Source organism: Tachysurus fulvidraco, chromosome 9 (assembly GCF_022655615.1).
Source record: "Tachysurus fulvidraco isolate hzauxx_2018 chromosome 9, HZAU_PFXX_2.0, whole genome shotgun sequence".
NCBI lineage: Eukaryota > Metazoa > Chordata > Actinopteri > Siluriformes > Bagridae > Tachysurus > Tachysurus fulvidraco.
In genome coordinates this window covers 6824307-7112664 of record NC_062526.1, presented here as the reverse complement: position 1 = coordinate 7112664, position 288358 = coordinate 6824307, and the positions used below count along the sequence as shown (strand labels likewise).

The 288358-nt window shown below is 37.9% G+C and overlaps 8 protein-coding genes and 1 long non-coding RNA gene across 18 annotated transcripts in view; 3 read left to right on the top strand and 6 right to left on the bottom strand.

Annotated features, from left to right (window-relative positions):
- wdfy3 (WD repeat and FYVE domain containing 3) overlaps positions 1–38033 on the bottom strand; it is an 83654-nt gene extending 45621 nt beyond the window's left edge. For 2 of the 5 annotated variants that reach the window (XM_047818022.1, XM_027162974.2), the window contains exons 1-15: positions 31504–31723; positions 23689–23899; positions 21603–21726; positions 19600–19709; positions 14498–14659; positions 12850–13042; positions 12220–12406; positions 11863–12029; positions 9457–9924; positions 8743–8841; positions 6696–6889; positions 5469–5932; positions 4704–4787; positions 3709–3880; positions 1944–2158 (exon numbers count right to left, since the gene is read on the bottom strand). In XM_047818022.1, the coding sequence (XP_047673978.1) occupies positions 1944–2158; positions 3709–3880; positions 4704–4787; positions 5469–5932; positions 6696–6889; positions 8743–8841; positions 9457–9924; positions 11863–12029; positions 12220–12406; positions 12850–13042; positions 14498–14659; positions 19600–19709; positions 21603–21726; positions 23689–23899; positions 31504–31532 (2879 nt within the window). In that variant the 5' untranslated portion in view covers positions 31533–31723. Of the gene's footprint in view, positions 1–1943; positions 2159–3708; positions 3881–4703; positions 4788–5468; positions 5933–6695; positions 6890–8742; positions 8842–9456; positions 9925–11862; positions 12030–12219; positions 12407–12849; positions 13043–14497; positions 14660–19599; positions 19710–21602; positions 21727–23688; positions 23900–31503; positions 31726–37793 lie in introns of those variants that run through there. The other 3 variants (XM_047818024.1, XM_047818023.1, XM_047818025.1) reach the window with 3 other exon arrangements.
- A 1255-nt stretch (positions 38034–39288) lies between these two features.
- On the bottom strand, positions 39289–44080 carry si:dkey-193c22.1 (uncharacterized protein LOC567837 homolog). 2 transcript variants are annotated; one of them, XM_027162730.2, is made up of 8 exons: positions 43849–44080; positions 42355–42504; positions 42152–42269; positions 41762–41974; positions 41591–41674; positions 40643–40784; positions 40296–40458; positions 39289–39758 (listed from the first exon to the last, which is right to left on the bottom strand). In XM_027162730.2, the coding sequence occupies exons 2-8, from the start codon at positions 42495–42497 to the stop codon at positions 39524–39526; spliced, it is 1098 nt and encodes a 365-aa protein (XP_027018531.1). In that variant the 5' UTR covers positions 42498–42504; positions 43849–44080; the 3' UTR covers positions 39289–39523. The 2 variants fall into 2 exon arrangements, with proteins under 2 accessions (XP_027018531.1, XP_027018530.1); XM_027162729.2 differs by having other exon boundaries at positions 43891–44080.
- Positions 44081–47546: 3466 nt separating this feature from the next.
- cspg4ba (chondroitin sulfate proteoglycan 4ba) lies at positions 47547–68316 on the top strand. The gene is made up of 10 exons (XM_047819059.1): positions 47547–47781; positions 52137–52306; positions 52883–56437; positions 56539–57012; positions 58303–58479; positions 61494–61692; positions 62229–62360; positions 64062–64234; positions 65565–65745; positions 65912–68316. The coding sequence occupies exons 1-10, from the start codon at positions 47724–47726 to the stop codon at positions 67942–67944; spliced, it is 7152 nt and encodes a 2383-aa protein (XP_047675015.1). The 5' UTR covers positions 47547–47723; the 3' UTR covers positions 67945–68316.
- LOC113653412 lies at positions 61343–103110 on the bottom strand. Its single transcript, XR_003443077.2, has 4 exons — positions 102815–103110; positions 83689–83812; positions 62197–62369; positions 61343–61896 (listed from the first exon to the last, which is right to left on the bottom strand). It is a non-coding gene; the product is annotated as an uncharacterized LOC113653412 (long non-coding RNA).
- Positions 85149–102865, bottom strand: snx18a (sorting nexin 18a). Its single transcript, XM_027163034.2, has 2 exons — positions 101073–102865; positions 85149–86494 (listed from the first exon to the last, which is right to left on the bottom strand). Exons 1-2 carry the CDS (start codon positions 102538–102540, stop codon positions 86241–86243), a joined length of 1722 nt encoding a protein of 573 aa, XP_027018835.1. The 5' UTR covers positions 102541–102865; the 3' UTR covers positions 85149–86240.
- A 1379-nt stretch (positions 103111–104489) lies between the features above and the next one.
- On the bottom strand, positions 104490–105390 carry hspb3 (heat shock protein, alpha-crystallin-related, b3). Its single transcript, XM_027163036.2, has one exon. It carries the CDS (start codon positions 105317–105319, stop codon positions 104864–104866), a length of 456 nt encoding a protein of 151 aa, XP_027018837.1. The 5' UTR covers positions 105320–105390; the 3' UTR covers positions 104490–104863.
- Positions 105391–107024: 1634 nt separating this feature from the next.
- On the top strand, positions 107025–173367 carry arl15a (ADP-ribosylation factor-like 15a). Of its 3 annotated transcripts, XR_007143984.1 has the most exons (6): positions 107026–107296; positions 127946–128090; positions 129678–129737; positions 134172–134380; positions 163360–163506; positions 171342–171478. XR_007143984.1 is itself a non-coding variant. In XM_047819060.1 (5 exons), exons 1-5 carry the CDS (start codon positions 107243–107245, stop codon positions 169762–169764), a joined length of 564 nt encoding a protein of 187 aa, XP_047675016.1. In that variant the 5' UTR covers positions 107025–107242; the 3' UTR covers positions 169765–171332. The 3 variants fall into 3 exon arrangements, 2 of the variants coding, with proteins under 2 accessions (XP_047675016.1, XP_027018836.1); XM_047819060.1 differs by lacking the exons at positions 163360–163506; positions 171342–171478 and adding an exon at positions 169669–171332 and having other exon boundaries at positions 107025–107296; XM_027163035.2 differs by lacking the exon at positions 163360–163506 and having other exon boundaries at positions 107031–107296; positions 171342–173367.
- An 11478-nt stretch (positions 173368–184845) lies between these two features.
- On the top strand, positions 184846–204637 carry ndufs4 (NADH:ubiquinone oxidoreductase subunit S4). The gene is made up of 5 exons (XM_027162826.1): positions 184846–184998; positions 188236–188311; positions 203189–203361; positions 204170–204243; positions 204425–204637. Exons 1-5 carry the CDS (start codon positions 184922–184924, stop codon positions 204526–204528), a joined length of 504 nt encoding a protein of 167 aa, XP_027018627.1. The 5' UTR covers positions 184846–184921; the 3' UTR covers positions 204529–204637.
- Positions 204638–206683: 2046 nt separating this feature from the next.
- Positions 206684–213393, bottom strand: fsta (follistatin a). 3 transcript variants are annotated; one of them, XM_047818449.1, is made up of 6 exons: positions 213194–213393; positions 211445–211636; positions 210790–211008; positions 210007–210231; positions 209399–209632; positions 206684–208144 (listed from the first exon to the last, which is right to left on the bottom strand). In XM_047818449.1, coding segments are annotated over exons 1-6 (951 nt in total). In that variant the 5' UTR covers positions 213273–213393; the 3' UTR covers positions 206684–208142. The 3 variants fall into 3 exon arrangements, with proteins under 3 accessions (XP_047674405.1, XP_047674404.1, XP_027018626.2); XM_047818448.1 differs by having other exon boundaries at positions 206684–207815; XM_027162825.2 differs by having other exon boundaries at positions 206684–207792.
- Between the last annotated feature and the right edge of the window lie 74965 nt (positions 213394–288358).

The following is a 288358-nucleotide window of genomic DNA, read 5'->3' as shown; positions in this document are numbered from 1 at the left end:
AAACATTAATCTGACCACGCGATTCTTAAAGACAACCCATGGAGATCTCTAAATAATACTGAACCCTGACAAATTTGATGGTTTTTGTCTTAATAGAAGGAACCTGCAGAGTGCTGTGAGCTTCTGAGAGCCAGGGAAAGTCTTCTGGTATAATCAGGCACGCACCGGGGATGATTTTATTTACACAGTGAATCAAAGCTAGATGAGGAGATAAGGAGCAGAGCTGACTTTTAATAATCTCACTCAGACGCTCCAGACTGCATGTGTGCATAGAATTAGATGATCTGCGATCGTTATGATAGTAGTTACAGAGAAGATTTTGTGTTATGTCTAAACTCGAACAATAAGCAGATGTGGAAGCTTTATGTTGGTTGAGCTTTCCTGATAATTATAGTTAGAATATAATTAGAAATGAGCTAACCCTAGTACGCTGATTAGCTAACATGCCATGTCATGTCCAGCATCTTAAAAAATAAAAAAATAACTGATACTAACCAAGAATAACAGCCAGATATCTCAAGTGGTTTGACAATATCTGCATTATATAGCAGTACTTTTCTATTTCATTAATAAAAACTGTTTTTAAGAGCAACCCCTGGTGTACTAGGGCTGTGCAATATGGACAAAATAATCATATTGCGATATTCTGAATGAATATTGTGATTGCGATTTTATTTGCGATTTTGGCAATTGTTTTTGCTTTTGTATTCAGTGCACAAGAAGTGCATAACAAAACATTTCACAATGAAATAACATAGTATTCATAGTTTAATAAACAAAGCTGTAGTAAAATTGTCTTTAAAACAGACAACATAAAATAAATTAAGATTAACTAAACTAAATTCCAGTCATAATAAATAAACTTCAAAACGGTTTTTCAGTGCGCAGATTTCACAATGAAATAACATACTGTACAGTAGTGCTATCTACTTGATAGTACAAAACTGTGCGTGAGCTCTGATTGGTTAACATCTTAATAGATAAAAATTGCAGCCTTATGCGGTTTAGAAATTGCATGTGCTTAAATCGTGATTTTTTTGTGATTGCGATTAATTGCACAGCCCTACCTAGTACGATGCATTAATACACAGAAACCGCTGTTTCAGCAGACGAGTAACAGCATAACAACAACCCCGGAAACTACAGAACTTCCAGAAGCTGACTAACAAGTTTTTAAAACCTATTTATTCCAAACTTATAAACGAAAAAGGTTGCATTTTGAAGATTTTTTTTTACTAGGTCGAATCCTAGTAAAAAAAAAAAACTACATAAAGAAAGACTACCAAATTGTCACTCATCATTTTTCACACTAATAATCTAATAAAGAAATAAACACTGAGCAATTCACACGCTTCTATTCTGTTCGCTACAGGTTCTTGTTATTATTCTCTTTCTGATGACTCGATCTGTACAGACTAAGTAAGCGCTCTACTCTGTCTTGATGATGTACAGTAGGAGCATCATAAACATTCTGACAGCAGGAGTCTAATCACACGCTGAGTTGATCTTAGTGCTGTTAATAGACAAAGAATTCTACACATCTTTACTAAGCACATTTACACATCAATGTGATATTTGCGGAAATCCTGGGCAAGCATATTTATGGGATATAACAGCTGATTTTTGGTTGTTTCGCCAGAATTTAACCAAAGTGACATCAGCATATCTGATGGAATTTTCCAGAATGCCATACAAATATACTAAAAGATCAGGTTTAACAGCAAAATGCTCGATGACTTCCCACCTGAGCTCTGACTCAAAGTCACTACACCATGAACTAATATAACATGACACAGTCAGTCACTACTTAAAGTTTCACCATCACTGGAAAAAACAGCTTTAATACTGTTTGCCCTGGATGCTGTCGAGTCCTAGTGCTTTAGCTGATAACGCACTGCAATGTTTATGAGGTTATTTTGCAGGATGCTCGGTTTCAGACTGACCGGAGCGCCATGGGCTGCAGGTTCTGCGAGGCGAGCCTCTCGAAGGTCCTCTGCAGCGGTGGGTGTAGTGGGTGCTCCTCGTCACTCATGGCGCAGCTGCAGCGCTGTAGCAGGCGTGACGGCAGACCGGATTCACACAGCACCTGCTGGTTTCTCTCAGAATGGACCAACAACTGTAGCACATTCGCCACCGCCAACTGCAGCTCCAAGGCATGCTGGGAAACAGGAGAGTTAAAGGAATAAAGCAGAATGATCGATTAAACGTCATATAAAGAGGGTTTTTGTCTGACTTTGTCCATCTTGGAACATTCAGTACCTTCTGGCTCCACATTCGCTGAGCATCTTTTAAACTGTATATACAAAGCTTTCAATCAGAGTCAAAAGGTAAAACCTGCTTGAAATGTACACGATGTGATTCACGTCTTGGCATCACGGCCGGCTACGGAGATTAGTGTTATTTTTTGGTTGTGTGTTTGTGATTGAAACAATGGGGATGTGTTTTTATGAAGCTGACAGCACAGAACTCGACAGAGAAAAGAGAGACCGTTGCAGATTATTCCACTTTTGTCAGCTCATCAATTTTCATCAGCGGTCTCATAATAGGATTGTCACAGCACACACACAAGTACATGAAAAGCCTGAGATGTGTACAGAATGTGTGCAACATGTTCCATTTATATAAAGAACCCTTTTCTGGAAAAAACAACCAAAACAAACAACCAACCACGACCACACACACACACAAAGCACTGGGAAAACTCCAGGCACAGGTGGGACTTAAACCCTTAACCCCAAAGGTTTGAGAAAATCATGCTTATCACTAAGCTAGTCACTAATACCCCTTTTCCACCAAGGCAGTTTGAGTGCTGGTTCAGAGCCTAATTTGAAACCAGTCCGACAGCCAAAGCACAGGCTCTGAACCAGGAAAAATGGTTCTTAAGTAGCACCAAAACATTTCTGGTCTAAACTTAAAAACTGCCTGCGTCAGGTGCTGTGGGTGGGGCTGGGGGCGGGGTTACTGTTAGAGCCTTTGAAAATGTACCTTAAGTATACTAATGTTTACTACACTTTTACTTTACCACAAAATGATCAATTATCAGCACACATGATAGTAGGTAGCTACATGCTAAGGCTAACTTTTCTTTGTGTTAATGATAAAATAATGTTATGTACTTTCCGTCATTCTCGATTACAACCTCCGTTTATACAAATTACATGGAGCTGCACGTACACGTTGGATTCGCCACGTTTGGATCCCAATGTAGGTTCGCAAAGCCATGAGCATTAACAGTAAAGCAACATCCGCCATTGTCGATGATGTGTTTGCGTTTGCCGCTGCTGCGCTAACGTTGCTGGGAAAGATGACACGTATGCAGTGACGTCAGACTCGGCTCTGTGATGGCTCTCTAGCCCATGGTAACACAAACCGGTTCTTAAGAGGCTCGCCAGTGGAACTAACTTTGAACCAGCACCAGCACTAGCTCTTAACCAGCACCAGCACTAGCTCTGAACCAGCACCCGGTTCTTTCCGGTGGAAAAGAGGCATACGTCTATTTGTTTGATGAACAGTTCAGGAACCAAAAACAAACATTCAGCAAGAAACCAGAATGTTCAGCAAGGCCAATTAGTGTTAGCTGGGACATTATCACCCTTGGTCTACTTGCTCACATTCTACTAAAGCCAGATATGCACAAGAGTCGATCTGTTATTTCTCCTGTATGTGTTGCACTTCCAGACTTGCTAAAGGCAGAGCAGAGAGCTGTACCTCAGAGTGGGTGTCTGAGCTGATGGAGGCCAGAAGGTCCAACATGGCCAAAACAGCACCTGCATGGATAACCACGGGATCGGAGGTGTGTTGAAGAGGGTTCCCTGGGTACAGCTTCAAGTCTGTGAGGTTTTTGGTTGGTGCTGTGTTGGAGGAACTGTTGTAGCCATGCCTGTGTGGTGGAACAGAGAACTTCAGGTCACATGTATTATCAATATACCACAAGTCCATTTCTTAACCAAGGTTTTTTTTCCCAAATTACTGGTGTAACCTTCTCAAAGTAAACAAGTATTCAGACACACTTCCTGTGAATATATCCAATGTAGGTAAAGAGGTTTCCAGAATCTTACACAAGTGGAAAATGAATATAAGGATAACTTTACATCTGTTTCCTTTTCACTACGAACTGCGTCAGCTATAGACGGTTGAAATGACAGTAAAAGCTTCTTGACTGGATTTGAACTGGAGCAGGTTGACGCTTGCGGTCGAGACCGAAATGTTACAATGACAAATAGATGTCGTCTATGTTACACTGAGATGGGTATAAAATGTGTAACTTATGTTACACACTGCTCACTTATACATCAGCTGTAGAGACACGTCTGGTAATGAACAGGTTTTTTTTTTCTTCTAAATGTGGAATCTAAATGTAGGAAGTTGTGATTCACTCTATTTCTGTGTGAATAGAGTTTGATGTAGGTCAATTAAACATCTGTCTGGACGCAATGTTAATTACTGATCACGAGGCTTTTCTTTTTTGCAACTGCAAGCTGGAAGCCAGTAGAACACAAGGCAGGCTGAGTTTAAAACACACACACACACACACACACACACACACATATACATACTCATACATACACACACAGAGATAAAGGAGGAGAGACAGTGACCATAAGATTTGTGCAGAAGGGGAGAGTGAGAGAGAGAGAGAGAGAGATGCAGGAAAGAAAGATGGAGAGAGTGATTGGGGGGCAGAAAAGTGCATAGCGATGTACCTCTTCCTGGCGAGTGCTGGCGTGCCCCAAGGAGAGGGGAGCGAGGTCTCGTGAGTCAGGCAGGGTGGTACCTGCTCAGCACGACTACAGAAACACACACACACACACACACGCCAACAACGACGACGAGCATACAGTACACAACCGTTCAATCCACACACACAGGCATCCAAATCCCCACACAGCCAGGTGAAGCAACACACACCCCGCATGTGCAGCCAGGCGATGCCATGAGTTACATCAGCACATCAGCAAGAGAAGAAAGAGAAAGACAAGAATAAAAATGACAGGGGCAGTTAGTACTGGCTGAGAAGAACATTAAAGATTATTAACACAGAAAGGAACTGGTATAGTCTGGTGGGTATATACACACACACACACACACACACACACACACACACACACACACACACAAACACAAGCACTCCCTGGATTATGAAATAGCCACAGGCTGAAGCACAGCTGCACTAGAAAAGCAAATGAACCTCCCACTGACTCGTAACATAAGCCTGATTAGTGCCTACATATCAATACATGTTTTGTATTTTCTGGACTACACATAAAGGAGACAGAATAAATACCACATTTAAAAAAAAGAATTAAGGATGTCAAGGGAGCGAAATTAAAACTTACTTATTTCACGTTAACGTCTATACTATAACTTAATCCCCAATCTCAAATGCTTCCTGAACTCAGTCCTGACAGACAGACAGACAGACAGACAGACAGACAGACAGACAGACAGACAGACAGACAGGTTTTTACCTGTCGAAGGAATCGGTGGCCATCTTGTAGAGGTAGACGAAGAGCTTGGCGCAGTAAGCCAGCTGTGGACACACGCCCTCCTCAGACGCCGACTCATCCTCCAGGAGCCTCTGAAAGGCCTGAGTGTTAGAGACCATAGAGTTGCAGGACACTGCAGTCACCGGGGTGAGCTTCTTAGCATCGGAGAAACAGCCGAGCAGACGCACGGCATCGGCCAGCTTCTCGTACTGCACCTCGGTGCGGAAAAAGTACGCGTTGGCCGGCTCGTAGCGCATGGCGGCTGTCAGAGTGTAAAAGACCGCACGCAGCAGCTCCAGCGGCCCGTTCGCCTCCGGCTCGACCCGTGTGCCGGCACCCAGCAAGCGCTCCATGGCCACTAAGAGTGATGTAACATAGACGAAGCCACCGACACGCCTGAACACGGTGCGAGAACGATGGCTTTCACGCAGCACAGCCAACAGCGCCTGCATGGAACAGAACGAAGCTTTTAAATTCGGCCATCACACCGAAGCCAGTATTTGTACTCGGTTTGATTATTTGAATCTCTGCAAAATGAATTTGAAACACTTCATCAGATAATCCATTAACTGTGAACCTTCAAACTTCATTACCTTTTTATTTTTGTTCCTCGTATAAACCGGAGTCAGACTTAGGTTTAAATCAGAAAACCAATAAAGAGCTAATGAAAAATCCACTGCATTTATGTCTCACTACATCAGAAATATCTTACATTACATAAATACATTTTAGTGGTTTTAACTTTAAAGATACTTCAAGGTCTTACACAGGCCCAGACTGTGTTTTTACACAGATTACACAGCTTTCATTCACACTCGCTGAGCGTAATGACTTTTCTTGAGGTAAAAAGTAAACTTTTGTCTTGTTTACCGACAACCTCTTACTAACCAGTGCAGCGCTCCACACCCATGAAAATCAAAACTCGTCTTTATTCTTTATTATTAACTCTTTATTACTGTGGTTTGGACTGTTGCATGTATATTTGTCTGTGGGAGCGTGTGTTCTTTTTGTGGGAGGTTGAACGTCATTCATTTTCTTTTCATGTTTAAAGCTAAAAAAAAACTTGAAAACCCCACAATACTACAAAGGCCAATTTATGCCAATTTAGTTCCTTTTAAGGCATAGACGTCACTGTTTGAAGCTTACTGTTGTAAGTCAAAAATGTCTTTTTGAGTGTGTGTGTGTGTGTGTGTGTGTGTGTGTCCTGACCCGCAGTATGTCGGTTTTGAGCTGCAGCTCAGAGGATGGTGCTGAGTGCATGAGGCCCAGCAGTGTGCCCATGTCATCGTCTCCAGAAGGTGAGAGCACCAGCTGCTGGATGATCATCAACGCGTGCTCGCGACACTGTCGATATTTTACTATGTTGTGTACGCAGCGGGCGCCGCCAAACTCCCTGAACAGACCTGTAACAGAAATGGTTATGTATTACAAAGCTATTCTAACTGACTAATTATACTTTCTAGTTGTGATCATCGTACAATATCCTGTATATCAGTGGTCCCCAACCCCCGGGCCGCCCAAGGAACATTAAATTATTTGCATTTTATTTACTGTGGTGTATTTCTCTCGGGTTTGTGCGACTTTCCATGGACGACAGGTTAACCGGGAGCTGAGAGACGTCACCTAAAGCCGCACCAATACAGCGCATACGCAAAATATCATGATATCGGGTCGGGTTTAGGTGACGTCTGGAGCTGAGCGACTGCAAGCGTCAGTGGCATTGTAGCTTTGGTGGAGAGAGAAGGTGTGTATCGCTCTTCTCTCTGTTCACCGGTACTTTCTCATGTTTAACAGTGCTTGGTGTACGTGTATATTGTGTTTGCTCAAATTTAACCCACGAATTAGCAAAAATGAGCACGAAACAGACTTCGTTAGAAAGTTAGAAACTCTGCCGGTGTTCTGGATTAAAGTCATGGCGGAATACCCTGAGATTGTCACCACAGCACTCAAATCCCTATTGCCATTTCCGACATGCTATATGTGTGAAGCGGGGTTTTCTGCAGTGATGGCAACCAAAACAAAACAACAGAATAAACTGGACATAAGCAACACACTTCGGGTGTCATTGTCTCCTATTACCCCAGATGGAACCGTCTCGCTGCAAAGAAACAAGCTCAGGGTTCTCGTTGATTTAGCATTGTAGTGAGTTAAAAAGGCATGTTTAAATAGAATTAAATTCAAATTATTAATTTTAATTTAATTGTATAGCTGCCAACCCCCACTGGGCCGTGGTAAAATGATCAAACATTGACCGGTCCGCGGCGAAAAAAAAGGTTGGGGACCACTGCTCTATATAATGTATTACATTTATGCTGAATAAGTGCTAAGAGAAACCAATTTTTAAAAAAAAAGCGAAAGTAAATATCACCATGAGTTTATTATATTACAACAAAAGACCATTAGTCTAAATGTTGTTGTTCTTTTAACTGCTCTCGGTTCTGGGTCGCCACGGCAGATCCCATCATTGGGCAGCGGCAATGAGAGCTCAGAATCCTGCCAATGGAGCACTAGGAGAGTGCACCATAAAATCTAATACTAATCTTTAAAAAGAAAACAAGAAACTTCCGCTATGTATTTCGCATTTTCCGCAACGTACGTGTTGCTATGTAGATGTTTCCATGTGATATGAAGCACATGCTGTTCATTTTATATAATAAAAAATACAAATAATAATAATAATAATAATAATAATAATAATAATAATAATAATAATGCCAGACGGAAAAAAAGCAGGTCAAAGAGTTAGGAATAATGATGGGAAGGAAAAGGGTCGAAAAAAGGAAAAGGAAGAACTAGTATAAAGGGTGAGGTTAAGGACAAAAAAAAACAAAAACAATTATATACAGGAAATAGTTGTTGAGACGGACAGAGCTGCAGTCCTAAAAAAAAAAAAAAAGGATCTTTTTGTTTCCCTCTACACGGACACTGAGCCAGATAAGTAGAAGTGACGGTAGGAAAGTCAGTGAGGAAAATCGCAAGCCCCAAACCTCCACACATCACTCAGGTTTCGCTTTCACTTCCCATGAACAGCAGTGAGACAGACCGAGAGAGACAGCGGGAAAGAGAGGAGACATGGGAAGTTAGTCAGCAGCAGTGCTTCGTGTCTGGTTATGTAACCTTAACGCAACAGTGACTCCTGACTTGGACCTCAGTTCGTCAGCGGTAAAAATAAAGTATTCTTGTTTTTTTTGAGCACAGTATGCCAGCATAAAATAGTTTGTGTACAAGGATGCACTTTTATTAAATACAAACATACCTGCATTGGTGTTAGAGCCCTGAAGGAGGACTGTAAGGGTTTCCATGACCAGCCACGCCAGCTGCTTCTGTTCCTCTGCCACATTGTTCTTGGAATCACCTGGAAAAAAACAAACATGGGGTCAAATTCTGTACAGAATTCAATGCTAACTAGACAGATAAAAGCACTATTAGAAATATTAAGCATTTATAATTAGAAAAGGATTCAGATGCTCCATTGTGTATATGCTGTGTGTGTGTGTGTGTGTGTGTGTGTGTGTGTGTGTGTGTGTCTCCCACATGCATGAATTTCATATATAAAAGATGGACTTAATCAGGCACACACTCACCCACACTCACTCTCACACACACACACACACACACACACACACACACACACACACACACACACACTCACTCACATACACACTCACTCACATACACACTCACTCACATACACATACACACACTCACATACACATACACACACTCACATACACATACACACACTCACATACACATACACACACTCACACACCCCAACCAGACATATTGAGAGCATGTGAAATGCCATCTGCACTGTGTGAAAAATAAGCTCCACCCTAGTAAGAGTCTTAGCTTAGCATAAACTACATTTCCCAAATTCACATCAAGTCTTCAGCAGAAAGAAAGTGAAGGCATCAGGGGGATTTGTATTAGTGGGCTTTTGTGATGTTAGTTTTGGGATGAATCTCACCCTGTTCTCCGTGGCCTTGTGCGGGTTCTTTGAGCAGAGCCGCATACTTATGCAGCAGGTTGACGAGCACCTCGAGCAGACCGACTTCGCGGAAAACGTCGCTGAACACCACGTGATGCCGGCTGAGCTTCAGCAGCGTACGTGTGGCTGTGATGCTGCATCTGTAACACGTGCTTGACTTCAGCAAGACGCTGACACTAAACATCTCTTTGCAGGGGATGTAGTTAAGCGCAAACACCACAAACTCGAGCAGCTCAAAGTATTTCACTTGGACCTCTGGCAGGCGCGGCACTCGGTCGGCAAACTGGGAGAGTGTGTGCTGAGCTTCCAGGATGAAGTAGTTGGCGTGATCGGCAGAATAAATGTTTGCCACGGCGTCTAGGACCATACGGGCGAGACGGCCAGTCCTGGCCTTCAGGAAGGCGTTCTGCAGCACGGAGAAGGCTTGAATGTTCCTGACAGTGTGACCTGTGGAGGAAAATTGGGGAAATTGTAGGGCACTTGATTTATTCACTCACTCACTCACTTTCTACCGCTTTATCCGAACGTGATTTATTTATTTATTTATTTATTTATTGCTACCATCCCAAAATACAAGAGAAAACAAAGACACGATGGACGTTTGTTAGATACAACAAACGTAAGGCCCAAAGTAAATGATGCGTCCTTAAAGACATGCATATTTGACTTTCCCTTAGCAATAAGAATAACCAATAGAAGGCTAATAAATACAGATAATTGAGGGATAAAATAATTACAGTGAATGATTTTATAAAACATTTATCAACACCACCATGTCCTGGGATGAAAAAGGAAAAAAATGGGGTAAAGTTTAAAAAGGACATCATTTCTATGCCAGAAAAATACCTACAACACTGAAGTAGACTGATGTAAGAAAAATTCAATAAATTCTGATGATGTTTCTGATCATTAAATGTGGCAGTCTAATGACATGACTGTGTTACTGTTTAGATCGATTCTGTGTGTACATTTGTGTTGTTATTCATTTTTGTGTTTTAAACAAATCCATCTATCCTGCATGCCGAGAAATCTACAGCATCTTCTGTTGTCTTTTCTTTTATTAATGACGCTCTGTTGCACCTCTTGTTTTAAATGCTGATTTTTTTCCCCCTCTAATAAGCAATAAAAATACTTTATAAGATAAATACTGAAAGCAACATAACACTTCATTAATAACAACCATTTGAAGATTAGATTTTTTACCCTGACTCGCACTCAGCAGTGTCTTCCCAGACCTACCCCACACCCTGCTCTTTGGATCGGTCATTAAAGGGCATTATAGGCTCAGGTTATTACTGCATGACTCTGACAGCTCATAATTCATCATCTCTTTAACTCTTCCTTGTATTTAAATCACCAGAATCTGCTTCCTCCAGGCAAATATATTTGTCATCTGGGGCAAACGGCTCCCAGAAAAGCGAGGCATGATGTGACAGGGTGTGTAAACAATGCTATCTGGAGCCATTGTGTGTTAATTACACTACTTAACGCATCATGGCGAGGCGTAGGACAGGCCAAACAAATAGCTTAACCAGATTACACAGTAGGTGTCTGATGCGTTCCTATTAGTGCCACTCGCAGCCAGTGAGGTTAATGTTTTAATTCCTTCTCAGAACGCGCACGGCCGAGAAACGCTGAGGGGAAAAAATGTGAAGAAGAGGAAAATAATGGGGAAATAATTACGTCCCATGGCCGACTGTTGTGCTAGTGGCATACATGCCAAGATCTTAAGGATCTGCTTTTAATGAGGCTTTCATTCATGGCCTCAAGTGACTTTAACCAGCCTTTTCAGTGACTTTTTTTTTTTTTTTGCTGTTTTCAATAAAATTCAACCACGACTACACCACGACTGCTTGCTTTCTGTGTTTACAAAATGTTGTGATGTTTTCATTTTATTCCCTTTTCAGAACCTTGTGTTGGTTAAAAGCAGCTATTTGCAGAGAACTGAAGATTTATACCAATTAAATTTGGTAAATTAGGTTTGTTCGTGTGTCAGGACCGTAGTAGTGCTACTACTACAACAAGAAGAACAACAAAAAACCCCACAACTGTCTAATATTTAGATAGAATAAATGCGTTTTCTGCCACTTGCCATATAAACCCTGTTTGTTTTTATACCCAAATGGATGTACATCTATTTAGTTTAAATGTGATCCATATATAAATCCAGTCCGTAAGAAACAAACTGTTCGAACTGCACGTTAATATTCAGTGGCCTGCTAATGGAAGTGTTTTGTGTGAACGTCTGAATTAAAACACACACAAACCGATCTGAGCTTATAGAAGGGTTCGACCTCTAAATCTGTGTAATTCCTGTTATCTGTGACTGTGGTTTTACTGCAGCAGGGAGTGAGTTTCATTCATGCTACTTCCTGATGACCTGACCTTTCCCAGAAGGCTGTGGGACCACAAAGCCAGGCAGCAGGAAGGGTGCACCGGTGGTCAAGCCGGCGGGTTTCAGTTCGCTGACTCCGTACGTGCTCAGAGACGTCACCAAGTTCACCAGGTCCTTCAGAGCATCTTTGGATTCATCCTCTTTGGCCTGCTCCAATCTACAAGTACAGAGAAATGACCACCGATAAACATGTGCTAAGGTGATGTGTGAGGAATAAACTCTGCTTTATTCCATGGCAATTCCCCTAAACTAACAAATTTGTATTTAATAATAAAAGAGCAAGACAGGCATTATAATGAGAGACATATATGAGAGTCCAGCTATTCGTTGTGTACTGCAGGATATACCTGAGCATCAGGTCAGTCAGGAACGTGTAGCCCTGACACATGCGGAAATCGTCTAATAGGGTCTGAGAGACGTCGCTGGAATCTTTCAGGAAGCAAGACAACCCGGCAAACATCTCCACGATCTCCAGCGGTGAGAGATCGTCAGACTGCTGCATGTTCTGGATGCACGTCGATAAACACTCTTTCTCTGCAACAATGGAGCAGAACGATGAGGTAACGTGATTATTGTTAATCTCTAAAACAAACAAAAAAAAATAATCAGGAAAGAAAAGAAAAGAGAATCGAAGCGAATGATTCCGGGGTTCAGATGACAGGAGACGTCAGCGGTACGCATGTGCTGCTAGAGTGCACGCGGCAAAGAAAGCGTTTAAAGAAGGATAAATAAATTGGACTCAGCCAACCATGAACTTTAAGCTGTGACTGATAAGACAAAGAGCTTCATAAGATCCGAGCCTCAGCCTCAACGTAACGATATGTGATTACCAAAGTCGGATATAACTGTGATATGCGCGTCACAAAGCAAACGCTGTTGAAAAGACATGACAAAGACATGAAAGAAAAGGAAGCTAGGAGATTTTGTTCATGGTTACTGGTTTCCTGGTCATCTTCAGCGTGAAGGTCTGCAATTACCGTGGATGTATTTGACAACGTTGACGCTGAGGCCGTGTCTGGAGATTGTCATGAGCACCTCGCCAGCGCTCTTCCTCCACGGCAGGTTGTGAGGAGGACACCAGGACGTGATGGCGCTGAAGAGCAGCTGCAGGTCATCCTTCTGTGCCAGTTCTTCAGCCGGAGACACAAAGCTGCACAGCTTCACCAAGATCTGAGGGGCAATGGGACAAAAGAGTAAAAAAGATATACTTCGACTGCGTATATAACGACATCTGGATAAAAACAGGACCGTAAAGTCAACGGAAAACAGGTCACGTTTTGAGGCAGTAGACTCGAGTTCCACGAGCGAATCACTGTTACAACCACGATCTCCACTGTAATTAGTTCAGAGCACAAACCAAAAACACAAAAAAACTTTAATTAAGCTTTACTCTGCATGAACTAACGGAGCAGACGGCTTAAAACCAAATGACTTCAGACAAGACGACTTTTCTTCGTAGTCGAGCGTCGATTCCGTTTGACATCATCATGAGAATAAACAGTAAACAAGTCAATAAATAATTACATTCTTAACAATACAAAGAATTGCCATGTTCTATGTTAAACTCCTTTTTCAGTACACTCTGCTAGTTCAAGCAGCCACTTAACTGATGGTTTATACCCATTAAGGGTTTGTTAGCTTGTCAGGACCAGTTTAGGTTATTTTGACTACACAAAGCCGCTTTGTGTCTCTGTCTATACAATTTTTCATACCTGCTGCATTTATATGTACTCAATTAAGTTTAAACATGATTCATAAATAAACCCAATTTATAAGAAACGTTCAAAGTGCACGATAATGTTCAGCTTCTCGCTAATGGAAGCGTTCTGTGTGAACGTCTTAATTCAAAACACACAATATATATAATCAAATTAAAATGTAAAGCTCCGCCGGGTGTGTAAAGCTAATTCCCTTAAAAATGGCCTGAGCGTCGCTACTCGATAGAGAACCCAGCGATCCTAGTGTGCAGGTCTCAGCTAGACAATTTTGCATCAACACAGGCTTACTGGCTAATCTATTGGAGACCAGATAAACCTGTCAGAATTGACCGACATAAGCGGCATCTTAGTCTCACAGGGTCAGATACGATCTCTCGCTGTTCGGCAGCCTAGCATTTACGCTGGATGGATTTTGGGCTCGTGCTTGCTTTAGCTGGGAAAGCAAAAAATCCAAATAGCATCTTTTGCAAGCAAAACAGGTTCCGGTCCATTCTGAATTCTTAACTAACTTGGGATAACGTTATATCTTTGGATGTTTAAAATGCAAAGCTTAAGAATAAAAAAAAAATAAGTATATAAAAATTGCCCAGTGTGTCTTCCTGCCTCACGCCCAGTGCTCCTGGTATAGAGCACGATCTTGACCAGGATAAATCTCTTACTGAAGAATGACGACTGAATAATTAGATTGAGCTTTAGAGGGCAAGTCTGTGGCCATGGTGTAGCGTGCATCCTTTCTTTCTGCAAATCGCTACAGAAGAGAAAAAAAACACTTCCTCTCTAGCAATAACCTAGTCTGTGTATACAAGGTCGCTGCCTGCTGCTTTGTACTGAGGTTCCCCTTTCACTAAATCTTAATTGAAAACAAAACAGAACTGATTCGTAGGTCATCACCGGTACATGAACTCACTTGAACGAAGACTTTCTGCAGCAGAGCTCTGCGGTCAGCGAGGGGCAGTTCGGTCTGGGTGGCACCAGAGACCTCGGGCATGTGGGGCAGGTCGAAGAAAAGGTAGAGACATTTTACCAGTGTGGAGGGAACTGACATGGTGGTCATGCAGTCCACGGTTTTCTGTTGGATTGAAAAAAGAGACATGATTTAGCCTGAGGTTTTTCTTTGTGTTCAAAAAATTTATGAATAAATAAAAAAAAATTGACAAGCAGAGTTTTGCATTTCAGCTTTACACCACAGCCGATCGAATGCAAAAATCCGAAGAATTCGGTTTAGTGATTAGTAAACTTCCGTCTATTTTATTTAATTATTATAAAAATGACAGAACTGTTGTTCATCGTGAAGCGTGTATTCTAGGAAAAGCCTGTAAAACCCTGCAGATATGCACACCACACTATCTACTGTGGCTGACTTGAGTACAGTGATGCCTCGAGATACGAGTTTAATTCGTTCCGTGAACTTGCTCGCATCTCAAATTGCTCGTATCTCAAAACAATTTTCCCTGTTTAAATGAATTGGAATCCCATTAATCCGTTGCAGCTCGCAAACTTCCACTCCAGTTGTTTTGTTTATGTGCTTTGAATATGAAAAAATGTACAGTACCTGTACAAATAAATGACAAATATTGTATAAAAACATACAGTAATAAAAGAGAATGTAAAAAAAATAATAAACTGGTTTTACTTTACGGAAGATGCGCACGGAGGTTGATGGGGGAGCAAACAGGCGGAGGAGGAGGAATTTTGTCTCGTACGTACACTTTTTCTTTCGTTCACTTACTCGCTACTGTACACTCTTAATGCTACTTTACACTTAAATAGAACTTAACTAAACTTCACTAAAATTAACGAACTTAAATCAAGCATTGTGTTAGTTCAGGCAGGCCACGTCGTCAAGCTTGCATCAGCTGTTAATCATCTGTCCCCAACGCGCACCAATCCGGTTACGACATCCATATTACCCGACAATTTAAATTCCCATTCATAGAGCCGCTCTAGCGCTTCGCTGCTGCCGCGATCTAAGCTCTCTCCGCCAACCCCGACTCCACCGAGCCGGAACTCGCGTTCCTTGTACCGGTTTACTTCATAAATCTCCACATATTTTTCTCTCACTCTCCCTCTCTCTCTAATTATTTATTTATCTATTCATTCATTTATTACTTTCCAAAAACGCGTAAGCGAGCATATCTAATACTATGCATGATTAGTGGTTCTGTTATACGGGGGTCTATTCTATTTTCAGAGCACACGTGGTTGTTGAGGATCTTTGTTTCAGCGGCGGCTCGGATGCTCGCATCTCAAAAATTTGCTCATATAATCAAGACAAAAAATTTGCTCGAGTCACAGCTCGTATCTCAAAAAATTCGTATGTCAATGCACTCGTATCTCGAGGCATCACTGTACAGTCCCAGAAGATATGAGAAGATTATAGACAAGACAAGTGTCCTGCGAAGCATCTGGGAGAATAACATCATAACTGCTGCTACACTGTCAACACGTCGCTGACTCACTGGTGAAATTTGCTGATGGTCACTCACAGAAGATCTGAGAGATTTGTCGCGAGTTCATGCCTTTTAAAGCTTGAAACCTTGATCCGAATACTTTGCATATGCAGAGCTCTAATTCAGCTGACGCTTAGGTAGTGGAATAGTTAAAAAAAAAAACTTGGCTTCCTCTTCTTCTTTAAGTTCAGCAGATCACGAAATGTCTCTGACTGTGATAGGTTCTATATCAGTGTGTCATCCGTGATCATAGAAAATGAATCGGCGTGCTCTTGGTGATCTCTTGGTATTATATTGGAAGGTGTGATCCTTCTCAGTGGAAAAGTATCCCATAATATCCCATCCAACCCTTATATGAGCTTTGTGTATGCACTGTGTTGGCTATCAATCTTACTGCTAACGCCCGGTGCTTTTGGCCTATCAGAATGGTTGAATGTGTTGTAAGAGGGTGTGGCCACATTTGGGACAAGAAGGATGACATCAGCCTGAGGCTCAGCTGGGTTGTTTTTAACGAAACAAAGGCAAGAACACCTGCGTTATTCACCGCTCTGATGCTAAACTACGGCTCAAGCGGAGCAGTGGCGTGGAAGAGCGGCGACGGCGAAAAGAAAGAAATTCTGTATATTGATTTGGGGAAAGAATAAAATAAATAAGTAAATAAATAAATAAAATCTGACATCCTGTTGAGTCAGGCAGATGATTCATTCAAAAACACACACACACACGCACACACACACACACACACACACACACACACACACACACACACATCTCAGAGTTCAATGACCTCTGAGTCAATACACACTGAAGATGACTATATTAAGACTGCAAAAATGAAACTGCTAAACAGTACAACAATAATATAGTATAATGTAATAAAAAAACGAATAAAAATAAATAAAATAAGGGAAACACATCTGATCCTGCAGTGAAAGAAAAAAAATATATCATTTCCAACCGAGGCTGGAAACTGTCCGTCACTGCAAAGCCCCTTGGTGGATTTTGTTTTTCTAATTAGAGTAAGAAATCCAAGGCTGTAGTTGAAAGGCTCATGAGTGAGAATCAGAATGACAGTGTGGTTTATCTCAGCAGGGGAGGTGTTGTAGTGGCAGACGGTCAAGGCCAGGAATAGCTCTCTCTCGGCGTGGACCGCACCTGAATGCTAATGACACTGAGCAGACCCGCTGCTTAAAGGTCAAGTTCACGCAGATGACATGGAGAAATTATAAGTGACTGCCGGTCAACCGAGAGACGAGAGGATAAGAGTCGTCCGGTTATCTGCTAATGCAGAATGACTGTGTGGATTAGAATGGAAATGAATGCAAATCTGAAGTGGAAGAGCACTGAGTCACATTTTCTTGAAGGGGGTCGCCTACACAGCTGAGGCAAGGAAAATAAACTGAAAATGTAAAGTGGAGCAGAATATTACAGAAAAGAGAATAACTGCCAGGAAGCTGGTGTTAAAAAAACACACACACACACACACACACACACACACACACACACACACACACTTACACACACACTTACACACACACTTACACACACACTTACACACACACTTACACACACACTTACACACACACTTACACACACACTTACACACACACTTACACACACTTACACACACTTACACACACATACACACACATACACTCATTTGACATCTCAACGAATCAGTTAAAATTCTGTGACACCTTCATGGGGGAACCTTTCATTTTGGCACATTTTGAAGTGCTAACTTGTTGCAACGTACTCAGAAGTCAAAATGCAGAGCTCCTACACAAAATGTGTGAAGGTTTTCAGGTCTGTCTTCAAATGTGTTCTGTTAAACCCTGAGCAAGGGTATAGTCGAACATCCGTAGGCTATTTTAAGCCCTTTTATCAGAATTTCAGCTGCATTAACAACTGTTAGAGACACATTATATAGCAGGAACTGCTGATGACTGGATGACTCAAAAAGTTCTCATGGTCCTGAACTAATGTTCAGACATTTTTGTGGCAACAATGTGAGCAACGTGAACTCTGAGATGAGAGAGAACTCTGTTTAAACACAGGAAATAAGATAATAGACCAGTGAACTTAACTGTACAATGTGGATATAAATGACGTGAGTAAATCCCTTTATATGAAATTCAGCACGATTTCTTACATTTATGGCATTTGACAGACGCCCTAATCAAGGGTGACTTTCTTTTATCTGATTTATTCACCTAAACACTTGCGAGTTAAGTTAAGGGCATTGCAAAAGGGCATGGTGTACCTGGGATTCAAACTCACATCCTTCCCATCAGTAGTCCTTAACAAATAAGCTACCACTTCCCTTAGGCCAGGGGTGTCAAACTGTAATTATATTTGGCTAGCCACATGCTCCGCTAATACTACAGATCCCAGAATGCCTTGCCACTGTATTGACGCGTAGTCACGAACAGCAAGCGCCCATCATTCTCTGTTGGCAGTTGTTAACAACCATGCTACAGTCACATCGGGCAAGTTAATTCCACCCTCCATAAAAATGGCCAAACGAAAGATGGACAATAGGAGCTTTCAAGACAGGAGGGAGGCAGATTATCTGTTCACGAATACAAAGGACAGACCTGTTTGTCTTGTGTGCTAACGGAGCTAACGTATCTGTAACGAAAGAATCTAACATAAGAAGACACTATGGAACGAAACATTAAGAGAAGTATAAGGACCTGGATGTAAAGCAGAAGCGCCAGAAGGCGGAGGAGATGAAAAAAGTCTGGTTTCCCGGCAGACTATGTTCATGAAAGCAAAATAAAAAGTGAAGCTGCTGTAAAGGCTGTAAAGCTTTATTGTGGCAGCAGAGACAGCAAAATCTGCCTGGAACTTTAATGAGGGAGAGTTTGTCAAAAAGTGTATGGTCAAAGTTTGCGACATGAACACCACTGATGTGTCTTTTATTTCACATTTAATTTAATTTTAAATTAAATCTGGTTGTTCCAGATCCTATATTTAAGCAAAACTAAAGTTTGTTTCCATATGAAAAAGATTGAACGTTACATATCAGTTGCAGTTCATTTTTCAATAAATATTCAGTTTGGCCGGTGACTTTATCTCAGTTTTATATTTTGGCCAACTGTGAATTTGAGTTTGACACCCCTGACTTAGGCCATGTCCATACTAATACGTTTTAGTTTGAAAAAGTACAGTATATATAGACAGCGTTTTACCTCAACGAAAACGTAGCTGTCGGGAGACGCTCTCCAAAGCGGATAAATTTGAAAATGCCGTTTTCGCGTCTTAGCGTGGACAGTGAAGACGGAGGCTTTTGAATACTATGACGCATTTTTAGTCATGTGATGCAGTCGGAAGTAAATAAACACCTAGCAGAAATGACGCGGGTCGAAGCTTTACTCATGCGCAGTAGGGAGATGTAAGCATTTTCAAACATTTCAGTGAAAATGATAATGTGCCCACGGAGCAGTTTATACGTAAACTCCGTTTTCAAATCTATCCGGATTAGTGTGGACATGGCCTTAAATAGAAGGGACACTTTTGCTTAGTTAGAACAGAGGAAGACAAGAGGAATGCGTACCTGGCCGGAGGAGGCCAACAGGTTGATGGTGGTCAGGAGCATCCAACCACGACTTGCTTCTTCGCTCTGATTCACCTCCAGAAATTGCACAATGGCCCTGCTGGCTGCCTCTGTGTTAAAACACACACACACACACACATACGCACAAGCATGTTCACAAATTCATTTTCACACACACGGGTAAGCGTCCAGGCTCATCTGTGGGTGGATGGTGAGTCAATTAGAGACGATGACATGCGAAAGCTATGATTTGTCCGTGCATGACTGCTCCTGCTGTGGCGTATTCTCCAGCCACCCACAAAATGGGTAATATATGTAAATTAGGTCAAGAACAAAAATAATTGATGCTTGTTTATTATGTGGATAAAAAAAATAGATAGCACGTATTCAAAACTGTACAGTGAGTTACAATTGCAGCTTGTTTCTAAACGTATCTGCTTGTTTGGTGCTTGGACCCCTAATGCGGAGATGAAAAAGATTGATCTGGATGTGGGGATTTACACACAGATTTCCAGATATATTATATTACTAATCAACACACAAACATATTTACAGGAATGATGAAGACAATCATGAATCATGACAAAACTATGAGAAACCACACACTTCTGCTCCATTCTTTAAAACATCTTGCTTTCTTTCAAGTCGTTTTTTTTTTTTTTTTTTGCTGAATCTCTTGAAGTGAGAATCTGTTGCTGATTTTGTTCTGTTTGAATCATTACCATGTGTGACATATGGACTTGGTCTTTTCTCTGCTTTAGGTTACACATGCACTGACATTTTGCTGTTTTTATTCAGGGTTTTTTTTTCCCCTATACAGTAATAACCAGGCCAACTCCGTTCCACCGCTCCTCACAGCCGCGGTGAAGTTTTGGGGTTAAAATACACGCCGTGTCTTTTTCTCCAAACTTTTGTACGACCTTTCTCTACAAAACTGCTTCACTATTAGAGGCGGGAACGATCCTGATTTTATTAACACGGTTATTGTTTAGTTATTTTACTTCTATTTTTAACTATCGGTTGTTTTCGGTTTGGCTTCGGTCAGATGTGTAATTACTGTAGCGGCAGATTAGCCTGTTTAATTAAGCATCACTGACTTAGCTGATGCATACAGATACTTAGCTGGACAGAACTGACCAGATTCAATAGAATATGTTTCTATGAAACTATATTTGTCCAGGGTGCAAACACAATACAGTATTCTATTAGATACTTTAGATAAAAAAGCAGGCTCTAAACAATTTACTGTTAGTTTAAAACGTCTTAATGTAATGATTCGCCTGTTTAAATAGATGGTACTTGCAAATGCAAGGCATATAAAGTCAGTATATTATATCCTTGGGTAGGGAGCATATGTAGCTCATATAAATTTAAATGAGATTCAGCTTGGGCACAAAAAGAAAAAAAGTGCTTTGAGCATCACAGCTGTGCCTGTTGTTGTCCTCTGGTGATTGTAGGACTTCGGGAGGATGTTAACACCAGGTCTAAACTGGGCTGACTGGTAAGAATACGTGCACTTTTGCTTATATTAATCATCCTGATATATCAGTGCAGAAAATGACTGCTTTTATCATAAAATCCGTTCATGCAGACTTCCAACTAATGCTGACGAGACTATGAGACGTCTTTCCCTCCGCGTGTCTGTTTCACCGCACGTCCAGCTGTTGAGCATCCTTCGAGGGACTGGGAAACATATGCTCGGAGGTGGACTGATCAGAACTTTGACATTGCATCCGGTGCCAAAACAAGCCGTGAGTAATGATTTACTCAGAGAGACTTCAGAGATGAAAAGGTTCGATTGCTCGTGTTTTAACGAGTCTCGTATGTTCTCGGAAGGTTTCGAATCAGAAGCAGAGACAAGAGGGCAAGGATAAGAACATGGATGCACAACAAGCATTACATGAGCATAATATCTGTCTGTGTAGCTGAAAGAATCTCTTTTCTTCTCTTAAATACTGTGAACATCAAAAACATAGTCATGTGTGGATGAGGATTTATCACACCTGTAGATTTATTAGATGCTCTCCGTCTGATCTCAGTCACCATTAGTCTGGACACCTGAGTGGTGAACTGTAGCAGGTCCGAGAATTTTTCATGCATGGAGCTTGGAGGAGAGTTCCCAAACACCTGGCACAAACAGATACAGAGACATCAGTGTTTACACAACTAATGCAGGTCAGTTACACACGCACACAATAAAACAACCTTCTGTAAACTGTTTATAACCATCAAACCACTTCCTGTGAGACTGGCACTGAACTGTGAGTCATTTTAGGAAAATAATTAATTTATTCTTGGCCAGTTCGCACCAGCCCTCTTCCTCATAGATTGAGCTCACAGATTAGTCTCGCTGCGATTAATGCCGACAAAACAATTTTGAGACTACTGCTTTTTAAATCGAGTCGTTTAGAAAGAGTTGAACGAGATTTGACACAGATAAATGCTACACTTAAACGTACTTGTCGGTGTGTTGTGTTTATTTATTGTTTCACTGAACTGGCCACCTTTAAACACAATCTATTTAAAGTGGCATTAGATTCCAGCTGAGCTGAACTTAAAAAATAAAAGGATGGGATGAGATTTTACTAAATTAATTTTATTTAAACAAAAAAAAGGGGGGGGGGGGAGCTCCTAGACTCCACAAACTCCATTTAAGGGCCATGACGTGAAATAAATAAATAAATAAATAAATGAATGAATAAAAGAGCATTCGTCGGGACCTCGGCCATGTAATTGTACGTAATCGAGTGTCTGAATCTCAGATGAGTTCTATAACACTCGTGCTCAGCAGTGAGAGCACATTTCACACATGGGTATTAAAACCAGTCACTGCTTCCCCATTATTGTGTCTGCTCCATTATGCTTCATCAAGTACTCTTCAGATCCTCAGCACCGCAATCCTAATGAAATTATGATGGGTGATGACGGACATTAGCTTCTTTTCTGTGTAATCAGAGTCTGAAGAGTAAAAACGCAGTGCTCTTGACCGTGCTGAGACTCTTGATTACGTGACTAACCTTCTTGGATAAAACACTAGACATAAAGCAAATAGGGGACAAATGTATTGAAAAGATTTCAGCTGTGAAAACACTGACTAAGCGCAAAAGCTCCAGATGGGATTTCGTTAAGCTTTAATAAACGACGAGCATTTCTATGAGCAGACAAATCGGTTTCTGAGTGCTGTCTCGCTGCACGGCCTTGTTTAACCACGACATGCTGTGAGACAAGGCAAAACAAATACCCCTGTCATGCAACCATTATTAAAAAATATATATCATTTATATGTTACTCTGAACGATTGCACATCGTTTAAATTATGACTATTTCTATACGTTTTTTTTGTTTTAAATACATCATAATTGGTTTGCACAGGCCAAGAAATACCATAAACAAAAAAGAACATAAAAGTGAAAATATTTCCAACACATTTATAAATAAACAAAACACACTCATTGAATAAATAATGCATTTGACCAAAATTCTCCCAAATAACTTTGACAAACAACCCATTTTAAATGCTAACTTATGCTGATTGTGGCAGTAAAATATCCCCCTTAAAAACCCTGAAATCATAAATAGATCTCCATTGATTGTTTAAAAAAAAAAAAGGATTTTAACCTTCTTTAGAATATTATCTTAAAGCTAATTATTTTAAGGTGCAATGTTAATGTTAAAAAAAAATAATAAAATAATTATTATAAGAAATAATAAAAACCTGTGATGTTTATATGTGTATAGTGCAGGTCAAGTCGTATTAAATAAAACTTGTTCTGAACAGATAAAAAGCACCGATTCTAGGACAAAAACTCAACAATCTTCCATCAGAGTGTTTTACACGGTTCAATACTGGCATCACGATACAGGGGACACTGTGTGTGTGTGTGTGTGGGGGGGGGGGGGGGGGTGATAACCCAGACAGACAGAAGCACAGTTCTACTGTTGAAGTGAGGCATTAAAAAATCTCTCTCAGAATTACGTCATGTAATAATTTCATCCATTTGCATTTAGATTTACTTGCAGAAGGAAACAACACTCAAACGTGCTATTTTTATCCAGGCCTGCGGTATTTAGTTCCTGTTTGATCCTCACCCTGTTAAAGACGGGCAGCATCATGTAGAGCTTCTCCTCCTGCTCCTTCTGGGTCATGTGACGTGGCGGGTGGCACAGCTCAGAGAAGAGGCGGCGGAGGTGCATGAGGCCCAGCGCGTTGTCCTGAGGGCTGCACTCGTCCTGCCGCGGACGCCCCATGATCCTCTTCACCATGTTCATCTTCAGCGGCTTCTTCAGGCCAAAGCTGGCCCTGAGACAAAACAACAAAACAAGAGCTTGAACCAATAATCAGTTGTCTGTTAAACACATAGAATAGAATTATCTTAAAATAACATCACTACAAGTGACAGAGCTCTTATTTGTGTCTTTATATCTGTTTAAGTATGTACATTTTGTACTATGCTACACAAGGCTGGTTGATAGCTCGACAGAAAGAGACAGACAGACAGAGAGAGAGAGAGAAAAAGACAGACATACTTACAGACCGACAGATAAACAGAGAGAGAAAGACAGAGAGAGAGAGAGAGAGAGAGAGAGAGACAGAAAAACAGAGACAGACAGACAGACCGACCGACAGAGAAATGAACTCTATTCACTAAACATTTCTCAGGTTTTTATTTTTTATTATTTTCATTTTTTCTACCAATAAAATACACTAATTCATGTCAAACTGAACTTGGACCTAGTTGGAGTTCAACATTCTTTCTTAGCTTTCATTAGACTTAATTTTAATGTAAAGTACAAAAAACACAAGTACTTCTTACTCTATGCTGCTTAATTCTGCAGAGGAATTTAACGACATAAGTTTTACACTTGGACCGAGTTGTTATACTGGGACAAAGCCATGAGGAAGCATGGTGAAAACACGGTATAGTCATAAAAATATTCCTGCTTTACAGTGCTCAACATGCGAGCTCAACATGCGAGCTCAACATGCGAGCTCAACATGCGAGCTCAACATACGAGCTCCTGCTCAACAAACAAGCAGCGGGAACGTGAGAGGCTACAAGGTATACACCAGTCCGAGTCGTAACAGTGGCCAGTCCGAGTATTAACAGTGGCCAGTCCGAGTCGTAAGAATGGCCAGTCCAAGTCATAGTCCGAGTCACAACAATAGCCAGTCCATATTGCCAGTATAACAATAGCCAGTCCATATCGCCAGTATAACAATAGCCAGTCCATATCGCCAGTATAACAATAGCCAGTCCTGGGCATAACAACGTGCACAAAGTCCACTCAGTCAAAATAATGGCTGTGTGTGTGAAATTGTGGACAACACAAACACAAAGGTGTGCTTCCTCAGAGCAGGTCTAAAAGCCTAAATATGATTAGTGTTAGATGTTTAAGACTCCTAAGCAAAAGCACTTGGAAGGTTGCTCCTGTGACCGAATCTAAACACATTATAGGCCTTTCAGTCACATTAGGTGGCTTATTTGTGGTCAGAGAGCTCTAATGAGGGATTCACAAAGGCTTTACTGACAGTTAAAGAAGCTGACAGACTGGAATGCCTTTCTTTCCTCCTCAGAGCACGTCATTGCCACAGCACAGCTTAAAAGTAGACCTGCCAACATTAGTAACACCAGAGAGGGGAAGGGGGGGGGGAGAGAGAGAGAGAGAGAGAGAGAGAGAGAGAGAGAGAGAGAGAGAGAGAGAGAGAGAGAGAGAGAGAGAATTTGTTCATTGGTTTAAATTCAGTTTTTGGATTATAAACAGTGACCCAACAGCACACTTTGTTTACAGTACTTAACCTTTTGTTTGTAGCTCTTTAGACAAACAGAAATGCACATTTGATCATTTTTACATATTCCAAGAACGTGAATTGAATAATGATGCCGGACGTTTTGTACGGCAGTGGATACTGAGACATGATATACCAGATATACCATAATAATTTACAGTCATTTACAGTCCGAGTTCAGATCGGTGTCTGAGCGTTCAACAGAATTAAACCTCTGTTCTCAGCATCATCGATCACGGTTGTCAGATTCAGCACTGCTGGATCCCAGTAAAGCTGCAATCTGCCTGGCTAACAATAGCATGTGAGGTAGAGATCAAAAGAAACTCGACTCCTTTGTCTCGTGCAGATGAGACGGTCACATCAACATGAACGGTAGGTTTTATTCTCATAACACGACAAAAGCAGCAGCAAATAATTACATCACCTGGTTTAGGCCACGTCTCAAACCACTAACTAGCATGCTAAATGTGTCCAGTGGAGCATCTTGAAACGGTCATAGAAAAGTCTTCAGGCTCACTGTTTTTTTCTGTTCTAGGGAAATAATCCACTACAGGGTGGTAACTGTACTGACATCAGTCCTTACATCATGCCCGTTGTTGTTTATTTTCCTATAACAGCGTGTCCGGCCATGTTTTATTCCAATTTCTTACACTGCGGTGTCTGAATGTAAATTCCCAGAGCACGCTCGAGCAGGCCCAACCGGTGACACTGAACAATAATGAAGGAAAAAGGACGTCAATTTTATAAAAATGATTAGACTTTTTCATGCACAGAGAAGCACTGATGCCTAAATGACATGTCTATCAAGTACTGATGTATCCTGGGATCTCATAGGATGCTGACTGAGATTTAAACAAGTCAAGAGAGAGAGAGAGAGAGAGAGAGAGAGAGAGAGAGAGAGAGAGAGAGGGGCAGAGGAAGATGGAGAGAAAGAGAGAGAGAGGGAGAGAGAGAGGGCAGCTAAAGAAAGAGAAAGAGAGAAAGGCAGCGAAAGAGAAAGAGAGAGAGAGAGAGAGAGAGAGAGAGAGAGAGAGAGGCAGAGGGAGAGGGGGGGCAGAGGAAGAGAGAGTGAGAGAGAGAGAGAGAGGCAGAGGAAGAGAAAGAGAGAGAGTGAGCGAGCGAGAGAGAGAGAGAGAAAGAGAGATTTGAGTGAGATTTAAAGAAGTAATGAGAGATTCAGAGTTAGCAGAAATGAACTATAAAACAAATAACAGGCGAGATTTAAGTTCGTAGACGTGAAACCGATCCTCTCTTTAGCGTCAGAGGAGAAGTTTGCGGGTAACCAGCACACTTTTATTACAAAAGCACAAATCCCTTCAGCTGGGCCTCAGCAGAATCTTGGAACTTGGGAAAAGTGTGAACCGGTTGGCACCTTGACATGACGTGAATGAGTAATGAGCCTCTTTTTTTTTTTGGTAAAATGCAAACCTAATGCATTCTTGAGACGCACAAAAAAAAGAAATTTGCAAAGCAGCTGAAGGCCGACTCCTGCTGCTCTGTATGTCTGCTCCCGACTCCATTACAGTGCACAGTTAGAAGTCCATGCTTTAGGAAATAAGAATGAAGTCAGGATGATATGCATATGGTCTTCTGAAAAACTACATTAATGACACAGTACCTACTGTTGCAACAAGACATGAACAGTCAAAAGCCCTGGCATTGTAGTAAGAGCAACACAAACTACAAGAAAGACTCATTCTAACGTCCTTTAAAACAAGAACGAAGTAGAGATCGGGACTAAAACTGAAGCGATATCAAGAGCATGTAACAAACTATTCTCTGTCAGGATGTATTGCAAGCACTTAGGAAGCCAAAGGCATGTTAGCCGTTTCCTCGCCATAATAATTTATTCCAGACAGAAACATTTCTGTATCTTTGGAAATTCTATTCGATTTATTCTAGAGTTAATGATTTTTTTTTTTTTTTAAATATACACAAATGCAATGTAATGTTTTTTGTTTAATATTAAAAAAAAATTCCACTGTCAGCAGCAGCTAATTTCTACACACACACACACACACACACACACACACACACACACACACACACACACACACACACACACACACCAAACAATGAGATCATTAAACCAGCACTAAGGACTACACAAGCAGGGCTGTGTCTTGGGCGTCATAAGTGAAACAACACGAGGGTTTCCATCATCTGCTGAGGCCGCTATGTGAACGTGGATTAAACAGGGCATGTCCGTTTGCTGAGTCGGGTGGAACGTGGTGTAAAGGGACTAAACCCTCATCCATAAAAATCAGAGGCACTGAGGACAGAAAGGAGCCAGGAGAAACTCATAAAAAGCGTTCTCTCAATTTTCTAAAAACTATTTCAAGGTGCTTCACTAGGGCCCTGAGGTAAGCGGTGATATTTCATCATCATCAAAACTACAAAAATAAACTGAGGATACGATCTGGGCATCATCATGAAATCTGTTTACTAGTTGAATAAATGAACCTGTATGAATGACAGCCATTAAAACCTTGTTTTAATGCATCAGTGCAGCACAAAAACTGTAACAGACGGAATCACATTTTAATCTGGAATTAAAATGGGCAGCACTGGAAAAAAAATCATTCACTGTAACAATATCGCGTCACCTGTTAGCGTTTGAGTATAACCCCAGTGGTTTTCAGTATTTCTGGTACCTTACAGGGAAGTGGTGATGTAGAAAGCAACCTCCAGACATTGATAAGACCTCATTCTACGAGGCACAGTAGGATTTGTAGCTCCACGCAAACTAGAAATACTGTCTGGTTTCTGCATAACATGGCTGACTTTGAAGCAGTTTAATTATGTGAAAGTCTTCTGAGGGCCTGCAAATTCTAGATATAACAAAATCCATCAGCCGTACTGTAGACAGGGTTCTCTTTATGTCTGTTGGAAAAATGTGACAATCTGCATGGTAGGTTGATTGGCATCTCTGGAAAATTGTCCGTAGTGTGTGAGTGAATGAGAGTGTGTGTGCCCTGCGATGGGTTGGCACTCCGTCCACGGTGTATCCTGCCTCGATGCCCGATGACGCCTGAGATAGGCACAGGCTCCCCGTAACCCGAGTAGTTTGGATAAGCGGTAGGAAATGAATAAATGAATGAATGAATGACTGTGTTGATTTGGATGGAAACTTCTGTCATTTAGTGCTTGGGGACCGCACAACATTTCTGTTTCGGCTCGTACGCGAATGAAACGATGTGGACGTACACAAAGCCATTAAAACTGCACCACAAAATTGACGTCAATTACAAATCCATACAAGAACCTTAAATCTATATCTATATGTCTCAACACATAGTGGGACTATTAGCCCAACTGCTTAGGAACACACAAACATACACACACAGCTGTATTAGTAATCTAGTGAAGAAAATATAAATAATAGACAGTTTTGTACCGCAGACGGGTCTATGGTCTAATTACCAAAAACATCCAAAAACTTCATTCAATAAGCTGAGGGACAATATAATGGTATAAAACCTTATCTTTTTAGTAATCATGACAACTAACAACTCCTACTTTTGTTTTTAAGCAAGGAATAAAGCACACGGTGTTAAACGATGATGTTAAAACGATTGCGAACAGAGCTGTGATGAACAAAGTGAGCATATTAGTTTATACTGGCTTCAGTGCCAGCATACAGACCATTTATATACCCACTACATGACCAGAAGCTCGTAGACACCCGACAATGACACCCATATGCGAGGCTTTTCCCTAACTGTAGCCCAAAGGATGGAAGCACACAATTTCTCTGTATCTTTGCATGCTGTAACATTACAATTTCCTTCGGTGGAACAAGGTGCAGGAACCTGTAGCAGATGACAATGCCTCCATGAAGACATGGTTTCCCAAGAACTGAAGTGTCCTACACAGTGCCTTGACCTCAACCCCACTGAACACCTTTGGGATGAACAGGAACGTCTCCAGACCTTCTCATCCAACATCAGTGCCTGACCTCACAAACGCTCTTGTAGCTGAATGATCACAATTCCCTCCAGCCGCACTCCAAAATCTAGAGGAAATCCTTCCCAGAAGAGTGGAGGTTATAACAACAGGAGCGCGAGACTAAATCTGGAACAGAATAAACACTGACCGCTATTTGAATGCTTTATCATTGATCAGCACTATAAAGCACTAAATATCCGACACTTCAGGTAAAAGCACCGTTTTTTTGACTATTTTTGTCCAGATATTTTCAGTTGCACCCCTAATAAATATTGTTAACTATTAACTTGTTTAATGTTAGTTAGATGTTAATATGTTGACAAATATTAATAGATTTTATTTCATTTTAACAATCTCCAATTACCTTGACAGAATGCAAAGATCCACCGAGCAGGAAAATAGAGTTGAGACAAACGATTAATGCCTGGAAGGGGGCGGAGCTTCCAGCTGTGTCTGTTATTCTGCAGTCGTATTTCCTCGACCGCGAGATTTGAGTTGCAAATTGCAGGAAAAACACTCTAATAGATTTCTCTTCTGAGCGACTAGGTGTTTTTTTTTTCTGACCGGAGGTCTGGAATTGTTACTATATTACTACAGCTTTAAATTTGGGTGGAAAAGATGAAGGAGTATTTAAATAATACATATATAACTCATAGCAGCATACTCTGTTGTTAAAGCCTGTCATATGATGAAGGGCCAAGACTGACAAATACAGGAAGCAACTTGTTTATGATCATCGCTTGTTAACATTTAATTACAGTTAGTGCATGACTGCTGAACGTTGACTCCAGTAAAATGTGCTTTTATGTTTTCTGTGCTTTACTCTATTTACTGGTATTCTTTACTCTATTTACTAATATACTTTACTCTATTTATTGGTATTCTTTACTCTATTTACTAATATACTTTATTCTATTTACTGGTATACTTTACTCTATTTACTGGTATTCTTTATTTACTAGTATTCTTTACTCTATTTACTAATATACTTTACTCTATTTACTGGTATTCTTTATTTACTAGTATTCTTTACTCTATTTACTAATATACTTTACTCTATTTACTGGTATTCTTTATTTACTGGTATTCTTTACTCTATTTACTGGTATTCTTTATTTACTGGTATTCTTTACTCTATTTACTGGTATTCTTTATTTACTGGTACTCTTTACTCTATTTACTAATATACTTTACTCTATTTACTGGTATTCTTTACTCTATTTACTGGTATTCTTTACTCTATTTACTGGTATTCTTTACTCTATTTACTGGTACACTTTGGAAAAAATATTTAGAGATTTTTGATGTAATCGCAGAAATCTCACATCATGTTTCCCAAATAAAAGAAGTGAAACTCGAAGTTTCCGTCATCTCCAAATACAAAAAAAAAGGAAGTTGAGACAAAACCAGCCGCCTATATACAAGTAGTATAAAGCTATATACAACAACGTCCATAAAAATAGAAGAAACATTTAGATTTACTTGATAGTACATAGCAGTTACTGAATTGTCTTAGTCTGGTCTATTGAATAAAAACAAAAGGCAACTTAAATGTGTTCGATTAAAGTATTGAAATTATTTGTTCATTTGACCTACGACCTGTGAAATAAAACCTATGACCTGTGAGATAAACGACAGATACGGACTTAAAAGAACAAAAACAAAACCCACAATTCAACCCTCATGCAAATGATCCATCATCGCTAACAACATATTTATCGTCTGTCGTTCATCCTGAATACATGCTCAGAAAATAAACACAGCATGTCTAGTGTCTTATCCATGTACTCAGCTTCTAAACAGGAAACCAGTTCTTACAGTAAAGCCCTTATCAAAAACAACAGTTTCCTATTTCACTAAATCGTGTAAACACGGATTATCGCATCAACTTGTTCTCCGCTATTCTGTCTAATAATCCAACATCGCAGTCTCTGAATAAAACAAAACACCATCCTTACACTGCTGAGACTCATTCTGCCATATCACAGATCATGAACACTGCACAAAACAGAATTTTCTGTCTGTGGCTGTAAGAAAAGGTTGGTCTTAGACACCAGCAGGCTGGAACGAAGCAGCTATTTCGAGACCACCATGGCAGCAGATCAAACCGCACCAAAAAGGCGTGTAAACAAACCTGCTTGTCACCATGGAGAATGTGTTTTCCGTACCTACTGCTCTCCCGTTGCTCTGCCAGCATCCCTTGGTATCATCGATGGAAAAGCAATCCGACAGGAACCGGGGGAGATAAAGATCCTTGTTTTTCCCGTACAGCAAGACAGCTCAGGGTTTATGAGGCAGTATGGGTGCGTTCGGTGAGAGGAGAGTTTTATTGGCACTGCCAGGCGACTCTGGTGCCAACCTGCAGGGACTGGCACAGCTGATGCCCCCCTGTCACCAGCTGTACCACGCGGGTGGATAATGGGAGGAGCCCTTCTTTCACACCAGGAGATACCATCTGGGTGCCATGGCGGGGGTGCAAAGACACACACACAGTCCATCGACAACATAGAGCACACAGATTATTTTTTCCCCCCTCACCCTATTGTGTCTTATCATCACAGCATCTCTACTAATTTTATTCTCCAAAAGCAGGAAATAACCTGATTTACATCGCAGTGCTGTATGGTTCTCGTATCTGAAGGATTTATTTTCTAGGAATTTCAGAGATAATTAAAATGAAAAGATTATATTAAACATGCTCCTTCTTAAACGTTATCGTTTCTATAACAACAGCTCATTGTCAGGGATGTTTATGGGTGATGCTCCATGTAATCTTAAAAAAAAAAAATATGTATATATATATATATATATATATATATATATATATATATATATATATATATATAAGGAAAATATATATGTGATAAAGTCACACATGTGCAAGTCACAAGTAAGTCTCAAGTCATGAATGTCAAGTCAAAGTCAAGTCTTTTTTAATATTTGTCAAGCAAGTCTCAAGTCTCAAATTTGTGACTTAAGCCTGACTCGAGTCCCCCATCTCTGAGTCATTTAACTCAAGTCTGAGTCAAGTCTCAAGTCAAGTCGAGTCTTTTTTAATATTTGTCAAGCAAGTCTCAAGTCTCAAATTTGCGACTTAAGTCAGACTCGGGTCAAGTCGAGTCCCCCATCTCTGAGTTATTTAACTCAAGTTTGAGTCAAGTCTCAAGTCATGAATGTCAAGTCAAAGTCGAGTCGTTTTTTTTAATATTTGTCAAGCATGTCTCAAATTTGCGACTTAAGTCTGACTCGAGTCATGTCATATGACTCGAGTCCCCCATCTCTGCTATAAGAGACGTTTATGGAAGTGTCAGTGCTTTAAAATATTTGATTTTTTTGCCCATGGGAAAACATTCACGACAAACAATGTTTTGTATTCCTGTTTCTCTCTAACAATGTTTTTTAATCTGTGTTTATTAAATTTAAGAGAGTCAAAAAGAAGAGAGCCTTTCAAAAAGAAATGATTTTTACAGCTTCTACAGTATAAGCAGAAAATACAATGGATATAAAAAGTCTACACACCCCTGTTTATATATATATATAAGAAAAAATTAAAAGCAAGATAAATCACGTCAGAACCGTTTAGACTCTCACTGTGAAATTACAATAGACAAAAATTAAAGAATAAACAAATCACTCATTTTGGAGGCAAAAAAAAATTATAATTCCACAAAAGTATAAGAAACAGTAAACATCAGTGCTTTGGACTTATGTGAGCTACAAAGTGGGGAAACAATTGATCCAGTAACCTGAAATGTTTATTTACCTCCTTGAGACATTAACATGTATAGTCACTGTTACATATTTAATAAGTTGTTATAACAGTTATATGATTAATAACACGTATGTAGGTTATGTTAATTTAAACACTGAACTAGAGGAATATTTTTTAATGTTCCATGCATCAAGTGTTGATGTTGATTTGATGTGTCTCTTTCTGTACTCATGGTTGAGGACCGTCCTGAGCTTGAGACAACGTTTTCTTTGGTGAATCATGAAAAATAACAGATTTAGGCCAAGATGCATCGCACCATGTAAACATGGATCCTTTTTCTATAACAACATGACCGGTTATTATTTGAGAGTAATGGGCCCAATAATTCAAGCACAGTCGGTGGGGCGGAGTCAGATGTGCTTTTAGCTCCTCCCACCTGAGCAGATACAAGCAGTGGAGATCACAGTGTGTTTCAGCCTGAAGAAGTGTGTTTGTGGGATGTTCTGTGTTAGGAGGGATGCAGCCAGGTCTATTTTTAACAATTCCCCAAATTGTGTACACACACACACACACACACACACATGCCATTTTAGCCAAAAATAAATGACTGCTTGTATATAAACTGAATCAACAGAATGACCTGATGATCCAAAGCCATTTTCATCATAAAGCACAGTTACAGATACCAAAATGGAGAAGTGAGAACCTTCCTACGCAGTTATTAGGAAAAAACTAACAAAAACCTCACTGCCAACATTCATTGATAAAACCAACATTCAAATGGATGCTAAAATTTTACAAGTAAGATATCACCGTCTGAGCATGTTTACAACAGGCGCCATTACTTATGCATCCTTATAAGCGCGCTGGTCTGAGATTTAAGAACACGAGTTTACAAACTCTAAATAACTCAAACTCATTCCAGACGGCTCTTTATCCCTGACAGTGATGCAGGTTATAACAACATAACTCACACACACAGAGCAAAGTACTGAGATGTGAAACACACCAGGAGACTGACGAATGACAGGAACGACACCAAGGAGGAACTGATTCTTCAGTCTTTTAACACGAGCAGGGCGTGATCAAAAAAGACACAAAGACAAAGACCTTTAAAATTTTTGAAAGCTTCAAGAGAAAAAATACAAATGCCTAATCATAACAACAGCAGTCTAGAATAGTAGACAAATATAAGGTCTGAGTAGCTGATATAAAGAGAATAACCCTCCTGAGGAGATGCTGTTATAGACGTATGCATGTATAAACATATATATAAATAATCAGAATCGACCAAGTGGTGTGATGACTTTCCTTTAATAACACATCCTGAAGTGTTTGATTTCTCTTACATCAGAAGTACTGCATAATCAGGACTGTCGGTCATCACATCATCTGTATATATTACACTCACTACATAACTGATCAGTCATATATTATATTTTCATATTTAATACTCATTCTGTCTATGTCGTATCTCATCGTCTGCATTGTCTTGTATAATTTGTATAGTATGGTGTTATTTATGTCGGTACTTTTGAGAGTCTCAAACAGTCGGAACCAAATTCCTTGTGTGCATCAACACACTTGGCCGATAAACCTGATTCTCATTCTGATTCACTACTTTTTTTAATAGCATTTCTATCCATGTAAAGTGATGTTTAACGTTGTGAAATGTCCTTATGGTTTGTTAAACCACACTTTGCACACATTGCTAACCTGTCTAATACTCTATATAACATGGTCTTTATATCAGTTTTCTGTATAGTATTGTCTGTACAAACTTGGTCAATAAACCTGACATTGATTCTCACTAACAGACGACGGGAATCAACAAGGCTCTGGCTCAATATGTTGAAAAAAATCTATTAGCGTCATTTAAGGTCTTTAGTTGGTCTTTTTAAAAACAAAATAACAGAGAACAGCTGTGTTTTAATAAAGTCTGTGAGATATGCAGAGCTTTGTCTGAAAGTTACAAACAAAAACTATCTTTAAGTTTAAGGGTCATTTTTTAACATTTTATTTATTATATATTAACAAATAATATAATAAATTAGTAATAATATATTAATAATAGTACATTGTAAATATCACACACAAACTCATAAATCGGCGTCATTTCTTCAGCAGTCTTGTTTCTTCATTCTCTCTCTCTCTCTCTCTCTCTCTCTCTCTCTCTCAGAGTTACTAAGACAAAAATATGCTAAATATTAAACTCTGAGGACTTTCCAATGGAGGAAAACTTTAGATTAGACAGTGGCAGTAGCTGTATTCGGATTGTTTATGTTCTGTAAAGCTGCTTTGAGACAATGTCTATTGTAAAGAGCGCTATACAAATAAACTTGAATTGAATTGAATAGATTCGTTTATCAGAGGGACGTTCTGCTCAATGATAAAACAGGAGAAGTGACTTTCTACAGAATTATATTTTCTATGAATGCGTACGTCTGTATGTCACATTTAGTTCCTTTAAAATCTAGCGTTAAATGCTGAGAAATGAATAAACTGTAAATGATTAGCGGTTTGAATATAAACAATTAAAGCAGTTACAGCATTTAACATTAGATATGTAAGACCCTGGCAGCGATGAAGCTGGACATTATTTACAGAAGAATATTTATAGAAGACTAAAAGTTAATAATTATGTGGATATATGAATGATTTGAGGCTTTATATCTGTAGCGGTTATCAGAGCAGCTCCTTTAATCATCCTGCAGAAATCTTATTTGTTTAATTCCAAAATAATTTAGTCTGAAATACTAGTGGTAAAGGTTTTACCATTCAGAACAAATATATAGTCTCTTTAAAACATCTCAGCTGTCTGCTGCTGATGTTAATGAGATGGATGTTAATACCAGGTGTGAACAGAACCCATGTGACCACTTGACTTAAACATCCAGGTACGTAGTAAATATGACCCACTAGAAAGTCGCTCCTGCTGTGCTCATTTTATATCACTGCTGTTCCAGAGCTGTTTTATCACTGAGAGCGAACAGGACGATGCAAACATTTATCACAGACATCCGAATAGGGTTAGGGCCGATCAAGACGTAAATAAAATAACAGAAGAGGAACTGTAAAACAGGAAATTACCCCAGGACCCTACTGAAATTTAACTTTGTCCAAACAGGACTTAGGAGAGGCTTTAAATGAGTGCCACTTTAAAATGATGAATTGTATATTGGCGGCAGATTTGAGAATGATAAACGTTGATAACGATGCAGTGTCAGAAGCTACATAGATCATACAGTCTGTCTCTCTCTCTCTCTCTCTCTCTGTACATCTTTCTCTCCCAACCTCAGTCTCCTTCTTGTCTGTCTCTCTTTCTTCCTCCCTCCCCTATCGCTGACTGCCTGCCTCTGTCTCTCTCTCCCAACCTGTCTCCCTCTTCTTGTCTGTCTCTCTTTCTTCCTCCCTCCCCTATCGTTGACTGCCTGCCTGTCTCTCTCCCAACCTGTCTCCTTCTTCTGTCTGTCTATCTTTCTTCATTCCTCCCCTATCATTGACTGCCTGCCTCTGTCTCTCTCTGTATGTCTCTCTCCCAACCTGTCTCCTTCTTCTGTCTGTCTATCTTTCTTCCTCCCTCCCCTATCGCTGCCTGCCTGCATCTGTCTCTCTCTGTATGTCTCTCTCTCCCAATCTCAGTCAACCTCTTCCTCCCTTCCTCCCCCCATCGCTGACTGCCTGCCTGCCTCTTTCTCTCTCTCTCTCTCTAGGTCATGACCTGCTCTTACTGGTCACATGCCCAGTATTATGATTCTGTCCGGATTCGGTTCCGTGGCTGACTTCCAAAAGACTCCCTATTGGTCAGACAGTCCGCAAGCTCTGTGTTGGACCCATTATTTCATATCGGATGTAGTGCACTTAGGTAGGAAGAATCGAGCCATTTGGGATTCGACCGATGACTTGCACATACAACATAACACAGCTTGACTTTTACACGATGTGTGCAGCTGAATGTCGTTTCTCCCTAATTCTGAGAACACACACACAAGATCTGTTTAACCAGAAGACAACAAATAAACACAAATCTAACACGATTCTCGTCAGTTCTATAGTCTGGATATTCCAGTAAAAACAGACAAAAAATACCCGATTAGGGCCCATACTCTAAGTGAAATGGGAAATATGTTGAAATTATTCTCTTCTACGTGTACATACGTGTATATATAAACATTTATCCAGCTATAAATGCATGACATTTAACTTAAAAGCTCGCCAGTGTTTTAAGAGATAATCCGTGAATGTACCCGCTGTGATTGTACACGGTCTTGAAGGTGGTGGCTACACAATTAGCACCATCAATCACATCCCGTCACTTACAGCCATCTAACGTTACTTTGTGTTGAAATAAACGCATTTATTCTAAAGACAACACGCCTATAAACAGCCCGCAGGGGCGGTGAGGCGTCCTGTGGTGTTATTTCCTGCGTAAAATCATCGGTTTAACTGCTTAAAATCGAAATTCGCAGCAACACATCGCTGTTCCTTCTGCGCACAAGATGCTAAGCTAGCGTTAGCATTAGCGTTAGCATTAGCATGTTAGCCGAGTACTTATAATATGGAAGCTGTATTCCCGAAAACAGGCAACAACGACACCAACAACGACCGCCGTGTTATAACACCAATATAAAGTTGTTTTAAAATCAACACAGATTACACACGCTGCTGGAGGTGACTGGAGCACTCGTTAGCACGAACGTTAACGTTACTCAGACCAGCGGGTCTCGGGATCAATGGACAACTTACCGCTAACGCCGAGGCTGAAGGCGGTGAAAACCGGCGTTTAACCGACTGGATCTCAACTCAGTGTATCAATGACAGCCTGCTTTCCCGTTCTCCATCCATGTTTGACGCATAATGAGCACAGCGTTTGGTGTAGTGGCTACTGTTTTGGAGTGAAATCAGCTAGTGGCCATATTTAATCCTCGCCATCCCAACAACACAAGCTCCTCATCCCAGATCCGGCACTACTCCGTCCACACTGCCGCCTGTGGGACCAAAACACGAGCAACAGCGACACCTGCTGGACAGACTGCTGAAAATAGTCCACACCAAATGTTAATTGGCATAAAAATTCAATTAAACTACTATATATATATATTTATCAATGTCCACCATTTTTTTTTAATTTTATCTTAAATTATCTAATAATTAAATAATTATCTTAATATGATATGTAATTGATATAGCTCAGTGGCCCTTAACCCTCAGTTTAACCCTTAACCCTTAACCCTTAATTGCTCAGGTGTATAAACCAAAATAAGAAAATGTAAGTTACTCTGGATAAGAGTGTCTGCTATATATGTATATATGTATGTGTGTGTGTGTGTGTGTGTGAGTGTGTATTTAGTGGACTTTATTCAGCTTGTACATTATTTTCAATGCCAAAACCTTAGAACGATTTACTTGTACCATCTCTGCACTGCCTTTATATTTATTCACTGTACATATGTTTACATATATACCTATGTATATGTTACATGCTGTACATACGTTTACATATATACTTATATATATTACATGATGTACATATGTTTACATATATACCTATATATACATATATACCTATATGTATATTCATATATACCTATATATATATATATATATATATATATATATATATATACGTATATATATATACGTATATATATATATAAAGTTCTTTCTTTCTTTTTTCTTTCTTTCTATTTATCTATCTATCTATCTATCTATCATCTTCTAAAAAGTATTTTTGTTACTTCTTGCTGTAAAGTTCTTTCTCGACTATTTTAACCAGCCATAAATGATTATCTTTATATAGCCCAGCTACATTAACCCAAATTTTAACCTAAATTTTAAAAGCATTATAAAATATAATTTTTATGTAGCTAGATTTTCATAAATCAAAGAACTTTTTCATATTTAAGCAATTCCAAATTGTTGTAATATACGGTAAAGCCAATGTTGTAAAGACATCACTCCCTTGTCACATTGAAATGAGTACACTTGAAATGAGTGCGCTTTCTCATGTTACCATTAAATTAAATATTCTTTTCTTTGAAGGTTCCTGAACATGGTAAAATGTTTCAGTACCAAACTGTGAAAAAACACCAGAAAAAAAAACAACTCTAATTTCTCATTCAGATCTGTGAACATTGCTATTTATAAAGAAAGAATTGTTCAATCTTTTTCTCCATGAACTCTTCTATAACCCACAGAAACCTGGTTAATCTTCAACTTGAATGACTGCACAAACACAAAGTTTCTACAACATTTTGGTTTAATGTCTGCTGAGTGAAAAATACATTTGATGACATGGGAAACATTTTTATTTTATTTTATTTCTTCTAGATGAAAAATATTCCTCTCATACATTAGTACAGATTATAAATATTTTTATTAAGAATACTATATTTCTTATTCAGCTTGTATTAAATTACTCGAGTTTATTTTCTTGAGAGTACAACAGAAGCATGAAGACAAAAAAAAGCCATAAATTAGGATGTTTTAATTAATTTTTGGTATTCCTGTCTGACACAGCCAAACACCGTATGATACAAGCGCCTGTCTTGTGCCATGAGATCCGTAACCACCTCAGTGTGGTTAATTTTGGGCAGGAGGTACAAGGTGGCGGTGACAGAGAGTGAAGTGAGGAGCTCACACAGTCGCACTGACGACTCTGCGGGAACGATGATGTCATCAGTGCCATGGATTAATCCCATTGGAGGAACTCTGTAAGAAAACCATCACTCATGGAGCCTGATCAGAGTGTAAAACAGACAATTCTTATCAGCTGAAAAAAGTTGGTTGAGAGGAAATTCCCTCATTTTCATTTCACATGTGTTCGGAGCCTATGATGTTAGTGCAAGAAGGCAACATGAAGCCACAGATTGTATAAAAAAAATGAACAGAACCCTGGAACGAACCATGTACGTTGTATAAATATAAATCCTGAAAAAACAGTCATGTCAGTTTATATATAAACATCTCCAGGTCCAACAATAAATCCCTTTCCGGTCATGACAGGATAATTTAAATATACTGTATATATTTTTTTCTTTTATCAGTCTGACACTGATCGTGGGTATGGTGGGTATCAGTGTCATGTCTTCTATGTACTAGACAGGTTAAGCAGTAAAATCTTCCCACCATCCAGTCATGTCAGCTTATCCTGAGTCTTATCCTGTAGCTAATATTTTTACATATTATAAATGTTAATTTTCAATTCAATCGAGAAAGAAATGTTACTCCAACACAATCGTCTTATACCTTTTTAACTGATCCTTGTTTAGCTTTCTGATTCGAGCTGAAGGTGAGTAGAACTCAAAGTTCTCGACACCATCCATGGCTTTGTGCATAGTGGAGATGTATTCAACAGCTCGTGTCTTCTCGTGTTCATAATGATCCATTATATCGTACACGCCACTCAATCCTGCAGTGAAGTATAAACACAGGACAAGTGTGTTTTGTGTGATCAAGCAGCAGGCATGGAGAGCGGTTTGTGAAGTGACGTTCTGTATTACGGCCTAAAAGTATCGTTATTCTGATATAACAGTTATTTATGTATAAATTGTGTCAAGCAAAGAGAAAAGAAAAAAAAAGGACAAGATGTTTACCTATGATGCCTTTAATCGACTTTAGAATTTCTGTCTGAGTCAACGGCTCGATGTACAGTGACTCCACACCTTCCAGCAGAAACAGCGTGGTCAGTGTGCACAGATGAGCTCCTGCAGAGTGGCCTATTAACACTATGTTATCCTACACAACATGACAAATTAAAACATAGTTACAAGCACATTTGTACATCAAGGAACAGAGATTATAGAGAGAATCTTTGCAATCTACTGCATTAGCTTTTTTTTTTTTAACATTTTACAACGTTATCTGCAATCCTCTTACAAGGATGCTTCCTGTTCAAAGACAACGAAATGCTTCCTGTTCAACAACATCCAAACAACACCCTTAGCACTGACAGTTACTAGTTACTAAAAGTCCACAGTGTAGAACTAAAACCCTGCTGCCAATTATGGAAATCCTTTATTTAAATAAAATTGTAATTTTAAAATCGATCGGCTTAAGATCATTCTTTATTCACTGAAAAAATGTTGCTGAATAACTTGTAAATCAACAAAAATCTCTGAAGACATATCCTGTGGTTATGGAAAAGATGTTCCTCTATTTCAGAAGGGTTGAATTATTATCTAAGGATGCTGTGGAAACTATTAAATCTTCAAGAACTCTTCAACGTGTTATTAAAACCCGGAAGGATGGTGATGAACCGTCGTCTTCTAGCAAAAAAATGTGGTCGGAAAAAAAAATCTTGAATGATCGTGATCAGAGATCAGTTAAATGTTTGATTAAAAAAAAAAAACAGCAGCAGAACTCACGGCACTGTTTAATAGTGAAAGTAAGAGCATGTCCACATGCAACATGTGAAAAGAACTGAAAGGACTGGGACTTAACAGATGTGCAGCTCTTCTAGTGGCTTACTAAATTAGTTTACATTGGTTTTTCCTATAATTGATCAGCTCTCTCTTACGTGATTAAACACACACAATACTTACTTTGTCGAGATGGAAGGAATGTCCGTTCTCTTTCACCCACATCAGACTGTCACTTATGTCCTGGACCATATTTAAAACATTCCCCTGAAAGGCAAGTTAAAGATGAAGTCTCAGTGTGAAGTGCATGAGCTCTGCACTTTATATCATTAAAATAACTGAAAAAAACTGTACCTTTGGATATGTGGTATAATCAGGGCAAATCACTGAAGCATTAAGCTCTTTAGCTAGTTGTAGAGCAAGCAGACAGTACATGGATCTCTCTCCTGAGCCCCAGGCTCCTCCATAGATAAACACTACTACTGGGATGAGCTCTGGGTCTGACTGCACCAATCTTGGAGAATGATACAAGTCTAATTTGTTGCCCCTGTGACCAAAGGGAATGCCCTGTAGATTTAAGTTAAAGTTAGAGACAAATTCTGACTTGATCTACTGAAGCATGACACGTCAGCATTGGAAGTCAAGTTTCTGAACGCTCAAATAGCAAAAATCTTTCCGTCACGTGTCAAACAGTCATGTATCACGTATAAAAATCATACGTTAAGCAAAAAAATGGTGACTCACTTTAACACACTGCTTCTTATTGTTTTTTTTGTACCACAGATTCCACTGGAAATATAACCTGCTATACTGCAGATACTTCATCATTTCCAGCACAGCCCTCGTCAAACCGTAGATCCGCCTAAGCAGAGTATTAAGATTTATATGGACTTCTGTTACAGATCAAATATCAAAATCATAAAATGAGCTTTATATATTTAACTTACCTGGGTTTGAGAGCCTCTATATACTTTTTGTAGCCGGGTTTATCGGGCCATCCATACAACCACTGGGCAGTAAGTGAGATGCTGTATGGAACAACTACAAATATAGCAGCAGCAGCAACAGGAAGTCTCATACTGTAGTTCATCCTGATCCTGAAAACCGGAAACAGATTACATGTGTATATTTTTGATACCAACAAACATTTGCTGTCATATAAGCAAAATACTTTTTAAATCCTATTGGTCAGAACATGCCTAACTATTCTGACTAATTTATGGTTTATAACAGCAGTTCTGACAATAAAGTTAACTCTATTTCAAACAACAGCACAATATGGCAATACTAACAGTTCATTCACATGGATTTGTATGTTGGATGTTGCACATAAGCTAAGACAATTCCGAGAGTGCTGCTACTCAGCAAAAATCCTAATAATTGCTATGGTGATGTTTTTCTCTGACAAGACATTTATTTAGCATGAGTCTACTGTGTCAGCAGAACATTTCTGTCATGTGATTTCTGCTTAATGGGCAGCGTGACTATGTTGTTGTTTGTGTGTGTGTGTGTGTGTGTGTGTGTGTTACTAAATTACAGAGAGAGAAAAAAAGAGAAGCTGATGAGGAAATGTATAAATATTAGTCCATAAGTGATAACAGGAACAAACTTGCAGATGTTACACAACAGATAAATTGTTAAAGCAAATGTATAATGCATAATAAGCTAATAAAAGAGACAGACAGACTGATAGACAGACAGACAGACAGACAGACAGACAGACAGACAGACAGATAGATAGAGTCATATGCAAAAGTTTAGGAGGAACGGTCCAAAATACATTCATCCAGAATCCAGACACTCTTTACAGGCTATAGGAAGCATCCAGAGGCTGTTATTTCTGTTAGAGGAGGCTCTACTAAATATTGATGTGATTTTTCTGTTGGGGTGCCCAAATTTATGCACCTGTCTAATTTGGTTTTGATGCATATTGCATATTTTTTGTTAATCCAATAAACCTCATTTCACTACTGAAATATTACTGTGTCCTTCAGTTATTTGATAGATCAAAATGAAATTGCTGACCCAAACACCCAAATATTTATAAATGAAAATCATGGAAATTGTCAGGGGTTCCTAAATATGGATATAAATATAGATGGTTCGTAGATAGATAGATAGATAGATAGATAGATAGATAGATAGACAGACAGACAGACAGACAGACAGACAGACTCTCTGGTCACCTGTGACTGGTTATTATTATATATTATTATTACTATTATACCATAGAGTCCCTACATAAGAAATACATATAGTCAGTCCATCCATCCATCCATCCATCCATCCATCCATCCATCCATCCATCTTCTACCGCTTATCCGGAAATACATATAGTACTAAACATTAATCATCATCAGAGATACCATACGCCTACAAATAAAACACAGAAGCATACACACCACAATCATTAGTGTACATCATCAGAGTAACTTCATTACCGTTATTGTTACAGATGTTAATCCAGATGTTTACGAACTCACCACAAAGGTCGACTGTCAGCCACAAGATATTTATCCAGACTGTCGGGGATTGCTTCAACAGTGAATTAAAAAAGACCGTATTCTGTTAAATCGAAATTTTTAATAGATATTTTAGTACACTGAAGAAAAAACAACGCACTGGGGCATCTTGATAAACACAACGCTTCCGCTCGGTGACGTAAGCCGTGTTCCTTTATCCTATTGGTTCCTTTCTTCAAAGGCGGACCAGAATGATGTAGGACACGCCCACATGGGATGGATGAAGCTATTTCTTATTACACGTAGTTTCTATAAATAAAAAGAATTCACAAAGCCAAGGTGAAATAAAAAAGGTAAATAAGAATGTCTTTCTGTGTATATATAGGTAAATAATCGTGTCTTCTGTATATACATATACAGAAGACACGATTATTTAACTATATATAGATAGACAGACAGACAGACAGACAGACAGATAGATAGATAGATAGATAGATAGATAGATAGATAGATAGATAGATAGATAGATAGATAGATAGATAGATAGATAGATAGATAGATAGATAGATAGACACTATATTAGTCCTAAATGAATTTTTTTCAGCAACATACAGAGAAACAAGCGTACCTTTACTGGATTTGGCAGACACCCTTATCCAGAGTGATTTAGATTTAATATGACTGAGCAATGGTAGGTTAAATGTCCAGTAGCAGCAAGTAGAAACGAGTAAATACAGATAAAAAAAAAACAACTGTACTGTCACTCCTGTTTGTATGTTTCCACCCTGCCATACCTGAGAGATGTTGGCCATGGGTGGTAAGAGTTTCTCAGTCTGCCACTGAACAGACTCCTCTGCAATTGCAATTTAGGATTAGGAGAATCAAAACACTTTCCAGCATGCTAGGCCACTAAGCAAAAGTGAAGTCCAAGAAGACTACGGTTTGACATGAAATGGTAGAAGCAGCTTCACAGAGCCTTGACCTCATCCCCACTGAACACCTTTAAGGTGGACTGGAATGCAGACACCTGAGACTACCTCACCTATTGTCAGACCTGATCTTACTACTGCTCTTGTGGCTGAATGAACAGAAATAACCACAGCCACACTTAAAAAAAAGTGGAAAGTTTTCCCAATGGTGGACTTTATTATAAGGGGAAAAGTAAAATAATTCTGGAATTGTAATTTAGGTGCAACGGCAAAGTGTCCAACTACAATGACAGGAAAAGTAGTGTGCTGCTGGACATGATGGAGGGAAGGAAGGCAGATATACTTTGTGTGCAGGAGACATAGTACAAAGTTCATAGTGTTCCTAATAAATTTCCTAATATTCTGGCCTGTTCCTAATATTCTGGCCTGTTCCTAATAAATTGGCCTGTTCCTAATATTCTGGCCTGTTCCTAATAAATTGGCCTATTCCTAATATTCTGGCCTGTTCCTAATAAATTGGCCTGTACCTAATATTCTGCCCTGTACCTAATATTCTGCCCTGTACCTAATAAATTGGCCTGTTCCTAATATTCTGGCCTGTTCTTAATAAATTGTCCTGTTCCTAATAAATTGGCCTGTTCCTAATATTCTGGCTTGTTCCTAATAAATTGGCCTGTTCCTAATATTCTGGCCCGTTCCTAATAAATTGGCCTGTTCCTAATATTCTGCCCCCTTCCTAATAAACTGGCCTGTTCCTAATATTCTGGCCTGTTCCTAATAAATTGGCCTATTCCTAATATTCTGGCCTGTTCCTAATAAATTGGCCTATTCCTAATATTTTGGCCTGTACCTAATATTCTGGCCTGTACCTAATATTCTGGCCTGTACCTATTATACATATAATACATTATACATATACATATATATATATATATATATATATATATATATATATATATATATATATATATATATATATATATATATATATATATATATTCAGATAGACGTTAAAAAGTTGACAATACAGTGATTGGTTGTATAATGTTAATAGAAGTATGTGTATACTTTAATGCAGTACAATGTAATTTTAGTTAAGTATTAAAAACGTGCAAATTTCACATCGAATAAAAGAACGTAGCATTCAAATGTACCTTGTTAATGTGTTCATCTTAAACTGGACATGTGGTGTTAAATCTGTTTTACAGGCTGAAGTAGAATGTTGTTCTGAAAGTCACAGCGTTGATTGATTTTGCAATGTATTGTAATGAATTAAATGGCCGGGTGCAATTCTAGTTCATTTATCCAGTCTATTCATTACTAATACATTATTAATTTATTACATTCTCTAAATGTAGCTTTTAGTTGTGAAAATCATTGTGATTGGATAGAAAACAGGGGATGGTGTGTGAGAGCAGGGGGTTAGGGGTCCAGGAGGCTGGTTTAAGATGTGATGAGGGTCCAGTAGTCCAAAAAGGTTGAGAAACACTGCTGTAAATCATTAGATTCATAAAATGAATGTGAAATCAACAAAAACTGATTGGGAATTGACTTTAATACTTGCACAGAAACACTCTTATCATGTTGCATTTGGTATTTTAATGAAATACAACATTACAATGCTACTATTTAGCAGTAGATTATTAACTATTCATTGCTTCTGAGTGGAAATGTATAGAAACATTGAAACAAACTTTTGGTGATTTCAAAAACAAACAAACAAATATGTCATTTGAAACGGTCAAGAAAATGATTATGAAAAACACACCTTTTATTTATTTTATTTTTATTTCCTCAGTATTTCGAGGCATTTTGTATAGATGCAGTGGTGCCTGGTTTGTGCAACAGCTACAAAGCCTACGTTTAAAACAGATGCAAACCGTGTAGTGCACTTTTATTAGGTGTCGGAAGTGGTCTAGTAATTTCGGATACAGTGTGCAGTGTGCACTTTTGTGTGCAGTGATGTAGTGATGTGGGATGCAGCCCTGTAGTGATGTAGTGATTTGGGAGTGTGCAGTGATGTAGTGATTTAGGATACAGCCCTGCAGTGCACTTTTGTGTGCAGTGATGTAGTGATTTTGGATACAGTCCTGTAGTGCACTTTTGTGATGTAGTGATTTGGAAAACAGCCCTGCAGTGTTTTGTGTGCAGTGATGTAGGGATTTCGGATACAGTCCTGTAGTGCACTTTTGTAATGTAGTGATTTGGTATACAGTCCCGACACCCTGTAGTACACTTTTGTGTGCAGTAATGTAGATTTGGTATATAGTCCCATAGTTCACTATTGTGTGCAGTGATGTAGTGATTTGGTATACAGTCCCATAGTTCACTATTGCGTGCAGTAATGTAGATTTGGTATACAGTCCCATAGTTCACTATTGTGTGCAGTGATGTAGTGATTTGGTATACAGTCCCATAGTTCACTATTGTGTGCAGTGATGTAGTGATTTGACACCCTGTAATACACTATTGTGTGCAGTGATGTAGTGATTTGGTATACAGTCCCATAGTTCACTATTGTGTGCAGTGATGTAGTGATTTGGTATACTGTCCCATAGTTCACTATTGTGTGCAGTGATGTAGTGATTTGACGCCCTGTAATACACTATTGTGTGCAGTGATGTAGTGATTTGACACCCTGTAGTACACTTTTGTGTGCAGTGATGTAGTGATTTGGGATACAGTCCCATAGTGCACTATTGTGTGCAGTAGTGTAGTGATTTGGGACACAGCCCTGTAGTGCAGGGGAGCTGGAGTGGGCGGAGCCACATGGAGAATGTGGAGACTTAAGTTTGGTTAAAGGGGTTAAAGAAATGCAGAAACGCGTTTGAGTCGTCCTTTAATATTTGCAGTAAGTACGACTGAATAAAATGGCTCGTCTTGTGGAGTTTTGTGTTGAACCGGAATAAAATCAAGGCAGATAAAATGAAGACTTTACTTTCTTACGGGTTGCTGCTGTTTTTTGTCGGAGTGGCTCGAGGAGGTGAGATTTCTCCAAACTTTCTTTAAATACACAAAGAATACAGATACGATATTTAAACAAATAACTTCCTTACATGTAGCTGATTAAATAAACCCCCATTGTTTTGCTCGGGTTTCCCAAATACCCACTTTTACACTTTTTTTACGTGTTTTTCCTCTTTTCTTTTTTTTACCCCTCACTCGTTAGTTACTTGCCAGAGGTGAGTTTAAATTCAGCGTGCTGTGTAAGAGATCAAAGCTCGGTATGATAACGATACATCACGATACGATACATCACGATATTATACATCACGATATGATACATGATCCATCACGACACAATACATCACGATATGATACACAATACATGATAATAATATTAATAATGACTTAAAAGAATTGTTCTTAGATATTAATTACTTATTCTTAATTGCTTAATTGCTAAATCTATAGTGCTAAATCTATAGTGCTTTTAAGGTATTACAGTTTTCAGCTTAATTCTATGTAAACACACGTAAATACCAAAAACACAATTGTTTTTAAAGTTCTCTTTATTTGGTACAAACTCAATTTAAAAGTCAATGCAGTGTAACTGAAATAATCAATGACGGTTCCATTGTGACATAACATTTTTTAACATGCCCTTTTAGTGAAAAATTTATTTATTTCTAACTGTAGGTATTTCATCATTTCTGTCATCAGAGCAGAACGAGTGGATATTTTCTTTTCCTATCAAGTAATATCAGCCTTCACAAACATGAATTTTAAAATGATTTCTTCTAATCAGAAAACATAAAATCCAGTTTTCTCAAAACTCAGAATGGAAAAAACTTTCAATAGAAGACTTAAGGTCACTTGCTGAATCAGTAATTGTTAAAAGTACTACTACTGAATAATAATGACTTAAAATAATTGTTCTTAGCTATAAATTGCTTATTCTTTCTACAAAGTAGATATCATTTTGTAAAGTACTCCTGAACATGTAATTATTCTCATGTCATGTTACCTAGAAACTTCATTCCCTGTACCATAGACAGACACATACATAGACAGACACATAGACAGACGCACACACAGACACATAGACAGACGCACACACAGACACATAGACAGACAGACAGACAGACAGGCACACATAGACAGACAGACAGGCACACATAGACAGACAGACAGGCACACATAGACAGACAGACACACACACATAGACAGACAGACAGGCACACATAGACAGACAGACAGACAGACAGGCACACATAGACAGACAGACAGACAGACAGGCACACATAGACAGACAGACAGACAGGCACACATAGACAGACAGACAGACAGACAGGCACACATAGACAGACAGACAGACAGGCACACATAGACAGACAGACAGACAGGCACACATAGACAGACAGACAGACAGGCACACATAGACAGACAGACAGACACACATAGACAGACAGACAGACAGGCACACATAGACAGACAGGCACACATAGACAGACAGACACACATAGACAGACAGACACACATAGACAGACAGGCACACATAGACAGACAGGCACACATAGACAGACAGGCACACATAGACAGACAGGCAGACAGACAGGCAGACAGACAGACAGGCAGACAGACAGACAGGCACACAGACAGACAGGCAGACAGACAGGCACACAGACAGACAGGCACACAGACAGACAGGCACACAGACAGACAGACCGACACATAGACAGACAGACCGACACATAGAAATTTACCCATTGTCATAAAAATTAAAGTTACACCATTACCTCTGACTAAACTGCTGTACAGAAAACATCACATCAACAGTTTTTAGTCTGTTTATGTGGAGTGTTTGGTATTTGAATCACTGTGACCACAGTTATATGAACTATCAGAGTCACAGAATATTGATCAATAGCTTCTGACCAATCAGAATCGAGTATTCAGTATTCAGCATGTACTTCTTTGGTACATCTTAGTAACTTGTTAATGATATAATATGCTATATATTATACTGAGGGAAAGGAAAAGTTATCCCCAAACAGTCTGATCTCAGAACACCACATCAATCTAATGAATGTTGTCAGTAATGTGAAAGAAGTCCCTGTGATCATCGTTTTTTTGTTTGAGCTCCATCGTTTTTTTGTTCTTACATAATTACATGCCTCGTGTCAACCAGTAACGTTAGATTTGGTTAAGTGTGGATTTCGTTCACATATTTCACATGCCTTACCTACAGCTGGATGTACACTGTGTCTGATGGAAGGCCTGATCTCAGGTGTGCTGATGTGACATGCCTGTATTCGGCAGGACTGATGTTTCCTACACATCTGTTTTTTTTTGTTTTTTTTTATTATTATGATTATTTTTATTTTAAGGCAGAAAAATTTATTCTTGCATTCCATATGTTCTATAGCCAAGGAATTGTTTCAGTATTTTTCAGTATTTGACAAGACTTTTGGAAAGCATACGCGGTACAGTCTCATGAATTCTCTATGACAGCTTATGGTGGATGTACACAGCATCATGGTGCTAAAGTAGACGCTACATGAATCTGACCCATTAATCACAGCTTTTCAGGAGAGTCTAAACACTGAGGTCACACATTTGTTGAGAGGTTGATTAGAGTGCAAACACAGGACCGAGATTACAGGGCTATGCAGAACAGCTGCGACTGAAGGCCTTTCTGTGGCCAGGCTTTTATTTTCGTGGCAGCATGGTGTTGGGTCGCAGCATGCCAGAGCATGCACAAGTATATGATAGTGTTTTATAGGCAGTACCATGCATATCACAGCTTTCCTTGCAATTCTAAAAACTCATGATTTGATTAAAAATATAAATATAAAATTTCCCATTGAAATGCTATTTACTTGGGTAAATAGACCGTTTATAAGGCTGCATGGATGGCTGGAAAGGGAGGGAGGGAGGGATGAATTGATGGACAATTTTCAAAGAATTCAACAAAACTATAGTGTTGTGCAATTTGTGAGTCTGTGTCTAAAAAGCTTTTAAGGTATAGCATTTTTCAGCCTAATTCTATGTTTAACATCTGTAACATGTAAATACCAAAAGCACAATTGATTTTATGTTCTCTTTTATTTAATTTTTCTTTTTCAAAATTTGGTACAAAGTGTGGTTCAACATGAAACGCAGACCTTCTTTGATAATTTTTGTGTCTTCAAGTGAAATGAGCAATGTAAAGATAGGTTCAATTGAAAAGTCTAAAGATTAGAAAACTGTAAAAATGAAACTCAATTTAAAAGTCAATGCAGTGTAACTGAAATAATCAATGACTGTTCCAGTGTGGCATAAAATCTTTGAACATTCCCTTTCAGTGAAAAATGTATATAATTCTAACTGGATGTATTTCATCATTTCTGTCATCAGAGCAGAATAAGTATATATTTTCTTGTCCAATTAAGTAATATCAGTCTTCGCAAACACAAATTTTATTCGCAAACACAAATTATTTCTTCCACTCAGAAAACATAAAATCCAGTTTGCTCAAAATAGAACTTAAAATAGAAGACTTAAGGTCACTAATTGTTCACAATATACAAGTATATAATACTTCCGCTTTTATATTCAGCATTATATTTCGTAAATACACTTGACTGATTTGAGAGACGGCTCGTGTAGTTTTATCCAACTTGAATGCATTCCTTTTTTTTCAGTAACAGTGTTATTTAGTAGTAGCCCAATCTCAATGTGTTGTGTGTTCTGCAATGCCTTTCTGCTCACCATGACTGTATAGATTGCTTATTTGAGTTACTGTAGCTTGCCTGTTGTATCAAACCAGACCCTTAATTCTCTCAACACCACAGAACTGCCATTTTTTGACACGTTTAATTTTCCACACCATGCTGTGTAAGCTCAGGAGATCACTGGCTAATTTCCCTCCTTCATTCTGATGTTTGATATGAAGCTTTTAACATGTTTCTGCAGGATTCTATGCTTTGCACTGCTGAGGCATGATTGGCTAATCACACTTAAGTGATTATTAATTACGTTTGCATCTCTGAAAAGATCACCAGGTTTACAGATTGATCTACTGACTAATTTAATAAAAAGGTTTTGCAGGAACATTATTATTGACTGACCCAACGACTGCTGTTACGCATTCATTATGAGTAAATAATAATAATAAAATAAATAAATAATAAAGCTGGCTGTGCTTTTTCTTCTCTGTTTAGGAAAATGTTTTGTAATTTCTTGTTTGTGCTAATTAAACATTACCTACATGTGCAGTAGATAAAATGCAGTATATAAAATATTCCCTTGAAATGTCATCTGTATTTCAGTGTCACTGTATATCCATGACAAATTATTGTAATAGTATTACTTTGACTGTTTATCGTATGTCTCTAATACTCTCCATTCTCTCAGCTTCCTTTTATGGCGATGGATTTGTGCAGTTAAAGGTGAAAGATTCGACTCACTCCTCAATCAACTCGCTCCACATCCGCTTCCGCACATCTAGTCAGAGAGGTGTGCTCTTCCTGGCTGCAGGGCAAACTGATTATCTGCTGCTGGAACTCAGCTCTGGCAGACTGCAGGCAAGTTATGAACATGTCTGTCACCATAATGAGCATGTTATACATTGTGTGTGAGGCTCACTATGCTAAAATACTAAAATACAAACAACAGGTCCTTTCAGCTCATCAATCAGTCCAGCTGCGGAAATAAAACACACATGGTATGCAGGATTTAAGCTCAGTGTGATGATGGAAAGTGTACTGCAGATTTGAAAGTACATAATACTTGTACATAATATATAGATAGTAAATAATAAAACATGACCGTGTGATTTAGTCAAACGTTTCTTCACATTATAGTTCATACATTTAATGTAGAATGTCTGTGATAAAACTCTTTTAATCCTTTGCTCTACAAGTTAATAAGGCAGGTTTAAAATCACAGCTTATCGTGCTACGCAGAAACCGAAGACGTGATGACTTTCCTATGGTGGCAAACACACTGATTGTTCCAAAACTCATAAAATAATAAATGTATATAAATGTATACATATACAGTATAAATGTATATTAAATATTGTGTTTGGTTGGTGAGTAAAACAAATCTATAATTACCTATAAGTATAATCAAAAATGAACTTTGATTTTCATCCATAGGCAAAGTTGGATCTTGGTTCTGGCGAGCAGATTCTACACTCCGACAAAGGGAACCCACTGAACGACTTGGCTTGGCACACAGTAGATCTTATTCATGACCAATTTAACGTAAACCTAACTGTGGACAAGCATTTCCAGACCAGCCAGACACTTTTTGGCTCACAGCAACAACTGGATATAAGCGATGGTTTATATATTGGTGGTACAGGAGGTTTGGATAAGGTCTATCTCCCTAATGATCTCACCGGCTTCCGTGGTTGCCTTGATGAAGTGCTGTTTAATCAGAACAACCTCATGTCATCACTTAGACCATACTCTGGCTTAAAGAATGTCTATGAGGTTTCTCTTGGATGCAGTCCACAGTTCTTTGCTAATGAAGAGGACGCAATCAGCTTTTTCAGTTCCAGGGCATACATCTCCCTTCCTCCTTGGTCCACACAGCGAGAGTGGACTCTTGAATGCTCGGTACATACATCAGCTCAAGAGGGAATCATTATGTACAATTCTGCTCGAGAAGGGGGCTTTGTTGCCATGGAGATTCACAACGGCTTACTTGTCGCTGTGGTGGGCAGAGACGGGATGAGAATGGAGCTGCGCTCTCTTACTTTTATCAACGACAGGAAGTGGCACTATGTTAAGTTTTACCTCACTTCTAAAAGCTTGCAGCTGACCATCGATGGAGAGACTGTGAAGTCTGGCATCAAATCCAGATCAAAACCCTTGCATTTGAAAGGTTTCCTTTTCCTCGGTGGTGTAGATGATGGCACACGCTCTGAAGTCAGAAAGTTTGGCCTGTCATCAGTGGCAGGAAAGCGCATTAAAGGTGGCTCTTTCAAAGGATGTTTTAGAGATATTAAGGTCAATGGTATTTTAACAGGTCTCCCGAATGCTTTGGTAACCAAAGACGTCTCAGTTGGCTGTGAACCAGAAAAGGAACCTCAGGTTAGCACCACTGATGGGAGTCTGGTTTTTGAATCTGTCACTCAGTTACCGTCTATAGATATGTCCACGCTTGCAAAGGGTCTGGTTGCCGGACATGGGCAAAATTTTTTGCAGCTTAGGGACCTTGTTGTACCTGAGGGCGGTCGTGCAACATTGGAATCAAAACACATCAAAGTGAACCTGGATTTCAAGAAGCTCGGCATCCGTCAGTCGCAGATCATGTTTAGAATCGAAGAGCAGCCGGTGCACGGTCAGATAAGGTTTGATGTGGACCAGGAGCAAGAAGGGAATACGTTCAGTATGTTGGATCTGTGGCATGGCAGAGTCATGTACATCCATGGAGGTTCTGAAGATCCTCATGACTACTTCATGTTCTCCATCTTCTCCAGTAGCAGAAAAGTGACACCAAGCTACCTCAAAGCAGAGAGGTTGTACAGATTCAACGTGACAGTAACACCAACCAATGATGCCCCTGAATTGAGTTTGCCTGAGGGAAATCTATTTGTTCTTCTTGAGAACTCTAGGAAGAGATTAACCACTGATGTGTTGAAAGCCACAGATGTAGATAGCAGCTCCACCGACTTGGTCTACTCTGTATTGGGAAGTCTTAATGCTGATGCCGGATTTTTGGAAACTGAAGATAACCCTGGTCAGGCAGTCAATTCATTCCCTCATTCAGCTCTGGAAGCTGGAAAAATCAACTATGCACACACCGGAGTAAAGAACTCAAGGATAGTGTTAAGGGTTAGTGATGGAGAGAAGATAAGCAACACGGTGGTGCTACGAATTATGGCAGTTAAATTGGAATACAGCCTTTCAAATAACACTGGGGTGGAGGTCACTCAAGGAGAATCGTCTCTAATAAACAATACACGGTTAGCAATTCAGACAAATGCAGTAAGACAAGCTGTAGACATCCGTTACGACGTCGTTGAGCCGCCACGGTTTGGAGAACTACAGAAACTTCATTCAAATGGAGAATGGAAGTTCACCGATTCTTTTTCTCAACGCATTCTGGAGAAAGATCGTCTGAGATACCTCAGCACCTTTAAGGATATTCAGACCGCTAATGTACCCGATAACTTCAAGTGTAAGGTCACGATCGCATCAAAGGCAACAAAGGAACTGGTGTTTAATATAAAGACCAAATGGATACATTATACATTGGAGAGAAATGAAGTACTCAAAATGGACAAAATCAGGATAGTTCCAATTGATTCAGAGCATCTCTATGCAAGGACACACGGCGTGGATCTAACCGAAGATCAGATTTATTTCAAGCTTCTGTCTTCCCCAAAGAAAGGGTTGATTTTGCTGAACAATAAAAAGTTAAGTGCTAATTCTACATTTAGCCAAATGAACATCACTAACATGGAAGTGGAGTATCAACTGATCGATAGACCCTACGAGAACACAAGTGACAAGTTTGAATTTCAAGTGTTCAGCAAGCATTCTCATTCACCTAGTCATGTATTCAGGATAAATATCAGAGCAGATATCAACAGCGTTTACATAAAAAACAACGGACTTTCAATTTCTGAAGGTGAAAGCAAACTTATTACCAACAGTGAACTGTTTGCTGAGACTCTGAGCACTAAAGAAATCTACTACACACTCACAGAGATGCCAAAACATGGCAAACTAGCGCGCATCAATCTGTCCAACTCAACCAAGCAATATGACAATCTGGTGTCTTTCACCAACCAGGATATTATAGAAGAGCGCCTCATGTACGTCCACGACGACAGTGAAACAACTCACGATCAGTTCAGATTTACAGCCTCGACAAGTCAGCTGCTAAAGGGTCTTATCAGTGAAGAGTCGGGCTCCAAAGACGGTGTCTTCAACATCACTATACAGTTAGTGAATGATGAGAAGCCTGTTCGAATTGTAGACAAAGTGTTCCATGTCGTCAAAAACGGACAAAGGCTGTTGACGCTGGATGACTTGTGCTACCATGATGCAGACTCGGACTTCAGTGACGGGCAGCTAGTTTATACTCGCCGCGGGATCCCTATAGGTGATCTAGTGCTTGTCAATGACACATCTCATAAACTCTACCAGTTCCACCAAGAGGACCTGGAACAGAAGCAAGTGTTGTTTGTTCATCGTGGGATCAACTCTGGCCGCTTCGTGCTTTTCGTATCAGATGGCAAGCACTACATTTCAACGTTGTTGGATATCAGCGCTCAGGAACCATACCTAAAGGTTGCCAACAATACTGGTTTGTTGGTCCAAAAAGGTCAGACCAGAACATTCAGCATTGCTAATTTTAGTGTGGTTACAAACATGGATATCAGAGAAGACCGCGAAATCACTTTTAAGATCCATGACGCCCCAAAACATGGTGCCTTGTTCATAAAAGACCAGAGAATCGACTCTTTTACGCAGTATGAACTAAAGAATGCTTTGTTGTCATATCGCCACGATGGCAGCAAAAATTTGGCTGATTTTTTCACGGTCATCGTCAAAGCAAAAGGGTTGCATGTGGAAGCCAGGATCAGTGTAAAAGTTTACTTAGAAAGCCACCAAAAGCCACCTGTCTTACACAACAACAAAATCTTAGTGGTGGACGAAGGAAAGCCGGTGAAGATTGAACGTAGTAAACTTGAGGTAAACGATTCTTAATGGATTTAATCATTCTATTTCTCCAAATAATTTAATACTTTGATATTAAAGTACAGTTATTTTTTTGTTTTGTGTTTATTTTCCAGGTTACTCATGAAGCAAATTTGCCCAGTGAAATAATCTTCACCGTTATAGTTTCTCCAGGTTACGGATATCTGCGACGATTTCATAACAGTAAAGAACAGTTCCAGGGGATTGAGCAGGACCCTTTATTGACCTTTACACAGCAAGAAATCAACAGTGGGAATATTCAGTATGTCCAGATAACGCCCGAACGGATGAACGACTCCTTCGTTCTGGAAGCCAGCAACGGGGTAACAGAACTGAGTGGCATCATGATGTCTGTAGATATCATTCCTCACTACATACCTATGGAAGTTTCCAATATAACACTGAAAGAAGGAGCATCCAAAGCTCTAACAGAAGACATCATACGAGTTACCAGTCCGCATTTCTCTGGGCTCCACTTTGTGTACTACGTGTCAGACGGACCGATGCATGGACGCATCGAGAACTCTCGTTTCCCAGGCACTCCAACAACATATTTTACCAGAAAACAGGCGAGTACTTTGTATTAGATGTAAATTTACAAGACATCAGGTTAGTGTGATGCAGCCCAACATGAAGCACAATGACTGTAAGCCAAAAAACGTCTTTTATACCACAGCAATTTGCCAATGATTACCATTTGATATAACCGCAGCTGTAAACAGTTGTACATTCACTTTGTCTTGAAGTTAAAAAGACAGAAATAATGCAGCTTTATTATCAGGTTAAGTTTAATCTCCTCTGTCCTGAAGACTTTCCCATGACCCAAAAAATAAAGTTAATTTATTTATAAATAAATAAATTATTACAAGTAATTATTAACTATTTTTTCCCCCAAAGGCCAAAAAATTAATTTGTGCCTGTTTTGAATATCCATGTTCTGCTTTGAACGTCTTTGTCGTGTGATATTCACATCGGTGCTTAATAGCTAGTTTGTAAGTAGACACTCTGGGCTTTAAGAATTTGCCTATTAGGGACAATATTCTTTGTAGGAACAAAAACTGAAAACAGTTAGTTTTTTGTTCCACACAACTGTTTCTATCTTCAAAATAATCAGTGATATCGAACCCATTTCTGCTGAGATGCCCCAAGTGCTTGTTCATAAGCATCTAAAATATGAAGGTGTTATCATCAACTTCTAAAATTGTATGTAACACATGTCTCACGTCGAGTCCTGACTCATTTTATATCAGATTCTGAGAGAAAATAATACGTTTAGTTAAAAATTATTAAAAAAAAATGTTGCTTTTCATTCCACAAACAGAAACCTTAACCATATCATCGATGATTAGACTTTATGATAATCAGCAAAATTATTTCTTATATACTGTATGTATATTTATCCTCTTGGGTTATGTGGCTCATTCACCATATGAGTCTCTGTGTAAAAAGCTGTTGGTCAAGAAAAGACACCATATTACAATGTGGCCATTAATATAATTCTGTGATTAGTGCAAACTTCTGTCAGAGCTGCTGTTATATAATACAAAACATCTACTGACCAATCAGAACTGAGAATTCAAAAGAGCTGTGGTTAAATACAGAAGATTACACTGGAATTAATCATTCATCAAAGACAAGAACATAGTAAAGAATCAGACTAGTTTAATATCACCAAGCTTTACCTGTTTCAAACGACAGAGCTGTTACTGAATATTACTAAATGAGTTACACATTCTCTACTTGTAATAGCGTCTTCCTCATAACTGCAACATGACGTTATCCGTTCCAGCTACTACATATTCAGTCACTACACTAGAGTATAACACATCTTTTGTTTTGTCTTTTCTACACTGGTCCAGGTGGAGCAGGAGTTTATCTACTATGTCCACGACAACTCAGAGACATTCCAGGACTACTTCACTGTTATAGCCAATGCCACGGATCTCCGAAAACACAGCACTCCCAGGACATTGTATGTCCAAGTCACACCAGTCAATGACAAACCTCCGGTTATAACGGCCAACAAAGCGCTCAGGGTGGGTGCACTTTACATGAATACATGCCTTTGGGTTCAGATCTGATTAGAAGGAGGGTTTGGACACTAGAGAGCATGAAGTTTTTGATAAATCTGTATCTTTTCTGTAAGGTTGTAGTAGCCCAGGCTCGAATGTAGAGTTCCCAAGCTGTTGTATTTAAGTTACTTTGTACCAAAGCCTTCATTTCAGCACTGAACATCTGCATAGAGTCTAACTATAGAGACTGGCTCTAATTTGATGGGCACCAGAAGGCCTGTACAGCTCTCTGTCTTAAATGCTTTGGATTCCTCCTGCCTTAGATAGCCATTTGCTTTGAAATGAAAGGATTAGCATGCTAAAGGATTAACAGAATTTGGACAAAACATCACAGGAGGCAGACCTGTCGATTGTGTTAAATTACTCACTGTCTGGACAGTAACAAGAACGTTGGTCTGCTTAAGAGACTAGATTGTTTCATTCTATGGTCATTGTTTTGGTGTCTTTGAGAGCTCAAGTTCTTGTGAATACTTTAGACAGCCAAAAGGGGGCACTCTGTAAAAACATTTAAAGTTTCATTTGCCCATGAAGACAAACACTGGTATTGTTTGCTCACAACCAAAACTTTTATTAGATTACATACACCTGCAGTTTAACATCAGCAATGCATATATAAAGATCATTTATGGCTGCCTGAGACAGAAAATATACAGTAATAGATACAGAGAAACTGTATAAATGAATAAAGTATATATTAAAGAGGTCACTGGATTTAGTACCGTTACAAATCTGCAGATAAAGGTAAAGTTGACCTAATCTTTATCAGCTTTATCAGTCATTTTTTCCACATTAGTCAGAGGTTTCCTCTTGTCTTTTCAATCTGGCAGACCACAAGATCACAGGATGTTGTGGCTTCCTTAAAGCAAAGACTTCAGACAGTTTCACCGATTTGTGCAAGTTGCTTAATCATTATGTCCACTCATTATGTGACACGGAAAATCTGCCTACGGATTGGAAATCTTTCTCCGAGTAATTGACGCAATCTATCGACTGTCATAAAACTAGAGATTTATGGAAGACTTCAATATACAGTGGTTGCTTTACTGTCATATTTTATATGTACACACCAGTGCAAAAAAAAACTGCTGAATCATCGTTGAATACGTAATAAAATAAAAGATTATGTTTGTGTGCTGGTGTAGGAAACGCTGGTATAATACAGGGAGGTGTGATGTAGCTAGACTCAAAGCAGGGCTACTGTTACCACATCGAGGTGGATTATTTTGCTTTAATGGTTTTCGTCCATTAAACCACAGGACAGTTGAATGCACCAATCTGATTGGTCAGATTTTCCTATAATGGGTGTTATTTGTTATTGGGTATTATTTATTATTATTTAGTAAGTACCTGCTGTAACATGACAGACAGACAGATACTTTATTGATCCTGGAGGAAATTTCCCAACCTCCAAACCACCCTCTTGCCCAAACCACCCTCTTGCACAAACCACCCTCTTGCCCTTGCTCTTAAGCTATTAAAATGTAAGTGTTTTTGTAGTAACAGCTTGTACACAGGGGCTTGTACGGTGGACGCTTTACATAATCTATTCTAAGATCGGTAATACACAGATGTAAACACGTGTGTGTGTGTGTGTGTGTGTGTGTGTGAGAGAGAGGGGGGGGGGACACTGATGTTTATTGCAGCTATAACAAGTGAAAATAGGAACTTGTCTCTCAGATGTTCCACGACATTAAATCTAACTATAAAACTATAAAAGTTCACATGTGTGATGTGTCGGTCATTAATAAAGAAACCATCAGCACCGGTGGCAAATCAGTGTGCTAGAAACAAAAGAACACACTCCACCCCATCCTGGTACACAAAAATAATGCTTTCACCAGCTTTTTCCTCAGAGCTACCAATTGGATTTGGCATTTTGAGGTGTTTTCTTTGAGACCGTAGTGTGATTTTTCTCAGTGTGCACATACGGCCATTCTTCATTGACCTTGAGACCTCATAGTGAGATTGAGATGACCCTGACTATAGGGTGCTAATTGAAGTACTTAGAAAAGCAAACACGGGCCACTTGTGTAATCAGGAATCTGAGAGCGATGTGTGTTGCTTTGGGTGACAGACATGGTGCAGTCTGGTAATAATTAGACAGTGACATGGTTTTTGCTTTGGCTCTGTGAGGTGGCACACCAGATATGAATTAAACTATGACTGAGCTTTTAATTCAAATGCAGAAGTGCAAAGCCAAACCAGCAAAACATGTCACTGTTCAGTAAATAAACTGCTGGGTACTTTATCAGGCCATTAGGTATAAACCTTTGATTTGTTTGCTGTTTGTCTTGTTTGATTCGCCAGAATTTATGTGTATTAGTTATCTAATATTATTATTTATTATATTCTTGTATGTTTTTTTTTGTCATTTTTTTATGATTTTGTTCAAAATAATAGTTATGAATATATTGAAAAAAAATTATAATTATAAGTAACAAACTAATAGCTTAATATAATTGCGAATCTAATTTTATATTATTATTAACATCATGTAATTAATTTATCATAAAAATATATAAATAGTATATAATATATAATATAATATAAGTAGCTAGGTTTTTTATTTTAATAATACTGCTACTACTGCTTATTATTATTATTATTATTATTATTATGTTTAGTAAATCTAGCAAATTATAGATTTTTAGATTTTTTAGAGATCATACATGTAAATATTTTTAATTTTCATTCCTTTTGTTGGCAGCTGCTTTGCTAATGTTTGAACACATACTGAGGGAAAGATCTTAATCGTCAAGGTTTACCAAATGATTAAACAGGCTCTGTTTGTCTGATGCAATTCTTAGAAAATGAACTAAAGCCTAGACCCATAGCTATTTAGTTTAATCGTTCTCCTGATCGTATCGGCAGCCATTTATTATCATGGTATTAAGATTAGCTTTTAAGCTCTATTTCTCAGCATACGATGGTATCAGTCCACTGAATGATCGCACTGTATCTCTGTCCATTTGAACCAGGTTTGGGTCAGCTCCATAACAGAGATCACTCCTGAAGATCTGCATGCGGAGGATGACGATACAGCTCCAGAGCAGCTACATTACCTCATCACTCAACCCAGTAACGGGCACCTGGCTCTGAAAAGTGCTCCCATTAGACCAGTCATGAACTTCACTCAGGCTCACATAGATCAGGGACAACTACTGTTCGTGCACAGTGGTAAGATGATCCATCACCCAAATGTTCTTTCGTGTCGTAAAAGCAGAAAGGTAAGGTGGAAAAACAGGAGGTGATCCTGTATCTTGGTCATGAAGCAGCCACCATGATGCTCCTCAAACCCAGAGTGTCTGATTGTAAAGGGTTGAATCTCTATTTGAAGTCATGCAAACAGTTTCTAGAGAGATGAAGATGTCTGAAGAAGTTCTGAAAATAAGGCACAGTGGTGACGTGTCAGATTCGTGAAAAAAAAACACCCAATAAACAACAAACTAGAAATAGTTTCAAGCTCAAACCTGCACCATTTTACAGATTTTTACGGTACCTATAGCATTTATGGGTTTTTACGTTTTTTTTTTTTTTTTTTTAATATATATAAAATAACTTACCAATCCATCCTGTATTTCCTTCAGGACCAATAGAAAACTTCAGAGGAACCTGTTATTAATTTCACACTGCAAATGAAAGCCGTAAATTCTCTATCCCTGTGGTACCGTGCACGCTTACCCATGTCGAGTCTGCTTCATTGTCCTCTCCAGGAGCCACGGCTGGAGGGTTTAACTTCCAGGTGAATGATGGCGTGAACTTTGCTCCGAGGCAGATATTCAGCGTAACGGCTCGTACGCTTGTCGTCCATATGGAAAGGAGCGGCCCGCTCAAGGTGTTTCCAGGTAATTTTGCTATTGCACAAACATTAAGCACAGAGTAATCTCTGAGCAAACAGAAAATCATTTACATTTTGCTTTATATAATCCGAGAACAAGTTTTGTCTTATATCTTAATATGAGCTTCCTATCAGCTATGACCACAAACACTCTGTGTAATAGCTTGTTTAATAGCCTGTAACCTATGTAGCAAGGATTTGTGCTTAGCACAACACATCTATTGGTAAACATGTTATGTTGAAAAGGCCCCAGACTTGATTTAGTAACTCTTAGTAATATGCTGGATTTAAAACCCAGCTCTAAAAACAGCTGCCTACTAACTGTTGTGTCTGGGGCAGTATGTAAAACAGCTGGTGTGCCTGTTTTCTGTCCTGTAAATGTGCATTCGCAGTCATTTTTTTTTTTGGCACATTCAGCAGGGGTTTTTAGGCAACAATCGGTGCCAGATACATCTCATCTACAGTCAGTACTCAGTACAAATCCACCCATGTGCTTTGAGCAGGAAAAAAAATTTGTTAAGAAATATGGCAGAGGAACAAAAGACATGTCAGGAGAGACGAGGTGAACTGGAAAGCTTTACATACTGACTAGGTGATAAAGAGGTAAAAAGGTGTTGATAAGTAAAGAGAGCAAAGAGACAGACAAGTTATTATTATATTTAAAGCTACATAAATTAATAAACGAGATAGGAAATACATCATTCATGCAAACCTTTTGAACCGATATAGTTAAAAAAAAGAATTTAATACATTAACATAGACAGTTTTATCACTTTTTTTCATATAATGGTGAAGGAAAATTTATGAAACTTAACACGCTTGTGTCTTAAGGGTACACAAACCTTAGCGCACGACTCTACTTTATTGCTTTGTTAGGGGAAAAAAACCCACAAGGTCTATCTGATTTGAGACGTTCACCTTTTTCTCTGTTCGCCGTCTGATAGAATGGCTTGTTGCTATGGAAACCAGTTTCCCCAAGTTTTTATTGGTTTCTGTCTATACGCATAAAACACATCATCAGTACCTTTGAATTGTTGTTGTTTTTTTTTTTCATTCTGCTGAAACAGTAAGTGCTCTGTGCTGTAAGTGACAGGGGTAATAATAAAATAAATGAACAATCGTATTAAAATGGCACGGAACTTTCCGTGATGTCTGTTAACCGCAATCGATGAGGAAGTATTTATCCTGATCACGTGCGAAGCTATACGGTGGAATAAATGTTCTTTCTTTTCCTTTCATATTCAAATGAGCGCTGATTGCCTCAGCCAAGTTTATTACATGTATACAGTATACAGAAAAAGGGAACACAGTGATGAAAGGATCGCTGGTTCTTGATTGTAAATGGGTGTATTTCAGTAGAGCTCTTATCATTGGGCTTGGTTTATTACTGTAATCGTGTTAAAGACAGAAACAAAACCTAAAAGAACTTCTTTCCAAGTTGTTTCTTTTCCTGTGAATGCCATCTAAAGAACAAAGCCTTAATTAAGTTGAAGATTTAAGTCGGTTAGTCATCTGTTGCTCAGAAGCACCGATTGTATAAAAGGTGTTGCCACAAAAAAAAGCAAACGCATTCAGCCATCAAAGCATCCAAGTACACAATAACATGGTAATGTTTATAGCAAGTGCCAGGCGTTTGCTCTCGCTTTGACTGTGTTTTTTAACAGCTGGAGTTCATCTGGGGTAACGTTTAGCCTTGTTTTCAATCCAGGCGCTTCATCCTCCATTTCAAAAGAGGTCCTCAGTGCAGCAACCAACGACAATGAAGGCAATTCAAACCGCACCATTGTTTTCACCATTGTTAAGCCCCCGAAATTTGGAAAGCTGGTGACTGTGCAGGCAGACAGTTCTATTACTGAGATTTCTTCCTTCACACAGGAAATGGTGAGTGCTGGAAAACCTCAGAATTCATTTGCATGAAAGGTGGAAGCGGATCAATTATTTATTTATCTCCATTCTGCGAACGCGTGTTGCTGAAAGTCTACGTATTATTATGTCGTACGTCTTCTAATGATCGCTGTGGTTTGGGGGTTGGGAGGAGTCAGATTTCAGATTTTATTTTTATTATATTTTATTCTTTTATCTTCGTGCCAGTTAGTCGAGTCAAGGGTTAAACAGTAAGCTTTTCTAACAATCATTCGATTAAGGAATACTCGATGCAGTACATGAAACAACATTCCTTCAGGACCCTGGTGTTATATAAAGTCACAGAGCTACATAAAACAACACAGAATTAAGGGCTAAAAAGTCAAATGCACCTATTCACATGAATTGCAGGACATAAGATGGTGCAAGACAAATTACAGTGTAAACAGACAGCACAATACACCATAACAGGGATACATAAAAAAAAGGCATGCCATATTAGGCCATTAAAGCCATTATACCAGTACCTTCACTCACTCATTCAGTATTTATTACAAAACTGCCGCAGTGACGGTGACGTCAGACTGAAATCAGAAATCACTCAGTAGTGAGTGCCCTGAAAACCACATCCTGTGACCCAGCAATGAATCAACACTATTTTTGGAACAATTGTAATGTTTCAAGTTACCTAGCAAACGACACCATAATAACTTTTGTACTGATACTTATCAAAGCGGAGATGGGGGACTCGAGTTATATGACTTGACTCGAGTCAGACTTAAGTCGCAAATGTGAGACTTGCTTGACAAATATAAAAAAAAAGACTCGACTTGACTTTGACTTGACATTCATGACTTGAGACTTACTTGTGATTTGCACATGTGTGACTTACTCCCACCTCTGTACCAAAGAGGTGTGATGTCGGAACAGGAGCAAACATCAGAGATACCGAACCAGTCACATCTGGTTGCAGTGAGCAATGGAAAAAAACACCAATGTCCAAAATAAAATGTCTTCTCCTGGAAAGTACCATGATAAAATTAGTTTTTGCATATGAAATACCAAAATAAAGTGTGTTGAACAACATTAAACAGCAATATTTTATTTATATTTATAAATGCGATTGCTTCAGTGTCCATTCAAGTACAGGAAAAGTACATTTTTAGCTAAACAAAACCCTGGTACTTGAGTGGAGGTGGTATGCATCGGTTGTACCTGGGATATAAATGTATCTAACAAACCAGGCAAGATGATTTTGCTCAAAATGACTTTGCCAAATAGTGTACTAAATGGTGAACAATTTCAACAAATTCAAACACAGCTGCTGTAATAAATGTGTTCATTCCAGGTCGATGAAGGTAAAGTGGCATATGAACAAACTGTGGACGCTGTCGGATGGGCAGCCTCAGACAAGTTCACGTTCACGGTGTCATCACCTCCTGCAAGCCTCGAGGCTCAGACCTTTGATATCGACATCTCTTACGAAAATGCAGGGCCTGAAAGAAACACGCTTCTTCTTAAAAACACAGGTATGATTCCATTAAGTGATTTCCCACTTAGACTACACTAAACAGACCACACCTAACCAGTCATCCTAGCAATTTATTACGCAAGGTCAGTGTTGTCCAGTTCGTAATATTCCACAGGTGTTTTGTAAAACGTTTTGGGATTTCTCAACTTTGTTTTGTATTTCAGGAGGTGTGGTAATAGAAGGAGACAAAGTCATCATTGACAAAACAATGCTGGATGCATCAAATCTCCTCACCAAACAGCCAGAGTCTCGTCGCAACTCCTACGATGTCTGGTACCAGGTCAAGTCTTTACCTCAGCACGGTGTCATCGTTGTGGGTGAACGGAATCTTACAAAGGAAAAGCCCTATTTCTCTCAGTTTATTCTGAACAAATACGGAATAACCTACCAGCACGACAACTCCGAGACCATACGAGACCGCTTTGTCTTCAACGCTTTCCTTAACCTGAAGAGCAAACCTGCACAGCGTCCTGAGGATGACCGTGAAGTGGTAGAGGAAACGTTTAACATTACGGTCACTCCAGTGAATGATCAGCCACCTGTCCTAAAAACCAAAGCTCCAAGCCTCAAAGTTGTTCAGGGAGACACTGTAGCTCTCGGACCCAGCAACCTGAATGTAGAAGACCTTGACAACTCTCCAGATGATATCCAGTACTCTGTGATCAGCAGACCTAGCAACGGCTTCCTTTCTCTCGCTGGAAGTCTAAACATTTCTGTGGATAGCTTTTCTCAAGCCCAGATAAACAAGGGTGAAGTATTCTTTATCCAAGATGGCAGCCCTGCTTCTGGGGTGTTCTATTTCAGTGTCACCGATGGTCATCATCGGCCAGTCTACAAACTTTTCAACCTAGAGGTGTTGAAGATCGCCATTTCAATTGTCAATAAAACAGATTTGATATTGGAGCAGGGGCAAACAACAGTGGTGCTCAACCAGTCACACCTGGCTGCAGAGACTAATGGAAAAAACACTACTGTCCAATATAAAATAACTGCTCCTCCTAACTATGGTAAACTGCTCTTGGACAACGAAGATGTTACCCTTTTTAATCAGGATGATTTGCAAGCACACAGATTAAGTTACCATATGGTCAATCTCGCATCCTCTCATGATAACTTTGAGTTCACCGCCTTCACCTCGGAGGCAAACCTGACTGACCAGATAGTTAACATAACAGTTAAGCCTTTAATTAGGTACGCAGAAGGTGTAAAGTTCTCAAATGGAATCCGCGTTAAGCTCAAGGCGGTCTTTCTCAACGTCTCTGAACTTGCTCTGATTAGTGGTAGCGATCCATTGTTCGAAATTCTGTCCCCACCAATGTATGGCAAGATTTTAAAGGCTGGCACGGAGAAAAAAACAGAACCTACAAATACATTTTTCTTTAGTGAATTACAGCAGGAAAAACTTACCATCGAATTAAAGGCCAATCTAACCGAAGTTCAAGAGGTGAAAGACTCATTACGATTTGTCCTAAAAGCTGGCAAACTTCAACCTGCAAACGGGGAGTTCGTCTTTAGCATCGTGCCATATGACCCTGCTCTCATGACAATGACGACAGCTATCTCATTGTACCCAAGTACTACTGCTTCACCCAGCCAAACCACAGCTATGTTCTCTCTTCTCATTTCCAAATCTCCATTAATTCGGCCATCAGACCTGGTCACCAAGGCATTGCCAAAGTTCAAGGGCCGTAATCGCTGGGGTAACTCGAACCTCAATGAATCACATGCCACAACTAGGTTTAAACCAACATATAGTCAGGAAATTGTTCCAGTTAGGAACCAACCAGTGAGGGTTGAGTCAGTGTCTGAGAGTAGCTCCTCTTCCAACCCCATGCTCATCATCCTCCCACTGCTTGCTCTTCTGCTTGTGGTCATTGTGGTCATATTGGCTTTACTACTGAGGCGAAAGCAGCAGAAAAAGAAAAAACATATGAATGGTTCCTTTGCTTCTAAGTCCTGCCCTGATAGTAGATACTTTCAAGGACATCCACAGAGGACTGCAACTGTTCCTTTAGTAACTGTAACCCCTCTCAGCCCAAGCAACCCTGGTAGTCCTGCTCTGATGAGACCCCAGACAGGAAACCCTGCCTGTGGGCAGTCTCTGACTCTGTGCTCCTTTGGCAACATGGATCTTGACGCCACTCAGTTTTGCAGGACCACAAACCCCACATTGCAGCACAATCAGTACTGGGTGTGAGCCAAAACCTTGTGCACAAAGATTAGATCCATCACAGTGTTTTTTTAATTGAAGCTATTTCACTAGTTGTCTGAATCTTTTAGCAAGATTGTGGAATTTAGTGTTGAAGCAAGAGGGAAGATAAGACAACAGCCAATTTACTTGTTTGTTGCTGTAGCCCATTCACAGTTGTGCTGCTTGGATCAGCGCTAAATCTAATGATGGTAGATATAACCGCTCTGGTTCATTTGCACTCTGCTTTAATCTACTTTTAAGGAAACTATTAAACAAGCCAAATGAAACAAAATGAAACAATTCATTTAAACTTGCAGACAGAAGCCACCAACCTCCATAACGAGATGCGTTGTAATTAACGATATATATATATAATATATATATATATATATATATATATATATATATATATATATATATATATATATATATATATATATATATATATATATATATAATATTTTAAACTTTTGAAGAGTATTTTAAAGTGTAAACCAGCTCTATGTGAGCAGTGGTATTGAGGAACCTTAATAAAGGAGAACTCTTAAAACAAGACTACAGTAGACTGGACTGGCGTTCTGGGTGGCTTCTGCTTTCTGCTAAGGAAAACAGACCACCTCACTAAAAAAAGACCATGTGTAGGAGTTGCGTTAGGGAGGTGGTGGGGGAGAAAATGTCATGAGCAAAAGCAAGAAAGGGGAATTACCAGGAAATTAGCTAGCAGGAGGTTGAGATCCATTTCTGTATATTAAGCACTTTTTTTTTAAATCATAATTTCTACTAGATTTTCTGGTGTTTAGTGTGTTTGCTTATTAGTCTTTCAGGCCAGAAATGTAGCGGGAGTTTTTTTTTTTTTTTTTTTTGTATACTTTTTAAAAGAAAGTCGACATTTGACTGTCTTTGCAAAAGTTTTGGAAATGTTGGAGATACAAAAACAGACCTGTGAACTCTTACTCTTAAACCTTACAAAGTTTTCAGTCTTGCTACATTTTAGATCTGAAAAGTTTATTATTGTCCTGGTATCGAAAAGAACGTGAATCTATATTTAAAAAAAGATATGCATATGAGAGGTTGTCTTGGTTTTTTGAGGAAACTTCTATGGTTTAGTGGGTTAGTCTATGACGGTATTCTAATGGGGAATATAACGGATGTCATTTATGAGAAATGATGTCTTGACTTCCTTTCCTGTAAGCAAGACTGGGTGTAGTTATCACCCGGAATCAGCGTCTACCTCGGACATCTAGGAGCGAACCGGGCAACCAAAAAAAAAACTTAACACTGAATAGAGTGCATCAAGGTACTGCCTGCTTTTATGCTGTTGCTATAGTGTATGTATTTAAACAGAAATATGGTACGTAATTTGTATATGGTTATTCATGTTGTATTATTATATTATTTTAAGTACAGTTAGTGATTTGCTTTTGTATCTCAGGTATTGGGAGATTGCATTAGACACTGAAGACACTGCATTACTACACTGTTTGTCATGAGCACATGATGTAACTGTATGTTACAGTTAGCACTGATGGTTTAAAAAAACACTGTTTCTGTTTCCCTATTTATATTTGAACATTTGGGACTGAAAGCATTTGCAGTGTGTGACTGTAGATTAGTTTTCAGTCCTTCCTTTATTCCTAAGCAAAAAAAAATGTAATTTTTTTTTATCACTGGATGTGTAATAACTTACTCACTTGTATTATGTATGTTAATATATAGTGTTGTAACACACCTAATTAAATCACAGTAAACTCCTGTTTCATCTATTTGTGTTCAGGTTGTTTGTTTTAGGCCCATGGTTCTCAAAGTGGGGCGTGTGTTGTACGTATAACCAGGGGATCTGCTTTTTAAAAAGCACATGATGGTTGTGGAAATGATTCAAATGAATATTTAATCTGTGCAGGAATCATTTGGGGTTTCTTGGAAATGATTTTCATCACGGTACCTGACTGCAAATATGTTTTCGGTCCGAACGTGTTTACCGTTTGATTTCAAATCCATTGTCCACACAGCACTAATTTATTTTACACTACGTATGCTCTGGAGTATATAACGTAGATCCAGTTTTTTCCTTACTCGAAAGGGCAGTTTTCCCGACAACATCTATTGTATTACCATCTGGATTTCTCCTCTTCATTTGGTGGGGCTCATACTTCAGGGAACATAAGAAAAGGCAGGAAAATGAATATCCTTTCAGGATGTAATTGCTATGGTACGTCTCATCACATGCTTAATTACTGTGATTTTAGAAGCCCAAAGGTACCGAATGTGCTATTTGAAGGCGAGAAGAATTGAATTTGGTGAATTAAAATGTGCACATGGCGAATCCCCGGAGAAGGGTTAGTGTGGAGATGAAAACGAAGGAGCAGCTGAGTGATGGCAAATGGGACCAAATCTGTAGATTACACAATCACACAGTCACACAACTAATTGTAAAATTTTGAGATTACTACAGAGAAGATTGGAAGCTTTCTGTATACGTGACCTTGTTCTTCAGTAATCAGGCCTTTAGTCTGGGCCTGAATAAACAAACATAGCACAATAGTTAATTAGCTGTACCTTCTGTAGCTCTAACTTCTTAAAGGTAACTCCAGAATTATTGGTACCCTTCAAAAGAAAAAAGATTAAGTAAAATAAACATTACACACAACGATTCAAGTGCATCATTCAAACAATTGAATAAAGTACTTACTTTTCCTCTTAACAAAGGCTGTTCACATAATATTTCATCAGTATGGAGAACAACCAAAGCTTTTAACACAAAGGGTTAAACAATTAAAGGGTTAAACAATTCATTAAGGGTTACACGAAACAGGTCAAGTCAGAAGGAGACTAAATACAAATGCCAAAAAACGTCCAAGACGACATTCATCAACGCAGAAAATGGAGGAACTTCTTCCCTCAGGCCATCAGACGTCTGAATGAGTTCTTTAGGAGACCAGACAGGCTCGGGCACTCCATGGACACTGCTGTTTTACTCTTATTACCACATCTGCTACGTCACTTTTTGCCAATTCTGTCCTGTTACTACATGGAACTTAATTCATTGCAAATCAAATCCTTCACATACTTTACATTTTTTTCATATTTTTCTTATTTCTATTAATTCTTTTGTTTGTTTGTTTATTTATATCCACAGTCTAAGATGGAACATGCTGTAAGTTGTACACATGACAAATGTGATAATATCGGGTATCTCGAATCCTACAGCCCTGAGATTAACATTCACGTCGCTAAATGTCTTGAGAAACGACTCACTAAATAGAAACATACGAGTGTGACGGTGACCTAATCGCATCAGGCAATCCGAAAGTAACAAGTTGTTCTGTCTATTCTGAGAAAAAACAAGAAAAGGTTCTCTGTATGACTCATAATGTGATAAAGTGGTTCTCGGTTATATTCACGCTTCAGTGACAAACTGACAAATCCTCACCGTAAATCACACCTTAGTTGAACATGCATCATAAGCCTTGCCTGTAAATGTGAATAAATTAGTTTATTTATTTGTCTGTAATGCTCATGGATTTCATGGCTACTGAACAAACAAATCTGGTGACGTTAATAGGCCAGAGTGAGCCACGTCAAGCGTCAGCGTGGAAACTCGGCCAGTTAACAGTCGCAGTTAAGCAACAAACCACTTAACCTCCAGAAAGCAGACGCTGCAGTAGCGCTGTGACAGTTTGCACACATCCTGAGCCGTGTTTTATGCTTTACTTTCTTTTAGAAAAATGTGCAGCTTGAGGGAGTTTTAAAGAGATCTAGTTATGTACCACCATTATGTATGGATTCCGCTTCGTGAAATATTCGGACATTCTAAGAGGAGATGCTGACTACATGTGGTCTTTGAGGACAACAACCTAATCCCAATCGATACACAATTCCCGGGCTGTATATTTATAATCACACCCTCAGGAGTCACCCAAATGACGATGAGGTTCCCTTTGAGTCTGGTTCCTCTCAAGGTTTCTTCCTCTTCCATCTAAAGGAGTTCGTCCTCACCTCGGTCGCTTCAGTCACCTCGGGCTTGTTCATTAGGAATAAATACAATTAATAAATACAATTAATTTAATATTAATCGTGAATTTTTGGATTATATTAATCTTCGTATAGGTTCTTAGGTTCTGTAAAGCTGCTTTGAGACGATGTCTATTGTTAAAAGCGCTACATGCAAATACATTTGAATTAAAGCCATTTTTAGTTCAGTATTGCTAATACACATATAAGCAACTTCACTTCACTTCGACTGTACGGTACATGAAGTACTTGTAATGCCGCTAAAATCAGTTACATTTTAGCGGCACGTTGTTCAAATAGCAAAACAAAAAATCCGCAATTTCATGCTTGTAACAAATAACTAGCTTGCGACTTATAAACGTCACCCAACACCTATATTGTTGTAAATAAACTATTCGATTATATAATTCAATGAAATGATGTTATACCTTAAAGAATCTTTTACACTGTTAGACTCAAGACATCGCAGTAAAATACGGTGGGTTGTCGATCAGGGTTCAAGCCACAGCTCTGTAATGCTCATGGATTTCATGGCTACTGAACAAACAAATCTGGTGACGTTAATAGGCCAGACTGTGCTGTAATGTATATGTGCCAAAAAATAAAGGCTTCTATCGGAAACTTTCAAGGCGTATATTTGTACATGATAGACTTTTATAGTTTTAATAACTGATCATTCAGTAAAACATTCCACAATCTATCGTGTACAGTATCTCTTTCTTTTTTTTTTAGAGAATACAAGAATTGTGCTGAGCTCTTTAATTTCGTTCTAAGCCTTAAAATGTGCTGAAGTGTCTGTGTCACAACCCCACGAGTTCTCAGAAAGTTAAAATATAGAAAAAAAAATGATCTACACGGCTTCCAAAATATTCATTATCAGCACCAGCATGCACAGAAAATCTTGTTCTGAAGAAGGGAGCGTATACCATCTAATAGTTAGAACAGAGATGTACTGTATAAAGAGACGTATTTTATTATCTCCTTTAAGTTTACATTCCATTCAAACACACGGTGTGTCGAACTACTATGGTGAAGATGCATAAAGATGTTAAAAGCTCTGAATCTCTCAGGTGATATCAGATAGAAATCAGAGATAGAGATACCAGATCACCTGCAGAGAAGCATTTCTGTGTGTGTGTGTGTGTATAAAATGCAGGCCTCTTAGTGAGCAGCCAGAGGGAGGGAGAAACAGTCAGCATTTTTTTTTTCTTTTCAGACAACTTGAACGCAGGCCCGCTGGACAGGGCTTCCTGTGCAGGGTTATAAAAACAAAGCAAAGAGAAAAAAAAGAAAGAGAGAAAGAGATAGAAAAGAATGCCTAGCGGTATCACATTCCCGAGCTTTCTGTCAGGTAGAGCCGACACGCTCAGCCACACACATCACCTCGACCTCATGTGAAGAAAAAGAAGAGCCCTGAGAGCAAGTAAAGCTCTTTGCACTTTCTCAGTTGACGTGTGTGGAAAGTGGATGGAGGCTGTAAGAAATGGGAGAAGAAATGCGATCTGATGGCGGTAACGGATGAGGTTTTGGTGTGTTTGAGAGGTTCGTGGAGAACGAGCAGTTCCGGCTAATGACATGTAACACACTGCTGCGACTGCCTCATGAGATAGCGCTGTTCGTTTGGATAAGCTCTGCCTGCTCCAGCTCGGAAAAATCAACACCGCTATAATAATATAATGTTTTCGATGACGAAGCGTCTCTCGAAAACCTTTCTGTTGTGGATATTCGTTTAGAGGTTTAACGCAGCAACACCGTCTGGATCTGTTTACTGCTACAAATATCTGTTTTATTTTTATTTACACTACAACCAACTGGAAACACTGGGAGAAATTACAGAGGCAGAAATGCCAGAGCTGTAAACACTGGTCTGTAAATTGGGTCTCTGACAGATCTTCAGCCTCAGATACATCACTTAGCTTCAGAACTAGTTAGTGATTAGGATTTTAAGTTGGATCTTCTCACAATCATTTCTAATTAATTACAGTGTTTCTTAAACAAACTTGTAGCTTGACCCTGACCATGTAGTTACTCACGATGTTATGAGCAGGTGATTTGTATCGGTGTGACGATTTAAAAGTCAAATGATATTAATTATAAATCATTAATTATCACAGAAGACAGACAACTGGTGAGTAATGTAAGTTGGTGGCTCTGAAGTACTGATCAGAAGGTCGAAGGTTAATGCTGCCCCTGTTGGGCCCTTAACCCTCTGTGTAACATGACTGACCCTGTGCTCTGACCACACCTTCCTAACAATGTGGTCAATGCAAAGAAAAGTATTTCACTTTCCTGGATTATATACTTGTACATTCATTCATTCATTCATTTTCTACCACTTATCCGAACTTCTCGGTCACGGGGAGCCTGTGCCTATCTCAGGCGTCATCGGGCATCAAGGCAGGATACACCCTGGATGGAGTGCCAACCCATCGCAGGGCACACACACACACTCTCATTCACTCACACACTACGGACAATTTTCCAGAGATGCCAATCAACCTACCATGCATGTCTTTGGACTTTGGGGAGGAAACTGGAGTATCCGGAAGAAACCCCCGAGGCACGGGGAGAACATGCAAACTCCACACACACAAGGCGGAGACAGGAATCGAACCCCCAACCCTGGAGGTGTGAGGCAAACGTGCTACCGCGCCCCCTATATACGTTACAAATAAAGGTTCATAAATTTTCAAACTGGTGTGTACATGGGCCAGCAATGTGATTTGCCCATAACTCTAACTAATAAATAAATAAATAAATATTTATAAATAACGATTTATAAATCAACGTTAGTCACATTATTTGGAGAATATTATATATAATATTATTATTATTATTATATAACAGGAGATTCAGTGAAATCATCAAAAAATAAATGATTGCCTTGCGACCAGAAATCGTGTTGTACGCTTCTCAGGATTAATGAGACTTCATAATCTATTTCCTAACCGCAATGGCAGTGTACGAACATGATCACACTCAGTTTATCACAATGCACACTCGCTTCCTCGTTCACAGTCACCTGACTACTGATTATAATCTCTCTCTCTCTCTCTCTCTCTCTCTGTCTCTCTCTCTCTCTCTCTCTCTCACACACACACACACACACACACACACACACACACGCACGCACGCACGCACGCACGCACGGCCCACTTTATAATCCACTTTCAGTCACTACAACTTTGTGAATAATTCGCTCATTCGATCTTGTGTCCTGAACAAACCGAGCCGTTTGTTTACGCTGACCTGGTTTGACCGCATACATTCCTACAGATCTTGGGTTACTGCCTCACTTATTTTATCCTGTTTGCCAATCATTAATCTGTGCCAATCTGTGTTTTGAATTTTTTGCTCAAAATAACTCAAACTGCAGCTGCACCAGTCTCAGCATCGATCTTGTGACAGGTTTCTGAAAAAAATCCTCAAAAAACAAAAGTTCAGTCCGAACAGTGTATTCATATTCACTTACGTTACTCCGATCACTGAGACTAATAACCCTGAGAGCCCATAGTTGTGTGTTACTTTGCTCTCTACTCTGACTGGCTCATTTTCCACTTGCTTAATCGTACTGCAGGTTGCATCAGGCGAGTCGTCAGACAAAGAATCCTCCAGAAACAGAAGATTCAGGAAACAGGAAGTACCATAACTCAAGACAAAAGTGGAAGACAAACGATTCAGGGCTCCAGCACGATGAGCTCACACTGCAGCTCAATCAGAACCATGTGACCTTTTTGATCTGCTGCTGTAATCAAAAACACCTTCTTGTGCTCATCCCAAGACTTATATTCACAGTTTTCTTATACTCATCATCCTTTCACACACTTCTCTATTTAGCTCGTTATTTGTCTAAGGGCTTTTCACACCTATTTCATACGAGCAGTGGTTTCAGGCTGATGTAACATGTACATATGAACAATCAAAATAATCTCAGACCACCCTAGGTTTTTCACAGCATCTGGTTGTGGGGTGGGGGCACGGTGGCTTAGTAGTTAGCACGTTCGCCTCACACCTCCAGGGTTGGGGGTTCGATTCCCGCCTCCACCTTGTGTGTGTGGAGTTTGCATGTTCTCCCCGTGCCTCGGGGGTTTCCTCCGGGTACTCCGGTTTCCTCCCCCGGTCCAAAGACATGCATGGTAGGTTGATTGGCATCTCTGGAAAATTGTCCGTAGTGTGTGAGTGTGTGAGTGAATGAGAGTGTGTGTGTGCCCTGTGATGGGTTGACACTCCGTCCAGGGTGTATCCTGCCTTGATGCCCAATGACGCCTGAGATAGGCACAGGCTCCCCGTGACCCGAGTAGTTCGGATAAGCGGTAGGAAATGAGTGAGTGAGGTGCTTTTCCTGTGTGCTCCAGTAAAAGTCCCCTGAACACATCGTTATTTAAAGAGAGGAAAAAATTAGATAGAGTTTACCTAGTGCTTGCATCTGGGACAAAAAGCAGGGGTTTCTGAGGCCACAAGGTTTCTGAGTCCACATCAGTGCTAACGGGAAGCAAAAAAAGAAAACGGTCCCACTTTTAATCCACTTAAACACCAAAAGTGCTGCGATCACTTGAAACTTGTTCTCTTTCTGGTTTGGGACATTTTAAAGCACTACAAGTGAAACCAACCTAAATCTGAGTTTCTGTAAATCTGCTCTGTGACAATGTGATAGAATATGTTACATGTACTCTGGTAGGGAAGGTTTCGAGAGATCCAATTACCTGCTTGAAGCGTTTCTGAGATTTGAAGTATTAGTGGGACGAATGAAAAAATAAACTGCAAATCAAGCTGATGTCTAAGACCAAACAGCTGGCTTTTCACCATGAGAAATGTGTCGGCTCATCGTTTCAGCCTCGGCATCTGGTCCGACACACGTTCCAGACTCCGCACCACAAAGTACTAATGGAAAACACAATGGAAAGGTCAGGTGGCAAAGTACTGGCTCTCTCTGGCTTTAAACACGCTTGTAATCATTAATGCGGTTTATCACGATATTCAATTCACAATATTTTAGCGTCTACTTTAACTGTTCTGACATCTGTGTGTTTCAGCATCTGATAACAGCAACAGGAGTTTCAGAAAGTAGTTATTGGTGTGTTGTGGTGCAGTGGTGGCTCAAGCGGTTAAAGCTCTGGGTTGTTGATCAGAGGAGCAGGGCTCAAACCCCAGCATTGACAAGCTGCCACTGTTGGGCCCCTGAGCAAGGCCCTTAACACTTTCTGCTCCAGTGGCACTGTATCATGGCTTCCCCAATGCTGGGATATGTGAAAAAATTAATTTCACTGTGCTTTCATATAAATGTGACAAATAAAGGCTTCTATTCTATTCTAGTTCAAGAGATACGACTGGAATCTGTAACACGAGCCGCGAGTCTCACGGTACAAAGGGTAAATCTGACTGAGACGTGACACGGCTGTAAATGACCAAAAAGTAAGACGTCAGTCTCCAACCGAACACTCGCTTTAACCTTTAACACTTAAACACCAAGCCTTAGCATGCTGATTTGTTCAGACAGGAAGTCACACGCTGCTAAAAACGACTTATCAGAAAGGGTCAGTTTATTCGAGATGGTGCATGGGGACAAAGGAAGTTAGTAAGAAAGGAGAAGTTGCTGTATGACTAAAAGCCTGGAAAAAATAAGACCTCCCACTTGCAGCATAGTGTACGCAGCGTTCATGGAAAGGTCTAAGGTCTGTAATTTATTATCTCCGAGAAAAGACATCCTAAAAAGACAGATTATGTACAGTACATGTAAATGACTCCAGGATGGTTTTCCTCTCTATTTTCCAGTTCTGGTGTACCCAAAGATCATCACAGACCCCCTTAAGCTTGGTACAGAGCACACAGTATGTTGATGATGCAGTCGATTTGACTCACTCGCTCTAGGAAGTAATATTTCTTTGCTGTGGTGTGCTGGGACGGCGGCACTGGGACTGAAGGACGAAGGCCCACACTTTTGTGGAGATGGAAACGGACAGCATGAGGGCAGAAATATGACTATCGTATCGCAGCACTGAATGATATCCGAATGATACGGGTTATCGTATCATTCATTTTCTACCGCTTATCCGAACTTCTCGGGTCACGGGGAGCCTGTGCCTATCTCAGGTGTCATCGGGCATCAAGGCAGGATGCACCCTGGACGGAGTGCCAACCCATCACAGGGCACACACACGCTCTCACACACTCACACACACTATGGACAATTTTCCAGAGATGCCAATCAACCTACCATGCATGTCTTTAGACCGGGGGAGGAAACCAGAGTTCCCGGAGGAAACCCCCGAGGCACGGGGAGAACCCAAACTGATGTTATTTTAAAATTTTACCTTTGAATCTTTAATTGAATTATTACCATGGTGTTGTAGAATCCGATTGGTCAGAAAGTGTCGATTAATTGTCTAATTATTACAGAAAGCTGGATCATGTATCACTGTTTCATTTCATGTGCAAAACTTTGTTCTGAAGGAAAACTGTACAAATCAGTTATGTGTCATCCTGTTTAAGGTGAGCCGCTAAGGGGATGGAAACCGGGGGAGGAAACCGGAGTACCCAGGGCAAACCCGTGAGGCACGGGGAGAACATGTATAACTCCACACACACACAAGGCGGAGGCGGGAATCGAACCCCCAACCCTGGAGGTGTGAGGCAAACGTGCTAACCACTAAGCCACCGTGCCCCCACGGAGAAACATTTATTTAGCATTTGTGTAAAAAATCTCACGTCAGCACCATCTAACCGTCAGCAAGAAAGAGATCAAACTGTATTTATTTTCTTTATAACTTTGAGAGAGGAAAATAAACAGACTGGTGAGAGAATGATCATTTACAGCTGCTATAATGTTAGTGAGAACAAAAAACGCCTCGTGTTATTGACATTCGATATCCTTATATGTATAACTATAAACAGAAGACGGAGTGGTGGGATGCATACTGACGCAAAGGTGAAGGTGATTATTTTACACTAAGTGCACGTTTAGAGCCAACGTGTCGCAGAGAGCTGCTATGGAGACAATGAACCTGCTCTGTAACACAGTTAACCTGTGCACTGACCCTCAATTACTCACAAAGCATGATTTAAAGAGAGAAAAAAGAAATAGAAATCATTCACAGTACTATACTCGATCTGATCCTTTTCTTTTTATGAATCCTGGGATAGGAGTGACATTAAGAGAAGCACGGAGTGAAGCCGTGTACAGCTGTTGGGTGGATTTGGGATTTTGTTTTCCTATTATGCCATTATGCTCTGACTCATGGCTACAGCATTTAACTGGAGGGTGGAACAGGAATCAGGCTTAATCGGAGCAAAAAATCTTGGCACTTTAATTCAGCCATCTCGAAAAGAGCAAAAACAAGAACGCCTTCATGCTGAAGTGCTGCGGTTTGACTGCGTTCATCCTAAACGGTTACAGTACTGTATATACCGTGTGTTTGTGTGTGTGTGTCCATATACAGGAGGACACTTTTTATAACCTTTAAGAATGCCTTTGATAAAACAATGTATTCAGATAATTTTATGTTCACAGAATTTGGTAGACATAGTTATCCAGATCGACTTACATTTATATCTCTTTATTATACACCTGAGTGATTAAGGGTTAAGGTCCTTGTGTCAGAGGCCCAGCAGTGGCAGCTTGGTACACTTGGGATTTGAGCTCACAACCTTCCAACTGGTTGCACCGACACCTTCAGCACTAGGCTACCACATCCCCCATCCAGATGGATCAGGAAGCTGTCTTCTAGCTTGTGATGAACTTTCACGGGAAACACAGTATTCACATCACACACACACACACACACACACACACACACACACACACACACACACACACACACACACACACACACACACACACACACAGACACACACAACACTGACGCCAAACTGGGAGCTGGTAGAGATGACGTGTGCTTACAAAGCGTTTATTTCTGCTACGCACTGAAACGCTTAGGACTTCCTAACTGCTTCAGATGCATGGAGTAACAATTTGACCTCTTTCTTAAGGCACTGCAGTTTTTGTTTCACAGCATCTGGAAAGTATTTCCTGTAAAGCTGACGCCGTACGCGTGGTATCTCTAGTCACAGATCCATGCGCGTGTTGGAGTCGTATTTTCTTACACTTAAAACAACAACAGCTCTTTAACAGCCACTTCAGTTTCATGCTTTGGGATAAGAGATTCATTCTGAGCTCATTTTCATCAGCAACAATGAGATTAAGATGCTGAAACACACTGAGATTTCTCCTTCTGGCTGCATGTGCTAAGGTTTGATACACGAATAAGGAGAAAATAAAGACAAACTAATTTTTCACCACTATGAGTAAATAAAATAGATCACACATTTAATTCATTTTTAAATTGCAATCAGCTACATTTTTTTATTTTAACCTTAAAACAATTGTACAGAAATAAAGCTCTTGTACATTTTCATATAGCTGATTATTACAGCGAAAAAAGGGCTTAAAAACAAAAATATACAGTACAGACCAAAAGTTTGGACACACCTTCCAAAAGTTTGGACACACCACCTTTTCAACAGGACAATGACCCCAAACACACCTCCAGGCTGTGTAAGGGCTATTTGACCATGAAGGAGAGTGATGGGGTGCTGCACCAGATGACCTGGCCTCCACAGTCACCGGACCTGAACCCAATCGAGATGGTTTGGGGTGAGCTGGACCTCAGAGTGAAGGCAAAAGGGCCAACAAGTGCTAAGCATCTCTGGGAACTCCTTCAAGACTGTTGGAAGACCATTTCAGGTGACTACCTCTTAAAGCTCATCAAGAGAATGCCAAGAGTGTGCAAAGCAGTAATCAAAGCAAAAGGTGGCTACCTTGAAGAACCTAGAATATGACATATTTTCAGTTGTTTCACACTTTTTTTGTTATGTACGTATATAATTCCACATGTGTTAATTCATAGTTTTGATGCCTTCAGTGTGAATCTACAATTTTCATAGTCATGAAAATAAAGAAAACTCTTTGAATGAGAAGGTGTGTCCGAACGTTTGGTCTGTACTGTATATATATTTAAAAACATGACACTTTAATTCATTTTCAGTGTTGCTTGAATACTAATGCATTCATTTGAACCCCTTTTCATATTTAATCGTCCAGTAAACACACCAATATGACAACAGAGAAATATGAATACTTCTAGACAAATGAATATTTATGAATGATTTATGCAAAATATTTTTTTTCCTTAATGAAAACCCATAAGATCACCATCTGTATTACGAATCGGCTCTTTTTGAATTTTAGCGTTTATTAGCAGCACACGGCTGTATGTTTTTATTGTTTAGTTGTGAGTAGGTTGTTTTTTGGTCAGCTGGACATGAAGTTTGTCCTGTCTGTATTCCCATGTTCCTGAAAATTTCTACAGGAATTTGAAGAAGGGAAAAAAAAAAATATATAAATAAATAAAAAAATAAAAAAAAGACATTCATTGTTTGGAGAAAGAAACAAGACTCTCAAGCTCCAATCAATTAGCAGCAGGTTCGCTTGGCACGGAGCCCTGATGTCCATCCTGCTGAAAGCAGAGTGTGTTTCTGTGTTTATAGCGAGAGCTGAGGACTGCAGAACTGTGCCAGGGCTGAAGAGACAAAGAGCCAAGCCTGGCACAGGGGCCATATTCCCACGCCATGGCCCTCAGGCAGCGAATAGTCTCAGTACCGTAACGCTCAGAACAAGAGCTCACAGTTTCCACTCCGCTCATCTACAGCTGGAACATACAAACTTAACCCTGATACTCATCTGTACACCTTTTTTTTTACATTACTATCAGACTGGATGGCTGTCAGGCAGATAGTGTTGAAATGCCTCCGAAAAACATACTGAAGCCATGCAGCATTCCATATCATTCATTAAGCAGCGCTAACTCAAAGACAGATATAGTGGGAATGTACGAGCCACACACACACACGCACACACACACACGCGCAAACACACACACACACACACACACACACAATGTAATGTAATATAAAATAATCTCAGTCTGCTGTTCATTAACACCAATAACTTGGTGAAAATACAACAGAAAAGGAACGCGGGTAACAGAAACGACGCACGCTGTACACGGTATCGGTCCTTACATACATTCTACTGGTTAGATGCTGTACACAGTATCATTTTAACTTTGTGTATCAGCATTTATAATGTGTTCTGTAAAGGCTTGTGGAAATTGTAATGTGGATCATTAAAAAAGAGAGACAGAGAGAGAGAGAGAGAGAGAGAGAGAGAGAGAGAGAGAAAGACAGAGAGACAGAGAGAGAGGAAGAGAGACAGGGAGAGAGATGCAGACAGAGAAAAAAAGAGAGAGAGAAAGGAAGAGAGAGAGAGACAGAGAGAGATAGACAGACAAAGGGAGAGAGAGAGACAAAGACAGAGAGAGAAAGACAGAGAGGCAGACAGAGAAAGACTGAGAGAGACGAGACAGAGAGAGAGAGAGAGAGAGAGAGAGAGAGAGAGAGATGCAGACACAGAGAGAGAGAGGGAGAGAGAGAGACAAAGACAGAGAGAGAAAGAGAAAGACAGAGAGAGAGACAGAGAGAAAGACAGAGAGAGAGAAAGAGAGAGAGAGGCGGACAAAGACTGAGAAACAGAGAGAGAGAGAGACGAGAGAGAGAGTGTGTGTGAGAGAGAGAGAGGCAGACAGAGAAAGACAGAGAGAGAGAGAGAGAGAGAGAGAGAGAGAGAGAGAGAGAGAGAGAGAGAGAGAGAGAGAGAGAGAGAGAGAGAGAGAGAGACAGACAGACAGACAGACAGACAGTCTGCTCTTCATTTCTTGGACATTCCACAACAAAAATCTTAGCTATTAATTGTTAACATGCACAACATCGTCTATTAAGAAAGAATGAACACCGAAATTAAAATTCTGAAAGAACAACAACAACAACAACAACACACTCCTGACTGCTGTTATACACAAGTATCCACAAGGTCTGAGTGTGATACTTGTTACATAGCTGACTAAAAGTTTGTTTATACACACACATACATAAACACACACATACACACACACACATACACACATATACATAAACACACACACAGACACACACACACACACATATACACACATATATATAAACACACACACACACACACACACACACACACACACACACACACACACACACACACACACACACACACACACACACAAATGCAGTCTGGCAAAAAGCCCTCGTGTCTTCATTCATCCAAGATACTAATGTTTAATGTTGAAATGTGCAGCAAATGTTTAACGTGTTCTGTAAATCATGATATAATGTCATTATATTCCAACAGAACTTACACAATTTTCTACACTTTCTGAAACAGTTACATTTTATCAGTGTGTCTGTCACAGTGTTTCTTAAACAACTGGTATGTGATCATGAGCAGGAATATAGTCAAGTACTAGTGCGTTAGACTGAGATGAGACGTTCAAACTGACAAAGAAAGTCTGAGAAACAAGGCAGGTTAACAGTCTGTAATAACCCATCTGCAGTTCCTTGAACAGGAAAAAACATTTCGAGAAATTCTTGCTCAGCATCTGTCAGAGAAATCTGTCGTCGGATTTACAGCCGGCGAGAACGACTGACTGTTTAGCTTGTGTAACAGAAAAGCAACGCAATATTACAACCAGCAGAATCCAAACGTTGTTCAAGAGATATGAAAGAGGCAGGAGGAAATGTGCATCACCTTCACAAAGGGATTACATATATTGATATTTTGTTTTTCACTATTAATGATTTGAAATATAAGCATACCTAATATTCTCTCTCTCTCTCTCTCTTCCTCTCACTACTCTTGAGATAATCAGTAATCCTGAACATCCTGCTCTTCGGTCTTGCCTGGTCTGTCATCACAAAGTCCACGAACCACACAGACAGCCTGGAGGTACATGAGATTATTATATGCCTTTATACTGTAAGAGCCACAATCATTAATGCATGCAGGTCTCACTGAACATGTAATAAATGCTGTGGATAAGAACCACTTGGAGAATACGGCCGGTTTTGTTCTCGAGTCTCTGTCACTCAACGTTCAATGGACTAAATCTATAATAAACTCAGAAATTAAGCTGATTTATAAATTACATAAAAGCTCCTGGTTACACAACCTTACTTGACTATGAAGAGTTATGTAGAAACTACATAAATATTAATCCCATGCTTCGGTGTCACCAAAAAATGAGCACGGGTTTTGACCATTTTCCACCAAAAAGAACCGGGTGCTGGTTCAGAGCTAGTGCTTGTGCTGGTTCAAAGCTTGTGCTGGTTCGAGCCTCTTAAGAACCGGTTTGCGTTTCCATCGGTTAGAGAGCCGTCACAGAGTCTGACGTCACTGTATACGTGTCATGTAACATATTTCCCAGCAACGTTAGCGCAGCAGCGGCAAACGTAAACACATCATCGACAAAGGCGGATGTTGCTTTACTGTTTTTGTGAACCTACATTGGGATCCAAACATGGCGAATCCAACGTGTACGTGCAGCTCCATGTAATTTGTATAAACGGAGATTGTAATCGAGAATGACGGAAAGTACATAACATTATTTTATCATTAACACAGAAAAAAGTTAGCCTTAGCATGTAGCTACCTACTATCATGTGTGCTGATAAATGATCATATTGCGGTAAAGTAAAAGTTTATTAAACATTAGTATACTTAAGGTACATTATCAAAGGCACTAACAGTAACCCCGCCCCCAGCCCCGCCCCAGCTCCTGACGCAAGCTAAGTTTTAAAACCACATTTCCTGGTTCAGAGCCGGTGCTTTGGCTGTCAAAAAAAAGAAAGAACTGGTTCTAAATCCGGACCAGCACTCAAACTGCCTCAGTGGAAAACAGGGCATTTGAGTCCGGTTTCTCTCAAAGTTTCTTCCTCATATGGTTTTAGGGAGTTTTTTCCTCGTCAACGCTGGTCATTAGGGATCATTATAAAGTACAATTTTTATTATTAATATTCTGAAATAGAAATGAAAGCTGCTTTGAGACCATGTCTGTCGTTTCACCATAATGAAGTTTAATGATGCTGAATGTTTACATAAATGCGTAGTAATCTGCACAGTCTTTCCTGATGTCCTTCCCTGATTAAAGCCAATTCTGATGAAGACTTTCTGATAAAATAAATGTCGTCATTTAAAAAAACCAAAACAAAACAGCAGAACTATTGGAGTAATGCTGAATACCAAACCCATTTCCAAAAAGAAACGACGTCACAGAGCGTCAGAGTTATGTGCGGGGTTTATTTAGGAAAAAAAAGAACAAAATATCTGAACAAACATGGTGTTTTCTCAATCACAATGTTAAATAAAACATTAATGATTAAATACATTTCAAAACTTCTCAGTCCTCTGGAGTGGAAGTGGAAGTCTCTGTCCGCTTTATCAGATGTGTCCGTGATGAGAGATAACAGAAGTGGAATCCTGAGTGAGCTGCGTGTTTTAGTTTCTTATCTCTGGCTGTATTTAGATCCCTGCACTCTGACACAGCTCCGTGTGTCATGGGGATATTTTCATATCTCTTTAACGAATGATTGGGCGAGCGACCAAGGGCACGACTGTTTTCGCTTAATCCTGTTTTCTCAACTGTTACTGAAAATACAGCGGGGGGCGGGGGGAGAGGGGTTGGGAGAAGAGACCCCAAAGAAAAAGTCTGACATCCAAATTAGGGCCTAATTCCGTTCCCGGGTCTTCTCCTAATAGAACACGCCGGATTTCCGTCTTACTTTAGCATCCAGGGAAAAAAATACGGCTTTATAAAACATCTTAGAATAAGTACAATATATAATATATAGAACGTTAATTAAGAGAAATAAAAAAAAATATCAATAAAAACAGGGTTGAAAGGCACGGCAAAGTGAAGACAGCTCGTCAGATCGCTGTAAACATATGTGAATAAGCTCGCTTAACCTGGAAGTGCTGCAGGTCATGACAGGATTTGTATTCAGAATTTTCCTGAATAAATAACCTACAGTGTTAGTAAAGCAGAAATTGTGCTTTCTGGTGGAATGCTTGTCATTCTGAGCACTATAAGTTCCACAGAGCTGTAACGTAACTGAGCTGTCCGAAGCGTCAGCCCTCACCCCTCTGATCTGGAAACCTCTCCTGGAGAAAGTTAACGCTATCTTGTCACATACTTTCCCCACTATGTTTTATTTAGCCTCGTTGAGCTGTGACCAGACATTCATCGTGTGGTTAAGAAACGGATAGAAATAGCAGAGATGAAGGTTCTCTCGGTTCATTGTATTGCTAAAGTAGAGGCTGGTTAACGTTCACCTCGCTCCTGGGAGAAGGACGAAGGGTGTGTGAGGACGATCTAGGCGTTGTCGTACTGCCTGAGCGCGTCCTCCAACTTGCTTGTGACTTTCTGGAAGAAGCTGATCTGCTGCTGCAGGTAGTGCTGCATCTGGCCCTTGAAGTCGCGCACGCGGATCTGGTGGAAGTGCTGGATTTCGGCCAGCGTGGCAAACGAGATGATGTTGCAGCGCTCTGCGATGCCGTCGGCCTGCTGACGCTCCATCTTGCCCTCCTCCACGTGTTTCTGGCTCTCCTTCACCTTGGTCAGGGCACCTGCGGGAACACAGCAGGTTTAGACAGAAGAATACAAAAATTTATAAAGAACAATGCGGTGAACACGACGAGGTGTTTTTTCTTTCTGTTTATTTTCTGTCCACTGCAACAAGCTAGAATCTGAGATTATACATTTATACATACACTTTCAGTGAATTATAACTGCTGACTTATGTGTAAACCCTTCCAGCTGTCTCGCATCATGTACACAACTCAACAATAAATAAATAAATAAATTTAAATAAATTTACACAATCTTCAACACTTCACGTTCTGTATCATGCAGCATAATAGGACAGACAGAGGGACCGATAAACACGTGACACTTGGTCGTTTTATTACACATGTGCAGTATTTCCCAACACCGGTGAATCTTGCTGCGTCATTTAGACAGTTAATCATTATACTACACTTGTGTATACGTGTAAACTACACGTCTGGTAACAAAGACTGTTATCATTCAAAGCAATCTGTATAAAATCTTAATCAGTGCTAAGAGAAGCATTTATGCAATGTTTGGATAATGATGTTAAACCTTTTACAACTGCTTACACATCGTTACTATACGCTGTGACACATTTCTCAATAACCGAAACAGCTTGCGTTGTGAAATCAGTGAAAGACCGCAAAGGTTAGCAAAGACAAAAGAGCTTTTCTGTAGACATCCGTGTGATTCACTGAAGTTAAAATGTCTGTTCCAAAGGAAAAATGATGGACGATGGCTCTCCGGTTGTGCAATCTTTTGCAGTCACGAAGTCACATCTGTAAGCTTGGAGAGTCTATTTTTTGTCGCAAGCCACGTGTTAGTAGTTTCTAGTGAGCAACACTACTGCACACGGTACGAGATGTATTCGATCCCCATGAGATCTCATTCGATTTGAAACCTGTACCAAAGTAAATCAAGCGAGCTTTCATAACAAAATGAGAAAATTACAGAATGGCGGATCAAATTACAGATCAAAATTCTCATAACACGCACAAAAGAAACATAATCTTAACATCTTAGTTAAGGGGTAATTCCAGCTTCGATGCCACATGAATACCAGCTTCAATGTCAAATGTTTAAGGAAAATGTTTCCTTAACTGCTCTGTTCTTCTGACATTGTGAAGGTGAAGTAAATCAGATTGTTTGTGTTTTCTTTCATCCACTGCTTATCATTTGTGCGATAAAAACGGGATTTCCTCAAACTTTAGATGTTTTCACACGGTTTTGTTTAATCTCTTAAAGTCTAAGACCTTGGATACAAGTTTCACTCACGTCAGACTGTCTGTGTGGTTGACTTGTAGTATGCAAATGTTTTAGCACCCCTTACAGGACACATCGTATTTACTTTGTTTCACTTCGACGGTAAACGCCACCTCTGTAAACATCAATGAGTACAAAATGTGCAAAAGTTTACACACCCTCCCTAGTCAGTACTTAGTAACACTCCCTCTGGCAGATAACGATGCTGGTAAATGCTTGCGGCAGCCAGCTCGCTAGCTTAATATTCTTGTTTAGTGAGTTTTTAACCTTGCGTTGTCTGATCTTGAGCCATGGGACCCTATTTATTTTTAATGCCATGACCAACTGCAATAAATAAACAAATCAGTTTCAGAAACTGATTACTTTTTTTTTAGCACATAAAGACATATTTTATTTTGAAAATCTCAGCATTTCAGAGCAGAAACATGTGAAAGCAACCGAGGACAGACTAACATTAGCTGCACGACAAATTTTCTAAACCCGCGTCACCGTACTAAACAACCGGAGGCCAAACATTTTTTCCTAACGATCTCCTTTAAGAATTTTAATGCAACTCACAGGCATGAAAATGTGCAGTGCGGCAGGAAAAAAACTTGAAAACTCTTGAAAATATTTCAGCAGCTGATAAACACTTTATCATCACGTCTAATCTTAGCGTTGATAAAAGTGAGTGTGATTTGAGATAAGAAGAAAAAAAAAGTCAAGCGAATTTCGGATGGCATGTCAAAATAGAACGGTTGTGAATTTAATGTGTTACTGTGACATTAAAGTCACGAGGACATGCACAAGATTTGACTAACTATGGGCATTTGGCAAACACTGAAATATTTACATATGCCCTAGATCTTGGTTTCACAGTCGCAGTTAAAAAAATAAAAAAAAATAAAAAATAACCCAAAACAAATGCAGTTTAAAGTTTCTATGGAAATGAGCAACAAATGCAGGAAGAAACCTTTCTAAAAAAGTGAGAAAAAAAAATCGAATCCTGTTCAAATAATTAAACCCGGATACTAAACACTGGCATGTTTATTTAGCCTTATCATAAACATACAAGTGTTAAAGACTGAATTTAATATCTGGTCTCTTGTTTTCCAGAAAGTTTGTAAATTTGTGCTTGTTAAGTTCATCTTTTCAGCTCAGGCATCATGGTACAATCAAGCAGTCGGCAAACTAAATCTCACATCTCCTAAAATATTTATTAAGGAGCCGAACAGACGCGAGACGCAAGCTCAAGAGACAGTCCACATTATCGGGAACAAGTGTAGATTTATGTAGTCATCTAATGGGTTAATCGCATGGCAGCAGCACAGTGTAAAAAGTCATGGGGAAACAGATCAAGAGCTTCAGTTAACGTTCACATCGTATATAAGAATAGGGGAAATGTGAGAGATCTGTGATGGCTTTAATTGTGCCATGGTTGTTGTTGCCATATGGGCCGGTCTGAATATTTCAGAAACTGCTGATCTCCTGATTTTCCACACGACAGTCTCTAAGAGTTAAGACAGAATGGTTTAAAAACAAAACAAAACAAGACAAAAAAGAAAAAAACAGTGAATGACCGACATTTCTATGGGTGACATTTCTGTCCCTTTTGGACAAGAAAGGTAAGATAGGTTGCTCGGGCATCTGTTTCGGATGCCTCCTGGATGCCTCCTGGACGCCTCCCCGGGGAGGTATTCCGGGCATGTCCAACCGGGAGGAGGCCCCGGGGAAGACCTATGACACGCTGGAGGGACTATGTGTCTCGGCTGGCCTGGGAACGCCTCGGTATTCCCCCGGAAGAGCTGGAGGAAGTGATGGGAAGAGGGAAGTCTGGGCATCCCTGCTTAGTCTGCTGCCCCCGCGACCCGGCCACGGATAAGCGGTAGAAGATGGATGGATGGATGGATGGATGGAGGTAAGAGAGGTGTGAGGAACATGGCCAGATCATCACTTATTGTTGTGCGCCGAAAAGCATCTCAGCATGCACAAAACATCTGAGGTGGATGAGATACAGCAGAAGATCACTTCTGGTTCCAGGTTCCACTTCTGTCAGATAAGAACAAGACTCTAAAGCTGTCATGGGCACACGAACGCACCAAAAACCGAACAACTGAAGATTACTCAATCCTTTAGTGTTCGTTTGTCCGATTTCTGCAGTGAGTCAAAGTGGATATAAACATCTTTAAAATAAGACTTCTTTAATAAATTTGTTTTGGTATTATCATGTCGAACAAACTCTCTTAGAGGTTATTTGTGTCATATAGATATAGCACACAGATGTCTGGACATATATATATATAAACACTGTAGGTGTTAAGACTACACACGTGACCAAGCTTCTGGCAGTTTGTACAAGATCAAGGCCAGCATGCCAGAATACTGGTGCATGCGTGCATATAATAATAATAACAACAATAACAACAACAACAACAATAATAATAATAATAATAATAATAATAATAATAATAATAATAATAATAATAATGGCAAGTTAGATTTATAGCCAGAATATCCCTGTGCAAGATCCTTTGACATTGTCTGCAGTAAAAAAAAAAAATCACAGACTGGCTATAATCATTGCATGGAAACTGGTCACATGTCAGCCGTTGCACTAGTTCGGCGCTAGCTTAACCATCTGATATTTAACAAGCTGGAAGTGGAAGTAAAGTCAGGACTGTAAATACCAGTTATTAGCTGTGAATAAACTCATTATAACAATGAAGGTACATGTGCATGTGCTCTATATTACAAAAAATTATACATGTAACTAGACAATAGGATATGATTGCAAATTAAAAGGAAACAACACTTGACGCAACACTTTAGTTTCTCTTTAAGCTGCAGACAGACACCACATATCCCCACGTCACAATCGTCTCAAGCCTAGTTGCGTTTTTGACTAAACTTAACGGCTGCCTGATTATGAACTGTGTCGTCTGGTCAGCATCTTTGCGGCATGTTTTACTAGTACAATTTAGTTGTAACAGTGCTGTATGCGTCATGCAAGTCGACCTGCGTGTCTCCAAGCCGATGACGCAAAACACTGCATCATCTCTGAAATACATTCACTAACTTTGCTTAACAAACTTACACATGCAAAAAGGAGTATATTTTGTGTGATTATATGAGGTATAAGCTTCCTCAGACTAAGGATATAAGATCTTATAACAAAGCCAATACAGACTTACTATAGTAATTAGTAATCCTACATCACAGATCACATTCAACCTGTACCTTTCAAACCATAGTATAACAACACTTTGGTCAACAGTCGCTGGACGCTTTTAGGGCCTTTTTACACCTGGTCACTTCATGTGTTTTCTCTGATCCGATAGCTATCTGATTTGTTAAAACTGTTCCACTTACATTAGGCCACATAAATGCGTCTTGGCTAATCGGATATCAATCTGATCTTTTTACTCCCACTCAATATGCAAATATATTTGACCTCATTTCTGGGGTAATTGAAACGGAACACACTTTGGTGTATGTGGTTGCTACAAAAAACAACATTTACTGTTTGCTGCATTTTCGCTGGAGGCAGCAGTGCATTTTAAGACCCAACGAGACACCTGGGTGAAAGATCGGAGCCAGCGCTGGTGGGAAAACATGTTTGTTTCTGGCGCGATGCACGGCTCACGAGTCACCTGCGAGTGCCGTACTTCCATTTGGGAGGAGTATAGCTCTGATGTATGTGGCTTTAACAACCACATTCATTTACACCTGTCCAGTTTCAACTGAAATGCATCCCAGACCACCTCCTGAAGTGGTTTGAAAGATCGGATTTATATCCGCCATGAAACCGTTTCGGAGGGCATTTACACCTGGTCTTTTTACGATCGGATAGCTATCTGATCACAGAAAACGCATGAAGTGATCAGGTGTAAAAACCCCCTTAGATAGTCACTGGTCCGGCTTATTTATTTGTCACTTTCACAGCTCAAATACAACAGAAGTGAATCCTTTCAATCCCTAAAGCTGATCACGACTTCATCAAGGCAGCCATTAAGCCAGTGAGATCAGCCGCTTTCATCGACACTCTTTTTTTAAACCCGATATGTGGAAAAAGCTTATGTAATCCGCGCATCACCCGTTCAGTTCATATCCATTTTGCTTCCAAAAACCAAACAAACAAAAAAACCTAAAGGTCACATCCTGAATTCTCCTCCTGAAAAGTACGAGTTAAAAAAGGTCACTAGCAGTCTCCTGTATGTGGGGAATGTGAACAGGGACAATGCAGGAAAAAGTAGATGAACAAATAAAAAAAAAATTAAACTACACATATCATCAAAAGCCTCGCTGACGAAAGCAAATATATGAAAATGTCTGTTGTTGGCATTGTTAGCTGGAAAGTCTGACCAGCACAATTAATTAACGTCAACACACTTCAAGTGTTTATTTTTATAGTAAATAAATCTATAGTAATACAAAAACATAAAACTAGTGGAAAGGAGTCCAAATCCCTTGGCTGCATGATATTATATATTATTATTATATATATAATAAGGTTTTCATGGTGTGGGCATGTACAGAAGTTTTACGACCCACTGTGGAAGGACAATGACCTAAAGCACACTAAAGCAACCAAAGAAGTAGAGATCTGTCCTACATTGTCTAATTCAATCACCAGACCTCAATGTTGTAAAGACGTAAAAAATAACAATGACCGCGTCAAAGTTCAAACCTGTACGCACCTATACACAAATTTTATTATGCATTCTATCAGTTTGCACTGCAGCAAAAACAATGCCGAATGTTTAGTCTAATCTGTCCATGATGTCATTTTTTCCTAGCTTGGTGAGTCAGTTAACAGAAGGCAGAACGTAGACTTCCTCAGTTCTGACACACGGCTTAATAAAACGCGTCTGGAGTGTGGTTACAGGAAAGTCCCCAGGGAATTAGGACACGGCCATTTAAATGGCCTTATATCAGGCTCACTGCACAGTCATCCTCAGCAATTTTGGGGCTTTTTACACCTAGTCACTTCATGCGTTTTCTGTGATCAGATAGCTATCTGATGGTAAAAAGACCAGGTGTAAATGCATTCCGAAACGTTTTCGAGACGGATATAAATCCGATCGTTCAAACCCCTTCAGGAGGTGGTCTGGGACGCATTTCAGATGAAACTGGACAGGTGTAAATGAATGTGGTTGTTAAAGCCACATACGTCAGCGCTATACTCCTCCCAAACGGAAGTATGTCAATCGCAAGTGATATTTCACCCAGGTTTCTCGTTAGGTCTTAAAACGCACTGCTGCCGCCAGCAAAAATGCAGCAAACAGTAAATGCAGTTTTTTGTAGCATAACCGTCGTAACAAGTTTTTCCGTCTTCTTTTTAATTGCATTCTGAAAACCGCATACACCAAAGCGTGTTCCATTGCAATTACCCCGGAAATAAGGTAAAATATATTTGAATTTTGGGCGGGAGTAGAAAGGTCGGATTGATAACCGATTCGCCAAGACGCTTTTATGTGGCTTAATGTAAATGGAACAGTTTTAACAAATCAGATAGCTATCGGATCAGAGAAAACACATGAAGTGACCAGGTGTAAAAAGGCCCTAAGTCTTTACATGAGCAACACAGACACACACACAAAATACAATCGATATGAAAATATGCCATTGTATGTTCTCTTTCATTCGATTCTAACAAGATATTTTTTAATATCTTAATATCTTAAAGAAACTGATAAGAGCAACACTGTGTCACATTGCAGGCACGTTTCACTTAAAGTTCGCCTACAATTAACTTTATCTGAATTCTACACAGCTCTGGTGAAAACACAATCATGCAGCACTAAACAAACAGTTCTGGACATTTTAACGGCGGACTTTAATTCCTACACTGAACACCGTACTTGAAGATGCATCAAAACATCTAATTACATGGTCATTAATTATTATATACAGAGCGATCATGTACATGCATGCCACTGGAGCCATTTAAATACAGTAGATAATGAGATTTATATTATTGCTATATTACTATCACCATTATAAAGAGAACTAAAACAATAGAGGGTCAACAAAAGGATGGTGTAAAAATCAGATCAGAACAGAACAGAGCCTGTAGTTTTTATCCATTTAAAGTTATGTTAATGCAGGAGCACAGTTTATAGGTCTCCTATCGTAAAATGATAAACAAACCTTTCCTCAAAATAACTTTCAAGTTCTGTGCAAGCTGCTAATATTTAAACAATAACATTATTAGAACAAACTCACTATTATTAAACATATTCTATGAAAACTAGCATTCGTTTTAAATGAATATATATATATATATTCATTTAAAACACTATATAGAGTTATTTCCACACAGTCTATACAGTGTTCTATAGACTGTTATTTATAAGAAATAACTCTACATATAAATAACAGTCTATAGAACACTGTATAGACTGTGTGGAAATAACTCTATATAGTGTTCTATAGACTGTAGAAATAACTCTATACAGTGTTCTATAGACTTTGGAAATAACTCTATACAGACTTTCCACATAATCTATAGAACACTTTTAAAGGGTCTGTTCAATTCTGTGAAAAACACATTATTTTTATTTTGCAGCGTCACACAGTGCCGTGCAGAAAGAATTCAGCGACACAGATGTTCGACTTCCTGCCTCACTGAAGGAAAACATGCGGGACATTCCTAAATCACCCAACCCCCAACAATGCTGCACTTCCAGACCTCCGGGAAACGGCAGTCTTTTCATTGCAGACACACGGGGTAAATAACAAAAGATCAGGATTTTGTTTTTGTATTAATTCAGAAACATCTTTTCCTACATTCATTCAGCTTTAACTGATCCTTATGCTGCACTTGTAGGTCTTCTTATTAAAAACATTCAGAGGTTGTAAAGTGACAGAAGTGTGTGTCTCTCTCTGACCTTTACTTTCTACCACTGTCTCTGTAACATCCTCTACGTAACCTTCTTTTAAGAGAACATCCTTTACCTTGGGTGAGCAAAGTCAAGCACATACTGCCGAAGATCAGATAATTAAATGGTTAAATTTTACCCCAAATTAACCACTTCAATACACCTGACCCAAGTCAGGAAGCCTCATGCTGATATAGACAGCTAAAGACTCTAAAAAAACAAAACAAAAAAAAAACAAAAAAAAAACCAAACAAACAAAAAACCTCCCTTTTATTAACAAATAAGAGACTAAAGATAAAGTAAGTATTTATATATATATATATATATATATATATATATATATATATATATATATATATATATATATATATATATATATATATATATATAAATAATGTAACATTAAAAGTCAAAAATTAAAAAATGTAAATATAAATATATTATATATATATAAAAATTATATATTTAAAAATGAGTATATATGCACACACACACACACACACACACACACACACACACACACACACACACACACACACACACACACACATATATAGCCCCCACGACCCGGCCCCGGATAAGCGGTAGAAGGTCGATGGACGGATATATGCTGTATATATAAATATTTAAATATAGTATAGGTATAAAAACATTCTAAATGATAACGCATGCATCATATACATACACAGCTATACTAAGGTGAAGGAAGTGCTTTTGGTTTAAAAAACAAACAGAACTAGAAATAAACTGCCTCACAGTAATGCATACGTACCATTCTATAATACTGCTCCTGAGAGAGGCTTCTCTCACCATGCTCATGACTCAATCACAAAACACACTTGCCCGAGCCTGTGGTTATTATAAACGACTCATGCTGTCAGTTTACTCCAAGTTTCATACAAATTGCACTAGCATATTCCTTTTCCCTATGTGCTAACGTTTGTCTAATGTGCTTACATCATTTTTGCTTCTTGCACTGTGCTCTTTCTGCAGTCTTCATGCAAATCAAAACATTTAAATGCACCAGCTGCAGTACTGCACTCATACAGGACAGCAGATATAAACCCACAGAGAGGATGCAAGCTTGTTCGCCTCTGCATGTCATCTCTGAGGCCTTCAGTCAACGCCTATTCAACTGTGGTTGTCTACTAACTCGACAAAGTGTGGTACAAGAGCAAATGTGTCTGTTCTCTGTGGTTGAGCTTCACCATTTGATGAATTCTCAAAAAGAAAAGGGTGAAAAACAAAAGCTTTTCAGTTTCCCCCTAGTATTCATATCTTACAGACTTAACAACATACTTCAAAATTTTTCCTACAGTCTCTAAATCCTAATACACGGAATGTCTGGTTCTTTGACCCTTTTTGTTGTAAGTTTACATTAACCTCGACACTGTAGCATATATTCATGTACACTGAGATATACGGTGCATACTGTGAGATTTATTTGGTTTAATACAGACAAAAAATACACAGTTTATGATGGAGACTTTTCAGCCATAATTACCAAATCATGAAGTTACTGAGTTTATATATACGGTGATATAGACTCCTCTGATTAATCTGAAGCGATGCATGTCCGATCATTTACATAAAACCACTTGTGCACCACTACAGGATCCAACTGAGGAGCCACCGTATGAAACAGTTTAATAAAAGACCTTTAACAGACTGGTGGATCAGAACAGGGAGAGGAAACACATGTTCCCCACTCAGCACATTTGTCCCCCTATTGTAAGGGCAGCTGGAAAAAATCTGTTGATGTAGACGGTTTTCTGAAAATGCAGAATGATGCGTGGTCACATGCTGAACCACTTCCTTATACAGACATGAGAATCAGGCAGAACGGATTTTTCACTGGTCATAAATGTGAGACGACGTGTAACTAAAGGCTTGTAATGTCTAATGGTTGTTTTATAGTCTCACGGATCAATATGTTGCGTCCATACACATGAGCGGTTTGTGTTTCGTTTCCCATGAGCGGACTAATACCCCACCCAACCAACCACACCCCAGTGGGTAACAGAACAATGATCTAATAAATATATCTATATCTAATAAATATATCTGCATACTATATCTAATACTAAAGCTTAATGATCACTGATGAAATAATTAATCCTAAATGGTTCCCAATCGATGCATTGTGATGCAAAGATGTGATGATGTTTGAACTCCTGCGGTCCCAGGCTGCACAACCCAAAGAGTTATATACAGATAAATAATATACAGAAAGCATCCTGGTCACATGATTGGTCAGCCTGTGCAATAATCAGCAATCATTTGTACTCGGGAAGTGACTCAGAGCAGATTTGCATTCTATGAGCGACATACGAGTCGTTTGGTTACATGACCTTGTTTTAATAGATAAAAAAGAGCTCGTTAGTCGCTTTCACATGCCACCAGCTCAGCACCACCACGATCTACAGAGTCAAAGATAACAGAAAGTGAAAGCCGGGCATTTTAGCTGACTTTGGAGTTTAAATGACACTCAGGCATTGCAATCAGTCATTTCCCCCAGATCACAACCTTTATTGTCTTCATAGTCTGTATTATCTTGTATAGTATAGTGTTATTTATGTCTGTACTTTTGAGAGTCACAAACAGCTAGAACCAAATTCCTTGTGTGTGTCAACAAACTTGGCCAATAAACCTGATTCTGATTCATTTGTTCAATCAAACCTTTGGAAGTATTTATAAATATTCCTTTTTTTAAAGAAGCAAAATCAAGAAGCCAGTGTTATAAATCAAACCGAATCCAATCTGACTTGTGATCAGGGTGTGTGTTTACATGCCTAATTATTTGTAATGGTGAGGCAGCAGTTGGGATTAGTTATTTTCCAAAAGCAGTGGAAATGATCATGCAGCATCCTTTAGCTCATTTAAAGACAGTAAAAAATGACTTAATACACAATACCTGATCACCACAATGTTCCTACCATCGTCTCCAAAAGAAGGCTTCAATTAAATATAAGCAGTCTTCGGTACAAGACAGGGGCGTTTTACCAGCTCTCATGCCTCATTACTGTTGATAGATACTGTGTGGTTTCCTTTGCGTGTGTGGTTCAAAAGCCAGTGGTTGTAAATGTGAAATTGTCATTTAATTGTCTAATTGTTCTTCATGAACATTCGTAAATGCAATAGGATACAAAAAAACAGATTTAGCAATTTATATAGAGTGTATTTGTGTAAAGGTTTAAACACACACACACACACACACACACACACACACACACACACTACTGTTCAATTAGGACAGACTTGACATCACAGAAAATAAAAGATAACTAAAAAAATTCAAGAATGAACAAAGTGATGTGAACAAAAGATCTTATCACAATATTGTAAGCCAACATTTCAATGATACACGATAAGCCTGTTGATATACAAGTTCCTAACAAACCAGTAGTGCTGCATTTTATTACGCTTAATGATAATTTACTTCAGCACAATTTACTACAATAGAATGTAGCTCTGAAAGCACATTCTCTACAAACAGAGCATCCTTTTCTTTATGTGGGATGCTGCGAAGGTGATATATCAACTAACATTAGCGCTAACAGTGTCCAGCTAAAAAGGAATGTTTGTTATTCAAATAAACCAAAAAGAAAGATGAGGTTTACTGCGTTCACTTGAAGCGCATTACGTTTAAATGCAGCTACATATCAAAGATTTGGATTGCCAAAGTGAATAAAAACATTTTTTTCTGGTTGTCAACAGAGCAAGAACAAAAAAAAAAAAGCTAATAATCTGAAGATGTAATCTGTTTATCCCATGCACCTATCGCTACTGGTTAGTCTACGCTGAATACGCCGAGCTGTTCATCAGACATTATTTTATGATTGTACAGACATTTCTTCCATTCTGGCTTGAGGTTTTGCTCATTTTGTGAAACACACCATGGTGTCGGAATAAAAGGTCTGTGGGTTTATAGTGTCATTTCCTAGCTACAGAAACTGCTGAACAAGTGACACGCTTAATAAAACCAAAAAGTCTTAAAAAAATCTTTATTATTTCAAAAATATTTAAGAATTAATTTTTACCTCACGAAAACATGAACCCGATGAGCGGCTGTTAATAAGGAACGCGTTTTCAATCGGCATAGTGTGAGAACATCTTAAAGCATGAGAAACGATTCAGCAATCAAATAACAGGAACATTTATAGCAAGCTCATGTTCTGTGAACACAGACTAAACCATAAGTAATCATATTCTTTCTAGTAATATGAGATTTATAGATAACTCTCTCACTGTTAGAGGTCTCAAAAGGTTAAAGAAGCGCGATCGATCTATGTGTCTGGAGAAAGCTCATTGAGTTACAGCAGAGTCAGCATGGTGTATCAACCGGTGCCACCAGACAGCCTCTCAGCAGTTATGTCTCTGTAGTCATGCAGTTATCACTCGATCAAAACAGCTGCTTGTCTTTACAATGCCTTGTCCAGGAGCCATTCCTTTCCGATAAAAGCAAAAGTGCCGTGAACTTTTTTTTGTTAGTCAAATCCAAACCAGAAGCCAAATCGCCACCTTAATTTCCTTAAAAAAACACAACATTAAGGTTTGGAGACGGTACATTTTGGCCTGAAAATATGTCTATTAGGGACGTACAGTAACCGAATATATTATTTGGGTTGAACAGATAAAATGTTCTTAACACAAACAAATACAGATACAAATATTCCTCCTTTTATAAAAATCTTGCTGGAAATTTGATTGATGTGAGACTGGAATGGCAGCGAAGAAAAAGTGAGCGATCATCAACGATCCATTAACACGAACAAGTGCGTGCTGCGTGTCTGCATTTACAGTGTTTACTGTGTTACTGTGCATTTGTCTTTAGTAGTCACCTGATAAAGATCTGTGCCTGTTTAAATTACACTACAAGCTTGTTTACAATTAGGTACAACCCCAAAATAATCCGTTTCAGTCTCTTTTCCGGTGTTAAAGAGAATGCGGTACGGCTCGTATACAGGTTCAATTCGAGTTTAGCCCGTGTTTGCTTTGGGTTGAATTCAGATGCAGACACAAATATTCAAAGCGCTAAACAGATACAGACGGAGGCATTGTGTTCACCCGTATTGTTTAGTAACAGTGTATCTGGGGATTTGGTCTGTGCAGCTGATTTCAATCAGATGCTGTAGCTTCAGAAAAAGACAAACACATCCTCCACATCCTGTGGCTTAATGACAACATCGAATGCTTAATGTAGAGTCGATTACATTTATTTTGGAATAATAAGCAGGTAGGTCAAGTCTGTTAAACTTATTATGATCATATATTACTTGCCTATTATAATTAAATACCTCACTCACCTTTTCAATCTTATATATATATATATATATATGCTTGCACAAGAAACACATACCAATTAAAAACAGAATCCTAATAATAAATAATGTGACCGTTTACTTCTTTCTGAGTTACAGGTATAAGCTGAGTTACCTACAAACCTCTACAGACACGGTTTATTCTATTCCTTACCAGAATAAACTCAAGATCAAGAGCTAAAGCATTCTGGAGATCGAGATGGTTACACCTTCAATATTTACATTTACGGCATTTAGCAGACACCCTTATCCAGAATGACTTACAACTGAGGGTTAAGGGCCTTGCTCAGGGGCCCAGCAGTGGCAGCTTGGTGGACTTGGGGTTCAAACCCGTGACCTTCCGAATCAGTAGAGCTACCACATTCCACACTATAAATTAGTGCTCACAATTCACACCTTAAGGGAGACTGAGACTACTCTTGATTAATCACTTGAGAGAACTAATAAGCATAGACCAATACTACATGATCAACAATGCTATACAACATAACAATAAAAATTAATTATAACTCAAGAACCAACAGAAATAAGCAGATAGTATATAAAACTCAGAATCCCACCTTACCAGAAGACAATATATTCAATATAAAGAGCACACTTTATAACAGAAAAACAGATATAAGCACTTCATATCATATGTTCATGCCACACCATTAAACTGTTGTCTACTTGTCTTTTTCTCTTATTAGATTATCCCTAGATAATATTAGACTAGTTGCTGTAACGTGGGACTGAAAATAGCCCTGGGATCTGTATTTGTTTTTTAAATTTTTTTATTTTGCTCCAGTGTTCATCATGTAACTTACTTCTGATTCTGAAACTGATCTAAAATTCATTACCCAGAATCAGAAGCCTGCTGCGACAGTAGTACTATCGTCTACAATATGTAAACAGTGGATTATGTTCCACCAAGAAACACACACACTGACATTAGGTCCTCTCTGTCTTGTGTATTTGCCAATGGAAAAACACACACGTCATGTCAGCAGAGACGCAGTCCATGTGACTCAGCAGTCAAACGAAACCAAGAGCAAGCTACACTTGTGGGTTTCAAGCAAACAAATGGGGTCATGCAAAGGCCCACTGTGGTTTAGACAAGCCCAACTATTTCAGTCCCACTGGATATGAAACTATGAGCATGTGCTACATACCTTTCTGAACATGGATGATGTCAGGGTAGTTAGCGAGATGTCCTTGGTACAGTGCCAGCAGATCCATCACCGGGTCCACATCTTGTTTCGGTTGCTCGGCAAAGTAGTCTCCAATGGCTTCGTATGCATCGCCAGTGTACGCAATCGCGTGGTTCAGACCGGCCGAGTACGTCTGCTGGTCAAGCTCAAAAGCTTGACTGAGATACTTAAACGCCATTCCGACTTTCTGATATTCCTTCTTAAATCCAGTGATCTGTTTCCTTGCAAACTCATTTAGTGTGGCATTCACCTGGATGACACCGTCATCCATTTTTTTGGTGAAGCCCTTAAATCCGTCGATCTTGCTCTCGACCTCTTGGAAGTCCAGCGAAGAAGGCGGTGGGCTGATCGTCAGGAAGAAATTCGCTCCCACCATCTCGTCCTTCTCCGCCTTCCTCTTGCCTTGCTTCCAGCTCTTTTCGTCGGTGCTGCTGCAGGTAAGGAAGTGTTGGAAAACATCGCACCTGGCCAGCACCGGGTGGCTCGTCATGTGGTTCATCCACCATATCAGACCTTTCCTCCTCTTTGAGATGAAATCCTCCTCGAAGCGGCCTGTAGCCTGTTTCTCTGGGATGTGTGGAACTGAAATGACTGGGAACTTCTCAACCAACCGATCGTACAGCCAGTCGAAATGCTTATATCTTCGGTTCACCGGGTTCTGCGTGTGCGTCGGGGTTAGTTTATACGAGATGTAGCTTTTCATACCCTTAAATTTCGTCTGCTTGGTCGGATCATCGATGGTACATGCAAAAGGGTACGGATTTTCCTGCCACTCTGGCCCATACTGACCCATCACCACACAGATCTTATCGCCGTCCTTGATAAAGCCGGATGCTTCACCGAGCACGAAAGCCTCGCCACCTGACTTCACAAATGTCGAGAACCTGTTAAGGTTCCTGCCAACCGTAGCCGAACTCTTTGCTTGCTGAGCGTTGCCGCCTCGGGCCATGGAGGACGTGGTCACCCTGTAGGTGTTCGGTCCATTGTTTTCAAAATCGTGTAAACCTCCACGCGTGACACCGGGTTCATCAGCCACTGTGGAGCTGTCATCCCAGTCATCATCCCAGTCATCATCACTCCCTTGACTTGCTGGGTAACTCTGGGGCTGCTGGAGTGGAGGCGGTGCCTGGAAACCACTTGGAAAAGTTGATGTATAGTTTCCTACAGCACTGATATTATTGACCCCTTGGGATCCCTGATGCGCATCGACAGAAGTGCTGTTGTTAACTGAAGAGGACACGTCGTTCTTTAGGATCTCTACATACGACGCAGGGAAGAGTCCCCTGTGTCCGGTACTGTTCAGTCCCTCCAGCCAGCCCTCTATGTCCTGCTCACTGTACAGAGTCACTATCTCATTCTCTCTAACCGAGATCTCTCCGGGGTTTTCAGAAGTAAAGTCGTACAGCGCTCTCGCTCGTAAACCCGCCATTATAAAACAAATCAGCTTAATAATACCTGGACAGTGTAAATCCTTTGCGCTGGTTAGCTAACGAGCTAACTGAGGTAAATAAACGCGCTCGTGCAACAAACATAAACCAGCTCGCGCGCGAGACTCAACTTTTTCTGCCTTGCCTCGTTTACGTGTCAGAGACACACACCGTTTTTACCGTCTATCCCTGGAAAACCTGCCACCTCCGTATCCTAAGTCCATTAACGAGATTTTTTCATTATAATTAATATGGAAACTGTTATTAAAATCCCACCGTAGAGTGATCACGTCTCCATCGCTTGACTTTCTAGCTCACAGTGAGGTAGCCGCGCGCGCGCGCACGTCCCACCCGCTCACACACAAGCGGTCTTGCCTCTACAACAGCGCCTGACGTCATACGCACAAGTCCTAGAGGGCGGAGCTGAGCAACCAATCAGGCAGCTTCGTTCATTTCTGAGTGGGCGGGGACAACGCTGAACTCAACGGGGTTCATTATTAATGGTATAAAAGCAATAAAACTTTTTAAGACGCATTATTATAATAAAGGTATCTAGTTGGATTGGATTTAGCTTCACATCACACCATATCATTGTTTATTATTGTCTCCTAAAACCATGTGCATACATAAATACCTACAATAGACAGTCTATTTCTCAGACTATATACATACGGTACTATACTGTATATCTATATCTATAAGTACTGCATTATCAGAACTGTCGATCATCACAGCATCTGTATATATTACACACACTTCTGCTGCTATTCATTCATTCATTCATTTTCTACCGCTTTATTCGAACTTCTCGGGTCACGGGGAGCCTGTGCCTATCTCAGGCATCATCGGGCATCAAGGCAGGATACACCCTGGATGGAGTGCCAACCCATCACAGGGCACACACACTCTCATTCACTCACGCATTCACACACTACGGACAATTTTCCAGAGATGCCAATTAACCTACCATGCATGTCTTTGGACTGGGGGAGGAAACCGGAGTACCCGGAGGAAACCCCCGAGGCACGGGGAGAACATGCAAACTCCGCACACACAAGGCGGAGGCGGGTTCTGCTGCTATATATTGTACAAAAAGTATAATATTGCACAATATTGTTTCTTTGCACTCCCACACTTTATGTACATATCTGATCAGTCATATATTCTATATTCATATTTAATACTCGTTCGGTCTATATTGTATCTCATCATCTGCATTGTCTTGTATAATTTGTATAGTATAGTGTTATTTATGTTGGTACTTTTGACAGTCACAAATTCCTTGTGTGTGTCAACACACTTGGCCAATAAACCTGACTCTAATTCTGATTTTGATAGTACAGTGGAGTACAATATAGTATGTATAGTACAGTATATACTATAAAGTATAAAGTATAGTACAGTATATATATAGTATATAGTCTGAGAAATAGACTGTACTACACTATATATATATATATATATATATATATATATATATATATATATATATATATATATATATATATATATATAGAGAGATAGAGAGAGAGAGAGAGAGAGAGTTAAAGTTTGTAAGTTTGTAATAGGAATTCACTGAGTGTCATAACAACTTTATAATGAGTGTTTTGGGGTTGCTTAAGTACTAAAGAGTTAAAACAAATTTGTTTGAATTAATTTGCTTACATGTAAAATTTGGTTATTGTTTTAATTTTACAACTGAGCGTAAATCAACATAACATGGGTATTATCAATTTCATGAGTCAGTCAGTCTCCAGATCTGACCGGATCAAAGCAGCACATGAAGTACATGGCCAAGCAAGACAATGTCAGGAAGAATGAAGAACTGCTTACAGGACACAAGAGGCTGGAGGTTATAAAGGCAAATGTTTGGCATACCATAAGCTGAAGAATGTATTTTTTCACTCAATAAGGGAAGGACGACGTTTAGATATTTTAACATGAGCTATTTAATTGTATGCAGAAATATTAAGTAACAACACGAGTTTAACAACAAATCACAGAGGTTAATATTTTTTTATTATTTACACTTCCTTTCTTTCAACCGTAAACACTACAGTGTTTCATATTTGATTTGCACATACTGGAAAGAAGGAGTTAAATTTTTTTTACAATATAAGTTGTTAAAATTGTCAAATATATGCAAAATAATACACTGTTGTACAACCTGACACAATTTACAGTGATTTCAGCACACACATTACACAATCAATCAACATTTCACTCATCTCCTTTTACCACTCAGAGAATAACTGCAATAATATATTGACATATTTTTCCTCCTCCATGCATGTGGTCAAGACTGTGGTCAAGTTTTACCAAGAATTAATCAGATGCTGCCCACCATCTTTCTTTGGTTTCCACCACCAGTATACCATCATGACACAGCATGGCTGTCAGGTCTCCTGCCTGCATTTTAAGATCAGGTAGCTGATACTGTCTGGTGAAGCTTCGTGACACGAAGCCGTGCTCATCCATCCGTGCACCGTGTTGCCCTCTGACCATCAGCCACCCCTCAAACACTTGGATGAGAATGTCTTCGGGTTTGAACTGAATCACATCCAAAAGGATTCGGAACATTGGCTCTCCTAAATCCTCGTCACTGCCCACAAATCCAGTATTTCTACTGGTGTCCAGTTTAAGTTCCTGGAATCCAGGTCCTGGCAAGGCAAACAAGTTATGGATTTCTGTACACTTTTCTAGACCCTTTTTTCCAAAATGCAACAAGTGCCGTGCTGGGCATGAGATTCCATGAGAAACGGTGACTCCTTCTTCTGCCATGGCCGTCAGAGATAAATCTGACCAAGTCACGTTAGGTTGAACTAAATCTATAATAAGACCAGCTTATGTTTCCGAACCAGGGGCAAGTGGGTTGGTGCTAACATGATCCTTTTTTTAGAGTTAGCAAGAATGTTGTCACGTGTTGAGTAAATAGAATTGTACAATATCTATAAAATACACCCCTGTATATCTGTGTAAATATCAGGGATACAGCAATATATGGACTGTCTGCGGGTCCTGAACACACAAGTGGGGCATACTTGATTTTAACTGTTAAATAAAGAAAGAATTCTATTTTTATATACGGTGCAACATTTTTGCACGTCTTTGCTGCCACCTTGTGGTGCACCTTAATACTACAAGCGGGAAAATGTAGTTATTCTCTATACTTTAGATTTTAGCTGTTTAGCTGTTTTTCAAAATAATCTATCGTTTATTTAAATATTCCTAGATTTTTTTATTCTTATGGATCATGGAACATTTCAGCATTTAGCAGATGCCCTTATCCAGAGCGACTTAAAATTTCATCTCATTTGTTTTATACAGTTTATTATTGAGGGTTAAGGGCCTTGCACATGTGCCCAGAAGTGGCAGCCTGGTGGATGTGAGAATTGAACTCACAGCCTTCCAACTGGTAGTCCAGCACCTAAAACCCTAGGCCATCGCATCCCTTATCTTTATCTTTTACCTAGTTGCCTATATTTTTTGTTTTATATGCCTATATGTCTATAGGATATCTAATTGACACTAAATTTCCTTGTTTATCTCTAGTAAACTGTTATTGAGCCAATGTTGGGACACAATCTACCATTTTGTTGAGCCATCACTAGGTGCCAACTTAATAATTAATATCAGTTTGTCCAAAAGGCCAACATTAAACTACAGACTTAAAGTCTACCTTGACAAAAGTGGTTGGACTAATGCCAGCCAATGTTGGTTTAAAGTCCATTGTCAGCAATTCTCTTGGTTTCGTATTAGTTTAAATGAGTTTTAGCCATCATTATATCCACTGTACCAAGAGTTAAAGCGTACGCCAAGCAAACAAGTGTGTCCAAACCTGCACTGTCAGTGACCTGTAACAGCCATGACTCTCAATGATTCTGCTGCTCTATGCAATCTAATTAAATTAAAACGGAAATTAAAGTTATAGTACTTTGCACATTGCTTGAACACAAAAATTGTTGTAATCCAAATTTTAACTCAATATTTAAGTGAATATACAAATTCTTGCTTTTTGTTTCAGGTCGTTGTTCAATATGAATTAGGTGTTTTGTTAAGAGCCCTTTAGACAGTGGCATCATATGGTTTTATTTATTATCTACTGTAGGTGTGAAAAACTGTATAATCCAATTAGCAGGGTTTATTTTGGAGAATGGTTGCTGCTCAGCCGATAATCTCTGGAGGGAAGCAGTACACTAATCTAATCTAGGGTTTCAGTTGTTCTCTCTCTCTCTCTCTCTCTCTCTCTCTCTCTCTCTCTCTCTCTCTCTCTCTCTCTCTCTCTCTCTCTCTCTCTCTCTCTCTCTCTCTCTCTCTCTCTCTCTCTCTCTCTCTCTCTCTCTCTCTCTCTCTCTCTCTCTGTCTCTCTCTCTCTCTCTGTCTCTCTCTCTCTCTCTCTCTCTCTCTCTCTCTCTCTCTCTCTCTCTCTCTCTCTCTCTCTCTCTCTCTCTCTCTCTCTCTCTGTGCCTCTTTCTTATTCCCTTCCTCCCTCCCTGTTTGTTTTTGGAGTCTGAAATGAAGTAAATGGTCTCCTCCTATTTTGTGAGTAGATAAAGACAGACCACGGACCACGGACCACCTCTCCTGCATGTTGACTTGCATATCTTTAGGGCTTTGTCTCATTGCGACAACAAGCTCTTCATTCACTTCCTCCGGCTCAGCGTGTTTGGTTGTCGTCGGTGACGCTGTTGCTAGGCACCGTAGATGGCTGAAAACATTCGGCTCTCCATAGCGTTGTGCAGGATTGCCTTTTACACGGTAAGAGTTTGTCCAATGTGACTTAATGTGAGATTGCTCTCAGTAGTGATCAGTTTCTATGATTTAATCAGTGTAAGGATTGGCCTACTGGGACATAATGAGACTGAGATCGATAGGATCGAATGGAACCTGAAACTGCACACTGTTCCTTTTTCTATCAATGGTTCTTTAACCTTGTACTTTAACGAGAACTTCTATAATGATATCAATTCAACTTATTTTTGTTGCATTAGTTCACAAATGCATTTATCTGATCTGTTCTACATCATATTAACTTACAATTTAAACTTAATCTAAATCCATTAAGATTTAAAAGCTTCTAGATTGCCTTCTTTTTTAAAAAATGAAAATAATAAATGGTATTAATTGGAGATTGCACTCTGCATTCATTTTTTGCAATGGACACATCCACTCATCCCATATCTACACCGTACTTAGAAGTCTAATTCCTTCACTTCATATGTTGTCTTAAACTCTGCTTTTTATCCATTCGTTCCTCTTAAAACATATTGCCAGGTTCCAGCAGTTACAATAATATAGGTCTGGACCTGCCAACACATCCTGCTAGTTTAATAGAATAACAAACATGGGCTGTCTGACCATGGCAGATAATATTTCAGTCGAAATAATTGTTAAGAATGTTTCTAACTTTTCAAAAAAACAGCCTTTGCTCGTCTCATTGTCTCTGGGAATCTTTAAAGTCTAGCAGGTGTACATGACGGATTAAAACCCAGGCTAGATATTTCACCCGCTGTGGTGCTAAATTTCTTGTAAATGATACTGTTTCCAGAAGAATATAACTTAACTAAAAATTAACTTCTAAAGTCATGGGGAAAAAACAAAGCTATGTTTTTAATTATTAAAAGAAAATGTGAGAACAAATGCCTGATTATTTCTACTCGTTTTTCATTAGTTCCAGTGAGCATTGTTTTTGTCCCGGTTGTCTTTAGGGATCACTTGACTATTATATTGTTCTAGTAAATGCTTTACTCTTCATTCACTGATCTGAAACTGAACAAAAAGTGCTAATCCACTTCAGAGCTAAAAAAAAAACACATTCAGGCATACACAAGTGTATCATGACTCAAACCAGATGTCGGAATGATCTCCATAACATCATAATATTCGATTCCCCTGGCTAATGATCCTTTTATCATGGGCAAAACCATGAAATTCTCATGTTACCCTCTGACAATTTTAAACCCTGTGTTAAGTGCTGTGACACGTGTAAGATGTCCAAAGTACTCATGCACAAATGTGTCCAATGTGGAAAAAGTGTGGCCTGGCTAAACAATGACTACAGCGTGTCTAGGCAACAGCTGTGACTCTGAGCCTGGAAGCCTTAATGTTCCTCATTAGACCCCTGAAGTGGTTTCATTAAGACACCAAATGGTGGGCCAATCCACACGACGTGTAGTCAAGGTTCCAGACTTTTGACACATACCTAAGCTTTGCCAAATTATTCACATTGTACTGCCGTTGTTCTTTAAAAAGGGCTCAGATCACAGACAGGCATGGTTATAATAGCAAATTCAATACAAAAAAAACACAAAAGTAGGAAACCCCAGGGTACATGTGGCCTAGGTGTAGTGAAACCCAGGTTAGAAATGATACAAGATTTCACAATGATATAAACCACTCTACAGTATGTGTATATACAAATGACAAGAATCAAGTGAAACAGTAACAGTGTCAGATCAGTTAATGAAGCTCGGGGTCAAAGACCAGGACACTGTGATGTGACATCACTACCCAGTCAGCCTGAAGAGTTTTTTGCGAAGGGTCATATCACAAAATAATGTCATTATTTAATAGTAATGTTGCTCAAGCCTGGGCCTGAAGTTTCCATTTCTGCATTTTAATGTTTCCACTGTTCCTGTGTAACTCACCAGATAATAATAACAACCCTGGACTAAGTTGAACTGGAGTATTAGAAAAGAGAAGGAGGGTAGAATGGGGCACACCAAACAATATAAAATGAATTGCTTGAAAACAGAGATGAAAGTCACAGTGTATGTAGTATAGCTGTGTGACACGTTATCTGGAGGTTCTGGAGTTTTGACGTGACTTCTTATAGCTGTTCTGTTGTAAACGTTGTCCATTGTGACAGGCTATAGACCAGGACTTTCAATTATTATTATTATTATTATTATTATTATTATTATTATTATTATTATTATTATTATTATTATTATTATTATTATTATTATTTATTGTTACGAATATACTACTACTACTACTACTACTACTACTAAACTACTAATAAATTGTTTGTTTGTTTGTTTGTTTATTTATTTATGTATCAGCTAAATAAATATTATCATTCATTTAAAACTTAAAAAAAAGACCATTTAGTCATTTTTACCATCCAGTGACCATTTTTAACGTTACCTATATGACTAATAATTTGGAAGGTTGTCATTTTCTCTCCTGTAACACCAGACAAAATCACATCCCAGACCCCTGTGGTGCCTAAGCCACACTTCTACAAGCATAACTATACAGAGCACAGTATTAAACACCTGGAAAAACAGACTATAAAAGCCAATTAAGGATTAACTGGATTAAGTGTAGTTTAATAGATAGTTTGAAGAAAAAGCCTTTGATATAAAGGTGATAACTGAGCTACATTTCCTTCACTCATGATACACTTAGGATATATTGATGCAGTGTGTATTGATGTGTTAAAGGTGGATGTACTGTATGTCGCTTGTCTTATGTGATTTTTTTATATTTTGACATCATATACACTCTATATACTAAAGACTTTCTTTAACAAGTTAAAGAACACAAAAAACAGATGGTTTCCCTATTAGAGAGGTTTGAAGCAAACCCTAATCTTTCCTCTATTCATGCATCAAGACCTTTTATTTAACTCAAGAACTGTTTAACATTTTACCACTAAGTGGCAGCATTTCGTCATATAATCTCAACCCAAGGGTCTACTCGAGTACAGCAGACTAGTATGCTCACTGTCCATGTCTGTAGAACAAGATCTCTTTTCTTTTATTAAAGAATATCTCCAAGAAAGCTGCTTATTACGTCTCTAGACCACCCACTGAACAATCAGCATAGACTAACTATGAGAAAACTACAGAAATCAGCTGTCATATATAACCAATGAAAAAGATGTGAACATTATTCTATGGAGCCAGAAATGATCTGTGCTGAAATGCAACCATTTTACTGGAACCAGTAATCCAAAAACTGCTAAAACACCTAAAAATATGATAACTTGCTAATTTTTTTTATTTTAAATCTTTTAATAATTACCATTAGATCATAGTGAATCATCTGACATACAAGTCACAGCAGTTACTATAGAAACAATAGTCTATTAAATCATTTTTTATTTGCCCTAGAGTCAAAACTTTTCACAGATCTGGTCTTATATAAAATGAAATAACACCTTCTGACCATTCAGATTTGATAAATCAACAGTACTGTGTATATATGAGGAGTGAGACGAATCTTAAGAAAAGGCTGTGATAATCAAAACTGCCACATCTAAACACGAGGGATGTAATAAACAAGTTCTCTAATCCATAAATGTGAAGAAATGATTTATTCTATGTATATAGTGTGTCATTATCTATCTGGGAGATATCTTTGCCACAATAATTTAAAGCCTTGCCTGCTCTTTGTATGCTGCCAAAATGATAATAATATTACCAGAAAGTTCAGCCTGAAAGTCATTAAAGCCATGACACAGCCTGTACTCGTATGAATGACATACTAATAAATCGCCCTTTGTCTGCAGAATCCATGTCGCCTATGATGCATGTCACTTTATGTATCTAAGCATGTGCTTTGATGATGGGTGGGCTTGGAACTGTGGGCCTCATTCTGGATTGAATTTACTATTTCATAAGCAATGTTTTTGAGACTTTGGATCCAAAAAGATCGACAAAAATGTAACAACAAACAAATGAATACAAATTTAAATCTGATGTATAAGCACCTCAGAGAACAGCAACTGGATTCTTTTGAAAGGACACAATATTCTCGGGTCATTTCTAGATAATAATTATTTTAATGCACATAAAGAGCCAGTGTCCTGCCAATGGAACAGAACACAAGAACAGATAAATAGGTAGAAGTGCATGTTTTGAATAGCAACATGTTTATTAGTGATAAAAATAAGGTATGCAAGTGATCATGAAACACATTCCAACACGTCTCTGAAAATAACCGATAGCAATTAATTAATTGTAGTTTAATTATTTAAACCTAAAATGGAAGTCATCGTTTTTTTTAAAGTCAACTATAGTTAAAAAGATTCTCCTTTATAAGTCAATATCAAAAGTCTTCTAAATATAAATATGAGTCTGTAAATAAAAAGTAAAATAATAAGAAAGTAAAATAAGTACAGAAAAAGTTTAAAAAGAGAAGGGAATTAAAAAATATCAACTTAAAAATATCATATTAAGTCTACTTTTAAAATCCAATTTTAAATACAAAGTTGAGTTTAAATAAAATGACTCAGTTTAAAAAAACAGATGTAGAATGATCTTCAATTGAAATAAAAAATAAACTTTAATAAAGAAGTCAATTTTAAAGTAAAAGAAGTGAAAAACAAAAAACAAACAAAAAAAAACCCCCAAAAAAACAAACAAATAAAAACTCAACCTGAAAGTAAAAAAAAGGATAAAAATGTGTATTAAGTTAAAAGCAACTTTTAAAAAATATGTCAAATACAGCCTACTTTTAAAAAACCTACCTGAAATGAAATAAAATTAGGTAAAAATAGACAAATGAAAAATAAATGAAATTTAAACGAATACAAAAAGGTCAGTTTACAAATAAAAAGAAAACAATTTAGAAAAATTTAGCTAAAATAAAAAACCTTTAAATAAAGGTATGATTTTTGCTATGTGAATAAGCCTTTAAGACTTTTAAGTCTTTGGTGCATGGCATGAATTGTATTTATTTGTTTGATGATGGTCCCAACAATACAGTTCTGGTTTGAATATTATTACATAATTATTAATGATCAACCGTATTTTCCAACCCAGTCCTCAGGGCTCTTGTCCCTGTATGGTCCTGATTTTGTAGTTGACGTGTTCACACCTGACCTAGGTGTTAAGCTCTTGTGCTGGTTTGCTGGTCAGAAGCAGCTTAACAGTTCATTCAGCATTTCATCTAAGACTTCTTAAAGGAGGCACAATATAAAGTAGGGTCTGGGAAAGGATGTGCAAATTTCAGCTATATTCATCCCGGTGAATCCCACAAACTGTAAGTAGTCAATTTGATTCTATTGAACTGAACTGAATTGAATCTGTTAATACTATTTTGCATAAATCTTCAAATAGCTTCATTTGGAGCGGCAGATGAACCATTAGCAAAATGCTAGCTTGTTAGACGCCACTTTGCCACTCAATATTGGCTAATTTCATTGGCATTTTGTCAATAACCATTTTTACATTTGTCTATTTTTGAGTGATTTCAAGGTGCCATTTAATCTTTATTGTTTTACATTCTACAAGGATTTTTTTTAACACTGAATCTTAGAGAAGATGCATTGAACCATTATATAATACTGAGAACAAAATATTGACTATACATACATCTACAATACTGAGAACACAGATCACATGATCATGGATGCCAATTAAGAGCTGTGGAGTCAGGCAAAACTAGCGTGAGGATAACCTATTGATCACCATCTGACAGCAGGCATTCATCAGGTAAAGGATCTAGGTAACTGGCTCTAGTTCTACTCCAGATGTTTTGAACCTTGTGGGTTCAACAGCAGATGCACTAGCAGATGTTCTTATTTGCAGTAATTCCTTATGTATGTCCACAGCTCACAACCTACATCGTCAGTCCATATTTCCTCTAGGAATATGGAATGTGTTTGGGAGTACAAACTCTTGGAGCAGTCCCTTCTTGGACATGGATCAGATTTGTGAGAATAGAAATACAAAAATGCTCGCATGTTAAACACTTTGTTCGGAATTTCTTGCCTCTTGTATAATCAGCAAAGTAGGCTGTACAATCTTGACAGTTCACTCATACAGATTTTTTTAATGAAAGGGAAACTTTTTGGTTCGTCACTGTCCGTCTCACACTACATAGGAATTCTATTAAAGTAAGACATAATTATTTCTGCATCCATCCTAGAGTCTGAGACCAATATCTAGTGCCTAAGCAGAAGATTGTTCAGAGGATTGTTGTGTTTTTATTGCATATATTATCCAGGATTGGATAATATGAGAGGAGTGAGGGGGAAAACCTTCTCGTTTTAAGCCCAATATTATGGATTTGAGAATGGTTCCCAGGCTCTCATATAATCTAATATACTACTATGTCCTCAGATAGTATGACAAAACATTCCTCATGTCAACAGACAGCAGGTTTTTCCCTCCAGCTTTCACAAAGGTGTGGTTAGATGTTGGTTTTGGCACTTAAGACCCTTTTGTCTCACAGTGTAGTTCAAATCCCCCGATCCCTCAGTGTAGAGAAAACATGTAGGGCTGAGGTCTCACCCCTCAGGCAACATGCTGGTTTCATCCCAAACTGCATGGAGGACTGACTGGATCGCTTTTGTCTGCATTTTTATCATTTACACCACAGTACTATTGAATGCTTGATTCTCATTTGGTCAGAAGGTATCGATTTCTTTCTGATAACAGCAGATTGATACTAGTTCCAGTGCAAGGTTTATAATAATTTAAATGTTCTCATTCATATTGTAGCTACACATGTATCATAGGCTTCGTATTGCATATAAATGAATTAAAAATATGTAAATGATTGTTGTGGAAAACTTTTATTTAGCATTTTTTGGAAGGTGTCTACAGTGTCAGTACAAGACTTTTCAGGACAGATATCGTTGCACTCTAACTTACAGCACTAAATATAATTGAAAAGTATGGTAGATTTAAATGATTTTTAAGCTAATTGCTGTAATACTTCAAGATGAAATGCTAATTGCTGTGGTACATCACATGTTATTGGAAAGGTATCAAATTCAGGATTTTTCTTTGCTTATTTCTGTTGTGTTTTATCATGGAACTTAATCCGTGCTGTGACTTGACGAGATTTCCCAGAAATACCGTATATGCTGTATAATAAATTTGTATTAGTAACAAAAAAAAAAAAATAAAAATTTTGCACCATTTAGATGAAACAAATGTCTGCGATCAGTTACAGAATCAGTGAAATCCACCATGTTAGCCTAATCTCTAGACTCAGATCTTAAGAACACTGAAATGTGTACTGAATATTAAGTAGTCTTTGTCTGTGTCTACTTGAGTTGTAAATTTCATGTCAGATGAATACTGGTAATTGCAATCAAATAATCCGGTCTCATACAAAACCAGTCACATCCTGGTTTCTCCGAGAAAAAAAATATACCAAATAAAGAGTACAAAGATCTGCAAGAACTGAGTTTATACAGTATGTCATGGTTGACACTGGAAACCTTTCCTAAATCAGCCTTTGTGACTGTTTTGTGAAAACATAAAAAGGTGCAAAACGGTGTCAAAGATGTTTGGTAGCATCGAGAACCATGGCAATGAGTTCTCATTAGCCTTGTGTTCTTTGAAACACGCACAGACATCAGAGGTCTCATAGGGAGGTGAAAGGCTCTCATTACCATCATTGAAACAATGCTGAAATTCATTGTCATGCATTTTTGCCTAATTGACTGTTTTGGTATGGGGTCCCTCGGATGGGTTCAACCTTTACCCTACCACGGGGGTCGGGATGTGGACTAAGTGGGCATTCAACTGCACCCAGCAAGAACCTTCCGGAGGTTCTTTGATGGAAAAAGACCGTTTGGAGCTTAGAGACCACAATGGCTGCCATTATGGATCCTTCCCTCCTGAAGGTGATTCAACACATGAAGGGGCTATGGCTATTTGCATAATAAACTGTTGACACAAACTCCCTCTAATGAAGGCCCATTCAAGTTGCCGAACTTTGTACAATGAAGTCCCTGGGAATAAGCATGCTGTGTATTGCAAAGGTTAACGTGTTGGATATATTGGCTGCTTTTGAAATTTGTTGAAATAGCATGTTCTTTTTTCCCTTAGAAGTAAGATATGTGCTTAGCTAACTACTTTGTCCTAAAATGTTTTTAGTTTATGTTTTTCAGTGAATGTTAAGAAATGTTTAAATATTAGTAATATTTGTAATTACTTGTGTCTTAACTAATCATGGCAGGCTTTTTTACATCATGGAAAAAAAAATGTCATTTGATTTCCCCAATTTCTGGATTGTGAACTATGTTTAAAAGCTGATTTATTGTTTACAGTCGAGTCTCGAGATGTCAGTTAGAGAGGGGCTGTTTAGTTTGAAAGATTTCCACACTTCACTGCTGCAAAATAGATGTGCTTTTTTCCCTGAAAAAATGGCCTCAGAAACAATTAGGTTTGTGAAAAAATTGTGATGGATGGCATAGTGGGTACCCTCTGCTATATCTTGATTTTAGGGTACCCTACGCCACGTATATTCGTTCATTCATTCTTTCTAAAGGAGGCCCTCAGGCTTTGATCCACTATGTTGGTGTGTAAACTATCTTTTTGTCCACTTTGTGTATTGAAAACCAAACTTTGGATGCCTTCTGCTAATATGCAGAGACTAAAAATCCTTTCCAATGATGTGATTTATTTTCCCAAATGCAAACTTCTTCAAACTCATATTCTACCCCTATTGCTCTTCTCTTGCTTCTTGTAAGTTACCATCTGTGTAAAAATGTTGCCGTGTGTTGAAATTCAAATTCTTGCACACTGTTAACACAGTGATGAAGTTCAATTTGTACTGGAATAATCTTCAGATGGATAAATGTTTAGTCTTTATTTCGCCAGGGAAGATAATGTGGGTCCTGATAGTTTCTCAAAAGCTGTGCAGGACATGCTGTTCAGATCATGTTTCTCATGTCGCCATTTCTTTCTTTCCTGACCAATTATGCAGAAGGACAGGATTACCCAACATTTGTGTGAGAATGAGTGCCAACAAAAACATTTCACACTAGGTTAACCATCCTTTGTTTTGCTGTCAGATTGGAAAAAGAGTCAAAGTAGTAAGGAAGTAAAGACTTTCTTGGTGCTATTTTAGTTAAAATGGGAGTAATTATTAAAGGGACCAAAAAAAACCCTTTGATGCTTAGATTAATATATACATAAAATTTTGGAGATAAACTTTTGGACAGTAACTCACTTGAGAGTTGATGTGAATCGGACCAAGAGGGCCATGTGGTGAATGGCGGGGTTGCCAATATTCTTGGATCTATCACTGACATGCCTCACTTTAAACCCTTCTGGATAGACTCACTGTGAACTGTGAGTTACATTTCCCAGCCCCTCTTAACATCAGTTTAAATATAAGGCCTAAAAGTAGTTTTACATCTGGTGCATACTGAGTACATTGCTAATGTTAATATATATATATATATATATATATATATATATATATATATATATATATATATATATATATATATATATATATATAACACTGTCTTTTAAAACTCAGTACTTATCAAACATAGACTGATGGATGAACTTGAGTTATTCAGTCCTGGAATGTCCAGAGTAAAGTATATTGTATAGCAGAGTCATTGAAGGAACTTAACCTTAACAATGGCAATGGAAATGGCCCACTTTGTTCAGTCTGTGAAATGTGCAGCTTACTGCTTATTGCTAGATCCAGATGGTCATGGTGAGGGAACAAACAGTTCCCCCTGCTGTAGGATCTCTCAATAGGCCGTCTAGACCAGCCAGTCCAGACAGATACAGCCTCCCATCAAATTAGCGTTTGTCAGATTTATGATAATGGTTTGCAACTGCCTACCCATTGGTGACATCAAGATTTACAGCTGCACCCCCCTCTTGCACTATTTGGGGGTCTGATCACCTCCCCACACCCTTCAGTGGCCCCCGGGGCTACAGCCAAACAAAACGATCCTGGAGAAAAACAAGTTTCTGTGTAGACTAAGCTAACCTATGTGGGTCATACATAGGGTATGATAATCCTCCATGACGAGGCTGAAATTTGTGGAACATGGGCTGTGTCTGGTACTGCTCCTGTTTTTGGGTAAAGGGGTGAGGAAGCTATGTTGAGGGGCTCGAGGGGGAGTTGCAGACGCCTGTGTATGTGGATTACTGGGTCTCTTTCATGTGGCTAGCCAGTGGTAACCTGATCCATGCATGGGGACTCGGTGGGAATCACCTTTTGACTGATACTCCAGTCCATTCTTAGTCCAAATGTTTTTCCAAGGCTGCTCTTCAGCTCTGATCTTACCTCTGACAAATGAGCATCCAGTACTATGATTTTAGGAAAAAAGTCACAGCCAATCTAGGTTGCTGGGATGGCTATTGTAATAAATAATAATATCTCACAGCCTTCTTTGATTAAGTCATTGTTTTTATTATGCTTATCGAATTTGAATCATTCTTTGACTATTTTCTAGCAGGACCCTAAAAGTAGGTAGCATACTTAACTAGAGTTGCGGTATCTGAACATATTAACAGAACATATTAACAGTGCATACTATATTATGTTTTGGAAGAAGACAATAGTGAGTGGTGCATGTTCTTCCTGTGACCATATGGGTTTCCTCTGTGTTCTTTGGTTTCCCCCCACTCCCAAAAACATACCAGGTTATGCTAAATTGCCCCTAGGTGTGAATTAATGTGTGAATGTCTGAGTATGGAATATGGTACCCTGGGATGAACAGACATCCTATCCAATGTGCATTCCCACCTAGTGCCTTGGGTTCCCGGAATAGACATCCCGACCAGGGTAAAACAGTGCTTACATTCAAGTTATCAAAATCAAATCATTAAAAAAAAAAATGCCTCTTTTGTCATCGTCCCATCTCGGCTCAATTCTCCTGCTGTGGACCTAATGTTAAAAGGAAAGGCTCCCTGACCATGATAAAGTGGTTACTGAAGATAAATGACTGAATGATAGACTTGAGTAGAAAATTGTATATGCAGCAGTCTAGATTATTTGTGATTATACAATTGCTTAAGAAAGCTAAAGAAAGGGTGTGTCGTGTTACTGAGTAATTAACGTTCAATTGTACACCAAAAGTCAGAAAAACAGAATGTTAATAGTTGTGTATTTGTAAGTGAAGACATGCTAACCATTTCTAGTTATCAAATGAAATGGATGGAGTTTGAATATCAAATTTTCCATTTTAAAGAATCAATTTTCTCTTTGTTTTTTAGTTTGTTCTCTATGTTCATCACTCTTCTGGCTCAGGTCTGAACAGTATAGGAAATTCTGGATTTTATGTTGTGTTTCTTGCCTTTACTGTATGTTCTGTTTCTTGACTTGATGGGTTTCTATTCTTGATGAAGTAGTGATATTCACACTGACTGTGATTTTGGTTACAATCTACTCGTTTTTAAAATCAGAAACTGCATTAGATTCTGTTTTACCTTCTGAATAACCAAACATCATCCCCCCCCCCATTTGATTTGACAACAGTGCAAGTTGTTGGCACTGACAATCAAATGTATTCTTTTCCTACGTGCATTTTGTCCACATTCACATGAAGAACTGTAGAAATCTTCTGATATTTCTTGCCTGTGCAAGAGTTTACCTTTTTAAGTTGGAAAGCAATTTTACCACTGCTACGCAAATTAATTATGGCCTCATGTCTATCATTAAAAAAGAAATAAGTTATGCAAATATTTGACATGCTGTTGTACTGAGACAAAAGGGAAAAAACACCAAGCTAATGTAATGGGTCATTTTTAAATTTAATAGATACACTTAATAATTCAGATGCACTTCAGATGCAAATTTTATATATCATATATCTTAAAGAATGTGTGGTGTTCTACAAATAAACATCTTGTACTCTTGCCAAGTATAATGCAAACACTATGTAATGGGTTTGCTGGGAAAAAAGCAAGATCGAAACCTTCTTGTCCTAAGTTAATTTATTCCATGTTGATGTAAAAGGTTTATCATGATGGAGACATGCAAATATTTTATCAACCCTGAAAAACAAATACTTTCAATTTAGATCTAAAGAACTCTGTCAAGTGACTTTTTTTCAAATTGTACATTTAACGTCATGTCAAATTAGCCCCTTTTACATATTTGAATTTAAAATATACATTTTGGAATATACATTTCTGGGTTTGATCTACCTTCCTGACCATGAAAATAATTTGGATTTTTTTTATCTTATCTTATCTGTTTCACTGGATAATGTTTCCAGTACTGAGTTGAGCTTGCTATTTGAAAAAATAGCTAGGGGGTGCTGTGGCCTAACATAGTGACACATACTGTTGCTGTGGCTGTCTGGACCTACAGCATGGCCTCACACAAACACATGGGTCACAAGCCTGAAAACAGACGCATGGAATTGGCTGTGGTACAGGGATTCCCGCAGAGACGATGGCAATCATGACTGTACGTTCACGACATCTGACAAGGATCAAGATTTTTTAATCCTTCATCGATACTTTAAAATCGGATACATATTAAATTCTTAATTTTTTTTATTGCATACACAGAAAACATCTGTGTTGGAAGCTGATACAATGGGAGACAGGGAATGTCAAACAGTTCTGTGTGACAAATAATAATAAAAGCATTCTTTCAACGATCAGAAGACCTCTGCCTGTGCGGGGTTCGCACAACATGCATGACAGTTGAGTAATCTGTGGTTGGTTTGGCACCAACAAAGAGTGGACACTACAGTCTCGCAAGCATTTATTTATTTATTCCTCTATAAATGTGGCAAGCCATCTGCCTGGCACAAACTCCACTATACCAGGGTCCTAGCTAGCTTCATCTCCCCCCTGTAATGCTGTCAGTCCCCTGTCTTAGCAGCAAACATCAACATGAAGGGTGTGGGGAAATAAATGAATGAAGGTCTCCCCACCACCACCACCACCACCACCACCACCACCACCACCACCACCATGGCCACCGCCTTCACCCCCCCTCGATACGACGAGACAGCAGCAGCTTCTCACTATGGATTGCTGTGCGGTCGGGGGCTGTGTTATGACTGGTGTGTGTTACACACGTATCAGTTAGCACTATTGCTGCTCTGCTCCATCTGGACACCCATATAAAGGACTGTCATTTCAAAGGTCACCGGAGAGCCATGCAGACAAGTGTTGCTAGCGGTCGTCTGGGCAGGGAAGGGTCACGGCTGGAACGAGTGTGCTCACTGAGGGAATGCCAGGTCTATGCTGGCTTGCCTGGGTCCTCCCTGCTGTCTGTGTTGCTGTGTCTGCGACTATTTTCTTATCCCCTCCCCCCAGTCTCATTTCTTCAATCCAGCCGGACTCTCCTTTAATCGTCCAGAAAAACAACCCGATAACAAAAACTGCCTGAAAGACCATGGAAAGGCACCTTATAATGATTACTGTCTAGAAATAGATGATGTGCATTTGATATTCGTTTGTTTTTAATGATGCACTTGCATTTATGGCCATTCTTCTGCACTAGAGCAGCAAACAGTCTCAATGGACACTTTTCCAGACACATTAAATCTGGTCCAAGTCAAATATCTAACAGCACTTTAGTCTAATTAGTTTTAATTCATGTTTTGAAAGCACAGCCAGTGTATTACGTCATAGACAAATAGATTTCCTTGAAGCAGCATTATTTAAATTCAAACGTCACATCTAGATAAAAAAAACAAGGCAAACTCCTAGATTAGCAAAATAACCTTTAAAGGATTAAATACTACAATCTTAACTTTATTCCAGCGTAGGACAATTTAACATCAGCAACTAATTATTCATTTCAAATTATACTATTTTTCATGACAACAATTATTCCACATAAAAATCTTTCTACAAAATGTTCTTCAAGGAACAAAAAAAAACTTTTAGACCTGCTCCAAAGAACTTGTGGCATATATTTTTTAGAAAATACTCATTGCATATATATTTAGAGTATAGTGTAGAAAAGTTAGGACAGATATGGGAATTGAGGATTTATTTCGAGAGCAAATAATCCCTTACACATTTATCCATTTGAAATAATAGTTAAAAGCATATATTACATGCTTATAATCGTATACTACAAAAGTGTTTTGTATTTAAAAACATTCGTTCTTTGTTGTCAATATTTGTTAGAATCTTACTTTACATGTTCATTTTAAAGAATATTGTTTGTGCAGAATTTACTTATATTTACATTTACACTCATTGTACCTTGACAGTAAAGTACCTTCTGCACGTGTACTATAGAACATACAGTATACACCGGTCGGCGCTTCTTTTGTCTATTGTCTTTTGTGTAATGTCTTGTATTGTTTGTTTTGTCCTGCACTGTCTTTTTGTCTTCTGTCTTGCACTGTTTGCAACAGGTTGCACAGATGCACTTTATGTGTCTAGGACTAACTTACTTAAGTCCTTAGCTCTGTCTTTGTTCTTTGTAGCACCATGATCCTGGAGAAATGTTGTCTCATTTCACCGTGTACTATGTCAGCTATATATGGTTGAAATGACAATAAAAGCTTCTTGACTTGACTTGACTTGACTTGACTTGACTTGACTTGACTAAAGCTATCCTGTATCTGGTATTTATAGAAAGAGTCTCCTGTTTCAGCACTTTGTAACAGTCTGAAGTTACGATTCTTAGTTTCTGTCTCATTAACTTTAAGAGAAAGTGGGATAATCACACGTTATTCCATTCTTATACCAGTGTCTATCAGTTTCTATATTAAATACTTATTCACAGAGACACGTACAGCAATTTATAATCAAAGTCTTATTATTTAACAAAGAAATATTTACGGTGACGCTTTCAGTTAGGAGACGTTTATGCAACATTTATTAGAGGAGTCTCCGATGTTAGTGCATTTTAACAGTCGGTAAACCTCCAGAGGAATGAAGACTTTGTGTCATCTTATTAGCTTCAATAGAGACAGAGATAAGAGAGGATGGTGAGGAAATGAGGGTATACAGCTGCTATAAAGTAAGTGATCATAGGAACAATAAATGCAAACATTCAATACATACAAACTAAGAAAATGTGCAACCTATTAACTAATTGTATCTGTTGGTATATGATTGTTGGACATCCCTGCTTTGTAACACTCAAGGTTTCTGCCATGGAAGTGTACAGGACAGTAGAAATGACACTTTGTGGTTTCTTAGTAATATGAAGTATGTAGCTGTATATACTATATAACGTAACTGACAACAGAAACTGTTATAGATGTTCCACAAGATACCTCAACAAGATACTTCAAACCACAAGATACAATAAGTTCATATAAAGTATAACTTTTCCACCCATTTGTTGATTATTTTCCTCTACCAGCATGCATATAATACAATATTTCTTAAGCATAGTTCTTGCAATTTTGTTTTTAATTTTAAAATTACACAAATCAAAGCAGAAATAAATATGATTATAAATAATAATTCAAATTAAACATGGTTTCCATGTCATGGGATTATGTTTGCTGTGAGTGAAGACAGTCCCAGGCATCATTGTACTAGTTGTTATTTACAACGTCTCGGATTGTTCTCGTTACATGAGCCCCTCAGGAATGCCAGCAATGTTCGGCAAGGGGAAGAGACATGAGATGATATCTTTGATTTTTTATATACTTATGGTTCCAAATCTGTGAAAGATGAGCTCAGTTAATGTGGGTCAATTTAAGTGGTTTTCTGTGTGTTGCCAAGGCTTGTGTTGCCTACCAAATGGTATTCCTAGCTCACATCTGACTTTAAGAAAAACATAATTATCCACCATGTTGTTCTGATTAGGTAATTGTTTAATGATACTGGGTTATTAGTCATTGTTTTTGTGGCACAGTAGGAGTAATAAAGCGGGGAAATGCTTTCATGCATGACCAAGTGATATTATGCAATGATAGGGGATAACATTAAAAAAAAAAAAACAGAACAAGGTTGTTTTTCCACTATTTTTTCTTAGTAGATTATCAAGGCATCAGGAACAAGAAGATGGAAACATCACTGGCTCCCTTCGTGAGAGCAGGGGCCCAAGAATGCAACTGTCAAAGCACAGACAAAGCCCCAGCAAAGGGTTAGCGAGATATTTGGAGGGGGATGGCAACACTGCCTCCACGCAAACACTTAGCTCTGTTCCAGCAGTCTCCGAGGGCAAACGAGTGAAACGTGAGCCATGTTCGTCTGTGCGGTTCTTCTCTCTCATTTGCTCCCTTGTTTATTGGCTCTAAAAATATAAGACTGTCCTCTAAAATGGAGCTTCTTATTGACAGACAGCTCGACAGAATGAGCAGTTAGTCCGTCTATCTACAGGAAAGTCTCCCTAACGTACGTTTGCTCCCACCATGCTGACAGCCTTCACGAAGTGGTCACCATGACCGGTGATGACCAGTCATCTCCTGATCCAATGCAATGCAAACACACATTCCTTTTCTCCTGAGAGAATTTATCCGGCTACCTCTTTTTTCCACATTGTAGGGCAGACAAGGTTCCCCACACTCCACTGAGGGCTCCATTCAGGAATAGTTGGCAGGCGAATGAGTTGTTTTTGCAGCAGGGCATTGTTCTGTGTTGGTTCGATCAGGTTGGAAGATTCAGTATTGCGGCATTACTGAGTGGATTTGGCCAGGCTGTATTCCCTCATCTGCCGTGGCGAGGTCTAGTGTTGTTAGATCTTTGTTTTCCTGCCAGAACCTGGACCTCAGCCAGCTCTCCTAATTACATCAGCCGTCGATGTCTTGACGTCTTTTTTTTTTTTTTTTTAAATTGAGACATGGGTTATGGGCTTATGTTGTGCTTTTAACAAAACTTTTTCCCCTAAAAACATAACAGAGCAGTGTTATTGCTGATATCAGCATGAAATATGTACATACCCATACCTCCTAATTTAATAAAGTATAACTACTTAGCTTTTCTGCTCCAACATCAGTGAGGTAATGTCTTGATGTCCTTTTAGACAAAATATTGCAGCCAAGACACTTCTACTCTATTACGCTATTAAATCTTTGTTAACTACAATATATTTGACTTCAATATTCCAGACTGCAATTAGTGCATGAATACTTTCCAATCTTGCGTATATAACATATCATGGATACTAAATCAAGCACCCTAAAAGCTTCTTCTTTTTTATGTAGAAAAATACAAGTGTTTTCAAAATGGCTCCAATTACTGTAGACAGCATGTAACTGTAAATAATTCATTCTTTCTGTAAGTAAGGCACAAAAAATAATGAAACATGTTGTTACAGGAAAATAATCAGTGATGGTGTTATACGTTGCCATGATATCAAAATACCAACATACCAAATGCCAATACCCTAATGTTTTATTCCTCTTATTCCTTTATTCCTATTGGTGATTTGTTAGTAAACATCAAATTTTTATCCTTTTAAAGTTACATGCAGTTATGTTGTAGAACTTCACTGAAACAAATTCCTGTTATAAAACTACATATGAGTGTTCTCTTACCAGCCTCCTATTTCTTTTTCTCTTGAAATCAACAAAAAAATCCATTTGGTTATTGTTATGTTGAAGTACTGTATGATGAGCACGGATCAGACCTCAAAATGATGGCATTCGTGATTTTCCCCGCTATCATTGTTTTTGGGACAGCACAGACACCGAGACACACTGCCAAATGCAGGACTGGCTGTAGCAGACATTGTTAAAATACGGAGCGATGAGGGGAGGAACAACATAAAATGGGAGCCATTAGTTTTCTCCAGGAAGGTCTGATGCCACCAGTGCAGGCATGCACTTTCAGTCGTGGCCTAATGGTTAGAGAATCTGACTTGTAACCCGAAGGTTGTGGGTTCGAGTCTCGGGCCGGCCACACCTGAGGTGCCCTTGAGCAAGACACCGAATCCATCCAACTGCTCCCTGGGCGCCGCAGCATAAAAATGGCTGCCCACTGCTCCGGGTGTGTGTTCATGGTGTGTGTTCACTGCTGTGTGTGTGCACTTTGAATGGGTTAAATGCAGAGAACGAATTCTGAGTATGGGTCTCCGTACTTAGCCGTATGTCACGTCACAAATCGAGCCTTATGAAACAATTTGTCACAGCTCTAGACAACCAATCAGCAGTCTTCAAGTACTTTTAAGATTTCTTTTCTGAGTCAGAGGTAAAATTCAAAGCTGGTGAAGAACTATGACACACTGAATAGGATGGCTACCAAAGTCTATATCCCTTATGCTCATCATTATAAACTCAAGGAGAACATTCAGGCCAGGCAAGCTCTTCCACCTAGATGTACTGGACATTGATATCAACTTAATGAAAACACAATGGGAGTCTACAGTACATTTGGGGATGGTTTTGTGAAAGTGATTTACAGTGTAAATCTACTCACTTCCAAATATTTCGTGTTCATTTTTGTGCTATTCTATTATAAATACATATTACTATTAATTCACATTTTCATTCATGTGAACGAAAAGACGCATATTTACATGTTTTCTAAATGAAAATATATAAATTTCACAATACCCTAGTCCAGGTAATGTAATCAAAATTTGAAATGATTATTAACCATTTTACTAATTACTTCTCAGGCAAAAATAATCGCACTTACTACCCAGAAACCAACATTGTATTGCATAGATTAATTTATGAATGGAACACATTTATAAGGCCCTAAAATACTAACCACCAATTTAGCCTACAACTAAAACTCTGAGGTTTGTGCATGTTAATTATTGAGATATGAGATGTCTTTTCTGAGGCAGAGGAAAAAGTCAAAGCTGGTGAATGCTCATCATGTTCTTCCGACCATATTTTTAAAGCACCCATAAGATTCTTAATAGCTAACTGGCTGAAACTGCTTTCAGAATATTTCTGTAACAGTGTGCTTAGCTAGCATGTGGCTGTTGTCTGATGACCTTATGGCCAAAAGGTCAGAGTCTCAGGACTTGCTTTAAGTGACTGCAGTGAATTTATCATCTGCTTTAGTGCACTGTAAGTGAAGGGACGTTTGTGTGTGTGTGTGTGTGGGGGGGGGGGGGGGGGGGTGAATTCAACGTTAGTATCTCTAGTCGCAAGACCTCCCGGAATTTACAGAACCAGATGTCCAGGTCGCTGTGTGACAAAGAAGAAGCATGTGCTCCTTACTGACTGATCACATGAGGTGTATTTGCTGTGTGAGCCTGTGAAAGTAATTAGTGGCTTTTTGGGAGAAAGAATACCAAAAGACAATCAGATGTTGTTTGTATTGATGATTTGTTGTTGTAAGAGCTCTGGTTTAGTTGTTGGTGAAATGTATATGAATTTCAGTTCTTGATGTAATAACATATATAGTTCTTGTGTTATATAACTACTGTTTTAGTAAATACCTAGTCTGTTAGATGATCTCTCTTTAGTTGTGGTTCTTCACATAATGATCTCATCCATGGTTCACACTGCGTTTGCCTCCTAATGTCTCCCAGCAGGCTTCCAGTCAGAGACAGTGATTCATAAACTGACAGGACTGTCACCAGCCTCCTCTCTCTCTCTCTCTCTCTCTCTCTCTCTCTCTCTCTCTCTCTCTCTCTCTCTCTCTCTCTCTCTCTTTCTTTCTCACTTGGTATGTGCTAAACAAATAGAGTTTTTCCTTCTAAACCAGATGATTAACACAGTTGAGTGCAAAACCTTAAGACTAAATTCATTCATTCATTCATTCATTCATTCATTCATTCATTCATTCATTTTCTACCGCTTATCCAAACTTCTTGGGTCACGGGGAGCCTGTGCCTATCTCAGGTGTCATCGGGCATCAAGGCAGGATACACCCTGGACGGAGTGCCAACCCATCGCAGGGCACACACACACTCTCATTCACTCACACACTCACACACTATGAACAATTTTCCAGAGATGCCAATCAACCTACCATGCATGTCTTTGGACCGGGGGAGGAGACCGGAGTACCCGGAGGAAACCCCCGAGGTTTCCACGCACGCACACAATCCAGAAGTGGGAAATGAACCCCCAGCCCTGGAGGTGTGAGGCAAACGTGCTAACCACTAAGCCTTTTAAAACTAAATGAAAAATGAAAATAATTTAGATTGAACCTTCAAGACATTTAGTTTTCTAGGATTCACAGATGTGAAATTCCATAACCCTACTTTTACCATCAAAGGGACCACAACTTGATGAAACCTGCTACCGTTGTGCTGTTGTATAACTTTAGACAATAGGTTATGGCAGCAGATAATCAGCCTAAATCCCACATATATCTACAATGGCAGAAGACCACGTAAGATTCCACTCCTATGAACCAGGAACAGAAATCTGAGGCTATCGTTGGCACAGACTCACCCAAACTAGACAGGTGCAGATTAGAAATAATCACATGGACACTTTTCCAGTCTTCAAGTCTGCTCTGATTAATTTCATTGACAAGCTGTTTCAGTCACATCACTTACCAGCCCATCCGTTACAAACAAACATGCCGTTCACTGAGATCACACATTACCCCTATTCTGATGTTTGATATGAACTTTAACTGCATCTTCATGATTTTGTTTTGCATTGCATTGCTGCCACATGATTGGCTGATTAGATAACTGCATGAATGTGAAGTTGTACAGGTGTTCCTAATAAAGTTAATGGTGAGTGTATATTAATTTCCCCTCACAACCATTACCTTAAATATACTTGTTAGCTTGTCGTGTAAAGTCATTTATATCAACATACAATATAATATACTGTATCATTGTTAATTGGTTCTTATGATTTGCTATCCTGTGTTTTTTTCTCATTAGTGTTTCCGAAAGCTGTGCTGTAAAGGTCCCCCATCTCCTAGACCAGAGTATGATGTGGTGTGTATTGGACTCAGTGGTGCTGGCAAAACCAGTCTCGTTTCGCGGCTCAGCAGCGAAGGTCTCGATGAAATTGTACCCACTGCAGGTAGTTTTAAGTCACTCACTATAGAACTCACACGATCAGAAATCATAAATAGATGCTATTCCTGTACCATTAATACAAGATTTCATCATACATTTGCTGTACAGTTTGCAGTACTGTATATTTATTTCTGTATGTTTTAAAAGCACTCTACTTTCCCATGGTGGGACTTGGGGGTACAAGCCTGGTGACAAACGCTAGCAGCTTTTTTGAACCACTACATTACAAACAGACTCACTTTAATATACATACCATTCCCATGTCTCAGCAATGTAATATAAACCAAACACCATAACCTTCAGCTACTTATTTTGAACTGGTGCCCCAAAGTCTCTCAGTGAAATTATGAAGCACCCTGTCGATGTAACATATAGAACCAATCTTCACACTTCACACTCCTGTAGCATTTATAAACATGCCTTTGACACAATTTTGTCTCTAACTCTACAGATCTTAATATTAGCTCAGTTTTTAACCAGCCACGTCAGCATCATGCTAAAGAGCATTGAATTACTTGACAGATTTGAAAGATTCTTGACATGCAGAGCTTTCATCTCTTTGCATTTTCACATGAGTTGTGACACGAAGATAGTACTTATGTTACTGACAGGATAGTGTAATCCAGCTTCATAGACCCATTATAGCCTTTCATTCTCATAACAGACATCATGACTTCATATGTATATATAAAACTGCGTATGCCATGTGTGGCAGTATTGCATTAATACACACAGCAAGCATGATGGTGATGGTCATTGAGGCTCCAAAGTGATGGTGATTATGGCTTCAGGGTGATGGTAATGGTGGTTTCAGCATGATGGTGGCTCCAAACCCACAACCTTAGGATTACGAGTCAGACACTCTAACCATTATGCAACGACTTGCCAAGGTGATGGTGATTCCTTCATGGCTAGATGTGAGAATGGAATACACCCTGTATAGAATATCAGACCATCAGACTATTTGCATTGAAGGTCAATTTAGTGTAGCCAATCAATCTTCTAATATCTGGGGAGGTGGGAGGAAACTAACAAACCCAGAGGACACCCACACACAGAGAAGTACAGGGAAAACTCCACACTGACAATAACCCAAGCTCACGATCGAACCCTTTTCACCAACAGTACCAGACGACTTAATATGTCACTATCACATGCTGACTTAGTTCAGAAACATTATATTATATTGGCTCTTTACTGTAAGAACTTGACTACATCTTGACTACATAACATATTTACTATCACCTGAAACCTGCCTTATAAACTCCGGTGTAAAGTCAAAGCGGCAATATAACAGTCTCAACCTCATGTGTTTTGAGTTGTGTTAATCATTCCCGAATGTGAGCCCTCCTTGGCTCTGCATGTATTGTTTTGAAATGAACATGAGGTTAGTGGTGTGACTGAGTAAATCCTCCCTTCGTCAATTGATATGTGACAGTGCAACTCTGCTTTTCTTCATTTGATCTCTCTGATTATCGGTTGCTTTATTCCAATGTTAATGATAGTCCAAAGAAAAATGAACTTTTATTTATTTCTATCTATCTATCTATCTATGTAAATCTTTTGTAAATTTTACCGTCATCTCTTTTAGGTTTCAGCATCAAGGCAGTGGCTTTCCCGAACGCAGTACTGAATGTGAAGGAACTTGGAGGTAAGATGAACATGTATTACACTTTTAAGGTTTTTATCTTTTGCTAATGTTTTGCTCTAACAAACTCTTTGTTCTTCCTTACTCTGAATTTTAGAAATGCTGCAACCCAAACCTCACTGATTAAGTCAATGATTTTATGGACATTAATGGAGATTGATGTCACTCTTATGTCCAGTTGAAAAAATAAAAGCTAGGCTAATACTATGAACTAATACAGCTCTAGTAGCTGTTTATCCAGTGCATAAATACGGCTCCAGTTGTTTGAACCTTTAGCAGAGGGGCCTGCTAAGGAGCAGAGGAGAAAATACCAAGAGTGTTGTATTTTACCTGATAATCCTTTTGATCAATAATTCAGTAATATGTAAATATTTCTTTTTTTTCCCCTAAAAAAATATTAAAATATTACAGCAGCTAAAATATCAGTAACATGTGCATGCACTTTCATGGTCTAGACATCTTCCTAGAAGATGCTTATTTTTGGTGTCTTCAAGAGCTAAAAAAAAACCCTCCAGGCTGAGAATGCGAATGTTAGTAGTGACCGCAGTCAGTGTGATTTATGTGTTTTGTGGGATGCAGGGGACAAAACAGGTGCACCGTGTATGTTGACTTGAGGCCCAACTAAAGCACAACAGAAACATCAGCACCCTTAAAACAAAAACAACTGAAACCGAGGACACGGGACCACCAAGGGGAAGCCTAACCAAATTTGGTCAGAGACAGAAATGTATGTTGAACATGATATAAAGATCTTCCAGTAGGTGAGGTCAAAGCCGGTTACAGATGTTTTTATACACACCGATGCCTCCAGTGGTTACGGTGATGACGTTTATTTATTGTCTGGAGCCTGTCACTGCTGCTCTGGCTTTTCAGGCCCCAGAGGGGAACAAAAAAATGTTTGCATAGAAAATATATTTATGGCTCTGGCTGCCTATTTTATTTATTTGCTGTTGAATGTGTCTCAGATTGGAATACACCAAATCAGCTGTTCTTTAAAATAAAAATAAAACACAAACTACCTGTTTTGTATGGTAATCATTTTGAATAGTGAATAACAGAGGATTAACTAAACAAATTTTTGACTACCAAATTATGTCATTATATTTCATCTGTCCTAGCTTTGATTTCTAATTAATTTTATATGTTTCATCACTATTATGTAGTATTTTCCATATTTGGTCTCTACTTCCTATGCTTGTTAACTCATTAAATTCTTTCATTGTTTTCACCCGTTTCTTGCTTCCTGCCATGTAAGCTTATTGCTCCTATTTAATCCATTTTAAACATATCCAAGCTAATAGAGTCTAGCTCCTTAGTTTCGTTTCTTTGTCACTGTTTATAGTGTGCTGTATTTTCTGATTTCAATCAGTCTGTATTTTTGCATTTTAAACACTATTTTTTTTTCTAAGGTTGGTACGGATAATAATTCAAAATAAAATGCATAACATAAAAGTTACTAAGGTGACATTCCTTCTTTAAGTCATTTTAGATTTAGTATTTAATATTGTTATCTTTTTAGTATATTAAAGTGAAATAAGCAACAATATTAAACATAGGAAATAAATAAACAGTGGGGGAAGGGGGGGGTGATGTCTTTGTACCCAACATTTTTATTCACATGGGATTCGATTTAAAAATTCAATAAATGCAGTGTTTTATTTTTATTTCCTAAATAATCAATGAACAGTTCCCATGTGGCGTGCTTTAGCATTTTGACCTCTCACTATGTGAATGTCAGCTGTCCAGTTTTGGTGAGTCTGTGCCATCTGAAACCTCAGTTTCCTGGTGTTCTGCTCTTGAAGCTTATCATCACATACATTTTTCTGCTCACAGTGGTTGGTAAGAGTAGTGATTCCAGTCCCTGGAAACATCATAGCTTTTCTGTCAGCTTGAAACAGTTCCACCAGAAGAACTGATGGATGTTTTTAGTTTTTCACACCATTCTGTCTTAACTGTATGAAAATCCCAGGAAATCAGCAGTTTCTGAAATACTCAGACCAGTCTATCTATCTATCTATCTATCTATCTATCTATCTATCTATCTATCTATCTATCTATCTATCTATCTATCTATCTATCTATCTATCTATCTATCTATCTATCTATCTATCTATCTAATAGTCTATCTATCTAGTAATAAAGGTTGTAGAGATAAAAGGAAGAAAGAACATGCATTTTGACACATGCTAAACAGTTTGTATTCAGTCTCTCTCTCTCTCTCTCTCTCTCTCTCTCTCTCTCTCTCTCTCTCTCTCTCTCTCTCTCTCTCTCTCTCTCCCCCAACTTTATCTATTTGTCTCTCTGTATGTGTGTCGGTTGAGCTCTCATCTGCTGCTTATAATAATAATATATACCCTATGCTTCAAAGTCCATTTTCTAAATTTGAACTTTCTGGGATGTAACAAATAAAAGTTCAATCTGATGGGACCCAACTGGAAAAGATGAACATGACATGGATCGAGTGAAAATGCATCATGAAACCATTTCAAACACAACACAACCACCAACCAATGAACACCCCCCCCCCACACACACGCACACCACACATCCCACGCCATGATTTTTGAAAAAGTCTAATGTTTGAATAATTTTACATGATGAATACTTTTTACATTTCTAGCACCCTTTGACTTTGTCTTCCACATCTCCATGGATTATCTTTCATTATCACCTTCACGTGTTCTTAAATTATAGACATTTCTGTATATTCACAGATTTCTCTCCCAGTCTAGACGTTTAACTTTTTTTCTCTGCTTGCCAATCTTTCTCTGTTTTATTATAGGCAGTGGGTTTTTTATGAGACTTCGCTTGTCATATTTAATTCTACCCTGAGTGATAAAAGCTGATGTTAAAAATAATGTTAACACCTCTGCAGACACCTTTACCATAGCCCCGACACTCACTCCAGATGCTTTATTGTTTTGGACTATTGCTACCTCTAGTGGGTGAAACCAGCTGTTTTTTGCACCCTGTTTAAACAACGTCAATTTTTTCTTGAATAAATGATCAGACAGAAGGAGTGAATATGAGAAGCAGCAGATCAAAGTTGCATTTCTTATGGCACAAATCCAGAACTACAAAGAAAATACAGGAATTCCTGAGATTTGCCATGTTATTTTACTTATTTATAGTTTCAGATCCATTTCCTCTTTTCTCAGCGTTGAACCTCACAATTTGGTGGAAACATGCTAATCTTACTATAGTGTTCTACTCTGTAACTGTATTATTCATATCTACATGGAACTACCTTAAGGTTAGAGAAAAATCTTGTCTGAGGTGGAAATTGTGTTTGTGTTTTATTCTGGTTTGTTCTGTTCTGCTGCTTGGGCTCTTGTGCAATGAATTTAATGGTATTTTAGTAAGAAACCGCTAAAAAGAATTATTGCCTATGATCTAAATTTACTTTTGCTGAACAATTGTTTTGCACTCTGGCCAAGGATTGTACGCAATAAAAATCTACATGAAGAAATCCTCCTAACAAAATACAAAGTAAACAAAATGACAAATTTTGTCAGTACACATGCTCTTTTGACTCAGCAAATTGATCACTTTTAATTGCAGATTTTTATTGATTTACGGGATATGGGATATGTTGGAACTACTAAGTATTAAATACAAGTCGGGATTTAAAACTTGTTTGAAACTTTAGTTAGTAAACTCAAATTTATTGCACAATTCATGTCCAAACTACAGCACAATAGAGCTTATGTTCAGCTGGTGCAACCAGTTGCGTATTCTGAAAGGCTCAGCTCAGGAATCTTGATGCTCAATCCTTCCTTTTTGATATTTTCTTCTGTTCTTGACCTGCTATTGTTGACCATCATATTGTTGGAGCTTTAATCACTGCTGTCCTTAACATTTGTGCATCAGGAGCGAGGGGTTTCCTTATACCCTTGTTCTAAGCTGTCTCTGCTTGGCCTCTAATGAAGTAAAATCTCTCCTTCTCCAACTTTTCCTAACACACCTGTCTAACACCTGTCAACATATCTGTGCTCTAGCAAAAACCTGGCTTGCCTCACCTTATTCACCTTATAGGCTAGTCAAATAAATCATGCAAGTTGGCCGTTTGCCTTCTTTCAAATGGTTGTAGGCTATGCCCAAATGTTGTCTAAGTAAACTTCACTTAATCATCTACAGGTACAAATGTGTGTTTATACTACTTAAGCAGTTAGTAAAGAGTTTTATGCATTGTATTGATTTTCCCATTGTGAGAATGTAGAAAAATATGCCATAGACTTGTTAATTTCAAGCCTAGAGCCACTAATTACAGGTTTATAATTTACAGACACAAGGGAGGGGGGGGGGCTGTGTTGGTGGTGATTAATGGCAATAAATTATATTTCCTTAAAATTGGTCTCACAACTCTAGACATCTATATAAGTGAAATTATAAACACAAGATTTGTGGCTTACTCAGTTTGTGTTTTTTTTATTATAGGGGCAGACAATATCAAGAAATACTGGAGCCGCTACTACCAGGGCTCTCAAGGAGTAATATTTGTTCTTGACAGTACTGTTTCCGATGAGGAGATGGAAGCTTGCCGATCTGAGCTCCATTTGGCCCTGCAGCACCCTCAGCTTTGCACACTCCCCTTCCTCATCCTTGCCAACCACCAAGATTCACCAGCTGCCCGTTCTGTCCCAGAGGTACGGTAACTTTCCATACCAAATATAGCACTCAGAGACTTTCCTGGGCCATTTTCCTCTCTGAACCTCCTCCACCATAGGTCGCTGGCTCCCACATGTACACACACTCTGAAGTGTTTGGACTGAGCAATGGGAACTGTGCATTTCTCAGGCTGTGGTGTGTTGTTGCCATGCAATAAGAGCTGATGTTGACAGTGTAAGTGGTACTCCCCCCGTTAGCCCTTTCCAGAGCGCGAGCTGATTGCGTAAACACGGGATGACGTGGGCTGTCTGAGTAATGGTCTGTGTATATGCTGAGGAAACCTTAGAAAGAGGTGGATCGCTTAAGGCAGAGAGTACTCCAAGTAACAATCGAGGATTAACGTGATGGTCTGTCTCTGGCAAGTTAAAATCCTCTAACATCAGGAAACATCCAGCTGTTACCCATTTAGGAATTTGAATTGACTACAGCACCTAATAAAACTCATAAGCGCTAGTAGTTGAGGGTCAGATTTATCTTTTACTTCCATTTATCTCCATCTATTACCATGACAGTACTGAGTGCTCGTAGCTCACTAATACTGAATATAATACTGTTATTATTACTACTACTGCTGCTAGCACTACTATTACTAGCTTATTACTGCTACTACAACTATTAGATACAGTATGTTACTATTACTGATGATACTACAATTACTGTTACTTCTACTAGTGCTACTACTTTTACTACTACTGTTACTACTCCTACTTCTTCTGCTACTACTACTGCTACTACCTCCACTACTGTTACTAAACTACTGCTACTACTACTACAATATTTCCAAATTTAACAACAAACTTCATGTCAAATAAACATTATTTCTACGTAATAGAAAATGTCATTTTTAAATCATCTGTCATCAATTGATATCACAATGCTGTTGAATTCCTGATTCTGATTGATTAGAAAGTGTTGATTAGCTTTTCACTGAGTGTAATGCAAATCACACAATCAGGTGAATCATGAGTATACTTTACATACTAATTCTCATTCTAATTTTATTGTTTTTGTTTTTACAATTTGGGTTTTAACAATTTGATTTTAACACAACTAATTTGTGTTTTTTTTCTGATTCTTGTGTAGAGTTTGGAAGCAGTATCCAGTAGGAGCTCTTTGTAACTGTAAGAGAAAGCTGTAGCAGTTTTCTGACATGGGAAAGTCTTTAGGATAAAGGGCTTTGTGGTTTGCTGTTTAATATCATAGCAAGTTGCGATTTTTAAATAAATAAAAAAAAAGTTTTTTATGCTATCTTTAAACATTTTATTACCGTCAGATAGAGACTGGTAAGTGAATGACTGTTTATACCTCCCGTAATAGAACTGATAACAGGAACAAACCTGTTTACATAGATACATAGGTATTTATAATTTCATAGCTTGAGAACAAGCTCTGAAACAAACTTTTTAGTGTTTTTCAGTCTGCAGAGTCAGTCACTCATTGATGAGACCTGCTGGGCTCAATAATATTATGAAATGTCGCTTTTCATTAATTAGTCACAAAGTTCGCACAAAACATCTTCCACCACCATCCTTGTGTCTGACCACTTTTGGCACCACAAACAGGAGCTGTCATCGTAGGGTGCCATTTAGGAAGCCAGTGCTGACGTTCAGTGGTGATACCAGTTATGTCACAGGCTAACAAACATGAGTCACTGTTTAGAGAGTAAGAAAAGTGATATCAGTTATTGTGGCTGCATCAAGATCTTTTGGCTAGCTGACATCTTGCTCATTTTCACATTTTTTCAATATTCCGATTGATGATAATGTGTAATAAAATCGTGCACTATTTTTTAAAAAGGGCGTCTGATTAGATGTTCTAGACTAGAGATGTAAATGGTAAGAAGTTCTAACTATCATGTGGGTAAGCAGTCAGACATTAAGCTCAAGGGGTGGAGAAAAATGACATTCATTACCATGAGAGTGTCTCTAGATGATACAATTATTATTCATTCATTCTTAGTAACTGCCTGGTCTGTTGCATGCTGGATTTGATTCCAGGGCAGGGAGCCAACCCAGCCACTAGGGAGCTAATTCAGTGCCGGCCATAAGCCCATATAAAAGGGGATCTGGCATAAAACCTGTGTCAAAATATGCAGATCACATAAACTGCGGTAACGACATCAAATGGGAACAGACAACAACAACAACAAAAAAAAAACACCTAAATTCTTAAGATATATAGAATAGGTTGGCACAACTCTGTGAGAAGAATGAACTCAGCTACACTACTTGTACACATCCTTTGTGTGATATACAGTAGCTGTGAGAACAATCAGAACCAGAATTCAAACACAAAGATGACACTGAAGGTGTTTCCTCCTTTGGTTATTTTCCAGTACATAATTGTATGATTCATATTTAATAAGAACTGCTTTCCATGTTATTTCATGGAGGTTTCTGTTTTAGAGTCAGTTTCAGACACTAAACAGATATAGGTACAGATATAGATAGTCGCAATGCATTACACACCTAATAAGGAGGTAATATACTGCAGTTGTATTCCAGATAAGACTTTTAGAGGCTAAAAGAACAGATAAAAAGCGGTCCCTTTTTCAGGCTCAGGGACCATTTAAATTCCTTTAGTCATTATCCCAGTACCGTTTCACAGCTACACAGGATTCACCATTAGTTTTTGTGATTGAAATAATATTGTATTACTGACCAAAGTCAAAGAGGACATCTCAAATTTAGATTCCAATTTCTTGAAGGTAAAAGTAAACACTAAAACATTACTACTTTGACACAGAGAGGTTGTATTTGCTTCCAGTGCCAAATTATTTCCCATTCTATGTGAGCCTACAGCAAGAGGGTGAACTGACCTTCCTGTTAACTGACCTTCTTAGCATAATCCTATTGATGAACTGTGTGTGTCTGAGTCTTCCAGGTGAGTGGTCACAGTCAAGACTAGTATTTCAGCCTCTTATTAGTGTTCTTATTAGTAATGCAATAAGAGGCCAAGTCTGAGGTCAGTTCATCAAAGTCGAAGGGGTCAACCCATGAACTTGAGCCAACCCAGACAGGCAGAATGCCTTCAGACAGAAATAGACAGAAGACTTTGCAATTGTTTGTAACCATAGATGTGGGGAAAAAGTGCACAGAATTTGTCTGCTTGATTGACAGTCTTAGTGATTCCCTATGGATTAGCTTTAGCAACTAGGATTTGAACATCGTTCCTTTATCTGGATGACTAGGTGCTATATGGATTGTCCCAACAGCATGTGAAGTGCAAGACAGAGCTCTTGATCTCACATCTCTAGATTTGAAAGTCAACTATGTGAAGAGTCATCTGAGACAAGGGCAGGCTGCATGACGCATGGGCCACAAGAGTCTTTTTGACAGAAGGTAGAGCTTTCACCAAAAAACTGAGTATGGTCACACACTGCCAATATGAAGTATTTCTAACTCTGGCAGCAAAGTTGACAACAGGTGGTGAATTGCATGCACTGTTGGACACATGAAGTGTCTGTATTAGGAACCGGACATAAAACATGTCACGCTTAGGCCAAACCCATGCTTTCTCCTGTCTAGTCTGGTCACCAGAATATGCCCAGGCCAGCCCTGGGCCCAGTGAGGAATGTGAAGCTCTCATGTGGAACTGACTGGCAATTGGTGGGTTAAAGGGTATATAGGGTATATTACCATAAAGGGTAACCATAATGTGTAACCTATAAAAGAAGAGATGCACAGGCAATATATGTTAATGTCTGTCAAGGTCATGTTAGAAGACCTTGTAACTAACAATTTCAGGAGTCAGGTGATATGATGTATTGCAAGAATATTCATACCAGTAAAGCTAAAAAAAACAAAACAAAACAAAACATAAAACAGGAAGAAGGAAAAAAATCAGAATGAAATAACAAAACCTCAACCTGAACTGTCAGGAAATGTGTTTTTAAACACACAGGATTAATGAATGAAAATGAGGTGCGTGAGAAGGAAATAAGGTTCAGAGGCTGAGCCAGAACCAGGAATTGGAACAGGATGCAAAATAAAAGCACATGTCAGACTAATATTGAACAAGCTGTGCTAGTTGCACTGGGAAATGCACCATGTGTTGAAGGGGATTTGTTACAGTGACAATTTTGATATATGGACTTCTCTAGTTTTGAAGGAAACCACTTTGGAAGGCGTGTTCAACAACAGAGAGTAGGCTTTCCAAGCCATCTGGGTCACTCAACTTGATGAGAATGGCCAGAGGATGAGCTTGATGTTGGGGGGAACCTGTGGCTACACACATGGGGTCATGTTCATGATTGCTATTGGTATTTGTTAGGAAAATGAGCAAACAATTGAGGAATAGCATTGAAGAGACCATCCTTATTTATTGTACCATGGTTACTTTTGAACCATATCGAAAATCTCTGGTCTGAATTGAAGAATGGTGTCCAAATTTACAGATCTGTGAATGTAAAAGTGCTGGAAATATTCTGGACAGAGAAGAGTTTCAAAATCCTCCACAAGTGTCTCCAACATATTTAGATAGTACGGAATATTTAAGAGATCCAGGAGATAAAGTTCCAAATTATTTGCAGTCAAGCGGATCATTTTGCATGTCTAGTAAATGTTTATGTGACAAATGTAAATGAGTCAAAAATTGTTATTGAAGCCGTTCTGTTTACGAGCTGCTACTTACGTGAGTGCTCTCTGTATTATGAATCAAGTGTCAGTAGTAGTGAAGGTAGAGTAAACAAAATATGTGTACCAAAGAACAGATTTCCTCACTTGCCAACACAGAGCCAGCCTACGCCTCCCGGAACCTGTTGCGTCATCATGCATAATCAGCCAGGACATCACTGCCCACTACTTACACTCAATGTTTCCTCAAAGTTCTGTCACTATGTGTAACAAATGACATCATCGTTATCTTTCCCCAGGGACAGAAATCTTATCTGAAATTGGGAAAAAATACATAAAACACCTTTGGAAATCAAATAATTTTACATATGTTTTACACGTATATTATATAATTTTGGTTATTGTATTATACTGAAAATAGCATTATACTGTCAATCACCAAACATGTGTACCAGTTTTTTCTTTTCAAGCTGAAAAACAGCTAATGGACATGTGCCGCACACATTGCGATAAAGGAAAAACATACTCATGGACTTAACATTCTGTTCAATGCGAGCTAGTTACAACTCGCATATGGTGATATGTTAGTGATTTTGGGGTTAATGCTGGATCACTGGATTGCGGTTTATAAGACTCGATGGGACTGTAAATGCCTCGCTGGGCCACTGTGTGTGACTAGTTTTTATGAGTGAAACATACATAAGGCAGAATTCCGTGTTGACACCAATCTCCTGTTGTTGAGGCCCAAAGAGGAAGCAAGTTGAGAGTGGGGAGTCATGTGTTGATACAACACCTTAACAAAGCAGGCTGTGTGGATGCTTTGGCCTGATGGGCTGTTGCTTGCTTTATAAACGTTTCCTGAACATAGGCTGGCTAAGTTAGTGGCTACATTACTGGACTGCTGATTAAGTTTACCGTTGCTAGATCAGGCATATTAAATACTGTCTGCTCTCACAACAGGCATATTTATTATTTGGTATTCAGTCTTACAGCTTATTGTTAATTTTCTGCTATGAGTTATTCAGTCAAACCAACTGGAAGATGATATTAAAAGCTTGATTCTGTTTGTTGAAAAGGCAAGAAATTTTCCATATCAGCTGCTTTGACAATAGTTCTGGCTGCATGGTTTATATTAATAAACTTTTTTTTTTTAAATGTCACCATTTCTATAATAGATGCCATATGTGCCACATTAAATCCATAGATTAAAAACTCTGTCATTGTGGATATGCTTTTCTGAATAGAGATATTTAATTAATACGAACTCAGTTTTGCATCAGGCTGCAATATGTTTAATTTGTGCCTTCAACTATGTTAAAATATATTATTTCAGGTCATCAGTTACAATCTTGTTTAAAACCCAATTTATTGAAGTGTTACAGCACATACTTTTTCCATGCCAGTTTATCTCTTCTTAATTATTCATGTTTCTCCAAACACACTAAGATAAAAGAATTCAATCTAGATAAAAGCTATAAAATGTGGAAATAAAACCATCATCTAAAACTGTACTGATGTTTTAACAAGTAGAACATTGTATAATGCTTAATTTAGTCTGAGTCTCTTTTCTTTGTGCACAATGTGTTTTGGATTTTTTTTTTCTGGTGCAGAATTTAACATGTTCAAAGAAACATAGAATCTGTTTATTCATTGTGGATTTAATTAATTACATTTGCATCTTTAATATGTTGGAATATGAAACCATTCTAAACCTTATGTTTCACTCAAGTGGATATGCCAGAACTGGTGTTCAGCCCATCATTTGTTCTCTGACTTTAGTAGCTTTCCTATGCTTCGGTCCTCTTTGAAGAAAACAATGCCTGTTATGAGTTAATTCACATCTGGTTTCAGTGCAGCAAAGTTAAAGCTGATGTTGCTTATACGTTGTGACAAAGCAATGCCACCCATGTGAGCAAGCTATCAAACTGCACTCGGTGCTGTAACGGCGCTCTGCCTCTGAGAAAAATCCATCTGTTTGTTCATCATCTACTTATGTCATAATTCATTAGGTTTAAACCAAACACACAGTTGTTTGATGCACCCAAGACTCTTCCAACTTGTATATCCACCATTTCAAACACATAATCAGTTGTGCAAATTAGCTGTTTGACACTCCATTGGGTCCCACATGAACCATGGCTAGTTTGTGTCATTTGTTTGTTGAATCCCAAAAACAATTATGTGTGCATCCCTGCATCTTTCATTCCAAATTTCCTCCTTAATCTGGACAAGTGTCTTGGAAAATGCAGGTCAGAAATGTCTTTGGCTTGTTTTCTTTGCGCTGAGTGTTGTTGTTTTTTTTTTACAAACTGGGAACAATCTTTTATTTGTTTCCTTAAAAATGAATAAACACCTTATTTTGGCACAAGAATATGAACTTGCCAGGACATTTTCCTGGTCTTTAAGGCACAATAGGCAGCTGGATTAGTGTGTGTGTGTGTGTGTGTGTGTGTGTGTGTGTGTGTGTGTGTGTGTGTGTGTGTGTGTGTGTGTGTGTGTGTGTGTGTGTGTGTGTATAGCTATATTGGCTTACCTTGTCTGTTCTGTATAGTTGAAAAGTCCAACATTTTTTTAATGTAGGTAATCAAACTGCTTTGTAAAGATAAAAAACAGGTCCAAACTAAACAAAAGATGTCCTTATTGTGATCAGATTCCTTAAATGCAAATTTTAAAAAGTCTGACTATGCCGATTCAGTGAATTTGCATACATTGCATACATGCTCATTTTCTTTAGTAGGATAGCTAAATAATAGAATCCGGTTTCACATTAAGTATTCTTCATACTCATTATGTGTTTTATTGATCATGTGAAGGTTTAAGTCTATTGTCATTCCAGTGTTATTACATTACATCAGTATATAATTGACACATTCACCAGAACCTTGTAATGGAAGTATAGCCTTGGCTTTTTGAGGGAACTTGAGGAAATCCACATGAGCAGGACATGCACCGAAACTCCATACAGAACAGTAACAGTAGCTCAGACTTCAGCCTGGGTCACTGTAAAAACTGCGATAAAGTGGCTACCTGCTTTCATCTTATATTTAACCTAGAGGGCATTATGGGAATGTTTATTGCACAGCATTTGACATAATTCTGAAATGCAAAGCATATTACAGACTTTGTATTTCTATCTATCTATCTATCTATCTATCTATCTATCTATCTATCTATCTATCTATCTATCTATCTATCTATCTATCTATCTATCTATCTATCTATCTATCTATCTATCTATCTATCTATCTATCTGTCTGTCTGTCTGTCTGTCTGTCTGTCTGTCTGTCTAGATGTGGTGTTGAACCTTTCACACAGTTAAATATCATATTGGCATGTGGCTGCTTGACTAATAGCAGGACGTTTATAAATCATTTTTGAATGACAAACTGATTGTGGTTTATTGTTATTACATTAAGCAAATGTTCTTATCATCCAGTCAGCCTTTAGAGTCTTTTATCTGTATTTTTCCATGACATAATTGCAAATATTTCACTGTTGTTCCATAGAACTCTTTCATGTGGGGTCTGTAACATCTTTCAATACCTTCCTATATTCACAACATAGAAGAAGGAAAGCACCACAGGAAGGGCAGAACAATTGAAAGCTTCCTTTAAGTGGCTTTCTCATTATGCATTAATAGTTAAATCTTTCCTCGGTCTGTCTGCACTTTCCACAAGTCATGCAGATGCAAGGCATAAGGTGTGTCGCTCTAACATGCCCAGCCCAAGCCAGCTGTGTCTAGACGTAGTAACCAAACAGATGCATGTCTAGCACGAACAAACACGGGTCGTTTTTCTGCACACACAGACTGCGCGTTATAAAAGCCGTACCCACTTGTGTGGTATGAAACAACACTGATTCTACTCCCTTATCCAAACACAAACAGACACAATATCACTGAACCTTTTGAGGAAGCGGAGTTAATTACCACAAGCAAACAGTCTTCTTTACGTAAAGGAAATCCATGAGTAGGTACATTGTGTGATTCATTCATTTGATGCCAAACATTCCAAAAAGACTTGAGTTTATATCATATTGACACTTTAAATACGTTACAATTAGAGCAGTCAGGTACAAAAAGGACAGCTCAAAAGGAAGGAAACTGCAATATGACCACAACATGAATAGGAAAAACACAGCATGCCAAGTGGGAAAGTGTGATCATGATAATATGAACACTTACAGATGTCTAATCAGAGGCTTATGCATTTAAGAGATTCTAAAGATTGGTATCTCTTCAGAATTGTCCACATAGATCCTGCTATAGCAAGATAAATGAAAAGTGCAAAACACTGGCACATGGTAGCACAATGCAAATCCTCAGACTTCCTTGTTGTGCTATCATTTATTTTTAGAGAGATTATCATGTGATAGCAGCAATCTCGTCTCTGCTATACAGACATAATTTTACTATCAACTTTAGTTAGTTTTCTAAATATCATCAGTAGTATGGGCCCTAAATTTGGGTTTTGTGGCAACAGACATAAATACACACGTATTTTATATGTCTATCTTCTTTTATATTCTATCTATATCTTCTATATATCTTAAACAATATATAGAAATGGCAATACAGTTACCTTGGTGTGTATACCAAAAGGTGATTTAACTGAGATTTGAGGAAAAAACTGTATATGTTACGTTGTGGAGGCATTTTGATTACATATTTTGGCTCTACCTGTTTCTTTAGAGGGAAAAATCACTTCAAGTTCTCTTGACTGATCTAACATTTCTATCCTGATGCTCGTGGTATCTTCCAGGATGACCCCGTCCAAATCCACAGGACACGAGGACTTGCTGAATGGCTTGCTGAGGGTGAATTGAATTAAATCATATGCCTTGCCTTCACAATCACCAGCTCTCAACCTAATTAAACTACAGGGAGAGGAATTTAGACCGACATGTTAAACAGTGCTCTTTACCAGTTTCATCATCATCAAAAAATCTTGTAGAAGGATCTGAATTGTTCCTGAGAATTGTTTCAGGAGACACAGAAACTATTCTGGTGGCTTGTGATAGCCAAACACCTTTCAAAGTCACTTTAAGTTGTCACATCTGTGTGAAATTTTCAACTTAGTATATCTCAGGAACTATAAAATAAAAATACAAGAAACTAAAGCAGGTACTTGTATGTATGTAATAACACTAGAATGACAGTCGACTTGCACCTCTGCATGATCAATTAAATACATAATTAAGTGCATCAGTATGAGCACTTTAATATACTTAATATAAAACCGGACAGCGATATTTGTATTACGATAACAGGTAATGACATATTGTTGAAATTCAAAGAATAAAGACGTTTTAAAAAACGTTTCTACTGTACAGAACTAGGATCCACACTTCTGCTATGGTGAAAATGATCTATGAAGATCATGTTTATAATGAGAACAGTTTTATCGTGACACAATACATTTATAATACATTATCTACATTATCATCATTTATTAAAATAAATAATGCATATAAATAAGAAATAAATAACTGCATTTTATAGAATATTATGCAATAGAATTGTTAACATGATGCGTTTTATGTAGTGTCGCACAACACAACATAGTTTTTACTAAAGACACCGGATTAATTTTAAAAAATTAATGAATTTAACAAATAAATTGTAGCGGAGAAAATTTCAGGAAAATCGAAAACTCAACAGAAACCGTGGCTGAATTTCTTTGAACTTAGTAATATAAGCCTAATATCTTATAAACACTATAATACGTAGAATGGGTATAATATTGTCTGTTAACAAGTAATAAATGTGTTATAAATATACTTTTCAGAAATAATCGTAACATTGTGTACAATGTCTTAAGAATGCATTAGTACATGTTATGAATGTAATCACAGGCCATTAAATGTTTAGCCTTCATGGTGTGTTAAAGAGTATAAAGGCACGGTCGACTTTTTACCTAAGTTCAAATGACTGATTCACAATGATAGCATGTTAGAAACATGAGTGTACAAAAAGCTGAGTACTTTCTCTCATATCTTCCATAAATATTATAAGGTTTTTATATTCTATTTTTATGGCAGAGACAGTTAGAAAAAGCATTTATTTGCATGGTGTATTGTGTATGGCTGTGTATGTGACCGATAAAATTACTCGGAGAGTAGTCCTCTGGAAGACAGCAACAAATATTCACTAGTAAATAGGAGTGCGATGAAAAAGCTGATGCTTTATGAACCTTAACACTAATATTATTTCACAGTTAAAGTTGCATTCATACATGCATTTCTCAAAATGTGTAATCAGTTTGCCCTATTAGAACTATAAAATGAAATCTGTGCAGGAATTTGCAGTGTATTGGAGGGCAAGATGTTACAGAAAATAATCAGGTTTCTGAAAACATCACTGAGTATTAACCATAAATTCTAACAGCATTGTGCATGACCATTTTCACCCCTTCCAAAGACTTTCCCCTATTCCAGAAACAGTGACATCCTCTCTCTCCAGGAAGGTCCCTAAACACCTTACAGCCCACAACACCTATCTGAACTGGTTTTGTATCACAACTGTGGAGAAATAACTGTATTTTTATATATATCGATAGTGTTAGCTTGAGAAAATAGTTAGCACCACAGCCTTAGACCCGGAGGTAACGAATGGGTTAAGTGTTGTATGTAATATCACACTGAATACGCAAACTTTTGGCAAATCCCTATTCTCTCACTAGAGCATAGATAGATACATGAGCATGTAAACTGTCTGAGTTTTGCAGACATGGCCGTGGGGTAAAGAGAATTACACTGTCATGTGGAGGATATGGAGGTGTCGAGATATCCCTTCTGTCACATTTTTGAAACGCTTCCAAGTGGAAATTGGTATGCTAGGTGAAAAACAGAGAAAGTTATCACCAATAAAACACGGGAGCCTTGTAAGGTTTACTGTATAGTTGTAGGGGCATATTATATACCAATTTATTTGGATTAAATAGACTGGGATTAAATCGCTTTTTTTATCTTATATGAATAATCTTGTAGAATATTACTTTTAAGAGGAGCATTGCTGGCATATATTCTTAAAGAGGGTAAAAATGGGTAATTGAAAAGGGAGTCATTCTAAACTCATATCTCATATAAATACATACCTAAGAATCTTTTTAGAACTACAAGTATGCAACAAACCCGTCGTCTTGTTATAACTCAGCCATACCAGAAGGGGCTTATGTATTACATCAGTATGAAATAGCTAAGGTAGGGAAAAGATGGTTGTGCCAGCTAATATCCTTGAATCCTTTACAAACTGGACTCACCTTCACATACAGTACAAATTCTGGTCAGAAAATAAAAACAATATACTTGGATACTGTATACTTGCTTGGATACTGTCATTTTGTAGCTCGTATGTACAGTAGATCTGACGGATGCCATCAAGAACCACCATTTCTGGTTGAGAGACATGTGATCATGGAAGTTGATTTCTCAGACTTATGGCAGTCTTTTCCCAGTCAGGATTAATAATATTTTAATATGCTAATCATATCAAGGACTGCTACTATATAGTAGCTGGAAGGTAGAGGATGCAACAGGGAGATGAATGAACCAGGATGAGGTGACAAAGTGATGAGGACACAATGTCAGTGGTATCAGGACTGGAACAGAAATTTAGGGCCTGTAATCAGTCAGCAAATTTACAAATCTTTGGCTTACTGAAAATGCTTTCTTTTTTCTCTAGTTTTCTAGGTCAGACGTTTGAGATTATTTTCCTTTACCTTCTTTGGAGGTCTCACTATCAACACATACTTCACCTAAATCCAGTCTTGGATTTAACACTTATGAAGATTTATAAGTCTTATAGATGACCTCAGCCAAGGTGACAGAGTCAACTCTGCAGGCCAGCTCTCTGCGAACCACCTGCAAGTTACATGGTGAGCAGAGACATGCTTATTTCATCCCTCTGCATTCAGCTAGGTTGCAATTGAATAATCGTCTGTTGGCCATGTTCCCTATAAGACATCAACAGTTCACCTGAATCTCTCCCTATTCTCAAATGATTAAATGCAGTTTTAAACAGTGGGATGAATCATTGGTCTTCTGTCCTTGCTGTGTTCTTACTGCAATCCCCAACTAAGTCAAAAGAAATTAGAAATACAACCTTGATATAATCTGCACAATAAATTTCTAAGTGCTACAGGAAGGACAAGAAAATACTGGAATGGGAAAAGAATTCTTTGGTGTATTGTCATGTGAGTCAATAAACAGGAACAGTCACTGAAAAATAGATTACACTAACCCTTGGGTAGATGGTCTCTAAAATATTTGGTTGCTGGTTGATCAGATTGCCAGCATGTTGGAGCTGCATGAACGGGTGCCGCGGATTTGGGTGGTGCTGATGCTAGTGCAGCAGGGAGACCTGCAGTAGATGGGGTGATTCTTAGGGAAGAAACCTTTTCTTGAGCAAAATGTACTAAAATACATGTACTAAAATGCATTCTCTTTAATTACTGCACACCATGTCAGTGCTCAGTTATTGAGTAATAGCAAAGTACTTACTATAGTGTGGGTTGCAATTCAAATGACAGGTTTACACAAAATAAATAGGTTAACAATTTTGATGTGTGTTTCATTCATAAATTAAAAATTGCTGTCATAGAAGAGGAATAAACCTGCTACTGTTGGAAAATAATCAGCTTTGGGAAGTATCAGTAACTCTGTCGTGCACCATTTGGTGTAACACTACCAAATTATTGATCATATAAAAGATTTTCGTGCCAACTATCCAATGTACTACAAGCACTCTGTATTGTACCTAGACAGTCTCGTTTCTCTCATGCACCATTGTTCATAATTCTGCTGTAATACATCATGTTCAGCACTTCAGTTCTTCACAGCCTGGCAGTTTAGACACTGTTTTCTCTGTATGTTTATTTAGTCTGGTTTTAAACTCACTATTTATTAACTCCAAATCTGAGACGTCTGGAAGATGTACGTTTTGCATCAGCGCTGATCATGTCAAGATTAGATTCAGCCAATCACAAAATATCATTAGATTTCACTTCGTCTTTACAATATATTTAATAATTTTGTCTATAATGATTGAACCGCCATTATACTCTGGTATCTGCCATTTCAGATTTTCTCAATACACTGAAAACAGTTGAGCATTTTTAAGTTTTTTAACGTTATTTTATGGATTCCGTTATGTTTCTTTTTCTTTTTCTTTTTTTTTTTTTGAATTGTAAGGCTTTATTTTAACTCAAAAAACAACACACATAGATGAAACAACAAGGATGTCATTTTATATTATATCATCATCAATTAAATGATCAATCATTTTCTTTTTGTAGGATTTTATATATATATTTTTTTTCTCCAATATGGTCACCTGCCAATTCCCACTCATCACCTATATCTTCTGTATGATACTCTAGCTACCATACGGTAACATATAAAGCCAGCCTGCTGCTCATTCTCCATCACAGGGAAACATACCACAAAAAAAAAAAAAAAAAAAAAAGAAATACATGAGCTTACAGATGTGTGGCTGGTGTCACTGTGATCGATACCGAGAGAGTGCATGTTATCCCTCCCACCCAGAAAGCACACTCAGATTGGCTTTCCAGTCTCTTGACTTTGAATGGATGTTATATTATCAGGATTTGAATCACAATATCCTGACAACAAAGTGAACGCTTGTCTGTAAATGTTGCTGTAAATAATATACAGTATATAACCTGTAAATACTTGGTAAGATTATGTAATATATAAAAGTTTTATTTCAGTCTCAGCGCTCGTTATTGGAGATATATCATGAGAAAACAGCCCAAGTTGTCATCACGATGTTTTATAGTTCGAGCAATTTCAATACAGATCCTTCTTAATTACCTCAGCTGCTTTTTCCACAAAGCTCGTCTAACCATCCTGATGAGGTTAGAAATCAGAAGCTTAGCATCGTATTGGTTCACTTCCTACATGGAAGTACAGTCATATCAGGTGACATGGAGGGGATTCGTATGTCCGACATGCAGATTCTCCTTCGGTGTACCCATAAAGGTCAGTGATTGGTGCTCTCCTGCTTTCTCACTTTACCCACTCATTCAGCAAGGTCATCCTCAGATGGCTTTTCAGACCACTGCTATGCCGATGACACACAACACATCCTCTCCATCCTCGGGTTTCATCTCATCATGGATAGCAGCTCAACACCTGAAACTGAATCTAGACAAGAAGCTGCTTAATATCCCTAGAGATGCAACCCCATATCAAACTCTTGTCATCTCCCTAGAAAACTCTGGTAATTACAGTCCGTGATTAATGCACAAAACCTTGATGTACTTCTGAACAACCACCTCTTAATTTTTGCTCATCCTGCTAAAGTGACTTGGTTAAGGAAGTTGCTTTTCTCTAAACTGAGGTCACTCTGGTGCTTGTTCGGTATCTTGAGGTTAGAAGATTGGGTTACAGCAACTCATAGTAAGCAGATCTTCCTTTACATGCCATTAGATCAGTGTAACAACGGATCAAAGGCCCCAGTCACATGTACACAGATTTAGTATTTCTTATACACTTCATATACAAAAAAATTCCCCTTCCCATTCCCTGAAACAAAAAATGACAAACACAAGAATTGATACTTGTTGACTGACCCTGAGAAAGAACTACTGCTTAATGTTACTCAACAAAACCCATGTCTTGAAATCCAAAGCCAAATTCTTGATTGCTGTGCAATTTGAGCAGTACAAAGCATATCGTATTCTGTTGTTACCACATGAGGATGTAATAATAAAACAAAACCAAGTTAAATTTCAAACATCATATCAGATAAATTACAGACCAGAAAGTAACAACCTGGTCAGCATCCATGATAAACATCTATGACTCCTAACACATTCATAACACACACACAAAAAAAAAACACAGTAGGAGATGCTTTGACTTCAACTTTTATAAAAACATCCGCAAAAAAAAAATAAATAAAAAATGCAAAAAAAATAAAAAATATCTGATACATGTGGACAGGACCTCGGTCACAAGCTGTCAAATAAAAAAAAATGCTTTGGAGAAAACAAACCTTGAATTGTTCTCTGTTTTAAATACATGTTATAATGTCTTTCTAACATGGCTTTGGTAATCTTAGACCCTGGCCTATTTGTACTAGCTTGAGGATATTTTTATTATTTTTTTATGGAGACTATAAAGCACATCTGCAGCTCTGAATAAAGACATCTACCAGTGACGTACTGTAAATGAAATGAGTGAAATGAAAACAGTTTTGTGTTTTGCATGAGAAAAGAAAAGAAGCAGCATTAAGATGTAGTAGCGCAGTAGCTATATGGAAGGCACCTCATTTCTGAGGGCACATAAGCTATCAGAGCGGAAGTCTGTGGTGTTTTTTAACACAATCAAGTGACTACAAAACTGACTGAAGGGTTTTCAAAGCTTAATGTGCTCACTTCTTTAACAGCTGTCCTAAAATGACCTTCACTGACTTGCAGTTTTAACAAATAGCACATTCTTTTGTTATTCGCATCAGACCTCATATCAATAGTAGTTTACAGGTTTGAAGTCTTATATGTCACACAAGCTGTCAAACATATTACAACATCAAAAAAATGAGGAAAACGGGGATATTTTTCTGAATTGATCCATATATTGTATGTTTTTGCTTGTTGTTGAATATTAAGTCATCAATTATGCAGGTATAAAGTCAGTCATAAAGTAAATTAATATTAACCTGTAAATTTTTATTTAATTTTAAACTTAATTTTCCAGGAGACATCAGCGTGGTCTAAACATTATTTCTCACGGTTATTACTACATACTTTGCCTGTATCACTCACGGTAGCTACTTAATAATATGTTTTAAGACAATGATGAAATAATATGTCAAGTGCTTAGGAAGAAGCAGATATTTTTTTAGTAGTGATTAAAACACAAACACTGATGAACAATTAGTCAATCAGTCTAGCAGTTTTTTAACAGGACGTTTATTACTCCAGCAATTACTCCAGCTAATTTACTCTTTCATCCTTTGTTCCTTAGCTGTAAGGTTTTAAATGATTTGATGTTAATCAATTACAATAAGCTGTACCTGAAACTGAAACTAAATGATACCGGAGCTATAAAATTCAAACCTACTTAAAAAATGGTAAAGCTTATATTTTAATAAGCCCTATTAGTGGGGCTTATATTTTCCCATCTCGAGGTTAAAATTGAAGATATTATGTTTATTATATAAGGCATTCAGAAGTACAAAATATACTGTAGTCAGCCTACAATGCTTGCTTGCACTTAGAATCAACCAGCAGTCGATCATGCAGAAACAGAGATATAGTGATGCTTATTAGTTCTCAGTCAGCCACCCAGAGTGCCACTTTCACCCTTTTCTTTCCGTTTTTTGACTGATGCCTCAGAAGCTTTGGCCCTTAGCTCTGATAACAGAACTTGGGAGTTCAAGCAAGGAGGTGTGGAATTCTTTAGGCAAGTGGAGAGCCTTCAAAGTAAGTAATCTGTGCTGTCTGGTACATTAACTCTGAATGAGGCCCATGGGAGTCTGGGGGCACACAGAGGATGCACTCTGCCCCCTGGGGACACAAAAGGCCGACACGGTCAGTCACTCCTTCACTTAAAACACCTAGCACCTTCCTGCTCTTTCCACACATTATTATTTTTTTTGTGGTTGCTCTTTTTCTCACCAAAGGAGGGAGCAAGCTGTACTTGTTTACAACATTTAAAATGCCTGACTACTGTGTTGGGATTTCTGCAGTAATGTAACATCCAAATTGTTCTGAATGTAACTGATAAGATTAATAGATTGGAGGTTTGTTGCATGATCATAAAAAAAAATAAAACTGCTTAAATATGTCACACAAAAGAAAAAACACAAATACATATTTTTAAAATAATATTTTCTAAAATAATACATTTAAATTTGTAAGAAAATAAATACATTTGCAATATAGCAAAAAAAACAACCATTCTTTATTTTGGCATAATATTTTGTAATCATGGCTGCCATATAAACGATAAAATATATGTGAACGTGAAAGAAAAGAAACGTTCTTAAGATATGAAAGAGATACATTTTCAATTTTATTCACAATTCGACAATCTGTTTATGACATTAATAATTTGGCGCGTTAATGCATTCTGCATTTACTTTTGGAAGATGTCTGAATCGTTTGCACTGATTTGTTTTATAGTTCTGATTGAACAAACTCACCTTGCACCGTTTGCGACAGTTCTTCTATCAGACCTCATTTATAGCATCCCGCTCTCTCAAAGTGTTCCTTAATGCCGTCATCTGTACAGCAATGTAATACACCCTAGTAATGGCTGGGCGCCTGTCTATTAGTGGTGTCTGAAGAAAATCTTAGTAACCTCTTAAGTTCCTGTTCATGTCATTGGGTAAACACCACAAATAACAACACGACTATGTAATGTGAGCGCCTTCTCCACTTTTAGAATTCAGCTGCACTGCTCCAGAATGGCATTGCCAATGGGATGTGTTTGGACTTGTTTTGACAACAAGAAACTTTTTTGTCCCTGCATGATGTTCTTAGAAAGGCACCACCTACTGTATCGTCCAAAAATATTTTTGATTCTACCTTCACAGCAACAGTCTCGATGTCTACTTTACCAAGATGCTGCTAGTTTTAAGTCTATTTTGAAGTTGATGCCTTTCACAGAAAATATGCCATATGTGTCACTATGTGTCACTCAGTATACTGAGTGTTTATGTGGACACAATATTTTTTGTTCTTAAGTGATTTTCCTGATTTAAAATTCAACAATTTAATATTTAGTGTAATGAGAGCAAAAAAACTCTTGCAACGATACTATACGTTTATTATCCATTTTTAAACCTCTCATCATATTCTTGCCAAAACTCAACCTTAATGAACATACATTAACATAATGTTATTCAAAAGGTATTCAATTATAACAAATACAGTTAAATTCAACTTAATTACAGCATGGATACACCTGCTCTATTACATGCTCAGAGATCTTATATAACAACTGATCTAATATCTTTTCTGTTTTATAAAAAAGCATATTCGGTTTCATGTGATCCTTCAGGTATACAACTTATAATTAAACACACCCACAATAATTATTTGGCAAAGCTTTCCCTGCTGAGAAAAAAAGTACAGAGTCTCTTCCTGTAATGTCTAGCATAGTGGGAGAGATCGTTCAAACATACATTTAAAACATTTTAAACGGCTTCATCTATACCTCTAAACTGTAAAACATTTCAGGTTGGTTAATGTTAGTAACTAAAATTTAAAGAAAATCTTATTATTATTTTTTTTTTTAAATTAAGCCCATGACAGTTGGGAACTAGAAAACTAGGCTTTGGGTTTAAAAGGCACTGGTGCATAAACATATCACCAGTTCTTAAAGAGCCCTCAAACCACCAACCACAAAACATCTGCTAGGCCTTAGTGATCCACTATCATGTTTTAAATGTGGTGATGTCCAATTTGATTTTGGTCCCATCTAACCACTACACCTAATTTCATTCGTAGTCTTCCTGTCCCTTGGTGTTATTCTGGGTCTGGATATTGGTGAGGCAGCACTGAGACTATGATTGTAATGTTTGTCTTGTATTATTTTTCTTAGACTGTTAATAAATCCGGAGATGATTGTGTGAAATAAAATTTGCATTACTTGATTCTGAGACAGGAACAGGTGATTTGTACTTAAATAGTTTTATACCATTTTACCCTGTTGGCTTTCCATATTGGCTGAAAGACATTTGAAAAATTACTTCTATATATTTACATATATCATAATTTGACATATATCATAATTTACAAATATTTACGTATATCACAATTTAGCTTGGTCTACAACAACGTTCATGTAGGTGTTGAGTATCAAAGGTCATTGGTTCACAGGATGTCCTTTCTTGAGCCAATTTGTGTAGGTACTAACCTACTGCATCCCAGCTTTGACCCAGTCATCTAGCCATTGATGACCTGGCCTTGTCAAAGCTGCTTAGGTTCTAAAACTTGCCCATTTTTCCTGCTTCCAACACATCAAGGATGTCTTATAAATCCCACCCATTGACAGGGGCCAATGTAACGAGAAACTCAATGCTACAATCTTACAGTCTATCTCTTTCTCACACACATTTACATTTACTTTTATATTTCTGGCATTTAGCAGACAACCTTATCCAGGGTGTCTTATACAATGGAGCAATTGAGGGTTAAGGGCCTTGCCCAGCAGCTTTGCCATTGGCAGCTTGGTGGACCTGGGATTCAAACTCATGATCTTCCGGTCAGTAGTCCGACACCTTAAACACTTGGCTACCACGCACACACACACATGCACACACACACATGCACACACACACACACACACACACACACACACACACACACACACACACACACACACACACACACACACACACACACACACACACACACACACAGATTATCTTTATTAGGAGATACACACCTCTTATTTTTAAAGACCCTCTTCAGTCTTTTTGTGTGCTAATTTACATACCTCAACACAGGCTTATCACCTTGCTCTGTTTATTAGTCTACCCCAAGCTTTGCCCCAGCATATAAGCATGACTACCATTGCACTCCATTGACTTTTAAAGCCTGTGAACCATAAATACCTGTAATCTGTCTGAGACAGAGTCTGAGTCTGAGTCCACTTTTATTATTTTTTTAATCTGGCTGACAGATTTACATTAACTTATGCTGCCCCACCTCTGACACACAGTTACATTCTATCAATGCCCGGTTTCCAAAGCAGACGTCTGTAAACACGCAGCATCAGTAAGCCTGGCTCATGGAAGATACCAGATTATATGCGACAGCCCTCTTAGCAGGATAAGTAGGTGCCTGAGGGCCTGCACCTGAATCACCACACAGTGCCTTACACAAATACAACCTCACTTTGGACAAAAGGTAATATTTAGAGGAACTGTTTCACTAAACCCATTCCGTGTGTCTACCAACGTAACCATTTTATTCTCCAGATTATTCAAGGACATGTGTCTACCTGTTGGAGATCTTCTTGCATAATATACCAAACAGCACTCTTGGTGGTTCAGTGAGGAGTCCGGAGCATTGGGGTTCTAGAGGGAACACTAATTTGAGTAAATCGTACTTGCTTGGTGCTTAAGACTGTTCAAACACTATTTACTTCCTTTCATCATTTTGGTTTTAACAACAAAGGAGTAAGTGTGCTGCTGTACAATTAGGATATTGAGACAGATGTTCTTGTGAGTCGAGAAACAATGTTGATCCCCTTGGAAAGTGAAGGCTTTTTATCAGAATGGCTTTTGTGTGCTGTGTTTGCACAAACTTGTAATCTTTTGTGTATCATGTATGTTATGTATAAACCAGATATGCATCTTTTCCTTGCATGTATCGGTTTTGATTTCATTCTTAAATGATGTGATTTCAACTTTGTTTCCAATTGCCAATAATTTACACTAATTGTTGTTTTTGGTTATGCGGAACATGGCCCTCACATGTAAGTGAAAAAATACCTCCGTTTCCTATGCGATCAGAGAAATCTCCACACCCTTTGAGGATCTTCCTAATTACTGTTTACTGTCAGTAACATCAGCAGGTTTTATGAGATGTTTTCATATCACAGACATTCATTGCTGTGCTTCAAATCCATAAAAGCTCCGTTTGGTTTAGTAAAGAAGAGGATTAAGACTGGATTTAAATGTACATAAGATCTAATGAAGCACACTAGGGTCAGGTGGAACCTGAGTCATAACACAGCAAACAGGAATCCAACAGTAAGCCATTAAGTTTAGTGTTAAACAAAAGCAGTCATGAGTAGACTAAGTTAAATGATACAATGTGTGTAGGGTTGGTGCCCACAATTATTCAGTGAGTGATGGGCCAGGGCCCTTCCACACCTACCACTCCCATCTCTCCCACATACCAACAAAATTTTTAATTTAATTGACTCAAAGAGCAAATTCCACTATTACACATCCACAATGCAATTTTAATGAAACCATATTCAAAAGTTGGGCCACTTTTTGCCCAAAGTTTACCCAAAATATATAATAAATATGGCATTTTGGTCACAATACACTTGATATTCCTATAACTGACTCTCTGTGTACAATTGTTACAATATATGGGCAGAATAGTCTGCTGCCTGGTTAGCATGACAAACAGGACTACTCGAATATATGGTAATGTTATATTTACCATTGTGGAAGTGGCCTCTACTGTCAGTGCTTTGTGACAGTCAAGTTTTCTGAAATTAAATAGATAGTGGATTTATCGTTTCTCTGTTGCATTTTGTTATGGTGATAACAGGATCTGTTTCATGTATGTTACACAATATTAAATTTGACTAAATCTGCTTTAAAAACTAAAGAAAAAAGTTCTGGTAGCCTTCTGGTACTTTGTGTGTCACTATTTCACCTCACTGACTTCAACATGTCCCTCCCACTTGTAGGAATAGATCAGGTAGAGACTGAGTAAAATCAGACCAAAGGACATAACTGGTGATGCCTACAATACATCTTTATGTAACTGTATCTCTGGTATTTGCTCTTCACTGTGTTTTGTCTTGTTCCTCTTCATGTATGCACTGACTAGTCTTTTGCTTGGTCTTTTACTAGTCTTTAACTGTCCAGTTTTGTTGAGTCTATATACATTGTTGTCTCAGGTTCCCATTCTTGGCTGATAAGAGTGGAACCTGATTTGATCTTTTCCCGTTGAAGCCTCAAGGTTCGATGTGTTATGCATCCTGAGCTGCTTTTCTGTTAACCACAGTTGTTTGTTGAGTTACTACAAACTTCCTATAAGCTCAAAGAGCTCGATCTGCCCATTGTCCTCTGAGCTCTTTCATTAACAAGATGTTTCTGTCAAATTGCTTTGGTATAAGAGGAATAAAACATTTGACAGAAACCCTGCTTCACTGTTGATTATTTTACTGCACTGTTTTAAGACAAAATAATCATACAAAATAATGATAAAACCACCTTCAGGTCTGATATGTGCTATCATTCCATTACACCATACTGTATATCACACATGATGAAAAAATAAAAACCTTCATGTTTAGGTGAGCTGTCGCTATTTGGTTCTTAGCCAGACTTCTTTAGTTGGAGAATCAGTTTTAATGTGGAGAGTGTTAATGTTTTTTGTGTTATGCTACAAAACATTTGGATCTGTTCCCTATAAGACTTAACACAGAGTTTGTCTCCTTCTTGGCATGTTGTGTAGCTTACAGTTAAAGAAATATACTTTGAAGTATTTGAATAAGCATTTCAAGTCTTTGTCAACCCACATTACCAGGGTTGACCCTTTTTGGCTGATTTCCAACTCTAAAAAAAAAAAAGGCTAATGTCTACAGCTGGGGAGGTGTCACAATCGACCTATAGAAACAAAGCAACATCTCACACCTCTCTTACAGGTTTCTTTTCTTTTTCTCTTTTTTGGATAGAATACAGATATTAATTCCCTTTCTACAAATAACTTTATTACTCGTTTTTACTTGACAAAAGCACCTCCCCATCTTATCAAAACAAAAAGCTTTTTTTTTAAAAGACACGCTTTAAAAAAAGTTTTCTTTACATTTCATTTAGTGAACTTTAATATATCCTGGTATTTGTATTTGGGTGTTATGAGCGTTTGTAATTTAGGCCCCGTGGAACATAACAGCAATTAAATACGATCTGAAAATGTATTGCCCTGAAGCCTTTATGGTAAGAATCGCAAAAACATATCAGATTTCTATTCCCACACATCTTCCAATGACCAGGGTGGGCTACTGCAATCCACTGCAGTTAGCTAAAGTATCAGATCTGTCAGTATATGCCCCTTTCTCACGTTCTTATTATTATAACCAGGACATAGAGCTTTAATAATCTGATCTTGCAGTTAATCGGCCTGAACATGTCAGAAGAAAGAGGTGAAAATCTCTGGAAGAAAAACATCTTGTTGGTGGCTGATCTTGGAGAAGCATCATAGCCTCTAATCTAAATATTTTCACTTATATTTAGGTTTAAAAAAGATTTTTAGCTACATACCATGGCAAGCATATAATTTTGGTACTATATTAGATATTCACGTGTACCCAGTCTTTTGTAATGTGTAATCATCTTTTGTAGAGCGCTATTAAGATTTATTTTCTTTTATATACTGTATATGCTTTCAGTATGTCTAGGATTAATAGACATTTTTTATATTATTTTCTGTTTAGCTCTTAAATGTATTACTTTACCTCTTTTTCATTTTTTCAAGCAGTTCAATTTTGTTTCTTACAAAAAGTGTTTAATCCTGGGTTGCCAGCTCCTTACACATTACATATGCCGTCAGGAAGGAAAACGACCTTTTTAAAGCTGAAAGTAGTTATCAAATTCCATTTGTTACGTGGCCTCTGCTACCACAAGTTATCATTTTCTTATCCCATAATGTGTGTAGGATTGGGGAGGTGGTTTTAGTGACCCCCATGTGAATCAGAGGCTTTTTTTCTACACTGAAAGGATTTTCTCTCTATTCTCAACACCTCGGTTTTGTTTTTAAATTGCTTGGGGTTTGTGGCCGAGCCAAATTTTGGTCTAATTTATACTAAGTTCAGCTCTCTTTAAAGTGGACGGTGGTTAATGGATAGTGGTTACTTTGGTATTTTTGTGGGATGTGTTAATCCATAGTGGATTACAGTTGAGAAAGGATACAATTAAGCAGGTGATGTGTAAGGGTCCTGCTCAAGGGCCCAACAGAGGCATGTTAAAGGTGTTGGGATTCGGACCCACAAGATTGTGATAAGTAGCCCAGTGCCAAAGAGACCACTTCTCCCAACACATATACACTTTTTGCACATGTCAAAGTTATGACATGTAATAAATACATGATTTACATTTACAGCATTCAACTGGTTCTTAAAAAGATATAAAAACATCCCCAACACACACACACACACACACACACACACACACACACACACACACACACACACACACACACACACACACACACACACACACACACACACACACACACACACCCACGCACACACACAAATCTGAGTTTATTAGTATGCAGCATGACCTTTCTCTGTGTATGACGTTTCCACCTCACGCTATGTGAGACAACTGGCAGGCTTAATTGCTTAATTTACTCTGAAGATGACTTGTTGATTCATATACTGATTGTTAATGAATGTCCTGTTTCAGCGTGGCACATTCTGAACTTGCAAGCATGAGGTGGCGATAACAATTACTCATGCTGTGCCACAATTACAAAAAGCGGTGAAAGTTCTGGTAGCCGTCTGGCACATTGTGTGTCATTTTCAGCTGTGACGCTAGTTCACCTCACTGACTTCAACACATTCTGCCCACCAGCAGGAAGAGGCCAGGTAGAGACTGAGTAAAATCAGACAAAATCATGGCATGTCTTCAAGGTTTTTTTGTCTTGAATTGATGACTAAACCAATAGACGTAATTGGTGATACCTACAATAGATCTTTATATAACAATAAAATCTTTGGTATTTGCTCTTCACTGTGTTTTGTCTTGCTCTTCTTCATGTATACACTGAATAGTCTTTTGCTTAGTCTTTTTTTATAGTCTTGAACAGTCCAGTTTTATTGAGTCTGTTGTAGCCTCAGGTTCCCATACTTGGCTGACCCGAGTGGAACTTGATTTGATCTTCTCCTGTTGAAGCCTCAAGGTTTGATGTATTATGGAGTCTGTGCTTCTTTACTACTAACTATGGGTTGAAAAAGATTTTGGAGTTAATTTAGAATTCCTGTCATCTCAAGGCTGAAAATTCTCCTCTGAGCGCTCTCATCAAGACATTTCTTTACACGGAACTTATTATTTATTTTTTTTGTACACTTACTCTATACTCTAGAAATACTCAAAAATCAGTCATCTGTCACCAACAACGATGCCATGCTCATCGTCAGTGACACTTTTCCTTATTCCGATGTTTAACGTGAATATTAACCCCAACTATTCACCTGTATCTGCAGGATTTTATGCAATATTCTGCTACCATAAATGAATAGGCAGAGGGCAGAAATGCTAATAAAGTGTTTGCTGAGTGTGACGTATGAAAATGATTCAGATAAATGTCAAAGGTCTGGACATGCCATACTGTGATCCAGAAGAATCTGATTGTGAAACTTTTGTGACGCGTTCAGAACAACATAAGAATTGAGTAAAAAGAATTAATGAGTCACCATTTATTAATTAATATTTTTTTTCTAAAGCTTATCTAAAGTCACCTACTTCAGAGTTTTAAACTAAATCACTTATCTAAAGTAAATCATTTAAAGTACTTTTTGTGGAGCAGCTCTTTACTTTACTGGAGCAGTTCACTGAAGGAAAATATGGACAAAATCCATGTTTTCTGTCCTGATTAATGACTGACATGGCACCAATAAATTTGTCAAGTAACGTATTGGGTATTGCTCAGAGTGAATGTTTGTCTGAAACTGGGGCCCATGTGTGTGGAGCTGACTGATGACTGTTCTTTCGTGTACTGACAGATGGAGTCCCTCACACTCAAACAATAACCAAAACTTACTTTCAAAATGTGTGTGTGTGTGTGTGTGTGTTTGTGTGTATATTTGTGGCCGTTTTCTCCATTATTTGCACGTACAAATTATTAGAGCGGCCGTGGTTAAGCCATAACACTAACAATTACAGGAAGATTAAAACTGATATCTGCTTTGTTTTATCTTCTAGATGTTGTCATTGAAGTAAAATGCAGTGATTTCTTTTGGGATTCTTTGGGATCAACGCTTGGACAACTTTTATGTTTCATAAATACCGAACTCAGGATTTACGTTTTAACAGCTTGACCAAATATTTTGTTTTACGCAAACCTTATCTTTGTGAAAGATGAAAGATTTTAAAGAGCATGAAGATTATTATTAAGGCTGACCTGATATCATTTAGCCAGCAGAGCCAGTCAGTATTTCAGTATTTCAGAGCGCTCTAGAACGCTGCCAAATTCCATCAAGTAATTCAACAGATGTCAGTGTGCTGTAGTGGAGTACCATACAATGTGGGACTACACTGAGCCATGCACTAAGATGAGCCCATAGCCAAGTGAGTCTTTTTCTGTAATTAAGATATTTTCCAAAAAGGTCTTTTGGCAGACATTTTCAAATGAGGTCATTGCTGAATAACGAAATACTCCTTCATGCGGAACTTAACAGCCAATGGGAATTCAGGAAATAAAGAATGATTTAATCCAGTCAATCATGTTGATCATGCTATTAGTTAGTCAGTGAAAAGGATGTGTATGCTACTTTCTAAAAGACTGAACTGTAAATGGGACTCACGGACTATCCAAAGCTGATTTATATGTCTTCTCACATTATGAAATTTCTATTTTATAATTAGGGTCCATAAGCTGTAAAATAAGTTTAATTAATCCAGGTACTCTGAGCTTGGGTTGCGGTTATATTGAAATATATTTTAATCTGTGAGTGTTATGTTTCCATGAGATTTTGATATATCGTAGTTGGACAATACCAAAATTGTCAGATTAGATCAATTTTACCGCAATACTTTTTTCTTTCTATGAGCTTTTCATATTACTTTTTTTTTTTTTACTAAAAATAAAAACATCAGCAATGGAAAAGTACTTGTACTGGTTTTGAGTCAAGTATGTGTCCTAAAGTATGCTTCCAACAGCTCATTTTGAGGAAATACATTGCCTGCATGTTACACTCTGTTGAACCAATACTCAAAAGTGAACATTTACATATCGGTTTACCTAGTGTAGACTGGGTGGCATATCTTATGCCATATCTTGTCTGAATATTTAATATATTATATATTATGCATATATATAATGTATGTCTTCCCAATTTTTACTATAATAACAATCCAAAACTTAAGAGAGGGAAAGAGAGAGAGAGAGAGAGAGAGAGAGAGAGAGAGAGAGAGAGAGAGAGAGAGAGAGAGAGAGAGAGAGCTCTAACCATCAAACAGTTTACATGAGTTCCATATTTTAGCCAGATTAGCCAGATTCACAGCGCTCCATAATTCTCAAATCTGAGTGGTAAGAAGGTGTTATTTAATTTATTAAAACAACTTGGCTGAACAGTGCAATGGTTACACTTTGCACAGGACACTCTGATAGATGCTCCACATAAAGAGGATAAAAAATTAATTTTAAAACGAAATTTTCTATGTTAAGCATTTTTGGAAGGAGTCTCCAGTGTCAGTCAGTTATTTAGGTTTTTTGATGGCAACATGACTAGCTGCAACATAGCGAGGGAGAGAAAAAACGAAGCTAGCAAGACAAAGATATAACAGTGATAACAGAAAACGTATTATGTATGTTAAAAATCTTAGTAGAAATAATTAAAATATTATTCCTTACAATACCACAGTACGCCTAAGCAAAAAACAGATAAAAAATGTGTCATTCTTTAATTATGAACAAAATTAGCACTCATAAAGTGCTGCAGTTAAAAAGGAATAGAATACCACTTTTCTAGTGGTAACAGTAAACCTTGAATAACCCCACTGTTTATTGGATTTCAGCACTAAACAGCAACAAAATATGAGCACTACTTATTAAAAAAACATATTTTCAGGATGTGTTTTAATGGCAGTTGCAATGACAGGCATATAATATTTTTCTTTTCTTATTTTTTTTTATATATGACATTAATTTATGACTGTCCACATACAGACATGAGCACCTGCCATTGCGCAAGAATCACTGGTCATGGTCAATGTCTTCCTAAGCATGTAAAAACAGATAAAAAAAAAAGATCAGCCAAGTTATAAATCCAGAGGTATGTGAATGTCTATATTGTAAGCATTCTACACTTCTACACTCTTGGAGGACATGCAGACCTTGTTGAGCATGCCATGCTCCCTAGCCTATCTGGTTGAAAAAAACATGCATTTTGCTTGTGGTTTGATGGATCTGGGCTTTGTCTAGCTATCACATTCCTCTTTGGAAGGACTTCAAAAGGGAAGTGGCGGGAGAAGTTCCATTGTAAGATGGTTGAACCCGGAAAGCCCTTAGCTCTTGTGTTTTTCACTTATCACATAAGGAGACTGGGAGGCAAGGTCACGGGTTTAGGCCTTTCCCTCATTGCCGCATAGACATACGACATGTCTTCCACCAACCCAGTGTTACATTATTGTGTAATATAGCCCTAATTTCAAACTCACGACGTACTAATGCTGTCTATTCGAAAAGGCATGCAAATGATACACAAGAGATTCCAGGAGTGCAAAACTTAAGACATCGTCTCATCACTATGTGCACCACTTCATATTGAACAAGAAACCAAATGAGAAATATGTTTCCCCTAAATTTAACCTTTTATATTCCTTTCAGGAGTTGTAGCACATTCAGCCAGTATGTATTGATTGCCCTTTTGACAACTGAAAGCATGATATGTGAAGTTACTCCAATGTCTTTGTCATTCTTTGTCCTTTTTCCTAGGTCTTCCCCCTTGCAAGCGATGTCCCCACCCTTTGTAACACGGGGCCACTTGTTGGCCGGCCTTAGGATTAGATCTACTTGGGTGAGGGGCAGTGGGCAAGATGTGTGGGCATCCTGCCTGGCTTTTCCCACACGTCTCTGTCAGATGTAAGTGAACCTTGACCCCTACGAGTCCTCACCACCCCGGGATGAGACACCATTCAGTCGGCAGTTTCTTTTCAGTTCTGTGCCTCCATTTAAAAACCAGGCCCACATTGTGACCACCCTTCCTATTGTCTAGCCAGCAGGCGAGGTCAGGAGACTGGCTCCTACAGGCCAAGATGAGACTTCTGAAAGCTCATTCACATCTGACCTGACCTCCCAATTCCACTGCTGAGTCATAAGGATCAAATGCTGGGAATCCAGTGTGTCTCCTCTCTTTAGTTATTTTTTTTAAATGAAAAAGGACCAATGCTGCAGTCAAGGCCATATATGCACTTATATGCTGTAGTTGTTTTTTACTGGGCTATTTATGTATAATGGCTTCTAATGGCCAGTTTGCTCAATTTTGCCACAATATAACCAATACAAGACTAGACATCATCACTGAAAAGGTCGAACGTATAGCATAAGGGGAAAAGGTAATGCTGATTTTTTTTCTATTTTACATTACTTGTTGGAAAGGACAGTCAACATTCCACATAGCTTTCCTAAAAGTAAACATTTTCTTTTCCAAAGTGTTTCCAATTTAAAACTGCTTACTTACATATTGCATAGAATAACGAGAGTAAACATAATAAGAACACTCATATATTACCTATGACTGGGACAAGTATCCCATCCACAATGACCATGAGTCAAGGGTTGTATATCTGAAGCAAGTGCTCCACCTATTTGTCCATGACATTCCTGATCCCTGACAAGCCTTGCAGGTCCAGACTCATGGTTGTCAATTCTGATTGTTGTTAGCCGAGTGCTGAATATCTCCAGGGACATGGTAGAATAATTCATCCAGTTTCAGCTTGCTAGAGACTTGAAACAGCTTCACCCTTGGTTTTGTACTAGAAGCTCACTGAAGGCTTCGCCTGCATATTTGTAGTTTTGCTGACCATTATTTCTGTGGCTGGCAGAATGTAGAACTACAAAGTAGATAAATTGACACTAGTGTCAATAACATTCACTGGCTCCTCACTGCTCTTAGATATCCTACTTATAGTGTTATTCAACATAAACGACTCCACGTGCTCTCTTCTCATCCGCTTGAGTTATCGTCCTTTGCAGCTTTAACTGTGAAATATGTTTTGCTCCAAATTGTCCTTGTGCTATGATATTTCTTCCTCATTATTCTCCTGATTTCCTGAATTCTACCTTTTCATCTTGTTCACGATCTAGTACAACAACGCTGAGAACATCAAACCATTTCATTGTTGAGCTTTATACATTTATAGTCATAAACCGAAACCAGTTTTTCATAAATTAAAATGCTTGTAGGCACTCGGATAAGTTTAACCACATTTGTATCAAGTAAAATGTATTAAGCTGACAATTACCTGTTTTCCCTTTGGATCACTTTTCCCCCGGAGCGTCGCCACACTTTCCCATCCAAACAGTATAGGTATATGTCTACTCACAGGTTTACTGTTTCATGGTTACTGGAGCCCCTGTAATTACTTCAATAAATGTAAATCAACATTCAGTACAGAAACCTATATTAAAAAAGGTGTAGCACCTGTGCAAACATGTCAAAAAGCGTCAATTTGAAACACAAACCCACAGCTTGTATAAAGATGTTTGAAAGCCTTTGCATTGCTTGGCTTGTAACATTTCAAGGTTTGAAATGTATAGTGTGAATTTGTAAATAAATCTACTTATGCTAGCATCAGGTAATTTCCTGCTTTCAAAATGTCAATCAGTCTGGCAGCTGATCTATATTTAGATGTCATATTGTAGTAAATATATGAATAGATATTAAGAATTTGTGCAAGGTTTTACGATTTACAAAGGCATTACAAGCTTTTTAAGGTAAAATTCACATTAAAAAGTAAACACTTGTGTTATATACATTAGCTAGCATGGGTTTTAAAATATTCAGGAACTACTTAGACCATTTTTAGCTCATGTAATTTCTTCAAGCTCTCCTTTTCTGTTGGGCAGAAATATAACTGATTATAATATAATAAAAGCTCAAAAATCAATTATTAGGTGAGTACTTGTTTTATTATACATTCATAGTTGCATTATACATTATACATCTAGTTGCTCAGCTCTGCTAATTTGTGAAAAGAAAAAATATATATATTTAAAAATAAATAAATAAAATGGCCACATAATTCTAACTATACTGTAGAGAATATATTTTGCGATTAAAAATCTTACAGACCCATCACTGTGATAAAATGCATAATGTGAGGTGTAAATGTACATCTGAGACCATGTGACAGCTCTCTGATTGACACAGACACTCAAATTACTCTTGAATGCATGAAATCCTTTTGAAAAGCTGTACAACCTGTGAACTGTAATTCATAGTCTGCGCTTTATAAATGCCACACATTTATTTCTTCCTGACAAATCAATCCAAATAGCTATTTGTAAGGGTGTTATATGGATCGTGCACACATATGACTAGTGAAAACATGATTAGATGTATGAATATATGAGAATTTTGGTTTTTGACATACAAGCTTAAGCCTATTATCCAGTAGGGCACTAAAGCACATATAAGTGCTACATATAAATTGGTAACCATTCAAGTATTGTGTTTAGAAGATAATGAGTTATCTGTTTATCACAAGCATTACTCCCATACAGTCTGATCGTGGTAGTAGTATTAGGACTTACAGTCGACCCAACTTGTGCAGACTTGTTCAGTAAGGAATTGTTTAATACAGACGGCCGATTCTTCCCCTGCTGTAATTCTCTGCTCTATCAACATTCATGTACTGGAACCTCAGAGCCTCTGTTTTCAATTTGCTGAAAAGCATCTACATTCTCTCTCCCTCTCCTTCCTTCCTTCCTTCCTTCCTTCCTGTCTCTTTCTCCCAATATTTTGTGTCCAAAATGTTGTCAAGTATAGCACGCGAACAGAACTAACACACTATAAAGGAGGCACAGCACCCTGTTCAAAAGAACCTTGAATTTAAGTCGATGTTCCCAAGCTTGGGGGTAGAGAAACTTTCAGATATTCAGTAGAAGCTCTTAAGGTATTCTGTGTTTGCTGAGGCCCACATTTCTGTACCTATTTCTAATAGATAATCTGTCAGTGCTGTGATAGTAAAAAGTGTGGAGCTTGGGATTTCTTGACAGACCCAGACCCATGGCTCCACTGTGTGGCTTGCTGTATTCCAAGTCAGCACCGCTATACAAGCTTTATCTTTTGAAGAAGCAGACAGCCGATCCAGAGAAGGTGCTTCGACAATGGTTCCTGACTGTGTTGGAATAGGCAGGCTGCCAGCACAACTGATTCAAATAGCCCTCACCAGGTGTTTGCTGTCAGGAAACCCTTGGCAGCTCTTAATAAATCGAGTTACTGTAAATGCATAATATGGCTGGACAAACAAATCTCCTCTGTGCACCCATGCAAGCCATTGTGAAGTTACTACTGTGCTAGAAGCACACAATACTCAGTGACCCAACTGTTTATTTATGGATTGATAAAGATGAGCATCACTGACTTGGTTTTTGGCTATGTTCACCATATGCAGACATCTGTGTGATTAATATCTGGAAATATATTTACCTTTGGATTTAGTAAAGCTGCTTCCACGCATGTGGTCGCTGCATAGTGGTTTTTTCTGTTTGGTTTCAAGGACTAATACAGAGTGTTCTTGTGTGCTCATCTTTTCCTGGCAAGGTCGCACTACCTGACACACTCTTAATTTTTTTGCTCTATTCTTTCAACCATGCTTATAGTGTGACTTCAGCTGTATTTCAAGAGCCAGCAAAACCTGTTAGCAGTCAGTGGCTTTTCAAGTCATTTGATCTTGTCAAAAGAGAGAGAGAGAAATGATAAATGAAAACCTTAGGGATTGTAAAAAATAAAGAAAGAGAGGTCAAAATCCTCACTGTCCAAATGGGAATCTCTTCAGGACATCTTTTATGCACATTTGAAGCCCCTGCCAATATGGAAAGTACATTATCACAGTCCGTAGACCTTAAGTGCAATAGCATTGTTCTGAAGACTTGGAAGGGCCTCTATGAGCATCCCTGTGCCTCCTGAATTAGATTTATGGTGCCCTGGAGGTTGGTTCTGATCTGGCACTGGTCAGCCAGCTTTGAGCTGAAAGTGAGTGGTGAGACAGATCTCTTTGAACCATTTCTTAGTCTACCATCAGAGCAATGAGGACAGTAAATCTTTAGCTAAGATAAATCTTCAGACTAAAGTCTTCATTCACTGCCCACCAAGACGCTGGCAAGTCTCCAGCACAGCACAGGGGTTTATTGATCTTGGCAATGACTCCTTGTTCTCCTCATAGGGATTAGGAACCTACCTGAGGATGCAGGAATTTCTAGATTCTCTCTTTACTCTATCTTTGTTTTTTTCAAGTTTCTAACTGCTTCATTTGCTATTTAACTTGAGCTGTATTAATGCTACATGCTGTTTGTACTCAGGTACCAGGTAAAAAGATGCTGCTAAAGTCAGTCCACAACTCACTGTCCTGGTGGTATATAGGCTACATTTCTGATCATTTTCTATTCTTTAAGGTATGTGGTTTAAAATACAGACTACTTCTTAACACATGAAAAGAGACACTTTAGGCATAGTGGAAATGAACAAGACCATCTCAGTTTCATGATAAGTGCATCTGGTGTTATTGATTCACATTCTTTTACAGTGCATGCCATTTCACAGGTCACTGATATCTTTGGGGTGTAGCTTGTCAGCTTTACTAATTGATTGTCTCTGATACCTGAGCATGGACTCTTTTACACAGAAAGTGCTTTTTGCCAGTGGACTTGCATGTGTCCAATAGCATATGCAGAGCCTGATGTGTGGATGCACATACAACCATTACTAGAACATCTTATTTCTGGAGTTTGAAAAAAAAAACGTATATCTAAGAAGCAATGCTGCAAATGTGATTTTGATAAAAATATGCATTTTAATGAGGTTTATTAATGTTTATTAATTAGCAAGAAAATAATAATAATAATAATAATAATAATAATAATAATAATAATAATAATAATAATAATAATAATAATAATAATAATAATAATAAGGGTTTGGTGTTAATGTGAATCAGAAATGTATTTTTATTTTGCGTCTGGCAATGATATTAACCCAATGCGGTCACGCAAGCTTTCATTACACTCAAAAACAGTACTATAAACCCAGTATTGCTCACTTAAGTCTGACATGTTCTACAACATGAAACCTTGCTGTTTGTCTAGACATGTACTGTAACTAGGTCTTCTAACTTGTGTAGAATTTCACAGTTGCACCCAAGAGTTTATCCTTCTCATGAGTGGAATTTGACAAAACGTGTATTCCTGCAGTCAAGTGTTCAGTGGTTAATATGCTGTAATGGTGTGGATGCAATTCACAGTTTGCGTGAGTTCAGGATCAGTAGGTCAATTAGGATTTACTGTAGCTCTCTTGGCCAGATGGCTCTGCTGGGACTGTAGTGCAGTTGTTGGCAACTGGCCATCTTGCTTCATTTGACTCATGCAATAACCGTCCTATACCAAGCCTGATGGACTATGTTACAGATGATGCACGGAAGTTTATGTTCAAATAAAAAATTATAAGTAATAATTGTTTAAAACGGCATTGTTTTCAGCTCACTTAAGAAAACTTTAGCAAGTCAGGTTAACAGGATGGATTCTCTGAGGTTTGAAATTTATTCTGTTGATACATGGTAATCCTGCAAGTCTCACATCGTAGACCATGAAATGCGATAACAGTGTATACATGTCAAAGAGCAGCTGGACATATTCACTATCTTTGCTATATCTTTGTAGTCAATTGGTTAAATTGGTAATACCTTAGAAATGCCTCTCACCTTGCATCAGCTGCAGCATCCATCTTCTTCAGCTGGCTGATTATAACAAGGCATCTATGCTTAGATAAAGTGGATGTTTCCAGTTTGTTTCTTTAAACTGTTCGGTCTTCATATCTCCTACACATACGCTTTAAAGCATGCGTCCACTTTGAAGGAAGTCAGTTTTACATCTATACTAGATGAAGCTGTTAAAGTGCAGAGCATCATTCACAAGACACTTAATATCTTTTTTCTTCTCCAAATCTAGACAAATGCACAATTTTTAATGTAAGAAATTCATTGTTGTATTTTGTACACCCATTCTACAATGTTTACATTTGTGCAGGGAGGGAACATCGGTTTGAAAATGATGTATCCCCCACAGGACAGCCTGCAACAGACTGTCAGAAAGAGCAGACGAAGTGCCTCAATGTTGGACTGAAGCGGCTCCTATTACCAGGATGGATTTGTTAACACTGTTTGGGTCAGCTAGGCCCCAGGGCTCACACACGCTGAAGTGACTTAATCTGTCATTAAACTTATGTTACACTACGATCAAGCCACAGCTCAATGTGCCATGAAGACTCTCCAAGAAGAAAGATGAGACGCAATCTTCTGACTTGTTGCAGTTGGCTATCATGGATGAGGCAGACAAATTCCCAATATTGAACGTACAATAGCTTCCATAACTAAAAAATACAGAAGAGAATATATATAGCACATGCAGGTTTATTTATTTATTTTTTGTATTTTTATATACACACTACCATTGTGTGTTTATGATTACTTATATCTTGTAATTCAATAATTCATTTTAAATTAAACCATGATAATATATATGTGGCTCTTACAACGTGATAAACAATGAGACCCATCTGTTAGACTTCCTTGCCCTTATCTATGAACAACTGTTTTATCCGGTTATCTACTTTACTTAATGTAAATTTGTATTTAATATCTGATGCTACTTTTTAAAGTCTGTAACTGATAAGGTTCATCAGCTTTTATGTGCAAATTTTATAAATGTGGTTTTACCTCATGTCACATCATTCATTCATTCATTCATTCATTCATTCATTCATTCATTCATTCATTCATTCAGTCAGTCAGTCAGTCAGTCAATTTTAGTAGGTGCTTTATCTTGGTCAGGGTCATGTTGGATCTTCAGCCTATCCCAATAATTATGTCATTTCATATCATATGTTAAATTGCTAACACTAGAAATGGTTTGGAAATGTTATTTCTTTTCATAAGCCATTTAGTGGCATTTATAATATTTATAATCTGTAAAGTGATTGAAGACTCCCAGTGGATTCTTATTGTTAAATAATCAGATGGCTCTTGCACATTCTTTGGAGCAGTGGACCAAAATATCTTTGTGTAATTGAAAATGTTCTGTATAACAGATGGTTTTGGTTTATTGTCAGTGTAATGAAGTGTTGACATGTAAAAGTAAATTATATAAAAAATACCGTCCTTACACAAGATCCTTAGAATCATATGTCACCATATTAACCAAATGGGTTAATTTCTTTGCAAACAAGAGGTCTGTAACCTTGGCATTATAGTTGTCAGCATATACATCTTTTTTCTTAATGGTTTCTGAATTTTTTCCACTTTCTCTTTAGAAGTGAAGATTATCTATAGAACACACACACACACACACACACACACACACACACACACACACACACACACACACACACACACACACACACACACACACACACACACACACACACACACACAAACTAATTGAGGATGTGTAATAGAATCACCACTTTTCCATTCCACAGTTAGAATTTTTCAGGCTCTGTCATTTTCATTTCAATTCTCCTGGAAAATATCTTTTCCTAAGGCTGCCAGACATGGCATACTGAACAAGACCAAACATGTCCCCAAATAAATTGTCATAGAGATAATGCTTTGGTTGATGCTATTTTTGACAGACCAGACTTAAGCTACATGCCATTATTAAAACACAGCCATGACTGAATGAGTGTATCTAATTTCTTCCAGATAAAGACGTATTTTGAATTGGAGCCACTGGCAAGAGGGAAGAGATGGATCCTTGAGGGAAGCTCAATAAACAACATGGAGGCTGTGAGGGTGAGCTTCAGTCAGCTCATCAGCCTTTTGGAAGAAAAGGAGTTGCAAAGCATCAGGATATGATTGAGGACAAAAGTTCAAAGAAGAAAAACAAAAAACAAAAAACAAAACAAAAAAAAAAAACCGAAACATTTGTCCAGATAGACAAAACAATGAATTTGTGTATCTGTGGGAGTGTTGTTTATCTGAAGGAAATGCAGGGGTGTTTTATTATTATTTTTTACCTCACCTTCAAAAGATGTTCTTAATCACTGAACAGAAAAGACAGAACACGGACCCTTAAACCAGCCACACGAGTCATCACAAACTTGTGGTCTGGGATCAGATGTTTTTTGTAATAGAAAAAATGGAGTATTAAAGAGATTTTTTGTCAATATCCAAGAAATATTTTTATCTGATTAGTAGGTAAATAAGCATGTGTAGTGTAGATCTTTTATTGTAAAGCTTTAAGGTACAAATTGCAATTTACTACTGTTACCACTCTGTAACATTGTTTGTTGTTTAAAAGTAAAAAAAAATTATTGTATGTCCAAATACATTAATGTTGGTTTTGTGTACTAATGTATTCTTCATTAGTATCCAAATGTATGTATATAATTAGAATATTCTCTTTTATATAGCTATAATATTCTCTTCTCTTAAGATGCTTATATACAGGCGCATTTGGTGATACTGTTAATTTTACTGTTTCCAAAGATGATACACCCCTTTACTAGGGAATGCTTGGGCTGTTTCAGGTTTGGTCTGGAATACAAACTCTATCAATCAGTGGCTACAACAGCTGCATTTGACAAGTCCCTGTCCACTAGTCTAATGCCTTCCAACTGTCTATGTGGACCCCTCCCTGTCTGACACCTCGTTTTCTGGCCCGCCACTTTTTGAGCACCCTTACTCTATGCTTCCCAACAGTATTATCCAAATTACTCTCTGTAAATTTAGATTACTGTCTCTTTCAAATGTGTGATATTTTATGTCTCACAGGTGTCTCATAAGACCTTTTTAAAGTTGTGCATCTGAGCTGTTCAAACCTGTGGGTCTTCATATGAGCTGTGGGTCTGAATAAACAATTAATTAAATATGTTTTACTGATAAACAATCACCACATCATTTTGTTTAATGAATGCCTTTTTTTTTTTGTCAGATTTATCTGTTTCAGGAAAAACACGTTTTCAATATTTGCATAAAAATATTTTGCAAATGCTTTGCTTTTCTCATGTTAATTAGAAAGAAAAAGTCTAATGAAAACTATTTCAAAACTCCACAGCAGTCACTACTGATTTCCTTCTTATACTGTAACCCTTAATCATCAATAATTATCTTACATTTAATAATAACTTTTGAAAATAATCTTCAAAGCTATGTTCCCTGTGAAAGTCTATGCTTCTCAACACCTTTCCAACTAAACTGACTGAACCCAAAATGCACGGACCTGCATAGATAAGAACCTAACCTCCTGATCTACCCTACCTTCACTGCATCTTTTTTTCTTCTTCTTTCCCTCCCTTTTCAAACTGCCCATGTTGCTTTAATACAATGTGTGTCACACAGGTTGCCCTAGCGACTCTTTGATCCAGTTTTCCGCCCTCCCCTACGTCTGTGGCTGACGCGCCTCTCCAGTCTGCTGCCTGAGAAAGACCTGTGCCCCTTTCTCTCTCTCTCGCTCTCTCTTTCGGTCTGCTTCCCTTTGGTCACGCCGAAATAGCCCACCCTCAAAGCGGAGGAGGTGCATCGAGACAGCCTCAACCTGCTGGAGAGAACACACGAGGGCCCTTCTCTTCCCTGGTGAGGCACAGTGTGATCATGTAAACAGGATTGTGTGACCCTTTCACCATCATTTTATTTTCTTACAAGAATCCATATTTCCTTTTTCTAACATTATGAACTGTAGCTATATATACAGATTTCATTAAAAAAAAATAAAAAATAAAATTGTGGTTTAAACACCAGAATTTACTGATCTCTATGTCCATATATTCTGAAAATCATTAAAGCAGAGATAATAGGACTTTAAACTTTAAAGAATTAATTAATACGACACCAAGAATTAATTAATACAACACCAAACCCACCAATGCTACATCGAGTCATCTGATTTTTAATCCAATTTGTAGTGACTTTTCACATATTTTGTGTAAAAATATAATTAATATTTAATGTTGAAAACTTAATAACTTAAAAACTTAATAACTTAAGCCATCTAATTTTTGGGTGAGGTAATGTGTAAAATATCTATTCAGTGTTATTATCTACACTGGGGATTATCATTAAAACACCCTTCATGATGAGCACCACTTGCTTTAACTGTATTTGCATTTCATTTTATCGCTGGCACCAGCTTTGTCTAGACAGAACTTATTTTTAGAAGTCACTTTGCATTTGAATTCAGCAGCACCAGCGCGGTGATTTTTCTCTCATTAGGACCTTTGGATTTAAGGGATAGGCATTTCTCTTTGATGCCAATTTAAAGACTTGGGCTCTTTTCCCAGTTGTGTTTACCCAAAGGCAAGGTTACCCCCCTCCCAAATGAGGCTATCTGAAATGGTAATGCATGAGTCTTGAGGGAATCATTCTTTGTTTACAAAAAAAACAAAAATGGCAAAAGAAATAGTGGATGTTTTTGCTCTCCCTCCTTCTATCAGTGCTGTAATCCCCAGCTTTCACAACCTGTTGATGGGACTCACCCCTGTGGAAATGCAACAGATGTTCCCCTGACATCCATCTGGTCCTTGTGAACCTCTTCCTTCTTTTTTGGAGTGAGATTCTGTTCTTTTCCATCTTTTTCTGTTTACAGTTTCCTAAGATGCTTGGCGTTGCTGAGTTTCTGATCCTTTATACAGTGAGTATCCTTTGAATCACAGGATTAATAATAAGCAATGAAGACCTTCTCATCGAGCCGATCTTGACAAGATGTTTTAGAACAAAAGCCAAGCCGTTGTTTTTGTTCACATATTTTTGTTGCATGCGGGGGGTTTATTTACATGTGACCGGGGTTCATTTAAAACCGTTTTCCTAAGCATGCCAGGGTTCCTCAGCATGGCACCCCCCTCTGGGTAAACCAAACAACATTTGGGAGGTATCTGCTGCAGGAAAAATCACTGATAAGTTGCAATGTAAATGTTAGGCACCGATATATTAAACTGTAGGTAACAACATTAACATTTGTTGCTCGCAGCATCTACAGTATGGCTCTCATACTGACAACACAACACCATATGCCCTACTAGGCCCAATGACTCAGTCTAGATATTCAAGATTGTAAAATGGTAACATACAAGACCTGAATGATGTCAATCACAGAAACTAACAATCAGTAAGGTAAGTAGCATAGCTGAATTGATGGAAGTTATCAATTTTACACTGCATCAGCACAAGGTCAAAGCTAAATGTTGATACACAGTGTTGATAATAGTTGTGAATTTATAATACTTAAATCTAGTTATCTTAAATCTTAAATATAATCTAGTTAAACATCAGATTTGCTTCAATTTATTCATATTAATTATTCACAACAGTCATATTCAAACCACCATATTTTATAAGTACATCTAACATTTCATACACTGCATTTTGTCTGTACTTTATATATTTTGTGTTTTCAATTTAACAGCTAATGCCACTTTTTCATTTGCAATTCATTGGATGATCTACTTTGCACAGCTATTTCATTGCTATTTTATCTTATTCTGCTTCATTTTATTTAATAGTCTTATATAGTTTTCTGTTTCATTTCTTAAAATTTACCTTCTGACCCTATTCTATATGAATATATATTTGATAAATATTGCATGTCGTGCCATGTGTGATTGTGTATGTGACCAATACAATTTGAATTTGAATTTTTAATATTTTCTACACACTTGTGCAACTGGTTGCAGAAATTTATGTCTCATTCTGCGGCTGCTTTGTAGATTTTCAGTCTCTCTTCCTGTCTCTCTTTTCCCCCTCAACATGCGACATGATGATGGAGATGTGCATCCCAGGTGGCCTCCTCATCAAAACACAAGAGATTTGACTTCTTATTTCGAGCAAACATCACTCACTCTCTTTGTTTGCCAAAGGAAAATATGTGGCAGGCATTTGTCCCGAGAGAACTGATCTTCCCGTGTCACCTACCAAAAACCGATCTTTGCCTCCTGCCGTCACAGAAAGCTATCAGTCAAAAGGGTGTGAGTGTGAGGTCTGTTGAAAAAAACTGTCCAGTAGTGGTCATTACTGCCATTTATATCCCTAAAGCATGCTGAAAGATGCTCAAATGACTTTGCTCTAAGCTTATGTCCAGACACTGTGGAAAATATTGTACAGAGCTTTCAGTTTCATACTTTCCAAACGACTTCAAGTGTCTGAATCAGCACACAAATTAACACTAACTTAAGGATCAGACTGTATTGTTTCCTCATATAAAGTGTGACCTCTATCTACTTTGCGGTGTGTTCATATTTTACACTTTCCATTCTTCCTCCTAAAATCCTTGTTTAAGGGTGCAGCAATAACAATTTATGTGAAGGGACTTTAGAATTTTTGAGCACTAATGCGAAGAACAAATGTCACATGGTTATTAACTGTTGTAATAAGAGGACCTCTTCAGTGTTTTCCAGAAACAAATTTTTCCAGAAATACTGACTGTATCACAATAGTAACAAACTTTTTTATTAAAACATTAACATCTTTTATACACTTAAAATGGGGCTCAATGTGCAGAGTGAAGTATAAGAGTAAAGAAAGAAACAAGGAAATTTAATATATGATAAAGTATAAAAATAATGTAAATTTAAAAGAAAAAATCCCTAAAAAAGCAGTTGAAACAAAACAGTAAAAACTTCATAGTATCAGTATCATAAAAAATGTGTTAAAAGCACAATAATTAAAATAAAATAATAATGTAAAAAAGACATACCAGCAAATATAGAAAATAAAATGTTAAATTTGAATTTGAATGTTGAATTTGTTTCCAAATTTTTCAAAACAATGTGCATAAACATACATAAACCACATACATGAAGCAAATCTACATTATTTAAAAAAAATAACATATTTAAAAAAGTAACAAATTAAAGGATAATGTACCGCACCATACAGTACATGCCATCCTTATAAAACTACATATAAGAGAATTTATGCAAAACTGTATGCAAAAATGTATGATATAATGTATGCAGAGGATGTGATAGTTCAGTGGTTAAGATGTCGGACTGCTGATTGGAAGGTCATTCGTTTGAATCCCAAGTCCACCAAGCTGACCATTTCTTTTAATGCTTTTATATTGTAAAAAATATGCTACTTTTTATGTACATATGCTATTTGCCAAATTGCTGGCCACATTATATGGAATTAATCAATGTGCCAAGATAAATTATTCAGAATTGTGTCCAATTAGGTTTAGAATATAAACTCAAAACTCTAGTGGACAGCGCCCTGGTTCTGAAATTGTACATTGTTTTAGTGAGTACTACTAATATGAATTACTGTCACTACTTTGTGCTCATTTCACCATTTCCCCCACCAAAGTACTTCATAACACTATGAGCAATTACATTATGCTAACTATGATAACTTCCTTGTAAAGAACATCATATTCTTAGGTGTAACATTCTTTGACATTTTACCTTGGAAAAAAATACAAAAACATTAAACTTACATGTAATGTCAAGTTATGAAAAAAGTGACAACAGTGAGCTCTTTTGCACCAATTTTAACCAACCTATTCTGAACAACAGACTTATTTTGTTTATACTAAACATACATACATATATATATATATATATATATATATATATATATATATATATATATATATATATATATATGTATGTATGTATGTATGTATGTATGTATGTATGTATGTTTAGTTCTATATCTGTTTATACTAAAGAAGTATTTTAAAATAAGCTTATACCTACAGATATAAATACGCTAATGATTAAGATTAGCTATTTTCCCTAGCGGTGCATCAAACAAAGCACCTGGCTACAGAAAATGTGGACCATGCTACAGGACACTTAATTAATCAGCTGCAATACTGTTGTAAATATTTGATTACCCTTCTAAAATTATTTGTTTGAGGTCTGCTAGGGCTCTGTTCCAAGATCTGTAGGTGGATTATTTCATTAAATCCAAACAGTTTATACAGAAAGAAGCCTCGCTTACAACACTGTGTTGCTCACGAATACAAATGTAGCAGATGGCAGAGAAAAAAAAATTTCATCCTCACTGTCTGGTAAACACTGAAAGTCTCTCAGGACAGGAAACACCTGTACCTTTGTTAAAAAAATACAAAATGGGGTTCTGACCCCATCAAACCAAAATGGTTTCATGTAACTTGTAATGAACTAAAACCAATTGAACTGAGTCATTCAGAGAAGCATCTTCATTAGAAATATTATGAAAAAGACAAATTATGTGAGAGACATTCTCACAAATATGACTTGAGTGTACTGTAGATTAGATGAGATTCCTTACGGGGAGTTGTTTTTATTTCTGGCAAGAGCAGGGGTACAGTGACGATTTACAATCTCAGACATGAGACAACTGTGGCTAGAGAACAGACTTAGCGTGACAGACAGAAAGGGGGCTTAATAGGGTGAGGATTAGGGATAAACCTTACAAAGGTCAAAGCAGGAAGCAGTTCACATTCACTGTTTTGGTGGAACAAGCTGCAGAGTGCCAAATTGAAAAACAGCATGTTTTGTAAAGCATAATTACATTTTGGCTCTGATTTATTTTACCGTTATTACAATTTACACAATTTGTCACAACCATTAAAAATAACTGAACACCACAGGCTCAAATGAATAAATTGAACAAAATTATATATTTTACAGATAATTTCATAGTGCATCTGCAACAATTGAAGCAGTTACTATGATCAGTGGGAAACATGAACTCATCAGGATTGTCATGGATCCAATCCACCACATGCACACACTCATTCACTCATTCAAGAATAGTCACCAGTTCACCTAATTTTCAAAGCTGTAGAACCTGAAAGAAACTCATGCACACAGAGAGATCATGGAGACAGTGACTTTAGTTTAGAATCAAACCTACTGTACCATCAATGCTAACTGCTTCACTATCAACCCAAATTCAGACTCGTGACATGATCAAGAATCTTCATCCAGCTTGCCACTTTGTGATTGCTTTGTAGATCTGTTCCTTTTAATCAATGTAGGATGTGAAAAATCAGACGTATTTGATAAAACAAATCTGAAATAAGGAAAACCACATGTTATGTAATATTAATTCAGCTATAAAGTATCTCACACAAATCTTGCAACTGAAGCCAAGTCAAGTCAAGAAGCTTTTATCATTTCAACCATATACAGCTGGTGCAGTACACAGGGAAATCAAACAATGTTCCTCCAGGGTGTTAGATTAACAACACAGAACAAAGTGCAATACTACATAAAGTGCATGTGTGCAAACATGTGCAAACTGTGCAAGACAGAACACATTGCAATACAGACAAAAGTTTATAATACCATACAATACAATACAATACAATACAATACAATACAATACAATACAATACAATACCATACCATACCATACCATACCATACCATACCATACCGTACAATACCATACCATACCATACCATACCATACCATACCATACCATACCATACCATACCATACCATACCATACCGTACAATACAATACAATACAATACCATACATTTACATTTACATTTACATTTATGGCATTTACCAGACACCCTTATCCAGAGGGACTTACAATTGAGCAACTGAGGGTAAAGGGCCTTGCTCAGGGGCCCAGCAGTGGCAGCTTGGTGGACCATACCATTCCATAACATACCATACCATACCGTACAATATCATGCACTGTAACATACAATACAATACAATACAATACAATACAATACAATACAATACAATACAATACCATACCGTACAATACAATACAATACAATACAATACAATACAATACAATACAATACAATACCATACCATACCATACCATACCATACCATACAGCAAAACACAATACACTGTTCTGTACTGAAAAAAGTGCAAATAAAATGGTACAAATGTAAACATAAAGGACAGTTAGCAGAAAATTGTAGCAGCATAAAAAGTAATGCCAAAAATGGCATTGGGAGTGCAAAGATGTACAGCTAAGTGCAGAGATGTACAGCGGAGTGCAGAAATGTACAACTGATCTAAAGTAGAAACATAGTTGTATTGTTAGATTAGTTTTATGTGTGAGTAGAAGTTGCTTCTTAGTTTCAGTGTGTTCCAATGGGAAAAAAGCAACCTTTGCTAAAACACATCCCCACAATTATAAATTCAAAGCCACCTAATCAGATACAGTATACTGAGTTATTACTTTCTTTCTATTCCAGCTCATTCTTGTGGATTTATAACAGTAAGTCAGAGAGCCTGGTAAACAAATGCTGGGAATAATTTAGCTTCACAGAGCAGCAATGATTTCAGTTTAAAACATCTTGTGTAAATCTCTGTATACATAGAGGTTCCCTTGCTATAGTTCTGCCTATTTTATCTATCTTTAACAGAATTAAAGATATGCCTACTTTCAATGAATAAAATCTATTCTAATCCATTCTAAACATTTCGAACGTTGCTAAAAGCAGCTAATGCTATAACCAGACGAATCAGATACAATGTGTGGAGATGCCATACTATCTAAAAAAGTTAATCGCATTAAATTTACATTTTAGTCAATTGAATGTAGTCAAATTAATATAATATAATATAATATAATATAATATAATATAATATAATATAATATAATATAATATAATAAACCAAAGTGTTTTTTGCTGTGATACCATAGAACAACTATTTTTGGTTCCCCAAAAATTTACGGTACATTTCAGTAAATGGGTCTTTTCTTTTAGTCTTTTTTAGTCATTTTTACAGTCTTAAGAACTTTTTCCACTACAAATTACCTAAGAGAACTATACACCATGACAAATTAGAACCTTTAATTTTCTGAGCGCAATTTTGGACGATCTTAAAATGATGGGGTTTTTTTATTCACCATTTTCTGTTGTACTGTCAAAATGAAGAATCACTTTATACCACATTTTATACATTGCTTGTGCATAACGGAAACAGTTATATATAATTTATATATATAATTTTGTTTTATTATTTCTTTTTTAATTTAAATGTACAAGTCGTATAATGCCATTTGCAATTTCAGTGTGTTAGTTCAGTTAACCTGTATATATAATATTGTTTTAAGGTTTTCAAAATTCCTCTGAAGGATCTCACATATAAGTTAAGGACTACATACACGTGAGAAGGCCATAAGATCTTCAAGCACATCTTTAAGACTGTTTCACACACGCAAGATTAAGTAGCAAACGTGACATCCAAGACCAATCGGGCCACCCAGGAGAACAGCGACCAGCGGAAAGGCTGTCAGAGCCCCCCTTTACACCATTAATCTTCAATCCTCTCCCGTGCTGCCAACTCGCATCTCCTTCAAAATGCAACACAGGGAAGAGGGGGGAAAGAAAGAGAGCGACAGAGCGCGAGATAGAGGGGAAGCAATTCTGTTTTTCTCCTTTTGCACACCCGTAGATTAACTCTTTAAGGGATAATGGGTTACCAACTGGTTGCTTTGTTTCAGTGTGGCGGGGCAGAAATTCTGAATTTGACGTAAGAAAAAGATTAAAGACTTTTCTTCCCAACCCTCCTGGATCTTAGAAAACTATGTGAAGTACTTTTTTTTTAAAGCACATATCTTTATTTATCACACAAATACATTGCAGTTCCATCTTGTATATTTCTTTATATAAGCTGTTTTAAGCTTTAGTGTGTCGTTTTAAATAGAACATTTATATTTTATACAGGCAAAAAAACACAACACTAATAACTCAGGATTTTACATTTGATATATTTATATAATAATTAATTAGATACATCAAAAGGATGTAGGTTTTCTAATCTGATTTAATATCTGATCTAATCTGATAATGTTTTTTGATTTTCCTTTCCTTAATTTCGGTTACATGTTGGAAATCAAACACAAATGCATTTTTATCTGAGAGACTAGTCAATTACACCCTCACTTCCTCTATGGGTAAGTGTTGATGAATGAGGTCTCATTAAAAGCTAAATTGAGATTCCGGCAACTGAAGTGCAGGGAAGTCCCTTAGACCCTTCAGCTCTTTCACTGATCAATAGAAACTTTGATCTCATCCTCCAGCGCATTTAGGGGCCAGACACATACAACCTTATTCCAATGAATGGTAAAATGGAGGAGGAAGAATCCCGGGGACTGATAAATAGCGGAAAATGAGTGTGTTATGACATGGCATGCCTTCAGTCCCAAGGGGGGGCTTTCTTGCTTTGCTCCATCCCTGAGAACCAAGAAGGAAACCGGCCATCTAAAAGTGAACCCTTTGAAGAGACCTGGACTCAGATTAAGTGGCATGCCTTGGATGCTTTCTTCTGTTTTTTTCTTTGCAAGGACCCCCTTTTTTTCACTGTTTAGGGGGTAAGGGGAACCATATATTTGTCAAGCTAAGGCGCCATGCAAATAATAGCAATTTGACACATCATGGAACATGTTATAGAAAACCTTGTAGAAAGCTTAATACAACAATTCTAAAATATGCATTTGACTGAATTAGATTTTTTTTAACAGGACATGATTTAAAGTGCTTATATTAATGAATAAATTTCTAGACTAACACACTCTGGGTCTTCCAAGTGACTGAAATAAAATTACGACTGCATTACAAATGTTCTGATGGATTTAATTACGCAATATTTCAGAAGGAAATGATGAAGAATCCCAGTTAAGGTAAGATCATGCAACAGCACATACTCAGGAATACAGTATCTCCTGAAATCATGTATTGTCTGTAATATTAGCATGTGGTTTTAACCAGAGAATAAATATTTCTCAGCAATTTAAGTGTTGGTGTACATCTGAAATCTGAAATCAAAAAATGTATTGAAAACTTCTGATCACAAATTTTGGAGCCAGTGACCATTTTAATAGCAAAAATACAAAAGATTTCAATATGATGTATATTATTATGTTGGCATTGTAGAAGCCAACATTTTGTTTTTCCTATTTAAGCTTAGACAAAAATTTATAAAGAGTAACTCCTCCTAGGGTTTTCAAGCCACATGCACCAAATTCGGACATGTTGTAGTTCCTGGTCTGAAGATTTATGCTATTACTTTTCTAAACGATCCGAGTACTGGTACTTCCGGTACCGGGTCTCAAATTGGCCTTTTTTCCCATAGACTCCCATTATAAACTTTGGAGGTTTATAACTCGGCAAGCTTTCGAACTATATACACCAAACTCGGCCAGCTCCTTTAGGGTGATACTTTTAAATTGGTGTACTGACTGGCCTTTCGGTGGTGCCGCAGCCCCACCCCCAAAATATACAAAATCAAAAAACTTTTTACAACATGGACATGTAACATATCAAAACACCTCACGGGTATTATGATGACGTCACATGCTCGTCTCCGCTACTAGCTTTCAAAACTAGCTTTCTGTCTTCTTGCTTCCAAAAGTAACACTGACCCTTATGTCCACTCACCTCCAAAAAGCATACTTGCATCATCAAAGCCAACATCTAGTTTAAATGTGCACTTGTAGTTTATTGGAGCCATTTATCTTTCCATCAATAATGAACATGTCACTGCCAATCTCATAAGTATTATAACATTGAACCTATTTCATTGTTGCTAAAGTCTAAGTGAAACTTCAATTTAAGTGACCAGGCTAATAATAGTAAAAAAAAAAAAAAAAAAAATCAATATCTAACCTAGAAAATAATGGGTTGTGATTTCCAACACTCTAACAATGTAACAAAGTTTGGGGAAAACCCCCCGAAAAATCACAGAGACCACTCTGAGAACAGAGACCACTCTGGGGTTCTAGGAATCCATTTGGTCTGTACCAAAGAGATCTAAAACTTTTACATTATTGTACTTTGCTAGTATACATTTTTATTTCATTTTAAGTGACATGTACTTTCTGAATTACATTTCCAATACAAAACCCACATTTCCACTGCTTATATTTCCATTCAAAATTTCCAAGTGCTTGTTAACAAACATTTCAAACATCATGACTCAAACATTTGTTCTCATAAACCCAAATGCCATTCCAATCAGTCCTGCTCCAGTGCATGTAAACTATTTTTATTCTCTACATTTAAACCATTCAGTCAAAAGCAGTCAGTCATTTTTGTTCATGGACAATTTACCCATTAGTTACACTTAGAAGTACTAAATACTGAGTCATGCAAATGGCTTGTGGATGATTGAATATTTATAATAATTTTAACACAACAAAATGATTTACCTAAGTAAAGGTAAATCATTTTGTTGTCTTAAAATTATTATTAAATACTTTTAGACCATTTTAATTTGTATTCAACTAGAACAGTACAACAGCTACTAAAATTTAAGTAAATAAGTGTGCATGTACAGTACTTTTTCCAGGCCTAAAACATACATTTTTAAGCCAGCACATCTTTACATTCACAAATATGTATGTATATTAAAGTTAAACGCACATTTTTAAAATATGTGAGGTGCTCTTCATAGTGTGCAACCCTAACCTAAACCCTACAGACTCTATTACATAAGTATTGTCACCAATAATAAAATATTCGTCATAACCGGATCCTTTTTTTCTTTTAAGCTTTGTTTGTGACACACTAACTTTGGATTAGCAACTCAGTACAAGCTTCATTAGTTAAATGTAGACAATTCACTTTAGCAAATTAGTAGAACTTTTTAGTTTAGATGTGTTTTAATTTAGACATATTAGTTTAGATGAGTCTTTGCTTACTTCAGTATATTGAAACATGAATGGTCAAAATTCTTGATTTTTTTTTAAACAGTGATGTACCTTATTGGATGCTTAAAAATGTACATAAAAAAGTGCAGCACTGATGTGACCTCCATACAATCATTAGGTGACCGAGTAATCTTTCATACTTCGAAGATAAACAAATGTAAGGAATTAAATGTAAGATATTTTTTTGGAAATGTTATAAAAATAAGAGTACAAGCATTCAAACTGTTAAGTATAAATACATTTAAAAAAATACATATAAAAAAAATATTCAAATATTTTCACCTCCTGACTTAATAAAAACTCTGATTTTCAATTAACACACCACTCTTTAAGTAATTTAATGACTGGAGATACAGTTAATAAACAGACATTGGTGTGTAGAGCAAGTAAAAGTGTCACTTAAAGAGATTCATTTAAAACAGACACACATTATTTCTCTAATGATTCGTCTGATGCTGTTTTAATTGATTAATACATGAAAAGTGAAAAGTCTGATCATGAAAAACACCACTAATGACTACATAATGACGTTATTTGGGACGATAATGTGTGTTTTGGTTCTGTTTATGGTCTTTGGAAAGGCTCCTAGCTAATTTCGGGTTAAAGAATCGCGTTTGAAAGATGTTTGGCCTCAGTGCGACGCCGTAGAGTGGCTGATCCGTCAACATGGCGACTTCAATGTCACTCTTGTCTGGTCTTAGCCGAATTTGTTTGCGCCATACAGTCGCAAGAACACCATTAAGGTAATAACCAGCGCGTTGAATTGTTGTATAATATATATATATGCATATATATATTGTATAATATAATAAAAATCTTATGAGAGTACTGAGCAAAACACCAGGCTATCGATTAGCTAAACAAGCTAGCAAGCTAAATAGCCCTTCATAACATTGTAAAGGTTACAACAAATACAAAGCGCATATCGAAAATACAACCTATAACGAAATAACGTGTAATTTCCAGGTGAAACAGAAACAAACGAAAAAAATACGAGCTTTTTTTTATTTTATTTGTTTTTTCTTTTTTTTTCTTTAATAGCACACAGTATACAGTGTGATTGGTCACTCGGGTTGATGACGTCACAACCTCTTTTGCATATTAATTGAACCTTTCTTACTTTTGTTTTGTTGCGTTAAACTGTAACTGTAATTCTGAATGCACTTTGATTAAAATAGTCTTATTAGAATAGAAGTAAAAATAAACAGTTAGTTATCTTATATGTATCTCTTTGTCATGGCACCATTTGTTATTAAATGTTGTTATTGTCCAATTTTATTATTGTACAATTATCTAAATTCTATAAAGATCGGTTACAAAAAATGGACCAGAGGTAGTAAGTCATTCAGAAAAAGACACCAACGTTAACATTTGTGGATGAAATGGCTTGATTGTATTGCTTGTAAATATCATTAAGGTTTAAAATGATTTAAAAAGTAGATGGTTGGGACAAACAATAATGATCAATGATTGGTCATTGGAAACAGTGGGGACCAGTGCTTTGTCATTGCATTTGTCAAGTCACTAACTAGTCACTACCTTTCTTTAAATTGCTAATGTGGTTCACTATGTTGGCAACGCTGATCCAAACAACAGGCCGAGAAAGAACGTGGACTGCACTGAAAACCCTTTGGTTATGTAATCTGCTACAGCTTTGAAAGATTTCTCAGTCGACAGCCATTTCTAGCATGCTGTAACTTTTGGGTTATGCATGTATTCACAACAATCAGCCCTAACATTAAAACCACTGAAAGCTAAAGTGAATAATATTTCACAGTGGCATTTGTCAGCCATTATGCAGCAAGTTAACACTCAGTTCTCAAAATTTATGTGTTGGAAAAAAGAAATATCAGCAAGAAGCTGAATGACATTGTCCACACCCAGACTGTCTGGGTCAGGTTTCCTAAAAAACAAAAGGACTTGATCAAAAGTGGACGAGTATAAGCACCCCCAATGGGGATGTGAGCATCATATTTGGACCATGGAACAATGGAAAAAGGTGTCCTGGTCTGAGGAATCATGTTCCTTTTACACCATGTGGACAGCCGGGTAGGTGTGTCTGACACTCACCTGGGGAAGATAGGGTGCCAGGATGCACTTTGGGAAGAAGGCAGAGTCTGTGTAATGCTTTTGGCCAAAGTTCTGCTAGAAAACCTTGTGCCATGGCATTCATGTGTACTTACCCAAACATCTCTACACCCTTTCATGATAACAGTATTCCCTAAAGGCAGTGGCCTCTTACAGTAGGATAATGCCCCTGCCACATTGCAGAACTTTTGCTCAAATATGACAAGATTTTGGTTTGGCTTTCAAATTTCCCAAATCTTGATCCAATGGAGCATCTGTGGGACATGCTGGAGAAACAAGACTTATCCAAGGTGACCCAAGCTCTCAATTTATAGAACTTGAAATGTGGTGCCAGATAGCACAGCACACTTTCAGAGGTCTTGTGGAGTTCATGCTTAGACAGGTCAGAGCTTTTTAGTGGCACAAGTGGGATCAACACAATATTAGGCAGGTGATTTTGGCTAATTGGTGTACATATGCGCACACAGTTTTTAGAAGAATTTTTTCCATAAAGTTTCAGCACCAGATTGTGGCTTTTTAAACGGTCTATGAGAACCATGATGTTGCAGTTATTATTAGATTATCGTACTTAGTAAATTTCAAACCATATTATCTCTTTTGCCGTTAGCTTCCAAAAACAAAAGGAAAGAACTTTATTCCTGCATCAAAATTTTTAGGTAGAAGTGGAATATCAGTGGCTCCACTGTCAACAGGCAATCAAATGGCATTGTGGGTAATATAAAGTCACAAAAAAATCAGCTCATAATGTTGTTTCAAAATTAATCTTGGGTCAAGCTGAGGATTTCAAATTGTAAAGGTTAACATGTAAACATGTATCTTTACAAGTCGTTCAGGTTGGAGCTAAGGTTATGAAAAATATTTACTGACTTTTAGTATTTTGAATACTTTTTTGGACTACCTCATGTAAACTATGTATTGTAGCTACAGTCAGCTCCAGAAATATTAACACTCTTGTAAAGATGGGTAAAAATGTTCGAGATGTCAATAATTCTGTAGCAGATTGTGTAATTGCACTCTTGTGTATTTGTCTCGTGTTTTGACTCTTCATTCCTCTGATGCTGTTAGTTAATGACACTGAAAGAACAATACTAATGTTTTAGCAAAGTGCCTTGTGCTTGCATGCTTAACAATGTATTCTATGTTAAAGTATTATATTAAATAAAAAATGATGCTGATGGATGTAAGTGCAGCAGATAGACATTAAAGATCTAAGAGTTTCAGGGAATTTATAGAAACTATTATAGAAAGTACTTGGACTAATTATATTCTGCTTCTATACCTAAATTTTTTTGCTTTGCTTAACCAGCACCCTCACAACCACTCGCTTGGAGGGAGACAGAAAGAGAAAATGCGTGTATCCACACTCAAAGAACATTAACAATAACAATAAAAGGTAAAAAGAGAGAAAAATGTATATATAAAATGTATGTGTGTGGGATGAAAAGGCAAAAGTTCACTCACATTTACAATCTAAAGACCACATAGCTGCCTTTCTGAACTCAATAATGGAAGCTTACATGTTTCCACTGCCAAAAAGCTTTCTATCTGCCAGAAGAGATGTGAGAAAGGTCACTGAGGCTTTTCCTGGCATTAGCTTCTGTTCGTGACAAACCGGCTACCACACGTTTTTTTCATGCTGCTGTTCTCGGGAGACTCTTGCTCCAAAACTCTCCGGTGGTAACCGTGGGTCGGTGAGCTGACATAAAGTGCCGTCTGTTGCTAACTGGCTAATGGGAGCGTGCCAGAAAACCAGCAGACAGAAGTAATAGGAGCGATTCAGCATGCGCTTCCCTCTCCCTAGTCTGCCACAGCATTGTGGTTGCCTTTGTTTACTTTAGTGATTATTTTTCATTTCGGTCTCATTTTCCCCCCTCAAACTTCCTGTCTTGCAGGTCAGTTAGCACATCAGGATGTCTGGCGCAGAAACAAGGCCAAGAGTCGCAGCTCATCACAGTGGATGAGAAACTGGTAAGAGTGAACATGCTGCGTTTGGTGTTAATGATTTTTTGACGGGGGAGAGTTGATTCAGCTCGGGTTTCATTTTCTCTCAAGTTTATTTAAAACAAATGTGTGTAGACAAGACCCGGTAGATAGAAGCAGCAACCGTGTCTCAAGAGAATTCTCAAAAACGTATTGTTTTTGTTCACTTATTCACCTATATTTTTTTTTCTTATCAAACCTATTCTCAAAATGAATTTGGATAGAAACTTATATTTTATGTCTGCTAATATAAAAACAGGGTAATGAAGAAAACAGCTCCCCAACATCAGTTAGATCCTGGTTCACAATCAGTATTTTTGACTAAATAAAATTTGACCTGCCTTTCCCTGGGTCACTTAGCACATCAGCGTGCGCTGAATAAACGTTCAAATGCGACAGATCTTCACTCACAAAGCAGACCAGTGGCATGAGGTCATGCGGTTTAATAAGCACAGTGTACCTGGCTTCACCTTTATCCAGACACCTGCAAGTTCTTGCCTGATTTAATAGTCATGTCTATTATTATTATTATTATTATTATTATTATTATTATTGTTATTATTATTATTATTGTTATTATTATTAGTTTTCCTCCATGGAATTTGTCTAACCTTTTGTCACTGTTTATGTCTGAGTCTCGTATTAGACAAAATAACTGCGTGTTTAAAGATAAACAAACTACTTTTCTTTAATGTTTAGCCAACCTCGATAAGTTGGTTAAATAAATAAACATGCACTCAGACTGAAGTAAAATTAAATCCAACAACAAAATCTTCTAGAGTTTTATTGAAATAAATACTTGGTTAAGTTTTGCAAATTTCCCTTTGGTACACCATTTTTAAACAATTTTCAGTGTGTACCTGGACACAGTAAGTAATTTTAAAGCCTTTAATTCATAGGAATGTGTCCTTAAAAAAAAAAAAAAAAAAGAATTTCTTTATTACTTGCCTAAGGAAAATAACCCTCCTGTAGTGGGTATTTGGGTGGGTGTATATTGTGTCTCTTCTGGTGTCTGAAGCTGCCAGGATGAGGGCTCTCACTTCAAGCTTGGGGCCGCTCCGATTTAAAGCCGATTATGGGTTCGCTAAAAGAATGGAGTGAAAAGAGAAAGCAGGGGGGAAAAAACAGACGAGACAGACAGTAGCGGCCTCGTCTGCTAGGATAAGGTGGAGTGAATAATATTGGTTTCAGACATGTGCACGATGCATGCTGAGGTTACTTGACAGGCATGGCTGTAATGTGTGGAAAAATGCAACCTGAAAAAAAAAATAAATCACCTCATTACAATGATGCATCAGTTTCTAGGCTGAAATATGTAATTGTGCATAAACTCTCTTCCTGGAAGAAATTGTGTAACATGATTTAAATTGTATAGTTTGCCCAATTAACTTTGGCACCACTTATGCAGAACCATTACATTTCATGTTTACAACTCTACTATCACAGTATCATGTTTCAGCCTAAGTCATTTACTCAAGCTCATGAATGAAAAGGATTGTGTAGTGAGTTACACATCATTGACCAGCTATGAAAAAGTTGATTAAACAGAGAAAGTGTGTGTATTTGAATTTGTACTTTGTGATCTCTGTATCAGTGAAGGGTTGGAATAGTCTGTATGTTTTACACAGTTCTGTTAGATGCCTTGTAACCTTTTGTAGAGCTAGTTGAACTTTGTCTAAGATTTAAAGGCAGGGTCTCTGATTTTTGAAAGCCCACTCCTGTATTGATAGCTCCACCCACTCATACATACGCAACCCAGGCAAATAATGGAAAGAAATGTGTTTTTATCATAGCTGAAGGGAAGAACAATACGATTGCAGATAAACAAACAAGCAAAAATGACACAAGCAGAATCATGCAAAGGACGGCATATATTAGTTCTGTGTAACAAAGCAAAACCAACGTTACTCACCTATTGAGAAGGAAAAAAGCGCCTCGGCGTCTTAAGTAAAGTTAAATTTCCCGAGTCCATAACTCCTGAGTTGAACACTGTTACTACACAAAACGCGGTTGTAGCTGCCTCTCTACATTACTACGATAGAAAAGAGGTGTTATTTGTGTAGTAACAGCGTTTAGCTCAGGAGTTATTGACTCGGGAAACTCCAATCTGTGAATATGCACCAACTTCCTGCTCCTTCAGTTCTCTCCAGAGCTGGAAAGCTGATCCTATATTAACACGGGTCCTACTTCTCGCCTTATCATAAGCCTTTCTTCGCTTTCTTTCTTTGTTTTTATCCTCCATGTCAATGTTAAAACCGCTTTCTGCTAATGTCACACATGCGCACTGAACACTCTCTCCGCCCATATTGACAAGCCCGCCCCATTCTGCTCATTGGCTACACGTTAGTTTTGAATTTTGTTTTTGATTTTTTTATTATTCGGCCCGACTCAGTTTTCTGAAGCATTTCTCAAAAAATCGGAGACCCTGCCTTTAAGCCTGGATGATATGGTAATGGCAAACACATCACAAAACTTCACATATCACTTATATAACTTAGCCCAGGCTTTTATGAACATAGCATCAATAGCCACAAAAAGATTGTTGTCCAGAATTTCTACAAATTAAGGAAGAAATTAGAAAATTTGTAACATTTTATTCAAAAATAGTATTTTTTTTTTATGTCTACAGTGTGTAAGAAATTACTACACAAAGCACTAAAAGTGTATTGCATAAATAATAAAAGACCACAGTGCATGCTGTTATTGGAAACTAACCAACGTTAGTGTGGTATGATGAAGTGGAGTAATTCACTGGAAACTTCTTAAAATGTTGGATTAATATCTCCTCACAAAAAAAAAAACTTGATCATATCAACAATTGTACTTTTTAGTTATTGTAGAAATGTTGACATGGTAGAATGAGTGTGTTAATGTAAATCTGTAGGTGCATCTAGAATCACATTAATGTACACTATTCTACAGTACTTTTTGTATAAATAGTGTTAGTTGTGTGTTAACATTGAACATTCCAACAAGAAGTGCACTTCAGGCACTTGGATGTTGCACTTATTCAAACGGAAAAAAAAGTGGAACGTTAGGACGCTTCATAAACTCAACACTCGGAGCTTTGATTAAAGAGTTTAAAGAAACTGAATCAACACTTGACAAATCAGAATCAAGGAGCGTGGCGGTTTCCCTTAGACGTATTTCCGTGGCCTCTCTCTGACAAAGAGATTGTAAACAGCACTGGCAACATCTTAGAACTTGAACAGCTATCTGCAGCCTTTTCAAAGAAAGATAATTAGACTCCATATCCTCGCCTGGCCAAAGATATGAAAGTGGAATTTCACAACGGAACAGAACGTGCAAAGCCAATGTCCTGCGTTCATGTAAAAGTGCTTGCATCTGGAACACTTTCTGAGCAGTTCGAAACGTGTGGCATATCAAATGATGGCAATTAAAGACCTGCGTGATTGTGGCTGAGACCTGGCACTCTCTCGCTCTGGTGCCTGCCCTGGCTTGCTTTTGTTCATAATTACTGTTTGATTAAGCATGCTGAGCTGTGAGACAAACCGCATGGCTGGCCACCGATATGCAGCTTTACACGGAATGTCTGATTAGTTAACAATATCCACCTAACATCCCAAAGCAAGTTTCGTCACATACTTTCAGTCTGAGAAAGTAGATAAGTGCTGGGGGAAAAATGGCATATGACTTTTGACTAAGTGACAAATTGCTGCATGCTTTCAGAAAATAAAAAAAAAATATATGCAGGGGTTTGAGGTACACATTGCTAGACTGTTTAGAGAAATGTTTGTAGCTTTAGAGGAGTATAAGTGTAGAGGACCACTCAGGCTGTTCCTACGTCCACAGCGCAGTTAGTCACTTCCTAGTAACTTTCTTAATGTTCTTTTGCTGAAAATGTAACCTGTGATTGCTTTGTCTGCATCAGCATTTTTAAATACTTTAATGTGTCTCTTCTAGCTAACTTCACTTTTATGTAGCACCGTGGTCCTGGAGAAACGTTTTCTCATTTCACTGTGTACTGCAACAGCTATATATGGTTAAAATGACAATAAAAGCTATTTGACTTGACTAAACTTATCTGTATCTAGATCGAGATTGTAATTCGCCCGCTCAAAAAAAGCCAGGAAACGCTTAAATCCCATATTGGATCTTGATGAATGACCTATTCAAGCTAAAATTCTACTTGTATACATTTGTTAAGAACAAAATGATCTCACAATGGGAACCAAAATTGGGTTGGGCTGGATTCAAGATCACACTGAAAATCAAAGTAAAATGTCAAAATTACAGCTTAACATAACTTGCAACATTGAATTTCATCACCACATGTCCCTGTATGAAATTTTTATAACATCTAGGCATGCTCCTGATGAGATGATGAAAAACATCCTGGGGATCTCCTCCTAGACCTGGATCAAGGCATCAGTTAGCTCCCGGACAGTCTTTGGTGCTACATGGTGGCTTTGGATGCTCAGAGACATAACCCCGATGTTGAGGGCCAGTCAGTGGCATCAGTGCCTTCATCATCCAGAAACTTTCTAGTCACTTGAGGATAGGCATCCATCAGGAGGAACCTATGGCCCTTTTCAGCAGCATACGGTCTGATAATGGCTCTGAGGATTTCATCCCTGTACCTAACAGCAGTAAGGGTCCTGTTGGCTAGCAATGTCAATGTGACCCTCCAAGGATATTCCTCCCTGGATCATTACTGATCCACTGCCAAACCAGTCATGCTGGATAATTTTCCAGGCAGAATAATCTTCCCTGTGGCATCTCCAGGTTCCTTTACTTCTGTCACATGTGCTCGGTGTGAGCTTGCTCTCATCCTTGAAGAGATCAGGGCGCCACTGGTGAGCCTGGCAATTCTGGTGTTCTCTGGCAAATGCCAATCAAGCTGCATGGTGCTGGCCTGTGAGCACAAGTCCCACTAGAGGATGTCAGGCCCCTATGCAATCGTCATGGATTTTGTTTGTGAGAGTTTGGTCTAAAACAAGTAGCCTGCTGGAGGTCATTTTGTAGGGCTTTTGTTTTTCCTTGCACAAAGGAGCAGACACTGGTCCTGCTGCTGGGTTGTTGTCCCGTCCTTGTGTAACTGCTCGTCGCCTGGTATTTCTTCCATGTATTGCAAAACACCCCAAACCTCATTGCGAGGACGTGAACGGATGTGCCATCCTGGAGGAGATGGACTACCTGTGCAACCTGCTTGGTTTGTAGTTATTGCTTAATGCTGCAAGTAGTGACAAGGATTCTAACAAAACTAGAGACAAAATAGACAGGAAGGATACGGAGAGTGCAGTCGTCCTTTCCCTTTTTTTGGGGTTGTCTTGTTTTTGGACCAAAGCACGTGGACCTGATTCACAGTCCCTTCTGGTTCCTAACTGGACAGATTAATATTCCTGAAGTTTAATTGACTTGATGTTATATTGTGATGATTAAATGTCTATAATCACTGTATATCGGAACTATATAGAGCTGACGTGCTAAGTCGTGGTTATAAACCGGCTCACAAATTTAAACTGATGTCGTGTAAATAAATCGAAAGCTTGGAAATAAGAGTTAATCTTTTATTCTACCAGGAGTTTCAAAATCTTTTTATTTTTTTAAATGAATTTATTATTTATGTATTTTTTTACTTATTGATTTATTTGTATTTAGAGTATCACTGGAACAAAGAGGTTTAAGGATCTGATCATTAAAGAGAACCCCAACCCCCTGAACCACCACTTCCTTGTGAGCCCCAAGCGAGGCCACACAGGTTATGAACTGACTGACCACCTAAATGAGCTTCAGATTCTTCATTTTAATTAATCTGCGTTAAAGCTGCAGTTATACTGGATCATGGACAGACAGACTCTCTGCCAAGTTTTAAACGCAGCTTGAAATCAGCAGTCAACAAAAATGAGCATGTATTTCTTATTGAGACAAACAAGGAAGCTGGTTTGTGCCAGCCATCTGATTGGGATGCAGTGGTTGTCCTGTCTGCTTGTCTCATTAACTGAACAATTCCCCTTTGGTGACCGGCTCTGTGTTTGCACCAGTCCCCCAGACAAAGTTTGTTAATTAACTCAATGTAGGTTTCATTGTTGCCTTGTGCTTTTCGGAGACCTTGCAGGGCTTGACTCGGCGAAGCAGCGACTAGCAGTTTAAATCAGAATGCCTCATTGCATAACTGTGTTTAAACACCGCTTCACATCGAAGGAGAACTCGGTTTTTATGTCAACAGGAAGTCTTCGTCTGGCTGTTGAACCTATTTTCTGGGTAACTATGGATAAACACCTAATATTCCAGACATGAAATCTGCTGCTGTAGATTTAGTCTTGAGTCACTGAAGGTTTATGGAAATCTAATATTAGCACAAACGAGACAATTACGTTTTGCAGAGATATCTTTGGATTTAATGGCTTCAGCTTGTAAGAATTCTGTCAGAAATGGAGAGAAAATACAGCCTGTAAAGCAGACCACACTGACCTGTCCTCCCTTCCCCACACACACATCTCAAGTGTCTGTTTTGTCTAAATCGTTCCTCCTACCAGGTGCTCGCGCGGAAATTTCAAGGCTGGACAACTAGGTCAAAGGATATGGCTCTTTTGAAGAGGACCTTACAAGAGGCTTTGTGTATTAGCCCCTAAATAGTATTTCATTTACTTAGCACTCAAGAGACAGTAACCATTAAAGCACCCTTCAGTGCGTGTCGCCTTTGTTTGGCCAGAGGAACAAAACTTACTTCAGCCGTGGCGAAAATTTTTATTTATTTATTTATTTATTTATTTATTTATTTGCAAATGACACAAATTGGAGAGAAAAGTAGAATCGTTGGAATATTTCAGTTGCTTACTTTGGACTCCACAAGCAAAACCCGATGATCCGTTTTAGATCGAATCCATCCGAGTGTCGTCTGAACGCATGCTTCAGTAGAAGAGATTAGACATTAGGAAAATCTTCTGTACAAAAGCAGTAAACATGGTCAAATATTAAATCATGGTTGAATACTAAATATCACTGATATGGGACATGACTTCTTTTTGTTTTCAGTATCATCAAATTCTCCATTTTTATGTCTCTTTACATTTCATTTTTTATTTGTGGTTGAGCTGAAATTTCCTAACTGGAAAAGTAGAGATGATTTCATTCAAAAGGTTTTGGGCTGTTGTAAGGGATTTGTGTTTCCATGTTTCAGCTTTCGTTTTTTTTAAACACACACAACACACACCACACACACACACACACACCACACACACCACACACACACAGGCACTGAAATTGATCATATTTTGCCCAGATCCACTTTGCTCAGGCACAAATAAATAAACACACACTTTAGAATTCTTCTTCTGCTCTCATATGTCTGGAAAGTGTGCATGCTCAAAGCCTACATGCAAACATTCAGTTTTCTGAAGAAAATACTTTTACACCCCAATTCAGTTTTGCTGGTCATCTACTGAACTAAGCTTTCTATGCCGTTTGAAATCAGTGTTTTTGTTGTTGTGGTGTTTTTTTTGGGTTTTTTTTTAATAAACCTTGTATCCGGTGAGCATGCCTGTAACTGACTATTCCGTCTTCGCATATCCGTCATTATCACCTTCCTCTGAAAGCTGTGATGCTCCTGGCGTGTGAGGTCATTTTCATGCTCTTTGCTAAATATTGACGCACACATATGGTACCATTTTGCCACATAATGTCGCAGTGAATGCTTTCTGTTCTCAAAAGTGCAAACAAGCCAGATGGCTTGAGAGTGACACTTAAAAACGAGCTCTGTTTCAACAAGACACGCCAAGCTTTTTCCATGGAAGTTGCCTCCAAACAAACAGGTGGCATGTGGCTAATAGCATGCGGAAATGCCTCTTCCCACACACACACACAGTCACACAGTCTGCCCCACCCAGACTGCTCAGTGTAACGTGAGAATAGATTTGACCCTCAGTGCCAACTGCACCCTCCTTTCACTCACACAAGTAGTACATGTTGTTTGTTTCTATTAGTGACCCCGTATGTCCGATCTGTTATTAGCACAGTCCTCTCACTTCAAAGATGGCCAACCGGGACGCGTTGCGCAACAGTCGACACAGACACGACTCGGCTGCTGAGGTTAAGGGTCGCGGTTTTGCTTCCTTTCTGGAAGTCTAAGGCTCGTTGACTTAACAATATATGGCCTAGCGATGAAATCTGTCGACATGTCTCAGAGAGGTCAATCCCCATCCAATAACATCCTGATTGCATGGGTGCTGAAAGCTCACTTTTCAAGGGTGAACACAATGTGTGGGATTGTTAACGCCTTGCTTCGTGTTTGATTTTGTGTTTCTCCTCATGTATCCATTTTTTAATTTCTTTCTTTTTTTTCTTCTGTCTGTCGGCATTATTAATAAACCTGCTCTCAACGTGATTTCCGAGATTTCAGTGAATCTAAGACACGAACGCAGGCCTCAGGCATATTTACTCTGGTTAAATGAGCACAGCTTTTTTTTAAAAGACTCGTTTGCACTTTTTTGGATGAGGACGCACCCCTAGATTAATAACAGGAAATGATCCCCCCCAGGTGATGAACAAGGGCAAGTGCTCATGTAATAGCCAGGTATTATTTCCACAGTCTGGCATGCGATAAAGCAAATGTTTACAAACCACACAGAAGAGTTTCACGTATGTGCCAAGCTCAGTGAGTTTCTGATCATTTATTCACTCCTCATTAGGAGTCTTTTGGTAAATGTCCAATGTACGGCTTATGTTTTTTGGGGCTAACAATTAAGTGTTATTCAAATGAATTATTTTTGTTTCCCAGATTGACTTCCTGTTCACGGTTGAGTGTAACTTCTGAGATACTTCTGAGATTGTGTGCCTATGTATGTTTGTGAGCGTATGTACAGTATGTGTATTCGCATTTCTGTGTGTTTTTGAATGTGCGTGACTGCGTGCATGCATGTGCGTGCGTGCGTGTGTGTGTGTGTGTGTGTGGGAATGCCAGTGGGGTGTATTCTACATCCAAGTTCTGTGAAATCATTCATCTCGATGCTGATTAAATTACACCTGGGAAAGGCATGAAAGTTTCCACCTGTATCTGATGGGAATGACTTACTATCTATGTTTTCATATATTGTTTTGGACTCAAGAGCCTGGCTCAGAAGTTTGCCTCGGGTCGCCGCCACATGCGCTGCTTTACAAGTCCGATTCCCTGGGCAGCGCACGCGGGCCTGCGATTGCCATCAACGGTGTACAGTCGTGCTGCTGCTTCTGCTGCGTGTGTGGTGCTTCAGAGCACTTGTCTCAAAGGCAGCTGTATAAACTGTACTTCACTAACTTCGTGCACAAGGGAGCCTTTTACCCGAGTGTCGGGGACGACTGAAGCTCCTCCGCAGGGAGATTCCCACAGCAACCGAGCATGTCCTAAATACAAAGCTCTTCTGAACTGCAAAACACATGCTGCACCAAATACCTTTTTGATGAGAGGCAGAGTACCAGGCATTTTTAAGAGCACTATTTATGACTTACTTATTTAAGAGTTCGATTTTGTCTGAACACTAGTGCAACGTCCAACTTCAGTAACTTCATGTTTAAAATGTGGCAAGGAGAAAGAGAAATTTGATGGAAGCTCTTAAACTTCTCCTGGAAGCTCTTAAACTTAATGAGCAGTCAGCATGACTTTTTTTTTTCTTCCTTTTTCTTTTTCTCTTCATAATTCTGTGCTTTCGAAACAAATTTCTAACCTCCCAATTGGAGCAGGAGAAAAGTTCTGCAGATCATATGCATCATAACCATGTCACAGTCTTTCAAAACTAGGAGCCAAAAGTCTCTGTGATCATTTCTAGGTAAAAGAGATTTATCTCTCTCCCTTTCTCTCCCCTCTGTCTGTCTTAGTAACACTAGTACAATCTCAGGAATATGTATGAGGAAGAGGCTGACTAATGCTATCCTCCAAGTGTGTCCCGCTGCCCCGTGACCCAGCCTGTGCAGCAGATTAAAAACAAACAGCTGACTGACTTCACATTTCTCAGAAACGAAGCACATTAGCGCGACGTGTTAGACGTGTGTTTCCGTTCACCACTCCATGACCTTCAACATCGCATCTTACTGAGCAGCTGAAGTGTAACAAACACAGAGTAAAGGCTTTAATTAGAATGGACTGAAGTGTGTATGTAATGAGCATCATCACTGGAAAGCACTCAGGATGTGGGATAACACTCTGTCTTCCTTGCTTTCCGTCTCTCTCCCTTTGTCTGTCTCTCTCTGTCTGCCTGTCTCTGTCTCTCTACGTCTCGCTCTCTCCCTTTCTGTTTCTCTTTCCCTTTGTCTGTCTCTCTGTCTATCTTTCTGTCTGTCTCTCCCTCCTCTGTTCATCTCATGTATGGAGGAAGAGGATCAACAGCACTTAAATATCTCCTACACGTGTGTCATTGTCCTCTGAGACGCAGCTTGAACACCGGGTCAGAAACAGTTGACTGACTTCACAATTCTCAGAAAGAAAGCACATTAGCGTGGCGTGTTACACAGACGTTTCTGTCCACTACTCCACGACCTTCAGCGGCTCAACTTTCTGAGAAACAAACAGCCGCAGTAGAGGCTTTAATTTGGAAAAAAAAATTGTGGACTGAAATGAGAATGTATTGAGCATCTTCAAAGATGGATATTTTTTTCCATGGCTGCTGTTAGTTTAAAATTTTCCTTGTCCTTCAGTTTACTAGGAAGCTGAATTGCTCCTAGATATAATAGGGCACGTCGTGTTATTCCGGTGTACTATTATAAGCCACGGGATTGTTTTGCCATGGGATGTGGCAGCTCAGTGGGTAAGGTGTTGGGCTGATGATCAGAAGATTGAGGTTTGTTTGAATCCCAGATTCACCAAGCTGCCACTTGCTGCGATCTAGAGCAAGGACCTTAACTCTCAGTTGCTCGGTTGTATAATATGAGATAAAAATGTAAGTCGCTCTGGATAAGGGCATCTGCCAAATGTTGTAGATGTAAATGGCACTAACAGAACTAGGAATGCTTTCTCTCCTAAAAGTTTATCAGTACTTTAGAACAGCGGTTCAGCTGGTGGACCACAGTCCCGAGGCAACATGTTTCACTGGATCGAGCAGAACCTGGAGCAGAATTTCTAATGTACTAATCTTGTAACTGTTGTTCCGATTCGGTCATTTAAATGAGAAGTATTAAGTATCTGTACCCTTCAAGGATGACCATAATTAACTCTAATTCTTGTACATCCTTTTTATAGAGCATCTTTGCTCATAGTGTCAATCATACAGTAGACCTGCGCTCTACCGGACTTAAGATGTTTTATTTTTGTTTATATTACTATTATTTTTCAGCAAGTTGTCCTCTCGTTTACAGTCGAGCTAGCTGACGAGTTTGTCTCTTCACCCTTCTGCTGACCGGTTTGCCCCTGGTTCTCGGTGTGAAAGGGCTCCCATGCGCTTTATTCGCAGAGGTGTCAGAAATATAGACACGCTTTTATGTGACGAACAGTTTTGCCAGCTTTCCTCCCCCGCTCTTAAGCCTGGCATTCTGTCTGCATACCAGGGATTGTAGGGCCCCGTGAATAGTGTCAAACTTCATAGTTCTCATTTTGCTTCCTGTACATGGCTGGAGAAACGTGCAGCGTTTCCCCCCCTTTGTCCTTCCTTTTTTTTCTTTTTCTTTTTTTTTTTTTGCACACCGAATTATTTTTTTTTTTGGTCCGCTTTTTTTCTTTCCAAGAAGCACCATATTTAAGCCACCGTCTCCTGCTTTGTGCACTGGCCATTGTGCTCTCGTCTGTTGCGAGGATCACCCTCCTAGTTTTTGTTGCCTTAATGTATGCAGGCATAAACGTCTAGACTACACTTTTTTTGTACATTGCAGAGGCAGCGAAGTGTGTTTTTCAATGTGCCCCTTCATCTGAGCCCAAATTTGAGCATTAAGAATGGCAGTCTTGTTCTGTACTTTCCTCTTCTCCTTAACACTTTATGTAAATACAAACGCTTCCTGTAGCCTGTCCTGTTAATTCCATAGACGTTGAAATGTTTAGAGTCTGATGTCAATTCTGTAGATCCACACAGACTTCATAACAGGTTATGGAGTAGTATGTAGACAGGTTTCAGCTTTTAGTTTTGTCTTTCTGTTGAAGGTCAGTGTAACTTATTACAGGTTAATAAGGTTTTGGACGTATTTAGCATCTTCACAAGAATGCACTCTAAACTGATCCTTCTTAAATTGTCTCTTTTTCCCCCAAGTTTGATCTTTTTCTAGGTTTGCTGTTGGTTTGAAATATGTTGATTGAGCAATTCAGTTGATGCCTTTTTTTGCTATAATAATAATAATAATAATAATAATAATAATAATAATAATAATAATAATAATAATCATCATCATCATAAACCCAATTGACTAAAGGCAGAAAGATAACAGTAAAAACGCCTTCATTGTTAAAATGACGTATAGACGGTAAGCTAGAAGGTGACATGATGTAGCATTGCTGATCAGTCTCACCCTCGTGTCTGTATGAAGCAGGTCTTACGCTAATGCATTTTGCCATCTGTTATTCAGTCTGTGTAAATGTTATACGAAAACTCACTACACACCAATTTGTGAGCATGTCTTTGTCCCCGGTTCAGGCCAAAGAGTCGCTTTTACAGTGAATCGCTAGTGAGATGACAGCTGCTGATCAAAAGTTTATTCTTTGAAGTTGTAATGGCCATTGAAACGTGTGAAGGAGAACTGAAAGGAGATCTGCTTCTGAGGCGTGTAACCATGGGTGGCTACCGTGCATGCGCATGAGTGTGCGTGCATGTGAGTGTGCCTGTGCGAGAGCCTGGCGTGCCTGTGCGAGAGCCTGGCGTGCCTGTGCGAGAGCCTGGCGTGCCTGTGCGAGAGCCTGGCGTGCCTGTGCTAGAGCCTGGCGTGCCTGTGCGAGAGCCTGGCGTGCCTGTGCGAGAGCCTGGCGTGCCTGTGCGAGAGCCTGGCGTGCCTGTGCGAGAGCCTGGCGTGCCTGTGCGAGAGCCTGGCGTGCCTGTGCGAGAGCCTGGCGTGCCTGTGCTAGAGCCTGGCGTGCCTGTGCGAGAGCCTGGCGTGCCTGTGCGAGAGCCTGGCGTGCCTGTGCGAGAGCCTGGCGTGCCTGTGCGAGAGCCTATGCGAGAGCCTGTGTGTGTCTGTGCGAGAGCCTGTGCGAGAGCCTATGCGAGAGCCTGTGCGTGTCTGTGCCAGAGCCTGTGCGTGCCTGTGCCAGAGCCTGTGCGTGTCTGTGCCAGAGCCTGTGCGTGCCTGTGCGAGAGCCTGTGCGTGCGTGCGCGTGAGCCTGCGCGAGAGCCTGCGCGAGAGCCTGCGCGAGAGCCTGCGCGAGAGCCTGCGCGAGAGCCTGCGTGTGGGCCTGTGCGAGGGCCTGTGCGTGCGTGAGCCTGTGCGTACATGTGCGAGAGCCTGTGAAAGCGTGTGCGAAAGCGTGCTGACAAATTTCTCAAAATCTCACAGTTCTGTTCATCATGACCGAATGAATGGAGTTTATCTTTAATACTGACTCCAGCAAAATAAGGGATTTTTAAAATCCCCCCTGTATTCAGTAAAAATATATTAGGTTGTTATTGAAGGAAATATTTAAGAAATAGTTTTATCAATAATCTCATTTGTTTATTATCAGAATGTAGGAGCTGTTTTCTCTTGGAGGAAGTGTTCTCTCGTCACTCCTCACACCTTCAAACGCAGGTTTCTGGCCTGTGATTGAAGCCCTCTGGTGAAAAAAAAAAAATCACAATAGGCCGTCTCGCAGCATTTCAAGTGTGTGAAATTAGCTTGTCTAGACAAAGTACGCGTCTACATTCAAAAGGAAATATTTGGGCTTTTATGCCCTTTAGGTGTAAGTGTGTGAGGCTGCCAAGCTCTTTAATACGCTACTTTTTTCCTGCACTTTTTGTACGCTACTTTTTTCCTGCACTTTTTGGCTGCCTACCATGAGCTCAAAATTACATTTCACCAAACATGTAGTATGGGATATTTTCCTAATCCTGTTTACCTTTTAAAAATGTGTCTGAACATAAATGATCTCTCTCTCTCTCTCTCTCTCTCTCTCTCTCTCTCTCTCTCTCTGTATGTGTCTGTCTGTCTGTCTCTCTCTCTCTGTGTCGCTCTCTCTCTCTCTGTATGTCTCTGTGTCTGTCTCTCTCTCTGTGTCTTTCTCTCTCTCTGTATGTCTCTCTGTGTCTGTCTCTCTCTGTGTGTGTCTTTCTCTCTCTGTATGTCTCTCTGTGTCTGTCTCTCTCTCTCTCTGTGTCTTTCTCTCTCTCTGTATGTCTCTCTGTGTATGTCTCTCTCTCTCTGTGTGTCTTTCTCTCTGTATGTCTCTCTGTGTCTGTCTCTCTGTCTCTCTCTGTGTGTCTTTCTCTCTCTCTCTCTGTGTGTCTCTCTGTGTCGCTCTCTCTCTCTGTGTCTGTCTCTCTTTCTGTGTGTCTTTCTCTCTCTCTCTGTCTGTGTCGCTCTCTGTCTCTCTGTGTCTGTCTTTCTGTCTCTCTCTCTGTGTGACTTTCTCTCTGTGTCTCTCTGTGACTCTGTCTCTCTCTCTGTGTGTCTCTGTGTGTGTGTGTGTCTGTCTGTCTGTCTCTCTGCGTCGCTCTCTCTCTCTGTGTGTCTGTCTCTCTGTCTCGCTCTCTCTGTCTCTCTCTGTGTCGCTCTCTCTCTATATGTCTCTCTGTCTCTCTCTCTGTGTCGCTCTGTGTCTCTATCTGTCTGTCTGTCTGTCTGTCTGTGTGTGTCTCTCTGTCTGTGTCTCTCTGTGTGTCTTTCTCTCTGTCTGTCTGTGTGTGTCTCTGTGTGTCTGTCTCTGTGTGTGTCTCTCAATTTCTGTCTCTCTCTGTGTGTGCGTGCGTGTGTGTGTGTGTGTGTGTGTGTGTGTGTGTGTGTCTCTCTCTCTTTCTGTGTCTCTCTGTGTTTTATTTTATTCAGGACATCACAACAATAACTGGGGTTCCAGAGGAGCACATCAAGACACGGAAAGTGCGCATCTTTGTGCCCACTCGAAATGCCATGCAGTCCGGCGTCCAGAACACCAAGAAGTGGAAGATGGATTTTGATACGCGTGAGCGCTGGGAGAATCCTCTCATGGGCTGGGCATCGACGTACGTCCACATCCGGTTTCATGCTTCACAAGTTTAGTCCTGGGTTTATTTAGAGATAAAAATGATGCCTTTTTTTAAGGCATTTTATGTAATTCGTTCTACTTTTATACTTGTGCATACAGTTGTGAGTGTAAGGGTTCGTACACCCTTATGATAGAATAAATTGGGAGGAGAAAAACATGTTGTGTTCAGTAGTAAACCTTACCACCATGTTCAAACAGTGCAAGTAAAAATAGTAAATGTATTAATAGAGATAAATATTCTATGATAATCTGTACGTCCATGCTTTGCCGTTAAAACCAAGACCAAACGTTTTCATATTCTCACAACAGCGTTTTATGTTTTTTCAGTTTTTAGTATTAATAACTCCACCAGCTGCATGTTATTGCCATCTTATTATTAGGGTTAGATGCGATAGAGGCCGCCTCCCTCCAGCTCTCCAATGAAAAAATGTTTTTGCTCTTTGTTGTGAGTTGTTGCTCAAGTGATACAAGCTCTGGGTTGTTGATCAGAGGATCAGGGTTTCAAGCCCCAGCACTGCCAGGCTGACACTGTTGGGCCCCTGAGCATGGCCCCTAACCCTCTCTGTTCCAGTGGTGCTGTATCATGCTAAACATTTGAATTTGTATTTATTCCAAATGCCCAAGCATAAATTCGAGGTATCATGTTTGCAAGCTTTTACACTTGTAAATTGTGTCTGTCTTATTCTCTCTCTTTTTTTTTTGTGGTCATGTTTGTGAGAGCATTTGTGAGTGTTTTTTAATCCATTAGATTTTAATCTCGAACAGTTGATTTGATTGTTTTTCAGGGCTGACCCACTGTCTAACATGACCCTTACATTCAGTACTAAGGAGGACGCGATCGCTTTTGCTGAGAAGAATGGTACGTCATCCATTTTCCCTCCATCGTCACTTTTACCATCACAGAAAGAAGAAATGTGTTGTTTATATGTGTAACTGCAGATTTGCTTTCATCTACACTCCGGGCTCTCAAGTCAGACATTAACGAGTGTTTATAATGTAAATTATACGTCACTCTACCACTGTTCTGTCTGTTTCTACAGGATGGAGTTATGATATAACGGAGAAGAGAACGTCCAAACCGAGAGTGAAGTCATACGGCGCAAACTTCTCTTGGGACAAAAGGACCAGAAGATCCGCCAAATAGACGATCAGTCAGATTGTTTAGATCTGTTCATGAGCTCCGTGTTTCCATGATAAATATTGTAAAATGTACATTTACAGAAATCTAATAAAGCCTACCGCAGTAATCCTGATTTTTTGGACATATTTAGTCAAATTTATTCAGTAAGTTTTCTTTTCCCATCTTTACAAGGTACTTATTAAACAAAATAGGAACATAACATTTTGACATGAACAAAACTGAAACATGCTAATGTGAGTACTGTGATTCCAAATAATTGCAGAGATTTACAACACTTTGCTTGAACATTGTTTAAACATTATACACAGTGTTCGCTCGACCAGAAACCTAGCAAAAGTGGAAAATATATCAAGTACACATTACATGTTGATCCTAAAGACGTGGTTTATTTTAAAGACATATTTTTGTTTATTTATATATCTTTAATTTCTTTTTATTTATTGAGTGATTTAATAATTCATTTAAGCAAAATTTCTTTTTCAAACGTTCTTTTCCTTATTCAGCTTCTGTAACTGGTTTATTTTGGACATTGGAATAGATGCTGGTCAATGACGAGGAAGCACAGACACACAGACAAACACATGCACCAAAGAGCAATTTCCTGTAGTCAATACAACTGCTTTATTTTAGGAAGTTGGGAGGAAACCAGAGAACCCAGAGGAAACCCATGAGGACATGGAATGGGGTGGGGGAACTGGGGACATGAGCTGTAAAGTTTACTATTTACTGCAAATCACTGATTTCAAAACTATTGGTACATCCCACGAATGATATTGAAAACAATTGCTCTTTTTTATAAGCAGTGATGGTGAAATCTATCGGTTACGACTAGTGGTTGTTGATGTGAAGGTTGTGGGGTTCAAGCTGCCATTGATGGGCCTTTGAGCAAGGCCCTTAACCTTTTCTACACCAAAAGCACTGTATCATCCTGACCTTGTTCTCTGACCCCAACCTCTTAAGCTGGGAAAATTTGGAGATAAGAATTTCCCAGTGATGTACAGTAATGTATGTGTCAAATAATGACTTCTTTCCCAGATAAAAAAACATCATGTATCTTCCTGCAAAAACCATGAATGTTTCAGTACTGTGATGTACAGTGAACTGAGGGATTTTCCTTTTTATACAGCCTTTTGTCAGTCAAAATGTCGGTGGTGTTTCTGGCTAAAAAATGGATTTTGGTTTAAAGCTTTGTGGTTTGCTCTGAGAAAAGACGTTGATGTGAAGTTGTTGACAATCAGCAGCATGTTTTAGAGTAGTGTCTGATACTTCATTCTGAAACTATAACCTTCAGACTCTTCTTTGTGTCCTTACTGTGTGTGGGGACGGTATGCTCTTGGACTTGATTGTGCTTAATGGAACTAGTTTTTTCAAGATAATTTCTATAGTTTTTCCAACTGTTATCTGACAACACTCATTTGTCTCTTTTGAGGTGAAAGCTTCCTGTTTTTCCTCATGGTGATGGATGACCAAAGGATTTAACATGTGTGCAACCTCGTATTTGGTCACAAGCAACAAGAAAATTACGGGAAACTTTATTTATTTTTATTTTTTTAGAAAAATGGCAGTAGTTTTAGGCAAAATAAATATTTTGGCAGGTATTTTAATAAGGAATGCTGTAATGAGGGTGGCACAGTGGTGCAGTGGGTAGAACTTCTGCCTCACAACTCCAGAGTCCTGGCTTTGATCTCAAGCTTGGGTTACTCATGTGTCTGCCAGCTTTCCTCTGGGGTTCTCTAGTTTCCTCAGCCAAACACATCTCTGCCAATAGTTGGTCTAAATATCCTCTAGGTCTGAATGAGTGCATGTATGATGCTTTATATTGAACTGCTGCCCACCCAGGATACACTCAGTATCCAGACACCCTGACAAGGATACAGTGAGGTCTCTTGAGAATGATATTTGTTGGAGAAATTGTAAGTAGTTTTCTGTCCAATCATTTGACTATAAAGTTTTCTATATATAAACAATCGTTAAGTGCACCGATAATTCTGAAGCTGGCTGAAACACCACATGCTAATTAAGTTAGTGAGATTTCTATATACGAGTTCCCCAAATACCATTCCAGCATGTTTAGTTTTTGAAATCCAACCTAAATTTAGAAGTTAGCAACAGTTTACACAAAGCAAAAAATAAAAAAGACTTCCAAGTCTCGCCAAGATAAAATCACATTCATTTTATTTTTTTATTGTTTCACTCTTCACATCTGTACAAATACCATCAAACTTTGTATATACATATGACATTTACATTAAAAAAATACAAAACTATATATTTATAACTATTTTGTGATGTCAGAAAATAAAAATGTACTTTAAAAATGACAAACAATAAGAACCGATACTGTTCAGTATGTTGATACTCAGTCCTACATCACATCAGCTCAGTCAGACGGAGGTCTTATAGAGCAGAGCGTTGGCCATGATCATACATCAGAAACGTGTTAGTGGCACTTTTTTTTCTTTACAATAAAATATCAGACAATGTTGAATAGCTGAATACATACAACTAAGACAAAACACCAAAATCTGGAGGAAAAAAAATCATAAAAGGCAATTTTTTTTTTTTTTTTATCTTGAGAACTGGTTCGTGAATGAAATGTTACCACGTTGCACTGTAGAGCGAAATGTTGAGGAAAATCCATTTGGTCAATTTGAAGAGTAAACAAAACCAGGAACATGTCATTTACATTAAAGAGTGACAGTTTTTTTTCTTCCCAATAAATAAACACACAGGCTGACATGCAGATAAGTGTGAAATAAACATCTATGATAGTAGAACGGATAGCGATAAGCGGATTTTTACAGCAAGGGGAATGCAATTTACAACTTGAAGAAGACTTGCACACTTTACACTCTATAGCATTCACAATAAATAACACTGCTTCTCTTTGGACAAATATAGTTCATAATAATAATAATAATAATAATAATAATAATAATAATAATAAAACCAAGTGAACACAAAAATAACATGATCAAGATAGTACGTCAGACATCGAAAAAGTATAAATTATGAAACACTGCATAAATAAACATCTATCAGACTGAACTATATGTATACTTCCTTTTTTTCGTCGAAAAATAAATTAGCATACACATTTGTACAGTGTGGACATGGTTTTCCTTGCCACAGGACTTTTCCCCTGGCTGATGGCTGTTTATCCGTCCAGTATTGGTGATAAATGGACAGAAGCCATGTAGTCCTGGTCTTCATCCTCATCCTCATCATCCTCCTCGTCGTTGTCCTCCTCCTGGTCTTCCGTAATGGCTATATGGGAGAATATACGGTAGCTGTTGTATGAATAAAGACCACAACAGCGCAGAATCTAAGTGAATGCTTGTATTCCTTCTGTGATTGCCAGCTATTATTTGTGTGTGTGTGTGTGTGTGTGTGTGTGTGTGTGTGTGTGTGTGTGTGTGTGTGTGTGTGTGTGTGTATAGTGTGTATTTGTATGTGTGTGCGTGTTTAGGCAACAAGGCAATTCTGCCCTCACACTTAATTACACAACAAGCTTTACGTAATCATGGACAGAGAGTACAAGAGAGTTCTGATCATTTGTGTGGGGGTGGGGTGTGTGTGGAGGGGGGCATCATTGGCTCAGCTCTAATTTCGCAGATTCCTGTAAGAGGACAAAACAAAAAAAAGTGCTCTTGCGTTATAGGATTGGCTCTTATTGGTTCATATTTTCCATTTTGGACACCGTGCACGAAGCTCTTCCCATGCTCTAGACTGACCTCAGCAAACCAGTCACACTTTTGAGGTATATCATTCTACAGAATTCTTTACAATGGGAAATTGAAAAAAAAAAAAAAACACAAAGAAAAGATACACAGTAAAAAAAAACGGAAAGAAAAAACGAATATGCAGTCCATTATAAGGACTTGGAACCATATGTGATGTCTCAGAGAGGTTACAGACATTCTGAACACAATGAATCTTTAGCCAAATTGGAATAAATGGTTAAAAAGTCAGTTTGTCTGGTTCCAGGCCCTCACTATATCCTAGTAAGACAAGACATTCACAACAAAGCTACTCAAACACAAATAGTTGTAAATATGTAAGCACGGTTTTCTGCCTATTCCTGCAAGACGGTGCAGGTTCCATAAGGTGATCGTAAAGTTGGTCCCTTTTTGATTGTTTGATTGTGTTTCCCATATGATTGAAGTGGAATGTCACAGATCTTATGTTCGTTTGATTTCAGGGCTGTAATCCTGCTAACAGGTAGTCTATAATGTAAGAAAAAGAACTCAATTTAAGCTTTATGCACCAGCACCAATGTTACAACCACCTTATGCTTGGATGCTATTGTTTTCTAAACCTTGTACAGATTGGCATAGATGTTATATGGTGACATAGTGCATTTTGAAATGATTGATTACAGCCAAAAGCAAAAAAAAAATTAGACAACAGTAAAAATAATAAAATAATAAAAATAATTACATGATTATCATGAATTTAGTATTATGGAATTAACAAGCTGGTGTGATTTCATGTTGCATTGTCTCTAATACCTACATCAAAAGAAACAAAACAAAAACAAAATAGGCAGCCTGCTTGGGTAAAATGTTGGCAACCTTGGAGTGAGAATCAAAAGTTACAGTGTGTTATCTCTGCAAAAATAGTCAGCTCATATATTGTTGTTAGTTGTATGAATTAGTAGCTACTCTTCCGTGATTTTTCACAATATTCATAATAAATGAGAATAACTGTATAAAGTCAGTCATGCACTTCCGATGTTGAGTCCTCTCTTAGATCTGGACAGCGGGTTGGGTTGCAATGCATTTTACGAAGAAAGCAAGAGGATTGATGCTGGAAGTGTGTGATGGTGGCACTGGATTGTCTTTTTTTTTTTTTTTGGCTAGACGTTACTTACAGTTGCATGATCCTGTATGCTTAACCTCCAGCAGTACGCCCATGGAGCATGCAGCTTGCTTCATAGCGCACGTGCTCGGGTACGAGGTGTTGTCGCTCGCGCACACCGCCTCGTCCGCGCGACTCTCGGGACACGTCTCGTCAATGCAGATTGCGCACCGGCCGCGTCCCAGTCGCTCATCCCACAGACACTTCTTCCCTCCGCTGCACTGGATATCATCGCACGATTTTGCCTCTGGAAAATAAAAAACGGAATAGAAACCGTTTTATACAGATGACGACTGGGCTCGCGGGAACCGCAAAAACAGAAAACAGATGCTTTATTTTGGATCTACATCACATGAGGCAAAAGGGACGAGCATACTTGTTGTTTAACAGCGCTCGGGAGGTAAAGGTTGCACAAAAAAAGTGAGTTACACTCGTTTTGTAATAAGAGAGATAGGCTGATGTGGCCAACATCTGCAAGCAGTTAGACACCCACGACTTTTCTTTGCAAAATAATAATTGCAAGCCATTGTCATGGGAGTAAGTAAGGTCAGGACTGGTTCGGAATGTTGGCGTTAAGATCGGCTATCGAAACGTTAGTATTTTTCCAACCATGTCACTCACTGATGCATTTGCCCTCATAGGCCACGCCGATAGATTTGCCCTGCAGGCACGTGGCTCTCCGTAAGTGGCAGGCACTGGCGTAAACGATGCCATCATTGCCGCACAGGTACTGATCGGGTGACGTCACCTCGGGACACACGCGGTTGCACGTGACGCAGTAGGCGTTGTTAGTCTGATCCACGACGCACGTCGAACTGCCAGGGCAAAGCACATCACGGCATGTCTCTGAAGGAAAGAGAAAGGAAAAAAACAGAAGGTAATCTTGGATAGATGCGTTTTGGCTTTTTACAATCCCCCCTGAATGGTGGGTGAACGAGCTGCCAAAAATCTTGAAAATCTCTCTTGTATGTCAGCACTGCTTTGCATTAAACAATTGTTATTCTTTCATATTTTTCTGTGGTTTCAAAGTCATATGCTCAGAGTAGGACCTACAGAATGAAACTGGAACATTATTAATTTATTAGATTCATCCATCCATCCATCCATCCATCCACTGATCCATTCATTCCTTAATCCATTCATTCAATTATCTTCCAGGGATGCTTTATCCTTGGTTAATGGGGGGAGGGGGGACGGACATCATGCATGACATCATGCATGCACGTGTTTACACCTCAGTGTCACCAATCCATTTACCCACTTTTCTAGGAGCTGGAAAAAAAATCCGAGACTCCAAAGCACATTCCTCACAGGTAGCAACCTGAGTTCAGACTCAAACTGTGGACCTTGGAGCCATGAAGTTAATTAATAAAAGAAACAAACAAACCTTAGTCTAACACTCACTTTTGCATTTGCCCTGGTACTGCACCTCCAGATCGGGATGTCCTTTACATTTCGATTTCAGGAGTGCACATTCATCACGGTAGGTTTTTCCATCGGATCCGCACACCGGTCCCTTCCAGGTGATGTTGGAACAGTCAGGGGCGCAGACGCAGCGTGGCTTACTCCTCCTGTTCATCTTACACTTCTTCCCAGGTCCACAGTCCACGTTCTCACATGTCTCTAGAATTCAGTAAGGTGGAAAATCTCATTAGGTTTAGTTTGATCTCACTGGGTAATCTAAAGGCAGTGAACGAAAAGTGAACAGATCATTTCATAGAAATAAACTTACATGAGTAAACACTGTGACATCATTTTTTTCTAAAGCTGTAGCATTATATTTCTATTTTCTTATTTATTTCTGGATATTTTTCCATTTATGTAAACCTTTAGTTCAAAGTCCAGATACTTTGTTCAGTTAAACAAATATTCCCAATTTCTGCCCACATTCTCCAGGTGCTCTATTAGATTCTTGGAAGACATTGGAGATCTTTAGAATTGCCTTAAGGCATCTTGCTGCAGACGTGTTTGTTTAGTTTATATTTTGTGAGCATGAATGGTTCAGTGAGATGTTTCCTGTAGAGCATTCGATTATTTGCCAGTGCACTCCCACTCGCACCTTTGCATGGCATGCAGTTGGGCGCTCCTCCATTAAAGATGGTCCAGCGAAACAGGGTACTGTTGGGAACGTCCTCCTCGGTCCAGTAGGTTCCCAGTCTCCCGCTCCTGCAGCACTCCTCACGGCTCATGCCTGGCATATAGAGCACCTGGCAGCGGCCGTTCTTCCCCTGCTGGAGCCAGCAGTTCCCAGCTGAAAGAAAAAAAATAGGAAGGGGGTGTGTGAAGGTGGGAGCTAAAAAACAGCCAGTCGCATTAAAGTCTGAAGCCGTTGACCCAGACACAACACGTGCAGTCTGTATTAACCGCGCCGTCTACTGACTCTCCAGGGTTGCCAGATCGTTCCGACTTAGTTCTAATACAATCAAAGTCATCACACTCGTTACATTGCATCCTGCTATCAATTGTTACTAAAATAAACGTCTTATTGTATCCAATACTCCAGCAAAGGCAGGAAGACGCCCAAACAACACACACACACACACACACACACACACACACACACACACACACACACACACACACACACACACACACACACACACACACACACACACAAATCCCTCCCCCGCTGTCTCATTTATAAAAAATGATGATTTATGTACTCGGATTTTTTTTAAACAAGAGCACTTTAATCCCAAACAAACTCAATGTTCCACTTAATGTTCCAGATTTGTTCCCGAGATGATCAAACAGGAAAAATGTGTGGTTAATGAGGTTAATGCCGCCCATTTAAACAATGTGAGCACCAGTCTAGACTCCAGTTCCTCCTGCGCGCTCTGTCTGCGCTCCCCACCGTCTCACCTCTCATGCACCCGGCTGTTTAGGCTCAGATCTAAGCAATTCTCTCATCCGTAAACAACAGCATTTTGTGGATCAATAAATATGAATCTGAGTGCTGTTTTTAATCTAGCTGAGACACGCTACCCTAATGCCCTATTTATTTATTAATATCGCAGCTCTGGTGCCTTGGGGAGTCCATGCGCCAGACAGTCCAATTAAAGCCTTCAGTCCCAGCAGGGTTCATCAAACTTTTCTTTACAGGATCGCGTCACTTCACGAATGCATTCAAGCATCAAATGAGGAAAAAAATGCAAATGTTCTTTTTTTCTTCATACTATTTTTAAATCATCTCTCAGGTTTGGATGTTGGTTGGATAAGAAACCAGGCTTCTGAGCAGGATAGAAAAATGCACTGAAAGCTGCCCATCAATCATTAAAAAAAAATGAGTCTGATATTAAACTCGAAATCGTTTGGAATCCTTTGCACATCTGACATGCATGCACATGATTCCCATTCAGCTCGGAATGCTGAGATTCCCAAATGGCGCTATGGATCTGTGGTCAGTGTTTTCCTCAATTAATGACTGATATTTAATGCTTTGCGTTCCAAAATGACACAAAACTTTATGCGCAAACACCGGCCTAAAGTCCTCTTTATCTGCTCATTATATAAACCTCATTTTCTTATGGATCTATCAGACGCAGCATGACACGCACCTGTCTCTCTCTCTCTCTCTCTCTCTCTCTCTCTCTCTCTCTCTCTCTCTCTCTCTCTCTCTCTCTCTCTCTCTCTATCTCTCTCTGACCAGCACTGACATTTAAAATGCAGGACCAAAACTTTTGCACAACATTAATTAATGCATGGCGCAAAATTTGGCATTAAAAGATCCCGACGGTAAAAACAAACAATAAACAATAAAAGAAAGACTGTCATCCCCGTGACATGACATGCAGAAGTTAGTACTCACCTTGCACTTTTTGCTCTTGAATGAAATGACAGAACCACAGGAGTAACACAAGCTGCACGCGCTTTAGCATCCTCAACATGATCAGGGCAAAAAAGTGCTGGAGACAATCTTCAGCGCAAAATACCTAATCTTCTTAGGAAGGCAGTGCTGAATGAAGGCTTGTGTAGGCTATGTATGTGTGAGCGTGAGTGTGATCCACCTCTTTTTAAGTGTTTAAGGGGGTCTCGGGCCGACTCGCTGAGTGGGCGGAGTTTTCCTCTCTGGGGGCGGGGACAAGGACTGTTTTTTTAAATCCTGAAGTTATTATTTTTTTTCCTTCAGTCCTAATCAGATGACGTCTGCTTGAAACTTTTTTTTCTGAAGGTCTGACATCAAAGTGGAGACTAATAGATGGTAAACTTGTAACGGATGTGATGTGGATCGTAGGCTGATCTTCAAATAACTTGGAACCAAATGAAAAGGTGACAATGAGCCAAAAATCATCTCCAGGTCGAAAGATGGAGAAAATCTAAAGATCCTCTAAAGTAGCCAAAAATAAAATAATATAAAATTAAAAAAAAAAATAAACAAACAAACAAACAAATAAATAAATTTATTTATTTGTATTAATGCTAAACTGGTCATTTATAACCCATTAAAGCAGTAACTAGAAGAGAAAAAAAGGCAGAAGACATTTTTACGCATCTGATCACTTCGACCTAGTTTCCTATTCTGTCATTTTAATGCTAGCCTGAGGTTACTAACCTTAAAACCTTATTACAAGCTGGAAACTAGGGAAACTATGGAGGTTTGTGGGGGAAAAAATGTCTGACATATTCAAAGAAATTAAGAGAAACTAGTATGGGAAAAAGTTTGTCCACAAAGTCCAACTGGATCTTATCTGCTCTATTCCCATGCAAAGAGAAACACACTGCCATCATTTACTGGCTCACAGAGTGTAGCATTCTGTGGAATTGAATTCAGAAGAATTCTCACAATTGCTGAGATTTAACTAGACTTAAACATCATGTTCAATTTCCTAACAGCCGCCGGGCAAAAAGCTTCCACGCTTCATTTTTCAGTCCTGTGGTTCATAAGGCATTTAGAAAAGGCTTTTCTGGTGAAATTGCGCCCTCTTCTGAAACACAAACACTACTACAACATCTCGGATTACTCGAATACGAAATAGTATACAGACCCTATAATAAAGGACAGATAGAAAATTAGACATTTATGCAGAAAAAAAAATTAATGATGAATTTAGGCGTTCCTTAAAATAAGAATAGAGTTAAACATTTAATTGCTCTGTTTCTCAAGCTGTTAGATACCTAATTAGCTTTTCTGATGAAAATTAACATTGAAACGCATGACAGAAAGAAGAAAGCAAGGAAGGTAAAAGAAAAATAATCCAAAATAAGGCATATAACAAAAACAAGACAAATGGAAGTATAGAAAATAGAAAGGATATGTATGAATTAACATTAATAAAATAAATAAAGCAATGAATCAATGAATGGGTGAATCTGTCTATCTCTCTGCCAGCCTGTTGATCTTCCATGGACAACTCACAGCAATCAAATCCACTGTGTTAAAGCAATTAGTGAAGATGAAAAAAAGGAATGAATGAATGAATGAATGAATGAATCAATAAATGCTTGAACAAAGGGAAACTAAAACAGGAAATGCAGACAAAATGAACACAACCAAAAGAAACAGATAAGGTTTTTGCATTATAAATTTAAGTGAGGAATGAATGAATGAATGAATGAATTGAGTAAGTCAGGGTAGCTTAGCTAGTTAGTTAGTATTTTAATGTAAGTCTAAATTATATCTATATCCAAAAATATCCTAATATGGCCAAAACATACCTAATACATTCTTAATAAACTATTTTTGTATTGAAATCCCACAACGTAGTGCAGTAGATTAGGGTCCAAATGAGTTGCTTAAGGCAGGGTTCCCTAGTTCTTGTTCTGTTCTAGAACGTTTCTGTCCCACATTAATTGGCCTAGATGAATATGTTTTTTTTAAAAAAGGGAGCAATAATTCGATGCAAGGAAACAACCAATCTACACTGGGTGCTAAGTACCTGAAATTAAATATTACATCCAAAATCAATCATATCCCAAAAATAGTATAAGTCTGAGTATTGACAAATTATTTAAAAGTTTTTATTTGGCAGAAGGAATAGGGTAGAAGCTAGAAAAAAGAGTATAATGCAAAATTCTATGTAATGTAGTGGTTTTGAAATAATAGCATATCGTATCACATGATTGTACTCCAACCATACTATTAAAGAAAAAGTATTTCTGTCCTTTTCTCATCAACAACACATTCCAGTGTGTCTCCAGGAATCACGTACTTGAGTAACGTTCAAAACATCGGTGAGTGAGTTTTTCTGTACAATGTTAAGTGTTAGTGTTACAGGAGGCAAAACCACCAACACATCTCAGCCACAACACTGTCATAGATTTATCTACTGTATGCTTAGGATCCTACACTGTAAACCACATTTACAGCTTTCTTGCTGCCAAATCATCTGATCCAGCTGTACAAAACTGATGAACTGCATGCAGTGTGTTTGTTGTTTGAGTAAATGTGAAACTCTTCTGAATTGTGGCTTGTTAGAACAGGATTAGAACCTTGTTAAACAAATAAATAAATATATAAACAAACAAACAAACAAACATAAATAAATACATATTTATTTATGTTAGGTATGTTGTGCAAGATGAAATTCAGTCAGCTTAAAAAAAAATCAATATCAACTAAAAATATTACATGACATGTCCAGTAGTTGAAGTGTGGTGCTCCCTCATCTGGTCTTTATGTGAACAGCAAGCTGAAGTCACTTATTTTTGATGTTAATATAAATCATAGCATGGTGTGCTGATGTTGAGAATATTCTTTCAGTTAATCTGATGAAATGAGTAGCTGTTAGCTTTTGGTTTTAAAGTATATAATGTGCATTTGTGCAAAATATTAAATAGGTTTATTTTGCTCATTTTAAAGCTTAAGTGTATGGTGGCTTTTAAAAAAGGTGCCATTTGGATACAGTGCTGAAGTCAAGCGTTTGTGTTATGTTGGAAATGTCTTGTATATTAAATGAAGCTGGAAAGACATGCTGGCAATCCCACCTTAACTAAAAGAGTGCTGAAGCAGTGTCATTGAATTAACATTTAAAAAAACAGCTGCTTATTATAATCACAGCTACTACACTTTGTAGTGTGGCTATTTTTAACCTCCTGAGGCCTAAGCTGAGCTGTGTGTGTGTGGTTTCTGTGTGTGTGTGTGTGTGTGTGTGTGTGTGTGTGTGTGTGTGTGTGTGTGTGTGTGTGTGTGTGTTTGTGTGTGTGTTTAATCTTATCACCTAAATTACAACAAAAAACACGTGCTAGCAATACTCGAATGATACATAAGGCTAGTAAAATTGTAAAATGTTTATTATTAATTTAAGTTTTATTAACTAAAATACAAACAATATAAAATTTAAAGCATTGTTTGTTTGTTTTTATTACTAAAGTTGACTGTGGCAAAATTCTTGTGACACAGCGCTGCCATCTAGTGGTAAAATGATGCTGGTACATTTTTTTTACCAGTTAATTGCCAGGTTTAATGCGTGTAAGAGAAGAAATCAACAAACTGTGTTCAGTCTCTCTGAACACTTGCAATGATCAATTTATATTTGGAAATTTCTACTAAATGATGCTTTTTAACATTTATGCTCTGAGATCTAATTTTAATCTGTTCCAGTTTTCTAGTCATAAACAGAGTCAAAGTATGTAAAAGTATGAAAAATTTCATTTATGTTTATTTTATTTAAACAAACCAATAATTGTTCCTGGTTACATACAACCTTAGAATACAATATGCTGTTATAGCCAAAAATAGTTCAGTACTTTCCAGTAACAACATGACCTGAAGTGTTTTTTTCCTCTATAGGTGAACACAGCACTATTTTCTTTAATGTTAGGGAACATCCACAAACATGTTACTACTTAACAGTTGTTTCTTCAACTGTAGTTTTCTCTTCAGTTTGTTGTTCAACAAAAACAATCAACATGCTACTGAATGAAATCTGAAATCTGTCCATTCTGAAGACTCTTCACAAGTGGATAATGTCAAGTTGAAGAACCTGTTTCCTCAACCTGTGTTCTTGATCCTTTACCAACTGTCCTTGTTAAGGCTACTGCTTCCTCTCTGTCCCATTTTATTATGGATATTATTTATTCTTCCCTTACCACTGGGGTTGTTCCTTCTCTTTTCAAAACAGCTGCTGTAACTCCAATTCTAAAGAAACCAGGTTTGGACACCAACAACCTTAATCATTTTTGTCCTATTTCTAATCTTCCTTTCATTTCTAAAATTTTGGAAAAAGTTGTTGCTGCTCAACTTCATATCCACTTGTCTGGCAATAATCTATATGAACAATTCCAATCTGGTTTTCGCCCATTTCATAGCACTGAAACAGCTCTATTAAAAGTCACAAATGATTTGCTTATAGCAGCTGATTCTGGTTTACTATCCATCCTCCTTCTCCTTGATCTGAGTGCAGCTTTTGATACAATTTCCCACGATATTCTTTTAGACAGGCTTTCCACTATTGGCATCACCAACACGCCTCTGAAATGGTTTCATTCATATCTCTCTGATCGCACACAGTTTGTTCAACTAAAATCATTCACCTCTTCTGTAGTTTCCGTTACCTCTGGTGTTCCCCAGGGCTCTGTTCTTGGCCCTTTGTTATTTATTACTTACCTTTTACCCCTTGGTCATATTTTTCATAAACATCAGGTTAAGTTTCATTGCTATGCGGATGACACCCAGCTCTACCTTTCCACAAAACCACATTCCAAACTCCCTCCATCTGCTCTTTCTGATTGTCTCATTGACATAAAATCATGGTTTTCAGCAAATTTTCTTAAACTAAATAGCAATAAAACAGAATTTCTCATTATAGGCACAAAAACTGTGCTTAACAAATTTTCGAATTTTCTTATTTCCATTGATGAATCTCTCATAGCTCCCTCATCTCAGGTTAAGAGTCCTGGTGTCATCTTTGATAGTACCCTTTCTTTTACCTCACATGTAAATAATGTTACTCGGGCTGCATACTTTCACCTTCGAAATATCAATAGGCTTCGTTCCTTTCTCACCACTCAATCTACCACCACTCTTATTCACAGTCTAGTAAGCTTGACTACTGTAATTCTCTTCTTATTGGGCTTCCTCACAAAACCCTTCATAAGCTGCAACTCGTTCAAAACTCTTCTGCCCGTATTATCACTCGTACTCCCTCTATCCATCATATTACACCTGTTCTGGAACAGCTACACTGGCTTCCCATTAATTTTCTTATCAAGTATAACATTCTTCTTCTAACATTTAAAGCTATCCACAATCTTGCACCTTCATATCTTCTTGATCTTCTTCATACTCCAAAACCAACTCGCACTCTTAGGTCTTCTTCTTCCACTCATTTCATTGTTCCCTCTGTCCGTCTTGTAACGATGGGGAACAGAGCTTTCAGTTACTCTGCACCTCAGCTCTGGAACTCACTTCCATCTGAGCTCCGTAATATTGATTCTCTTTCATCATTTAAATCTCAGCTTAAAACTCATCTGTTTAGTTTAGCATATTCTAGATCATGATTTGTAATGTTAGTCCAATTTTTTTTCTATGTAAGTATTGTATAACTATATTTTTTGTTGTTTTTCTTCTTCTTTTGTACGGTGACCTTGAGTGTTAGAAAGGCGCCTTTAAATAAAATGTATTATTATTATTATTATTATTATTATTATTATTATTATTATTATTATTATTATTATTATTATTATTATTATTATTATGTCAAGTTGAATATTGAAAAAACCTTAACCACTGTGCCTTAATGGTTAGCATGTTTGACTTGCACCTCCACGGTTGGAGGTTCGATTCCCGACTGTTTTCACATACTTTGAAGGTTTCCTCTGAGTATCCCAATCAGGGTGTCATGCACCTTGTACCCTTGTCTCCTGGGATATGCTCCAGGTTCCCTGTAACCATGGGATGAGAAAGCAGTACGGAAAATTAATGGATGATGCTACAGTGGAGCTGAAACTGGAGACTCCTTCAACAAAAAAGTTATTCAAGCCACACTGTATTAACTCAGTGGTTACGATGTACTAAGCAGAAGCTTGTGAGTTTAAATCCTGTCACAGCGGGGCTCGAGTGAGGTTCTTAACCCTTAAGTTCTTGTATACAATGAGCTGTATGATTGCTTTCAGTAGATGGCAGCATTCAACCACAATTAAAATGGTTTCACTTAAAAGCCTTGAAAAAATGTTTGAGTTAATAAACCATATCATTTAATTAATTATTTTTCTAAATTGAATTTCTGACAGCATTATTGCTATTTGTGAAAGTGCTCTCTATGTAAATTACTGTATAATGTACACTGCAAATAATCTTTTTATCTATCTATCTATCTATCTATCTATCTATCTATCTATCTATCTATCTATCTATCTATCTATCTATCTATCTATCTATCTATCTATCTATCTATCTATCTATCTATCTATCTATAAGAATAATAAGAAGAAGCAGAGTTATTGACATGAACCTTCTACTAGGGTGGATCTGTTTTTCTGGTTGGAATATGAGCTGAAGCAGGTTGGAAGCTATTTGGACACCATGTTGGCCTGATGCTCTGCGACTAGACTTACCCACAGCATTGATCAGTGAGCCAAAGCATTCCCACAACGCTTCACTAGGATCCCCTTTCAGTGGAAACGCCAGCTAAAATCAATCACCGTCAGCTGCTTGCTGGACACAGTCAATACAAGGGGATGTTGCTACTAGAAACAACGTCTTCAGAAGTTTTTTATTTTCTCATTCATTCATGACTTTTAAACCACAACAACAACAAAAAAAGAAAAAAAGAAAGAAAAAAAGAAAAAAAAAGAGAAAAAGGCGGGCAACAAATTACTAAAACAGAATAACTTACTAGCATAGATACGATATGTACCTTTATTCTAATGCGATTAGAATTAAACTCGACTCTGATGTTTATCATCTGAGACAATGTTATAAACAATCATTAATATCGTTAAGTAATATTTATAGTTATATAGAATAAATCTAATATATATATATATATATATATATATAAATTTGTATTATTTATGCCAAATTCAATCATTTTTTCTCTTTATCTAATGTTAGCTAGCATACTAGCTAAATTAAACCTAGCCAAACTGCATGTTAAAATACCAAATTATAAAATTCAATATGAATTATTAAGTTATGAAAAACAAACATGTCTTTGATTTGCAGTGGATTTCTTTTTGTCATTTGAAACCGTTTTTTGGTTTTGATTTTGTAACTGCACATTTAAATATTTTTATAACCCATTCTGGGCTTCACATGGAACATGATTCATAAAAATGACCTGAGAGCTCATCCTGAATAGCTGTGAGCAGTTTGTGAAAGAACTTTTGGAGCTTTTATTTTGAATATATTTACATGAACTCCAACATATTTATAAATGACTATATTTATATGAAATACTTCTTAGAACACAATTATAAAATGTTGCCTGACTATTAAATGTTTATTGATTTGGATTTTTTTTTTGCTGATGTGATATTTCACATATAAAATCATTTATAAAGCCAAGACTGATAAACAAAAACCCAACACATAGCACACATACACGTATAGCTGAACAATAAATTACGTAGATAAATAAAAGTGTTATTCTGTACTAAAGCACTAAATCTCTTCATCTGCATCATGCCTCATTCTTCTGTGACCAAACATAACTACATATAATTTATAGACAGCCTCTGAGTGATACAATTAAATAAACCATAATGCTGCATCAGCAGTGATTCAATTATGTTGACAAACTAATCAGAATGAACAATGTTTTGGGAAAATTTTCAGGGAAACATGATTGTAATCACTGTTAGCTTTGAGAGACACATACCCTGTAAACACAATTTGTCTAGAAAATTATTTGTTTTGTGCAATAACAGACACAACAGAGCCAATGCTGTTGGGAATTTAGTGGTCTCACATATCCAGACCTTTAGACTGATGGCAGAAGGTCTGGACTCCATAACAGCTTTTATTGGCCCAGGATCACTCCAGGAGGAAATCTGACTGACACGTTGTTTTGTTCAGCGTCATCCTTATGGGTGTGAAAATGTAAAGTCCCTACAAAAACAGACCGACATGCAACCATAGATTGTTTATTTAAGAAAGTTGCGCAAATGAATCAGTCCATACTGTAAACTTCACACCTTTTGGGAGATCCACTGTTAGCTGATCCTCATAAGTGCTCATTATCATAGTTGCAAACACAACAGCTTCCTTCTTTCAAAAGGGAATTAAAACATCAGAAAGACTTCGTTTTCAGATGAACTGTTAAAAAGGTAGGTATGGGGAAGGGACACTATGTTACTATGTCACTTTGATGACTGTAGTGACATCACTATGACATAGTGACGTGACATCACTATGACATAGTGACATGACAATAGTGACATCACTATGTCACCGTGATTTCTCTGTGATGTCACTATTGTCATGTCACTATGTCATAGTGATGTCACTATGTCATAGTGATGTCACTATGTCATACTGATGTCACTATAGCCATGTCCTATGTCATAGTGATGTCACTATTGTCATGCACTATGCTAATAGTCATGTCACTACACCATAGTGATGTAATTATAGTCTTGTCTCAATCATAATAGTCATGTCAACAGTTATTATACACTAATAATAACTTTCCCTTTTAAATTTTCTATGAATATGCTTTAGGTCAGAAAGAGCTCCAACTAGAGGCATAATATAGGAATCTAATACATGTTTATATTAAAAAAAAAAAAGATTCTCTGAGCGCAATTTCAAATATTATCATCTACTAGCACGTTCACTGGCAAATGTATATAATACATAAACCTGAAAATATATATACAATATAAATAAAATATAAACATATTGTATATATGACAGAGTGTTCATTATAGAACATATATATTCTAAAATATTTGAAAAATATACACTATAAAATATTTCATTCCATGAAGATTTTATCAGTGAATCATGTAATTTAATCTTAGTTAATATTTTTGTTTTTATAATAAAGGATGCTTTTTTCTAACGGTGAATATGGTAGAGTATTTTAAAATGCAGCAAATACTATAACTACAATTGTACCGAAATGAAAGCAGTCGTAACACCACAGCTGGGTATCGAGCAGTTGTGTTACTGCTTCACCTCTACTTTAAAGCATGAACTAAATGTAACAGAAAGTTGAAAATGAGGCTTAATCTGTGCTGTGCTGTGCTCGAAGGCAAAGCCGCTATTGTGTAGGTCCACCGCTGTCACTCCCCCTCAGGGTGCATTATTGGGTCAAACCAGGCTGAGCATTTTTTTGCACTCTGGAAAATATCGACAGGGAGCTCAGGGTTGTAGCATTGATTTGAATTTGATGGGAGGGAGTGGGAGGTTGGTGCACTGGACCACCACTGTATTGCCGTGATTAATTATAAAGCAAATGTTTTTAGCACAGTTGGCTGACTTGCACTGCAGGCTGGAATGGGGGAGAGAAGAGAGAGAGAAAACATAAAAAGGGAGAGAGAGAAGAGAGATGTGAGAAGGAGGGGGGGTGTAGGGAACAGACTCAGCTCTGGCTGCTCGAGTTTAGCTGTGAGGGAAAATGGATGAAAAACATTAGCCATTCGTGCACTGCAGAGTTTTGACAGCTCCTGCTCCGGGGCTTCTGAATTTACGAGCCATTACTCAGGCCCGGTTGTCGGAGCTAGTTGGTGCATTATGTTCTGTGTCATCTCATATTTGTCTGAACAGAGCTGACGTGCATTGAGAAAGCTTGCCCTGCTCCAGAAGTCTGCTGCCTTGTGCTCAGCCTCTCAGAAAAATATGGATCGGTGACATTGTTTCCTTTTTCTTGTGCATTCAGTTCAGTTGATGCAAAAGCGAGACCTTGTGTTTCACACACGCTGTCCAGATGGGACGGACTAAATGAGCTTTACTATGTCCAGTGGCCTTATATGGGGAAGTATTGTATCAGATTGTTGGAACTACAGTATTGTTATAGCATTGTTATTGTCTAGTTAAATTCTACAAAAAAGACTACGCTAAAAGTGCTGGCTTGAAAATATTCCAATTTGGGTCTCTTCTGAAAACCAGCTCAGACTAACTCATAATAGGTTGCCTAAAACTACTAAAACTATTAAGGTGACACTAGGACATTGACCCAACATGCTGGATCGATTGTTTTTAACACAACTTGCTTAATGAAATTAAGCAGATAGAGATTCTGTATTTTCGGAATACAGAACAACAGAAGCTTCACTTAAAAAAAACACCTTGAGTGACAACAGCCTTGTTTGACTAATTCATGCTAACTCAGTGTCATAGTTCAAAATAATGAACAACTAATATATAAAAGGCAGGATTAGAATTAAACTTAAATCCAACGCTATCTGATAAACTTAGATAATTTTACAGAGAATGTGTGAGGTGATTATTATAACAATGAGGTAATTTAAGTTACATTCATAATTGTGCAGCAACAAAAAAAAGGTGATGTGATTGACCATAAAATAATTCTATAAGAATCGAATCATTAACATTTTCTTGCAAAACTATATATTTAATTTTAATTATTTTTTTTATTTAATCTCAAATAATGTAATATTTCTTCTCAAATAATGTTAGCTAACATACTAGCTAGATTAAATCTACACATGATTGCCTTCCAAATAAAATGTCCGGTTTTACTAAATAAGACGTTTAATGCGAAATGTGAAGAAATACCTGCACTTGCAGTTGATTTCTTATATGTCACACTTTCTCTAGAGAAGCAGGTCCGCATCCCTAACCTGACATTATCACTTCAACCCAACTCCCTGACCCAACATGTTAAATGCAGCACCTGAGCTGTAAAAATAACCCAGCAATTTTAGGTGTACAGATTTTATTTTCAGACTTATAAACACCACGGGTTCTCCATTCCATTTTCTGTGCCACGTCCACACGTCCATTCAGTGCAGAGAAACTGGAGCTTATCCCAAGGGACACAGGGCACAAGGCAGGAGACACCCTGGATGGGGTGCCAACCCATCACAGGCATCGCAGCTCCTGATTGTCCTTATTGTTCAATATATGTCCAGTACAGAATCTAAAATCTTGCACTTTGCTTGTCAAGGTTTTAAATTTTAGACTTGATCGTTGATCAATAACAAGTGCCAGAAAATGGCTTTCATAACTTTTAAGATAGAATCATGTCTATGAGTGTAATAAGCTGCTGATGTTTACTTATCTCTCAGAAGGTCAATGTATTGAGATCCTATTGATCTCCACCATGTGACAAAAGTGGCGGCTTGATGTTCCATTAAATAATCAATGTGCTAAACAGACTTTCCTCTCTTTTTGGGGGGCTAAATGCCCCACAGACTTCAAAAGGTCAGTGTATGTTAGTTCATCGGCAAAGTGATTAATCAATCGATAAGGGCTTAGGCCTGGGATCTATGATGAGCAAGGATGAAATGATTCAGCCATCTATAAGAGAAAAGCTGCCTACTGCAGTAGTGTATGAGATGTCAGAGTCTTTATGATCACACACAGAACAGCGGCACCGGCTCTGGCGTTCTCATGAATAAATCATCAGAAGTGTGGCTTGTGGCAAGACGAATTCTTTATTCCCTTTGCTCATCAGCTAAAATGCTGTGATCAGAAAGTTGCACTCCGTTCTCAGTGGAAGATGAAGCAGGTGGAGCAGGACATGGGTTTGTGCTGTAACGTTTCTGATTCATAATGCATGCAGTCTAATGGCTGGCACAGACCTCTGGAGTGCTATAGAGGGCCATTACTGAGGCCAAACTGTTACTAATTAGCGTTTGGAAGTGGGGGTGTGATATATCACATGGTAAAATTCACTTAGGCTTAATTAATTTCATTAAGAAATATAGTTTCTGATGTCAACAGAGAGGACATTATCTTAGCTTAGCTTGAAGGAGTTTCTTTCATCTGCCAGGAAATGGTAAAGTGCTTATTACTTACTCTTTTATATTTTCGTCACAACTATTTTCGCAAATGGAGAACTAGAACGAGGCAAGAAAGAGAGACTTCTCAGAGATGAAAGGGGGCTAAATTGAGAAGGAAAAGCCATCTTTGTTATTATCAGCAGAGTGAAGATGCTCCCAATTCCCCACTGACAAACATTCATTGCCATAAAAACACAAACTGCCTAAATTTCTCTGTTTTTTTGTTCTCTTTAAATTCACGGCACTTTTCAGATGACCAAACTACTGCTCAGTAAAACCGAGCTGAAAACATTATTTCAGTAAAAGCAGATAAAAAACTTTTCTCTTTACAATTTAAAATGCTTACAATAAATGTTTTCTGAACTTAACATACATTTCTTGTTCTAAAAACCTAATAAATAATTTAATGCAGACCTCAAATGCTTAAATTAAAACAAAGTATTTCCAGAGGTGAAAAGTACAAGAGTATAATCACTTTATTGCTATAATATCTGTACGTGAGTTTTTCTTTCATGTAATAGTTTTAACTGTTTCTTACATTTCAAAAGATAAAGAGCTACTTATCAATTTTTAAGCACCAGAAAGCTTCAAATTCTAACAAATCTAAACCTAATACAGTACATCACATCGCATTGCTCAAGGCAGTTTGAATTGTGACAGCTAGCTATTAGCGTTTGACTAGTTTGTATGGTCAGATTTATTGTCATGCTAGCTAACATTTCAGGAATTAAAGTTAGTCTTAGTAAACATTAATAAAACAAACAAGATGTCAGCTTTGAACAGTCCACTTTGGGTGAGTCTGTTCCCAATGTAGCCTCTGAGTCCTGTTCTTGGCTGACAGGAGAGGAACCCCATGAGTTCTTGTGCTGTTGAATCTCTTAATGTTCTGCAGGTTGTACATTATAACATCCTTGTCTGCTCACCATGTTTGTAAAAGCTAATTATTTGGATATTATAGGCTACTTTCCTGTCAACTTGAGCTCTCTCATCAGCAAGGTGTTTCTATCCACAGCTTCTTAATAGAGACTTTTTGCTTTCTCTCCACAGTCCAGAGATCAGAAGTTTCTAAAATACAGTACTCAAACAAGCCTGTCTGACACCAACAACCATCACTGAGATCATTTTCCCCCTTATACTGATGTTTGATGTGAACATCATCTAAAGCTCTTGACCTGTATCTACAAGAGATTTATTCTTTACACTGCTGCTAAATGATTAATCAACTGGATAATTGCATCCTTGACCATGTGTTCAGATGTCCATATCATTATACCATGAGTATATTGATGTCTGCTTGATGGTCAGAGTTTGAAAATTGGAGTAGGATTTTGCTTGAGGCCCTTAAAGATTCAGAAATGGCCTTGCTTTCAATTAAATATAGTAAATTCTGATGGCAACATACAGTAGCTGTTAAATGGAATAAAACATCTAAAATCTAATTTACCGACAGAATCATATCCATTGTATCAGAACCTTTTTGAGAAAGCAGCAACCTTAGTGAAGAATTTTCGCTCTGGTTATTTGTGTACGTGTTGTAGGTCGTGGCTTTGTTGACTCCAAGCTCTAGTCTACAATTGCTCTCCCCACTGCGAAGTGAGAAACACAGCACTAATCTATAATTAGCTTGCTGGCTAAAGTAAACAATTAAAGAACAAAACACACACACTGCACCCTGCGTGACGCTCCTCATTAAAAACTCCGACTGCTTCAGTGGTTATTATTTAATGGAAGTGAAATTTCTCTGAATGAAGTTTGCCATTCTTGACATTTCCGTGCAACAACCCATGGTGGGGCAAGTGCTGAAGCAAAGAAAATGAATCAACTGTGTAATTAAAGATATTAAGTGTTGCTTGGCTAAACCAGGATGGAGTCTTGGCAGTGTTTGTTCATAAGTAAATTGTTTCCTCAGACCAGCTGCAATATTTCAGTTTACCAAAGGGTGGCAAGAGCGACCTGCTACGGAAATACTTACAGTACCCAGGCATACGAACCAGAGCTCGATGTCTTCATTGTGCATCAGTGGATTTCAAACATTTCTCTTGCAGACATTTTTGGTGCATTTATGCTGCAGGAAGCTGGAGGCTTTCCTGTTTGCTTCTTTCTCAAATGAAAGCCCCCTGGCATGGACTACCAAAATAAAGGAGCAGTGCAATATTCTTGGTGATAGGTAAAGAGTCTTTGATGAAACTACACATTTTGAAAACTTGATGGATGTAATGAGCGTTTTCAAGAAAGGAAGATCTGCGGCCGAAAATCAAACTTTTAGGCACATGAAAGATATCATAATGCCATTCCTCTGCATCATCCATGATTTTTAATAGTATGTAGTAATATACCATAGAGTCTAGTAGCCTAAATCTACTAGCGACAGCTGTACTATTAATAATTTATCAAAACAAATGCAACTCTGTCCAATATTCAATTGTCTATTTCATAGAAAAGATTGCATCAGAACATTCTGGTTCTTATTTCTTTAAAGCAGTAAATCTTTGGTGCCTCACAGTATCTGAATCATTAAGGGTTTGCATTGATAGTGAAACACTGAATCTTTAGGGGTCAAGATTTCACTGATTTTTTACATTTTTTTTTGTATGCAGCATGCTAGCACGCTAGTTTAAATGAATTATCTTTGTCTTCTTTAATTTATTTTGGAGGTATGAAGACTTTTCCTCCTGGTTTAGACTGGTGTTGACAGTGTTTCTACATGGAACCCTCTCATTATAAATAAATCAAATAAGTAAACACTTTACTGTAAGGTTCAACACAGGGAGTTGTCACAGGGAGACACAAGTAAGAGTTTATTATTTTTTTTATAAAGACATGAATATGTTCATAGGGCTTCACTTCACACAGGTTTCTGTGATCTTTTTTTGAGAGAATTCATGTGTTACTGAGTGAACAATTGAAGCAAATGATGTATGATTTCCTCAAAGAGCTAAAACCAGGACCTTCAGTCTGAAATAATGTTTATTATACCTCAATACTGTGAACGTCTTATTTATTTTTTTTTTATTACATTAAACATCAGCTCAGGTGTATATTAGTATGATGAAGTGAATGTCTTGTACTGTATATCAGACACTTAACAGCAAGATTATTAATAAACAGAATAAAAACATACAATAATACTGTTAATATGTTTATGGAAGGAGTCTCCAGTGTCAGTGCATTTTGTGTATTCTTGGTAACATGGCATCTTATCAACATAACCTCAAGATGAAAAAGAATAAAACAGGTTGATTTAATTTAATGGCTGCTGTAATGTAAGTGATAATAGGAGCAAACCTTTTTTTTTTTTTTTGGCTATTTCCCAACATCAAATGGATAAAAAGTATTCTTTAATTAAAAGAAAATAAAGTATTCTTTGTCAAATAATGTGTTACAAGAGAAATCAAATGTTTTGGAGCATATTGTGATAGCAAAATAGCTGGTAATGATGACATAACCCTATACTGTTTTATTTCTTAATAATTTTAAACCCAAATACGTACATTAACACATGAAATCAATTTTTAGTTTAAGAAATAAAAAAAAAAATCAACAACGCTGAAACAATAGAAGGGAAACCACTGACAGGAGAGAAACTGCTAGAAAACCCTTTCCATGTAACCACAGCTAATTGCCAGCATCCTGTTCTGTACTTAAAGGTATATCTCTGCTTCCTCCCATTTAGCCACACTATTAATGACTCAACACAAATCAGCGAGAAGCTCTTCGGTGTGATGTTTCCATCCTGCCATGCCCTTGACGAGAGTCGCTGAAGGTTGACTCCTGTGCACTTTTACAGGTGTAATGCATACGTGGCCAATCTCACAGGAGATCTCGCATCAGCCTCACACAGCCAGGGAGTCATTCAACTGATGAGAAACTAGGTACAAGTCGAGGATTGTACATGCCACCAGGTTAACTCTTCTTTGATAAGAGCGATCTATGCATAATATCAGCTTCAAAGATGTGGCGTTGATCCCAGTACCTGTTGCCTGAGGGCAGATTTGTATCTCCTTGGACCTATAATTTTCGTCTGATGACATGCAGATCTTGAATCATTTACCTGTTTATTTATTAGACTGACGAAGCAGAGGAGGAAGGGGAAAGTGCTTAATTCAATTCACAGCATGATAGCTTTATTGGAACGAATATTCTCTAGGTAGTAAATGAACAGCTGAAGCTGCACAGTGTAGCGTTTAGTGTTTCATCATTCACAGTGTGCTTGTTGCAAACCAAGAATTCTTTGATGTGCATAAGATTTTGAAACATCTTCCTCTTACACATGATCAATTAGCCATACTGTGATCGAGATGAAAGACCAGCATGCTCTGAGACAAGAGGAGAGAGAGAAAAAAAGAGTTTGATACCAGCAGATAGCCGATATCAATCTCACGAGCCAAGAATTTCTTCCAGAGAAGGGCTAATCTTTCATCACATGCTTTTTCTTTCTTTTTCTTTTCCCTCCTCACCAGCATGCCTCCATTGTACAGCGGAGAGATAGACAGACACTGAATATGATGAGAGCCAGTGGGGTCCTGCTGTCACTCTGTACAATGTAGGAGTGTGTGTGCGTTAGAGAGAGAGAGAGAGAGAGAGAGAGAGAGAGAGAGAGAGAGAGAGAGAGAGAGAGAGAGAACACTTACCACAAGGTCATGGGGAATGCTTTGAGCAGAGACGATGCTCTCCGGGCAGACCTTTACCTCAACCTGCAATCACTCTGAGATTCCACAACCCCTCCTGCCCAGCCACTGGGGTAGAAATACTATTCATCTAGCAATCTCTCTTCCTCTTCTTTCTCTCTTTCTCTCTTTCTCTCTTTCTCTCTCTCTCTCTCTCTCTCTCTCTCTCTCTCTCTCTCTCTCTCTCTCTCTCTCTCTCTCTGACACACACTTCTTTATTTTATTCCTTATTCGTCTCATTGCCAGATGCCAGCTATGTTTCAATAGCAGTGCAGAAATATAAGAAGATTCACCATTGTGTTTGTCTCTAGCATTGATAAGAATCAAGAGCAAAGGAACTGAGATAGTGACATTGTTAACAATATCATAATATACTGGTGTTCTGTGTGCAAAATGATTACATTTTTAAAAGATAATAGGGGATGAGATGCTTTGTCATTGCACTGCAAGGTTATTTTCATGTTGAAAGAATAGAAAGAAGCAGAGATGAAATAAAAGCTTATAAGTATATTAAAAAAACACTGTGTTGTAATTGTCATTATGTCTTCTACTACTACTACTACTACTACTACTACTACTACTACTACTACTACTACTAACAGTAATAAGAAGAAGAACATAATAATAATAATAATAATAATAATAATAATAATAATAATAATAATAATAATAATAATAATAATAATAATAATAGCAAAATATAATAATAACAACAACAACAACAATAATAATAATAATGATAATGATAATAATAATTCTTATTATTATCATTATCATCATTATTATTATAAAAACAATAGAATATCTATCATTTGATATGTTCATCAGAGTTCATCACAACTATTTCTACTACTCTACTACTACTACTAAGTATGGTGACAATGTCTCTGTCAATATACTACAACTTTCTAGTCATTAAAAGGTCAATTTATTAATTAAAATAACATTGTCAAAATTGATCTGAATACACTGTCCTTGCCAGCAGGGTTTTTGTTTTGTACAATATATAAAAATCCATTTGAGATGTAAAATAGTGAGAGAATGAAATTACATTCTGATGTTTCAGATCGTTGCATTGGTGCTATTTAGATGCTCATCTAACAAATACAGTATTACACAGTTCTATTAAGCATTCTAGCAGATAATGAGTTAAAAGAATACATTTCAGAGCTGTTTGATATTACATTGTATTGGATTAAAATTTTTATTGTAATAAAAAAATAGTTCTACCTTCATACACTTTTGGGTAAAAATGGGTCTATATGGTTGAATAAGCAACATAAGTGTCTGTAGCTAAGAAACTTTTATCACTATTTAATAACATCAAATACTATGAGGATTAATTAACTGGAAGATGTTTAATGTCTTCTTTAGATCAGCTCAGCCTTCCAGTGTCCAAACCAGTACTGCAGCTCAGCTGTATCTCAAAATGACCATACCGATAAAGCTTCGAAAATAACATTTTACAGTGAAAAATCTTATTGACGAATGACTTCAAATATTAAAAATTAAAATTTCTTGTAAGTTGGATTTCAGAGAACAAAAGAAAGACTTGTATGATTACATGCATGTGGCACGTATGATGTATGTTAACAGATATTAAATATACAATAATATTATTAAACAAATCTATAATTTGAAATATTAGATAATAGTATGAAGATAAATGTTGTTCATCCTTTATCAATGTATCACAGACCCTCACTGTGTGCTCTTAATCCAGTCGCACATGAAGGCCTCCAGCACAGATTAGTGATGTTTGCCTGCAGCACTTTCAGCCTGAAAGCAGATCTCTTGATCTCTCTCGTAGCCTCCCTGCCTCTGTGTGTGTGCCTGTGTGTATGTGTGTGTGTGAATGACCCCGGTGCTGAGATGTGGATAAGTGCCATATGGTCGAAGATGGCTCCCAGAGTGAAATCTGTGGCGTCCAGTTCCTCACAGACAGCTGTCCTCTTCAGCCCTTTTGGGTGGCCATTGGGGCCAAAAAAACATGTGCCACTGCTCGTCTACTAAATGGTTCAGATATGGAAGGCTGTAGATATGAGTGAGGCAACGGGAGAAAATAAAGCCTAGGAAATCCCTAAAATCCTCTTGCTTTCTTGTGCAAAAAAATACACATTGTCTTTTCAATTTTTACAATGAACAGAGACTAAAATCACTAGCATGTAAGAGTTCAAGTAGTGAAATCATTTTAGGAAGCTAAGAAAAAAAATACCACCACAACAAATAAGAAAACTGTAAAATTCAATTACAACTATTTTGCTCAATTTCAATACCACTATATTTTGCTAAATAGTAAATTACCACGATATTCAATTTTTTAAATATTTTCAAATGAGATATTAAGTGTATTAATATATGTATTATATATTACTTATATTATACAACTTACAAAAGATTTACTTTTCATGCCTTTAACATTTTTTTTCTGATGCTAATAATGGATGTTACAATTGTCTAAGATTAAAAAAAAATGTTTTATGTTAATTGCAACAAATATTGATAAATTACCACCATTTAAGGATGAGAAATAATAGTATAAAATAATAAACAAAACTTGAACCTTTTTAGGAATTACTTGTTTAGTGAGGATAAACCAATGCAAATGCCATTAAAATAATAATACTCATATATTTATTATAATGTAATATACATTTCTAATATATTATTTATTTATTATTTATATTTCTAATATACATTTCAAGATTCTCTCTCTCTCTCTCTCTCTCTCTCTCTCTCTCTCTCTCTCTCTATCTCTCTCTCACTCTCTTTATATATATATATATATATATATATATATATATATATATATATATATATATATATATATATATATATATACATCTTGAAATGAAACTTGAAAAAAAAAAATTAAAGCTGCTTTTCTCCAATGAATATTTGTGATTAATGTTTTACAAAATATTCTTCCTCTGGGCCTCTTAGATTTTTTTTTTTGTATTTAATATGTTAATGAATAGTTACTGCCATCACCCTCCACTACAAACTGGCTACACTCCATCATAGAGATACAGATGCTGTTAATGACAGCTAATAGACTTCTATTATACCGGAGGCGTACTTCAGAAATGAAGATCTGTGTCTCAGAGGCTGGTTGCTAGTGAAAGCAGACAGGTTGTGTGAGCAGTAACACAAACATATGTGTGTAATTCCAGTCCTGCGAATGCAAGCCATATTGAGGACAGGGGATTAAGATGTAACCCAAGAGGTCTCTGAGCATGGCTGAAAGTGCTGCTAAAGGGTGAGATGGCACTCTGGGATTTACCCCTAGCACTACCATCAAGGCTCTTTTAGTGGAACTATACTGTACCAAAGTTTGGAACCAATTTAAATCTATTCGCAGTGACATTTTCTCTAAAGCCCAAATTCATAAATCATTATAACTGTGCTTTGTACGTTGGTAGCAACCTTTAATAAAAAAAATAACAAATAGTTCTGTTTATAATAATACATAAATTGTGTTGTAACATAATTATCACTCATTATTTTATGAATTTCACGTATTTACCTTACAGATAATTATAGGCGTTGTTATTTTTGAACTGACTTATGAATAAGGGGTTTCAAAGAAAGTGCAGCATCCTTTCTTTGCGTATTGTTAGTATGCTGACGTTCATCATGCGTGATGCTTTTTCTCTTGATGTGTCATGACGTTTATTTTCCAATTCCTTAAAAATAATAGTAATGTGACAGGGAAAGCCAGTCCTGTGCCTTGATATGATTGTGCACAGAATTGCATTGTACTTCTGAGGTAGAGACGCTCTATAGATTGCTTCTCTGGGAAAGGTAATTTCCTAAAAGCACTCTAAATTATTTTGTTAGCAAAAAAAAGTGATAGAACAGCCGTGACTCTGCTTCCAGACTGTGAAGGAATAGGAAATCAGAGTAAAAGCTCAGATCTCAGGCCAACTGGCTTCTAGACAGGTCAAAGGTGCCATAAGGTTATTCTACAAAGTTTTATCCAGGGCCATCAGAATGATGAATCTTCACAATATAGATAAAAAATGCAATAATTGTAATAAATTTCCAGCTTTTGGACAAGAAAGTGAAGTGTGCTGTTGGAACATATAAGGATACAGTATGACTGCTGGCCTGCTTGATGCTCTTACATAGTGAAAGGAGATTATGCTCTAACATAAATGGACCTTTAACTTTCTTCTCTTTTTTTTTCTTTTTTTTTTGTTTTAAATCTGGCAGCTTAATCCAATCTTATCCCCCTTCAATCCAATTTTTAATGCTGGCTACACATAGGATTAGAGGAGTGGTGTTCTCCTGGTAGGCCATTTGACAGAGATGCAGCATCTGTGCTCGTGCCTGAGGGAGAAGGGTGTAAGATCAGCCGAACAGAAGGTGAGCACCAGTCATCGTTTATAGCACACACACACACCCACACACACACACACACACACACACGCGCACACACACACGCACGCACGCACGCACGCATGCACGCACGCACGCACGCACGCACGCACGCACGCACGCACGCACGCACGCACGCACGCACACACACACACACACACACACACACACACACACACACACACACACAGCATGTAGTGCCTGGCTAATTTCTACAATTTCATAATAATGTAACATAAATAGAATAGTATATTCTAAGTTGGTCAAATTTCTAAAGAATCCACATCTACCAATACATCCATAAGCCCTAAGTTATAAATATGCATTTTTAAAAAAAAAACAACAACACATATACTGTACTGTATGTAGCCATCACTGCAGATTTAATGACAAGAAGTGCACCAAGCTTAAACACTTGCTAAAGAGCTTTAAGGGATGTAAGTCTGCATGGATGAAGTGCTGAATGAATGCTGACATTTCAAAGTGATACTGGATTAAACATTCAGTTTAAGCAGATCACCAACCACAGCCTCTAGAGTAAAACCTCACGTGTGTGCAAATCTTCTACAGTTTAACAAGCATTAGCCCCCCCCCCCTTTTTTCCTGAAATGCAAGTATTTGTATTGATTTATTTTATTTCAATTATATTTTATTTATAGATACATGTATTTAAATAAACCTAGCAGTGAAATTTCTAAAGATAGATAGATAGATAGATAGATAGATAGATAGATAGATAGATAGATAGATAGATAGATAGATAGATAGATAGATAGATAGATAAATGGGAATGTTTATATATTAATTTAACAATTAATTTAAATACATTAATAATAATTTGTATCAAAGGTGTAAAATAAAAAATAAAAGTATAAAAGCTATATAGAAAAATATTGTATAATAATTTTAATTACTATATATATATATCTGGTGACCCACTAAAGTTTGTGCATTTTAAACAAAATAAAAATAAAAAAGGTCTGATTCATTAGAGAAAATTTGAGAAATTGGAAAAAACTGTGAAACAAACAAAAAAAACCGTCAAGATAAATAAAAAAAAAGTTTATTTTTTCTCTGGAATGCATATATTTTTCTTAAAATATATATTTTTTTATTTTGGGATCACATACTGAGTATCCAGCAAAATATAAATAACAATTTTATTATGTATTCACTTTAAGGTTTAAATATTTTGACTTATATTGAATATTTTGTTTATTTTATGTAAAACCGGCACATTTTAAATCCTCAGGCTCCTTGACATCATTTATCTGTAAAAGCAAGTAAAGTAAGTCATTCTCGCACTCTGTCACCCAACAGGTCATCCTTAACGTGTTTGCATAAGCTGTTTATATAGTGATAAGCCCAGATGATGTCAAATTTCCATGCTGAATAAATATTTGCCCACGCACAGGCAGCTGTTTGTCAGGATGCCATTAAGCGAGTGGGTCTCGTAGCACCTTTCCGACACATGCTCAGCATTCCCTCGTCTCACAGCATTTGTAGGCTCTCGCTCAACCATTATGTGTTCAAATACAGCCGCGGGCCATGAAGGGCTTTCTGAGGCTCTGAAGAAGTGCACATGTGCATAAAAAAGGCCATTGTTTTCAGACACAGGCCGAAGCATTGAATCAGCATGAAACTCTGCTGTTAGAAACATTTTAGTTGCATTTATATAATGTGTGTTCATTTCATTTGCAGATATAATACGGCAACTTGTAAATATATACATTTTAATTAAAAAAAAAAAGATTTGTTATAAAGCCATAAGTGTATCTTCAGCATAATGCTGTCTAAGCTCAAGTTCTCACCTTTAATGATTATTTTAAAAGTTATGATATTTTGAGATTTGAGGTTGAATTACTGAGCCACGTTTTCAAATATCTCCATATACGATGACCTTTTAATGACATCATTTCAATTCCTTCTTAATTACTCTTAATAGCTTATAGTATATTAGCTATATATATATAATAGCTGTAACTGAACATTTATCCTGAAATACATTTCTATTGCCGGCTATTTACACGGTTCAGCATGTCCTCCAGTATTTGCAGCATTGTGCTTATTTGTCTTCAAAATAACCAGCTGGTTACCCTAAAAAAAAACCCCTAACTATTTAGTTTTTCTATAAATGGCACATAATGTTATAGGCGTCCCGTAAGCAATGGATCATTAAGCAATAGATCATTCCCTCTGGCGCTTGGTGAGGGAAGTATGCCTGCTGCACTGGGTATATCACTAAGCACAGACATCAGAGCCACGAGTGTAAACATCATTTGGAAACTGCAGTTTTTCCGCTCAAACAGGTCTGATGTTGATGAAGAGAGACCTCCTCGGAAAGTGCAACGATCTGCACTGTGCGTGATCGATGCTGCCGGGAACAGCCGTAATTATTCGTGCCACTGATAGAAAAGCTCTGCTACAAAAATCCAGCAAGCTGCAATACTCTCACTGACCGAGTCTTGCACCAGACATGAAAAGATGAAGTGTGTAAATGTGCGATGAGCTTCAGCATAGGTTTGGGTTTGCATTCAACCTCCAACTTCATGGAATATCTGTGATCGAAATACTGTACTTGTCCCTGATTCATTACTGATTACACTCAGATACAGTGTTCAGTCATAATATAATATTGCCACTTGAAAATATTTCACTTTTTGACCACAGTGTGTTTCTGTATGCTTTTCATTCATTCATTCATTCATTCATTCATTCATTCATTCATTCATTCATTCATTCATTCATTCATCCATTTTCTACCACTTTATCCAAACTTCTCGGGTCACGGGGAGTCTGTGCCTATCTACAAAGCCATTAAGTAATAATCCTCTATTATACTAATATTTTACTGACATTCATAATGGAATCTGCCACAGATTTAACAGTGGTACAATATGCAGGATTTTGAATATTCATTCATTCATTCATTCATTCATTCATTTTCTACCGCTTATCCGAACTTGTCGGGTCACGGGGAGCCTGTGCCTATCTCAGGTGTCATCGGGCATCGAGGCAGGATACACCCTGGACAGAGTGCCAACCCATCGCAGGGCACACACACACACACACACTCTGTATGCTTTTCAGATAGTATTCATTATTTTTCTGTCACAGCAGTGTTGGCTACAAGCTTTCTCATAATATGCTATTTATATTATGTACTATTTTTTCTTTAGTAATCTATCTTACACAGGGATCGTATAGATGAATGTGGTATGCAGAGATAGAGATCGCAGAGCATTTTTGAGGGAGCCTACAGTGTTATACAAAGGTAGATTTAAAATTTTCAAACAGCCTTTATGCAATCAGGAGCTTTCTGTATTCCAGTCTCTCTGTAACAAAAATAAAATAAAATAGAGGAATCATCGGTTTATGTAAATGTTCTAACATAAGCGATAATGCGAACTTCTTGCCCTGCAGGTATTCCATAACATTAAACATAACTATAAAAGATAAAAATATGCCATGTCATTCTATACGCAATAAACAAATTCATTGCTGACAAATGACTGTAGTATTAGGAGACAAAATGACTTTAGGAAGTGCTGTTATTGGAAAATAACTTTACACCGTGCCTCTGCCAAATGCCTCTTCACACCACCTCGTAATTGATTATTTTCCATCAATCCTAAGGATCAATGTTTAGCCGCTTTTACTTCTTACTGCCGACCTTAGGTTGGGAGATTTACTTCCATTCCTTTTTAAAGCATGTTTGGTTTTATTTTTTTCTTACCCGAAAATATGATTTGATTAAATTTAACTGTGTACCAAGGACACAGTTTCTAAGCACCACATTTGTAATGTCAACAGTGTAAAGAGTTGCTTCTTTACCAGGTTAGCTATGTCTCTCTTTATCAAATGTATCATTTAGGAAAAAAGATGAAAACAACTCTAACATGACATGCATGAAAACAACCTGACAACCTTGTCAAAATCCTTATTATTTCTCATTCAGATACCTTCTTCCCCTTCAGCAGAGAAACTGAATGCAGAATGCCCCAGTGGTCAATAACGTAATAGGAAATTGAAAACTTCTGGAAAAAAAAAAAAAAAATGCTCGCTTTTCTGGCAAGGTTTTCACATGATGCACATCAGGTACTGTCATCAGTGGGCGACAGAGTGTTTTCTTCTGCATGAGGAGACACTGTGCTCTCAGGCCTGCAACAAAATACAGATTCTGCCCTGAAAGTGAACATTTTTTTTTCCACTAGGTCACTTCAACCATGCATGCGTTCACTTTATTATAAAATGTAAAAAAAAATCTAGTCAATTTTATTTAATCAGCTGAAAAGGCAAAGCGTTTTCCAGATCATTAATCAAGTGCTCTATCCCAGAGGGGGGTTGTCTGCTGAGCAGACCTATTCTGCCTACAGAGTCATCAAGAGAAAGGAAGAAGTGAAAAAAAAGAAACAGAATTTCACAGTGGTCCGTTCATTTAAGAATCGGCCAATCAACATCGTTAATGGATGAAGCCAAGCACGATGCAAGACAAGGACAAGGACATGATTATTCAGAGGTGGCTTTGGTCCATGCTATTGTGTTACATTGAAGGTTGTATTGTTAGAAACGTCCATGTATTTGGACCTTGTGTTTGTCTGTGTGTGTATAATGCAATCAAACTGCTGTATGACAAGCTACTAAATGAGTACTAACACACTTCTTTACACATATAAAGTGCCAAAAATGTTACAATTGCACTACAATTATTTCCACTGTCCGTGACGAAAATTTCCTTGTCATCGCAAAAACTTGAAACAGGACGTAATGTGGAATCAATCACTTTACTTGGCATGCAGCACAGAGAGGAGATAGCTTTCACGCTTGTGGCATACGGTTCAGCTGAAGCAAGCCACAGACCACTGCATTCAATAGGACCAGTGATCGGGTCTCTGGACTGCTATCAGGCTCGGAAACAGCTTTTTACACTTCCATCGAATACAGTAACCTCTTAGGGCACATGGCCCTGTGTCTGGAAAAATTCAGTGAGATCTGATCGTTATTTTGAATGGGAGAGCTAAAAATGTCTACACGTGGAACTGTTGCGGTGGAGATTTACAGTACGTGCTTTCATTGTAGACTTACACATAAAAGTTTTATAAACACACAAACACATCAACACTCATTTAAAGGCAGGTTCATTCGTGCTGAGTTTAAAAAAAAGGTTAAATAAAAAGCAGAAATACTTCAGAAAACCTTCAAATTCTGAAAGCGCTCAGCGTCTACTTTCATATGAGTCGTTAGCACTGCTGTGGAGTGTGACATGACAATGACATTCAATGCTGAAAATTGGCACAATTAAAATTTCACTTTTTTTTGGCCTCTCGTAAAGAGATTAGACAAATTCTTCCAGTCTGTAATCACGCCGTTTCTTTTCCAAATAGCAAACATAGTAAGCGGGAAAGCTTAAAGAATTCTGTCATCCAAACCAACAGCATGTTATAGTAGACGTGTCAGCAAAACATTCTTAAATCGAGAATCCAAATCTATAAAAGTTGAGAAAATCCAAAGTTTACTTTTAACAATGGACATTGTCTCAAAGCAGCTTTACAGAACATAAGTAATCTAGTTCAACAGTTTAATATTATTCAAAGATTAATATTAGACATATGTCTTATATGGCTATACTTAAACGTGTTTGTATTTATCCCCAATGAGCAGGCCTGAGGTGCCTGAGGCAACTGTAGTGAGGAAAAACTCCATTTGATGGAAACCTTGAGAGGAACCAGACTCAAAAGAAAACCTCATCCTCATTTGGGTGACACTGTAGGGTGTGATTATAAACTGTTATAAACACTGGAGAGTGTTATGAATAATGCCCTTTCTACAATTGTGTATTGATGAGGAGTTTGTTGTCCTCAAAGACCACAGGTAGTGTGAAGGCATCTTCTCTTTGACTGTCCGAAATCCTCGTGAAACAGAATCCAACTGGAGCTGGTGCATCTATAGATGCCAAAATCTTCATGAAGTGGAACACAAATGGAGCTGGATCTCGTAATGCCTTGCAATGGGTTGTAATACAGAAGCAAGTGGAGAGGAATTAGCATAGCTGCTGTTAATATTGACTAGCACTAGATAATAATGTGCATTTGATCATATATACCGGAGCACATGGTTATGAGATGTATTATGTGTATGCCTGGCTGAAGAGATATGCCTTTAAACTACATTTAGATTAAAGTCTGGGTTGAAAACAAATCAGCCCCAGCATCTGCCTTTTATTTGTATTATTTTTCTTATGGCCACAGGTGGTGCTATTTTATCTGTTCTCACAAAAAGTAATTTTAACCACTTATAAACAACAAATAAACAAATAAAATTAAAGCTCATCTGTATTTATGAGCCCTGTTCATGCTGAATCCCTACTCAGACCCAATATCCTGTAAATGTTTAATGCAGTCAGTCTTGTTTTCCCATCCTGTGTGTAACTGTCTGTACAAATGTGCTGCTATAATATGTCATGAGCGTGATATCAAAATCCCGCTACCCGGTATCACTCAGAGGAGAAGGGCTTCCTCTTTTGAGCTTGACTCCACTCAAGGTTTCTTGAGAGCCATCTCAGTGAGCTTGGTGAATTTTTTATTTTTGGCTTGCTCATTAGAGGTCTAGACCCAGATTTCAGTAAAGCTGCTGACAATATCTGTTGCTAAAAGAGCTATACAAATGAAATTGAATTGAAATTGAATTGAACTAAATAGCCTGAGGATTTGCTGTGCAGAGCTGGAGGACGTTCTCTTCCCAGCAGGCACCTATTTGATCATGGCTATTAAAGGTAAGATGACAGAGATTCTACAAGGCCAACAATAAGAGACATTCGCAGGCACAGAGGTTGCTGTGGAATAATAGATGTAGCTTAGTGCGGTTTTATTCTCTCTCTCTCTCTCTCTCTCTCTCTCTCTCTCTCTCTCTCTCTCTCTCTCTCTCTCTCTCTCTTTCTCTGTGTGTTTTATTGCTCTGTGTTTGATTTTTAGGGAGCAGTCATGTATCTGAAATATGGATGGTATCATTGTCAGAAAATAGTGAATTATAGTATTGTGATTGTACTATTTACTATTTACTTGATCTATCTCATCTCATACTATAAGACCACTTTGGCTTCCTTAAAATCTAGGATCTGCTAAGAAAGAAATTCACATGCACTTTATATGTGGCAAAGTCTTCATCATCATCATCATCATCATCATCATCATGATCATCATCATCATCATCATCATCATCATCATCATCCTTCATCTTCATCTTCTTCTTTTCAGTTTCAGTGTTATTTAGTATAACCTTTATATTATATTAAAAACATTAACATATTCATGTACATTATGTGGCTGTAATTTATATAAAAACACAACGTTTTGGTATGGATTTTACTAGTCCCTTTAAACTCTTGTACAAAATTGAGATATTGGGTAGATTTAGATAAATACCAAGCTCTAAATGTTTTTGCTACAATAATGGAAATTCAGAACATGGTGCTAAGAAAAAACGATTTATTTCTAATAAATTTCGACAAGATTTAGTACAATCCTCAACACACAAAACAAACTAAAACCTTTTTAACACTAATAGAGACTTCTTGTGAAAGAACGATTGCTTCTGTATGCAGTGTAGATCTATGGTTCAGTCTTGTTACAGATCATGTCAGTAACCAAAGCCTGAGTTTTCACTTTATTGAAATGCTCATGCTTATTTTTTATTTTCATCATCTTATTACTACAGTGATCAAACTTCTACAAAGCCATTGTTAAGTAATACTCCTCTATTATACTAATATTTTACTGACATTCATATTGGAATCTGCCACAAATTTAACAGTGGTACAATAAGCAAGATTTTGAATATGCAAAACAATATTCCATTGCATTGTAGATGATGTGGTTCTATTGGATGATTCTATAAAGCCCAGATTTGGGATATTTTCCTAACCCTTGCCAAGTTTATAAGAAGAAATAATTTTTAAAATGGATATCTTTTTAAATCACCTGTTTTTCTGCACATGCTACATATATATTATTCAAACATAATACATTGTGCTTAATTTGTGCCACAGTTTGATAATAGAAAAGTTATGCTGTATATCTATCAGTGGATTGGACATGGCTTATACAGGCCAGTAAGGCACATAACTTATTAGGTGACTTTCCCTCTTAGTTTTTCTGAATAATAGTGCGGCTCTAAGAGGCTTTCCTGTGCAGCTTTCCAACACTTTTCCAAAATGGCCTGGGGGAATACTGCCCACACACATTTTCAGAAAAAGAATATATATAGTGAAGCGTGTGTGACATTATCTGTCGAATTCAGCAAGAGCGAGATGTTTAGTTCCCATTTCGTTAATAGCGCACGGATGTTACGGATGTTATCACCCTTTTGTTGGGTTTTGCCGAGGAGCGCAGCCACCATGGAAACCTCAGAAAAAGCATTAACATGCCTGGCTAATATTTCTGTTATTGAGGAAGGTTAAGAGCCCAAGTGCCTAATGCATTACAGTTGGCTGAGGTCTACTCCTGTGGCTTCTCTGCCTGGGCATTTAGTGCTTTTATGTTCTGCGTAAGACCAAACCGGATGTTGAGAGAGAACTGAAAGTAGACCATCATGCAGGGACGTAACAATGTTCTGCAACATTTGTGTAAAAATATGCAAAAATATTTGCATACACTATAGAACAAATGACTGCCTCTGAGAAGTATTTCATTCCTGGTGTCACGACAATTAACACGTTAATGGTGTGAATACAGGATATTCAGTTATATCTGAATTTCACAAAAGTAAAAAAAAAAATAAAAAAAAATTCCAGGTTCCATTTCAACAGTTTTTTGAAGCAGATAAAAGTAAAAAGAGAATAATGCATGAAAAAACATCACCGGTTCTAACAAAAGTTTTCAAAATGCTACATGATTAACATGCTGTATGGATTCATCTATTGAGATCCTTTTGTAAAATGAAAAATGTTTTGTGCATATGGAAATTTAACCCACTAAAAATTAAAACATGGAAAAAGTCACTTTTATAACCAAAAAGCCACCTAGACCTAAACACTGTGCATGTGAAACTGAACCCTGGAGACTCTTTATGGCTCTTTATGGCTGTGTTACACTACTATCGGGTGTAGGAGGTTTCATGGCCACACTAACATCGCCAGTCTGTTCACCATCAGTAAAACCTCCATGCCATCCTCCTCCCAACACACTCCCTCACACAGAGTCCATCCCGAGCCCCTGAGCAAGGTCAGAGCTACTGAGTGTGTAATGAGTGGGAGCCGGCGCAGGAGCCATTATCTTCGCCTACGCCACCGGAGCGGTGCAGTGACCTGGCATTCTAACAAATGGAGGGGAAAACTCCAGGCCCGAGATGTAAACCCCTCCTTTGGCTCCCCTGGCGAATAGTGTGGCTCAGAGGCGCTGACCCGAACGGAGCGGGTCCACCCAAGATCAGAAATGACAGCGATGGGCAAAGAAAAAGGTGGGGGCTCTGCCAAGCCAGGAAAAGGTGTGTAAAAAAGAAATCATGATTAGGAAGAAGAAATGAGATGTCATGCTGAGCAAAATATAGCCAAATAGACTTCAAAAGGCTTGCTTTTGACTGACAGGCAGAGCGGAAAAAGTGCCATATGCAGGGCGGTAGATGTTTCCGTTTGTCCCTGAATGTGTGTGTGTATGGTTGTGTGTGTGTGTGTGTGTGTTTTGTGTTGTTGTTCTTGTCATATACATCACCATTTGCTTCTCATTTCCATTTCTTTGAACTTTAGTGCATATTGATTTAAGTGATGATCCTAAAAGTGGGATTTTTAGCACTCCGGTGATTTGAAACCCCTGAAGTAGCTTCTCCTACTAACACTCAATATCTCCATTCTTATTGACCTTTTAACTCTGCTGTGTAGCCACATGCCTTGAGAATTAAAATAAGTGCCAAAGCTCAGCTTGTGTGAAAACGGTAAACTCGAGGGACTCCTGAGAGCCCAGCAATGTCCTTTTACACCTCCACAGGGCTGAGCATATTCCTCGGCAATTTAACTCCTTTGATCCCCACTTCAAAATCGTTTGCTACTTTTATTTTGGTGTACAGCTACATCTTTGCCTTGAAGATGATAGACCAATCATGATTTTCAGATCTTCACATTCAATAGCGTAACATTTCATAAGGCAGTACAAGTTTGAAAAACTCACCGGAATATTATAGTTAAACTCACCGGAAGTTAAATCTCTTAATGGCTGTAGAGGTTGCTTCCTTAACCTTAGTGCATGTTCTACATAAAAGTGTTCCTCAATGGTTATTTAGATGGTTAAGAGTTCCAGGTTCACCGAGAGATGAAACGTACAACCTTGATGACCTCTGTTGCAGAGTTCTGCATAAAAGATGAATAACCTGAAGAAAATATGGTGTTGGATGGAGTATTTACTAACGTTACTGCTGGGGTCACATGTGTGAGAATCCTTCACATGGTCTAATGTGGACACTTTCGATCGTGAATGTACTGTAGTTATAAACAGAAAAACCTTTCTCTTTTGAACATCCTTTAAAACCCGTTCACCAGTACATTCAGACTCGATTCCACCAGCTGAATGGAATTTGACATATGGGACATTTTCAGTCAATATTAACAAATGATTTTTTTAATTGCTGAAACTCTGTTGGCTTTCAGTGAGAGACGTGTGTTTTTCCCTCTGTTGGATAACCTTACACAGATTTTTAGTGGTTGATGATAACAGCTTCAAATTTTAGATGCTTATAAATAAGCACTTGGGACATCATTAATATATTGCTCATAGTAGGCTAGACTGAAACATTCATTCATTCATTTTCTACCGCTTATCTGAACTACCTCGGGTCACGGGGAGCCTGTGCCTAACTCAGGCGTCATTGGGCATCAAGGCAGTATACACCCTGGACGGAGTACCAACCCATCGCAGGGCACATACACACTCTCATTCACTCCCACAATCACACACTATGGACAATTTTCCAGAGATGCATGTCTTTGGACCGGGGGAGGAAACCGGAGTACCCGGAGGAAACCTCCGAGGCACGGGGAGAACATGCAAACTCCACACACACAAGGCGGAGACAGGAATCGAACCACCAACCCTGGAAGTGTGAGGCACATGTGCTAACCACTAAGCCACCGTGCCCCCTAGATTGAAAAAAAAAATACTTAAATAAATACTAAAATAAATAAAAAATTTTTTTAAAAGCCCTGAGTTTCTTCTTTCATAAAATCCAACGACCACTGTGAAGAATTCAATGCTGAATATGGGAACCCCAAAACAGGTTCAAATTCATATTTTGCCTATGGTAAGGAGAGCTAGTCAAAAATTTCAAGTATTTTACAGCCTGATTTTGGAAATCGATGCATAGGCAATTAAGCTTAATTAAATATGACATATAAACTTAAAACAAAATTTAAAGGCATTCACCTGTATCCTTTATTTTATTTCAAAATAAAATGGCAAATATTGTCTATAGAAAATAAATACTAGACTTGTAGTCTTCAAATACATTCTTGTCAGTCTGTTAGAGATAACTTTATTAATTATAATCCTAATCTGAGCTGTTAAGAAATGCCCTGAACCTCTACATTTGTACCCTAATCTAAGTAGTAATGAAATAAATCAACATGAGTGACATTTTGTCTAAGATTATATGTTTACAATGGAAATTATAGGCTAATTACTTTGATTATAAGCATCATCAACAACCCTCCCTCTCTCTCGTCTCCTGTTGATAATATTATTCACAGCATCTGATGATCTGGAGACATATATTTTCACAATGCCACCTGTACAAAGGTGGTATATATTTTGCAGCATGTAAACAGTCAGTTCTAAAAGTTGATGTGTTGTAAGCAGGAAAAATGGGCACGGGTAAGAATCTGAATGACTTTCACAATCTCTCTAGAACAGCAGGTCTTATGGGATTCAGTGGTTTACGTTTACGGCATTTGGCAGACTCCGTTATCCAGAGCGACGTACAGCAGCGCTTTTGTAAGTCTCTATTGATGAACACATTAACACTGCTTCACTAGGTTACAGACTTAGAAAACCATCAACTGTACTATCAACTTTTTTTTAAAATATACACATAAAACAAGTGCTAGTTCAAGTGTTTCAGGAAGAGTCAGGTCTTCACCCGTTGTTTGAAGAGAGCCAGTGTCTCGGCTGTACGGACATCAAACTTTATTTCACCACCTCAGTGCCAGAACAGAAAAGAGTTTTGCTGTATGCCTACCTCTTACCCCGAGAAATAATGGGACCAGTTGATTGGTGTTGGTAGATCTTGAGGATGTGTGGTTAGTACCTACCAAAAGTGGTTTAATGAAAGACATGGACCACCATTTTTGATAGCTAATGTATGATAGGGTAGACCTGGCTGGGGCAATTTGATGATTGGCAGGTAACTATTATTTTACTTCATGCAACTACTGAGTACTTTGGTTCTGAGCAATTAATATTAAAAATAACCATCACCCAGAACATCTTGACAAAGAAGTTATTAAAAGAAAATCTATAGGTAAAATCTACAAATTAAAATAAAAATATTCCATTACAATATTATACAGACACCTGAGCTGAAATTTTACCATAGTTCCGGTATATATATTTTTTGATTATCTACATTATTATAATATAGATCTAATATAGATCTAGGGTTTTGGTATCTGCTCAAGCGTACTTACAGTAGAGCTGAAAGGGAATGAGCTGTAACACCGTATAACTTTAAGCCAGTTGGGAAAAGATGAGAACGATGACCTAGAATTAAATAAAAGAGAAATTCTGATCAAGTTGATAGATCTATGACTTCCCAGATTTACTTATGATACTCTGGTTCAGAAAAATGATTCCTATAATTGGATTGTTTAATGCCCTCTTTATCATTACACACAATATTATCAATGATAGTTCTGCATACTCCATAATATATTTTAATACATTTTTATTATGGGCATAATATTATTCTTGATGGTCTTAGGCATGTCTTAGTTATGAATAGAATCTGATTCCCATTTCACACTTTAAAACATTTCTGTTTGGATCTATTGAAAAACCAAGATTTGGATATTTAGTCAGAACATTTTGGAAGTAGTCAAAACAATATAAAACATAAAATCTCCAGATTTCAGTGAGCTGCAGTACGGCAGCAATATGCAGATGGGATTCATTCCAAGAATTACTTTAGCAGCTTGGTGTGCCCTTTCGTCGAACTGCTATTAAATCTCTCCTATAGCTGCTTGGAGAAGTGCATTAGGAGTGCATTAAAGCACTTCATGACACATTTATGGCATTTCACTCACTTATGATTTGTGATGCTTCCGCATTGGCTGAACTTCCCCTAGTCTGAATGGAATTGGAGCGAGGCCAAAGGTTGCACTTCTGTGGAACATGGACTACTTGTGCAGTCTGATAAAGGACTCCAGTGGTGGAACTTAATGTGTTAGATTATTGATCACACACCGAGCAATACTTTTTGGACAAATAGAATATTTCTAATTTGAACATTTATAGTTCCACTGCTGAACAAACAAGATATTAAAAGCATTAAAGAGAAAGAAATGGTTGTAAAGCATGACAGCTGTTATTTGATGTTCCGGGGAAATTGAGATCGAATGATTTATTATAAGCTCAAAATAATACTGTAACTTTAACAGAAGATTTTGTGTTACCATATATATTAATACTCACTCCTTAAGGTAATGTAAAATGATCTTATGTCATTCAGGTAGACAGGCAGTCAGTGTAATCTGTTCTTTCCTGATTATTATCGCCTGGGCAGCTTCTGGTGAACAGTTCAGAGAGAATATCAATTTACACCAACAACGCCTGACAATAGATTGTGGCTAAGAAAGACAAGACCTTTGGGAAGTCTTGGTGACCTTTGTCACCACGTAGGCCTCAGTTGGGTCCTATATACCTGCTGTATCAGTCCAAAAAAAGAAGCATGGTGTCTCTGTCCTGACCTCCAAGGTCTGCCCATTCAGCTGTGAAGGACTGGTTTGATGGACACACATGAACACACAACCTCTCACAAATACACCAGAAACACACCAGCCTCACAATATCTATATTTCCAGTGTCTTGTAGTTTTTGTAGAGAAGATTTAATTTCACACTGTGTAGCTTTCTCTTCTTTGCACAAATAGATTTTTTTAGGCAAAAGAGCTGCATTTTCTGCTATTCATTTGGATACGCACACCTGGATGCATACATGTGGGCTTATTCATTATTGTGTCTTTTTTTTTTGCAGGCTTAGGTCAAGGGTAATATGAAGATAAATGCAAGGGCTTGAAGTGAAGCATTTTTTTGATCTCTCTCAAAGCAATGTCTCTAATCAAGGGACCCATTGGTCTTCGGTTCTTTAGCCTCCCTATTATTGTGTAGTTTTCTATGAAGACTCTTAAGGCTTTTGGGCATAATGAATACCTCTTGAGTGAGTCAAGATTCTCGTCCATGAATGTATCTTCGGAGCAACATATGAAGTACCACCAAATGACATGTTGTGTTTTACATATAGTGGGGTCCATAAAGTCTGAGAGCAAGAGTGAAAATGCGTCTATTTCGCATTCTTTTCAGTTTAATACAACAATTTTTTAATACAAAATATTTTATTGACAACAACTGGAGTAAAAAGTAGAAGCTTTGAAATATTTATATGAATGTCAGGGTTTCTTAATATATGCTACGTCTCCATTTGGCTTTAATGACATTGTGCACTTGAGCTGACATGGACTGCAAAACAATATGATCCATTTAAGATCCAATCCATAGGAGCATCATCTAAACACGTGCTTCAACGGAAGAGATAGAAAAGGAAATCTTACCTTTTGAACAAAGCAGTTAGCACGGTCAATATCACAAAAATGCTTACATTTAAATAGTGGCCATAGTGCACAATCTTGAGTGTTAAATTTTAAAGATATATGTAATATGTTTATGTGAAGGTGGTCTTTGTGATTACGTTTCAGAGGTGGACAGGGGTCAGCATGGTCACTCTGACTGGTCTGTGGCTATGCGACATCATACATAACAAGTTGTGTGTTCTGACATCTCTCTATCATAGCCTTTATAGTGTCTTCTATACTATTGGAGCCAATGGACTAGCCTTCCCTTCTCATGTGCATCAATAAGTCACTTGTTGTCCTTCACTGTATGACTTTTGGTAGGTACTAACCACTGTATCCCATGACCACTCTTCAAGACCTGTAGTTTTACAGATCCTCTGACCCAGTCATATAGCCATCACAATCTGGCCTTGTCAAAGTTGCTGAGATTCTAACACGTGCCCATTTTTCCTGCTTTCAACCCATCAGCCTTGATAACTGACTGATCACTTTGCCTAATATATCCCACCCCATGACATGTGAAATTGTAACAAGATAATCATTTTTGTTCAATTCACCAGTGTGAATAGCTAGTATGGAAAGCATTCCTTTACTTTTATTTCATTTTTTATTAGAAAGCTTGCCAGCAATGTTGAAAAAGGCATCAGGTTGAACTAGAGATGTACATCTCAGGTTTTGGGGTCAGGACTGAAATGCCAAAACAAAAAAAGTAGCATAAGTAAGATATTTTTACTGTCTAACAATGAGGATTAAGGGAAAACAACAAAACAAATTGTGAAGTGAAGTTAGAGGACTAGAAGATGAGCTGACAGGATAGCCAACGAAATGAAAAAAAAAAACGTCTAAAAACAAATGCACAGCACACCTTCTGTGATATGAAGAGGCTACACACAGTAGAGGATGATAGATCAGAATTCAGCTTTCATTTTCTGTTATTAACATCTACATGTGTTAAACAGCTAGGGAAATAACTGTTTAACAACATGGTGCTCCCATTTTTAGGTGACTATAAGGAGTTTAGTACAGTTCATCATAAAGTAAATGAAAGTACACTTTGTTGCTTGCACAAATTGCATCAAGCCAATGATTCACTGACATCAAACTGTTGCACTCTTACACTTCAGTCTGCTCTTCGGGAGATTCTGCTTGATTGGGCTAAGCTTTGGTGATTGACTTGGACACTCTAAAACCTTTGGTTGATTGGTTTATCATTTTTAACAAAAAATACAGTCTTCACAGGTGAAACCCAAGGCTCAAACCAAGAGTACAGTAGCTATAAACTGTTTAAGCAATCAGAGTACATCTGGGCAACGAGAAATACTGTACCCTTAAGTTGCATGTTTCGGTATTTTCGATCGCTTGACATATTAGTGTTCAAACATAATGGACCATGTTCTGAGGAAACAAATGCTGAAATCCTAATCTTTCATCTCATATTCATCTTTTGATCTTCATGTACAGCAAAAACAAAAGAATTGGCCTTGCCATTCCATTCCAATACTTACAAAAGGGCTTATGTTTGTATGATTTGCCCACGTATGCCCCCTTAAATGTAATGCAGGCAGGGTCGCTCTTGTTCTGAGTTGATTCAGCCCTGAATCCTCAGACAGGATTACCGTTATTAGAGCGCTGGATGGGCATGCTGTGATTGAGAGCTAATCTACAGTATCACAGCAGGCAGTGGAACAGAGAACAAGAGGAATGATGTTTAATCAGAAACAGTGAGTTGTATCCGCAGGGCTTCATGTACCCAACAAGATTTTTTTTAAATATGAGAGGTCCTCATTGGTGAACAGTGGGAGGCGTTAAGCATGGTTGAATGTGCATATAAGACTCAGGGTCTTCCTACTGACTCCATACTTAACCCTGGTGCCAGGATTGTAAAGCTTCACAGAGGAAAGCTGTTCTGAGACGGATTCTCAATCAGCAATAAGAATCAGAGCAGAGTGGACAGGCAAAACCACACTCTTTATAAAACAGCACTGTTCTCGATCCTGATTAGTCAGAAGACGTTGATTAATTTTCGATAACAGCGGGTCTGACAACAGGCTATAATTCAAATCACAGGGTTATATTAATGCTCTTTTTCCAATACATTACTGTTTCTATAGCAACAGCTAATTTACAGAGGCTTGTATCGCAGACTCGTTACATTATTTAAAGCAAATTATAAACAGATGAAAATGTGTTGTCATTTATCAAACAAAAACATATCCTTTTTTTTTACAAAGTGACGTTTTCTATTTTTATTATTTATTTTTATTAATTAACATGTCCGGAAGAAGTCTCTAGAGTTTTGAGTTTGTAACTGTCATGTTTTTTTTTTTTTTTGCCACAGGCATGTATCCAGTATCTGTCATGACAGGCTTTGCTGTTGAATCTTATTAACTTATATTTTCATACAGTGTAGATGATAACAGGAACTAACATATCTGTGTAACAATTAAATAGTTAATAAAGTATGATATTCCTTAATAAGTTAAGAAAATCTCATTTTACTTTTGATGTTTTGATGTTTTTTTCACAAAAATAAATTTTGGAAAGTGTTGTTTGTAAAATATTTAAGAAGTTCATGGCCAACTAATTTGTTCAGTTGACGAGTTTGATGCCTGATATATTTACATTTACATTTACATCACTTGGCAGACTCCCTTATCCAGAGCGACTTACATTATCTCATTTTTTATACAGCTGAGCAATTGAGGGTTAAGGGCCTTTCTCAGGGCCCCAACAGTGGAAGCTTGGTGGACCTGAGATCAAACTCACAACCTTCCGATTGTTAGCCCAACACCTTAACCACTAGGCTATCACATGCATGATATAAATCTAACATGAAATTTACAGACAGACTACATTCAAAAGGATACTGTTATGTTTCATTCTATGTTTGTATTACTAAAATAAAATAGTATCTTATAAAACACTGCAACTGGAAATAAAAAATCTAAACAAAAAACAAACAAACAAGTTAGTAATATAGAAACCAACAGAATATACAGTAGACTGATTTAGAAATTTTGTACTTTGTAGCTGAAGTGGACCAAATTATTAAATTCACCAAAAAAATCCTACCCTTTGCCTCAAAAACAACAACAAAAAACATATTAATCTGCAACCACTTTATAGCAAACTACATGCTCCATTAGTTCTGTATGTTACACAGCACCGAGAAGGGAGTCACCCAGTGAAAATGTTATACGGTATATTATTACACAGATTTGCAGTATACAGTAAAATCTAACACATTTGTCTCCTTTGCATTGCTTTCTGACAGCTGGGAAATTTACAGAGATCTTCCTATCCTAAGCAGCCTGGGCTTTGTAGCTTGTTTAACAAATAGTAAAATAAGGAAAGCTAGCATTGTCATAATAAGTGAAAGATACAGATGAAAGTTCAAAAACAATTAAAAAAATGTACAAATGGACAGAATAATTAGAAAGTGGTTGATTTGACCACATCTGAACCAGAAGGTTTAAAGAAACCCAATGAGTGCATGTCCATCGTGTGCATGTACATATATTAAATTGGCATTAGATTTATTTATTTATTTGTTTGTTTGTTTGTTTATTTATTTATTTATTTATTTATTTATTTTCGATTTCAGCCGAGCAGTTCAGCTTAAAGGACCTTGCTTAAGAGTGTCTTCAGGTGATCCTGGTATATAAACCCGGGTGTATCTTCAAAGTGTTTTAATAAAACCAATAATCTACATGAGAGTCTTAGAAACTGCACATGTTCCCAGTGCATGTAAAGTGCTAGTACACACAATTTAGTGACTTACAGTACGATATTTCCAGAATGTTAGACCCTGACCTTCAACTGTGTGTTTTTTTTAACCCACTTACCTTGACTGTTCTTGGGTGATAGGAGACCTACAAGTTATGTGACGGTCAAGTTAGTGTTTTATTCAGTCTTTCCAAACACACTCAACTGGTTCCTACGGTGCTCAGGGGTATACAGTGGTCAAGCATTAGAGGTTTGAGGATGACATTTACTTGTTAGAGCACTGACCCAGACCTCACCCTCCATCATTTCTACAAGATCTGGTGCATTTGGAGAGGGAGTCTAATGGGAAACCCATGGCATACACACACATACACACACACACACATGTATAAAGGAATCGTGTCAAATTCTTCTGTTGTCGGATGAAGTGAGGAAACCTAACATGATGTAAGGCTTTAAATTGAACGAAAATTTAACGATCTGCAACTTTATTAAATTTGCACAAAAAACATTGAAACTTCTTTAATCAGACAAGCACTAGAATAAAATATAGCTAAATAATTATGAAGGGAAAACAGGGTTTATTTATAACAGTGCTATAACACTGTAAAGATCTAGTTAACTGCAGTGATATCTTTCTTTCTTTCTTTCTTTCTTTCTTTCTTTCTTTCTTTCTTTCTTTCTTTCTTTCTTTCTTTCTTTCTTTCTTTCTTTCTTTCTTTCTTTCTTTCTCTCTCCCTCCCCCCTCTTTCTTCAGTATCACATGGGCTTCCTGAAGTTACAGCAGAGGGCAGTCTTACTCTAGGAAGTCTTAACATTATTCTATAATGTAATACTGTTTTTTATTGTTCACTTAAAGAATCAACATATCATAATAACCATTTTATGTATAGGTACACTGCTCTGAAACACAGTGGAAAATCAAAGACAGAAAAAGAGATTGGAATGTAGTATAAATAAATAAATAAATAAATAAATAAATAAATAAATAAATAAATAAATAAATAAATAAATAACCCGTGTCATCCGTCTATCTGAAATATGAGCATTGCATAAAAATAAGAAACGAACATCTAAAAAGTAAAAATAAAAGTGAAACAATTCTTGCATCTTTCCTTTATCTGGTATACACATGCTATTCAGCCGCTGTTTTTTTAATGCAGTTGTAAGATTTTTCTCCCATTTCTACAAAAACAGACAGATTAAACTAGTGGACATGAGCATGCTAAGCATCAGAGAAGGCATTGATGCTTTGTGGTTTAACCCCTTAATCTCAAAGCATACAATTCAGCAACTACAATAAATTATTCAGTAACTACAGTGGAACTAATAGGAAATGTCTGTAGATATGAAAGTGACCCTTGCCCTAACCCCAGTAGTTTTGGCTCAGGAAAGTGGTAGCTCAGTGGTTCAGGTTACTGGGCTACTGATCAGCTATGGCTGTATCCCATTAACATCAAGATATCACTATTGGTTCCTCATCTTCTCAGCTGTGTCCTGTCAAGTCACTTGTAATCACTTTTGGGGGAAAAAAGGATGAGAGAGAGAGAGAGAGAGAGAGAGAGAGAGAGAGAGAGAGAGAGAGAGAGAGAGAGAGAGAGAGAGAGAGAGAGAGAGAGAGATGCTAAATCATGTAATAATGAACTTTCTGCAGTGTTTTTAGGACACTTGCCACTGATTTGTTTTAGTTCTATCTGAAGTTAACTGTAGTTATTAACCCACAATAAACCCACATATCTTGCAAAATATTCGATATGTACATTAACAAAGATGTTCTAAAATATTGGAATTGAAACCTTTTATCTGTTTTTTTTTTTTGTAAAACAAACATCCAACAATGGTGATTTCCACAGTCTTATTTCAGATAAAAAGCAAATATAAAGTTCATAATGACAGGATGGCAGGAAGCTTTACCTGCTCCCAACACCTCAGGAGAGTACATGATCTCCATGGACGGAAGCCATTTCATTGGGTGGATGTGAGCCAGCTTATCTACCCCTTTCCCCTCCTAAAAGGAGCCTAGGGAGCAATATGCCAGCTTGTCACTTCAAACCTGTGGCAGAAATACGCTTTTACAGTTCGTTATCATTGCCACGTAGATAGAGTAATCGGTGCTGCCATGGTGCTGTTCTAAATATTATACAGCAGTGTGGGCAAACAATTCCCAATTGCCCTTGTGTGAGAGAGCAAGCTTTGATTAGGTCAAAAAATTGCTTTTTGATAAGTAGACATATGACGCTGTGTAACAATGTTTAGATTGTTGATCTAGTTTCTCAATCTCAGGTTTTATGAATTTAATAATACGGTTCGGACGTAATTGATATACTGTATAAACATATATTTGGTCATACTGTATCTGCATCTTACAACATACACAGACAGGACACTAACAAAATCAGACAAGAAACTACAATAGACACAACAGCAGAAAGTAAAATGTTTTGAAATTGTCAGGTTGCAGCTTTTTGTTTCTAATATCACACAATGTTATATTATATTATACAATCTAACAACCTACTGTAGCCTAGAAAAAAAAATATCAAATAACAATGATATATATATTCATTTCTCAGATCATGCTGCATATGTCCCCAAATTAGCATTGTGCAGTCTCTAACAACCCATTTTTCAGTCACTTTGTCCTCCATGTTGTTTTTTCTTGCTTATCCCCAGCCTGCAGTCTGATTGGCCATGATGTAAAATGTGTGCTGGCATCCTAGTGGGAAAGCCCATGATTATCTACTATTATTATTTATCACATTCTGAAAAGTGGTACATTGTGGTGCAATAAAATGTAATAAAGTGTTAACTGTGAGAACTGCATGTGCATACTCATCAAGACATGAGAGATTTCTCAGACTATTTCATTCATTCAGTCTTTCAGGCAGCATAACGTATCCGTCTGCCACCAGAATTCTTTTTTAACACAAAACTGAACGTGTCTTTGGTGCATTCTCCAAGGCCTTCTACAAGAGGTTCTTGCTTTGTAAAAGAGATGTAATAGAAAGGAGTAATGTCCCCAAACAAAAAATAAATGATTGTTGTTGAATTATTATATTTTTTTGTATATGTTTTTGCCAACGCAGTAGAACCTAGCCAAAATGTTGGCGCCACTAAGGACGGATGTAATTCGCTCGCTCTTGATCCAATTATGTTTGTGTCTCTGAAATAAAAGAAAAATGCTGCAATTTGCTCATATTTCTGTATGTATGAATCTTGGCCCTCTTCAAAGCCCGTGACAAAATACCATCGGATGAAGATCAGGTGCCTCAAAATAAAGCCATTTTTACACAATGAAGTCATTTTGGGACTGAGGCCTTGAGACTGAATATCAGGACAATTACTTGTTTGGAGCATACAGAGGAAAAGAATATTGTTTCAGGCTCATCTCTTATTGACTATTCAAGGCTCAGAGAGGTTCAGAGGCAAACACACACACACACACACACACACACACACACACACACACACACACACACACACACACACACACACACACACACACACACACACACACACACATCGTTGTCCAAGTCAGGTCTGCACTCGATGTAATTATGTTTGATGCATTTGAAGGTGGATGTCTGACAGCTGTCTTCCCAGCCTGTCTTTGATCGTCACTGATGGCAGGGTTCGGGCCTGGCGATGCATTTTCTCTCTGAAATGTGTGATAAAGAAAGCTCCTGTGCTTTTTCCTTTGATATATATCCTTTGACAAAGGCCATGAGATTCTGTTTGCTAATTGGTACGATTAGTCGACCAATCTCTCAGTCAGCATGTAGTTTTGCATAAGCATATTTTGAAACAACATGCAGTAAGGTCTAGCAAGATTAGCACTAAAGATCTTTAAGGCTAGACAATGTGTTTATTTAAAGACTGGCAGCACAAGCCTTCAAAGAAATATTCAACATTAATTTTATATAAAATACAGTAGTTGTGATTAGTGCTTAGGGATCCTGGTGCTGTTTGTTGCCATAGTTTTATTATTACTCAGAGTCAGATGATGCTAGCGTAAATACGATTAAGTTTAATAGGATTTCAAACACGAAGAAAAATTTATCGGGTTTTGCTGTTAAAATCAAAGGATCAACATTCAATGACTAACTAATGAGAAATTCAGTGTAGAAGCTAAATGTTGTACTCTATCTTGAAAAACGCAATGCAGAGCGAGCTATGAGATTACGAGTGCGATTGTGTTAGAGATTTTAACATGAAACCTGAAGCTTTGGAAGCTGATCTGTTTCAGCAAGGTGTAAAGCTGGACAGACTCAAAGACTAAAGCACTGCTGCATCTGTCTTAAGGTTTTTATCCATATTATACATTACATCTTGGTAGCCATTCAGGGTGGATTTTGTTCCATTTTTAATTTCAATAAAAGCCTTTATTTTGGTAACATATAAATTATAGCACAGTAAAATTCTTTCTTCACATACCCCAGCTTTAGAGGTTGGGGTCAGAGCACAGGGTTGGCCATGATACAGCACCTCTGGAGCAGAGAGGGTTAAGTGGCTTGCTCATGGGGCCGAACAGTGGCAGCTTGGCTGTACTGGGTCAACAACCCAGAGCCTTAACCGCTTGAGCCAACACTAACCCTACACTAAAGTTTCTGTTGTGTCTGTTTAAAATGAACTACATGCTTATTTTGTATTGCAAGGACACAAGAAAGTGAACATGTCCATGTGTAACTATGTGTATGGGCACAACATGTTTAAACAGTTCATTTTCTGTGCTGTTTTATTACCCACATAAAGTGTACTGTATATAGAGATCTACTGAACAGTTGGAAGCAGTTGGGACAGTAAATCCTTAAACCAGCTGGGTGTGTATATATTCCTGACATATTCAGAAGACAATTGAAAAACTATAGTATTTGTTCATACTTGAGTAATGTATGATATTTGATACTAATAAGGTACAAAACCTGATGACTCAAATGTCACAACAATAAACATTTTAAACAATGTAATCTCACCCTCTATTTAAACATAAAAACATTGTGTACAGTTAAATTACACATCACCTACTGTACTACGTCACGTGTTACTGAGTGTCACTGACACATATGCTGCTGTCTGGAAGTCATCCAATGAAAGAAATAGATGAAAGGCCATTCGAAGAAAGCATCAATGCATTCAGAAGGAAAATGAGATTTATTAGTAGACGACTGTTTCAGTCATTAACTGAGAGCAACCCTAACAGTAGTCTATCCTGCATCCCTACCCACTGAAAAGGCAGCAGGTGTATTTTCAATTACGCTCTTCAACTGCAGCTAATTAGGCTTACATTAATCAATACCACTATCAATAGTACGATGAGGTCTTTTATCCTGGCACAGGATTTATTTGAGGGGCAGATTTTAAGACCTGCTGGGGTATTTGACTCCAGTCACAAAGGGTCATCAGAAGGGTCAGGAGAGCAGAAAATAGTTAATCTGCACTGAAAGAGCGATAGATTCTTGACTTATTACTTTGTCGTGAATGAAAAGCTGCTAATGGATGTTGCATGTATGGCTGAAGTGCTTCTCTTATATAGCTGTACGCGGTTATGCTATACTCGTATAATACTTCAGAATAATAGGTGTTCTATAAAAATATGACCGTAATTAACACTACTGTTATATGACTGAATACTTGATTCTGATTGCTCAGGTGTTATCACTTTTTTGAACTGTTACAGTGCAAATCATATCCTAAATAGTAACGACTAATTCAGACACTTGGCAAAATCAAAATTTAATAATACACAGATAAAAAAAACGATGTTTACCAAAATAACAGTTGTGTATAGGATGAAGCTTTCTCTAAGTAGGTGCTTATTTATATTTATATCATTTATAAAAGGAGTCTACAGTGCCAGTGTAAGGGTCAGTAGGTTTTATTTATTTATTTTTTGGTAAAATGCTGCATTTTTTTTCTTATCCATACTGTATTTTACACCATGTGTCCACTCTATTAAGCAGATCAATGTTCTGTATATTTTATTATGTTTTGATGTGCTTTTTTTTTGTCTTATGTTATAATGTCGATATGCCTTTTTAATCTCAATTTCCTTTCAGTTGCAACCTTGTCCAGCATCAGCTGTTTTAATTTAGAATTTAAAAATAACATAATTTTTTAAAATTATTATATTAAAAATAGTAAAAAAAAAAAAAAAAAAAAAAAACAGAGACTGGTGAGGTTTCTAGTTGCTCAAAGATAAGTTACAACATAACATATCGTAAGGAAATGTACCAATAAATTGATAAAAAGTACATTTCATTTATAAATTATTTTAATAGTAAATGCCAATTCTTTGGCTTATTACTGGGGTATAAAATTAATACTTTTGAAATACTGAAAATAATCACCTCCTGGGTGGCATCACTTATTATATCTTACCAAGCTGTCATCTATGTACAGTAGATTACAAAAGGTTTTTTTTTGCTTTTTACCAGAAACTCCCTGAGTGCATGAGTTTAATCGTGTCTGGTCCTAAATCATTTTATTGTTTCATATTAATTTAAATATCAGTATACACTGAAGTGCTAGACTGCTAACCCAGACTGAGTCTTACTATTCCAAGAAACCCAGACTCAAGCTGATACAGCTGTCTGCATCCAATCTTTACCACGTTCAATATCTTTGGGCTAGCCGATACCGACTATTCCCAGCGGCCAGGAAGGCACAGACACAGTTTTGGCGGCCCTGTCAGCAGAGCTTTAACTTCCTCCAGCTCAAGTCGGAGAGCTCCTGCAGGTAGAGCTTTTACAGCCGCTGTTTGACGGATAGCACCTCCTCTCTGTGCTGGAGTCAGGAATCCTGCTCCTGTCTCTCAGGGGAGGCTGAGAACTTGCCATTCACAGCACTGTAACCAGATCGGCGCTAAAAAGCTAACAGTCTGGACTCGGAAGGCGTCTGTGGTCAGGCTCTCCCTCCTCTCTTATCTCAGTTTCCTCCAGCAGGGCAAACGGGGAAGAGCTAGTTCATTTAAAGTGAGACAAATGAGCAGTCATGCGCTGTAGCGAGCTTTCTGTACAGGGTATGATGCTAGGTGTTGGTGTTTTTAGTTGTTCTTGTTGCAGTTTTTTACAGGAACAATAATGTACAGTAATTGCTGGTATATTTATGTGTTTACAGTCTATAAATAAAGACTACAGAATGAAGTGCAAAATTTAATCAGTTGTGGAAAAATTCCTGATTATTAAAGGACAGAACTGACACTTTGACACTTCATTTATTATTATATATTTTTATACTCTTGTAAATTTTGATTGGATGAAAAATTACAGCTGGGTCAGTTTAGGTGAGTGAGTATAAGGAATGATGTAATCATATAAAAACTGCTTTAATATACTGCAATTTCTTCAAATATTTCATTTTAGGAACAAATCGAGTATAAGCCGCAACACTGGCTTATGTCCATAGATTTTGGTGTGGTAGGATGTCATTAATAATAATAACACAGCCTCAGACAAAAATAAGGTATGAGTCTACCAAGCTTGACTTTGACTATAAGCTACTATCTAGCGACTTTCTAAAGTAATCCTGTAATAGGAAGCTGAGAGTTGACAACATACAGTCATGAAGTTCAGCATGAAGTCAAGAGGCTTGTGTTGACTGGGTTTACATCTAGCTGTGCTTGAGATATTACGTTGTTTGCCAAATTTCACCAACTACACCTCAAAACCCACACAAAAGACACGTAATATAGCCCATTAAAAACTGGGTATGAGAAAAGAGGGAAACACATTTTCTACTTCTCAGCCACAAGGTCATTTCTATTATGGCTATTACATGTGGTGCACTTTTTTCTATCTCCCAATCTTTGCAATAGAAATAGGTTTTGTACATCAAGGCAGACACACTGTCTGCACTTCCACTTTGCATTGGTTTGTAGAAATCCATTCGATTTAATTGGGGTTATTTGCTATAAATCATGATCTTGAAATTTCATTGCTGCCTTAAGCTTAAAAAATATATAAATAAAAAAGCTGACCAAACAGAAGACTAAAAACAAGGATTTAACGTACATTAACGTACATAAAATAAATAAATAAATAAATAAATAAATAAATAAATAAATAAAAAAGACCAAACAGAAGCCTAAAAACAAGGATGTATAATTCATCTATATTAAAAAATATAGAAATATCAGGAACACATATGTGTACTGTATATGCATTAACAACCGTATGCTTTAAGTAATATTTTGTGATAAGTAGTTGTGTAAGCTGAGATTACACATAAGGCTTAATAGTTTACACTCGAATACAGTTTATTGAGCTTTAAAGGATTAATGTATGTTGCTGCAATGTCATTGGGATAAAGTAGCTAATGTACGTCGGCTATTCTCCATTTATAGAGCAGCTCGGTAGGATCAACAATGTCTGTATGCCTTTCATATATTAACATTTTTTTCCGGTTGTGAAGAGACCTGACTCTTCCGAAAGCCTCGAGGAAAGAAGACGACCCTCTTAGCACAAGGCAGAGCCCAGCTTCACAACAATGTATTGATGGTTACCTCTTCCATTCTCCTAGTGAGTATATGGTTTCAGCTGCTTCCAAGGTTGGCGCCAAGCTCTGTCTTCTTTAGACCACAAACCAGAATTAATTGCAAATCAATCGAACAAAGTACAACTGATCAGTAAACCAATTAGTAATTTTAGCAGGTCACCCTGGTTTGGCTTACTTAATTCATTCTGTCTGTGTTCTTGATAAAACAATGTTGACTTATACAGTTATATTTTACTTTTTAATTTGGTCATTTATTTCTGTTTTAGTGCTTTCTGCGACTTACAAATGGGACACTCATTTTAGCTGTCATAATATTTTCAGAAATGCATCATGGGTAATTCATATTCATTAGAACTAAGTTTAGGAAAGCTAGTTTCTGGGCAGAATTGAAACTTTTTTATGTATCTATAAATGTGTCATTTCCATTACAATACACTGCGATCTAATAAAACGTGATATCACAAAACTGAAAGGCTAAAATAAGGTCAAACAATATTCAAATGATCATTGTATTAATGAAACATTTATGAATATGAATATTTGTATATAGGATATATATATAAAGATCATATATACACATGCACAGGAGGAAAAATGACTGGCCTAACTAATACCATGATGCACCATCTTGAGGCATAAGATCTTTTAATGTATTCTCTGGCTGTGCCTGAAAGGAGGAAAGAGGGAGTTGAATAGATCCATTAATTTAATTGAAGCACTGCTCTGACAAGAGATAAAACATATCCCACATCTCTCCAGGCTGCTGCTTGCTTTATAGTAAACAACCAATGATCCATAAACAAAAAAAAAGAGAAGGAGTGCATGAGAGAGAGAGAGAGAGAGAGAGAGAGAGAGAGAGAGAGAGAGAGAGAGAGAGAGAGAGAGAGAGAGAGAGAGAGAGAGAGAGAGAGGCCCACTCTATAGAGACTTCAAGGCCACAAAAACATGACACAGGCAGAAGAGAATGGAAAGTGAAGAGCCCCCTCTTCCCAGCTCTCCCAAGCCCTACATGTGCATTCAGCTTGGATGGGGCTCATTGTAGCCCTGCTTTAGGATTTTGATGTTGATAATTCTGCTCCTGTTCTCGATGCTGGTGGTTGTCAAAAAGAAACCTGCAAGTGCAGAAAATAACCATGACTTCTTTTGAAACAGGCAGTGCTTTCTCCTCATATGGAGCCTATTTAAAGCACCTTGAAGTGATGGTAGTCATACTACAAGCTCTTTTAGTATAATGCTAAGGAAATTTGAGGAAAGGAAAGGAAAGGAAAGAAACTTCATGTTTAGTCTGGTTCTAATATATATCGATGAAACTAGGCTTAAGGTCTGAGATGATGGCTAGGACATGAAATATCTTACATGTTGCTCAGAAATTTAGATTAGGATTTCTATGTCTAGATATGATTATTATTACTATAGTTTTATTATACTGATATTTTAGAAAGGAAAAACGTGGTTGTTTCTTATTTTTTGGTGTTTGAATCGCAAAGAACTATAACGATTCCAACAATGTGGTTGGTCAGTCTGATTGGTCAGAAGATTTGCATTATTTCTGTGTAACATCGTGGCTCAGACAGCAGTCCCGGCTGTACCATGAACAAAAGGTAATTATAAATACACTCTTTCTAATACCTTATTGTTTCTATAGTAACAGTTCATAGATAACTGTTGTATGGCAGATGATACACTACTAATAAACAGATTTTGTTGTTGTTGTTGTTGTTGTTGTTGTTGTTGTTGCTTAACAAAGAAAAATGGAACATTGTTGTATTCAAGTCATGGAATAAGTCTCAGGTGTCAGTGCTTTATAACAGTTAACGTGCTTTGGAGGAAAGTTTTCTTGACAGATGAAATTATGCTTTTTGGTTTCTTGGCAAAATAACAAACGAGAAAGAGAAAGAGTGGTGTAAGATCGACTGTTTGTTGTTGTTATAAAGTAAGTGGCAACATGAACTAACTTGTCTCAACGTTCCACAACATTAACACTGCTGCTACGACAAATAGATTACACATTACTCCAATACTCAGATTAAACAACTGCTTAGTCAGTTAAAGGATTGTTTTCAAATCAATAACTATTATTTATAAATCAATTATTAGAGCTTAGTTGATGATCGATTCATTACTTCATTAATAAAAGAAAATTGTAATTGTAATTGTAGTTATTGCCAAAACACTGTAATCAAATTGCTGAAGTATAAAAGAAATGACTTCAGAACGTTTATGCTATTGGAATTTAATTAGTTTCTGTTTCACACCCTACCATCTCACACCACCCTGTTGCTGATTATTTGATTATTTTCCTTTAACGACACATTTGTAATAAGATGATGGTGGCAAAGTTCACAGAAGAAAAAAGTTCTTGAATCTGATTGGTCAGAAAGCGTTCAGTTTTTTCTGTGGTTTCGTCTGGAGGCAAATCACAGCTTAAATGAAATGAAAACACGCTCCTTCTTTTTCTTTTAATGTTTTTATAGGAACAACTTATTGTGGACAGTCCATATAATCTAATGCTGGAATACATGTTATTTAAGAAAGAATAAATAAATTCATTTGGTGAATATTTATAATGGAGTCTCAGGTTTGATAGGTTTCCTGACACTAGAAAGTCTTCAGCAGAGATTCTCAAAAACAAGACAAGGTTTTTGTTGTTGTGGTTGTTTTTTGACTTATTAACTTCAATTGAAAGAAAAAAGAGAGGGCACGGGGTATAATTTCCCATGGGGATCATATAAGAGTCCGGGTATTCATCTAAATCCATTGCATTCCAATAACCACATCTGTATGTACAGAATAAATGACTTGTTGACAATTTTAATTCTTGCATTCAATACAATGCAGTGCAGAAAGCAGCGCATTGAGACAGGTTTATTATCACAGACAAAAGTCTCGGTTCTGTTTTTTAGGATGGAGATAAATTATAGTGAGTAAATAGTAAAAGTAGTGCATGGATTTCAGCATTATAGGGCTAGGATTGTGTTTCGATGATAGTGCTTTCCTAAGGGGAAACAGTGGCGTGTGAATAGCCTCTGTGAAAGAGACGAGCAAAGAAATCTGAGCTACTCGGTGTAAAGCAGTGCAACACACAGCTCCGCAGGTTTAGTCTGTTAATTGAGAATAGGTTGTCTTATTAGCTGAAATGTAGGGCAAGGTTAGAAATCACAATCTCTTTACTGATCCAAAATAAATCTCTTACAAAGAAATCTGACTTTCAAATCTGATGTTCTAGGTAACAGTTATTTACAGAAATTGATTTTGATATTTTACATATGATCCCTAGCAACAATCAGAGAATATGACTATAAATAACCATTGTAGGTTCAGATCCTCATAACAAGCTATAAACGACTTTAGATTTTGAACCTTTAAAAATCTAAATAACATCATTAGAGATTAGATATAAATATATCAGCTTTTAAAATCATCTACGGTGTACCATTTTACATTGAAACATTGATCTTGTGCACTGCAAAAAATAAGGATTTTTATTAAAAAAAAGTTAATGTTCTAGGCGAAGACTAAATTCCATTTGGTAGCGTACTCATCCGGTAAATTTAGAAGATAAAGGAAAAGACAGCAATATTTCTATATACTTTGTACTTGATAGCTGTGGTGAGTCTGGGTCTAAAAGGGAGTCCCTGAAGACTAAACTCCAAAAACTCAAACTCAAAATTTTGATAAACATGTGAATACATTTCCCAAGAATAACACGTGTTCAACGTGGCCCAATATGAGGGAATTGTAATGAGTCTGTCTGTGTTTTGATTTGTTTCTGTCTGCTGTCATTCCCTGCTGTTAGGTGTTTTGTCTTAGTCTTTGATTGTCTCTGCCTTGTGATTGGTTCTTGTTCACTATATCTACACTGTTTGTTCATTTCCCTGGTGTTAGTCGTTGTTGGTGTAGTATGTTGTCTGTTTATGTCTCTGTTCCTGTTGCGCTCAGTGTTCTGCCCTGTTTTGCCTGCTTATCTGTTGCTTGTTTTTTGTTTTGGCTTAATAAAAGGTCAAACTGCATTTGGATCCTCACTCGCCTGTGTCTAATCATGACAGGAATGATGTTCAAAATATGACGAGAATCTGAAATTAATGAGTGTAGACCTGAGCATGCATTCTGTTTATAAAGTACAATCAAACTGGAAGTCAAAAGTGTGGACACACCTGCTCATAGAATGGGTTTTTGTCATTGTAATATGTTCTATTATTATTGGGATAAAATTAAATGAATGTTAAAGGAATCATTTTTTATTTTACATCTTTGTTTTCCTGCATATGATTTGCCTTCTTCGAACTGATGCTGCATATGTTAAATTGGTTGATTTTGATTGGCTACAGCTGCCTCAACTGGACGTGTATCCAGGATCGTGATTGGTTAACTATAACCGTGAAATCCAGTTTCATATTATATCAGGATTTCTAAGAGAGTTGTGGGATCGTTGCAGTTAAATTCATTGCTTGTTACAAAAAAGCTACTTAGCAAATGGGCAAAATTGCAAGCATAGGATTCTTTATTTAAAGCACTACCAGTGAAGATAAATATGTAATTACTTCCTATAACAACTGTACTCATGTTTGATGCACATAAATCAAAAAGTGCTTTGAATGAATGTGTGTTATGATGATCACATGACACGTTTTGGCCCAAATCTGCATAAAATCAGATGTAATATTGAAAAGCTCCTTTCTGGGATCACAAAAATCACTAAAACCTGGAGGGACAGCTGAATGCTGTAATTAGACCTACTTCTGTCCCTCAAAAATTACAGTTACTCCTGTGTTACTATAACATGATCTAAAAAAAAGATCAATGCTATGATACAGAAGAAGCATCGGTGATGTATTAGCTTTGTATGATGTATTAGCTTTGTATTAGTTGTCTGTCTGGTCAGAACTTTTAGAAATTGTGCTAACAGGACATTTTAAATGTGCAATGATATCACCTTCAGACCATTTGCCTCCTCCGACTGTACTGGTACTGTATGCTGAAACGTAACTTTAGAATATAGTGGAAAATCAATAACAAAATTATCCATTTCGCCTCACTATTCTTATCTTACATTATCTACAGCTCCAGTTTTAGGTGCAATTTGCAGAATGAATGGCCGTCCTGTGACGAGATGGTATAGCAGGATTAGAATGTTGCTTTAGAGATGGATGTTAAGTAGTTCGTATATCCCTGTTAAGTGGTCTGAAAAAAGTCAGAGTCAGCCTCTTCACCACAGACTGTGTCATCTCATGTCAACCCACCTCCTCAGACTCATCTCATGCCAACCCCAGTGAACGTTTTAACGTATCCCCTCCTCTGCTTTGGGTCGTAACACACATTTAGGAGAGACTAAAACAGTGGCAGATTACAGTTTCAGCTGTAGTGCCCCTGAGGTGACAATATGCACCGTCCTCAAACTGAAACAGAAACCTGTCCTCTCAAGGTCATTGTCCTCACTGATGGTGGTGACACTGGGAACCAACTTCACATCAAACTCCAGGATATTTTAAGCTAAGCTTCCTATCATATCACAGAAAATCTTTTGCAAGCGAGTAATTGAAATACTAACACTCCGATAGTGAGAGATCTGTTGTGGGAATACTGTATTGTGGGAAAAAAAATCTGCCATGTAAGATGATAAAGAATGAATGTTATCAGTCATCAATATTTGTTCAGGTAAATTCAATGCATTCCTGAATAATAATCTTACCTTCCGAAGATAAATAATGGAAATTTCTGATCATGTGAGCTGCCTTTGAGTTGAAACGATTAGATTATTTGTATTAACACATATCTCCATGATAACATTTGCTGCTTATCAAACTGTATGTCCAATGCTGATAATAAAATGTGTTACCATTCCGCCTTATCAACAAAGGAATAATGAGTTAGCTTTCCCAGGCTCGGTGCAAAACAATGCAAATAACCTTCGGCAAAGTTTATGTCTGCATGATAGGTGAGGTTGAATTTTTACACAGTCAAGTATAAAATAAAGAAGAATGCTTTATAAAGGTTGACTTACAATATACGACTTCACGAGTGATGAAACCAGGACTGCGATTTTTATGTCAACGTATTGTTTCTCTTTTAATCCGTAATAATGATGATGCAATTAACATGATCAAATTTTTAATAGTAAAATCAAGTTTATACATTAAAAATGAAATTTAATGTGATTTATTAAATATAAGCTTATATTTAAGTTGAGTTTACTCACGTTTTTAAGGCACCTGGTAAACTTTTCTTTCAATAGTTGAAACGTTTTACTGTGAATTAAATTTCAAATTTATTTTATTCATATATACAAATAAAGTCTGTAGTCTGTAGAGTAGGGCTTAGTAGTATGGTAACATAATATACATGTACTATACAGTATGTACTATAAACATAATTTACATGTATTATATGGTACAAAATAATAGAAAATCAAAATACAATGTAACTAATGTAAAAAGATCAGATGAATCTATATAATGTATGGATAAAGAAATATACAAGTACTTTCCTTAAATGGTTTACTGTTGACTCAACTTGACTTGACTTGACGTGACTTGACTAATTTAATGAAGTCATTCTAATACCTTATTGTTTCTATAGTAAGAACAAGGCTTCCTCTTCATGTCATCTCAGGGAGTTTTTCTTTGCTGCTATGCATTCTGGCTTGCTCATTAAGGATAAATATAAATTCAAATTTGTAACATCAGAATCAGAACATATATATATATATCTGTAAAGCTGCTTTGTGACAATGTCTATACGTTAAAGTGGTATACATAAAATCAGAGTGAATTGTATTAAACGGTGGATGCGCCACATAATCTGGCTTTAATAAAGTCACATTTTATTGTGCAATGTTTTGTAAGGTGACTTTTTTGTAACATTTACACAATGAGCCTTAATGTAAGTTCTTTGTAACTGTCAGTAAAAATTTCATCATGGAGAAAATCATCAGCACAGAAGACTTAACAGGAGAGAAAAAGAGTATGAATTGAACTGAATATATCAGTTAGTTATAACAGGAAATGACTTCTCATAAATGTTATGACATTTCTGTATCGATAGCATTGTAGGAACTGTAACTCTGCTTTGCATCGAGAAGCATCACACCATCAGATTGACGTTTATTTTCCTTTACATCCCTGTTTTGTTACTGTTATTCATTCTATAAATAATATTATACATATCTTAATTGAACTTGCTAACTTTTTTTTCAGGAAGATATACTGTATATGAGATACATTTACTGATATAAGATATATATTATATTATAAGATATAAAAGATATTTACTGACACTATTAGTTAAAATACCCTAAAATATATTTATCACTGGTATTAAGCACTAAGTAAAAATTTCATGTTTATTACCTAGGATAAGATGCTAAAATGTCATATCCAAAGTATATACAGTACCTATTTGCATCACCACTTACTTAGAGTCTTCCCTTAAAAACAGCAGGTACTAATTCCCATAATAAAATCCGGAGCACCGTATCTCACCTGCCATCTTTTGTCTCTTAATATTTTTGTAAATGTTTTTCAAGCCAATGAATACTGACTGCTGTATGTTTGAGTAATCTGAGCTCACCTTCTGAAAGAGTTTGATGAAGCCACGTTGTGTAAATACCCCTATTCCTTCAATGCCTGACATCTAATCTGATAAGACAATGTTGTTCCCCACACCTTGGTTTGATTATCTGATGAACTACCATCATCCCACATAGCAAGATGAAAAGGTGAAACAGAGATGTAACACTCGCAAAAAAAAAAATAAAAAAAAAAAATAAAAAAAAATAAAAAAGCAAAACAAAACAAAACACAACACCTTTACTTCCCTCCTGAACATCTGTGCAAGAGGATAACGTGGAAGAGTCGGTGCTTCTTCATGTGATTGTACTGGATATCATTATTTTATAGGATAAACTATACGTACAGATTTCTCTCTCTCTCTCTCTCTCTCTCTCTCTCTCTCTCTCTCTCTCTCTCTCTCTCTCTCTCTCTCTCTCTCTCTCTCTCTTTCCCTGTGAGTGTTAAGACTCGCTTGCCTGCAATGTCACCTTTGATCAGATATGTTGAAATCTCTCAGGAAGCTGCCCAGGCATATTTGGCTTCAGCTCTTTTAAAGCTGCCAATCAAGAATCATGGCACAGACATGAGAGAAACTCAACTCAATCAATCCGTACAATATCAAGTGTCCATCTATTAGATAAGCTGTATATCTCTTACATGGGAACAAGAATTATTTACATTCTTTTCAGGCCTATTTCATGCCTGTGTGTGTCAGGGAAACAGATCCTCTCACACTTATTAACATGAAAACAATATTCTTGATTCACACCTTTTTCTCAAAAGCTTGCTTTAGCTAAATTTCAAACGTTTCAAGCAGCAAATGATCAATAACATGTTAAGAGACAATTATGCTGTAAATCATATGTTATGCTCTTTTAATTCTGTGTATACATTGTCTTGAATAGATCTCACCTCTTTTAACTGGAGAAACCCTGATGGGTATTTATGCATGTGACATGATTTACTCTGATTTGACGTCTCATACTTAGATCTAAATCTGGACTCTTCTTATCAAGAACAAATAACACACGTCTTATGTACATATTACTTTGCACGTGATGTTATACACACAATCATTCTTTGTAAATCCACCACTACTTTTGAACTGGACATCCAGATTTCTTAAGAAATCTGGACCTCAATGAGGAAATTATAACACCATGTAATGTTATTCATTTAACTGTGGTTAGTTTATAGTAATATATATATATATATTTTAAATTAACTGATTCAGCTCACATCAGATGTAAATGCTTTTTGAAGCTAACACGATTAAGCTGTTCCAAAATAGCAAGGATGGCTGATACATGGCTTGTACAGTACATGAGCATTATTGCATCCAGTCTTGAGCAAGGGTCGAACCATGATATTTGTAAAGTACCTTCTTGAATCCTTTGTAGGGATTCTGTCCTTCTCTCTCACTTTCTTTTCTGGGAAAACAAAAAATTTGACATACTGAATGAAGCAGAAGCAATTGAGCAGCAATCAAGGAGTCAAAGACTTTATATATTTATAAATAAGTCAGACCGCCTGACTTATTTAATTACTACAAGTGGTAGGAAAGATAGACTTTGATTAAGCATGGCTCACCGATCAATAAACGTCCTTGAACTTGCATAAGTCATGGCTGGATCCTGGCAATATTTCTGATAGCCTATGTTTTATTCACAGGGATTCTGAGAGCAGGAAAGCCCACAGTGGCATGCACAACTGACTGATTTCCTGTCTGATAAAGACAAATGGTGACCCCTTTTTCGTAGAGCTGTAGATGTATCTTAAAATGGGATGAAAGCTGATTTCTCAGCAGCCACAATGCCTCCCTGTGCACATGCACTCACTCACACGCACATAATATATGACTCTATGATGATAATGCTGAAGGACTTGTGTGCAGTCCCTGTTTTGCTGCTAAAGGGGTCAGCAACTGACCTCTATAGCAGCCGAGTCAGGATACATGGCTACTGCAGCAGTATTCTCAACACAAGCCCCGTACAGAAACCCAAAATCAACTGTTGTTGATTAAATGTAGATTGAATGATAGCAAAAAACTGACATGTCCTGTCAGGGTCAAGCCCTTAGTGCCATTGTTTAATAGACCCTGACAGATTCAATCTGCTGAGCTTGTAGGAAGGTCATGTGTATCAGTTGCTGGGGCCACAGACAAAAGGCCAAACCTCCCTTGAAGCCTCACAAGCTGACCTGGGCTAATCATCCAGAGTGGCCCCTCCCCACACTGTGCTATTGTTGCTTCTTACGGACATGGCAGCATCCATCTTGTCGATGTGACCTGCTAGATAGAGACTCTCTCCTTTCATCTTGAATAGAGAGAGAAAGTGACCTAGGCAGATTGGAGAAAGCACCTTGATTCGGTCGATCCCTCGGACGAGGCTAGTTGGGAGTGGAGCCAAATGCGGGTCTCATCCCATTCAAGCAGGAGTGACTCTGTGTCGTCTGGCATTCAGCTGAAAGCACACTGCTGTCTTTGGCTGCACAAAGGAATAAGACTAGAAGGCCACAGCTTTCCAGATTTCCACATCCAACTTGGAGGAAATATGCAGCGTATTTTTGATTGCTTGTTTTTATTTGAACAAAACCATTATAATTAAATAATGTGTTTATAAGCAGTGGTTTGTGACCTGAGATTTTATGCTGATAATAATGACACGAGCCTCGAATTTAAGTCAAGAGGCTATCACACTTTATTTTTGGTATGGTGAATGTTGAGAGTAATCTTTAAATACTTGAATAGGCAGTTGTGACATAATTTTCATTGGTTGCCAGGTTACAGAAAAAGATCCATCCCCCCCCCCCCCCACACACACACACACAAAAAACCTATCCAAAGTCTTCAAAACTAAACTCAGCTTCTGTGTGGGAAACACAATCCATTTCATTACCCTCAGTTCTTTCTGGAATTTGTATATATTGTGATATATACAACATATACATAATATACTTGGAAATACATGGATATACAGCATATACATAATAAACTATATCATTCAATAATAAGGAAAACCAAATGAATACATAAGATAAACCATATTGCTAATAAAAACAAGATATTTTATTGGCTGAGTATTATAAACTCTCTTTGTGGTGTAAAACTGCAGCATTGGCAACCACAGAGCAGATATAAGGCAGTGTGATTCCTGTCCCAATGGACTGCTAGCACTTGTTGCATTTCACATTTTAGACCACATGGTGCAATAATAACTTTATGCAGCTTAATGGCCTACTGAGTTTACTGGTTAAGTTTGCACACCACCTGGAAAGGTGAAAAAACTCTTCAGTCACTCATTTCTGCATTTCTGGACTAATTTCTGTTGAACAGTTTATATATATATATATATATATGATAGTGCTCTTCCACACCTGGATGATCTGCTGAATACAGGAAGCAGTGCCATATATATCCTTTCTTTCTTTCTTTCTTTCTTTCTTTCTTTCTTTCTTTCTTTCTTTCTTTCTTTCTTTCTTTCTTTCTTTCTTTCTGTGAAAAGCAATATAATTACAAAAATAAATAAATAAATAAATAAATAAATTCTGAATGAGAGTGGAAGTGAATAAAAGTGTGCGAGTCTTTATTCTATGTGTTAGAAAAAATAAATAAATAAAAAGACTGAGAGCACCAAACTAGATAAATGGTGGATAGCAATATGCTCTTTGTTATGTGACATTCCTTTTTGTTATCTGCAGGTGGGCTGGCAGGTGGGACCCACTTGTAAAAATGAGTAAATGAAAAGAGACGGCTTTCAGCAAGGTGGAATCTCTCAAATGAAAAAGAAGCCTAAATATACATTCCAGGTTCTAAAAAGAAATAAATGGGAAAAAAAAGCACCTTTGTTAGAGTATGAATGAATTAGTTTGTAATTTTGCTTATTTTAACTGCATTTCTGGTTATCAGATTCACAATAACACTCAGTGTAATAGCATCTATATTACTCCAGAATACAGACAGTCAGCAATAACCGAAGATAAACAAGCATATTTATTTGAATAACAGCAGACTGGAGAGTAAACGAATTCATGTAAAATATCTACATTCTTACTGCTTCAACTTCTTTAACCTAATAAGTTTTTTTTTAAAAACAAACGAATATACTACTCCTACAAACAATAGAAGAAGAAGAAGAAGAAGAAGAAGAAGAAGAAGAAGAAGAAGAAGAAGAAGAAGAAGAAGAAGAAGAAGAAGAAGAAGAAGATGAGGAAGGAAAAGAAGACCCCAACACATCATGGTTTCAGAATTGCTTATAGCATAACTGGGTCCTGAGGTCATCCTGCTTCCTAGTAAAACTAATGAAGTTTTAACTATTAGTTGACACACAACCTCAGGCAACAAGTTGTTCGTAAGACTGACATGAAGGAACATTTACAGTGAGACACAAATCAAAAATTTTGGCAATGAACATAATCTGTGTTTAGTTAAATAAATGGTGAATGAATAAAAGGAAAATAACATGATATCCACCCTTATATATAGAGTAGAGGGATATAATTAAAAACACAAGTCTGTTTTAAAGCCCAGGGGCTCCTCTGATGACTGACACAAGCAAGAAAGAATTAATCTAAATACTAGAAATGTTCAGCGCTAAACCAGGTTGCCTCCGATTTGAGGTTAAAGCTTGGCATATAAAGGATCTTTCAATACAATGAAAGTAAACAAAGATGTAAATTAACACAAAGATGGTCGGAAATCCTTTTTATCTTTTTAAAAAAATCCAGATTTGATGAACCCAATTGAAAACCTGAGGTATGAACGAAGAGAGAGTTCTAAATGCACAAACCACAAACCAAAAAGGTTATGAAGGAAAATATAAAGGTGAAAGATTATCTTCAAGTATCTCTAGCTTTGTTACATATTATAGGATGAGGTTCAGTGTATTATTTGTAGTGGTGTTGATCATTTTTAAAGCCAAACCAAACACAGCCTTTGAATTTGTTCAAGCTTTTTTTTATTATTATTATTTTTGCCTATTTTTATCATGACTCAGCCCGGACTTTGGCCATGTGCACCTGTTTACGTTCTTCTTCGTCACGTGTCTGCCCCGCCTTCGTCTGCTCCTCCCTGTCTGCACACCTGTTTCCTATTGTGATTACCCTGTGTATTTAACTGTGCCGCGTTGCCTTGTGCAGCGCGTAATCTACTGTTGTCTTTGTCCTGTCTCTAGTCCGTGTGTTGTTTCATGTCCTTTTGTTATTAAACCCTGTCAATTTGTCTATCCTGCGTTTGGGTCTGCTTCCTTACCCCGCGTCGTGACAATTTTCATTAACCTCCTACGACCTGGTGTCCACATACGTGGACATCACTGCATTTAAAATGCAAGGCCAAACCAAAGCTCGGGTCTTAGGAGGTTAATGATGTCAATATTTCTAGAGATGATATGAGCAAATAATTAACACTAAAGTAGTACACAAAGTTGAGAATCAGGACATCCAGATTTTGCTTAAAATTAAATATGGGAAAATATGAAAATGAAATTGGATGATGGCGGGGGCTTGAGTTTGGATAAAGATTAATCAAAGAATAAACACATTGGCATCATACACTTAACAGAAAGTTGACAATATTCTGACTGCAATAAACACACACACACACACACACACACACACACACACACACACACACACACACACACACACACACACACACACACACACACACACACACACATACCTATATATATATGTTTTTATTGCAGTAATGAAAAAGTATATATAAGTACATAAGTGTGTATATGTAAGTGCATACTTTGGTGTGTGTGTGTGTGTGTGTGTGTGTGTGTGTGTGTGTGTGTGTGTGTGTGTGTGTGTGTGTGTGTGTGTGTGTGTGTGTGTGTGTGTTCCATGATTTCAGACACATACAGATATCCCCATTTGGTTATTCCATAACACAAAATCTTTTTTAAACCTTTAAAAACATTCATAAACTTCTTCTACACTCAGCTGTGAAAGTGACTCATTTACTCATACACTCCTCTCTCAATTGTTTAAGCAAAGAATACTGAGAGCTGCAAATAAGAATGGTGCTTTGTCTTTATCTCTCATCCTCTTTGGCTTTCAAAGGATGTGTCTGTCATCTCTCGGTCGGTGTTTAACCTCCTACCTGATAAAGGCAACAATTGGGGGTCGGGGAGACCTGAAATGTGTCTGTTCTTGTGCAGGACATGCCAAGTAGGCCATGAGAACATTGCTAACCCCACCTACGTAGCCTCAATGAGTGAGCAGGATGGAGTCACTTCTAAACAGGGCTCGCCTTTTCTTTTCTTTCTTTTTTTTTTTTTTTACAAAGAAAGTCTCTGTTAACCCTCTGATTATTGTGATGAGGAAATCAGACACTCTTGTTTGTTTGGACATATCTCAATCATTCCTGCAGATAAGTATTTGAGCCTCTTTGCAGTTATAAAACATGCAAGAAGACACCTAGAACTAAACACAACAACAAGCTCAGTGTAACGGTACACAAGCATTTATTACCTGAAACTTATGGTTTATTAACAGACATATTTTATGATTCTAAAACTTCTGTGTTTCTTTTAACTCAGTCCTGTCTTTCATTCCTTATTGACATTTTCAGCATATTTGCCATTATTTTTTATTTATTTATTTATTTATTTATTTATTTATTTATTTATTTATTTATTTATTTATTTATTTATTTATTTATTTTACAATGCAACAACAGAATCCTGTAATCTGATTGGTCAAAAGATGTGAATTATTAATTTATACACTTTTTACCAGGCTCCAAAAAATTAAATTAGCTTATTGTTTCTTTATACTGAGTGAAAATGTCCCTTAAGTCCATTTTTTTTTTAAGTTTTACCAAATACAAATTCAATTGAAAGCTTGAAAGTACATAATCATTGATATGATGAATCATAGTCTAAGCAGACATTTATTTCATATTTATGGAAGGAGTCTCCAGTGTCAGCACTTAAGATTTTAGCCAGGAAAAAATTAAAACATTAAACATAATGATCTGAAAACTATAAATTAATTTAAAAGCAAGTGTCATTTATTTGTAGATTAGAAGGAATATAGTGTAGTATATAAGGAATAAAACTCTTCAGAAAACATTGTTACAAGCCTGGGGAAAGTCTACATTAGAGTAACAGTAACTCCACATAACCGCATGTCTCATTGTGTTTTATTACATACACAATACAATCTGAACATGATTCTGACTGTACCGGCGAGTGGCCACTGTGATATAAAAAAGTGAACATTAGTCATGCTTGAATCTCATACAATACAAAAAGATCATCTTAGCAAACAAGGTCACATAGGGCAGAATGGCCACCTGTCCTGTTTGCTCACCAGACTCTAATTGAAACATGATAAATTTCCTCACCAAGTCAAATGTTACATCCCTCTAAAGCAAGGGTCATCCCAGGTCTCCAGGACGGAGCACTCCTGTCCTTTATAGTGTCCACTAATTTGCTCAGCAGTTGATTTGCTCAGTTACTCAGTTGATCTTCCTCAGGCCTTACTGAGGCAGAGGTTAATGGCCACTGGTTCCCCTTGTGGAGAAATCCTTCATTATACTGGTTCTTCATTTTATTACTGTTGGTGAGGATCAATGTGAAAAATAATTTATCTGTTTTTTCTCAGGGACTATAAGAGCATAGGGCAGAACATAAAGAGGGCTTCAGAGTTGGACCTGGTCTACAATAAATACAAAGACATATTCATTACCAGAATGTCACACAGGCTGTCTGTGTACAATGTCTGTGTATCACCAAGTGCATTCAGTCAGTCATCCATCAACTTCCTGCTTACAGTAGCTACAAAAAGGGTCAAGCAGTACAGAGTAGTTCATTTTTTAAATCTTGAGTCTATTTAACACCAAAAAATGGCCTAGACAGAGGAGACATTCTTCCAATTTGCTGAAAAATAACTTTAAATAAAACCTACTAACACACGATTTTAAACAAAGCCACCAACATAACATGCAACATGTCTTTGATTTGATGTTTATAATTACTGATAAAATCAATCATTTTCAATGAATTCTTTTTAAAATATTATTCTATGTATCTCCTGAAATTTGTGAAAATTTATCCCATTTGTGAAAACAAAATGTATTTGTTATATTTAAATTTAATGTCAGGAACGAGTTTATGAACGGGGTTTTTCTGATTCATTTATAAAATCTAATGAAATCTCTGAAAATTTGCTCAAATTCTTACCAATTTCTAATAATTCTAACAAATCATTGCTTGCTGTAGTAGAACGATGCTAACTATCCGTATTTATGATCTGTGCTGTGTCATCGAGCCTCGGGTTCTCGCTGTTGTGTTTAAAATGAGTCAGCTGTGCAGAGTCATAAAGTTGTAGACAAGCCTTGTGTGAATAGTCACAGTTGTTTGCAGCAGCACCGCATGCATGAAAAGAAGGACACACACGTGGAGTTTCAAGGCTGGTGGCCTTCTTATTAGACGAGATTGCTCGTAGTTTGTTATTTAAAGGCATCTCGTCTGTGTTCTGAGAAAGTGACTGTGTCATTATCATGAATGATGGGTAAATTAGTGGAACATCTATTGTTCCTTTTTTGTTTAAGGCAATAGCGTTTGGTGGCAAGCAAATAACAGAACAAACAAGTGACAGATTTCAGCTGATCATAAAACTTACAACCTGTGCCATGTGTCAGAGTGACCCGCTTTCACTGCATATTGTTGAGTCGAGATAGAAACACAAGTTAACACAAAAACAAGACATGTATTATTTATTATTATCACTTTTGTCTGATATATAACAACATTTGGAATGTCCATGGGCTAAGTTCTTAAAGTGGAACAAAATATGTTTGAATAAGGAAAAACACACAAACCCACACCCTGCACTCTAATCCTATTGAGCTCCAAAATGAAGGACTAAAAAGACGTCTGTTGGAATAAAAGTGCATCTGCCACCAGGGAATTAAGAACAGGGGAGGGGAAGAGGACTAGCTACTTGAGTATAGTTCATATGGTGAGGATGCATGTCGCTGCTCGAGGGAACAATGGCATTAACAGGCCCCTCATGGCCTATATTCAGACTCCAGCCATGTGGCACATGAAAGGGAGACAGTCGTTCTTTCGCCTGCAGCCGCAGCTTGCCCTCCCAGCGGTGCATTGTTAGCACACAGCAAGAGACTAGCCTGACTTGTGGCCTGCTTCATGGAGGTAGAGCTAAGGCTCTTTATCAATTTGCATGCTCAGACCCCACTGGATTCATGTTCTGTGGAGGTGGCTCAAAAAATAATGCCCAACAGATGGGCTCACTAAAATGTGATTGGATGTAGGGGTGGAAACAGTGGCGACTGCGTGACTGTTTCAATTTTAATCGGTCTCAGCACTAACCCCTGTTGCAGCCCAGGATAAAGCAAACACAGGCCACTGATGTTTATTTACTTCAGTGCATTAAGAAGGTTAATATCAGTTTGTACAATACAAGCCCTTACACCATTTCTTCAAAAAACTGACATATAATCTGTCACATAAACTTGATTTTGCATAACAGCATTTTTTTCTCCCTTGTGTTTTTGCACTGTGCATAATTTTAATTTTTTTTTATATACATATCACCTTTCCTGTCTTTTTCCCCATCCTTTGACACACTTCTGCTAAATCATTGTAGCTCATGCTTTGCTTTCTTTATAATTTCTCAGCTCTGATTAAATTTTGAAAATTTATGTCTAATGAACTGTTGTCTACATCAATAAATCAAAGTCCCAAATTTGATCAGCCATTGCTAATTAAAATTCTGCAGTATTTAGGTTTTTTTTTTTTTTTTTTTGTGTGTGTGTGTGTGTGTGTGTGTGTGTGTGTGTGTGTGTGTGTGTGTGTGTGTGTGTGTGTGTGTGTGTGTGTTTTTTAAATACTGAAATCTAATTTAGACAAGGTGGTGATTTATTTCTTTATTTTTTTCATACATTAATTATTGATTTAGTTTTCTGCCATATTCTATAAATCAGTATTTTTTGCACTGTTTATGAACATGATTCTTCCTGTTACTGATAAACACACCACATGTCTGATATACACACCTCTGACAGCAGTCGTCTCGTCCATCATCGTGTTGCTGCTTGCTGAACTTTGATGAATGACCACGTTTGATTGAGTTGACTAAGGTGGAGCCAAAGCCCCTCTGATGAACCTGAAAATGAAATGATTACGATTGGGTCTTATTGACTGGACTGGGAGGTACATTCACTGGCACATCACTCCAAAAGGTTAATTGGACTTGAACCCAGAAAATCAAGAGGTTAAGCAGGGTCAAAATGACAGCAGCCTCATTCATCACTCTACTGAAACTGGCGCTAATCAGATGAGTCAAGGGGTTCTTGATAAACATTTATCTTATGGGAATAAATATTCTTTCGAGTATTGCTGAACCAGATGTATAATCGCAATAATAGTATATTAGTGAGTTGTGCTGTAGCCTTATATGACTACCAGGATCATTGGTTTATAAAATGATTCACTCTTAATTGCAATAAGGAAATTGACCTGCTAACATCAGTGGCAGCTTGAATATCTTAATAAAATGTTGACTAATAAAGTATTTTAGTGATAAGCTGCTATAGGAATTTTCAAGAGCTGCCATAATGCAATATGGGGCTAGATCCTAAGCTCAAGTTGTTATCTATATGGAGTATTGTGTGTTCTCTTTGGGTTCCAACCTCCCCCAAACATGTCAGTAGATAGGATGGGATATTTTAATTTCCTCTAAGCGTGAATCAGTGTGTGAATGCATGTACAAGGAGACAATCTCTCACTTCCATCATTTCTGGAATAGGCTTCAAATCCAACACAATCTTCTCAGATGTTCCATGTGGGGCTGGAAGACAGGGCTCCATGACAGTGAAGGAAAAATTGTCGGGTTCGTTCTGTCACTGTATGTCATATATTGCATGTGTGGAATCCTTGTGTATGTGTTTTATCTTTCTCTGGATTTCAATTTGGTGTCTTTAAATGTTTCTGTTCATTTTATATTAAATAAAAAAAAAAACAACAACATCACAACTGGTTGATAAATCTGTTTGGTTCGATACTTACATGCACTGACAATTGTTTAGCATCTTAAGCCTAATGCTGTCCTCTTTTCTTTTGAAGTCTTGCAACGGGTAGCGATTTTAGGCTAAGACCTCATGCCGTGCATGTTGCTGGTGATCCCTGCTGAGTGTGACATTCTAATTTCATGCCCCCTTCCACATCTACCCATCTACCCCCCATCTCCCCACCCAGATCCCACTTACTCCCTCCCACCTTACTCCCCCTCTCAATTCCTCCCTCTTACTCCAAGAATCCCTTCTCTCTCTCCCAGGAAACCTGCATGAACACTAGTGCACAATGCTTAATTAGCATGTCATATCAAGGGCTCAGCCCCCCCAGGGTTTGTGGCGGTGTGCCTCTTTAAACGAGCTGGCAGTGGATCGTGTCATAACGTCATTCATTTGCTGGTCCAAAATGATATTCACAGGAAATAAATAAGAATCACACAAGACTTGTGTGAATTACGTGAATGTGTGATTATTTATTCCAACTATTTCACATAAATATTATATAATCTTCACCTGATTTCACATGTTTATGTGAAGCGTCATATGCAATCAGGGTATACCGAGGTGAAATGTAACTTCACAGCTTTTTCACATTGTCACATGTTGAAACCATTTGATCACATATGATGTCGGAAGTGTGTGTTATTTTTAAGAAAGAGTGCATCGTTATGGGACAATGCTGCACATACAGTATACATACATAAGTAATAAAACATTTGGGGTGAGGTGAGGTATGGTGTGATGTGGCCCAATGTAAAGGAATTCCCATTTATTTTATTTGCCTAATATAACAGCAATTTTATTTATGTTTTTTTTATTTGGCATAGCTTTTAAAAACCTTTAAAACTTTTTCTCTAACATTAGCAGTAATAAACATATCATAACTCAGTATTGACACAGTTTGAAATTCATTTGTATTTAACATCCACCACACAGTCCATGTTAAAGATCCAATGTTTAAATACACTATAACATCTTAGAACAAGTGTAACAGAAATTTAATCATCACCATACCGACCAATCAGAATCCAGCACTTGAGAATTACAGAACAATTTATGTAAGCAACACACAATATATTTAATCAAGGTATTATTATACACAGGGCCTTATTATAATGCAAATATGCCATATTCCAGATCAAGCACTAAATTCAATTCTTTATACCATATTACATCATAATGATTTATTTTTGGCTAACATGATCATGATTTCTTCTCTGATACTATTCTCCATTTCGTAGTGTTTTTTTGTTTGTTCTTTAAAAGTCTCCTACTTTTCTTGTCGCTATGAGAAGGCTACTGCACCTTTCCTGTCCACTCAGACTGTAAGCATGTCAACACAATCTTCCAAGCTCTTTTGAATGAGGATCCCTCTCCACAGGCCCTTAACAACACCCAGTTGCTCAGCTAGGTTTATCTGATGTGAAAGAAAGGGGGAGGGAGAGGGGGAATCTATGGTACCCTCACATCCCAACACGTCAGCTAACCTCTTCAGTGACCACCATCAAAGAGACATACCGAAAAGCAACGGAGGGATCTGACCTTACATCTTTGATCCAGTCTGGATGGATGAGGAAGAGGAAGAGGAAGAGAAGTAAAGTACAAGAAGTGAAGATGAGCAAGTCTAAACTTGTCAATGCAGTAAGAGTAGCTGACCACTAGATGACACCATGATAGCATGGATTATATTGATTTATTCAAATGATCAGACAGGATAAAAGAGGCTTAAGATAAGGGGAACGGCTCCGACGCACAAGTGCAAAAGCTAATTTTGGTTTGAACCGCCATATTTGGTGGACTCGAGTGGAATGGCGCAGGGCACAAATACTTCCTCCATCTTGTCACATCCCGTAATGATTTCTGAGTCAAATCCATAATTAACCAGGGACAGAACTGAGAGCATGTTTTAGAAATAAATTTTCAGTTCGTCTATCTTTCAGGCAGCAGGTACGAGATTAGGGAGCATATGCACTCATCTTATTATTGGGTGCACTTAAGTGGAGTGTTCCAAAGCATATAATTACCTTGTAGGCTTCTGGCCCTGAAGTATATACGTGGGGAGAGATGCTGTGTATTCATGAGATGTGGAGGCCACTCCGCAGACTGAAGCAGCAAGCTCTCGCCACCCTTTCACCCTCTTTTGTGGTATACACCCGTTGCCATGGGTATTAATTGAATAAAATTTCAGACATTGTAGTCTGGATGGGAATTCTGTACCACCGTTCATCATTTTTGCTCATATAATGCAATTGTGTATTTAATGCAATAATAATAATTGCCTTTAATTAAAAGAATTGCAGTATAAAATTTTAAAAAGAAAAGCCGAGTTTTTTTTTGAATGGGGATTATTTCGTTTTTGCAATTGTCCGTGCACATTTAGCTCTTTACAGTATATCATGTTCATGTTAAGTTATGCTCTACCTTCATACAACTTGTCCGTTTAAGACCGATTTGCTGTGAATTTGTAAAGAATTTGTGTGCCATCGATATGAGAAGGTGCAAAATATATTTCACTGGCTTTTTTCAGACAGTCGTGAAAAGACAGAATGACTGACATTTTGTGCCTCATTAGATTATCTGTAACAGACAGCCACTTGAAGGACTGTGAATAAATTCACTCCCCCAAATCTTCTCACATATTCAGTTCAGGGGCAACTGTATTTAAGGACAGAGATTGTAAAAAAGCAACAAAGAGTAATCTTTTGTCATACAATTTGCATGTAGCTTCACCTGTGTGACACAGGGGTTAATTTTCCCTTCTCTCCCTAAAATACAGCATAGGTAAAAGGTTAACTTGAACCAATGCATGACTTGTGGAGAATTAAACTGCAGTATTTATGCAGAAAGCCTGAATATCCAGAGTGCTTCAACATTTAAGCCCCCCTTCACTCGCGCACACACACACACACACACACACACACACACACACACACACACACACACACACACACACACACACACACACACACACACACACACACACACAATTCATTTCATTCTCTGAAGCCACACATAAAGCAATCCATTAGTGTCAGCTTTGTCAGAGATTTTAAGTGGACACCTGTCCATTAAGACTAGCATTTTAGCGTTGCTCATCTCAAATTATTTGCAGGAATTAAATAAAAAAAAAAGTCCAGAATGAAATACCTGAAAAGAAGCATGTTTAAACCATGTTCCCATCACATTTCCTGCATCTACTAGTTAAAGACAAATCGCTTTCTCTTTGGAATACGTGTGGGGTAAAGGTAAGTGTTAAAGCATGTCAAATAATGTTTTCCTGAAATCCTCCATGTGAAAAGAACGATAGAGTATCAAGTTAAACAGCATTCTCATGTTTAGGTGCTTGTAAGGTGGACACCCTTCTTCTCAATTCTCAGTGGGGGAGTGGTTCAAGTGCAACTTCTCCATATTCAACAGAGAAACAACTGCAGATCTGTGTGGCACCTTACGTGCATCTCCTCATTTCCATTGGCTTGGGTTTTAGGTTACAAGCATGGGGGGATAAGGCAAGACGGACGTGTCAGTGATAAGATCAAAAGGAGTGGGGAGGTTCCTGATCCCTCATTACCAGGCCAGATGATGCTCTCTCCTCTGGCACATTACAGCAATGAGATTTGGGCCCCGAGTGTTCACCCAACAAAAGGGATAAAACCCTCGCGAGCAAGACGACTCGGCTCATCTCCACTCAAATTAATTAGAGCCTTCTGTAAAGCAGCCCTAGATTTAGGGTATAGAGATAGTTGCTCATATGATGGCTGTCATTTGTGATTTGTAAAGTTCATGTTTGGCCATCAGATATACCAATAGCAACGTCTACCTGGGGTTAAAAAAAGGTTACAAAAATAATTATTTGAATGTTTATTATTTTATTTCAAAAGCTGTGCCATTTTAAACTCATTAAGGCCCATTATTCGGTGACTAAGAGTACACAGGTGAGTGAAGCACAGATACAGAAATAATTTCTTTAAAATAGTCAAGAAAATTACTGAAGTAAGAGTCATCTGGTGGGAAAACAACTTAATTAATTTACAATTGATAAAAACTATGTTTGTATGTTAACTAAACAACCTGCTAGGCTGACATGAACACCACCTTGATTATTGACAGTATGTACAGAAAGGTAACAACAGCAGTCCTTGTTTGGATTATTAGCTAGCTAGCTCATTTTAATTCATACACATTCCAATTCACTCAGCTAGCAAATGGCTTTCCTGAAAGTTTGGACAAGTAGAAGGTAAAGCTGATATGTCCTCAGGCTTGCATGTCATTATTGTGCTGTTTCCTTTAAAGCATTTGAAACTACTTGATCAACTGGGCTAAAGATGCTCATCTGTGTCCAGACAAATATTTGATGCCTCCTTTAATTACGATGCAATTAATTTATTAAACACATGCTGTGTTTTAACTTTTTTCTCTGTAACAGTGATCAAAACTGAATGTCAGTAAGTTGTATAAAAATTTCATTTGAATGTATTAGGTTTCAATTATACTCACAAAAGTACCTTTGGTATCATTACCATGTACACAAGTAATGCATGTTTTTCATTGCTTTCCATTGCTGGTAACTCGAACGAATAAATAAGCCTTTCAGGAAAGGTGAAGCACTGAAGAAATAAATCCCAAACAGTCCCTGTATCTGTCTATAATTGTCTTCAATAATTAAAAAATATAATAAAACTAGGATAGGTAAAACGATTTTTAAAGAAATCTACACACAGTGATGCTGATTAAATTCCAGTCTGGATTATGGTGGTTACTGTTGGCTAATCTTCATTACTAAAATCATTTCTGTGTGCAACAACCAAGGTCTGGCTGGTTACCAGGTATGTTAATACAAGACTTTTAACCTTCCCCAGGGAAGAATAAACACTAGTATGGTTTCTCATCACTGGAGACAGCCCAAAGCATTGTATGCTTGGCAAAATCAACATTAAGCTGGTTCTAGATAGACTGGACAGGTAGTTATTTGCTTGGCATACCATTATTTCTGTTAAAATAAGATGTTTTGTCATTCATTCTTTCTTTTCAGTAAACTCTTTATCCTCAAGGAACACTGGACACGAGGCAGAAATTTACCCTTGATGGAATGCCAGTTCATCGCAGTGCACCATGCAAACATAGCTAAAACTAATCTACCAGACAGAATATTTTGGTAGATGGGAGGAAACCAAGAGGAAACCCATGTGGACATGGGAGAGCACGTGAAACACTAAGTCAGCCAACTACTGGAGATGTGAAGTGACAGCGCTACTCTCTGTATTGGCATACTACTCCATTATATTATTGTCCTAGAGAAATCACCTATGAGGCAAGATATCGATGCACTAGTGTCTGCATTTTGATTGGGCTAGCATGCTTATAACTATCTATCTATCTATCTATCTATCTATCTATCTATCTATCTATCTATCTATCTATCTATCTATCTATCTATCTATCTATCTATCTATCTATCTATCTATCTATCTATCAGACTCCTTTCTACATTTTTCATGATTGGAATGTGGCCAAAATACGGAATATTTGAAAATATTTTGGGGGAAAAAAAATGTTTCTTGGAATGAAATCATGTACCAACACTTAGTCATGGTTTTCGAAAATAGTGTATGGTATTGGTTTAAGTGGGGGAGGAGCTCTGAAGTGAAATCTGCAGAGGGAAGGGAATGGGTCATTTTTAGCACTTAGCTAGCTCATGCTAAATCACACAAGAAAATAAGTCTAATCTTAAATGTTTTTAGAGCAAACTTACTCATTTTGAAACAAGCAATCCGCATTTGACAATAAACGTAAAAAATGATTTGCCAGGTATGTTGTTTTCAGAAGAGATTAAAGAAAAAGCAGCAGAATTTGTATTTCTTCTGTCAGATATGCCTGTGGACTTATTTCTCAAGATGAACACATATTTTTAGTTGCTATGATCAAAATTTTCAATCCTTTACCCCCATCAGTCTGCTTCCCATCAAGTTTGTCATTAGTTTTTAATGTCAGATTTAGTAGAAATTTCAAAATAATGGCTTTGTCTATAAGCATCAATCATTTCTTCGTGTCATCGTACACCATGTTTTCTTAAGATGTAACATTTTAATATATTTTACCCTGAACCGTGCTATTCTCTATTATCAGATCTCTGTTTAAATTCATGCCAAGATAAGGTATTCAAGATATAACAGAATGGTAAGCCAATTCTCTTGCTCTTAAGTTAAATATAGAGAATAGTTATCAGCTAGTACGCAATCAAGTATTGTGAAAAGATATGAAAGAAAGCCAATTGAGTTAGCTGTCATGGTGTTCCTGTTGGGCTCAATTTGGAAAGTGGAGGTTTTAAGAGAGGTCGCCTGACTTTCAATGCGCAGATTTGGAAGACGACAACACTGCCCTGTTGTTAAAAGGAGGCCTGCTCGAATTTCATGCTTGGAAAACAGTTAGGCTATTGGCCATTTAAATCCACAATTACTGGCTGGACAATTGCAAAGCGGTTGTAATGAAAATGCAACAAATCACCATTGGCGGCCCCCTCTCCTTTTGTGCGCACATTTATCGCCAAAGACTTCCTCTGACATTACAGCCTTCTGAGCTTAGAATAGAGGCAGTTTGTAGTGTGTGCAGAGTTGCCTTTTCTTTTTGCCTTGTAGTAGTACTTAAGTGTCATGTTATGCCCGAGGCGAAGGAGACTCTCAATGACCTGCTCTGGCTGGATTTTTGTGTTTACTGTATTCTCTTCAATAAGCACCACTGAATCCCATCTCTTATCAGTGCATAAAGTCTAACAGATTGCCGACTCGAGTTTCCCCTTCCAGCCAATGTTGGTTTTTGTCCTTTGTCTGCCTTGACAATAGTTTCCACATACTCCACAGCTTGAGTTTCTTTCTTCTTTATTTGCGGGGTATCACCCTCTATGTGAGGAACAGCCATTTGAATGACGTAGGTCCAGCCCTGAAGAGGCTCTTTTTGGGGGAGAGAGATAGGGATGCCAGCCCTGCGAAATAGTGTTACATGCCTAATCTTTTTGGGGATAAGGGATTTGAGGAAACACAGTTCTTAATGATTCAAGCAGCATTCATAAAGACTTAATATCCTAAAATGCCTTCTCTATTTTCATCTGTGTTTTTCACAAAAATATGAAGCTTGGAAGCTTACAAGCATTTTTGAAAATGTTTTTTTTTATATTGTAATAAACGTGTTTTTTTGTTGTTGTTGTTGTTGTTTTTTAACAATTGAAATCAGTGTGATGTTACACATTCAATGCTTGGTATGCACCTAGTGAAACATTCTAGCTAGTTAAGCCACACGAACTTGCAGGTAATCATTATCTTGCCGAAGCTAGCTTCTTAATAGTAATTTAAGGGAATATAAAAACCTTAAGAGGCATTAACCCTAATACAGGTCATTATTCTTGTTGTTCCTTTATGAATCCATTGAATACAATGTCTGAACACAATGTCCCTGTGGTTTAAGGATTTAATCTGGGTACTCTGGTTTCCTCCCCAGTCCAAAGACAAATGTAATAGGTGGATTGGCATCTCAAAGTTTTCCATAATGTGGGTGCGATTGTACTGTTGATATTTTTGTCGTCCCATCCAGTGTGTCCCTTGCCTTGCACCCGAGTCCTCTGGGGTAGACTACAGGCTCTCTGTGAATCTGTGTAAAATAAGTGATGCTGAAAATGGGTGAATAGAAAATGGATGGACTCTTCACTTCATTTTCATGAACATGAGTGTGACAAATGACTGTGATTGGTTAAAGGCTGAGTCTCTGAAAGCAACTATTTTTGTTTGAAAAGCCTGGTTGCTTCGCTGTTGGCTAAATTTAAATAAAATCTCTAATTTAATTGAGAATTTAATTTGGGGTAATGTGCCATGTATAAAATTCACATATCCAAATTACTTTACTTACTTATACTTACAAGCTACATTAAAACACAATTGGCAAACTAGAGTATTATCTTTCTCTATCTCTATTTGATCCTTCCCAATAATTTTTTTCAGAAATTTTATATCACGTCAAAATATCGGATCCAGTAACACACACGACGCAATTCAACTTACAAGCTGTGTGGGTAGGTGAGGACAACATTATACTGCTCTTAAAAATCCTAAAATTTTTATACAATTCATATGATATACTGCATTCTGGATGTCTGGGCATTCATCTTGCACCATATCTCTGCAAATCTGATGCAAAATCAAGTCAAATATTCAAATAAAGAGTGTCTCCTCTGGGGTAACCATTATGCAAGTCCTTTTCAGAAAGCTATCATGCTGTGATGATGCTTGGCCGTTTTGTGTGTTAAGATTGTTTTAAAAAAGAATAGCAAAAGAGAAAAAATGCATGCAGAGATCTGACACTCACTGGTGGTTAAAACACATTCTGTTGTCCAGTAAAGCTATTTCAGTACATTACATACAGAGCATGCACAGAGAGAGAGAGAGAGAGAGAGA

What these genes read in the sequence shown, in the direction of transcription:
- si:dkey-193c22.1 (XM_027162730.2), bottom strand. Translation starts at nt 42,497, where the DNA reads ATGAACTACAGTATGAGACTTCCTGTTGCTGCTGCTGCTATATTTGTA. An exon ending in ATTATACCACATATCCAAAG is followed by an intron (nt 41,675 to 41,761) that starts GTACAGTTTTTT and finishes CTTGCCTTTCAG; the next exon opens with GGGAATGTTTTAAATATGGT. An exon ending in ATTCCTTCCATCTCGACAAA is followed by an intron (nt 40,785 to 41,590) that starts GTAAGTATTGTG and finishes CATGTTGTGTAG; the next exon opens with GATAACATAGTGTTAATAGG.
- cspg4ba (XM_047819059.1), top strand. Translation starts at nt 47,724, where the DNA reads ATGAAGACTTTACTTTCTTACGGGTTGCTGCTGTTTTTTGTCGGAGTG. An exon ending in CGGCCAACAAAGCGCTCAGG is followed by an intron (nt 58,480 to 61,493) that starts GTGGGTGCACTT and finishes CATTTGAACCAG; the next exon opens with GTTTGGGTCAGCTCCATAAC. An exon ending in CTTCCTTCACACAGGAAATG is followed by an intron (nt 64,235 to 65,564) that starts GTGAGTGCTGGA and finishes TGTTCATTCCAG; the next exon opens with GTCGATGAAGGTAAAGTGGC.
- snx18a (XM_027163034.2), bottom strand. Translation starts at nt 102,540, where the DNA reads ATGGCGGGTTTACGAGCGAGAGCGCTGTACGACTTTACTTCTGAAAAC. An exon ending in CATCATCCATGTTCAGAAAG is followed by an intron (nt 86,495 to 101,072) that starts GTATGTAGCACA and finishes GTGTTCCCGCAG; the next exon opens with GTGCCCTGACCAAGGTGAAG.
- hspb3 (XM_027163036.2), bottom strand. Translation starts at nt 105,319, where the DNA reads ATGGCAGAAGAAGGAGTCACCGTTTCTCATGGAATCTCATGCCCAGCA.
- arl15a (XM_027163035.2), top strand. Translation starts at nt 107,243, where the DNA reads ATGGCTGAAAACATTCGGCTCTCCATAGCGTTGTGCAGGATTGCCTTT. An exon ending in GCAGGATTGCCTTTTACACG is followed by an intron (nt 107,297 to 127,945) that starts GTAAGAGTTTGT and finishes TTTTCTCATTAG; the next exon opens with TGTTTCCGAAAGCTGTGCTG. An exon ending in GAATGTGAAGGAACTTGGAG is followed by an intron (nt 129,738 to 134,171) that starts GTAAGATGAACA and finishes TTTTTATTATAG; the next exon opens with GGGCAGACAATATCAAGAAA.
- ndufs4 (XM_027162826.1), top strand. Translation starts at nt 184,922, where the DNA reads ATGGCGACTTCAATGTCACTCTTGTCTGGTCTTAGCCGAATTTGTTTG. An exon ending in CTCATGGGCTGGGCATCGAC is followed by an intron (nt 203,362 to 204,169) that starts GTACGTCCACAT and finishes ATTGTTTTTCAG; the next exon opens with GGCTGACCCACTGTCTAACA. An exon ending in CGCTTTTGCTGAGAAGAATG is followed by an intron (nt 204,244 to 204,424) that starts GTACGTCATCCA and finishes CTGTTTCTACAG; the next exon opens with GATGGAGTTATGATATAACG.
- fsta (XM_027162825.2), bottom strand. Translation starts at nt 213,272, where the DNA reads ATGTTGAGGATGCTAAAGCGCGTGCAGCTTGTGTTACTCCTGTGGTTC. An exon ending in TCAAGAGCAAAAAGTGCAAG is followed by an intron (nt 211,637 to 213,193) that starts GTGAGTACTAAC and finishes TTTTTCTTTCAG; the next exon opens with CTGGGAACTGCTGGCTCCAG. An exon ending in GCATACAGGATCATGCAACT is followed by an intron (nt 207,793 to 209,398) that starts GTAAGTAACGTC and finishes TCTCCCATATAG; the next exon opens with CCATTACGGAAGACCAGGAG.